At 53.7% G+C, this 267,140-nt stretch overlaps 1 protein-coding gene across 12 annotated transcripts; it reads left to right on the top strand.

Annotated features, from left to right (window-relative positions):
- Positions 1 to 95,416: 95,416 nt before the first annotated feature.
- Positions 95,417 to 266,134, top strand: DAB2IP (DAB2 interacting protein). Of its 12 annotated transcripts, XM_061199982.1 has the most exons (17): positions 139,169 to 139,376; positions 162,145 to 162,248; positions 182,440 to 182,597; positions 237,883 to 238,036; positions 239,733 to 239,831; positions 240,721 to 241,275; positions 244,365 to 244,509; positions 244,599 to 244,743; positions 247,440 to 247,676; positions 249,145 to 249,346; positions 251,253 to 251,431; positions 253,482 to 254,370; positions 255,006 to 255,158; positions 257,346 to 257,542; positions 262,235 to 262,322; positions 263,166 to 263,236; positions 264,324 to 266,134. In XM_061199982.1, exons 1-17 carry the CDS (start codon positions 139,256 to 139,258, stop codon positions 264,331 to 264,333), a joined length of 3,507 nt encoding a protein of 1,168 aa, XP_061055965.1. In that variant the 5' UTR covers positions 139,169 to 139,255; the 3' UTR covers positions 264,334 to 266,134. The 12 variants fall into 12 exon arrangements, with proteins under 12 accessions (XP_061055962.1, XP_061055967.1, XP_061055965.1 ...); XM_061199979.1 differs by lacking the exon at positions 139,169 to 139,376 and adding an exon at positions 95,417 to 95,553 and having other exon boundaries at positions 263,166 to 266,134; XM_061199984.1 differs by lacking the exon at positions 139,169 to 139,376 and adding an exon at positions 96,633 to 96,832 and having other exon boundaries at positions 263,166 to 266,134.
- Positions 266,135 to 267,140: the final 1,006 nt, after the last annotated feature.

Here is a 267,140-nt window from a genome sequence, read left to right as displayed (position 1 = left end):
GAAATAAAGAAAAAAAAAAAAATCTATTTCAGAGTTTGTGCTTCCGTGGCCAGTATGACAACGATTCACTTTGGTGAGTTGATGCAGGTACATCCGGCTCACTTAGCCCTACACTGGTAACCATGACCGTCACCTCACTTCTTGGGCTCCCAGACCATCTATTTTGCAGGTGCAAAACTCAAAATTTTCTTTTACCAGGGTCATTTGCCATTGAACTTCAATTTCAGAGACTAAGAAATTAGCTTCTCAAGTATTTTAATGCATTGGGACTATAATTTGACACCATGAAAATGGCACAGAGCCTGGGTGTGATGTATAATTTTAATTGTTTTGTGCTAATGAGAAAAGAACAGAGGCCTGATTGAATACTTGAAGGATACACAGAGGCTGCAGGGGGCCAGGTGAGGTCTTGGAGCTTGGGAGAACAAAGTTTCCTGATGGGCTCAGTGGAGTAAACAGTGGGAGAATTGAATCTTCAACCCCATACAGTGGCTCAGGAAGGAGGAGTTCCACGGCAATCAGTACAATAAATACTTTGCAAAAGCATAAAATGCTCCATTATTGTCTTTGGAGAAGTCACTTGTAATAGTTCATTAGTGGTGAGTATCACAGTAAATATACAATGAGTGATGTTATACCAAGTGCATTATTTCCCAATTTTCATTATTGCATTTGAGGATGCATTGTCTAAATCGCTCAGCCCATCAAACTGGATAATAAATGAGTTTTTGTGTTTTTTTTTAAAGAAAACTATGACAGTAATTCTAATCCTAAAGATGCTACCAGAAAACTACTAGGGCTAATCAATGAATTTGGTAAAGTAGCAGGATACAAAATTAATGCACAGAAATCTCTTGCATTCCTATACACTAATGATGAAAAATCTGAAAGAGAAATTAAGGAAACACTCCCATTTACCATTGCAACAAAAATAATGAAATACCTAGGAATGAACCTACCGAAGGACACAAAAGACCTGTATGCAGAAAACTATAAGACACTGATGAAAGAAATTAAAGATGATACAAACAGATGGAGAGATATACCATGTTCTTGGATCGGAAGAATCAACATTGTGAAAATGACTATACTACCCAAAGCAATCTACAGATTCAATGTAATCCCTATCAAACTACCAATGGCATTTTTCACAGAACTAGAGCAAAAAATTTCACAATTTGTATGGAAACACAAAAGACCCTGAATAGCCAAAGCAATCTTGAAAAAGAAAAACAGAGCTGGAGGAATCAGGCTTCCTGACTTCAGACTATACTACAAGGCTACAGTAATCAAGAGAGTACGGTACTGGCACAAAAACAGAAATATATATCAATGGAACAGGATAGAAAGCCCAGAGATAAAACTACGCACATATGGTCAACTTATCTTTGATAAAGGAGGCAAGAATATACAATGGAGAAAAGACAGCCTCTTCAATAAGTGGTGCTGGGAAAACTGGACAGCTTCATGTAAAAGAATGAAGTTAGAGCACTCCCTAACATCATGCACAAAAATAAACTCAAAGTGGATTAAAGACCTAAATGTAAGGCCAGACACTATAAGACTCTTAGAGGAAAACTTAGGCAGAACACTCTATGACGTAAATCACAGCACAATCCTTTTTGACCCACCTCCTAGAGAAATGGAAATAAAAACAAAAATAAACAAATGGGACCTAATGAAACTTAAAATCTTTTGCACAGCAGAGGAAACCATAAACAAGACAAAAAGACAACTCTCAGAATGGGAGAAAATATTTGCCAACGAAGCAACTGACGAAGGTTTAATCTCCAAAATTTACAAGCAGCTCATGCAGCTCAATATCAAAAAAACAAACAACCCAATCCAAAAATGGGCAGAAGACCTAAATAGACATTTCTCCGAAGAAGATATACAGATTGCCAACAAACACATGAAAGGATGCTCAACATCACTGATCATTAGAGAAATGCAAATCAAAACTACAATGAGGTATCACCTCACACTGGTCTGAATGGCCATCATCAAAATATCTGCAAACAATAAATGCTGGAGAGGGTGTGGAGAAAAGGGAACCCTCTTGCACTGTTGGTGGGAATGTAAATTGATACAGCCACTATGGAGAACAGTATGGAGGTTCCTTAAAAAACTAAAAATAAAACTACCATACGACCCAGCAATCCCACTACTGGGCATATACCCTGAGAAAACCATAATTCAACAAGAGTCATGTACCACAATGTTCATTGGAGCTCTATTTACAATAGCCAGGACATGGAAGCAACCTAAGTGTCCATCGACAGATGAATGGATAAAGAAGATGTGGCACATATATACAATGGAACATTACTCAGCCATAAAAAGAAATGAAATTGAGTTATTTGTAGTGATGTGGATGGACCTAGAGACTGTCATACAGAGTGAAGACTGTCATACAGAGTGAAGTAAGTCAGAAAGAGAAAAACAAATATCATATACTAACACATATATATGGAATCTAAAAAAAAACAAAAAAGGTTCTGAAGAACCTAGGACAGGAATAAAGACGCAGATGTAGAGAATGGCTTTGAGGACATGGTGAGGGAGAAGGGTAAGCTGGGACGAAGTGAGAGAGTGGCATGGACATGTATACACTGCCAAATGTAAAATAGATAGCTAGTGGGAAGCAGCTGCATGGCACAGGGAGATCAGCTCGGTGCTTTGTGACCACCTAGAGGGGTGGGATAGGGAGGGTGGGAGGGAGATGCAAGAGGGCGGGGATATGGGGATATATGTATACGTATAGCTGATTCACTTTGTTATACAACAGCAACTAACACAACAATGTAAAGCAATTATACTCCAATAAAGATGTTAAAAAAAAAAGATGATGACACAGGAGATGAAACATGTAAAAACATCACTCTGCTACCATTAAACTCGATGCAAGAGATTTGATTCAGTAACACATCATCAGTCACATTAATTTAATTGCTGTTAGTTTGGATTTTATTGGTTTTGAGGTTGTGTTTGTATCTACTAAGAAATTTTGTTTTGGTTTTATGGTTTGTTTATAGAGCTCTGAGCATGAGGACTTCCTGCTTAATTTTAGGTTTATACCTATTTCAGTAACAATAAAATAAAAATAGTTTAAGTCAATACTATGGATCTGGAAGGGTTTTTTGTTGTTGCTGTTGTTGTTGTTTGGTCTTGTTTTATTTTGGGAGGAGCTATACATAGTTCTCAAAATCTAACTGGCAATTCCACTGACTGGATCGCTGAGCTGGAAAACACCTTCAAGATTACATACGTTAGCTTTGGGATCAGGACTTCTAGGTTTAAGGCCTTAGATGAGTCATTCTTCCCGTCTGAGACTCCTTTGCATCATATACTGAACGGGAATAAGATGACTAGTTCATGGGAGGGGCAAAATCAAAACGGGATAACTGTTGGAGAAAAGGCTTTAGAGCCTACAGGATCATCACAGGAGTTCGAGGAGTTCACGGAGGGGAATGGCGGGGCAGGTAATGGCGGGACAGGTAGCTCTGATCACTTGCTAGGCTTTGCTCCAAGCGCCTCGAACACACCTGAGCTCACTTCATCCTCTGCACACCCTAATCACATCCCCATTTTCCAGGGAAGAAAGCCGAGGCACAGGCAAGTTAAGTAATTTTGTTCAACCTTCTCTCTAGGTATGACCAAAGTGCTCTGGGGCCAGAAGACCTTTCTCCCTTACCTCCTTCATTCTTTTAACAAATACTTATTGGGACCCTACTATCTGTTCAGCCCCTGTTCTTCAAGCTGAGGACACCCAGGCAAACAAGCGAGACAGCATTATAGCCCTGGAGGAGTCTGCAGCCCAGACATTAAACCAAGACCCACCCAACCAATGATTTCAGGACCATTGTGATCAGGGCTCTGAGGGATAAATACAGGGTGCAGAGGACCCTGAGACCAGGAGAAGGAGGAGTTCACTAGGTGAAGACTTGGGGGAGAGTGACCCAAGCAGAGCCATGTGCAAAAGTCTTTAGGTGGGAGGAAAAAGAGCCATGAGTATGCGCTGGAAAGCTTCAGCATCACAAAGATAAGCCATTCTCCGAAAATCAACCTATACACTCAAAACAAATACCAACAGGGTTTTTGTGGAACTTGACGAGGAGCAGCTCTTAAAATCTGAATGGAAGAGCAAAGGGCCAAGTGTAACCAAGACAGTCTTGACAATGCAGGGAGGGGAGAGAAGGGCTCTTGCTTGACCAGATACCAAGACGTACCATGAAACTCTAACAGTATAGGGTTGGTGCCAGGATGGATTATTGGACCAAGGGAACAGCATAAGGAGCACAGAAAGAGACCCACACACATGTGGAAACTCAGTGTCGACCAGAAGTGGGACTGCAGATCAGCAGGGGAAGAACAGACTTCAGAAAGTGTTGCTGGACCCAAAAGAATTGGAAACAGGTGTGCAAACAAAAATTTGTACCGGAATGTTCATAGCATCGCTATTTACAGTAGCAGAAAAGTGGAAACAACCCAAGTGTCCTTCAAGCAATGACTGGATAAATAAAACGTGGTACATCCATGCAATGGAATATTATTCGGCATAAAAAGGAATGAAATACTGATTCACACTACCACATGGATGAACCTTGAAAACATTACGCTAAGTCAAAGAAGCCAGACACAAAAGGCCATATATTGTATGACACAGTTTATAGGAAATATCCAAAAGAGGCAAATTCACAGAGACAGAAAGCAAATAAGTGGTTGCCGGGAGCTGGGGAGGGAGAGTGGGAGTGACTGTTGAATGGGTACTGGTTTCCTCCTGGACTCTGGAACTAGATAGTAGTGAAGGTGGCGAATTCAACATGGTGAATGTATTAAATGCCACTGACCTGAGCACGTAAACATGGCTTACCCATTTTAAATGTGAATTTTATGTTATATAAATTTTATCACAATTTTAAAAAGTGTTTCTGAGCAACTGGCTATCCATACAAAAAGTAAAATAAAATCAGATTCCTAACACACACACACACACACGCCACCTAACAGATGGGTAACTGATCTAAAAGAAAAGAGAAACTTTAAAACTTTTAGAGGAAAGTATCATTATTACCTCAGATAGGTAAGAGTTTATTTAAACACACACACACACACACACACACACACACACACAGTGTGCTGACCTTAAAGAATAATATGGATACATGACTACATTAAAATACAAAACATACAGGAAAGATACCACAATGAATTAATGGGCAAACCAGAGACTGGGAGAAGATGTTTGCAACATAGAAAACAAAAAAGCATTGGTATCCAGAGTCTACAAGGAACCCCTGCAAATAAACAGGAAAAGACACATCTTCTTCTTCAATTTTTACACCTGGTTAAGGTCCTGAGTGAAATGTCACTGGGTCAGGGTTCCCAGGTGTCCCCTTCGTGGCACTTATCATCACTGGATGGACAGAACTTTCCATTTGGCTGCATGCCCCAGCCGTCCCTGGCCACATCTATCCTGTGACATCGTACCCCCAGCACATACCTGGCACACAAGACACGTGTGATGGGCATGTACTGACTGAGTGGAGAGACAGGTGCCCAGCTGGATGAGGAACACTTAACTAGAGTCTTCATACGCTGCCTCAGCCACACGGTCAGGTCAGCAAGCCACCCTGCTGTCACCCTGGCCTCCCCTCTTACCAAGGTCCCTTTCTTCCTCAGATTCTCCGTGTCAGAAACACTGAGGTGAGGTGACCTCTGGCAGGCAGGGTTTGGAATGTGAATCCAGAAGGTTCTCGGTGGAAGGAAAATTGCCTCCTTGAGGGGTTTGTGGGGACGAGCCTATCAGTGAGGGTGGTCTGGTGGGGAGGACCAGGGTCCGCAGAGTTTGGTGAGCCCTTCCCACGGGAATCCCGGCTCAAGGAAATGTGAAGCTTCCTCAGAACCAGAGACACCCAGGGCCCTGGCGCCCCAGGAGATGGCCAGTCACACCCCTCAATTTACAGATGAGGAAATGAGATGCAGATGGGGGAGCGACTTCCTCAAAATCACTAAGTAGAACTTTTCAGAGCTGGGTTTCATTCCTAATTTTCTCACATGCTCCTCAGCCCGACAGGAGGGGACACTCCCAGGGCCAGAGGGGGAAAATGTTTTAAAGCAGCTTCCAGAAGTGGTTGAGCTGGTCAGGAGAAGTAGGTGACTCTGAGCACGGAGGAAGCGGGGAGGCGGGACGGCAGCTGGGAGGAGAGTGGCTCGTGCAAAGGTCAGAGGGCGGGACAGGCAAGGTCTTCCCTGGGGGCCACGGGGCCACCAGCCTGGGGCTGAGGAACCGAAGCAGAGGAGCTTGGAAGGGGAAGACCAGGGATTCGCCTTTTATCCTTTCCTTAGAAGGGAGCCTCTGGAGTGTCCCTGGGAAGGGAGGTGGCATGATGGAGGTTGTCTCTGAAGGGACAGTCCCACCAGTGCTGTCACAGTCACTGAAAAATAAGGTCACAAGGGAAGGAAGGAGAGAGCAGGAGCCAGAAAGGAAGGAGGGAAGGAAGGGAGGAAGGAAGGAAGGAAGGAAGGAAGGAAGGAAGGGGGGAAGGGAGGAAGGGAGGAAGGGAGGAAGGAGGGAAGGAAGGAAGGAAGGAATGAAGGGAGGAAGGGAGGAAGGGAGGGAGGGAAGGAGGAAAAAAGGAAGGAAGGAAGGAAGTTAGTTAAGGTAATCAGAATACGCCACCCTCAAAAATATGCCACTTTGGCATAAAGATTATTTTGAGCTGAAGGCAAGTGAGAAGCAACAGACACACGAAAAACTCTCTGCCACCACCTCCCCCCTTACCTTTCTGCCTAAAAGCAGGGCATAAATTTCCCTTCGTAAAGGTGACATGAATTCTCCTTGTGAGGTACCCCACCTCCCCACCTCCCACTCATACCAGGAGGAGGAGAACAAGCTTTATCAGCAGAGATCAAGGTGAGTCTGCATACAGAAACCTGATTGAAATTACCCTTATCTTCTGTTAGCTTCTCCCGGATATTGGATATTTACCTTCCCACAGTTTACCGCCCGCCCTTAGTAGCCCCAACTCCTTTTCTTTTGTCTAGTCACTTCACCACCATTTATTGCCCTGTGTTAAAATGGTGGATGAGCCCCCCAAGTCTAACCACCTCTTTGGGTTTTCACTTTTTTTCCTGTGAAGCCCCCACACACGTAAAAATATTAGCATCAATGAAGGAACATATGCCTTTTTCTCCTGTTAATCTGTCTTTGTCAGTTTAATTTGCAGGCTGTACTAACAGCTCATAAGAGGGTAAAGGAAAAGTGTTTTCCTCCCCTACTGAGGGAAGGAAGGGGGCGGGGGAGGGAGGAGGGAAGGAGAGAGGGAAGGAAAGAAAGGCTTTCTGACTTGGGACTGGCATCAGATAATTGCTTTCCTTCCAGTTTGACAATAAATAAGATGGGAGGAATTGACAATAAATAAGGTGGGAGGAATTGACAAGCCCAGGAGAGCAGAGGCTGACTTGGCTCCTTACAGGCCCATCAGCTTCTCCATCCTTTATTGATCCAAGGAAATACTATTAAAAATCATCATCTCCAGGAGTGGAAATATCCTTTTTCCTTCGTTTTGTACTTGGAAGTCATTTGTCTTCTAATGATATTAAATTCCACCTCTGGCATTTACATACATCTAATTTCAAAAGGCAGAAACAGGGAGAAAGCCAAATATTTTAAGGCTCTTGGGTTCATTTTGGAAAACTGTTAGTGCTTCCAGGGCCAAAGAATTCTACCAGTTGAAATAAAATTTTACCTTTGCAACCAAAACTTATAAAGCTACATTCCACCAGTGTTAAAAGTGTGTTCCTCTCAACCTTCGAAAAAGATCAAAGAAATAATCCACTTGAGCGAAGGGCTGGGGGTGGGAGGACACTTTTACTGTAAACCCTTTTATACTTCTGGATTGTTATTCCCTGAGAATGTCTTATCTATTTTTTTATTTTTTATTTTTTTAATAGTTTATTTTATTAAGAAAAAAATTTTTTAAATTTTTTTGGCACATCATGGCATGCAAGATCTTAGTTCCCCAACCAAAGATAGAACCCGTGCCCCCTGCAGTGGGAGCACAGATTCCTAATCTCTGGACTACCAGGGAATTCTCCTCTATTTTTAAAAATTAAGCACATAAATGAAATAAAAACACAACTTAAAGAAGCTAATGTCCTGGGTCTTCTCAAGGGTTTGAGTGTTATCCTCTGGGCATTAGAAATAAAATTTGTAGGGACTTCCCTGGTGGTCCAGTGGCTAAGACTCCGTGCTCCCAATGCAGGGGGCCTGGGTTCGATCCCTGGTCAGGGAACTAGATCCCGCATGCTGCAACTAAGACCCAGAGCAGCCAAAATAAATTTAAAAATAAATTAAAAAATAAAAAATAAAATTTGTAATAGAACAAGCCTGGGATCAGCTCAGGTTCAAGCTTTGTTCCTGCAATTCCACAAGCCAGGTGACCTTGAGGGGAAAAAAAAAATCACTTAAACTTCCTGAGCCTCAGTTATCTTATCTATAAAATGGGGATAATTATCTCTACCTCCCAGGGGTATGTTAAGATAAAAAATGAGATAAAGTGTGTTCTTGCAAAAGAGGTTCGAAATATAATAAGGCACCAAAGAAATGTGAGCTCCTATCTTCAATTATATAAAGTTTTTCTTTGAATTCTTGGATCACTAAACCCAGTGGGAATGAGGTCCCCCCACCCCCCGGTCATGCTATTCCCTCTGCACCTTGTTAACCCCTCCTCACCCTGTAGATCTCAGCTCGGGCACAACCTGGCTGCCTGGTCCCTCACCTCCCACCACTCTTCTTGGGCCCCCTAGGCTCCAGCCACACTCTCTCCTCTGTGCTGTCCCTCAAACAGGTCAAGTACAATCCAAACCTGGGCCTTTGCACTTGCTGTTCCCTCTGCCTGGGATGCTCCCCCCACCCACAGTCGCTTCACTACTTATTGTAAGCATGTACTTCTTAGATTTTATTAAAAACCAAACACAAACCCTTCTTTAGCTTAAAAAGTTGCTTAAAATCTGTCTCCATTGGTCCTGGCTTTTGATCTATGGCTGTCAAAGAAAGACGCACTGGGAACCTGGTTTGTTTTTCTGATTTGCAACCCTGTCAGGAGGTCCCTACCCTGAGGCTCTGTGCCTGGTTCTGTATGTCCCCATTAGGCAGCTTCCTAGTTCCTCCCGTGCTTCACCTTCTATCTTACCATTCTTCATGCCCCCAGACTCACACGCACCTGGAGGCATCCCACATGAATGTTGCATGCCACCCTACTTCTAGAGGCAGAAGTCATACCCAGGAGGACCCCAAGTTACCAGTGGCTGCCCCACTAAAGAGAGAAACTCCTGAATTCTAACAAACCTGGGCCCCCATCTTGGCTTGACCATTACTAGCTGGGGTCTTTGGTCAAGATGCAGCCCTTTTCAGGGCCTCAGTCTCTGTATTTGTGTAATGAGGAATCCTCCCTCCCAGGATCCAATGAGATGAGGTATGTGAGGCACCTGGCAGTGTATGATGGCTGTGATGGTTATCAGGACACAGAGGAATGAACCTTAAATGGTGGAATGTCAGGAATTAGAAGGGGCGATTGGGAAGATACAGGGGTGGATGGGCATTCTTGGGTCATCTCAAATCATAACTGTAGGCAAAACCAGGGTACCCAAGAATCCAGTCCTGTGTCTCTTTTTGCACAGAAGGTGGGGGGATGACCTCCATTTTTTTTCTGGCCGAGCTTTGCAGCACATGGGATCCTACCGGCGCCCCCTGCAGTGAAGCGTGGAGTCTTAACCCCTGGACCGCCAGGGAAGTCCCTCATTTTGAATGCTTACTATGGCAACTGGTCTCTCCCCATGCTGTACACTGCACTTGTTGGGGTCCTGGACAAAACTGAACGGCTGCCTTGACCATGGATCATTTCTAGAGGATGTCAATGCTTTCGTCCAGCCTGGAGTTGACTATAACTATGGCTTTCTTCTTTCTGTAAAGTGGGACTCTCCATCTTGGAGAGTCCTGGCTTTGTTGAGTGTCAGCACTGGAACTCTCCCTGAAAGAGACTCTGCTGCTGTCTTACTGTGTGACCTGAGGAAGTCCCTTCCCCTGGACTCCAGATGCCCCATCTGTACAGTGACCCCATGGAGTGGGACAGTCTCCCCAGGCCCTCTCTGCTCTAGCGTCCTGCCTATGGAGCATTTATGAACCAAGGCAATGCCTTCTCTGAATTTGCCAGCCATTATTACTAGTTATGTGATCTTGAGCAAGTGATGTCACCTTTATGCCTTAGCTGCCTCATCTGCAAAATGTGAGTAATAATTTACTAAAGAGTGTAGAACAGAGCCCGGCATGAAGTAGATACTATATGTGAGTTGATACCCTCATCACCACCACTAATACCATCATCATCATTATCACCAGCATCACTGCCATCACCATTATCAACATCACCAACATCATTATCACCATCATCACCATCACCATTATCAACATCACCAACATCATTATCACCATCATCACCATCACCATTATCAACATCACCAACATCATTATCACCATCATCACCATCACCATTATCAACATCACTAGCATCAACATCACCATCACCGTTATCAACATCACCACCGTCATCCTCATCATCCAGCCTCATTAGACTGTTGGTTGGTATGCCTGGTGTGAGGAAAATTGCTCAGAACAGGATACAGAGACACCTGGGTACAAGCCCTTGCTTAAGCAAAGTTTCGGCATCTTCCACAGCCTCAATCCTTTCTTCCTAAGGTGAGGGGATTGGGTCTGATATTTGGGGCAAAGGGTGTACCCTGTGGTCAAAGATTAGATCCTTTTCTCATCCTTCTAGCTTTTCAACCAAATTCTTCAAACTTTGGGTTCCAGGACAGATTTTACTTTTTTTTTTTTTTTTTTCTGGGATGTCATCAGCATCTGGCCCTACCCTCAGCTAAAAGCAGTCAGGTTGATCTGAACAAAAAAAAGGTTTGGCGAAGTGTCTACCAATAGACTAATGGATAAAGAAGATGTAGTGTGTGTGTGTGTGTGTGTGTGTGTGTGTGTGTGTGTGTGATGGAATATTACTCAGCCATAAAAAAGAATGAAATATTGCTATTTGTAGCAGCATGGATGGACCTAGAGATTGTCATTGTGAAGACTGTCTAGATTGTGAAGTGGGTCAGACAGAGAAAGACAAATATATGGTATCACTTGTACGTGGGCTCTAAAAAATGATACAAATGAATTTATCTACAGAACAGAAACAGACTCACAGACATAGAAAACAAACTTACAGTTACCAAAGGGGAGAGGGAGGGGGAGAGATAGATCAGGAGTTTAGGATTAACATATAAACATTACTATATACAAAATAGATAATCAACTAGGACCTACTGTATAGCACAGGGAACTATAGTCAATATCTTGTAATAACCTAAAATGCAAAAGAATCTGAAAAAATGTATGTATAACTGAATCACTTTGCTGTACACCTGAAACTAACACAGTATTGTAAATCAACTATACTTCAGTAAAAAAAAGAAAGAAAAAGTATTGGAGCAATGCAAGGGAAGAAAGAAATCCAAGCCCACAGATTTTCAGGTTGAATTTCTTATAACTGTAACAGGGTTGTAGCCACCCATCTCTTGACTAACATAGGAGACAGACTTTGGGAGAAGAAGGAAGGAGAGGAGGCATGAAAGGGGGAGGGAGAGCAGGAAAGGGAGAAAGGATGAGGGAGGGGGCAGCAGGAAGAGGCCACCAAGGCAAGACATCTCAAGAAACAACACCCCTTGTTATTTTCACTCACTGAGAAATCAAACTGTGTGTGGCCAATTATATCTCAATAAAGCAGGGGAAAAAAAAAAACCTGGCTGTGTGCCTGGAGAGCAGTTGTGTGTATTTGTTGTCTACGTGTGTGTGAGTGTGCATATATGTGTCTGTCTTTGAGACTGTGTGTATGCTTGAGTATGCATGTGTATGTGCACGGATACGTTTGCATGTGTGTCTGTGAGTCCACGTCTCCGCATGCCTAGACAGTGCCAGGCACACGTTAACTGCTCTCTGGTTCTGATCATTGAACAAATATGCACGAGAATACATGTGTGACTCCTTGAGTGACTCTGATAGTCAGGCGCGTGTGGCTGCATGTGCATTCCTGTATGTCCTTCTGAACGTGCCTGTTCGTGCCTGTGATGGAGGTGAGGCAGGGATGCATATTGGTGTCTGGATGTGTGTTGTAACCGTGTGTCTGCATGCATAATTGTGTGGGTGCCTCTGAAGGGTGAGTGTGTGTTTCAGTGTGTGTGGCTGCAGGGCTGAGTGTCAGGGAGTGTGTGCTTGTGTGCAGTCGTGAGCTTGCCTGCAAGGGTGGTGCCTGAGCAAGCATCTTGGTGTATGGCTGTGCGTGCATGTGCATGGCGTGTGTGCTGTGAGGGGGTGTGCACCTAGGCACCCACATGTACAGGGAGCCTGGTAGCCCTGGGCTTGATTTCCCTCCCCCCAGTCAGGAAACGCCTGTGGTTTGTACCATCAGTTGGTTCCCTTTTCATTTCAGTGGGAGCTCAGGGTAGCCTCTTAGCAGCTCTCACTCACCTGCCTGTTTGGACTTCCTTTGTGGGAACCAGAAGGGGTGAGCTTGCAAGAGCTCCACTGAGGCTGGTTGACACCCTGATGCTGAGGGTCTGGAGGAAACACCATGGCTCTTGCCCCAAGGAGGGAGCCCCTGTTCTGCCCCATCCCGTGGCACTCCCAGATCCCCCTGCTGACCAGTCCCTCCCCCCGCCAGGGGAGCCTCAGCATCCGGAGCAGGATTGAACAGGGCAAGAGATTTGGAGGCAGACAACTTGGGTTCAAGTTCAGCTTCCACCCTTGGCTGAACTGGGAGGCTTTGGACAAGTCGCTGAAAGTCTCCAAGCTTCCACTTCCTTGATGGCACAATGGGACACCTGACATCAAGGTTGACCCCTTCTGGTCCCAGTGACCATGAATATGTAGAGTGGAGGCTTCCGGAGCCCACCCAGATCTCCTTCCGCTGGTGCACCTGTCCCCAGCCTCTGTGAGTACTGGCTTCTATAGTCTCAGCTGCCCTCTTCTTGTCCTCGGCCGAATGCAAGCTGCTTGCCTGGGAGGTCACATGCCCCTCAGAGCACCCAGCACCCAATGACTCCTGACTCCTATGAGCTACAGAAAGTTAGTCCTCTTGTCTCAAGATGCAACCAGCTCCACGATACAATTCACTCTCTAGAGGTCCCCAAAGGGAACAGGTTAAGATAATCACCAGTCAAGACCATACTCTTCCATCACTTTCTTTCTCTGCCCCACCTGTGTCCTTCAACCCCCTTTTCCTGAGAACATGCCCCTAATAAATCACTTTCACAAGAAGCCCTTCCCAGGCTCTGCTTCTAGGAAACCTAGCTGAGGACAGTATGAAAGCATTTTTACACACAATCACCCCAATGTTTGGGGCATGCTTAGTATCATCCTATTTTTAAGATGAGAAGATGAAAGTTGATGGAGGAAAAAATGAAATAATGGAGGGGAAAAGTGCTTAGAGTGACATCCACAAATGTCTCTTGAGCCAGTTGTCAACGCGGGCCTCTCAGACAACAGCCAGCGCGCCGCTCCATCGCAGGTTCCCCAGCCCTCAAGCTTCTTGGGATCAAAGGGGACCTGAAAGCTCATCTGGGACATGCATCTCATGCTTGACTCCTCTCTACACAAATGTTCTCTCCAGGCAAACGTCCAGTTGTATTTGAATGCTCCTGATGTTGGAGAGCTCACTCCCTCCAAAGAAGCATCTTCTGCTTTTAGAGGGTGCAACTATTCATCTCCTTTCCTTCATTCAGCAAACATTCTTTAAAAAAAAAAAAAAAATTTATTTGGTTGCCCCGGGTCTTAGTTGCAGCAGGCTAGTTGTGGCACATGGGCTTCTTATTTGTGGCAGGCAGGCTCCTTAGTTGCAGCTCACTGGCTCCTTAGTTGTGGCATGCGAACTCTTAGTTGTGGCATGCATGTGGGATCTAGTTCCCTGACCAGGGATCAAACCCGGGCCCCCTGCATTGGGAGCACGGAGTCTTAACCACTGCGCCACCAGGGAAGTACCTCAGCAAATATTCTTTAAGCACCTACTGTGTGCCAGGCACTATGCAAAGCACTGAGGATGCAGTGATGAGCTAAAGCCAGCTCCGTTCCTGTCCTCAAGGAGCTTATGGACCGGCGGGAGAGAAAACCAAGGAGAAACAACTGCAGGGATAAACACTGCAACCCTACAAGGTGTGGGAACAGAGGTACAGGGTGTGAGAGAGGGTCCGGGGTACCCTTGAGGGCTTCACAGTGGGGAAATCCAGATGTGCGTCGGGAGGACAGGGAATGCTTTCCTGAGGATGTGATGACCCAGCTGGTTTCTGAAGGATGAGTAGAAAGTAACAAGGGGATGAGAGAGGGAAAAGTGTTAAAGAAGGAGGGAGCAGCATAGGCAAAGGCCAGTGGTGGGCAGGAAAGAAGAATGGCACACAAGTGGCCTGAAAGGGAGACAATGTGATGGGTGGGAAGATGGGGGTGGGGTGTGGCCCTGAGAGCAGAGGAGGCCTGAGGGTTTTAGGCAGGGCCCTCCTCATTCAGATCATCAGTCTCGTCCTCCAGTTCTTCTCATGACAAAAGGACTCCTTTCCACCTGGTTGCGACATCCCCTCTACCACCAGGATTCCTCCACCTGCTGCGGCAGGCCCCTTGCAGGCTCTCCTCACACCCCTGCGTGACTCAGAGCACAGGCATTTCGAGATCCCAAAGAGACACACCTAGAAATGACTGTTGCCACCATAAGCTGCATCGAAGGCCAGGGTCTCTTCAACAGCCTGAAGGAGACCAGGGTGATGCAGGGCCTGGGAACACAAAAGCAAGTTTCTGGAAGTCAGAGGAGCCCACCTGAGAAGCCTGGGGTTCTCCTCTTGGGCGCCCTGTCTGTCTCTCCATGACCCACCTCCCATGTGAAAACACAGACACACAGAAGGCCTGGGCTTTAATTGACCCACCACGTGGCCTGCCCTGGCCCGTCTCTGGGGGAAGGAGGACACGGCTGCTGAGGCCACGGGGGAAGGAGGCCCACTGGACGCGAATGGAACCAGGAAGCCCCGCACATCAGCTCCACCTTCTCTGCTTTCTCCCACTCCCCACCTCCTGCCTTCCCACTGCCTGCGTGTAAAACACAGACTCCTGAGCCTGTGATTCCACCTGTGTCTGCAGCGGGGCCCGGGAGTCTGCAACGCAACAAGGTGTGGAAGCAGAATCCCGGCCCCTGACGACATCCGCGTCCTAAGCCCCGAAGCTGTGAGTGTGTTACATCACATGGCAAAGGAATGGAGGTTGTAAAAATAAATATGACTTGGCAAAAATAATTTGAAAATCATAAACTCACTATAAAATGAAAACAGACCCCCCCCGAATGCATGCAACATATCTGACAAAGAAAGAAAGAAACAAACAAAAACTCTAAGAGTAAAGGTAAAGGAAAGCCAATCTGCATGGGTTTATCATTTAAGATCTTTTTCAACCTAGTTTTAGATTTATAGAAAATTTTCATTTATTTTTACAGTCTCATTTTCAACTTTCACAGCAAATTCTCAACTCACTTCTTGTGGCTTAACAACTTTTTTCCTTCTGATTTCTGGGAAATGTCACATAAGGGTTTATGTAAAGATTATATTTTCTTAGTAAGACAATGTAATAATTTTATTTGGGGAGACGGGCATCTTTTAAAGTATAAATCTATCTATAATCTTTGACTCTCTCGAAGTTTATTTCTAATTAGGTTCCTAGCAGAGTAATTCCATTTGTCTCAAGCAAAATTTCAATAAAATTCTATCATACCAAAATAAAAAAGAAAAGAAAAAGGGGAACGGAAGTAGTGAATGGAATTAGAGTTGCTAATCAGCTGATCTTAAAAATAAAATCTAAAAATTCTGGACTATCTGGGTGAACCCAAGACAAGAATATTTAAAAGTGGAAGACAGAGGCAGAAGAGGAGTCTGAGGAGGAAGCAGAGGTTGGGGTGATGAGATGCAAGGATTCAAACCCTCATCTCTGATCTGAGGGTGGAAAGAGGCCACAAGCCAAGGGATGACAGCAGCCTCTGGAACTGGAAAAGGCAAGGAAACAGATTGTCCCCTAGAGCTTCTGGAAAGCAACACAGTCTTGCCGATGCCTTGATCTTAACCCAGTGAGACCTGCATCAGATATTGGACATCAGGACCATGGGATAATAGATGTGTGTGTTTTAAGCCAGTAAGTGTTTGGTAATTGTTTCAGCAGCAGTAGAAAACAAACCCACAAGAGCCCTGATAATGCTGGTGCAGTGCCCAGCCCAGCTTGGCTGTAAGAATACACCTCTCCAGCCCAGGCAGGGGAAGGATTGGTGAAAGAGGCCTCTGGTTTTGAAGAGGCACTGCTCTAGGGGCCCCGAATGGACATAGGCCCGTCCCAGGAGTACTTGCATCCTATAAGGGCAATGTCCACACCGGTTAATGCTGGTAGGTACTGATCATGGCATTGCCCTGAAGATTTCAGAGACACGGTGGTGAAGAAGCGAGGGCCCCAGCTTTTGAAGAGCTTCTAGGCAGGAGGAGAAACAGATGTGAACAAGCTGGGAATCAAACCCCATTAAGACCCAGAACAATGAAGTCCTAATGGCAGAATATCAGGCAGTGGAGCCGAATGCATGAGAGACCTCCCTGGTTTCGTCATCAACCACATGGCCTCCTTGGGACAGGACCATCCCTGGGCAGCTGGGCTTCCCTTCCCGGGACTTGGATTCCCCACATGTAGGGTGGGCTCCTCCCTCTTCCAGTCCTCTTCCTTCTGCCTGGAGACACAGGAGACAGATGTGACAGTCCCAACAGTTATTCATCCACAAATGTCTCTAAGCACTTATAATGTGCTGACCCCCAGTCGGAGTTGTCACATACACGTTTTCTTTTTTTTTCTTTTTTCTTTTAAAGCTAATTAGCCAGTTTTATTCTTTTTTTTCCCCCTAAATATTTATTTATTTATTTATTTATTTATCTGGTTGTGCTGGGTCTTAGTTGTGGCATGCAATCTCTTAGTTGCGGCATGAAACCTCTTAGTTGCGGCATGCATGTGGGATCTAGTTCCCTGACCAAGGATCGAACCCAGGCCCCCTGCGTTGGGAGCGTGGAGTCTTAACCACTGTGCCACCGGCGAAGTCCCACACACATAGTTTTCAATGATCTCTCAAAACACCCTAAAGGAGTTAAGTGAAATAAGCTAGATGCAGAGGACAAATATTGTATGATTCTACTTATATAAAATACCCAGAGGAGTCAAATTCACAGAGGGAGAAAGTAGAATGGTGGTTACCAGGGGGTGACAGGAAGGGGGAATGAGAATTATTATTTAATGGGTACAGAGTTTGGGATGATGAAAAAGTTCCAGAGATAGAGGATAGAGATGGTTGTACAACAGTGTGAATGTACTAATGTCAATGAATTGTACACTTAAAAATGGCTAAAATGGTAAATTTGTGTTACATATATTTTACCACAATACAAAAATTTAAATACCCTAAAACAGAGATGATTCACCCCATTTTACAGATGAGGAAGCTGAGGCTCAAAGAGATTGATTGACTTGCCCAGTATCACACAGCTAGAGAATAGCAGAGTTGGGATTTGAACCCAGGTCTGACTCTAAATCCAGGGTCCTTTTCTCCTAATATCTTCCATCCTTTCTTTCCAAAGGTCCTTCTACTCTGAGGTAGGCCCTGCACTAGGAACAGTGAAGAGGGTGGTAGAGAAATGAGGCGGAGGTGGTCTCAGAGGAGCATTTCTGAGGAAATGAGGAACAGGCACTTAGCTTTGCAGGTAAAAAGAGGAGGCTGGCCTCTGGCCATATCATCCCCACGCCCCACGACTTGGCTACTTCCCTGAGCTTCCCTTGATAATCCTTGCTTTCCGTGGCAACAGTGGAAGCAGGTGGCCCGGGAGACCAGTGAACCAGGGAGAAGCTGTGGACACTCATGTGCTCTCTGTTGCAACGGTAACGAGAGAGCGGTCAGGCAATCCTGCCACCCAGAGGGAGGGAGCTGGATGGAGGGCACCCAGCATTACACAGCAAACCTGCAGAGGTTTTCAGAATTAGCACCCTCCCACCACCCAACTCTGGGCTGGGCTGTCACCCTCCATCAAAGTAGGATGCCCCAGAGTCAGAGGCTGGCAGAGGCAGACCATGTTGGATAGACAGGTTCTGACCCTGCCCCAGAGGAGCCCAGAAAATAGAGGGACAGATGGCTGGAGAACTGCTCTGATGACGGCAAGCAAAGTAGAAGACCAGGGGCCATCGGTGTTGGAAAGGGATGGAAAAAGCCATTGGATTGGTTATCTATTGTTGCTTAAAAATTATCCCAACATTTAGTGGCTTAAAATGACAAACATTAATTATCTCACAGTTTCTAGACTCAGAAAGCCAGGAGCAGCTTAACTGGTGCCTCTGGCTCAGATCTCTCTGGAGGCTGGAATCGAGGTGTTGGCTGGGGCTGCCGTCCCTACTGGGAGAGCGATGGAAGCCACAGGTGTTTTGAAATCTAATCTCAGATGAACATCCATCACTTTTTCCATATTCTGGTCGCTAGAAGCGAGTTCCTAGGTGCAGCTCGCACTCAGAGGGAGGATTACATGAGGAAATGGATACTAGAGGTGGGAATTCTTGGGGGTCATCTTAGAGGCTGTCTGCTACAGCCATCTAATCGTTGCTGCTGAAATATTTCTTCGGGATGGAGCTGAGACGGGGTGTAAAGAGGGCAATGGGCTCAGCTCGCTGGGGGCAGCCATCTTGGAAGGGGACAGGGCAGACCCGAGCGAGAGAGGGGTGGCTGCGGAGGGGTGACGCTTGGGTGGACAGCAGTTCCTCCACTGAAACGCTTCCCTGACACCCGCCGAGGCTCCTGCCATCTTACACCTTCATTGTATAGAGAAGGCAACTGACTTGTCCAAGCTTGGTGGTGGCAGAGTCAGGGAGAACCCAGAGCTCAGGGCCCTTGACCCACGTCTGGCTGGGACCTACAGAGCATCTCACACCTAAGTTGTCCTGTGCTGTGGACAGGAGATAACACAGGCACGTGGAACATCCCAATCTCTGCCCCCTGATGCTTCTGACATGGGCATGTTGGCCTGAGCGATCTCTCAATCCAACCTCCTGCCTTCAGTTTTTGGGACTGGCTCCCAGACATGGGGACAATATTAGAAGTTGAGACAGTTTTGGACAAGCCCACTCCTAAGAGTTGTGGAGCTGGGCCAGGAATACCAATGAAGGTCCCCAGCCTTCGCCCCTCCTCCTCTCCCTACCTATGGCTCCATCCCTACCACGACAGGGGCCTTGCCTACCTGCACGTGCGTCCTCAGTTGGTCTCAGCCATGTCCGCACCTGCTCCCTGCACAGCCACCGCGGGCCTAGGCCTGTGCACGCTGGCACATGGGCTAGTGTGTTCTGCCCTTAGGGGGACCACTGGGCAGAGAATTCCAGGGTTCCAGGTACCCAGGATATGTTTCCAAGAAGAGGACGATGCAAGCTCTGAGAAGGTGTGTCCCCTTGGCCTCAGGGACTCCTCACCCCACAGAGAGGGCACAGCTGGAGGAGAGCCAGCACACAATATGGAATCTGCCCCGGGTCTAAGAGCACCTCCCTGAAAGTCATTTAGCAATCCCCTCCCCTTGCCCCTTCCTCACCGCTCTCTTCCTTTCCACCACCATGGTTTCCAAATTTCAAATTGGGTTCACATTTTCGCCTTGCACAGCGTCCCCAGCCAGCCCTGTGGCCCCCTTCCTGCCAGCTCTGCCAGCCAGAGCTATGGTTCCTCAATTTCCTGCATTTGCACAAGTGAGCAAAAGGGCATCTGCATACCCACGCGACACTGAATTGATGAAAAGGACTGACAAAAGTAGAAGTTCTAGAACAAGTTGGACATTCAACCTTTGTTTCTGTGTCACTGTCAATGTCAATGCCCAAGTGGAAAGAATTCTGTGTCTAAAACAATTCTTTAAAATCGTTACTACCAAAAAAACTACCAAACATGAAAGTACCAAAAAAAAGTTTAAAAATACATATACTCATTTTTGTGTAATTCTGCATATATCCTTTGTTTTTGTTTTTTTTCTAATTTGCATTGCACATGTTACACAGACGAAAACATAGGTCACATTATGAAGTCATGAAGCATTGCAACGAAGCAAATGTCTGTCCTTCAACCACGTGCATTAGACCCTAGAAGTTGCTGATACTGTCAGTGCCATCTGTGTGCTCCCCCATCCCAGCCCCCGGCTTCCTCCCCACCCCCCTGTAACCACTACCTAAAGTTGTGTTTCTGATACCTTTGCTTTTCAAAAATAGCTTTCCCACAGATGTGTCCATCCCTAAACAATATATTCTTTGGTTTTGCTTCATGTTGAAACTTTTATACACATGGTATCACGTTGTATGTCTTCTGTGATTCTTCTTTCCCCTTTGATATTATGTTTCTAAGGCTCATCCATGCTGCTGTTTCCAGTTGTAATTTCTTCATATTCACTGCTTTATGATAGTCCATTGTGGGAACAGAAACTGGATACATAAGTTATGTTTTCTTCCGTTTTGTTTTTTTCCCTCCTTGGTATATGATTGATAAATCTTCTCTTGGGAAAACCTATGTATATGTTCTTCCTCCCTTGTTTGGTGTTAAACTTATGTTGATACCAAGAATAATGTTTTAAATTTTATGAGACCCGGAGCTTGGGTCTGCGGGTCCTCAGCATCCTCATCATTCAGTCGTCCCACCTCTGCTAGAATCCTGTGGGGCCAGGTACCCACTATAACCTGAAGGCATCTAGGCTCTCGAAAGTTCTTCCTTGAGTTGAAGGAGAATCTGCCTCCCCATGGCTTTCTCCCATTGGTTCCAACTCCTCCCCACCCCCTGTGTGCTGTAGAATGTCTGCACCTTCTATACCGAGAGAGTCATGGTTCTCCCCCACCCCTACCCCAACCTGTGTATCTGCTTCCCCTCCCCAGGGGCCACCAAATCCTACCTCCTCCTCCCGCACCCAAGACGTGAGTTCCAGTTCTCTCCCCATCTGATTGCTATCCTTTCACCACCTCCGTCCTTATTTTAGTGTAACCCAATGTTCCCAGATCTTGCCAACTCTGGGTATGAGCAATGTCCCACTAACAGTTAACCTTCAGTTCTGCAAGTTGGAAACCTTCTACCTGCTCACACAGGAACTCCAGTCCCAAGGAGTGTGATACAGTCACCTAAGAGTTAGTCCTGGCTAACTCTTGTCACTGCCATGGCCAAGGCTCTCGGAGGTAGAAAGTCACTAATGCCAATGGTGACACTGCCACTAGCTGAGCGGAAGGCATCATCTGACACAGCCACCCCTATCCTCTCCAGGGCTCCGCCACCACGAGTCAGCCTGTAGCACTGCCGCCCACACTCACAGACCTCACAGTGCCACCACAGCTGGTCACGTGGCTGTAACAGAGAAGGCTCTTTCCTCTCTGGGCTGCACACTGTCTCAGAGACCCACAGCAGGGCTGCTTGGGCCCTCACGTGTTACAGAGTTTAGAGAGTCAGCTCCTACATTCCCACCAGGACCACTAGGATGAGGGCAGTTTCCAACAGCAGCCACTAAATCCCCTGTGTCCCCCTCCCTGGCCTTGGGGCTGAGTCGGCTACAGCACACCAGATCCCTTGCCCTTGAGGGCCCTGCTAGCCGGTCCCTCCCTCCTCCACCCCGTTCTGCCACACATACCCGTACACGTCTGAACCCTGATTGTGAACACAGATATCCCTCCCAGGTTACTCCTCAACCCTGTGTAAATCAGTGGGTACAATAGCATGAGGCTGGATGGAGGGTGTTGCCTAAGTGGGCACACGTACTAAGGTGTCTGAATCCCAGCTCTGATCAGTCAAGACCCCCAGGACACAGGGCTGATGGTCTCCCTGTCCCATCCCCTGTTAATAACCAGATTCACCCACCCTTTTAGGTAAATGAAGACAAGGAAAGAAAAGACAATTTTTGAAACCTCTGTTTGTTAAGTATAAACCCCTAAGATTTTTTTTTTTTTTTTTTGTCTCCTTCTGATAAAGAGAGAACCAGCTGTTTTCAAGTCAATCCAAGAAGCAGCTGCTATTTAGTCAACCCTGGAAGGGGAAGTACAGCAGAAATGCGGTCTAAGAAAGTCATATTCTAGCTGAGGAAATGCACTATCTTGCCAGCTCTCCTCCTGTTGTTCTGACCACTCTTTGCCTTGAAGTCCTTCTTCAAGTGAGAGAAATAACTCTTATGTACCTATGAGCCCCTGGGGGTCAAGACCCATGTCTGACCCTCTCTGTTTCTCTCCCAGGACCCAGCCTGGGGCTTGGGTCATAATAAACATATAATCACAGGAATCAAGAACGTTAGGGAGGGGAAGAACATCTGGAAACTGGCCACGTCACTTCCCTGCTCAAAAAACCCCCATGGCTCCTCATTAATGGCAGGAAAAATTGCAAGCCCCTTGCCCAGACATTCATGCCTTTCAGCTCCCGGGGCTCCAGCCCGCCTCTCTATCCTCATTTCCCATCACTCCCTCTGCCCCCATGTTGCCGGTTCTCCAGCCCCCAGTCACACAGGACTCAGTGAATCAGTCTGGGTCCATTGGGAGAAGAACCACTAGGCGTGGGAGAGAATTAGGATATCTTACAGGGAGCTGACTTGATGCGATTATGGGAGTGTAACAGCACATAAATTGTTTATGCATAGCCGTGGTCACTGCATCTAGTGCTGCATCAGAGGCCAGCAGGGCAGGCAATAGAGAGGGAAAATGGTCAGGAGCTGGGGAGAGCAAGGGCAAGCTGGTGCTTACGGGAATGAACTGGAGCCCACGCTGTCTCTCCTTGTGTCCGAACCTGTAGCTTCCATCAAGGGGTTGACCGGCAGAAGTGGAGCCTTCATTGAAGAAATTGACCCAAGAGATGAAGAAGAAATGGAAGGAAAACAACAAGGTCTTACTGTATAGCACAGAGAACTATATCCAATATCCTATGATAAACCATAATGGAAAAGAATATATTAAAAAAGGATGTATATATATGTGTATAACTGAATCACTTTGCTGTATAGCAGTAATTAACACAACATTGTAAATCAACTATACTTCAATTTTTAAAAAAAAAGAAGAAAATTTTCACTCTATGTCCTGGTAGTAGTTTCTTAGCTAAATCACAAAAGTGACTCTGAGATAACCTGCTTTCAATTACCTCCTAAGAAAATAAATAAGAACCCCCAAAAAACCAAACCAAAAAACAAAAACAAAAACAAAAAACAAGAAGAAGAAGAAACTGAAGGAGAAAATCCAATGGGAGCTGAAGCAGGTGCGGGTCTGGCTGCTACATCACACCAAAAAAAAAAAAAAAGAGAGAATGAGACCCTGTAGAGGTATGCCAGCATGCACGAGCTGCAACAGCGTCTGTCTTCATCATCTGACCATAAACACCACGGCCACTTCCAACATTCACTTCCACTTTCCAAGCCTCATGCGGATTTTTCTTATGGCCAACCCCAACCCAGAGGTAATTCCAGAAACGTAGTTCCAGCTCAGCTGAATTTGACCAGACACACACTTCCCCAGCCTGTTTCCTCTGCTGAGAATGTTCTTCTCCATTCTCCTGCTGAGTAACTCCTACTTATCTATCAAGGCCCCACCCAAATGGCTCTCCATCCCTCAAGTGTCTCCTCTCACCCATGGGTCGACTTCATCAACCCCTCCGCGTGCCCCAGGGACACTGAGTACCAGCCTCCATCAGCCACCTCACATCTATTCGATGCTCACGTGTGAGGCTGGATCTGTATCATCTCTGTGACCCGAGGGACTAGACGCTACTAAACGTCATCTCGGTCAATCTTCACACCAACCCTTTGAAGCAAAATGCTTTTATTGTCTCTATTTTACAATAATGGAGAAAACTAAGACTCCAGGAAGAGCGGTCTCTTGCCCAGTGATGCACAGCTCATAAGGGGCAGAGGCAGGACTCAATCCTCGTCCATCTGACTCCAGAGACTGAAGTCTTAATCGTTAAGCAATTCTTTTTTCTTTTTTTTTTTCCATTTGCGAAATAGCAGTATTCTAACTTTAATAACTATAAGTACCAGGTACAGCTGAATGAATGAATGAAAAAATGAATGAATGAGCAAATTCTACATTATCATACTTTCTACTAGTCTTTTTTTTTTCTTCAAGAAAGCAGTCGGGCTTTATTTTAAAAAATCTTCCAAAATTATTCTGAATTTATTATAATTCACCTCAATTTTTTTTTTTTAAAACCATGCTGCACCATTTACTGTACACCATTCCTATTTCAGAGAATTTAAAATGTGGAAAAACGTGCATGTTAGAATTCATAAAATATGGTAAGTTAAATAATTTGGAAAAACTCCACAACAAACTGACAATCATGACCAAATATACAGATGACTATTCACAAACACTGTGACCTAGCAAAACCTATAGGCAGAGATCCAAGAGAAATTCACGCATACAAGAATACTTATTACAGAAATTGGAACCAACATAATGCTCATGAGTAGGAAAGAGGATGAACAAAATTTGGAATATTCACATAATGGAATATTACATAGCAGTCAAAATTGATAAACAACAGTGTAAACAAAAGTTTGGATGAAGTAAAGAATATAATATTAAATGATAAAAATGCTCCAAAATTACTTACAGCATGATATTCTTCTTATAAAGTTATAGGTAATTAAAACAACACTATACATTCATTGTTTGGAATAGATAATGATGTAACAAAACTAAATAAACAGGAATAAATTAGGCAAGAAGGACATGATATTCAGGATGGTGGTTAGCTTGGGTTGGAAGAAGCAGGGAGTTGGGGAAAGGGAAGAAAATATGGCTAGCTGTAGGTTAAATTCAAAGTTTTTGTTCTTTTTAAAGGGTGGTTAGTTCATGGGTGTATTGCATTACAACATAATTAAAGAATTAACTGAATAAAGGAAAGTCATGAATTAATCAACGATAATACGTTAGGAACCAGGGATTATCCATTTCTGTGCAGCTGAGGTCCAAGTAAAAGAATCAATATGTGAGCCAAGTGGATTTCTAAGTGCCAGCATTTGATCATTATAATAAAAATGTATGTTGCTTGTTATTAATTTATAGGATTTTTTAAAAATTCAAACAGAAAGTCACAAAAATTATAATCATCCTCATCAGTTCACTCAGTCCCATGTAATTTTTTTTTTTTTCATCTTGATCTTTTGTTAGCACTTTTATGAGTTCATCAGTATTTCATTGGAGTTCTGAAAATGCTTATTCATTCAGTTCAGCAGTACAGTCAGTTACCAGAAACCTGTACTTGTCAGAGTCTTTTCCATGAATTCCTTGAAGATGAAACCCTTTTATAGGAACATATTTGCAAAAACATCAGAGTACACCCAGAACTGTCTGTAAATGACAAAAGACTTAAAAATGACCATGGTTAAAGATTTGATGAAAGTTCATAATAATGCAATTGAGAAGGAAATTTAGTTATTTCTGAGATATACATTTTAAAGTAATAACTAGACTTATGACTTATAACATTATACCAGAACATATAAGATTTTTAGAAATTTCATGTAATGTCTGAAACATTTATATTAACATATTTCCATACAAATAACCCAATGAAAGTTTAGTATTAGTTGTTTTGTTTGTTTTTTTTTTATACTGCAGGTTCTTATTAGTCATCAATTTTATACACATCAGTGTATACATGTCAATCCCAATTGCCCAATTCAGCACACCACCATCCCCACCCCACCGCAGTTTTCCCCTCTTGGTGACCATATGTCTGTTCTCTACATCTGTGTCTCAACTTCTGCCCTGCAAACCGGCTCATCTGTACCATTTTTCTAGGTTCCACATACATGCGTTAATATACGATATTTGTTTTTCTCTTTCTGACTTACTTCACTCTGTATGACAGTCTCTAGATCCATCCACATCTCAACAAATGACTCAATTTCGTTCCTTTTTATGGCTGAGTAATATTCCATTGTAAATATGTACCACATCTTCTTTATCCATTCGTCTGTCGATGGGCATTTAGGTTGCTTCCATGACCTGGCTATTGTAAATAGTGCTGCAATGAACATTGGGGTGCATGTGTCTTTTTGAATTATCGTTTTCTCTGGGTATACGCCCAGTAGTGGGATTGCTGGATCATATGGTAAATCTATTTTTAGTTTTTTAAGGAACCTCCATACTGTTCTCCATAGTGGCTGTATCAATTTACATTCCCACCAACAGTGCAAGAGGGTTCCCTTTCCTCCACACCCTCTCCAGCATTTGTTGTTTGTAGATTTTCTGATGATGCCCATTCTAACTGGTGTGAGGTGATACCTCATTGTAGTTTTGATTTGCATTTCTCTAATCATTAATGATGTTGAGCATCTTTTCATGTGCCATCTGTATGTCTTCTTTGGAGAAATGTCTATTTAGATCTTCTGCCCATTTTTGGATTGGGTTGTTTGTTTCCTTAATATTGAGCTGCATGAGCTGTTTATATATTTTGGAGATTAATCCTTTGTCTGTTGATTCGTTTGCAAATATTTTCTCCCATTCTGAGGGTTGTCTTTTCGTCTTGCTTATGGTTTCCTTTGCTGTGCAAAAGCTTTTAAGTTTCATTAGGTCCCATTTGTTTATTTTTGTTTTTATTTCCATTTCTCTAGGAGGTGGGTCAAAAAGGATCTTGCTGTGATTTATGTCATAGAGTGTTCTGCCTATGTTTTCCTCTAAGAGTTTTATAGTGTCCGGTCTTACATTTAGGTCTCTAATCCATTTTGAGTTTATTTTTGTGTATGGTGTTAGGGAGTGTTCTAATTTCATTCTTTTACATATAGCTGTCCAGTTTTCCCAGCACCACTTATTGAAGAGACTGTCTTTTCTCCATTGTATATCTTTGCCTCCTTTGTCATAGATTAGTTGACCATAGGTCCGTGGGTTTATCTCTGGGCTTTCTATCTTGTTCCATTGATCTATGTTTCTGTTTTTGTGCCAGTACCATATTGTCTTGATTACTGTAGCTTTGTAGTATAGTCTGAAGTCAGGGAGTCTGATTCCTCCAGCTCCGTTTTTTTCCCTCAAGACTGCTTTGGCATCACTAACTAAGCAATTCTTAAGGTAGAAAATATTAAAGGTGACCGTGGGGTGACCGACCTCCCGGTTTGCCTAGGACTGAGCGGCGGTTCTTGGAATGCTAGCTTTTCAGTTTGAAAACCGGGGTAAGTCCCAGGCAAACTGAGACGCACTGGTTACCTTTGGCAAAGTGCTCTGGCTGTTTAAAGGTGGGAGAGGCACTGGGAAGCCAGGGAGGGGACATCCTGAAGCACTGAACTTATGCTACTCCCCAAGACCAGAATAAGAAGAAAGTTATTGGATTGGCTTTATTTGTCTAATTTCTTCCTTCCTCAGGAACTCAGCCCTCTGGGTTATTTGGAAAGCAATTTGGGGCCAGCAGAGCTCGGGGGTTGCTGGCTGCACATAGAACGGTGGTAGGAGGAAGTGTGAGGTCAGGAGTGGCAGGGAATACCGTTTCCTTTCCTACAAAGTCCATCACAAGCCTGCAACCTGGGGTCGAAACTGGGAGCCACAGAGCCTGCAAAAGGCAGGGGAGTCTCTGGGCTAAAGAAGCATCAGCAGAGTCGATAGAGGTAGAATCCTGGCCTCCTAAACATCAGTGCTGGGAGGAACTGCTCAGTCCAGACCGACTGGTTCAACTCTGGAAAGGGATGCAGCCAAGGTCACAGAGCAAACAGAAGAGCTGGAGCTGAGACCCAGGTTTCTAGGCTTCTGCCCCCAGGTGGGGACCTGGGCAGGAGAGAGCGGCCCAGCCCACCGCTGACTTCAGGCAAGTGGCTTCTCTGTGTCTGATGCTCACTTTCTTTATCTGTGAAATGGGGAGAACTTGCAGGTCAAATAAGAAACGTCAAGCCCTAGGACTGTGCAGAGCACCTAAGAAATGTCAGGGCCCTTCTTTAGCCACACATAGCCCACAGCCTGCAGTCCTAGAGTCAAGTCTATTGGCCAAGTGGGGAGTCTATTACTTATCAGCTCTTTAATTAAGCAAGTTCTTTCCTTCTCTTGGTGTCAGAAGTCAAGTTCATGAGGGGTTACTGGAAATGTGAACAAAGCTCTTATCTTAAGAGCTGGGAACTGTCTTTGGGGAAAATACCTTGATTAACTTCTTGGAGAGACTCATGAGGCTGGGTGTGATAAGACACAAGGGAAGGCTTTGTTTGGGGTGGGAGTTCCTGAAAGGGAGAATAAGAGATGGGGTGGGGGAAGGGAGAGGAAGGGGCAGGCAGAAGACCCAGCAAGATGGAGAAAGCCAGCACCAAGGAGGGGGGACCAGCCAGACTTCCAGGCAAGCAGGAGTGGCCGAAGGAGAGTTTTAGAATGATGATGCTTCTCCAATCTTCCCCAGAAGTTGTTTGTAACACCGTCCCCTCTCTACCTACAAATCACCAGTAACATCTGCCAGTCCCACGTGTGCTTGATACAAAGAGTGTGTGTGTGTGTGTAACTCAGAGAGAGCTAAGTTTCCTGTTTGAGGCAAGGCAGTACAAAACAGAGATCATATGCAAGGAAGAAAAAGCTAAGGATCTGAGAAAGCTTGGTTTGGCAGAGACCACTGGGTCCATGGACATCCACTCTCTCCTTTCCTGAGCTCACAGCTCGCTACATTCCCCAGCCTCCTCGAGGTTAGGTTTGGCCAAATGATGGTGTTGGAGCCGGTAGGATGTGACGAGTGCCACTTCCAGGCCTGGCCCCGAAAACCTCCCATCCCAGGCCCTCCCTGCTCATCCCCTTCCTGTGTGTGGGATGACCTTGGGGGCCCTGTGCTGACAATGGCAGATCCATCATCAGCCTGGGCCCCCTGTCCATCCCACCAACCTGGAACAAACCTCCTAGATCTTATCATGAGAGAAAAATAAACTTCCATTGTGTTATGTCACTACATTCTGGGTCTAATGGCTAAAGAAGTTTAGCCTACTCAAAACAGTAAGCTTGCAGGAGGTTTAGACCTCCAGGCACTACGAAATCGGGTTGGAGAGTTGGGGTAGAGGGCGCTGGACACATTTTCACAGATCTCCAGGATGGGCAGTGCCATCTGAGATGTGGGTCACACACGTGAGGTGTTTCTTGGGCACTTGGCAAGTGACAGCCTTTCTAATTATGATGAAGTCCATTATGGAAAAGCTGGTCTCTCTCTGAAGTGGATTCATAAACCCCACCTCTCAGGGTGGGTGTGGGGACCGGCCACGGGCTGTGGATGCCATCATTGGCATGAAGACCATAGGGAGACCTTAACTTGAGCTTTGTTTTCGCCAGGCTGGGGAGAGAAGTCTCCTTCGCAGAGCTGAGATGAGCTGCTGTGTGTGATAGGAGGAGAGATTATTTGGCTCAGGAAGGAGTGAGAGGAGGCCACACCCTCAGCAAGGCCTGAACACCTTCCCTTGTAGGGAGAGTACATAAGTTCGGTGCATTTCTAAGTCCCTGGCCCTACTGATAAGTCTCCTGAAGCCCTGTAACGGAGAAAGGGACAGAACATGCCCTTAATCTTTCTAGAGGGTGAGAAGGAAGGTACCCTCCCTCCGGGTGGGCTCCTGGGGCTGGGGAGGAGGATGGGGGGCAGGGCACCAAGAGGTGCAGAAGCTTGGGCCCCCCTCTGGCTGCCCAGAGGCCTTTGGGCCAGTGGCTGAGCTCACCACAGTAGGGGTGAAGTTGCCGGCTCAGCACTCCAACTTTGGGAGGGTCACGGTGGCCTGAACCAGAAATCCGGGGAACATGGGGCAGCCTGAGTGGACAGACATGAGACCAGCACCCTAGCAGCACCACGCAGCAGTGCGTTGGCAGCAGTGACAAGCCATCCACAGCATCCCCAAACTTCCCCAGCAATTCCAGAGTGTGATACAGGACTTCCTGTCAATGGAGGGTAAGAGGGGGTGCAGCTGGGTTTCACTAAATTTGAAGAAGGGAGATGGGATAGGATTTGCTTCCAGGGAGAGTGGAAGAGTCCATATTTGTCGCCAGAACTTAGAAGGAGAGAGGGTACTGGTCCCTGGGGATGCCTGGGGGGATCGGGGCGGGTTGTATCCACCGGCCCAAGCCAAGCACTTTCCTTTGCCCACTTCTGCTCCAAGTGTGGCTCTCAGCATCCAGGGGCATCAGGAAACTCAGAGCTCTGACTCTCCAGTGAGCAAACCAGCTCCAGGCAAGCAGGAGGCCTTGGAGCAGGGCTCAGCTCGACACCAGTGTCCTGGGGCTCCGGAGCAAGGACACAGAGCGGGCGGGATGGTGAGGCAAAGCAAGAGTGGAAGGAAATGAGCTGCCTGCATTCTGTGAAGGCTCAAAGTGACTTATTATGGGAAGATCTTGGCGGAGGTGGAGGGGGGAGGTTGGGAACAGCATCGCCAAGACAACCAGAGGTTCAACTGTCTACAAAGTCTATTCATCTTGCAGATGGCCCATTTCTCCCACGTTGGAGATTCAGAACCGCAAGAAAAGATATTAGAGGAGACAAACAGAGTTCTGTACGGAGAAGCTTAGAATGGAAAATCGTCATCTTTTGGGTGCATAGTTCCTTGCCTTCCAGAGACCACAGCCAGTATTCTCTGTGCCCTTCGCTCCCAGGCCCCATAGGTTTTCTGTCGCTGGAAGAACACAGATGCTGGAGTCAGGCCAGCCAGGGTTTGAGTCCCAGCTCCAGCACTTGCTAGCACTGCTTGAGCAAATCACTTCACGTCTCTGAGCCTCAGTTTCCCCATCTGTGAAATGGGGATTATAAAACTTCCCAGCTAGGGCTGTGGTGAGGAATAAGCAGACATAGAATGTAAAGCAATTTGTCACAATCATCCTCACTGTGACTTAATGAATTAGCATTTGCTCGATGCTGGGTCCTTTTCCTGACTTTTCGCATTCAGTCCTCACTATGACCCCTCTCGACAGATGAGACAGGCAGAGCCCAGAGAGGCAGAGTGATTTTCTCAGGGTTGCTCAGCTTTAAGATGGCTGAGCCTGGTCTGGAACCCAGGTGGTCTGACCTCAGAGTCCAGGCTCTGGGCCCCTCCCTGTACTTGTGATTCAGAGCAGGCTATGTATCAACGGTGCTCAAAGGGAGGCTGAAGCATAAGTGGGAGCGTGAAGCAAGGAAGCATCATTCTGAGGAAGGTTCTTGGAGGCGGAAGGATTTGAGGGGAAATTTTCCGAAAAAAAGCAGGATATCAGCAGGAGGGAAGGGGTGAAGGGGAGGCATTGCCAGGCAGCGGCTGCAGTGGAAGCAAAGTCGGGGAAGTGGAGACACACGAGGTGGGTCGGAGAACAAACCCATGTGGCTGCAGCTGAGGCCCCCAGGCAGAGAACTGAGCAGGGGCTTCACCAGTGGAGCTGTTTCCTTACAGAAAGGAGCAGTCATTTTTTCTCTCGGTCCCCTTCACAAACACATCAGACTGTGAGCTCCGTGAGGGCAAAGACCAGGTGAGTCTCCTGCCCTACTGCAGCCCCAGTGCCCAGCCTGGCACCTGAACCATGCACCGTAGGCACTGGACAAACAGTTGCTGGATGAACGGAAAGGGGGAGGGTGTGTATTCTCATCCCTCTCTCTCTCTCTTTTTTTTTTTTTTTCCCCAGCAGCGCCATGCGGCTTGCGGGGATCTTAGTTCCCTGACCAGGGATTGAACCCGGGCCACGGCAGTGAAAGTGCTGAGTCCTAACCACTGGACCGCCAGGGAATTCCTGCATCCATCTCTTACTTTGTTAGGACGGCACCTGAATTATTATATAACCCCCTTTCCTCCTGCAAAGGAGGCATACTGTAACAGGGAGTGGGGGAGGGAGGTTAGGGTGAGAAATGGGTGGAACCAAGCCCCCCTGACAAGCATTTATCTCAGGATACTGACTCCAGGGAACAGAAACCACAGCCGTCCCCTCTTCCCCACACCTGTTCACCCGGGATATTTTAGGAGATGAATCTCCATGGGTTTCTCAAACCTTGCAAGCAGAGACACTGACAACTGTTTGTTCTAGACTATCTTTTTTTTTTTTTTTTTTTTTTTAAATTTTTGGCTGTGTTGGGTCTTTGTTGCTGGGCACGGGCTTTCTCTAGTTGCGGTGAGCAGGGGCTACTCTTCATTGCGGTGCGCGGGCTTACCGCAGAGGCTTCTCTTGTTGCAGAGCACGGGCTCTAGGCGCACGGGCTTCAGTAGTTGTGACACATGGGCTCCAGTAGTTGTGGCTCGCGGGCTCTAGAGCACAGGCTCAGTAGTTGTGGCGCTCGGGCTTAGTCGCTCCGCAGCATGTGGGATCTTCCCGGACCAGGGTTCGAACCCATGTCCCCTGCATTGGCAGGCAGATTCTTAACCACTGCACCACCAGGGAAGCCCTAGACTATCTTTTCAAGAATGTTTGTATAGCGAACAGCCTTGGAAGATGGAGAGAGTCTTTCTCTCTGAATCGAAGGGCAGGCATGCTTACTGCCCACTGTAAAAGCTTGGTGTTCATCTCTTGTATTGCAACCCACTGCATGTGAGGCATCCAGCTGGACCCATCTATGTCATCCTTGTGTAGACTTGCCTATTAAAATATAGGACACCCTTGTAAGTTTGAGTTTCAAATAAACAATGACTACTTTTTTTTTTAATTAAAAAAAAATTTCTTTTTCTTGGCCATGCGGTGAGGCTTGTGGGATTTTAGTTCCCTGACCAGGGATCAAACTCAGGCCCTCGGCAGTAAAAGCATGTAGTCCTAACCACTGGACCACCAGGGAATTCCCAATGACTACGTTTTTAGTATAGGTATGTCCCGTGCAATATTTGAGACATACTAAAGAAAGGTATTTATCATTTATCTAAAATTCAAATTTAACCAGGTGCCCTCTGTTTATTTTTTAAAGCAGGCAGCCTTTCTGCCGTGGGACTCGGGGGCCAGAGGAACTGGAGCAAATATGCTGATGTTTATGCCATTTGCCATGCCGTGAGTAATAAAGTTCTTTGTCTCTGACCCAAGGCTCTTGTGTTTTCTGCGGGCACCCAAGTTAGCTCACAAGTAGGGCAAAATCTCATACTTTTCCCAGTTCTTGATAGGTATCCCCAGCCTAAGCTTGAAATCTGGCCTAGAGTTGGCAGCTCACAGCATCTGTGGGATGAGTGGTTGTCAATCCATAGGAATTACTGCCAAGCACACAGAATTCCTCAGGGATTTAGAATGGGTTCCTGGTGGTGTAGCAACTTTACATTTCACTAATGCATTGTTGTTACCATGGTTACTATAACTATACAGGACTGCATAGCTTCCAAAGAGCATTTGCACGCATTATCTTGTTCAACTTCCCAATGACTTGCTGAAATATGCATGATCATTCTTACCTTAGGAATTAGAAAACTGAAGTTCAGGGTCAAGAAGTCCATTGCACTGGCTCGCTGCCTGTTGTACAGTGGCGATAATGTTTCCCAAAGATGTCAATGCTGCCATTACCACCATCAAGACCAAGCATACCATCCAGTTTGTGGACTGGTGCCCCACTGGCTTCAAAGTTGGCGTTAATTACTAGCCTCCCACTGTGGTACCTGGTGGAGACTTGGCCAAAGTACAGCGAGCTGTGTGCGTGCTGAGCAACACCGCAGCCATCGCTGAGGCCTGGGCTCGCCTGGACCACAAGCTTGACCTGATGTATGCCAAGCGTGCCTTTGTTCACTGGTACGTGGGTAAGGGCATGGAGGAAGGAGAGTTTTCTGAGGCCCGTGAGGGTATGGCTGCCCTTGAGAAGGATTATGAGGAGGTTGGAGCCGACAGCGCTGAGGGAGAAGATGAGGGTGAAGAATATTAACCTGTCTGCTGCAATTTTACACGCTTGTCTTGGGACTGTCTTATTTGTGTTCTGTGGAGCTGCCCATTATGGCCCTATCTTGTCAATAAAAGTGATATTTCTATTTTCAATGTCAAAAAAAAAAAAAAGTCCATTGCACAAGGACACACAGCCAGTCAGTAGCGTAGCTGGGATCACTCAACCAAAGAGGACTTATGAGACCTACTGTGTGCCTAGCACTGGCCTAAGCTCATCACATACTTTATCTAGTACTAGTCTGATAATGTGGGCATAATTAAGACCCCAAAAGGGGTCTTATAACACCCGAGTTCGCATGGCTGGGCAGTGGCAGAGTCAAAATGAGAACCCATTTCTGTTTAATGCCAAAGCTTGAGCAAAAAGGTACGGTAGATCATAGGGGATAGGGTGGGGGGAGGGGGGACGGGCAGAGCCCAGCTTAGAACAGAAGTCTATGGAGTCATACCCTTTATAGCAGTTTCCTGATAGTCCCATTCAGGCTGGGAGCTACAGCACTAAGTAGGGAACTGAGACATCTCGGCCACACAGACTGGACCAGCTGAGCAGCCACTCATACTAGAATTCAACAAATCCTACAGTTTATTCCAGGACCCGTGGTCTGGTGGGCTGGGCTGTCTGAGGGATGGAACAGTGCTTCAAGCTGAGAGGGACGCGACGGGGACAAGGATGGTTTCTACACATTCTTGAGGAAAGTTGACTTTTTGGGGCAAAACACATTCTTACGCCAGAGTTTCCCAATGTGTTTCCTGAAACGTTAGTTTCAAAAAAGAGGGAAGAGGAAATTCTATAGTGAAACAAGTTTGAGAAATGCCATAGCCCCTCTCTTCCTCTTGGATTTAGAGTCTTCAGTACAAAAAAGGTTCTGATAAGTCCTGTAGCAGAGGACTCTGCTCCATTTTATTTAACCTGGAATTTCCTGAAAAGACCTGATCAGGGCATTTCTCTCGTTTTTTTTCCAAATAATTTTTTCGGTACTGATTTTCATTAAGACCTTTTGAAAACTGCAGGAATTGCAAGAATTTGGAGGCCACAGCGTTTCTTAAAATTCTCCCTTTTCCTCATTTTCAGCAGAACTAAGCCTTCATTTTTGGCTCAGGAAATGGAAGCAGGGCTTCCGGGGACTCTACCAGCATGGAGGCCAGTGGAGCAGCATTCTTAGTATTTCATGTACAATCTTTTTTTTTTTTTAACAGATCTTTATTGGAGTCTAATTGCTTCTTTCTACATGAACAGAGCCTCAGGAGTTATGTGAGGCAGCGGCCCTGGGCAGCATTTATCATCAAAAAGAGGTGTCCTGAGAGAGCCCCCTTAGCTCTGGGACCTTTGTGCATTTCCTGTACTGCCTTGCCAGGGGACATTTTCTAATAGTAGGTACAAGTGAAACCACATTTACCACTTGTCTCTTGAGCCAAAGGAAATGCAGCTGAGACCAAGCTCCCTCACCCCGTGTAGAAAAGGGATCGTCTGCTTCTCGAACCAGCCACAGAAGCAACATTGACTGAGTGTGGCACACAGGGGGCCAGGCAGGTCCTGCTGCCCTGACCTACTCTCCTGACAGCTCTTCCAGGGCCGGAAGTCTTCACTGTCAGAGTCACCCTTTTGGTCCATGGATGGTTTCCAGGCTGCGAGCCTCTTTGATCCTAAGAAGAAAGACCCTCTTGGGGCACATTGCCTCTGAAAACCCAAGGGTGACGCTACTTAAGGTGTGGCCCAAAGAATTAATACATGGGATGTGAAGGATGTTGCAAGAACAAAACCAGTTGCGTGCTAACATAAGTTCAGGCAAGTCGACATCCTCTGTGGAAAATCACAGAGCCCAGTACAGACCTGAGTAGCCATGACGGAGAAAGGCTTTGACTGGCCTGCGAGTAGAACAGCTATTTATATTCACCAGGAATGGGAAATGCCCGGCATGGGAGATTTGGTCAACGATCTGTTAAGAACCAGGCTTACAGGAATGCACCACGGGGACTGGGAGAAAGGTTTGCCAAGTGCATGACCACGTGCACCCAGACGTCAGATAGCTAAGAGTTCAAGTCTCGCTCCCCAATTTAGAACGATGCAGCCTTAGGCAAGTTACTGAAACCTCCCTGGCTTCAGATTCCTCGCCCCTAAAATAGGAATCATAACAGTTCCTCTCACAGGTGGTTTTTGTGAGGATTGAAGGAGATTAGTGCACAAGGCAAGTGCTCAGTGAAGAGTTGTAGCCATTGTTACTGTGGTTGTTATTGTTTTTTTTGTTATTGTTTATGGAGATGGAACGGAGGGGTAGCAAGAAGTGGGGGGAGTCATGAAAGGCGGGGAGGGAAAAGGCCAAACACACAGGCGGACCTCGGAGATATTTCGGGTTGGGTTCCAGATCATTGGAGCAAAGCCTGTATCGCGAAACAAAGCCAACGTCGCAATAAAGCGAGTCACACACATTTTTTGGTTTGCCAGCGCATATAAAAGTTATGTTTACACTATACCATAGTCTATTATGTGTGCAATAGCATTATGTCTTTAAAAATGTGTACCTTAGTTAAAAAATACCTTATTGATTAAAAATGCTAACCATCATCTGAGCCTTCAGTGAGTCATGGTAGTAACATCAGAGATCACTGATCACAGGTCACCATAACAAATATAAAAATCATGAAAAAGTTTGAAACTTTGGGAGAATCACCAAAATGTGACACAAAGACACGAAATGAGCAAGTGCTGTTTAAAAAATGGCACCGATAGACACACTTGATGCGGGGTTGCCACAAACCTTCAATTTGTAAAAAAAAAAAAAAATGCAAAATCTGCTAAGCGCAATAAAACGAGGTGTGCTTGTACATTTTGCTGCCTTCATCACAGTGTGCTGTAACATCAGAGCTGGAAGAGGCTTCCCTTGCCTACAAAGTTGGAATAACTGAAGTCCAGAAGCACGAAGAGACTTTCCCCAAATCATACAGTGTGTTAGTGTCAAGCCAAGAAATCATTCATTCCCCAAATATTCACTGAGCACCTACTCCACTATGCGGAGGCAACACACACCAGAAATCTCAGGCTTGGAATTTACCTTATAGAAACATTTGCAAAATGTTTTCAAGATAAATATTTTTTTTTCTTTTTTTAACATCTTTATTGGAGTATAATTGCTTTACAATGGTGTGTTAGTTGCTGATGTATAACAAAGTGAATCAGCTATACATATACATATATCCCCATATCCCCTCCCTCTTGCGTCTCCCTCCCACCCTCCCTATCCCACCCCTCTAGGTGGTCACAAAGCACCGAGCTGATCTCCCTGTACCATGTGGCTGCTTCCCACTAGGTATCTATTTTACATTTGGTAGTGTATATATGTCCATGCCACTCTCTCACTTCATCCCAGCTTACCCGTCCCCCTCCCCATGTCCTCAAGTCCATTCTCTACGTCTGTGTCTTTATTCCTGTCGTGCCCCTAGGTTCTTCAGGACCTTTTTTTTTTTTTTGATTCCATATATATGTGTTAGCATATGGTATTTGTTTTTATCTTTCTGACTTACTTCAATCTGTATGACAGTCTCTAGGTCCATCCATCTCACTACAAATAACTCAGTTTCGTTCCTTTTTATGGCTGAGTAATATTCCATTGTATATATGTGCCACATCTTCTTTATCCATTCATCTGTCGATGGACACTTAGGTTGCTTCCATGTCCTGGCTATTGTAAATAGAGCTGCAATGAACATTGTGGTACATGACTCTTTTTGAATTATGGTTTTCTCAGGGTATATGCCCAGTAGTGGGATTGCTGGGTCGTATGGTACTTCTATTTCTAGTTTTTTAAGGAACCTCCATACTGTTCTCCATAGTGGCTGTATCAATTTACATTCCCGCCAACAGTGCAGGAGGGTTCCCTTTTCTCTACACCCTCTCCGGCATTTATTGTTTGTAGATTTTTGGATGATGACCATTCTGACTGGTGTAAGGGGACACCTCATTGTAGTTTTGATTTGCATTTCTCTAACGATTAGTGATGCTGAGCATTCTTTCATGTGTTTGTGGGCAATCTGTGTATCTTCTTGGGAGAAATGTCTATCAAGATAAATATGTTTTTCAACGGGACATAATAAAATACGCGCGTATCTACACATTTGAGCAGAAGGAATGCAGCAAGAATAAACCAGAAGCCAATGGGATTGGTTATCTACAGGGGTAGGTGTGAACAAGGCAAACCAGAAGCCAATGGGATTGGTTATCTACAGGGGTAGGTGTGAACAAGGCAGAAAGAAAGGGAAACGAAGACAGGGTCGAGAAGAGAAAGACCATTGGAATTTCTCTGCCTTTTTGTGTAGCTCTGACTCATAGAGCTATGACAATATTTCACATTCCCCAAAGCTGACTAAATAAATAGATGCAACCAGGATGCAGGGGGAACACCCAAAGTTATTCAAACGGTAACAGATGGACCCAACAGTATGACAAATGAATAACATCACCACACTGAAGGCAATAGGGAAGAAAAAAACTAACTGAAGCAACTTTAGGAAACGATTATTTTGACTGGCTCTAGACATTTACATTCCCACCAACAGTGCACAAGGGTTCCCTTTTCTCTACACCCTCACCAATACTTCTATTTTGTTGTTTTTTTGCTAATAGCCATTCTGACAGATGTGAGGTGACATCTCATTGTGGTTTTGATTTTCATTTCCCTGATGATTAGTGATCTTGAGCATCTTCTCATGTGCCTGTTGCTATCTGTACGTCTTTTTTGGAAAAATGTCTTTTCAGATCCTCTACCCATTTTTTTTTTTTTTTTTAGTATTTATTTATTTGGCTGCGTTGGGTCTTAGTTGCAGCACATGGGATCTTTCATTGCTATGCGCGGGCGTCTCTCTAATTGCGGCACGTGGGCTCCAGTGGCTCTGTAGGTTGTGGTACAGGGCTCTAGTTGAAGTGCGTGAGCTCAGTAGTTGTGGCGCACAGGCTTAGTTGCCCCGTGGCATGTGGGATCTTAGTTCCCCGACCAGGGATTGAACCCACATCCCCTGCATTGGAATGTAGATTCTTAACCACTGGACCACCAGGGAAGTCCCTCCCGGGCTGTTTGTTTTTTTTGATGTTGAGTTGTATGAGTTCTTTGTATATTTTAGATATTAAACCCTTATAAGATATATCATTTGCAAATATCTTCTCCCATTCAGTAGGCTGTGTTTTTGTTTTGTTGATAGTTTCCTTCAATGTACAAAAGCTTTTTAGTTTGATGTAGTATTTGTTCTTGTTCTGTGAAAAATGCCTTTGGTATTTTGATAGGGATTGCATTGAATCTGTAGATTGCCTTCGGTAGTTTGGTCATTTAAACAATATTTATTCTTTCAATCCATGAGCACAATCTATCTTTCCATCTACTGTATTTGTGTCATCTTATAGTTTTCCAAGTACAAGTCTTTTGTCTCCTTAGTTAGATTTATTCCTAGGTATTTTACTCTTTCTGATGCAATTATAAACGGGATTGTGTTCTTAACTTCTCTTTCTGATAGTTTGTTATTAGTATATAGAAATGTAACAGATTTCTGTACATTAATTTTGTATCCTGCAACTTCATTGAATTCATTGATGAGTTCCAGTGGTCTTTTGGTGGCACCTTTAGGATTTTCTTTGTATAGTATCATGTCATCTGCAAATAGTGACAGTTTTATTTCTTTCTTTCCAATTTGAATTCCTTCTATTTCTCTTTCTTGTCTGATTGTGGTGGCTAGGACTTCCAACACTACGCTGAATAAAAGTGGCAAAGAGTTTTTTCTCTTTGCATTTCAATTTGGGATGTTTCTATTGACATTTTCAAGCTCACTGATTCTTTCTTTGGCTACGTCTAGTCTACTAATGAGCCTATCAAAGACATTCTTCATTTTTGTTACAGTGTTTTTGATTTCTAGCATTTCCTTGTGATTCTTAGAGTTTCTACCTCTGCTTACATTATCTGTCTGTTCTTGCATGTTGTCTACTTTTTCCATTAGTCCCCTTAACATATTAATCATAGTTGTTTTAAATTCTTTATCTGACAATTCCAAACTCTGTATCATATCTGAGTCTTATTCTGATGCTTGCTTTGTCTCTTCGCACTATGTTTTTTCTTGTCTTTTAGCAGGGCTTGTACTTTTTTGTTGAAAGCTGGCCATGAGGTGTCTGGTACTAGGAACTGAGATAATCAGGCTTAGTGTGAGGTTTTATATTAACCTGGCTAAGAACTGGGCTGTTAATGTTTGCTACAGCTATAGGGGCCACAGGTTTCAGTTTCTTCTAGTTCCTGGCTGTTTTTTCTCCTATTGTCTTTGGGTTTCCCTAAGAATTCTTTCTTAAATAAAGTCTTTGTCTTGCAGCTCTATAAACTCTAGTTACTATAACTGTTGACGTGTGTGATGGAGTTGGGGAGGGGAAGCATTCCATAGTCTTAAGATTAAATCCCAATTGTTTCCTTTTTGTAGTGGTTCTGAGTGCCTGGGCTGTGACCTTCTTAGCTTGCCCACCCCCATGTGATACAGAAATCTGCCCTTTACCCAGGTCAGATAAGACTATGATAAAGCAGTTTTCCTTGGGGGCAGACCTTTGTTACAAAGATCTGGGTGTGTTTGAAAATGGTTACTCTTCCTCTGCCCCCTCCGGAAGCAAGAGGAGATTTCTGTCCTGTCTTCATGGTGAGAACCCGGTAGGCTCCTGGAGATAAAACCCACACACATTTTATCTCGGAGTTTTTAACTCCTAGATAACCTAGTCCATACTGAGCCTCCAGCAATCCATCAATTACTGTCAGAAGAGTTTCTGCCCATTATGGCTCCAGAGGCTCCCCCAGGAGGCTAATCATGTGGTGATTCCGTGTTTTCTCCTTTTTCTCCAATTTTTGGGGGTGGGGTTTGCCCTGTGAACTCAATTCTCTGATGGATCTAAGATTTGCAGTTTCTCCAGCTTGGTCTTCCTGTAAGGACGGAAATGATGCCTCCTAAGGTCTTTTTTCTTTTCTTTTCTTTTCTTTTTAAAAATATTTATTTATTTGGCTGCGCTAGTCTTCGTTGCAGCATGCGGTCTTCTTTTTTTTTTAATTAATTAATTAATTCTGTTTATTTTTGGCTGCGTTGGGTCTTCGTTGCTGCGCGCGGGCTTTCTCTAGTTGCAGTGATGCGATTGTAGTGGTGCGCAGGTCTCTCATTGCGATGGCCTCTCCTGCTGCAGAGCACGGTTTCTAGGGCGCGCGGGCTTCGGCAGTTGTGGCACACAGGCCCAGTAGCTGTGGCTCGCGGGCTCCAGAGCGCAGGCTCAGTAGTTGTGGCACACGGGCTTAGTTGCTCTGCTGCATGTGGGATCTTCCCGGGCCAGGGCTTGAACCCGTGTCCCCTGCATTGGCAGGCGGATTCCCAACCACTGCGCCACCAGGGAAGCCCCATGCTGTCTTCTTAGTTGCGGCATGCAGACTCTTAGTTGTGGCACGCGGGATCTAGTTCCCTGACCACAGGGATTGAACCTGGGCCCCCTGCATTGGGAGCGCGGAGTCTTAGCCGCACTGGACCACCAGGGAAGTCCTCTCCTGAGGGCTCCACACGTTGGAGTTGGAATTGAACGGCTGTGTGTATATATGTAATTTTTACAAAACACTGCGTAAATGTCATCCTAAACATTTTTGGTTATTGTTATTTGCAAACTGACAGACTCCTGCCCTTGAGGCACTCACAGTTTGGAAGGGGGTGGCAGAGAGAGTCTGTCATTAATTTTGGAAAATTCTCAGCCATTCTTACTTCCAAAATCTCTTCTCCTCCTTCAGGGATTTCCATTACACATGTGTTACACCTTTTGTAATTGTCCCACAGTTTTTGGATATTCTGTTCCCTTCTTTTTCCCATTCTTTTTTCTCTTTGCATGTTCAGTTTGGGACATAAATAATGACATCAGTAAGTAAATGATATAAATAGTGAGGAGCGCTGAGAAGTGCCCCAACAATGTTTACAGGGGAACCTGCCCCATCGAGGTGGAGGCTGGGTCAGCATAGCCTGCACTGCAGCAGTGACAGTTCAGCTGGGGTCTGAAGCATGCTCGGGCAGAGAGGAGGGACAAAGAGGAGGGACAGAGGGGGACAAACTTGGGGACAAACTTGAGGAGGGAGGAGGCCCCGGCTTTTCCAGCTCTCCCTACCCAATGCTTTGTCCTCTGTCCTTTACTACCTCCTTATTATTATTTTTTTTATAAATTTATTTATTTATTTTTGGCTGCACTGGGTCTTTGTTGCTGCGTGTGGGCTTTCTCTAGTTGCAGCGAGCTGGGGTTACTCTTGGTTGCGGTGCGCGAGCTTCTCATTGCGGTATCTTCTCTTGTTGTGGAGCACAGGCTCTAGGCACACGGGCTTCAGTAGTTGCAGCACGCAGGCTCAGTAGTTGTGGCACACGGGCTTAGTTGCTCCGCGGCATGTGGGATCTTCCCGGACCAGGGCTCGAACCCGTGTCCCCTGCATTGGCAGACGGATTCTTAACTGTGCCACCAGGGAAGCCCTACTACCTCCTTATTTAGTCATCCTCACCTTCAGCTTGCTTTCTCAGCTCTCCTGCGCTCACCTGGGCTGTTGATTCACAGTGGAGATGCTGTCTCCACCGTGCGGAGCCAGTGCGGGGGTGGAGAGTGGGGTCTGACTACCCTCTTCCTCTCTTCTCTGAATAAAGCCTCTAGAGACCAATTAGTGATGCCCAGTCAGTGATGCTGGGAGTAGAAAGCTGCCAGGAGAGCTCTGGTCCCGGGGTTCTGCTACCACCAGCCTTGAGCAAAGCAAATGAAGGTCAGAGCAGCATCCTGTTTGCTGCTGTGTGTTCTTGTGTTTGTTAAGCACTCTTCTTTGATAGCATATCCTGTGAGATAAACATTTTTATCCCCACTTTACGGACAAGAAAATGAGGTGCAAGGAGGGTGTGTGTGTGTGTGTGCTCATCTGGCCCATCTCCAGGCAGCTAGAAAGATACAGGGCTGGGATTCAAACCCACTGTCCTAACTTTAAGTCTGAGCTCCCTCCCCTTTACCCCCATCAGGGCTGGGCATGCCCAGTGTGAGAGGAGCCATGCTCTCTGTGGCCTCAGCTGCCAGCATCTGCCCCCAGATGCACAGGCAGATGCTGTGGGGATATCATGGCAGGCTTGTTGGAAACTTGGCTTGGAGCCTCCATTGTCTCAGCAGCTTGTAATCTGGCCCTGGGCAGGGGGCTACGGGTGGAGGCCACTTTTCATGGGAACTCAAGCAAGGAGGGAGTGTGAACCCATCAGACTGGGACCCAGGCCAAGAGACCAAAAAGAAAGCTGGGGTCTTGGCCAACACTCCAGGCCCACGGGAGCCTCCAGCTGGGTGGAGCCATGCGGGCTGGGCCAGATGTGGGCGGGGAAATTCGCAGAGTTGCTGGCGGCTCTTTGTCTGCAGGGGAGAGAGAAAAAGAGCAAACTGATGGGACAAACCAGCTGACAAAGTGCTGCCATCCAGGGAAACAGGGGCCTCTGGTCACCCAGGGAAGGAGCCCAATCCATTAGGAGGGAGCAGAGAGGCTTCTTGGGGGAGGGGACCCCAGTGATGAGCAGAGGTTGGTCAGGACAAGAAGGGAACATGGCCTTTCTGGTTGGGGGAGCAGCAGGTAAGAAGAGCCTCTTGATGAGGCAATGTCTGACCCAGCTGGGCAGTTCAAGTTCAAACAGTTCAGTCTGTCCTGAATGTCAGATGTGAAATGCAGCGTAGAAAGAAATGAGGTTGGGGTGTGGAAAGGGTCCAGATGCCAGATATTACATGGGACATATGTACACTTGAAAAAGAAAAAAAAAAAAGATTGTTTATCTGAAATGCAAATTTAACTGGACATCCTGTATTTTTATTTGCTGAATCTGGCAACTCCAGCCTTGGGGGCTATTTGGACTTAATACCTAAGTCGTGGGGAGCCATTAGAGACTTTTCAGAAGGGGGATGATGTGGTGAAGTTTGCATTTTAACAGGAGATGGTGGAATGCAGGGGGCAGGGAGATCAGTTAAGAGAAGCTTTAGGGATGAAGAGTGGGTGGGCAGAGAGGGATTTATTAAAGAGGTAAAGTCAGTGGGCCTTGGTGAGCAATTGAGTGTGCAAATTGAGAAAACAGGAGAGTCAAGGACGACACCTTTAGTTCTGGGCAACTAAACAGATGATGGTGGCCTTTCCTAGGAAGTGAAGCACGTTTGGGAGGAGGGAGAAGCCAAGGCCAGCTTTCAACATGAGGACATCCAAGAAGAAAGGTCCAGGAGACGGCTGGTGATGGAGTCCAGGTGAGAGGCCAGGGCTGGAAGTCAGCATTTGCAAGAGATCGGCTTTTGGAGCAAAACCACTGGAACGATGGGAATGGAAGAGGCGCTCAGGGAAACCCTATGGGGTGAGAAGGAAAGGAGGCTGAGAAGGGAACCCTGAGAAATAATAATTGTTTAGAGGAAGCAGAAGGAAGAGAAGCCAGCAAACTAGATCCAGAGGCTGCACAGAGGTTTGGAGAAACACAGGAAGGGTCTTCGTGACACCATGTCCCCCCCCTGGAAGCTAAGGCAGGACAGAGACGAAAGAGAACAAGTCTGAAAGTACCAAACATTACCAAGACATCAAGTCATGTGAGAACAGAAAGTGGCCCTATGGGGGCTTCCCTGGTGGCACAGTGGTTGAGAATCCGCCTGCCAATGCAGGGGACACGGGTTCGAGCCCTGGTCTGGGAAGATCCCACATGCCGCGGAGCTACTGGGCCCGTGAGACACAACTACTGAGCCTGCGCGTCTGGAGCCTGTGCTCCGCAACAAGAGAGGCCGCGATAGTGAGAGGCCCGCGCACCGCGATGAAGAGTGGCCCCCACTTGCCACAGCTAGAGAAAGCCCTCGCACAGAAGCGAAGACCCAACACAGCCAAAAATAAATTAATTAATTAATTAATTTAAAAAATATGTAAATTAATTAATTTAAATTTAATTTAATTTAAAAAAAAAAGAAAGTGGTCCTATGGATCTGGTCCTAGAGACCTGATGAGGGGTGTTTCAGGGGAGGGTTGGGGGCAGAAGCCAGGTGGGAAGGGATGAGGAGAGAGTGGGAGGTAGGGCTTTGACTGAGAGCCACTTGGACATGGTATTGACCCAAGCATCTGTCCCCTGTCCCTCCTCAGACCCCACCAAACTGACAGTGAAGGGGAAAAGCAGGTATATACCAGCCCATGATGACAAAGAAGCTGGGAGAGGAGGCATGAGCAGAAAAGAAGATTTCAACAAACCTTTGGAAGATGGGATGCTAACAGAGAAGTAGCATGTAAATTCGTGTCTACAACCTGAAGTGTCCGCAGAGGAGAGGAGGAGGAGCCAACCAGTTGGTCCTGAACGTCCCGGAGCCCCGGGTCATGGAGGGAACAGGTCTGGTGGGAAGCTTGGACACAGGACAGGTGTTCCTCAGGTCTTATAGGTATAGATGACTTCACCCACAGGCATAAGAATATTAGTTTCTTCGTGGAGGAATTGAACTGCAAAGGCTGGCAAATATCAGGCGCAGCAGAGAATAAGACTGAAACAGGGATTAAGGGATATGCATCCTGAGTGATGGGACTTCTAGCCCTCTTTCCCTGTCCTGCTCCCAGAATGCCAACAGCCGGAAGTATTCCTTCATGCCCTACCCCCAAGCAAGCAACTGAAGGAATTTTCTCTGGAGCTACGAAGTCCCAAATGATGGACCTCCACTGATGATGATGACTTGGAGGCCAGGACACCAGTAGGAGAAGGTTGATGCAAGAGTCCAGGTAACAAGGGATGGGACCTGGGCCAGGGTATCCTCAGCGAGAAGGGGCGGGATGGATTCTGGAGGTATTTAGGAGGCAAACTTTGGGAGGGGAGGAGGTGGTGGGCTGACTTCTAGTGAGAGGGACTTGTGGGAATGGAGGGGCCATTTCCCAACACAGGAAGCATCTTCAGCAAGCAGGATCCTCAGGGGACAGCCCAAGGAAGGGAACTTCCGTGCCAGTGGGCGTGTTGCAAGTTCTGGGGCAGAGAGGAGAACAGAGGATGAAGCTAAGCTGCCATGAACTGAACTTGGTTGAGAAGCCTGACTCCCTGAGGCTGGCTGAGAGAGGCATCCTTCATCTTGGAGAGTGGGGAGTCAGAGTCAGCACTGTGGGTGTGGCAGTGGGCAGGAGAAACCAAAGACTCTGATGCCCGCCCAGGGTCAGCTGGGAGGAAGGGGACTGTGCTGGAATCAGGTGGCCTCTTCTGTTGAAAATGACACAAAACCCAGACTACCTTAAACAAAAAAAATGGCTTACATCATGGATAGATCTGGCTTCAGGCATAAATGGATTCAGGACTCAAACAATGTCGCTGGCCCCTGCCTGCCTCACCTGGGTTGGCTCCGTTCTCCAGCTCCCTGGGCGTGACCCCCAGCAGCTCCCATCACCTCAACACCAAGTCCAATGGAAGGCACGGTGCTCTTCCTCTGTGTCTCAAATCAAAGTCCTGGGATTGAGATCTGTTGGTCCCGATGAGCTTGACATAGGGTCAATCCCTGAACTGATCGACATGGCGGGAATCATGGAAAGCACTATTGGGCTTAGACTAGGTGATGGGTTTCACCCCCAAGATGGGAGATGGAGTTTGCTACTGTGAAACACGTGGGTAGGGGCACAAGGTCCCCCAAAGCCAAATCAGGATACTATTGCCCCAAGAAAAGAGAGGATGCTGCACAGCAAAAGTAACTGTTGTCTAGATCTGTCACTGGGTCCTGATGCTGGGCACCTCTGGATTCTGGTGACCCCTGATTTTAGACCCTCAATACATGTTTGTGGGCTGGCTGGCTGGCTGGCTGGCTGGCTGGCTGGAGAGATGGATGGATGAACAAGCCATCCTTCCAGCTTGCTGGGAGAATAAATTATTTCCTCCTCTGTGTCTCCCTCTTTATTTACCTTTACCACTAGCCTCGCGCAAAATCCTATCTTTGTTTCGTTCATTGCAGTATCCCTAGCACCCAGCACAGGCCCTGGTACCGAGTAAGGGCTCAAAGAATATTTGAATGAATGAATGAATGAACTCATCTACAGGCAGAGCTCCCCATTTGGCCACTTATCCTCTGAGCCTCAGTGTCCCCATCTGCGGCCAGTGGGTGCTGCTCTGACCATGACAGAGTAACCAGGCAGCCACATCATGTACAGTGGCTCGATGAACAGAACACCGAATGTGGACATCACCCATCCCAGCAGAAGCAGCCTCTCAGGCTGATCACCAGCTTTGCATGACAATCCTAGCCCTGGCATGGAAGCAGTTAACTGCCCTCCTAAAAGGCAGGAAAACGTCAACGGCACCCCTCCCCCTCCCCTGCATTCCTGCCCTCCCCTGCTGGCCAGATGCAGAATCTAATTTTGCAGAGGCCAGAGGACTAATCCATTTAGCAGAAGTCATGGGGAAGGGAAGTGAGGAGTTAGTGACTGCCCCCAGGGTTAGTGATGGGAAATTAAGGTTTGGAATACGTTCAACTCTCGGCTGGAAAACTACTGGGAGATGAATCTTAGCCCTACATAAAGAAGGGTGTTGTCGTAGCCAGAGCTGAACAGAGCAAGAAGGGGCAGGCTCCTCAGAGGTGATGAGTCCCCCATCACTGGAAGCATTCAAGCAGACATAAGGCACCTAGGTAGAGGGGATGTTGTAAAGGGATTAAATGAGTGCTCCTTCCAGCCCCAGAGTCTTAGAATTCCAATTCAGCACACAACGAGAGGGCATCATCTGGCCGCTGGTCACTGTCTAAGGGACTATACACTTGCTGACTCCCTTAATCCTCCCAACAACCCAGGGAGGAGGTTATCCATAGCCCTATTTTGTGAATAAGGAAACCAAGGCTCGGTGGGACCAAGTTGCTTGCCCCAGGTGACTTCACAAAAGGTAGTGATAGTGATGGGCAGCATTGGCTGGAACCAGATGCCAGGCTGAGCACCTTACATGCATTAATTCATTGCATTCTCGTAACTATTCTATGAGGTAGGTATTACCCTGCCCATTTTACAGATGAGGAAACTGAGGCTTGGAGAGGGTAGGTGATTTGCTCAAGGTTAGAAAGTCTGTAAGCAGCAGTGTTTAGATGCCAGGTCTGAGGTCTGCCTGACATCAAAGTCCAGGCTCTTAACCAGAGCAGCAGCTGCCAACACAGATTTTCAGGTTCTGTCTGTTGTTCTTTCCACTGAGGATCGCTGCTGGGGTGGCGCAGGCTCCTGACAAAGTGCCCTTCCCACTGGCTTCCTCTACTGGGAGAAGAAGAGCCAGAGGACAAGGGGAAGTGGGACAAGCTGCATCTATTCCTACCATCTCTTTCCACCCCTGGAATCTCATCACGGAAACAGCAGCTACAACAGAAGCATCGGCCCTGTCCAACAGAGGTCTGTCCTGCAGAGAGAGGGGCTCATGACATGGCGGGAGAAATGTAGTGGTGAGAGCATAGTCCTAGGTTGGGCCCCAGACCCTGGTCTGTGAAGGAGCAAAGCCACCCACTCCTCTAGGACAATAGGGGGAAGGAAGGTCCCAACATTTCCTGAGCACCTACTACGTACCAAGCGCTGAGCACATTCGATCTAGTCTCTCCCTTACTCCTGACATTGACCTAGAATACTGACCTGACATTAATTAGCCCAGGAGGCCTGAGGATCATCCCAGCCTGGAGCTAATTAATGCATTAGATGTGGAAATTCCCTGGTGGTCCAGTGGTTAGGATGCCATGCTTCCACTGCAGGGGGCACGGGTTCGATCCCTGCTTGGGGAACTAAGATCCTGAAAGTCGTGCTGCACAGACAAACAAACAAAAAAGAGATAATGCAGTAGATGTTGATGTTTCTCAGCTGCCTTCTGCCCCAGCGCCTTCTCTCTACAGTCCCCAAGGTCTCCATCTGCGGCCACTGTCCGCTTAATACCTGAGGATGCCCCTCCCCAGCCCTGGTATGACATTTGGGAGCACCTTAGTGCCACCTGCTGGCTGATGCTGGAAGAACAAAGGGACAGGTTCAGGAGTCCAGCGGTCTGGTTGTAGGTGGGCTGGCTGGTTGATTTGCTCCCTGCCTTGCTGCAGAAAGGATTTCGGGGAGCTTCCAAGGGTGCATAATATACAACCAGAGCAGAAAATAAGAGTGTGGAAAAAGAAGAAAGAAACACAAGGATGGGAACACAAAGGAGGCAGAAATGAAGCTAAAATACTGACCATAAGGATTCACTGTTGCGGAATAAGACCAGAGACTCAGGAAATTTTGTAGATGGCTTTTATCATCTACTCAAGGCACAAAGAAATGAGGGGAGCATCTTCTAGCCACGGCTGAGTGATCAATCATCTTAGTTCTCACCCCATCAGCTTTACAGGTTCTTTATACATGGGTACAGTCCACGATTTCATGCACGGAACACACACACACACACTCGTTGCATCTTTCCAGAAATCATGTTGGAATGCACAGGGGAGGGAGACCCTTATAAGGTGGATTTGAGAATTAATTCAAGGTATATATTTTGAAAACAAGGAGAGTCACTGCAAACAAAGTAATTTATTCACATGAAAAAAGATTCAGATATACATTTTGAAAAGACAGTATTCTTTCAAAAAAAACAAAGGGAGTATAATTGAGAAGGTGTATACATTAAGGATATTTCTGTTAGGTGAGTCTTAACTTTTGGGATCTGAGGCACGGAGTCCTTTTGATGCGAGGGCTGGGTTCCCTCATCACTATAGTCTTGCTATGGAGGTCACGCCTTGGCTTTATGCTTCCTACCACGTGGCACAAAAAGGGAACTGTAGCCACTTGCACAATCCCCAGTCTGGGAATGAAGACAAAGCAATCTCTCAGGAGGAGCATGACTTTGGTACTACGATAGGGATAAGTTGCTCTCAGGCTGGGTGAGGGGTACCACGGGAAGAAGACAGAGTGAAGATGAGTGATGTCCTTGGTGATGGCTTTCCCCATGAGCCACTTCATGGGGCATCACGCCTGATCTGAAGACAGGACAGCTCTTCTGATGGCGCCAAGAACACACGGACCTGCTCTGGCCCCTGGAGAGGTTTCGACTGTCAGGCAAGTTAGTTCCCCTCAGTAGGGTTTGATTACAGGCAGGCTGTGAGTACTTTGAGCTTGGGCTGCCTGTGGAAGCCTTGTTCCTGGTCTCTCCTCCAGGGGATTAAATCTCCCTCCTAAGCCCTTGAGCTTGTGAGAAAAGCCGAGTCCCGCTCACCTGCCTTTCAGCATCCCTGGCTCCAGGGCTCCTCCCTGGAGTGGATGCCTCTGGGACCCTGCCTAGGTAGCCTTGCCCTCTGGATGCTGGGCCAGGCTCCACCGAGGGTCCCAGCCCTATAACCACTGAGCCAGGTTCTTGGGTCCCGGGTCCCTTCCAGGCTGTGCGGAGGCCCCCTCTGTTTCCCTCTGGCTGAATTGGTTGAAACAAACAGATATCTCCTCAGACCAGCTCACAGAAAGGGAGGTTTATGACACAAACACTGGTGGTGTGGCCAGGGAGCTGAGAATCTCTTGACACCCCAGGATCAACCAAATCAGGGCTCTTTGAGATGCAAATGACAAAAACCCCAAGTCAACCTTAAGCAAAAAAAAAAAAAAAAGGAAGAGGAGGAGATAATTGGTTCAGAACTGACATCAGGTATATCTGGATCCAGAGACTCAAACACTGGCACTAAAACTCAGTCTTGTACCCCCATCTGCTTCCCTCCCGGCTGGCTCCGGTCTCAGGAAGGCGTCCCCTGAGGGAATAAGGTGGTTGCAGCATGCCTGGCTCAAAGCCACCCTCTGCCATCCCAGGGAACAGAAAGTTTCTCTCTTCCCATCAGCTCTAACCATAGTTCTGAACAGCTTCAAGTCTTACTGGGCCAGTGTAAGTCACATGACCATCTCTGAACCAATCACCATGGCCAGGAGGAAAGAATTATACTGATTGGCTAGGTCTGGGTCTCCTGCCTACTTCTAATCAATCCAATCACTTCGACTGAAATTTTAGGAGTTCCTTAAGGAAAATGGGGGGGCTGGGTTGTCTAATGGCCAAAAAAAGAGAATGCTGGGTGAAGACAGATATGTTCCATCCAGGAAGCCCAATATCAGTGGCCTTCCAGGAGCTAGAGCCAGGGAGCTGGTGAGGGCTGAGGCAGGCCCTGCAGAGCTGTGGGCATCTTCCCTCCCCTTTCTGTGGCAACCCCTCCGTTCATGATCTGGAGACCCAGGCCAACCCAGAGCTGGGCCACATGGGCTCAGGGAATCATTCAGGGTGGGTTTGAATCCTGGCTCTCTGCTTATTAGCTGAGGGGCATGGGACGCTTTACTTCATCTGTCTGAATCTCAATGTCCTGCCCTAGGAACATGGGCCAATTGCAGGACCAGCCTCTTGGGTGGCGCTGCCAGAGCTTCCTGAGCTAAGACACTAAGAATACTTAGCACAAGCTGCTGTGGAAAACCGGCTGGCGGCCCCTTAAAAAGGCAAATATAGAATCACCATATGACCCAGCAATTACAGTCCTAGGGATATACCCCCAAACAACTGAAATCAGGGAGAGATATTTGTACACCAACGTTCATAGCAGCAGCGTTCACAGTAATCAAAAGGCAAAAACAACCCAAGTCCACCAAAAAATGGATGGACAAAACGTGGTATATCCATACAATGGAATATTATTCAGCCTCAATTAAAAAGGGATGGAATTCTGACATATGACAACATAGATGAACCTTGGAAAAACTATGCTAAGTGAAATAGGCCAGACACAAAAGGACAAATATTGTATGATGCCACTTAAGTGAGGTACCTAGAATAGGCAATAGAGACAGAAAGTAGAATAGAGGTCATCAGGGGTCGGGGGGCGGGAGAAATGAGGAGTTACTGTTGAATGGGAGTAGAGTTTCTGCTTGGAATGATGAAAAAATTCTGGAAGTGGTTAGTGGTTATAGTTGCACAATCCTGTGAATGTACTTAATGGCCCTAAATTTACACTTAAAAATGGTTAAAATGGCAAATTAAAAATAAAATTTTAAAAAAAGTTTTTAAAAAATCTTAAAAAGAAAAAATTCTTAGCACAGAACCTGGTACACAGCAGACACTCAAGAAGCAGTAGCTATGATCAATATTCATAGCATCGCTCACATTTCTTTAGCATTTGCTCCCACTGCAGTGTCTGTTTCCTGGGATGCAGAACTTTCGGTGCCAAAATCAGGAAAGTTCTTGGCAAGCCAGAAGGGTTGGTCACCTTACCTGCTAATTCCCTCTTCCCTTTGTTTGCCAGTTCCAGAACTCAGAGGGACAGTCGGTTTGGTCCAGCTCATCTTTTCAAGCCAGGTCACTAACAAACCTGCAGAGGATTTCCTTGGAGCCGGGGCTCACCCTTGATCACATGGGGGGACCTCCCTTTGACGGGACCGTAGGTGAGGCAGACGTCAGAATGGTTCCCAGTTAAGACCCACCTGGGGAGGTTGACAGCCCCTGACCTGTGCCAACCTGACCATCAGACAACCAGCCTTGGAAGCTGGCACTGTTGAAAGGAGACCCCAGCCCAGGGCACCCTTTCTTAACCCAAGACCATGTTTCAACCTGGTTACTGGTCTTTGCCCCCCCCCACTCCCTCATCCTGATGCCACAGCCTTGCCCAGGAAGGACCCAGAGACCCTACCACCGTGTGCTCAGGGTGGCAGCTGCTGTGGTGTGACTGGGTTCCTTCCCTTGGCCTCCCAGCTGCTCCACGGCAGTTTCAACAGCGACCCTGGGGCCCTCTGGGTGTTGAGTGCTTAACACCATCTCCTGTAAGCCTCACAGCAGTCCTGGAAGGATGTTCCCAGGTGAGGAAACTGAAGCCCAGAGCTGCAAAGTCACTTGCTCAGGTTCATCCAGCTGCTCTGTGGCTGAGCCAGATTTGAACCTGATCTGTCTGACTCCAGAGCATGAGTTTTTCCTGGCTTCCTGTCCCCCCAAAGTCACTCCCCCTCCAGAATTCAACCTTTCAGATTCCAGGCATCAGGGACAGGGCCTGGACCACCTCTCCACCACACCCCCTGCCCCGACCAGAGGGAATGGATATTTCTTTTTTGTTTGTTTGTTTTAATTTTACTTTAAAAAAAATTATTTTATATTGGAGTATAGTTGATTAACAGTGTTGTGTTAGTTTCAGGTATACAGCAATGTGATTCAGTTATACATGTCCATGTATCTATTCTTTTTCAAATTCTTTTCCCATTTATGTTCTTATACAATATTGAGCAGAGTTCCCTGTGCTATACAGTAGGTCCTTGTTGGTTATCTATTTTAAATATAGTATGTATATGTCAATCCCAAACTCCCAATTTATCCCTTCCCCCTCCCTTTCCCCTTTGGTAACCATAAGTTTGTTTTCCAAGTCTGTGAGTCTGTTTCTGTTTTGTAAATAAGTTCATTTGTATCATTTTTTAAAGATTCCGCTTATAAGTGAAATCATATGTTATTGTCTTTCTCTGTCTGACTTACTTCACTTAGTATGATAATCTCCAGGTCCATCCGGGAGCGGATATTTCTATAGCCTCCTTTTACTGGGCCTCCATCTCCCCCTGGGAAGGGAGGGGTGGCCTGGGTGGTCTCTAAGAGCCTCCTTGCAGGGGTGGGAGGGTGAGAGGGGCGAGGTGCAGGACTTAGCTGGGTCCTCGGCAGGGAGCAAGGGAGGGGCTCACAAGAGTTCTACATCAGGCAGGCTCTCCTGCCACATTGGTCCCCTAACTCTGTTCTAAGAGCTTTCCCAACATCATCCCTTGGAATCCTCACAACGGCCCATGAGGTAGGCACCATTATTTACTCTCCCCATTTTGCAGATGAGAAAACGGAGGCTCAGAGAAGATGATCAGATGGCCCCAGACTGCACACCTAGGATGTGCCAAAGCCACCTGAACTCAGCCTTCTCCAAAGCAAGTGTCTTAGCCCAGCCCTGCCCTCACACTCTTAGCCTCTGCCTCACGCCGCCCCCTCTCTGTGTGCCCCTCCCTCCAACCCCCCAACTCTAATCCTTAATGTTAAACCCAGAGACTAGTGTCCAGGCCACTCAGGCCAGCCCATCCCTTTCTCCTTCCACCAGGGGGAGTATGAGCTCCTTGCAAAGACCTCGAGGCAAAAAAGGAAGGGTCTAGCATCTGAGGCCGAGTCAACCAGAAAGGTGGTGCATGCCAGGAGGGGTGGGATGAAGGTGGGGCGGGGGGTAGGAGCATGGCACTTGGGAGGAGGTCACCTGGCTTGAAGTCCCAACCCTGCCACTGCCTTGCAAGGCCCTCCCCTCTGCCAGCTGTTTCCCTGTCTGTAAAATGGGAGGTGGAGTCCACAGAGCATGCTTCTCACCCTGTAATGTGCATGTGAATCACCTGGGCATCTTTTTTATATATATATAAATTTATTTATTTATTTTTGGCTGCGTTGGGTCTTTGTTGCTGTGCACAGGCTTTCTCTAGTTGTGGCGAGCGGGGGCTACTCTTCCGTTGCGGTACGCGGGCTTCTCATTGCAGTGGCTTCTCTTGTTGTGGAGCATGGGCTCTAGGCGCCCAGGCTTCGGTAGTTGTGGCTCGCGGGCTCTAGAGCTCAGGCTCAGTAGTTGTGGCGCACGGGCTCAGTTGCTCTGTGGCATGTGGGATATTCCCGGGCCAGGGCTTGAACCCGTGTCTCTTGCATTGGCAGGCAGATTCTTAACCACTGCGCCATGAGGGAAGCCCATGCGCATCTTTTTAAAAGGCAGATTCTGACTCAGTGGGTCTGGCGTGGGGCCTGGGAAGCTGCATTTCTAACAAACTCCCCCAGTCGGTGGTGCCCATGCTGCCGGTTCTTGGATGTACCACTGAGAGACCTGCCAGCTCTGACAGCAGTTTGGTTTTGCAAGATGAGCAAGGAAGACTTGGCAGGGTTCCAAACCCTTCCGCAGAAGTGGCTGTTCTGTCCCTCATTCTTTTCATTCAACAAGCATTTTCTGGGCCTCTCTGTGTGCCAGGTCCCTGCCTGTGCTGGGGATGCGGAGATGGACAAGACCCAGTCCTGCACTTGAGGAACTCATGGACGCAAGACCCAGAGATTACAGCCCAGCAGGACCCGTGCAGGGGGAGAGGGAAGCCAGGGTGGGGCATTGTGGGACCAGAGGGGTCCCTGAGCAGACATGGGGGGGTGTTCAGGGAAGGCTTCCCAGGGGAGAAGACTCCTTTACCTACTCTTAATGAATGAGCAAGAGAGCGCCAGGCAAAGGTGAAGGCGGGGAAGGGAAAGGGTGTTCAGGCAGAGGAACCGGCATGTGCGAAGGTCTGGAGGAGAGAGAGGCAGGCTTACTGAGGGGAACTGGTTGTGCAGTGAGAGGGGCCACACACATATGCACAGAGCAAACACATCAACGCGCACACACACACACACACACACACACACACACACACACCCTTTGGAGGTGTAGATGTGGCTAAGAAACAGCGTTCTAAAGAGATGAGAATCCTTGTTCAGGAACCTCCATGAGCTCTAACTGGAGTGGGTTGTTGTGAGATGGTTCCCATGGTAACTCTTTTCTTTCATCCCCCAAAGACACAGCAAGGATTGCTTCCAAGTCTCCTTCACATCCATGACCAAGGCTCCCCCAGCTGCCAATCTCCAGTGTCCACTCCCCGTCCCTTCCCCCACTCCTGGCTCTGAGCCCCCAGGTCTGGGAGAACGCAACCCCAGGGAGTGTCCTGTCACACACAGGGCCCCCACCTACCCCCACCCTTGTCCGCTCCAGTGCCTGCCTGCTCTTCCCCACCCTTGGCCCAATGCTGCCCCAGCAACTTTGGGAGGCAGTTCTGGTTGCCTTCTTTGGAGGTGACTGAAGCTCAGAGAGAAGCAGCCTTTTACCAGGTTTGAATCTTTCCACCCGGGGCAGGGATGGGGAGGGAGGTACTGTCTACAAAAGGTCCAGGTGCTCAGCTCCAGGTTGTGTACGTTGAGTACCTTTGCCTGGCCTCCGCCCCGAGGCCGAAGCATCCGTTCATCACTTCTGTGATGTTCCCGTAGATATTTGAAGTTTTAACTAATTTTTTATCTGCTGGTACCATCAATTACTGAAAGAGGGATTGTGAATTTGTTTCTCCTTTTAGTTCTTTCGGGTTTTGCTTTATACCTTTTGAGGTGACATGCAAATTTAGAATCGTTGTATCTGCCTGCTATATTGAACATTTTTTTTCTGCTGTGAATAACTCTCTTTATCTTTAGCATTTTTTCCCCCTTGAACTCTACTTTTGCTGATATTAATGTAGCTACACAGGTTTACTTATGGTTACTATTTGCATGGCATAACTTTCCATCCTTTTACTCTCCTCGTTTCTGTATCTTTATATTGGACATCTTTCTCTTGTAAGCAGCATATGACTGGGTTGTTTTTTCTTTTTTTATCCAATGTGTTAATGTTTGACTTTTAATGGGAGTATTTAATCTGCTTACATTTAATATAATTGCTGATCTATTCAGCTGTAGGTCTTCCATCTTACTCTTTGTTTTCTATTTGTCCCACTTTTTCTGTTACTTTTCTCTCCTTTCTTGCCCTCTCTTGCCAAGCTGAAGTTACATACACGGGGAAAAATACCCTTTAAAAATGAAGGTGAAACAGAGATATTTGGGGCAAATAAAAACTGTAATAATTCATCATTAGATCACCTCATCGAAAGAATTAGTAAAGGATAGTTTTCAGGCAGGAGAAAAATGGATCCCAGATGGAAACTTGAAAATGCAAGAAGAAATGAAGGAAAATGGAGAGAGAAAATATGTGGTTAATCTCAACTACTATTGCCTGTATAAAACAATAACAATATCCTCTTGTGGAGTTTGAAATATATAAAGAATTAAAATACCAGATGGTACTAGATGACAATAGCATATAAGTCAGGAGGGGGTAAATGGAATTTTTAGTGGTCTGAGGTTCCTGCATTTTTCTGCAAGTGGTAAGAGTACTAATTTATATTAGACTTTACTAAGTCAAGGATATGTGTTGTAATCTCTATAGTAAGCACTAAAAGAATGGAAAATTAACAAGCTAATGAAGAAACGAGATTGGTTAATAAAAAATACCAAATCAATCCAGAGTAAGGTGAGAAAGGAGAGAAAAATAAAGGTAATAAAAATATTCTTAAATTGAGTGGTGGGCACTCAGGGTTCATTTCAACCTGATTCACATACTGTACGTATATTAGATAAACATTCCTTTGTCTCTTCTCTATAGTTAACAAAAACAAATTTAAAAAACAAAGCAAGTGGCAAAACATTAGGCACATATAATATGATCTCATTTGCATATATGTATATGTATATTAAAAATAAAGAAAAAGGGACTTCCCTGGTGGTGCAGTGGTTAAGAATCCGTCTGCCAATGTAGGGGACGTGGGTTCGAGCCTTGGTCCGGGAAGATCCCACATGCCGTGGGGCAACTAAGCCCGCATGCCATAACTACTGAAGCCCGCGCCTACAGCAACAAAGAGTAGCCCCTGCTCGCCACAACTAGAGAAAGCCCAAGTGCAACAATGAAGACCCAACGCAGCCAAAAATAAATTAATTAATTAAATAAAATGAAAAAGAAACAGAAAATAGGTGAGACAAACAGAAATATATACATATATTTTTTCTGTAGGAAAAAAATCTAGAAGCTTATTTGCCAAAATGCAATCAGTGGGTGTCTGCAAGCAAGGGGGGGCATGAGTGCTGGGTGGAACTGTCAATTTCTGCCTTGTATGCAGTCTATGGAGTTGGCACATTTTTTTTCAGTAAGCATGTATTACTCAAATAATTACAGTCACAAACAGGTCGCAAATATATTTCCATTCTGAAGAAATAAATTTTTTAAACGTAGTGAGTATGGGACCTGGTATGCCTTACAGCCTGGAAAGGCCGTTTAGGATGAGGGTTCCTTTCCTCTGCCCAGCGCTCAGCACCTGGAGCTGAGTGACCGACCTCCTGATGTCCTGACCCGCGTCGCCCACACGGTGGCGCTGCGGGGCAGGTTCAGCTGCACCCGGAAGGGGCGTGAGTAATGGTGGGAGGGAGTGGGCTGCAGCCGCGGTGGGGAGGGAGCGGCACATCTTCGTGAACAGATTTATTTCTTCAGCATCCTGAGACAGGCTCACCAGCTGGCGTCGGGAGCGCTCGCACGCCACCAACCAATCGCCCCGTAGGTGGCTCTGGAGTCTCTCAGCGCCAGCCGCCGGGCCATTATCCAAGCCGTGGTGCCGCCCAACCAACCTCGCCGCGCTGAGTTCAATGCCCTCGGGTATCCCAGTGACCAGACCGGATTCCCAGGACCTGTGGAGCTCTCAAGGGGCTCGGTAAATCATCGTTGGGACTTGTCTCCAGAGGTAGTGAGTTCTAGGTCCATGGAGGGTTGCAAGCCACGTTAACCCACCTCACCTGTCAAGGGAGCTGCAAGAGGGTGGAGGGTCTTGCCTTAGACCATTGATCCTGGGTCTGTCTGGGCTGAGATTGGGTGTTTCTGGTCTCTGTCCCCAAATTCTCCCACATGTAAATCTGAGCAAGTCACCACCTGCTTAAGACACGCCATGGCTCCCCGTTGCCCTCAGGAGGAGGTCCACGCTCCTGAGCCTGCCTCCTGAGGTTCCTCACCACCACCACTACATCCCCAACCCATAGCCACCTCCTGCACCCCGTGCTCCATGACACTGAATCCTTTCTTTCTCTCCCACCCGTCATGCACTCTCTCACCTCTGAGCCTTCTGCATGCTGTTCCCATTTGCTCAAACACTTTTCCACCCCCTTTTTTCTTGGCTAACTCTGTCACATCCTTCACACCTATAGTTTAAATGTTGCCTCCTCCTAGAAGACCCTCTGACCCCTATGGGCCGCCAGGCCACCCTCTCCTAATACCACACTTGACTCTAATTACATATTGATTGCTTGCCTCTCCCGCTGGATGGTGGGTCCCTTGTGGCCTGTCTGCCTGGGTCATCGTTGCTTTCCCAGGGCCAGGATGGCACCTGCTCCATAAATTATGGTTTCATGAAACAGTGTGAGCGTGCATCAAATGATGGGGGCCCCTTCTTTTTGAGGTCCCAAGGGGGCGTGGCAAAGGTGCTTTGTGGGCTGTGGATGGGATGGAGGTGGGAGGGACAAGGCAGTTACAACAGCCCATCCAGAGGAACCACTGGGCTCCCCTTGGACTCCTGCTGCCTGGGGAAATAAGCCGCGATGGCTGGAGGCTGCCGGGGCCCCTCCACAGCACACAGAGGGCGCCTGGACACACGCTGACCGCAAGCCGTACCAGGAAAGAGGTGGGTGTGTGGCTCAGCTCCACCCAGCTCTGCCCAGCATCCTTCCTCCACATGCGGTCACCTCCCAGACCCCAATGTCCAGCCCACATGCCCCGCTGATGTTGGACATCTCCGCTGAACGTCCTCAGCACCCTCAACTTATCTGAATTCATCATCCTTCCCCAAATTGCTTCTCTTCCTGTTTCCCCATTCCCCAGGCTACCACCCCCCTTCCTCCCTCTCCCACCCACTCTCTAATCACCAAAGCCTGGTCTCTAATCAAGACCCCACCATCTGCCTTGTTGACCTCCCTAGGGTCCTGTGAGGATAATACCCCCTCGCCATCTGCCCCTCACCCCTCCCGCACCCCATATTACAGCCAGACTTATTTTCAGTTCCCCAAACAAGCTGTGACTATTCTCTCCTCCTGGCCTTGCTACCTGATGAACGAGTCATGTGTCCCTCAGGCTCCCGCTTATACACTCCTTCCTCCAGGAAGCCCTTCCTGGTCCAGTGCCCTTCCTTGGGGCTCCCACGGTCACCTGGGCTTCCCCCATTTCTGCCCAGGTCGCACCGTGTTGCCAAACCCGGTAGTCAGTGCTGTGTCCCCGGCTCACTCGGCTGCGTAGCATCACCTCAGGCCCTCCTCGCCGAAAGCCCTCCTCCCCTGGGCTCCCGGGTCCCGCCCTCCTCCTCCTCCCCCACCTGCTCGCTGGCTGCTCCTTCTCAGTTCTCTTGACAGGTTCCTCCTCATCCCCCTGCCCTCTAATGTTGGGAGTGGCCCCCAGACCTCTTGTCTACTCCATCTCCTCTCTCCCTTGGGGCTGGCATCAGGCTTTCAATCCCATCTGCACGCTGACAGCCCCGTGTTTGTGTCTCCAGCCTGGACCTGTCCCCCGACTCCGGGCTCCGCCCCATAAGCTGCTGCTCGCCTGTCCACTGACGGCTAAGGCACACCTCCAGCTTACCTCGTTCAGATCAAGTTCTTGCTTCAAACTCCTTCCTCCACCTGCGCCTCTTCCGTCGTCCCCATTCTTCTGGTTCATGAGGCCAAAAATCTCGGTGTCGTCCTTCATTCCTTTTTATCACCCCACATCCCATCCATGGGCAAGCCCGCGGCTACCTTAAAGTACACCCCTCCCCAGCCCTGCCACCCCCTCCACCGAACCGCCTTGTCCAAGACCTCTTGTGGGGTCAAGTTCGGTGGCCTCCTGACCCTTGTCCGTGCTTTAGCCCTGGGCCTTTTCAGTCTATTCCCAACCCAGCAGCCAGCCCCGCTGCCCCAGACCTTCCACAGGCCCCTCCTCACTCAGAGTAACAGCCACGCCTTTCCCTGCCTGCAAGACCTCCCAGAGCTGACCTGCTCTCCCACGACCACAGTGCTGGCCTCTCTGGCTATTCCCACCTCGGAGCCTTTGCACTGGCTGTTCCCTCTGCCTTTGACACTCCTACCCCCCATATCTGCACAGCTCCCTCCCTCATTGCTCTAGAGCTCTGCTCTAGGCAGCTCTCCCCTCAACTGTTTCCACACAACCTGACTCCCAGGACTTCCGAGCCCCTCACTCTGCCCTATCTTCCTCAGTAGCCCTTATCATCACCCACCTATCATGTCTGCTTCTGTGTTTATCATCTGTCTCCTCCACTAGAACGTAAATCCTGGAAAGCAGGGATTTTTTTCCTCTTGTGTTCCCTGCTGTATTCTCAGTATCTGGCATGTGTAGACCCTCTTTCACCAGACAGTGAAGACTAAGAAGGCAGGAATATGATTGTATTCACCACCAATGCCAGAGTACTCAAGCCATCATCAGTGTTCAACAAATACTGAAAGCATGGATGGATGGGTGGGTGGATGGGTAGGTGGGTGGGTGGGTGGATGGATGGAGGATGGATAGGTGGGTGGATGGATGGGTGAATGATGGATGGATGGATGGGTGGCTGGATGGGTGAGTGATGGATGGATGGATGGATGGATGGGTGATTAAGGGATGGATGGATGGATGGATGGGTAGGTGGATGGATGGGTGATTAAGGGATGAATGGATGGATGGATGGATGGATGGATGGGTGGATGGATAGGTGGGTGGGTGGGTGGATGGATGGAGGATGGATAGGTGGGTGGATGGATGGGTGAATGATGGATGGATGGATGGGTGGCTGGATGGGTGAGTGATGGATGGATGGATGGATGGATGGGTGATTAAGGGATGGATGGATGGATGGATGGGTAGGTGGATGGATGGGTGATTAAGGGATGAATGGATGGATGGATGGATGGATGGATGGGTGGATGGATGCATGAATGGGTAGATGGCTATGTGGATAGGTGGGTAGAGGGATGGACCAAGATGTTGATGTAGTATTGTCCTGGGTCTGACTCTACAGGAAAAGGCAGGTCTGTCCACCTGGAGACATCTGAGCTCTAGACTCATTCTGGAGCACCTGAGATGCTGAGGTCTCAGATCTTGACAGGCGCCTGTAGGACTCCCCCAAGCCCCAGAGAATGTGCAATGCTTACTACCAGCAGTGAGGAGAAACTGCTCCAGTATGCCACACTAATCCAAATTTTAAGTTCTCATGCCTTTTAAAATTTTATTTTATTTTTTTATTGAAGTATAGTTGATTTACCACGTTATGTTAGTTTCAGGTGTATGGCAAAGTGATTCAGTTATACATATATATATGTATATATATTTTTTCTTTTTCAGATTCTTTTCCGTTATAGGTTATTAAAAAATATTGAGTGTAGTTCCATGTGCTATACAGTAGGTCCTTGTTGTTTATCTATTTTATATATAGTAGTGTGTATATGTTAATCCAAAACTCCTAATTTATCCCCCCTCCCTTCCCCCTTTGGTAACCATAAATTTGTTTTCTATGCCTGTGGGTCCATTTTGTATATAAGTTCATTTGTATCATTTTGTTTAGATTCCACATATAAGCGATATCATATGATATTTGTCTTTCTCTGTCTGTTCTCATGCCTTTTGACACAGCAATTCTGCTTCTGAAAATGTCTCCAACAAAAATACTAGCATTGGTGCACAGAAATAGATGTGTGTGCTTGTAATCATGTAAAACAGGGGCCAGCCTGGATCTCCCTCAGTAGAGGCCCGCTGGGTGATGGTAGCACAGCACACCACACAGGACTTGGTGGCCAATACAAAAATCAAAGAGGATGGATCCATGTGATGAGATGGGAAGATTCAGGCTTGAATTGCTAAGTGACAAGAGCACGTCACAGAACAATCATAGGATGAGCCATGTGTGGTGTGAATAAGCACATACTCTGTGTGTGTGTGTGTGTGTGTGTCCGTGTGTCCATGTGCATAGGAAGGGGATTGGATTCACACTCACCCACCTCCTCACCACGGTCATCCGTGGGGTACAGTGTGGGATTGGAGGGGAAATTTCCTTATTAGTCTATATACTTCTTTATCGACTTTTAACAATAAGTTTGTATTCCTATGTAACTGGACAGTTGACCCTATGAATGTTTTAGCACTTGATCTAAACACACGTTTTTCTAGCTTCTCGATGGCAGGTGATGGTTTGATGGCAATTGGGTTGGGTGGAGGGGGTGTTGACGGGTTAGTGGTGAGTTCATCAGCCAGGGTGGTGGGCGTGGGATCTGTAATCAGGCTCTAATAAAAAAAAAAAAAAGAGCCTCACCCTGGCATTCAAGGCCCTCTACCCAACTTTCAAGCCCAATCTCCCAGCTTTCCCAAACCCATACAGCAGGGGTTGGCACACTACAGCCTGCGGGCCAAATCCAGCCCATCATCTGTTTTTGAACAGCCTGCGGGCTAAGAATGCTTTTTACATTTTTAAATGGCTGGGAAATAATCAAAAGCAGGGTACTATTTCATGACACAAGAAAATCATATGAAATTCAAATTTCAGGGTCAACAAATAAAGTTGTGGTTGGAACATGGCCGCGCTCGTTCATTGATGTATTGTCCAGGGCTGCTTCGGAGCTGCAACGGCAGGGCTGAGTAGTTACAACAGAGGCTATGTGGCCGGCAAAGCCAAAAATATTGACCATCTGGTCCTTCACAGAAAAAGTTTGCTAACTCCTGATACATAGTACCTTCTATCCCAAGCAAATCAGTCAGCCATGTGGTCCCACTACTTGGCCTTTGCTTTCTCAGGTCCCTCTACCCTACATGCTCTCTCTCTGTCCCTCCTCTGGTCTACCTGCTGGAAAACTAGCCATCCTAAAAGATGGTTTCCAACCCCCCATGTGACCAGTGGGGCTGATCCATCCCCTCCTGGCTGGTGCCTTGGGCGTCCCTCCCTGCCCTCCCTCCCCCCATCCTAGTGGACCCTCCCGGGCAGGGACTCTGATTCATTTCTGTGTCTCCAGCGTTTGGCACAGTCTCTGGCTAAAGTTTGCTGACTTGCATGACTACCATCATGCCGTGTCGGTAAAACACTTCCAGGCTTCTTGGGTTTTTTCCTGACTCACCACAAAAGCTGAAAACTAACCAGGAAGCATGAGGAGGGGTGCAGATCAGGTGTAGTGCAGAGGGCTGAGCTCATGTGAGGGGTGCTGATGGTCCCAGGGGCTTCCCCCAAGGCAGAGTCACTCTGTGGCCACAGAGCAAAAAGCCAGGACCAGTGTGGAGCGGCACCAGGAGGACACAGCCTGACTCCACTGAGGAAGGACCTTACTTGGAATCAGAGGCAACTGACTTCCTGGGGGGGCAGGGAGTTCCCCATCCTGAGAGGTAAGCAAGCAGAGTTTGGAGCAAGGATGTCATGGAGAAGATTCCTGCCCTGTTTTTGTGGGTGGGGGGGGGGCAATGAGCTGGATGAGCCTCCAACTTGGGGCTCTGGGAAGCCTGGGATTCTCTTGGGGCGATGACCAGGCACTTGGGCACCACCAAGGCCAAGTTCTGGGGGCTAGGGGAGGAGGCGGATGGAGAGCATTATCCCTGCCAGCTGCTGAAGACCCTCCTCACATCATGCCAGCCTGCCTCATCCCTGCTGCCGGAAGGCAGGGCGTGCCCGTGTCTCCAGGGTTTCCCAGAACCCAAGGCAGGGCCCTGGGACCCAGCAGCCAGGATGTCCCACGTGGAGCCCCATAGCTCATCACAAAATCGATGATGTCAGGAACTTTGAGGACCCCAGGCCACCATCCCTGCCATCCCCTTGGCCCTGGAAACCCCCTAACTGCCGGCATTTATTTAGAGCTTGCTTCTCTTCCTGGAAAGGTCTGAGGTTCTTTAATGATAATTCGGCTTCACATTTGCAGGATGAGAAGCCTACAGCGCATTGTGGTTGAGAGTCTGGGCCTTGGAATCCACTGTGTGACCACTGGGGGCAAGTGACTTAACCTTCCCAGCAGCGCCACGAAGGACTCAAATTTCGAATCCGGCCCAGCAGTGCGGTGTGAGGGCCGCACAGTCTAGGCCTTGCTCCTGCCGCTTCCGGGCTGGGAGGTTATGAGCGTTTGCTTTCTCTGAGTCCTTGTTTCCCCAGGACGATGCAGTTAGGATCCCGTGGGAGGGAGGGCATGGGAACGCACGTGGAGGTGGGGCGTGGGGAGGGGTCTGCTGTCATCAGAAGGAGACCCTCCTTGCCCCCTTGGAGCCAGTGACAGGGCCGGCCTGTAATGTGCCCTTGCCCCCTGCCGGCTGGCTTGGAACTTATTAAAAGGTATCAGCCCTCAGTTTCATGGCCTTTGAGCCAAAAAAGCCAAGCGACCCTCTCCTTAAACATAGGAGATGGCTAAGGACAGATGCTTGGAAGGGCCCAGGATGTAAGGTGGGACCACCGGGGAGCAGACCCAAGGCTGGTCTGTCAGTTCTCTCCAACACTGTCCCACCTCCCAGCCTCCCTGTCACCTCTACCCAGACACGCTCCTTTCCTCTTTGGCTGGGAGGCCCTGCTGGGTGCTACGGTGGCACCAGTAGGGCCTTCCCATCAGGCAGACAAGGTCTCAAACCCCAGCTCTGCCACTTCTCACGGACTCAGTGTAGCCTCTCAGTTTTCCCATCTGTGAAATGGACTCAGAAAACTTTTTGGGAAAGTTGGTGCGAGAAGCAGAGAGGGTACCAGGCTCACAGTACAGCCCAACCCCACTCCCAAGTTGAAGACCCTCTGGTTTCCCTCCTGCCAGCTGGCCCTGGGGGTCCAGCCCTTAATGAGAAGGGAGGACCCAGTCCAAGCAGATAAGCATGAAGATGCAGGACTGTCTGGACGTGAGAGGCCCTGGAATTCAGTGAGAGCTCCTGGATGCTGTGCCAATGTATCAAGGCAGAGGCAGTAGGGGAAATAACAACTACGGCTAACACTTAGTCCTTCCACAAATATTTCATTCCACATGCATTTATTGGGGGTCCACTTCAGTTGGACCAGTTGGGGACCGTTCTGATGAGTGCTGGGGGTATAGCACGGAGCTTGCATGAAAGCAGGGGCTGGCAGATGATAGGCAAATAAATATATAATATAATGTCAGGTGATAGCTATCCAAAGGGCCAGGAAGAAAACTAAAGCCAGGGGTGGGGTGAGGGGAACGGCAGGGGGCATGATATCTCAGAGAGGTGGTCGTACACCTGGACACAGAGGTGGGTAAAGATCTGGGGGACTCTCACTCCAAGCAGAGGAAATGGCCAGGCCCTGGGGTAGGAGTGTGAGGGGCAGTTCAAAGAAAAGGCCAATAGGTCTGGGGTGGGGGGCTTGGGAGGGGAGAGGGAGGGAGATGAGATGAGGGGGGCCAGACTATGCAGGAGGGCCTTGAAGGCTGTGCTGAGGGCTGAGGGCTCTCGATTTTAGCTTTACGGAGCGCTTCCTCTGGCCCTGTTCTAAGTTCCACCCATATTACCTCACTAATTCTCCCACCAGCCTTCCAGGGACTCTCCTTACCTTCTGATTACAGATGAGGAAACTGAGGCACTGAGAAGTAAAGTCACTTGCCGAGGGTCACCCAGCTGGTAAATGGGGAGCTGGGATTTGGACCCAGGCAGGCTTATCTGTCCTCATCTGAGAAAGCAGCCAGGATACTCCAAAGTGGACTCAAGCCCACGTTGGTCTGTGTTCTGGAGAGGAGCCATGTGGGGTTGGGAGAGGGTCCGAGCCTGGGGTCAGGTTCCACCCCGGTTCAGAGCCCCAAGAGAAAAAGACACCGTGGGCCCCCCATGGGCTCCATCTGGCCATGGACAGCAGGGTTTAACTAGAAAATCAGAACCTGGAGAAGAGAATTGGAAAGCTCACACCACTGGGGATGCTGGATGTCTCTGAGCCTTGGTAAATGCAGTAGTGTTGCCTGCCCTTCCTCCTAGTGTCTGCCAGGCGAACTCCTCTTCATCCTTCCCGGGCCAGCTCAGTTGGGCCCTCCTCTGCAAAGGCTTTTCTGATTCTGCTGAACAGATGGCTCCCTCCTCCAGCCCCACTTTACCCGCTTGTAGCTTTTAGACCTTTGAGTTTTGAATCTTCCTTTATGTGTCTGGCTCCCAGGCTTGGCCCAGCCCTGGGCGTGGCAGGGGCAGAAAGAGTGAGTGGGGAGGATGCAGCATCATCTCTATGCTAGCCTGCTGGCCTTGTCCTCCCAGAAGGAAACAAGCTGACCACCGGGTGCCCACTGTCTCTCTCCTGTGCCCACGGCCATGCTCCCTTCCCCCGCTCCCTCCGGCTGACTGTCCTCCCCACAGGCCGACTTGGGGCCAGGTGCCATCAGTGACTACCTAGCCCCTTTTTTACATGGAGCGATGGGTCACCTCTGGAACCAGGGGATTCCTGCCGCTGCTGGAACAGGGCAGTGCAGGGGACTTGTGCTCTGGGCTGTGTCAGGAGCTTCTCCACTGACCTCTGACCCTGCAACCAGGAGGGCCTCCTCCACACCTCCACATGTCTGTCTAAAATTCCCACAACAGACTCGAAATCACTGTCCCCAAACCCTCCCAGGTCTCCCCCAGCTCTGTAGGCCAACCCAGCCACTCAGGCCAAAAGTCTGAGCCATCCTGGATGTCTCTTTTCCCTTCCTCCACATCTGATGGTTCTGCCTGACCCAAGGGCCCCACTCGTATCCTGAAATCCATCTGCTTTTCTCCATCCTTGCCCCCAGCACCCTAGTGGAGTCCCAGTGTCTCTGGCCTCAAAGATGGCAACCAGGTCTTCTCTGGCCTCCTCATGTCTACTCTGCCCCTCTTCGGGCCATTCTGCACACAGCAGCTGGGGAACCTTTCATGTCACCACCCTGCTTCGACCTGCAGTGGCTCCCACACTCTCCTGGCCCATGGGGCCCCTATGAAGTGGCCACTGTGACCTTTTGCTCTTCTCTTGGACCATTCTCCCGCCTGTCCATCCAGCCCCAGCCATGCTGACCATCCTTCTGACCCTCCCGCTCTCCAAGCTCACTCCCACCTCAGGACCTTTTCCGTAGCTCCTCCCGTTCTCCGAAACTGCCGGTCAGGTCATTGCTCAGATGTCACCTCCTCCGAGGGGCGTTCCCTGACCACCTGACTACAAGCGGCATCCTGTCACGCTGTCATGCGGCCCTGCTTTAATCCTCCATCTGACGGTGTGTGTGCCCCCCATGCCCCACCCCAGCCCCACGAGAGCGGCGACACGGCCATCCCAGCCCCTAGCACAGGGCTGGGTACAAAGTCAGTGCTCCATACTGTTGGCAGAACAAGTCAAAGAGCCAGATGGGGCTCGAATGCGCTTTGCTGCCATGCCAGGAATGTGCAAAGGCTGGCACTCTTTGACCCAGAAATCTCACATCTAGGGTTTTACCCTAGGGAGGGCATGAGACAGATGTGCACAGAGTATGTTCCAGATGTTCACTGCAGTGTTGTCTGTCATCGTGAAGAACTGGCAACAACCTAGGTGTCCATCAGTAGGGGAATGGCTCAAATCAGGTACAGCACAGCCAAAGGGGGGATGGTTGTGCAGCCACTAAACGGGAGATAGGTCTGTTTGCATTCTGTCACCAAGGGAAGGAAGCAGAGCCCAGTGCTGGAGACACATTTATTGTAAAGGAATCCCCGCAGGGTTGGAGCTCACAAGCCTTATTGTAAAGGAATCCCCGCAGGGTTGGAGCTCTGGTTGCACTTAAACATCTGTCCTGACATTCTCCCAGTCCCTTGTCACTCCCCATTGCATGCTACCTTCTTGCCTCCATGCCTTTGCTTGTTTAATTCACAAAATGAGGGAAATGGATTGGGAAGGTGGGAGCTGCCAGGCGAATCCTACTCTGACCTTGACCTGTGAGAAAGCGAGGTCCAGGGAGGGAAGCACCTGGCCCAGGCTCACACCACCTGGGGGCACAGCCAGAACAGGGCCCAGGTCCCCGTCCCACCAAGCCCCACCTCCTGCTCTCAGCTGGTTCTGGGGGCACAGCCTGGTGCATCCTGAGCTTCACTGTGAGGCCCTTAAGGTAAGTCCCTTCTTTCAGAACCTCAGTTTCCTCATCTGTAAAATGGGCCTATATTCCCCCCACCTCCCTTATAAACTGTGGAGATGATAAAAGTTTGGATAAGGATGAGCATTACCCTTTATTGAGCACTTAAGACTCACCCATCTGGTCCTGCCCTAAGGCCCTGATGCACCTTATCACATCTAATCCACATGACCACCCTATGAGGAAGGGCCAGGAGTAGCCCCATTCTGCCAACGAGACTCCCAGGGGTGTAGTAACTAGCTCAGTGTCACCCTTCTACTAAGCAGCAGAGTCTGGAAACCTAGGTGGTCAATTTCAGCCCCATCACACTATAACTAGAAAAGGACCACAGTGCCTATGTGCAAATGGGCCCCCATAGCTCCTGGAATCCTGGAACTCCCAGAACCCCTGGGGTCCCAGAGAGCTGGGGAAGTGGTGGTGGTGTAACTGGACCTGAACTCACCTGTTGACTTGTGGTCCAGGGGCCCGATCCACCACTCCTAGATGCCCCCCGCCCCACTGCAGCCTGCCCTCCACACCCACTGAGTCAGAGATCCAGGGAGCCTGGTGACTGCAGCTGCCTGGGTAGGGCCTGACCTCCCTGTAATTAAGGCAGTGGGAGGCTGGGAGCTGGGATCTGTCATCCAAGGAAGGGTGGTGAAGGGTGACAGAGAAGGGCCAACTCTGTCAGGCTGGGCCAACCACGTCAGCAGCCACTGGCTGCTCTGGGAGCAGCTGGCAGCAGTGGGTCGCTGGGAGGGGCCCAGGTGGGTATTTCCTTCCCTGCCACCCCTGGCTGGGTCCTCCTGCCAGCCTCCTGGCTTATCTCTCTGTCTCCCATCTCCCTCCTCATTTTTAAAAAAATTTTTTATTGACAGATACTCGGTTTTTTTTTTTTTTTGGCTGCACCCCATGGTATGCAGCATCTTAGTTTCCCCAACTGGGTATCAAACCTGTGCCCCTTACAGTGGAGCTGCGGAATCCTAACCACTGGACCACCAGGGAATTCCCCCATCTCTGTCCCCTTGATGTCCCCTCTGCCTCAGCCCCAGATCCATGTCTCCAAAAATCTGGTCACCAAGGCTCAGCTTCTAATGTTCCAGTGATTTTGTGGGGAACAGAAAGTTTTCTCCTGCTGTAAATGCAGAGAGTTAAGGAGCATCCTGGGAAGGGGTCTTTGCAGGGATACCCAGGCATCCATTGGAATGCAGGCCATTCTCTGGAATAGAGGGCTTCTGAGGCTGCTTGGAGCTCCCTGGACAAAACCCACACTCCCAGGCCTTCATTCCAGGGGCTCTTGCTCCAGCCCCAACTGGCTCATCTGCCCTGACATCCTCCTAGCTGTTTGTCATTCCCATTGCGTGCTGCCTTCCTGCCTCCGTGCCTTTGCCTGTGCCATTCCCTCTGCCTGGGATGCCCGCACCTACCCCTGCTCATCCATCCAAATCCTGCTCTTCTCTCTCAGTTCAGTTGCCTCCTCACCCAGGCAGCCTCCTCTGATTGGGCCCAAAAGACACACTCCCTCTCCTGCAAGCCCGGGGCCCTGTTCTGTATTCTGGGTCTGATGTGGATTGAATTACTGCATCTTTGTCCTCCCCCAGCACCGCCACCACCCCCCCCCCCGCCCCCAGCACCAAGGGTGTGACCTCTCTGGGGTCCAGGCCTGGTCTGGAGGCCACTCACAAGCCTCGAACAAGCCACTTCCCCTCTCTAAGCAGCCTTGCCCTCATCTGCAAAACAGGACAGGCAGGGTTTCTGCCAGAGGGGTCACTGAGGAGTGACTGAGACCATGTGGGAAATGCTCGGAATGGTGCCCGGCTTTGGTGACCGCTTAGTGAGCGGTACCCGGCGTTATCATAGCTGTTCCTGCAGAGGCCACGTGTCCCTTTCCCCTGGGGACCTGACAGCCTCCCCAGTCCAGTCCTGCCCGAGCGTCCGCCCTCTTACACAGTAGCCAGAGAGGCCTTTCTAAAGAACAACCAGGAATGTGTCACTCCCGTGGGTCATCCCCTGGGTCAAACCTGAGAACCATACCCCCGTGAGACCCTGCCCGACCCGCCGCTGCTTCTCTCCACGGTTCCGTCTCTCTGCACCACCTGTGCCGTGACCGCAGCTCCAACCACCCGGAACTTATTTGGGGGTCACTGAACACCCCAAGTACCCTCTCAATTCGAAGCTTCTGCACAGGCCACTCCCTCCACCTGGCACACTCCCTCCTTTGTCACCTGGCTAGCTCCTACTCATCATAAGGCCCCAGCTTAGGGGCCCATTCCTCCAGGAAGCCTTCACTGACCACCTCCCCCATCCAGGTGAGCCAGCCCTTCTTTATGCTCCCACAGCACTTACCACACACACTGTGCTGCACTCACCTGTTTACCTGTGAGCTCCAAGAGACCAGACACTGCCACTTGCTCCCCACTGCAAACCCAGCACCTGGCACAGTGTCTGGCGCCGAGTAGATGTTCCAGAAAAATTTTTAGTGTCTGACTGAATGGATGGATGAGTCAATTTCTGCATCCCCCACACCGCAGGAAATGTCTGTAGAACAGATTTGAGTGGGAGGTTCCAGCAAAGCCTGGGAGAAGCCCCTGGGGTTTGGGCGCTGGGCAGTGAACAGAGCGGACCCCGCATGCCCTCCCACGGGTGGGTCAGCCTCCCCCTTTCCCACAGATGCCTGGGCCCCAGAGCCAGCTTCCAGATGCTCAGCCCAGGCTCAGCCTTACCTCTTAGCTTTTCCGTCTGCACAGCGGGGCCAGATCCCCACAGCCAGCATCGCAGGCAGCCAGGCCAATCGTCCCTGGCGTCTTCCTATTTTAGACATCTCGCTGCCTCTGTCCCTTCTAATGTTTCCAGCCAGGCTGCGGGGGGAGGAAAAAGAGGTTACTGCTACTTTAAATGTACTGTATGAAGGCGAGGGCTGGAAAGGGGCCTGCTTGCAGGAATACCCAGTCATCTAGTTGGAAAAGCCGCCAGATGGAATACAAAAGGAGAAACCCAGACGCTCATGGAGACAGCCTCGGTTCATAAATCAGGCGGGGCCAGGGGCTGGGGGCGCACACGCCATGGAGCCCGACTCCCTCCTGGACCAAGACGACTCCTTCGGTAAGACAAGCGCCGGCAAAGTGGCAGAGTTGGGGATTCAGCCGCTGCTCAGGCAGACTTTTCTCTGTTGGCTGCAGGAATCCGAGTTAAAGTGGGGAGGAAGATGGGCACTGCCTGGTCTTGGGACCTGGGGGTCATGGGTGCCGGGAATTTTGGCACAGAGTTGAAGGGTTCCAGGAGCGGGGCCTGGGGCAGCCCCTTGGACTGGGCATTGGCAGGGTTGGGGGAGGGAGAGGGAGTTTCGGCGGCTTCTGTTTTGCTCCTGGACGGAAGAAGGAAAGGAAGGAAGTTTGCAGCCCCCCTGCCTGTCTGCCTCACTCGCTGTCCCCAGGCCTGCCGGGTGCGGTGCTGCGGGGAGTTTAATTAGTGAGATCCTGCAGATAAATATAGATGGACCAGGCAACAGGAACGCAGTCTGTAATTAAAGCCCGGCTGTAAGCACTCCCCGCTTTGCAGGGCCCCAGGGGCTGCCACCGGGGAGCTGCCCCTGACGCAGGCTCCCTGCAAACCCCGGGCAGATTGTTAGGGAAAAGTTGCCTGGGACAGAGCAACTTGTCTGGAGCCCACGGCAGGGACTTGTAAGGCTCGGAATGGCTCGGCCAGGGCAGTTTCTGCAGGCTTGGGGCTCCAGGGGTGCAGGGAACTAAGACCCCATTGCTCAGCCCGGCCAGGCTGTGCACCATTGGCTAGGATGCCTGGGGCGCTCTGGCCCTCTCTGTGTTGTGCAAAGGAGAGAGGCAGGAGGGCAGGAGGGACTGAGTGGGGGGGGGGCCCTGGGGGGCCAGCAGGTTTTAGGGCTCAGTAGGGAGAGGGCCCTTTTGGCCTCAGAGAGGAGCGCTAGTCAAGGGAGGCCTCACCCCAGCTTGGATCCGCCTTTTGGGGGCCCAGACCCTCCTGGGACCATGGTCCCTGCTAAGAAAACTGTTTTCTTCTCCCTCTGGACCCCCAAGCCCCACTGCAGCCAGGCCTGGCCGCTGGGCACAGATTCAAGGCCAAATTACCTCCCTCCTGCCAGCTTCAGCTCTTTCCAGGGAGAGGGGCCCTTTGCCACGTTTGGAGCTGCACCGCTCGGGGGAGCTTGGCAGCCCGCTGGCCTGGCGTCTTTGGGCGGTCGGGTGGCCAGTGGACGCACGCCGAGTGACCCCCACGTGCCAGGCTCTGTGTCAGGGTCAGGGATGCTGGAATAAAGAACTCAAGCCTAAAAAACAGTTTGTGTTTAGTGAATGTTGGGAGGAAAGAGAGAGAGGGAGAGGAGAAAAGGGAGACGGAGGCCCTGGCCCTGGAAGAGCTCCCAGCCTCCAATGGGAGACAGACAAATGATACTGGGTTCAGAGTGATGAGTTCCTCGGGGGGAGGTGGGGGCAGACCGTCTGGGGTGTGCGACAGGCCCACTGGTCTCCAGAGATGTTCACCTGAAGCTTGGCACGGGGATGCTACCCCATGGAGGGCACAGACCCTTGTCTGGGGGACCAACCCAGAGCCAAGCAAGGCTCCAAATCCCTTGGGGCTCCATCTCCCCACCTGGAACCCAGTGGTCTCTCGGGAACCCACAATCCCAACCTGCTGTCCCCTGGGTTTGCTAGTGGCAGCCTTGGGGCAGGGTGAGCCCAGGGGCCCTGGAAACGGAGGCTGCTTGCACCCTAACTGAAGGGCCCATGCACCATCAGATCCTTGTCTTCCCCTGTAGCTGGCCTTCTGGAAGCTGGTCAGGCAGTGAGGAGCCTGGAAACTGAGAGGAAGAGGACAAGGGACAGGAGAGGGTTCCTTAGGAAAGGGGCAGGCAGGAATGGAGGGGAGCCCAGGAAGTCCTTGGGAATGTCCCCACGCTGAAGGGGCCATCCTGGCCAGGGAAGCAAGGGACATCTGTGGCCTCAGAGTCACTTCCTCTCTAAGCCCAGGTCCTGCATTTATTCATCTAACAACTACTACTTTCAGGTCCTGGACTAAGTTTTGGGGTTGGAGAGGTAAGTCAAACCTTGTCTCTGCCTTTGTGACACTCCCAGGCTAGTCTGGGAGAGAGAGGTAAGTGCTCTCTGATGGGGAAGGCCAGGGTTCCCTGGAACCCCTAACCCCACACGTGGAGTCCAGGAAGGCTTCCCGGTGGAGGTGACTCCTCCACCGAAGAAGAGGATGACTCTCTCTTTTCTGAAACAATTTCTTCAGCTGGCTTCTGGGCTAGGCCACCCTCCTGATTTTCTCCCATCTATTCTCAGTCTCTTTTTCTGGTTCCTTCTCTTGGACCCCTCCCACTACCTGTTACCCACATGGTCCTATCACCAAGGTCAGCATCTTCTGCCTCCCTCCGTGATCTGACTGTTCTGTCCTCACCCCCTCACTCTGTAGGCTCCAGCCATAGTGATCTGACCTTCCTCACACTCAGCAAGCTAGTTATCAGCCCAGGGCCTTCACACACGTGGTTTCCTTGCCTCTTCCTCTCAGTCTTCACTGAGCTAATTCCTCCTCCTCCTCCCAGTCTCCACTGAAAGTCACTTCCTCAGAGAAGCTTTCCCTAGATCATGTTCCCCCGATCCATCAAATTAGATCCCACTCTTCTGCTCTCTCTTTTCCTTTATAGGACCTGTTCCTAGTTGCACTACACATTATGGTATGTGTATGTGTTTAACCTCTGTATCCCCCACTAATCTCTAAGCTCCCTGACAGCCGTTATCCCCAGAGCATAGCTCTCTGCCTGGCCTGTAGTAAGCATCCAACAAATACTTGTGAATGAGTGAGTGGACGATTCGGTTGGCCTAGCCAAAGAGGTGAGGAAAGGCATTCCAGGCAGAGAGAACAGCAGGTGCAAAGGCACGGAGGCTGGAGAAACTTCCAATGAGGGTGATGCTTCTGGTCAGGGGTTGGCAAGCTGAGCTCCTTAGGGGGCCCAGGAGCCTCTATGGGGACAGGGTTGGGAGAGGCACAGCTGGGGTTGGGGCTCTGGGCCCCCCTTCCCTGCTTCAAGCAGGGCAAGACTCTCTTCCGTCGGGTGGATATCCTGAGCTCTAATTCCATTCTTCAGGTGCTCAGGGGCTGCAAGGAGTTTGGCTACGTCCCCAGCCACTGACACTGATGTTCTGGAGGCCTCCGGCACATTCAGGGCATCTCAGCAGACAGGGCTGAGTAGAGCCCCATAGGGGGTCCTGAGATGAGGGACCCTTAGAGCGAGGCCAGCGAGGGCTCAGACCACAGCTGGGGGGAGTGGCAAACACAGGAGCAGGGGTTTCTTTTACACAACATTCACAGGCAAGAAGGCAAGGAGGAGGGAGCTTGGAGACTGTGCACTAACCCTAGCAGAGCCCTTCGTGGAGGGGCTTCAGTTTCCCCACGTGTAAGTAAATTGGGGCGAGGGCCAGACAAGATATGACTGACCCCCTCTGGCATGGGTCCTTCAGAGCTGCATGGAAAGGCCAGCCCAGAGAATCACTTCCTTCCTCTGTGCCTGTGATTGCTGAGGGAGGGGGCAAGATGATCAACTGCTCGCTGACCTGACTCCCACTCGAGACCCTGAGATCCTTGCGAGTAGGGGCTGTGTCTTGTTTGCTGCAGTATCTCTAGGGTCCTGCACGGTGCCTGGCCCTGAGGAGATGCTCAATACACACTCACTGGATGAATGAATGAATGAGTGAATGGTGAATGGTACCAGCTGGATCCCGCCCTTAACTTACTCGTGCCCTCAGGCATCCTCCTCCTCTCCGGACTTCTGTTTCCTGAGCTGTGCGATGAGGGTACTGCACTCCACACCCCTGAATGCTCCAGCTCTGACCATCTAAGATTCTAAATCCGACTCAGCACTTGGCACCGTCTTCCCTCCCTGCGGCCTGAGCCTCAGCCCGGCTGCCTCAGCCATCGGGTGGCCTGGACCAAGTCCCTGATCCTTGTTCAGACTCAGCTTCTTTGTCTGACAAATGGGCAGACTCAGTCCTGCCCTGCCTGCTTCCCGGGTTGGCTGGGGTCTCCAGAGGAGTGATGAGATACAACTATGGGAGGCTGGACACCTGTTGGAGGGAGTTCATGATTCTTGGGTGAGGGAGTTGGGCTCAGACAGAGGACTAGGATAAAAGCTCCAGAAGGGGCTGGTTGCTTTGGAAACCCTGGGGGCGGAACGGGCAGCTCAGAACCTTCAGTTTCTTCCCGATGATACCAGCACAGGACATCAGCTCCAGCTGGGGGCCCTGTAGGGAGGCAGATGAGGTGATTTTGTAAACTTCCAGGTGCTGCACGTAAAAGAACCAGTACTATTTACTGAGCACCTACTCCAGGCCAGGCCCCACACTCTGCCTACTTGAATCCTCAACAAACCTGGTAGGCTGCTGTTATAGCTCCATTTTCCAGATGAGGAAACAGGCTCAGGGAAAGTAAGTGACACCACGACCTTACAGAGAAGTCAGTGATTTAACCCAGGTTGCGACAGAGCCCGGGGGCTTCATTTTGCTGCACTTTCCGAGAGCTGTCCCTGCGCCAAAGCTACCGCCTAAAATCCTGTCTCTCCAGGAGTGTTTGTTGGAGCAGTTCAGGAGACGAGCACGACAGGGCAGGAGCCATGACGGTGATGTCATGTCAGCTGGGGACAGTGAGTGCAGAAGCCGCTGTAACGGGAGAGGGTCAGTCTAAAGAGAGGGCTATTTTGGGCTGGAAGCTGTCAGGGGGCCTGATGTCACCACTCCCTGGCCCTTCCCCCGTGAGAGGGGGAAGCTGAAGATGTCATAAGCGGCTTGCCTCAGCTGGTAACAAATAGAAAATAACCATAAAACAGCAGCTATTTGGCCGGCCACGTGCCTCACATTCAACATCTCGCTTCCCCTTTCCCCCACCCTGTGAGGCTGGTGTTGTCATTCTCATGTTCAAGATGAGGAAACAAGTTCAGAGAGGCTGGGTGACTCACCCAAAGTCACACAGTGAAAGAATGGCAGAGCTGAGAGTCATGTTGGTTTGTCCCACCTGGAGCCCGAGCTCTGAACCAGTGCCCACTAGGCCCTTCTCTGAGGCTGTGCTGTGTGGATGGATCAGGCCTCCTCTGCCTCCTCAGGGCCAAGAGCCTGGGGCCTCCTCTTCGCTCTACTGCTGAGCTAACTCAACAGTAAAACTCAGTTTCCCCATCTGTGAAATTGAGGTAATGATGGCCGCCCGGCCTACCTGGGGTGGGGAAGGGATGCCAAATCCAGATTCATTCCATCTTGCTCTAGGACTTTGCTGTGGACCAGCTGGCTGGGCCTCTGGGGACGGAAGGAACAGGAAAGGCCACAGCCCCACCTTAGGTCCGTTCACAGGTGAAGGAATCAGGCCAGAGAGGCAGAGCAGGGACCCCACTTACTGAGCTCTTACTACGTGCCCAGCTGTGTGCTAAGTGTTCCACGTGGAGTTGTGGGCTCCTCACAGAGGAAGGAATGGCCCCATTGCTCAGATGAGACAGTTGAGGCTTAGAAGGGCCCAAGACCACAAGCTAGTGGGGCTGCCCATGATTCAAACCCAGGACTCTCAGATGCCTGTGCTTCTGCCCACCCTGGGCTGCCCCTTGGGTATCCTGACCCCCAGCCTTTCCCTGTGCCCAGGAGAGCCTCAGTCCTGCTGGCCGGCCTTGCCTGGGCCTCTGAACTCCCCCAGCTGGGCAGGTGGACGAGGGGTGGAGACCCCACTTCTTGCCCCATGGGACTCTGGGATGAGGCGAAATCAGGAAGAAGAGTCAATAAAGAACAATGAGGCTGGACGGGGAGGGGCTTAAATCATGGATGTTCCCAAGCCAGAGCAGCTGGCTGCACAAGAAGGCCAGGGAGTGAGGCCTGGGGAAGATGGGAGGGTGGCCCCTGTGCCTGCAGCGCCCCCAGCAGAGCAGGAGGAAGCTCAAGGAGAGGGGCTCCTGGTGGGAGAAGGAGGGAACAGCTAACCCAGGAAAAGACATTTCACCCTTGTCCTCCTGCACGGGCCTGGGCTTCCATCCTGCTGCACCTCCCCGGCGTCTGGGCCACATGGCTCTCTGCGCCTCTCAACAGAGGATTGGGGACAGCAGTAGCCACCTCCCAGATCATTCCTTCTTGTATTGTCCTGGACGCTGGCTGCCTGGAGCCAGCCCCTCCCTCGAGGTTACCTTGTGGTACCTAGTTGCGATCTTTGTTGAATCACTCAGCAGCAGGGACCGGTTCCCCTAAGCGTTCCTGCCACCTGATGTATTTCCTGGCATGTGTTAATCCCCATTTTATAGATGAAGAAACTGAGGCACAAGGAGGTGAGGTCACTAACCCAAATCTCAGTCCTGTGAGTGATGGGGCCTAACTCACACCCAGGCTCCTGGACCACTGCTCTTGTCCCCCTTATGCCAAGAAGGCTGGTGGGCCTTTTCCATGAGGCCCAGTGTGTCTCAGCACCTTCTCACTGGCTGGCCTCCCTGGGCCAACCATTGGGCGCTCCAAGTCCAGCCCTTTGTTCCCACTGCCCAGCTTGTTCCTTCTACTGGGTGGATGTGCCCTGGGCTGCTGACTACACCCCAGGCCTTCGGAAGCTAGAGCTATGCCCCTCCCAGTGGGGGTTCCTCCCAAGAGGTCACCTCAGAAGCCTGGGAAGACGGGAGCAAACAGAAAATGGTCCCAAGTGTGAGGAGATCCAAGGGAGAGGGTCTTTGGGGGTCCTCCTGTCCATCCCCCATTACATGATGAGAAGATGGGGACCTGAGAGAGGAGGAACCAGAACCACTCAAGGGCCATTCTGCTTCCTAACTGGTCCTGAGCTCTGCCCTGACTCTCCATCTCCCAGCCCCCACCTCAGGCCACGCCCCACAGTGGACTGCTAGACAGCTACCTCGCCCCCTCTTGGGGATCCCTGTCTCCGCCCATCCCCCAAACTCATCCTCTGTGTGCAGCAAAAGGTGCCACTCTCAGGCATCTTAAAGTCCCACAGGGCACCCCAATGCAGCAGGAGAGAGTCTAAACTCATTACCACGGTGTCAAGGCAGCCCACCATCTGACTCCTGGATGACACCTCTGCCCTTGTCTCCAGCACACCCCTTCTTTCTCTCTATTCCATCATGACCAATTAATCTCTGTCTTGAATGTGCCATCCTCAACTCTGCACTTGCTAATCCCCCCTGCCTGGAATACTCTCCCATCTCAGCTCTCCCCACTACTCCTCCCCCAAACCTGGCCACTCCTGCTCAGCCTGCAGTCTCAGCTTGGGCGTCACCTCCTCCAGGAAGCCTTCCCTGACAACCTTTTTTGAGCTCCCAGGCACCCTGGGTTTCCTGCTAGCCTGCCACATGCCAATGAGTACAGTGCATTTGCTTCCCTGCCTGTCTTCACCTCTGGACCGTGAGCTGCTCCACGTGCCAGATTGAAAAGTTGGAGGCTGAGGGGGTGGGCTGAGGAAAGAGGTCAGTGTGACCTGGTCTCTGGCCTGTGTGGCAGGACTGTTGGTGTCCACACTGAGAGGGGGACATGGGTGGAAGGGCATATTCTGGGTGGGAGGCGGAGTGATGTTCTGGGCTTGCTGTGTCTGAAAGGCCTGCAGGGTCATCGAGTGGTTTTCGGTAGAAGAGTCTGTGATGGTCATTCCAGATGACCTCCAGAGAGGCCCCAATTCCAGGGTGGAGGATGGCAGCATCTTAGACCTTCCCAGCTGCATCAGTACCATTCCCCTTCCTAGGCTTTTTGAAACCTTTACTCACCTCCCCAGCCAAGGTCCTGCCACCTCCCCCAGGAAGCCAGCCCTGACCACTGGCTGAGGCTGCTCTATTCTCTCCTTGACTGTGCCTTCTTGGTCATTACTACCTCTAGTCCTAGGACGTCTCACGGGCTATGCCTGCGAAGCCTTCAAGTTGGGGCCACACCCCTGTGTCTTCTGTAGACTCCACGCAGCCCCGCACAAGGATCCACACGCTGAGAAGATGCCCCCTCCCCGGATGAAGTCGGGTTCCGCAGTCTCAGCCAGGGGATTCTGGGAAAACCAAACAGAAGCCTAGAGAGGCTTCGGGTCAGATTGACACAGGCGAGCAGGGGGGGACGCAGACGAAGGGAGGGGTGCATTTCTGTCCAATCCGGAAGTTTCCGCCCAGATGGCTCGGTCCTCACAACCCCAGGCCTGAGGCACTCCAGCCGGTGACCTACATCGCGGCACGCCTCTGTGCGCGTGCGTGTGTGTGTACATGCACACGAACTTGTGCTGCGGGCACGAGCGCCTCGCCAGTGGGATGGAGCGCTAGCAGGTGGGTCTCCGTCTCGGCTGTGAGCGAGCGTGTGAGGGTGAGGGGGCCCCACACTCCCCCGCCCGGGGTACCACAGACTCGGCACCAGAATGAGGGAGGCTGTGCTCCGGAAAAGCCAGCTCAGGGGACCACAGGTCCTGAAATGGCTGGGGTGCCTGTCCCCTAGCCGCCAGCCCACCTCTGCCCAGGACTCTCTCTCCCTTGACCCAAATTTCAGATAAATGGCCTCCCCCCGCCTTTACTAATGGTGGAATGTTCGGCATGGAGAACGAGGGCAGCGGAGGGAGGGGACCTGGAACACAGTGTGAGGTTGAACCAGGAGGTGGCCAGACGAGTCTGGAGGGAGGGTGGGCTCTGGCCTCCCGAAGCCCAGGCTGCCAAGTTCAGGGTCTGACTCGGGAGCCTCCTGGGGCTGTCCCAGGTCTGTCCCTGGTTTCCCTCCTGGTAGCTGGTCTCCGCACCCCTCCCCCACCTGCCTGCGAGGGACAGTAGAGACCCTTCTCTCCTGGTGAGACTGTCCTTGACCAAGCGTCTGTGCCAACTTCATGGCCTGGAAGCCAGGGCGCCTAGGAGGGTTCCGGCTCTGAGACCCTTCAGTCTTTCCTTTGGCCAGCTCTGTGGTGGGCCCAGTCGGGATGTCTGTGCCCCATCTTCTGGGGCTCCTCTCCCAGACTGGGCCTCCGACAGCTTCGGGGGGATGGACGGTGCCTGCTCAAGTATTGCTGAATCTCTGTCTCTCTCTGTCTCTGTCTCTCTGCCTCCCTCCCGCTGGGCCTGCAGGCTCCAGCCCTGCCTCCTCCCCTCCCGCAGAGCTCCTCCCACCCCATTCAGCTGCACAGACTTGGGGGCAGCGAGAGGCGTGAGGTTCCCGCGCCCGAAGGCTCTCCAGGCCCCTCCAGGTCCACTGGTGTTGGTGCTTCAGCTCTGCCTCCTTCCCTCAGCTCCCCGCTGAGGCCAGATGGCTCTGGGGTCTGCACCCCCCGCCCTCCGCCTGCCTGGGGACCCCCCGCTCAGCCCCTCCACAGGCCGCTTCTCCCCCTTCAACGAGCCTGCCATTCCATCCCTTCTTCCACATCTCAACCCCTCAGTGCACCCAGCCTCCCTGCTCCTTCACAGCCGAGCTCCATCAGGGCCGCCCGGGTCCCTCACCACCCACGTGCTCCTCAGCACCACCCCCTGCCCCAGACTGCTCTGGCCAAGGCCACCAGAGGAGCCCTAACTGCTGAATGCGGGATGTCAGGCGCAGGCTCCCTGCTCCTCCGGGCTGAGAGGCCCTGGCGGGGTGGGCTGGGAGTGGGTGGCTCAGGCCAGGGTCCCTGGACGGGCAGCCCACCTGCATCAGATCCCTGCCACTTACCAGGGAGTATGTGGCTCTGGAAAAATTATGTAACTTCCCCCAGACTCAGTTTTCCTGTCTGTGAGATGGGATGATGACGCTAGCCCTTGTCTCACAAGTTACTAGGAGGAGTAAACAGTTAATGCTTAAAAAACAGTCCTGAGACCCTTTCAGGCAGAGTTAACTCTCAGTTGACATTGGTGGTTATTACTGTGATTATTATTATTGCATTTGTCATTGTTGGAATCTCTCACTACCGGCAAGCATGTGACCCTCACGCCCCTCCCCCCCATCCTTGTCCCTTCTCACTCTTCCAGGAAGGCTCCTTTTCCTCCTCCTTTAGCCAAGCCACCCAGATGCCCAAGCACGACTCCCTCTCCTTCCACAACCCCCGCCCCTTCCTCACATCTGCGGTCTCCATCTCACCCCTGCCCACACGCGGCCTAGTTCACACCCCACACCCCGGCCCGGTTGCCAGCCCCACCCTGGGCCTCCTGCCTCACCCTCTGCCTCCAGTCCCCACCCCAGACCAGGGAACTCTCTAACAAGTGCTCCCAGCACCCCTCATCCTCCTCTGCTCCCCTGTCACACCCAGGTGTCCGCCTGTCTCGGTGCCTCAGCACTTTTTGCAGATGTTTGTGGAATGAATGACCCGATGCAAGCGGTAAAGAGCTTCTCTGATCAATGCAACACACAGTGGGTATTAAAGAGCATTGGAAGCCTCCCCCAAGAGTCAGCTCACTTGCCAGGGGTGTTCACTGCCCCCAGAAAGGGGGAGAGGACATGGTCTGATCTCAGTCGTCCAGAGAGTTCTAACCCTCACCCCAGCCTCAGCCCTAGAGATTTGGATTCAATTAGTCCAGAGGGGGATTGGGCATTGGAATATTAAATTCGTCCCCTCCCTTCCCCCCACCCCACCTCCACCAGGTGATTCTAAGGGACAGCCACTGGAATTGGGGGAGGAGGGTACTGGGGGGGTGGATGGGGGGGCCGGGGTGTCTTTTTTCCCTGCCCACGTTCACTTCTTTTAATTCATGTTGAGCACTTCCTCCAGGCTAGCTGCCTGCCAGGCACTGGAGGCCCAGGGAAGGACAAGGCTGGGTCCCTGTCCTCAGGGAAAAGCTCAGGACAGGGGCCCAAAGCTACAATGACAGCCCAGGGCAGGGAGGCCTGGGGGGTGGTGTGCAGGGGAGGTGCTGAGCTTAAAGGTAACCAGGGCTTGGCCTGCAGAAGGAGGTAGTGAGCAGGCTGGGGATGGGTCTAGTGGAAACTCTGAGTGATTCAGTGAGGCTGGACCCCAAAATCCGGATGGGAGGAGGTAGGGGAGGAACCTGGAGAGGTTAGGGGTTCCAGGCTCAGGGGCTTGGGTTTCATCCTGCATCCAGGGGGCCATGAATAGGTCCAAGCAGGGGAGGGATGCAGCTGTGCTGCCTCGTCTGAATTCCTAAGACCCCAAACCACACCTCTACCCAACACAGTACCCCTCCCCTGAGCCAGCTCAGCTAAGTCTGGGTGGCTGTCTACCTGGGGAGGTCACAGCCCCAGTAGGGGAAGCCTACAGGAGGGGGCTGGGAAGCTGGGAAGAGGGCATAGAGGCAGAGAGGCCAAGAAGGCCGGGAACCCAGAGGCAGCAGCATTTCTGCGCCACTGTTCACCTGGGGCTGCCCAGCCTCTGGATTTTTGAACCTCCAGTTTCAGAGGTCTCCCTTCCCCAAGGTCCTCAGCAGCCCAAGCAGTGCAAGCTCAGCTTCTAGGGAGAAGTATGAGGGACACTCTAATCCTCTTCCTCTTGGCCCCAATAGTAGATGGTTCTGAATCTGAGATTGGCCAGAGATGGGGGGCACCTTAATGAGGTAAACCAGCCCGGACAGGGAACAAGGGGAGGGAAGGGAAAGTGCACAGCTCATAGAGTTTTCACTCATCTTATAGAGGGGGAAACTGAGGCAGAGCGACGTTTGGCAATTTGCCCCTGGTCACACTGCAAGGACATGGTAGAGCAGGATTTGAACCCTGGTCTTGCTGGCTCCAAAGCCGGCGTGCATCCCACTCTGTGCCACTGCGAGTCTGCACTGAGCATCCCAAGTTGCCTAGTCCTGTGCCAGGAAGAGGCAGGAAGGGCCTGGGTTCTCTATTCACCTGGCCAGTTCATTGCATAGATGTGCAAACTGAGGGCCAAAGCTGGCAGTGGCTGAACAGGGAAGGGAGGAATTGGTATCAGGGAGTCAGAGACGGCTTCTGGGAGGGGGCAGAGGGGGCTGGTGCAGGCAGCAGGGGAGGGTCCCAACAGGTAGGAGGGGGTGGAGAGAAATGAGACTGAGATAAGTGGAGGGCAGCAGGGAGGGTGCCCCAGCAAGGGGTGAGCTTGCACCTGAGCAAGGGTGCAGAGGTGGGAATGAGTCCCAAGTCTCCCAGCCTGAAGCTTGGGGGTGACCGGCCTGAAGGAAGGCTGAGTCACGGCTGAGGACACAGAGCGAGGGGCTGTTCCCTCAGGCGGGGTTTCTCAACCTTGGCACTACTGACATGTGGGGTGGATAACTCTTTGTCGTGGGGACCGACCGACCTGCGCGTCAGAGGATGTTTAGCAGTATCCCTGCCTCTACCCACCAGATGCCAGTACCATATCCGCCCCCAACCCCCAGCCCAAGTCGTGACAACCAAAAATGTCTCCAGACATTGCAAAATGTTCCCTGCGGGATAAAATTGCCCCCGATTAAGAACCACTGTCCCAGAGTAAGCAGGAGCTGAGGAACGGGAGGGACAGGGCCCAGAGCTGCAGTCAGAAATCGCCTGTCCTCCAGCCCCGGTTCCCAGCCTCTCACTGACCACTCCAAGCCTCATCCTTCAGCTGACCTGGGGCTCCCTGAGTGCCAGGAAAACCTCCACCAACTCGTTGCAGGGCTGAGAGCCGAGCTGAGTGGTGGAACAAAAGAGCTTGTGTTTCGGGATGAAACCTCCCCCTCCCCGCCTTGGTGTGGAGGAGGGGCAGTGATCCGGGCCCAGTGGGGCTGCTGGGCCGGGGCAGGGGCTTGTCAGAGCCAGGATCTGGATAGAAGGTGCTGGGCGGGGAGGGGGTGGGGAAGCTACCCTGCTTTAGCTGCTATTCACAAACAGGCGCTTTTCAGAGCCCCGCCCCCAAATCAAAGCCTCCCAGCCGGTGGGGATGGAGCTCTGAACTCATCCTGACCCTTGGTCCTGGGGGTGAAGGGGTCAAGGGCTGCCCTCCTGGCTGGGGCCCAGGCCAGGGTCGGGACAGGCCAATGCCTCAGTTCCCTGCTGTCCACAGGCTGTGTCTCCGGGGGGAGCCCGGCTGCGTGTTGAGGGAGGACAGGGGTGGGGAGGCGACAAGGGAAAGGAGAGGAAGCCCCATTTCACCGTCTCCTCACCCCCAACTGTGTGCAGCCAGACGAGCTTCTAAAATGCATGTCCAGCCTCCCCATCTGGCCTGCTTAAACCCGCCACTGACTCCCCGTGACCCTCAGGATCAAGTCCACAGCCCTTGGACAGCGCTTCAAGGATACTTATCTCACCCCACCTTCCACGGCTCCCAACTCCACCTCTCTTCTGAGCCTGGAATGTCCATCTCCTCCCCATTGGCAATGGCCCCCAAACTGGGCTAGCTCCTATTCGTGCATTAGTGCCCCTTTGGTCACCACGGCCTCCAGGAAGCCTTCCCAGCTCCAGTGAGTGAGTGAGTGCCTGGGGCATTGGTGGCACCAATCACTCCAGGATGCAGCTGTCTCTCTGTGTGTGAAGTTGGCCCATTTCCCCTGAAGCATCAGGCCTAGAACAGAAAGCTGGTGACTAGTGAGCATTTGTTGAAAGAAGGAGGGAGTGGGGGAGGGATTAAAAAACAAACAAACAAAAAAACTATGTTTTTAGAAAAGGGAGAGGATGAGAGAGAAAACAAATGGGCAGAGCCTGGGTGAGAGGAGTAGCCTGTCCTCTGGCTGATGTACCAGGACAGACTGACTCCACAGGCCTGTGGGGAGAAGCAGGGAACATTTCTCTGCATTGAGACTCCTGGAAAACTTCCCCCAGGGCCAGGGGTTTGGACACAGCCTGGACTTGCTGACAGGTCCCTTTCAGATTTGTCCCCTGATGCCACCAACAAGGCAGGACAGGTGTTCAGGGGGTGGGTGGGGGCTGTCAGGAGGGCATTTTGCTGCCCACCCAGCATTTTGGGTATCACCTGCCATCAGGGGATCCCAGATTCCTTGGTTCTAAGAACCCCAAGAGCCAAGACACTCTGTCCAGGCCAGTGGTTTTCCAATTGAGTCAGAGGAGATGCCCAGAGGTTGACATATAGGAGAGACCCCCACGTCCCCTAACACAGCTCGGCCCAGAGCAGCTTGCTTTCACCTGATGTAAACTCTGGGTTTGCCTGAACTTTTTCATTTGAAATGACAGCTCTGTGGCTCAATCAGTTTACAAAGAACACACCTCCTTCTTGAACAGATAAGAGCAGGGCTTAGAGAGGAACGGGGCGGCAGAGCCATGTTGACCTCCTGGCCCTACGCGCTGAACCACAGGGCCCTCTGCAGAAAGCATAAACACATGAGTGAAAGAGTAGGAATCTGGAAGTAGGCTTTGGTAACATGGGGTGACAGCAAAGGACACTTGATTTCTGGGGCGAAGGGTGGGGGATGGGGAAGAGGAACTGCCCCAAAGTGGGAAGGAAAGAGCAGAGCTGGGTGGCTGGTCACTGTGCCAGTAATTACTTACTGTAATTACATTATACCCAGCCTGCTTCTGGAGCTGTTCAAAGACACCGTGACGTCCTGGCTTTAGCCAGAGTAGCACCAGGTATAGAATCAGAATCTCAGGTTCAAGCCCCAGCTCTTGCACTTACTGTGTTGACCTTGGCCAAATCAACCCCCTCTTGAGACTCAGTTTCTTCCTCAACAAAATGGGACTCACAACACCAGAGTTGTTGTGAGGGGTAAAAATGAGAGCACAGAGCAGGGGTTGAACAATTCCTGGCAGGCTCAGATTCTTCCTTGTATGTGAACTTGAGGAAGTTCAAGGTCTAAGGTTCAAATCCCAGTCACGTCCCTTACTAGCGGGGTGACTTGAGGCAAGTTTTGTAACCTCTCTGCCTCAGCTTCCCCATCCATAGAATGGGAATAATAGTAGCAGCCATCTGCCTCACGGGATGTAATGAGTTAATACGTGTAAAGCACCTAGAACAGGGCTGCCTAAGGGTTTGTTATCAATATTTGTACTCAAATAACAGCATAGGTCTTGCAGAGAGGTCCCAGAAATGGAATAAAAGAATGAATGAGATAATGAATGCAAGGAAAATTCGGGTTCTCCCAGGGAATGCCTGTGGTCCTAATTCAGACCTGTCCTCACCCATCAGTGATGTCTTCCAGTGGTTCCTCTTGGCTGGGAGCCATCCCCTCTCCCCGGCTCCCTATCTCTGGACCTCTCCCCGCATTTTTCTGCAAGCACGCAGAGGTAGGATTCCATTTCACCCCTAGATGACTTTGGGTGATAGAGAAGTAACTTCACCCTCCTTGAATTGAATCTTCTCTCCAGAACGTAACAAACCTGGAAATTGGAATTGCCCTGGAGCTGATTATTCTGGGAGGGTACCTCCTGGCATTAAAACTAAATTAGATCAAGGTACCTCTGTTATTAGCAAAATAATTCCCTGCTATTACAGAATGCAGCCATGAATCCTGATGGCAGATGACCTTCAGGTGACTTACTTGAGACAAATAACTGTGCAAAAATCACAGGCTCATCTAATCACATCTCTATAGCGTCACAGTCAGCTAATTATGTTAATGGCTATAGGAAATCACCTTTTGTGGTCTGGGATTGGGAGGGCTTGAGACAGAAACATGTGTGGCGAATATTACCCGTTCTGAGCTGGAGAGGCTGGGCGCCATGCTTGGTTCCAAAACGGGTCCTTTACTTGGGGAGCTGGTTTGGTTCCTTGTCGACTGGGAGGGAAATCCATTATACAATCAGAATTGCAGTGGCTTCATTATTTATCTCTTTTCAGATCATCTTCATATAAGAAATTGACTTTGTCTAAGTTCCACTGGTGGGCATGATAATTCCAAGTTAAACAATGAAAGCTCAGGACCTTTGCGTCAATTCAATTCAGCAAATGTGCCTCTATGCCCACTGGGTGCCTGGCACTGATCTAGACATGGGCAACATTCAAGAGTGTGTCTGGTGTCTTCTGAACATGGTCTCTTGTCCCGTCAGACACCTAAGAGAGGCAGTATTGTCCCCATTTTAGAGACAAGGAAACGGAAGCTCAGAGATGAGCAATGACTCACCCAAGGTGCTACTGCTACTGATCAGAGGAGATGACCATTTCTCTTCACCCAGAGGGATCTGGGGGGCTTCCTGGAAGCATGGACATGGGGGAGGGAATTATAGACAGAGGAAACAGCTGAGCAAAAATCCCAGAGGTGGGAGATTAAAGGGCTGGGGGTGTTCAAGGATGGGAGATGAGGTCGGGAGAGTGGCTCAAGATCAGACAATAGAGGGCTTCAAATGACCAATTGAGGGTTTGGACAATGGGGAGCCACTGCAGGTGTTTGAGCAAGGGAGGGATAAGATGGAATCTGAGCAGTACCTGGGCCACAGTATGGGGGACCACTTAGTGGGCTGCTAGCAGGGAGGGGGTCAGAAGGGGATGAGGTAAATAATGTACAATTTTTTAGTATAAGTATGTCCCCAATATAGCATAGGACACAGACTAAAAAATTATTCATTGTTTCTTTGAAAGTCACATTTAATTGGCTATCTTGTATTTCATCTGGCAATCCCACCCCAGCCTCCCAGAGCATCCCCAGCTGGGTTCTGGGCACCAGCTGTTTCCTCTTCCTGGTATGACTTACCCCACTGGGCATGCAGCCTGGCGAACTCCTATCCACCCTTTGAGGCCCTGCACTCCTGACTACTGCTGTGGCAACATTTATCTCGAACTACTGTCGTTACTTTGTCAGGTAATTGTTCTACTATGTAGCTTTCCTCTCAGCAGCCAACCTTACTTCTGGCTGCATAAGTTAAGGCCAGGACTCTTTCTAGATCCTGACATTCTCCCCACCCCAAATTGCCTCCAATTTCTGCTTCCGTCTCAGGAGGAGCCAGCCTCTTCGCTGCTCCTAAGACCTTGCCTGCTCCCTAGAGTATGGCTTACCTCTCTCACTGACCGCTTCAAGGTCACACTCTCTCCTGGGTCATTCCCACCAGGCACACCCAGCAAGTTCTCCCAGGCACAGGGTGGGGTCTCCAGGCAGCAGGAGAACGTATGGGGGTGCTCTGAGATGTATTGGGGTGCAAGAGGTCCACCAGGGCCTGCTGGACGGCTCGGCACCTATGGAAGGGCAGGGCAGGGCAGGGAGCAGGAGAAGTTGAGCTGCCACGCAGTCTAAGTGCAGGTCTCAGCCCCCCTGTGTAGGGCCTGGGAAGGCGCTAGAGCAGGGATGGCCCTCTAGAGCTGTCCTGAGTAGTGTCAAGGGGCTGGGACTTTATGTCCCTGGGCTGACCGCCCACTAGACAGGAGGGAAGGACACCCGGGAAGGGGGTGTCACCTCCAGTGTGGTGGCTTACTTCCGCAGAGCACACCCCCAAAGAGGGCTGACAGCTGGGGGCCATCTTGCAGCAGCCTTCCCACATCTGGGGAGTGAGTCCTCTATTCTGGAAGCGGGGATGTGGGTTGCAAATCACAGCGTCCAACCCCACCCCAACCCAAAGCATTCCCCTCAGGCGACCACCCAATCTCTCGTCTTCCTTCCAGCCAGGTCCCTCTGAAGAGCTGTCTGTCCCCGCTTCCTCACTCCCAGTCACCCCCCTCCTCTGACTGTGCGCTTCACAGCCTCCAGTCTGTGGCCTTTAAACCCACCTTCAAAGAAAAAAAAAAAAAAAAAGCATTTCCCCGGTGGTCCAGTGGTTAAGACTCCGAGCTTCCAATGTAGAGGGCACGGGTTTGATCCCCGGTCGGGGAACCAAGATCCCACATGGCACGCAGTGCGGCAAAAAGAAAAATAAACAAACAAACCCACCTTCTTCCTCCAGATAAGGGGATTTTTGTAAAACTCAAGCATTGGCTGTCCCTCCCTTACTTAAGACCTCCCAGGAGCTTGCCTGAAGTCCCCGCTCCTGGGCATGGCATTCGGGGCTCCTCCTGGCCCAGCTCCCTTTTCCTCCTGCCCCCTGTCTCCCAGCTGCTTGATCGGAATCCCTGAGCACGCTGGGCTGGGCTGTCTCACCCTGTCACGCTTTGGAAGGGGCTGTTTGCTCTCCGCCTGGCTAACTTCTCTCTGCTCCTTCAAGACACACTCAGAAATCATCTCCTCGGATGACTTTCCTGGAGGATCCCCTCTGGCCCACAAGGCTGGCATCAGGGACCCCAAAGCCACCCACCAGCCTCCGTCAGGGGCGCACGGGGTTGGCGCCCAGGGGTGCTCCACGGGCCCCGGGCAGTGTTGTTGCTTATCTCTTCCTCTGCACACGTGAGCAGCCCACTGTTCTGTTTACCTGTGTCCCCAGCACCAAGCCCAGAGCCTGGCACAGAGGGAGTCCCAGTGACGTGGACTCTGGCACTCAGGGAAGCCGTGGACAGCTGGCGGGGGGTAGGGGTGGTGGTAGTGTGAGAGAAACTATAAAGGCAGAATCGAAGCATCGGGGACTGATTAAACTCAGGCAGGGCTGTGGCCCCTCAAAGAGGCCTGTCCTGGGAACCAGAGCATCGTGCTGTTCAGTGTAATTCACAGTGTCTGACTGCAGCTGCATTCTCTCTGCGTATTTGATTCTCAAACACCTCTGAGCTGGAAGGGAGGTTTACACGTTTTACTGTTTATCCTCCGTGACCCTCAGGGCGCTGCACACACTGGATCGGAGCTTCACTCGGCTCCCTTCCCTCCCCCTCCTTTCATGTCACCCCTGCCAGGGGGTGCCTGTGGGCCTGGGTGTTCATTCTATGATACCTCAGTCGCGGTGGTTTTGAATCTCACTTCCATCATCGGGTGAGGGCCCACCGCCCGAAGAAGCGATTAAGTCATTGATTGGTTTGTACGACTATAAAATGGTGGTGTGGCATTATAGGCTATAGAGCCCAGGATTTGCAGCCAAACAGACATGGGTTTGAGGACAGGCTGTGTATTCCCATGCCATGTGATGTTCTGCCAGTTGCTTAAACTCTCTGAGCATCCTCAGAGGTGGCTGTGAGTATTAAGCGAGAGAACACACGAAGCACCTGGCAAAGCACTCCACACTTGTATACATATCAATGTGCAGAGATGTAGAAATTTCTGGCAACGGACAGTGTCCAACCATGATAAACAGAGCCCAGCACTGGAGGTGTGCAAGCAGACTCGGATTCACTCATTCATTCAACAAACATCCATGGAGCGCCTACTATGGGCTGAGGCCTTTGCTGGGGGTGGGGAGAGATACAACAATGAATGAAACCGGCCATGATCCCTGTGCCCAGGGACGTCCAGCCCTGGGAGGGCAACACATGCATCTGATGGTCACACAGCAAAGGTACAGTCACCAACTTCAATAAACACCCTGGATGTGTAGTGTGCAAAACCCGAAAAAGCTTCCCTAAGGATGTGGCATTGAAGCTGCCAGGGGAAGAAGTAACTGAGGCAAGGATGGGAGGGGACAGAGGAAAGTGGTCCAGAGAGGGGAGTCTCGTGTGTAAAGGCTGTGTAATGGGAAGGAGCATCGCATATTTGGGGACCTGGAAGCTGGCTGGGGGGCTGAAGGCAGAGATGGGAGAGGGGAGATAGCAAGGAAGGAGGCTGGAGGGGTGGGCAGGGGTCAGACCACCCAGGGTCTGGTAGGCCACACGAAGGTAACAAGAAACCACTGAAAGCTTTCAAGTAAGGGTAGAGGGAATAGGATTGGATCTGAGCTTTGAAAACCTCACAAGGAGGACCCGTAGACAGGGGGCAACAGGGAGAGGGCCCAGGTGGATGCAGAGAGCCAGCTCAGTTCTTATTGAAGTTCAGGCAAAAGATGACAGCCAGTGCCTGGACTAGCCTGGAAATAACCATTTGGGAATCACCAGCACAAGGACAGCAGTTGAAGCCATGGGTCTGGATGCAGTTGAAGTTGCCCGCAGAGAGAGTCTGGATCAATAAAAGGGATGCAGACAATCTCAAACTCCAGCTTTTGTAGCCCAATAGAGTAAAATGAGGTAGCCAAGGAGAGGACAACGTGACCAAAGAACTAGGAGAAAAACTGGGAGAAGATGGTGAGATAGAAAGCACCAGAGATTTTCCAGGGGTGAAGTATGGCCAAGAGGTCAGGTGAGATCCAGATGGACGGGTGTCCTTTGGTGTTACCACCAAGGAGGTCATCAGTGACCTTCCTGAGAAGCACTGAGATGGCAGACCTTAAGCTGGATGGGATTCCTGCCTTGCATGCCCATTTTCATGGGACAAAGCGCCAACAGTGGCTAACGTCCATGTCACCGGGATAACATTACATTGTCCGGTGCGATCTGCATCAAAGAGGATTGGCTCATTAGTTCAGAAAATCTCATCCGAACCCATGAAGCGCACAGTATTGTTCTTTTCCGGTGACCACATAGCCCTGCCGACTTCATATATCTGTTTGCTTGTACAACGTGTAACACCGGCCAACTCATCTTGCAGAGTCTAGACTATAAGCAATTTGCCAGCCTGTACTTTGCCTTGATGGAAGCTCCCGACAAGTGGACATATGTGAGCTTTGCATACAGAGCGCAGACGCATTTGGTAAATCGCCTCGGACGCGTCCCTGGGGATGGTGCCGCAGGCTCTGTCGCCCCTACAGATGGAAGTTGGCAAGGAAAAGACGGGTCCAGATTGGGATCCCTGGGCTACGTGTGAAAACAGATTGGGGGGGGCCAGAGTGGATGTGGGGGGACAGGGAGGAGGGTCTGTGGCTCTGAAGTGCTGTGCAGCCCCATACCCAGAGGTAGGACAAAGGACAGGAGGAAGGACCACGAGAAGCACCGACCCGAAGCACACTTCTGACTGTTCCAGAAGAGTCTGGGCCAGACTCCAGGTGCATGCTTTTGTTCAGAACTGGACAACACCCCACCCTGGCATTTCTTTCACCAGCCGCGCAACTTTCATAGTAACCCACTTGGGTTCCTTCCACCCTCCCCTGAAAACATCTTCCTCTTGGTCAATATTCACATAATTGCTACCTGTTCCAAAAATGGGGCGGTGCATTTTGCCTCTGTTATCTCACCGAATCCTTGCAAGAACCCCTTGCAATCAGCCCTAGTCACATCCTGGTTGTGCAGACACAGAAACTGAGCTCAGAGGGATGTAATAGTGTGCCCTAGGTCACACAGCTGGCAAGTGGCTCAGCCTAGATGTGAACCCAGGTCCCTCTGACCCAAAGGTCACATTACCTTCCAAGAACACTCAATGAAGACCAAGCAGTCAATCCATATAACGGGACTGCTTTCCTTTTGAGAGTTTGGCATGACCTCTTTTGTTTCTGAGTATTTGGATCCACTTACCCCTTTTATTCATTCAACAAACCTTCCTGAGGCTGGGTGGTGGGGCTGCAGTGGTAGCTCAGACAAGGTTAGTGACCTGGAGGAGTTCGCAGTCAGCTCGGGGAGGAGACGGATCCATACCCAGGTGCAACAATCCGCAATGTGATAAACAAGGATAGTGCGGTGGGCGGGTGCCGTGGGAACCCACTGCCTGGGAGAGTTGATGAAGACCTCACAGGGCCTTCCTGTGGGCTGCAATGCCAGAGCTGGATCGTAATAGGAGAAACAGATCTTGGCCCAGCAGAGCGGGGGAGGACTGGGCATTCCAGGAAGAGTGAACCGTTTATGAAGGCATGTCAGAGGTTGGGGGTTTGGGAGACCTGGTTGCATGCTCTAGTGGGGGACTCTCAGCTGGCTGGGACTAGGGTATGAAGGGCCCCAGTGGAGACTGGGGAGCGGGCTATTCGTGTTCTTAAGATTTACTGAGCACCTCACCATGAGTCAGGCTTTGTGTTGAGCACTTCACAGGTATGATGACTGCATCATTCAAATAAGGACACTGAAGTTCAGAGCAGGAGTGGATTTTATGTGGACTTTATATTTTATACCATCATGCTTGCTCTGTACCCTTAAAAATGTTCTGAAAAAAGTCAAACGCTTATGTACCTCCCACTCAGGTCAAGAAATAAAACCTTACCAATCTAAGGGAAGCCCTTTCCCATCATCCTTCACATCTCCCTCTCCCCCCAGAAGTAAACAATTCCTGAATGGTGTATTTATTTATCACTCCTCTAAGTTTCCTTATACTTTTACCACATATGTGCTTTCCTAGCAATATAGGGTATCATTTTGTTTTGCATGTTTTAGAAATCTACATGAATGATATCATGCAATTTGATCTTCTGCAACTTGCTCCCCATCCCCCCACTAATGATTCATAAGGAATCTCTAGTCATTTTCACCGCAGTATAGATTTTCACTGCCCTATCCACAATTTGTTTATGCATTTCATCCACTGACAAACATTGAGGCTGTTTTAGATTCTTTACTAGGATAACGAGGTTGCAAAGAGCAAGAAGTTCTCTAGATTCATCCCAGAAGCCAAGTCTCTGGGTCACAAGGGTGTGTGCGTCATTTCTAGATGCTGTCAAATTGTCCTCCAGAGTGGCGGTACCATTTCCCCTCCACCAGCAGCGTATGAGAGCTCTCTGTGCTCTACATCTTCATCAACACTTTCTGCTGTCCTCCCCTTTGCTTTTTGCCAATCTCACAGGTGTGAAATGGCACTTTCCTCTGGTTTTATTTTGCATTTCCCTGATTAAGGGTGAGGCTGAATCTCTTTTGATATGTTTATTGGACATTCATGTTTCCCCTTCTTGGAATTGCCTGTTCATATTTTTGATCCAGTTTTCTCTCGTTTCTTTTAAAAAATGGTTTGTAGATCTTTGTATGTTTGGGATATCATGTTCCAAATGTCTTCTTTTGATAAACGGGAGTTATGTTCTTTAATTAAATGTATCAATCTTTTTCTTGATAGTTTGAGCCTTTAAGCTCAAAAGCCTTTTGTATCTTTAAGAAACCTTTCCCTATTAAAAAGTTTTGCATTTAAGTTTCTTTAATCCACCTGGAATTGATTTTGTTTTATGCATGGTGTGAGGTAGAGATTCCATCTCATTTTTTTCCAACATGGACATCCAATTGTTCCATAAAAGAACATTTATAGAAAAGTCCACCCTTTCCCCAGTGGCCTGCAGCACCACCTCTGCCGCATATGAAGATTCCATATATGTGTGGGTCTGTTTTTGCAGCCTGTTCTAGCCCATTGGCCTATTTATCTATTCTTGGGCTAATATCATACGGTCAACTTGTACCTTTTTAGGCTCTTAGCACCTCCTTGAATTAGAAGAGCTAGTGGCTTCTTGAGAGCAGATCCATGTCTTATTCATCCTTGTGTCCCTCTCATCACTCATTACATGAACATCCATGTCATGCTTTTGTTTGCAAAGACTTTCCCACACTCAGTCTCTTGGGCTCCTGAGACTCCCTTATGCAGAAGAGGAAACTGAGGCCCAGAGGTGAGGTGATTTGCCAAGGTCACACAGACAGAAGGTGTTCTTGTAGGATTTCGAAGCCACCTTTCCGTCCATCCCATTTTGCCTAGGCTCTGAAGACCTCTACTTGATTCTCCAGCTCATCTGGTGCAGAATTTTCACTTTTCCTTCCTTCTTTCAGCAAGTAGATCCTGAGTGAAGTGTGTGTGCCAGATCCCATTTCTGGGGGGCTCTTCCCGGTACTGGAGACCAGTAGGGAGAGTGGGACCTCGGGTGGGCATTTTATGGGAAGTCTGAGGCCTGGGGTCAGCAGGAGGAAGACCCGCGGCTTTCAGAGTCGATCTAGAGAGCCCTATCCTGGGCGTGCCCTTGGAACCCAGGAGCTGCCTTGAGAGAGGATGCCGGCTTCCCTCAGGAATTAGAGGCTTCCTCCCGCCCTCCCGCCTCCCGAGGCAGGAATGCGAAGGATCAGCTTTCAGCAGAGCTGCGGCTGCCGTTCCGGGGAGCTCCCAGTGCAGGCCTTTCCTGAGCTGTCGAATTAACTGGTTCTGTCTGTCCAACTGGGAGAGCAGCTCTTGCTAAAAATAGCGCCCTGCCCAGCACGACCTACGCTCGCCGGGAGCCGGCAGCGACAGTCCCACCCCACCGGGAGTCCCCACCCCGGGCCTGGCCCACGTCCCACCCCCGAAGCCGAGGTCGGGGCCGCGGGCACAGCGTTGTCCCCACAGGTGCCGCGGAGGGTGGGAGGCCCGCGGGCCGAGGAGCGGCCGAGGCCGTCCGGGATGGGAGCCCGCAGCGCGGCCTCCCGCGCGCTCGCTTGGGCCTCCCTGCCGCTGCTGGGGCTTCCCGCCGGCGCGCTCTGCGAGGACACGCTTTGCTGCCGAGGTAAGGCCGGGCCGCAGCCGGCGCGCCCCTCGCTTTTCCCAGGCACTTGCTGGCGCCTCTTTCTCCTTCCCCACCCCGGGTCCGTGGCGGGGGGGCCGAAGGAAGGTGAACGCAGGCATCGGAACCCAAGCAGGGCTTGGGGAGAAGAGTCAGGCGCTCTCTGCAAGCTCATCTTTGGTTCGAAAAAAGTCTTAGTCTCGCCACCTCGTTTGAGAAGCCTTTGCATCCCCTTGGCCTCAGTCTTCCTATCTGGATTATGGGACAGTAAAATCGTCCAGCTTTAATTTTGACTGTGACCCCAAGAGAAATAGGGGAACCTGCTGAAACGGATCGCAAGCATTCTGGAGATGTTTGCCCGAACCCAGATGGGGTGGAGAATTTGTTGATGGGAGGGCTGGAGGTGCCCTCCCTGTGACCCCCACCCTAGACCCCCCCCCCCGCCGTCCTCTCCCGGAGCTCTGGACCTAGCATCAGCCCACGGCCCCCGCGGGTGGAGATCAAGGCGAGACGCACAGCAAAGTTTAAGAGGTCAACGGACGCGCGAAGATCCTTGCGGGAGAGGAGAGTGTGGAGTGGAAGAGGGGTGAGCAAGGCAGAGTCGCAGCCCACTCCTCAGTCTGGTATCTGCATAGTCCCTGGGCTAAAGCTGGGATTTTACCTTTGAAATCCCGGGAAAAGAGCGCAGTCCGGCCACACAGAGGGGCTCAGCAAGCTAGCTGAGCCGGGGAAGGGGAGTGGGTGTGTGGCCCGGCCCAGATCTGGGGTGCGTGCTGGTGTGGGATGGGAGGGGGCGTGTGGCCCGGCCTAGATCCGGGGCAAAAGTGGGGACCGGGAGCCTGTGCCGCGAGCCGAGGGGATCAGCGCTGCCCAGTCCGTCCGGGGCGGGTGGTAGCAGCGGGGTCGACTGGCCAAACAGGTGCGCTCTCTCCCCTCCCCTCCCCGCCTCCTCTCAGTCCGGGCCCAGCGGGCGGAGCTGCGGGTGCCGGGGCCTGCGATTGGCGGGGTTGGGCTGGCAGAGTGGCCGGGGGAGCCCTGGAGCCCAAGCACCGCGGCGCAGGCGGAGGCGCGGAGCCGGCCAGAGCGCGCTACTGCGGGGTCCGCCGCCTGCCTGGCGGGGTCCGCCGCCTGCCTGGCCGGCTCCGCTCCGTTGCGCCTGGCTGGCGCTACTGAAACTTTCCTGCGCCCCGCGACCTCGCCACCTCGTGACTCTGGCCCTGTGCTGCTCGGGCTCCGGTGCCTTTGGGATGGCAGAGCCCAGCGGCCAGGCTGGCGAGTAGAGGTAAGAGCTAGGCCCCCCCGAGTCGGTATGAGGGGGCCCCGGGGGCTTGCGGGGGTCCTAGAGGGATCCGGGGTTCGAGGGGATCTGGGGACCCTGATGGGTGGTATAGTGGTGCCTGACTGAGGAGTGGGCTGCGACTTTGCTTTACCTACCCGTCTTCTACCCTACAGCCCCCTATGCCGCGAGGATCTTTGCGTGGTGTGTTGACCCTTTAAACTTTCCTGGGCGCCTCTCTAGACAGCTGGGTCCTTGGGAGAGAACCGCGCGGTGTTACAAGGGGTGTTACAAGGAAGGCAGCCGCAGCTGGGGCTCGCAGCCGGCAGGGGTTGGCTGGGGGCTTTCTGCAGCCTCCCAACCCTAACAATTCCAAGTTGTCTCCCAAAACCTCGGACCTTCCTCATCTACTCCTGGGGGTTGATGTTTGGGCAGCCACTCCTCTCTGCCCGGAGCCAGGCACCCCGGGGCACCCAAGTTTTGGGTGTTGTTTTGTTCAACCAGTAGCCACTCCTCAATTTTCAGGGGGGCGGGGTTATTGAAGTGAGATCTCTTTTCTGTTTCCTGGGCTGCCTGGAACCCTACCCTCCAGAAAACATCTTGAGCAAGCAGAGTGGGAACAGGGACCAAAGCCATCTAGGTTCCAATCCCCAGCCTGGTAGGAACACCGTGGGCTTTTCTTGTTTCTGAACGGTCTATTCTTTTGAGCTGTCTGGCTTGAGTCATATGGAAACTGCGCCTCTCCTCTCCTGCCCTCTTTTGCTACTTAGGGGGGAAATTAATTTTGATTGAGGGTGGATAGGCAGGTAGCTTGTCACCTATGAGGATCATCCTTTTTAATGATCATCTTTATTTCCCCTCAATGTCAAAGCCAAATGCCTTTCTGTTTTCTTGACCTAAGACGGTACACCTGAGAGTTAAAAACATACCAAACACAGGCTTTGGAGCCTGGAAAACCCCAGCCCTGCTGTTCATTAGCTGTGTGTCCTTGGGCAGGTTTCCTAACCTCTCTGAGCTCAAAGTTCCCACCCCAGGGGGATGTGGTGAGGCTTTTGTGAGGTTAGGCATGGAAGGCATCTGGCTCATAGGACAACAGCCTTGGACTGCCAGTCTGCATCCTGGAGCTTGGGCCTTCTTGCTGCCTGAGGGACCCAGACCCTTTGTGACTCAGTTTCCTCTCCTCTCAAAAGTTGGTGTGCACCAGCCCCTCTTAACCAGCCCTTTTGAGAAAAGTAGACAGATGCATATACTCTCCAAGGCATATGATTTCACTGGGTTTGTAAGCCTCAGATTTAAGACAACCCCATCCATCCCCCTCCTTGTCATGAATTATTCGGAAGATATAAGGCCTTCTGTCTACCACTGATCTCTTCCCATCCCATTTGAATGCCTGGAGGTTACAGTTGTAAATATCAGGGAAGTGCAAGTGCACTAATTAACCAGCATGATAGGGAGAGGGGCTGACCTGTAGAACCTGGGCAGAGTCACCTTCAAGATCATCTAGCCACCCCATCCCTATTCTTCCTTCCCCGAAGCTGCATCTCCACCTGGAGAGCATCTAATCTTTTTTGCTGGGATCCTTGAGTGGCAGCCCACTAGGCAGCTGGTTTCATGATTGGGCAACTCCAGTCTGTTAAAAAATTCTTCCTGTTTGGAGTAGAAATCTGTGTCCCTGTTACTTCTACCCACTGGTTCTAGTACAACCCTTCAGGCATCTCTTATTGGCTCAATTATTCACTGTGGTCCCCTGATGCCTGGCATTCTGTTCCTTCCCTGAGGCGTTCAACACACTGAACTGAGTCTGGCAATGATCACAGCACCATTTATTGAGTGTTTATTATATGCCAGGTCGTGTACTGAGAGCTTTTACACATACTATTTCTGTGCAGCCTTAAGACAGCCCCATGAGGTGGAATCTTTTCTTATTCTCATTTTACATATGAAGAAACAGGTTTAGAGAGGTTAAGAGACCTACCCAAGGTCATACAACACATAAGGAGCTAGGCTGCATCCCAAAGCTAGCATCTGCCTTTATCGTTACTTCCGTCCTGTGCTGGCATGCGTGTCCACTGTGCCCACACACTCTGTGTGTGTGTGTGTGTTTGTGTGTGTGTGTGTGTATGTCTCAGTCTGTGGTGTTTCCTGGCAGTGCTTTTCTCACAGTCACCTGGGGCCCCTATTAAAATGCAGATCTTTCACCTCTACTCCAGACTTAGGAATCTGCACTTTTTAAAACTCCCCAGACCATTCTCATGCACACCACAGTTTGAGAACCACAGCCCCAAGGTATGCTTAGGGAAAGAATGTGGCATGTGGGTTCCAGGAGATCTGAATTCAAGTCTTGGCTTCACTCCTTTTTTTTTTACTTATTTGTTTGTTTATTTATTTGTTTATTTATTGGCTGCTTTGGGTCTTTGTTGCTGCGCGCGGACCTTCTCTAGTTGCAGCGAGCGGGAGCTACACTTCGTTGCGGTGCGTGGGCTTCTCATTGCGGTGGCTTCTCTTGTTGCAGAGCACGGGCCCTAGAGCGTGCGGGCTTCAGTAGTTGTAGCACACGGGCTCAGTAGTTGTGGCTCGCGGGCTCTAGAGCACAGGCTCAGTAGTTGTGGCACACAGGCTTAGTTGCTTCGCGGCATGTGCGATCTTCCCGGACCAGGACTCGAACCCGTGTCCCTTGCATTGGCAGGCGGATTCTTAACCACTGCGCCACCAGGGAAGCCCTTGGCTTCACTCTTTTGAACTGGTTACTTTCCCTTCCTGGGACAAGATGTTATACCCCCAGTATACGGGGTGACTGCTGTCTGTGATGGGCTGTGGAAGTCTCCTGGGTGGATGTCACACATTATGGGGCAGGCCCTAGGAGGACAGAGTGCCCTGGTGAGGCCTCTCCTGCCACAGTGGATGTGCATGGCCACAAACCCGTGGCTCCTAGGAGGCCCTACTCGTCACCCCTCCCCCCATCTCTCCAGACATCTGGCCTCTGCTTTCTAGAAGGACTGGTGCACCTTGGATGAAGCTCTGGTGCTCAGATTTCTTAGCATGGGTGGTGGGGACCCCGGACAGGTGGGCAGGACTCCCCTCCACACACACCTCTTCCTCCTCCACGGCCCGTGATGGCCTCTGATCTCCCAGACAGGAAGTGCTGTGCTCCAGCTTCTGGGGGAGGGGAGCGGGGTAGGTCTGCCGTGTGTGCATTGGTGTTTTAAATCCAGTAGAATTGCATCCTTTCCCCGGAGGGCTGCTCTGCTGGTCCGTGGGCAGCTCTAGAGAAACAGCTGACCTGCGGCTGGCTGGGTAGGGCTGGTGCCGGGAGGGGTGTGGGGTAAAGGAATCGCCTGCACGGGCCTCGGCTGGGTCCCAGTCCCGACCTCCTAGCCCTGCTGTACACAGAGCACTTGTTTCACCTTTATCCTGTTTGATCTCCTGAAAGCACCGAATTAGTAAACACCCATTCTATGGAAGAGGTCATTGGAGTCCAGGAAGCTGCAGTGACACGTCCAAAGCTCTACCGTCTGGGTGCATGGGGGAGATGGTAAAGTCGGAACTTGAACCCAGGCCCCTTGGCAAAAAGCACAGGTCTTTTTCGCGCTGCCTCCCACACCTCATTGTTTTCTGCCCCACCTGGTCGTGGCTTTGGTACCAGAGTCCTCGCCCGGATGCTGGAAGACCTGGGTTCTGACTGGGCCACCACTGGGCTGTGTGATCCTGGGCAGGGCTGGTCATCCCTTAAAACTTTAGTTTCCTTGTCTATAAAGGGTGGGGGGTATTTGGTTAGATCTCTGAGATTCCTTCCAACCTTGACATACACAGGTTACCTTTTTTGTTTTTTTGCATTTCTGGAGGCAGGGCGTGGGGTTCCATGATGGGCTCGGGGCATGGGTGAGTTGTTGGGTGGGGTTGGAAGGCAGAGTGCTGCACTGGGGCTGGTTATGAAACCAGTCGGAAGGGCTTCTGTGGGCTCAGTGTCCAGGGCACTTGGGGAGCTGGGGTGCAGGGGGGCAGCAGGAGGGTGCCCGGGGCAGGGTGAGGTGGCTTACTCTGAACACTGCAGGGGGGTGATGGTGGGAATGACTGGGGATGTGGATGGGAGCTGAGGGTGAGCTGGGGCCCCCGTAGAGCCCCTCTGTCAGCCCAGGACAACCCTGGCCGAGAGACCAAGAGAATGTCGTAGTCTCTAATCTACCTCCTGAGCCACTGCATGTCTCTCCATGGGGCGTCCCCAGCCTTCCTTGAGTCCAGCCCCTCCCAACTGGAGTCTGTGTCAGGACTGAGGGGCTTCCAGTGGCCTGTTCTCCATGCCCAGGGCGGGTTCCCAGCAGCCTGGCTTCCTAAAGCAGGCCCTTGTCAACCGCAGCCTCTGCCAGCCACCTGCCCTCAGCTCCCCTTCCATCATGCCTCTTTTTCCCTCCCTGGGGGTGGCTCCCTGTCACCCTCCCACGGGATCAAACCCATGCTCTCTGACCTGGCCATCAGGGCCCCATGCCTTCTCCCACTTCCCTCCCTGCCTCTTCTCTCTCTGTTCTTCAAGCTCCACCTGTGACTCCTGTATGCTCTTCTCTCTCAACCACTGCTTCACTGCCCAAATTCTAACTGCCCCTCCGGGACTGGCACAAATGTCACTTCTGCTCGGTCTCATCACTAAGGGGGAGACATCCCCCTGTGCGGTTCTGGTTTGTAGCTCTTATCAACTCCCTTGCTTCACCCTTTGTCATCAGCTTGTCCGTTTCCCGAGATGGGTTCTGAACTTCTTGAGGGCCAGGCCTGGCTTTAATTCTCATCTCGGTGCCCACGGAGTGGGTGGGGCCTGGCGAGGGCCTTCCTTGGTCTAGTAAATGCTCATAAAGCCTTGTAGAGTTGGACTGGCTTGTAATCGGGCTTGGTTTTTATGCTCCTGGCTCAGAGCTTTTTGCCTGCACCCCGCTTCCCCACGCAAACAGGTGGGGGTCCTGTCTGTCTGGGCTCTGGGTTAAGCTAGCTCCAGCCAAGGGATGCACAGAGGGATGCCTTTGGTTTTTGGAAAGACTTTCTGCCTCCTTTGGCTCGTTCTTGCTATCTAAGAAAGTCTATTCTGGCTATGTGGCATCAAAGACAGAGAGGCCTGGAACCAGGTCTGAAAAGGGTACCTTGTCAGCTCCCCTGCCTGCAGGCTGAACTTCAGGTCTCAAAGGAGCATAGCCAAGATTCATCTGATTCTCTAGAATTCAGAAGAAAGTTTGTAAAGTATTTACAAAGGGTCTGCAAGGTTATGCGGATTGTGTTGGGGGCCCAGAGACATGGCCCCAGAGGCACCCAGGGATTCCCTTGACTTTTCTAGGGATGCACAGTTCTTTGCAGTCAGAATCTCCAGGGAAACTGTCTGTCCCTGCGTTCAGTGAGGGTTGTTGAACTAGGAGGAGGCTCTCCATCATGACGGCTCCCCATTCAGAATGAGGCTCTTGTGTTGGGGTCATTTTCCCTGCTCGTATCATTTGCTGAGAGTGAACTTAGGCAGTGGCAGGTGGGCGAGGTGGGACCAAGGAGAACAGGCTTTAGTCAACACCCACACAGCGGGGCCAGGTGACCAGGGAGGAGCTCTCTGTCCCCAAGGAGGGAGCTCCCATCTCCTTGTAGGTCACGGTGGCTATTAAAGACCCATCTTGGAACAAGGTTCAAGGGATGCTGAGGGTGCTGGAGGGAGAGAAGTGAGATTGATGATAGTCTGGCTTTAGGTTCAGATGCTGCCCAAGTCCCTTGCCCGATTAGAGGCTGGCGGGGGCCCTTGAAGTCCTGTCGCCTCCCATGATGCCCTTGTTACTGAATGTCCTGCTCACTTTTGTTTTCTCTGTTTACCTGTCTCCACCCTCTGCCCCTGGACTGAGCATTTTGGCACAGGTGCCTCAGGGTTGACTCCTCTGGGCCACCCTAGGTCGCACCTCCTCAGAGGGGGAGGGGAGGGAGCATGGGGGTAAATGAATAAGTAAATGAGTGAATGGTCCTTCTCAGCATCTTTGGTGACCCTGTCTGACTGTCACCGGCTGGAGAATATGTGACAACTGAGTCCACCAGGAAATGGCCATCTGACGGGAGCAGTGAGGACCCAGCCAGACATAATGGAAGCTGGCTCTGGATGGAGCCGGGATCTCGGAACCTTTCCCATCCATCAAAGCTGGCGCTGCTTCCACGAGGACAGAATTCCCAAAAGGCTCCGCTGGCCCCCTGATAGGGATCTGCAGGGTGTGTGAGGGATTTGCTTTTCGGCCAGGATGTAGGGAGTTAAAAATAGGTATCCTAATCCCTCAGGTCCGTGTCAGACTTGAGGCTGCTCAGGGCCCTTCGGCTCCATTATCTCACTCGAGTGGCTTGGCAGCCGCTGACGTGGGTAGAGGTCGGGCTGCCCACTTTATAAAGGAGCATGGGGGGGGCGTGCGCCCAATTTCTGCTTGAGGCTGTACCCAGTATTTGGTGGCAGAACCTCGGTCTGTTCCCTGGCCCCCATGCGAGGAGCCCAATTAAAGTCTGAAGTCCACAGGCTACAGGAGGGAAGGGGGTTGGTTGAAACAATAGGGGTAGATTACTAAGCAAAGCAGCAAGGAAGACTCAGGCTGGATCAAGGCCCCAGGGGTTGGGGAACAGTGGGAGGCCGTAAGTGCTGGAGCAGGGGTGTGTGGGGAGGTGGGGGTAGTGATGAGAGTGAAGCAGAAAAGTACCATCGAGACCCCAAGTCGGACCCCTTGAATGTCATAATAAGGCGCGTGAACATGATACTGTAGGCAAAGGGGAGCCATTGAGGATTCCAGAGCACAGCAGTTACTGCTTTATCAGAAGTGCAGTGTGGTGGTGTGCTCCCCCGGCTTTGCTATGGGTGTCTTTTTATGGTGTTTGGTAGAGCAGATTTTTTGTGCGGGGGGCGGGGGGGATTTTTAATTTTTTTTTGGCTGTGCCACGCAGCATCTGGGATCTTAGTTCCCCAGACCAGGGATGAAATCCGTACCCCCTGCAGTGGAAACACAGAGTCTTAACCACTGGACCGCCAAGGAAGTCCCGGTAGAGCAGATTTTTATTTAAATCCTCGGAAGACACCCTGTCCCTCCCCACATCTCCTTCTGGAACCTGGTACTGTAGAGGAGGGAGAGTCTCATTTTCTGCTGCCTCTGGGTTCTGGAGCAAAGTCTATATCTGGGTTTCTCTGCTTCTTCCTGTTTCTAATCTAGGTTCTCCTGGTTGTCTGTCTATCTGTCCTTGCCGTGGTTGGAGGAATTAAAGGAGAGGGAGGAGGCGGTGGCTGAGGTTGAGGGAAGGCTCTTCTCTCCTGGCCTGATTCATTGAAACTTTTACAGGCTGCGCTAGTGCCTCCTTGCCCCTGGCAAGCTCCCACACCACCAGGCTCTCCTTACACACATTTTAGTGCCCTTTGTTCTCTAACCCATACCTTTATTAGCTCTTTGCTCTTTCCCCAGATAGGGGGAGACCCTGGTGGGCAGAATGGGAGGTAACCAGATCTCTCAGACCATTGAAAATCTGTCGTCCGCCCATTTTAGAGTTGGGCAGACAGAGGCCTGGGTTTGCTGGGACTCAAACCCGATCTCCAGCCCCGTCCTGGTCTTTGGCTGCAACACTATTGTGCTTTTCAGAGTCACTCTGCTTCTGAGCTCCAAGCGCAGGGATTCCCAGCTCTGTGTAAACCCTGGTTCTACAGCCTCGGCTCCTCCTGGGGCTGGGAGCCAGCAGCGCCAAGCCTGCGGGTTCCCGGCGAGGGCTCTTGGCGTTGGCTTAGTCACAGGGATGAGATCACTACTCACCTCGGGATGGGGGAGGATGCCAAGGTTTGGGAACTTGCACTCTGAGCCACTTGTCGATTTTGTGTGTGTGTGTGTGTGTGTGTAAGAAAAACAAACCTGTGGGTTGGGACTTTGTACTTGGCCTGTGAACTGCGGACCTGGAAGCTGCTGGGCCATGACAAGCTCCTGGACTGTGCCATCTCACAGATTCCAGGAGAGTGGCTCTGTGTCGAGAGAGCTTGAACCTGGTGTTAGTGTTTGTTCTGTCTCATCCTGGCTCTGTGCAAGGGGCAGGACCTCCCTGGGCTGTAAAAATCATTCCTGGCAGCTCACACTTTCTGAGTACTTCCCATGAGCCAGGATCTGGGCTCAAGACTTTCCAAGGATCAGCCCCTTTGATTCTCACAACAGAGCCGTGAGGTCCTGTTATCGTCTCCATTTTGCAGATGAGGAAGCTGAGGCCCAGAGAGGAGGTCACCCAGCTTCAGGTCACCCAGCTTGGACAGGGCAGAGGTAGAGTTCGAATGAAAATCTTCCCCACTCCACAGCTCGAGGTGTCAGTCACTGTGCTTCTCTGCCCTCCAGCTGCTGGGCTAATTCCTGTGGGATTGTGAAAGCATAAATACCAAGAAATTAGGTGTGATTAAGCAGGTAAGGAGCAGGAAAGGGGTGAATGAGGAATCCTAGATTGACATCATCCCCCATATGCCCCGTCCAGCACTGGCCACGAGCAGTCAGAGATGGAGAACAGAGGAGAGCAGGTACGGCTGTATCCAAGCTCCAGGAGGAAAGGTCACATTAAGCCATTCCTGGGCCTGTCTCTTTCCATCCCCTGTAACTGTTGGCTTTTTTGATGTTAATTCCTTTCCTATCCTCCCCCAGCAGGTGCCTTTAAGGCGGGATGGTTGCTGGGGTCATTTCCCTTTGAGCGGAGTGACCAATACTGTGTTGATTCAGATTTGGAACAGGGGTCTGTTGTTGGCTGCTGAATCCTGGGCTTGGGATGGGAGGTGGGGAAAGAGCCAAGCAGCTTGTTCCCACCCCAGAGGGGCTTGGTATTTTGGAGAGGCTAAGGGTAGGGGCTAGTCTGGGGTCCATTAAACAGACCTGGACTGGAGTCCTGGCTGCTCCGCCTACCAGCTGTGTGACCTTGGACAAAGTTACCTCACTTCTCTGATCCCCAGTATTCTCATCTGTAAATTGGGAATAATAATAATCCTTATCTCCTAGGGTTGTTGTTAGGCTAAAACTAGACATGGAGCTAGAGAACACAGTACAATGTCTGTGCCTTGTAAACACTTAACAAATGCTAGTGATTTTGTTCTTACTTATCACTATTTCCATTATTATTACTGAGGGCCTTCTCAGTCAACTTTACATTGGTCTTGGGATACTCTGGCCAATGCCCTTTCCAGAACTTACTGCCTCTGGGAAGGCAGTTTTGGGTATGGAAAAGTCTGATATAAAGAGACTATATGAATTACTTATTTATTTTTTCTTGTAAAGATACAGGGTGACTCAAATCCACCAAACAAAAAGGTTTTTGAATGTGGGTTTTTCAGTGAGCTACAGGGATGAATAGAGAAAGGGTATGATAGAGGAAGAGATTTCTTTAAGATGCTGGAAGTTTATCTCTTGCACAGCGTTCACATTACACTAGAGCTTGTTTTTGCCTGTTAAGTTGCTGAGGTGAGTGTATGTTGAAGCAGCCCTGCTGGGTGAAGGGGGTGGGTGGAGAGATTCAAACCAATGTGAGGTTTGGCTCCCCCCTCCCTCCTGAGAACCTCCGGGGTCCACTCCTAGGGAGAAAGCATGCCCAGTCTTGGAGAGGCCACAGGTTGGTGTGGGGAGGGTGACATATCACGGGGGGCTTCCTGGAGGAAGTGGCGCTGGAGGCGGCTGCCCTGGTTTCTGCAAACAGGATTGCAAAATCACTTCTCCCAAGCTTGCCTGGGTCTCTGTGGCAGCCCTGCAGCCCGGTCAGCTGGGAGGCCCCAGGCCTGGCAGTCAGGACACTTGGGGAGGGGGGGCGATGTCCAATCCTGCCTCAGTTTCCCCCTTTAGACCTGTACATCCCTAGAGCCCCTTTATCTTGGGCATGCCTTTAAAAAGGGAGAGGAAAGGTATGGATGAAGATTTGGGTTTGAAATCAGAGCTCAGTTTGTCACTTCCATTGTGTGCCCTCAGGCAAGTCATTTCACTGCCCGTGCCTCAGTTTTCCCATGTGTCATACGAGGATAATAGTGACCCTCACGTCACCGAGTTGTTTTGAGGCGTCGGTGAGGTAATGCAGGTAAAGTGCTTATCACAGAGCTGGCTCAGGGTAAGTGCCTGTCATTAAAAACTGCTGCCTGCCTGCTGTTGTTTTTAGCTTGGGACACACCTCTTCACCCTCGCCTCCCCTCCACCGAGTTCCTGTTGTTGACATCCTCCTCACCAACTAGCGCAGGGATTTTAAGTATTTATATCCTTGCTGGAATTTCTTTTTGCATTGTCTAATTACCTAATTGAATGAAGGCAAACAATTTCACTTCCTTTCCTTTGCAAGCGCAGGAAACCGCTGGTGCCTTCTTTTCTGTGATTGAGATGATTATTGAAATATTTGATGATGACGATGACAACGCCTTCCCGCCTTGAGAGGCCTGCTCCCTCTTAGAATAGCTTAATGGGCCCCATAAATCAAGCTGTAGCCACGTGCTTGGGAAACATACATCTTGTTGAGGATGTTGATGGTTTGGCTGCTGTTTCTTTGGGTGCCAGCATGCTGTTTTGGCACCTTCTTGCCCGTTCCTGGAAGGATGGTTGATAAGACATCTTTTTAAATATTCAGAACTAACGACCTGTGTACGTATTTGGGGAGGACTGGCCGATGGAGTATAAATCAAAACCAAGGCATAGGGAGAAGGTGTCACATGGCAAGGAATCACTGACTCTTCACACCTTGCTGGTGTTGGTGGCGTTGGGTTCTGCCCTGCCCCTCGTGGCTCTGGGGCGGAGAAGTGCAGTGGTTAAGGGCATGGGTTCTTTTTCTACTTTTGGCCGCACCTCGTGGCTTGCAGGATCTTAGTTCCCTCACCAGGGATTGAACCTGGGCCCCAGCAGGGAAAGCGCCGAGTCTTAACTACTGGACTGCCAGGGAATTCCCAAGGGCATGGGTTCTGAACTTGATGTCCTGGGGGCTTCCAGTCCTTGCCCTGTAACTGTATAAATTGTATAACTCAGTAACTGCATAAATTGACATAGTCATTTAACTTGTCCTTGGCTCTGAAGTGAGGGGTATAATAGATCCTGCTTCATAGGAATTGTAAGAATTGTTCTACACATAATGCTAGCACATGGTAAGTACTCATACAAGTAAGCCATTGTTTTTATTTAAGGATCTTAAAAAAATCCTTACTGTGTTCTTTACTCCAAGACCCTCCCCATTTGTTTTACCTCATTCTGTCCAGATAACAACCAGAACAGCATGCCCAGGCTTCTCCCACCTCTGGGCTCCTGCTGGCCAGTCCCCTCTATTTGGAATGTCCCTGTCTTTGCCCTTCCTTGTTCCTTCAGAACTTATCTCAAGCACTGTGCCCTCCGTGAAATGTTCCTAGAGCACCCCCGCCCCAGCCAGTCCCCCTTAAATGCCTTATTACATCCTTGTTATGCCTTTTGTCTGCAACTATTGTTGGCCCAGGTATGTTCCATGGAATGGCAGTCTGGAAGATACTTTGTAAAAAAGGAGTTTTGGAAAAGGCTGCATACTTGATGCCTGTTTGTACTGTACCAGCCCACAGTGGCAATTTTAAAGGCTCTGAGAAGTTCTGCAATACAGAAATCTGTCGAACTTTGTTTGCCCCAGAACTCTCCAAACCTCTGACCTTTGGACACTTTCTTCCTGGAATAACTATTGACAAAGCTTTGTGACCTTCTTGGGGGATGTGGTGTTGTAGACATCTATATAGTAGTTTGATGGTATCTCCCCATTTGACAGTCAAGGAAACCAAGTAACTGGCCCCAGGTAAACCTGTGTGCGTCTCCATCACCTCCTGGATCAAGTGCAGGTCCTTTATGTGGGTGTTCAGGGCCAGGTGGCAAGGAAGGGCTGGCTGTGACCTGCTCTCAAAGAGCATTTGGCCTTGTTGAGAGAATGAGATGGACACATGAAACAGAGAGAGGTTAACTGCCAAATCATGCATCCCTGAGCCTGCGTGTAACAGGAGCCCTGGCAGAGTCCGCATCCCTGCCCAAGGAAGGACACGAGAGTCAAATGTCCTCTGGGAACCCAGCACTGTCCCCAGCGCCTGGGACCCCGGAACTCGGCCCCACCTGCCTCCCCCAGCGATCCCCGTGGATTCCGTGACTCCACTGTGCTCTGGTCCCGCGGGGGCACAGCGGAGGGAGGGGAGAAGAGGCAGCAGAGAAGAGAAGAGCCTTCTGTTTATCAATGCACAGTCTCCCCTTCCTTTCTGGGGAAAAAATGCTCTCTTTCTGATTCCTCTTTTATTATGGGAAATTCTCAGGGGAGCAGTTACCTGACAGTGGGAATTATCTGCTGTCTTTATTCTAGTGCCTGTCTGCCTAAATTCCTTCTTGGAGTAATTGATTTTGGTGATTCAGAGCTGCTGAATATTGTTTTAGGAGAGGGTGCCGGTGCGGAGGCAGGGGGATGCCCACAAAGGCGTTTTCAAGGGTGTGTGGGCGGCCAGCGGCGCTGCTGGTGGTGGTGAGGGTGGTATGGTAGATGATACGGTTCTTGCCTTTGAATTGGTCCCCTCTCATACTGAAAGTGCATGGGTTGCACGGGAGCTCACTTGACTGTGGAACTGGGGCAGGTTTACTGTAGGAAAAAGAAGAGCTGAAAGGTAAGTGTCAGGTCTGATGGGTTCGGTCACCCCTCACCTTGGACGTTTAGTCCTGGCCATTGGCCCCAGCCTGACCCTGACCCTGGCTGTTGTCATCTGGCCTCCCGGAGGGCCAGGGAGACAGTGGCGACTCCTAGGAGAGCCTTGAAGGAGAGCAGCTGCTGTGAATCGGCCTGCCCTTTCCTCTGGGCAGCCTGAGGTGCTGGCTCTCGACCCTGCTGCCCGGGGCACTGCTGTCCCCTGGGAGGGGAGGGCAGGTCAGGGTGCCTGCTTAGTGGGGATGCTGAGAAGGGCATGAAGGGAGGATCTCAGCGTGGGACTGGGAGGTTTATTTGCTCAGTGGATAAAAAGGCAAGTGTGGGCATTTCCTCCCAGAAATGGCCCCCAGCAAATGCCCAGAAAAGGCCCAATTTCAAATGAGTGAGTGCTCTAGACGTGGAAGGGAAAGCCTGGACCACAAGGTTCCTCAGGTTTCTCACCTGGAGCTTATATGGAGGGGGCAGCATGGTACAGGGGCTTCAGTGGAATCTCTCCACTCCCCCACCCCTCCCTCACCCAGGGAGAAGGAGGGTCCAGCCCCAGAGGTGGCCTGTCCTTTGTCATAACCACTACCCTCCCCCCCTCCCTCCGTGAGGCCTGGACACTGCAGCTCCCTGCCTGGGGGTCACATGGCATTTTCCTCCCCATTTTACAGATGAGGAAGTCGAGGCCCAGGGTGATCTGTCCAAGTTCCCACCGCACTCCCAGTCTCCTGACGCCAGGTCCGGGACCCCTAGGGGCTGTAGTGGGGGGGTTGCGAGGCTCAGCATCAGCCCAGCGCAGGAGGGGATGAGCCCTTTGAGGGGAGAGTGGTTTCTCTTGTTCCATCACCATCTTAGTTGGAGTTGGTTCTGTGACTGGTTCCTTGAGTCTATGTAACCATCCGTTAGACTGGGAAACTCCTGAAGGACAGGGACCCTTTGTCACCCTGGGATCACCCCTCAGTGCCCAGCTCGGTGGGGGCGGGGGTGGTCAGCCAGGGCTCTTTCAGGCATAAGAGGCAAGGATCCCATCAAACTGGCCAAATTTAGAGGGATGTTATGGGCTCACATATCTACAGAACCCAAGGGAGCGCAATGGACCGTACTGAATGAGTTAGGGTGTGATATCTGCTTCTCTCCTCTCACTCCACCCAGTTCTAAGCTCTGTTTCTCCACTGCAGTGGGAGTGGAGGAAGGGGGTCCCCAGGGAAAATTGGGGCACTGGCCCCAGAAGAAGAGGGAGCAAGCACAGGCAAAAACCACAGAAAGCCCAGAAACACGATGCACATGTCATGAATGGCTGGTAAATTCAATGGATTTTTGTAGACACTTTTTTTTTTCCTCCAAAGAAGGAATTTACATTGGAGGCACATCATATCCTAGAACAAAACCAAGCAGACCCTGGGCCCTGAGAAGGATCTGAAGCCACAGCTTGGCTCAGCAGGAAAGAGCGGCATAGTTGATTAGTGAAAGGGGTCTGCGCCTTGCTGGGAGAGGCAGGGTCTGCGTGTGCTCTGAGGGCCTGGGTGCCATCCCTCGTTGGGTCTGGGTTTTGGTGTTATAGGTGCTTTTAAGGTTTGAAAACAATTGGGTTGAAACTAAATAATGTCGAAAGACTCCTCCAAACTTTAAAAGACCAAATACGTGTGCTTGGAAGCCCTTTCTGGCCATACATAATACTATCCTACGGAACCGACAGATAAATTATAATGAGATAGGACATGATGAGGGGTGATTGTTGGAGGCTGTGGTTCCTGGCACTCTGAGGCTCCAGGAAGGCCTTCTTGTCCTTTGACTATGACATCAGTGAGCTGCACAGCTCCTGCCTGCAGGGGCACATATTTATTGAGTGCCTACCATCTGCCAGGCACTGTTTTAGTTTGAGTGCCTAGTGTTTATCACTGTTTACCAGATTGAGAACTGGTATGATTTTAGGAGCTCCTGTAAACCACCTCTGGTGCCTGAAATTCCACCATTAGTGGTTGATTTCTTTGGGTTAAACATTGCCCTTACTAGCTTAGGTTCTAGGTACTAATGGGATACTGAATGTGGATCTCATTGATCTCTAAGCCCTATTTGGGTTGCAAGTTATTATTTGGAAGTGTGGAGATAGAGGAGTTAAACAGGGGACCCGGATATGACATTGGGCTGGTGGTGGAAGTCAAGATTTGCACGTTGTACGTCACTGTGCCTACCCCACCCTGGGCGCTAAACTTAGCAACAGTCAAAAATTTTAGTCATCAAATCGTTTTTAGCGGTCATTGTTTTCCAAGTTTGGATCCTAAAGGCAGAACAAGAAGTAAAGGTCCTTCCCGCCTCTGGCCCCCCGCTGCAGCCTTCCAGGTCCTTCCGCTCAGATGGGCGGCTCCTACTGTGGCCGCCAGGGCCAGCTGCTAGAGGAAGTTGCTGGAGCCACCCTCCCACTCTTCCCAGCTGGAAGAACAGTTGGCTGCCCCTACCTGGTCACCTTCTGGCCCCTAGGAACCCCTTCCCCAATGACAGTATCCGCCACTGACCAGTCAGCAAATGCTGACCCTCCCCCCCACCCCATGCAGTGGTTAAAAGTATGTGTGGGATCTGGAGTCCGACTGGGTTCAAGACCAGCTGGGTGACCATACCACTCTTTGCTGACTTTCCCGTCTGTAAAATGGGATAACAGTACCAACCCCCCCCAAAGGATTTATGCAGGTGTCATTGAGATAGATGATCACGTCCCTAGTTCAAGACCTGGCACGTGAAGGAAACTCTACATGGGATCTTTTTTTTTTTTTTTTCTCTTTGCCGCGCCATATGGCATGTGGGGGTCTTAGTTCCCCGACCAGGGATCGAACCCGTCTTAACCACTGGACTGCCGGGGAAGTCCCGATACATGGGATCTTTGGTGATTATAATATCATTACTGTTCGGGGCCTCAGCCAGCCTTCCCACGGTGGGTACCAGCCTCCAGCTGCCCAACTCTTGCCTTCCCAGACACTGCACCTCCTGGCCCTTTGCATGTAGATGCCTTCTGACCCTCGGAGGGTCCTACCCTGGGTACCCTCCTCGCACCTGGGAACCCCAATCACGCTCAGGGTGTCAACTACCCCCGAACCTGGACTACTTCCAATCCCGACGTCAAGTCTCTCACTCTAATCCTCCCTCCAGAGTTCCAGATGGAGAAGTGATTTTTACCAGATGCTCTGAAGGCACATCAGCTGGTCCAACATGGAAGTCCTGTTCCTTCCACTAAAACCACCTCTAACCACCCCTTCCTCCCACCCCTAACCACCCCTCCCCCAGCCCCGACTTCCTGCTTTCAGGTGAAGGCTGCGCTGGCCAGGCCCCCCGGGCCGGGGAAGCCCTGCCTGGTGCCTCCCCTCCTTTCCCTCCTTCCTCCTTCGTGAAAGACCAGTAGTTCCCTTGCCCACTGGTTCCTACCTCCATCGCTGCCCCCACTGTCCACTAGGCGATGCCCCAGCCACCGCCTCCTGCTTCCCCCTGCACCCCACCTCCAGGGGACCTTTCTAAACCCAGGTCTGATGGAGTCACTCCCTCCCCAGAGTGCGAGGGGGCTCTGCTCCCCCATCTCTCTGTTGGGAGGTAATATTTCCACTTCTCAGGGTCGGGGCTGCCGGTGGATTGAGCAGTGGTGTGGGTGAAAGCAAAACAGAGGTGGACAAACTAATAATTAACAGATGTCAATTGTTAATAGCTTAAAAGTACCACCAGGCCCCAGCCCCACCCCCAGGCGGGAGGAAAGCTCACAGTCACTTGGCCCCTTGGACGAGATTGATTCCCAGCCAGCTTGGGACAGGGTTGACTGAGAAAGTGACAGGTACCGTGGGGTGTGTGTGGGGAAGGGGGGCGGGGTAAGTCCCATTGCCAAGGCCCCTGGGCTTTGACTGACTTTGATTCCCAGGGGTCTTCTTGGGACGAAGACAGTGGCCGCTGAACTAAAGAGGAAGATCAGATGGGTAATGGGGAAGAACCATGAATCTGTCCATAGTCCCGGTTCCCCAGTTTCATCCAGATCCAGGCTGCCGTCCTCTCTTCTGGGTGACTGCAGGATGCTTCTAACCGGACTCACTCCTTTGTTTGCTCTCCCACAGTCTGTTCTTTACTTAGTCACCAGAGTGCGTGTGGTTTTTTTAAATTTAAGGTAGATTGGTTCAAGTTGCTCTTACCTCCCACTGCCCTGGGAGCCACATGTAACCTGCCCTTGGCCCTGAGGTCTGGCTGGCCTGTCCCGGCTCACCTCCCCTTCCCCGTCCTCACCACTCTTCAGCCTCGCTGATCTTTCCTTCGGTTTTGTCCACCTCTGGTCCCCTCTCCTCCTTGGAATGTCCCACTTCAGCTCTCACCTGAAATGACCTTCCTCCAGGACCACGTGTCTCATCGAGGGTGACCCTTCCCGTGATCTGTTAGTCTCTGCCTCAATACTTGTTTTTTCCTCTCTAGCACGCATCACAGTCTTAACTTACATGTGTGCATACATGTGCGTGTGTGTGTGTGTATTTATAGTTTTTTTAATGCTTGTTTTTGTTTGTTTCACAGGACAGAAAGCCCAGGAGGACAGGCTCTCTGTCTGGCTTTTCACCATTAGCATTTGGCGGTTTCTGGTACATAGTAGGTCCTCAGTAAATATTTGTCAGATGAACGTATGAATGGGTAAATGGAGGCCTCAAGAGAGGCAGACCCTTGGCTAGGGTGACCAGCCGTCTCGATATGCCCAGGACTGGCCGCGGGGGAGGGATTTCCCTGGGACTTTCAGTTTTAAAACCACTATAGTTGCAGGGAAGCCAGGATGAACTGACACCCTGCCCCTGCCCAAGTGTCCATTCCTGGAGGACTGATTTTCGAGGTCCAGATGCTTTTTAATGTTCACAGTCTTTAGAAGGAGTCCAGGGCAGATGCATTCCTAAGGACAATGTGTGGATGCCCGGGGGTGGGCACTGGGGCTGCTGGGCAGGTGGGCTGCCCCTCCCCACCCGGCTGCTATCGGCCCCACCTGAGCTTCACGCCATCCCTGTTAAGCTTGTGGCCAGCTCCTCTCGTCCCGTCTTTGCAGAGGAGATTGAATTGACATGCCCAAGGTCAGCTCCAGATGGCCAGGCCAGGGGCCTTGTTCCAACAGCATGGCTGGACCCCACTAGGGCTGCCATAAAAAATACCACAGACGGGGTGGCTTAAACAATAGAAATTTATTTGCTCATGGTTCTGGAGGCTAGAAGTCCAAGATTAAGGTGTTGGCAGGGATAGTTTCCTTTGAGGCCTGTTCTCCTTGGCTTGCAGGTCGCTACCCTCTTCCTGCCTCTTCACCTGGTTGTCCTCTGTACACGTGGGCCCCTGGTGTCCTTTTGCGTGTCCAATTTCTTCTTATAAGGACACCAGTCAGATTGGACTATAGGCCCCACCTCGATGGCCTCGTTTTAACTTAATCACCTCTTTAAAGACTTTATTTCCAAACACAGTTACATTCTGAGGTACTGGGGGTCGGGGCTTCAACATGTGAATTTTAGGGGAACACATGTTGGCCCATAAGTCACGCTAGGCCTGAGTGACCACCTCGAGGGTGGTGGTGTCAGGCCAGTGGAGCTTCACCCAGGGCAAGAGGCCTCCTCTTCTTGGGGGCTGGAGGACCCCAAGGGTAGGTTTTCAGCCTTAAGGCTCGGAGTTTCCTTCACCTCTACACTGTTCGGCTCTTTCTATTCCTTCCACATTTGCAAATTCTCTCAAGAGAGAAACCGTTGGCCGTTCTCTCACCTGCCTGGGGCCAAGCCAGGTTGGCTGGTTTTGTCTGGACTGTAGGCCCAGCCTCCAGCCTCGAAGCTTGGGGGTTCCCTCCTGGTGCAGCCAGCCCCCTGCTTACCTCAGAGCCCCATCCTCCCTGAAGCAGCTCTTCCAAGCCGAGTGCATGGCTCCCTGCCCCTGTGCCCCGGCCCTAGCCAGGCTGCCTGGAGCAGGAGTCCTGTTCCTGGCGGCCCCAGGACTCGTCAGCACCTGGCACACTGTAGGATTCACGGGGTTTGAGGAAAAGAGAAGGAAGGCACCTTAGGAGCGGGCTGGGGTGGCTGCTGAGAGCGCTGGAATAGACTGTCTACAGACGAGTCCAAGCTGTACCGCTTACTAGGTGACCTTGGACAAGTCAGGTCACTTGTCTGAGCCCTGGTTTACTCATCTGTAAAATGGGGAAGTGATAATAACTACCTTCCGGGATTGCTGAGAAAGTGAAATGATAGGAACTCACTTGAAGGATTTCACATGGTGCCAGCCATGTACTAAGTGCTCCATGAATGTTAATTTCTGTTATTTGGGGACCTAGTGGGTTTGGAGAAGAGCATGCCTCTGTAACGGGCCTTCCTGGGCAGCTCTGAGGCTTATCATTTCCTGCCCCATCAAGGGCATGGTTGGGGGCCGAGGGAGAGGGGGCCCTGGCTTTGCCACCCAGCCCCTCTGTGATGTGGCTGTGTCCCTCACCTCCTCTAGGCTTAACTGTCCCTGCTGGTGACGATAAAGATGAACCCTTACAGGCTATGGCCCTTTCCCAGGTCCCTGGACAGCTCAGTAGCCATACAACACCCTGGGAGACAGGTACTGTTATATTTTCCCCCTTGTTTTGCAGAGGAGGAAGCAGACGCTCAGAGAGGTGAAGTCATTTGCTCCGGGCCACACAGCTGGTGGCTACAGAGCCAACTGGGCTGCCTCCAGAATGGCTGGTCTCTGAGCCCCCTTGGTGCTGAGGTTTGGGTGTGGGCTCTGGGGCTGTTTGGGCTGACAGGATGACAGGATCAAGGAGGGTTTTTTTTTTTTTGCTTTTTTTCCTTCTTTTTTCATTGCGGCTGCTCTGAATTCTGAGCTGTTGCTCCCTGAGGCCACTGGAGACAGGCAGACTGGCCCGAATCTGGCATATGCAGCCCTATTTGATATGACCTGTATGGTGTTTGTTTTAAAATGTGCACGAGTTGCTTACATATAATAGTCAGGAGGTTTTCAAAAATTAAAATCTGGTAGCTACTCTTGAATCAGATCATCTGGCCATTGTGGACCTGCTTTCCAGTAGCCTCGCTGTGGGCTGGGGCGTGAGTACTCCTTTTTTAAAAATAATTAATTAATTAATTAATTTTTGGCTGTGTTGGGTCTTTGTTGCTGTGTGCGGGCTTTCTCTAGTTGTGGCGAGTGGGGGCTACTCATTGCGATGCGCGGGCTTCTCATTGCGGTGGCTTCTCTTGTTGTGGAGCATGGGCTCTAGGCACGCGGGCTCAGTAGTTACAGCACATGGGCTCAGTAGTCGTGGCTTGCGGGCTCTAGAGCGCAGGCTCAGTAGCTGTGGCGCACGGGCTTAGTTGCTCCGCGGCATGTGGGATCTTTCAGGACCAGGGCTCGACCCCGTGTCCCCTGCACTGGCAGGCGGATTATTAACCACTGTGCCACCAGGGAAGTCCCGTGAGTACTCCTTTGAGTCTGGCTGGCCTGCTTCCCTCATTCTCTTCCCTTCCTGGCTCCCACTGGCATTAGCCCTTGAGATGCCTGAGCTGGATGAGCTACAGGGCTGGGCAGGTATTGCGAGTGTGGGCCTGGGAACCCCTTTGGGGAGCTCCCTGCTGCTAAGGGAAGGCAGAGTCATAATTCAAGGCAAAATGAGTGGTCCCGGAGAGATGTCCAGACAGTGGTTGGGGCTTTTAGAAATGTGTCCAGTGGGGCATGTGCTTAATGAGCTCCGTGCCAGGCACTGGCCAGCCCTGGAGGCTGCAAGGAGATATTGGGGACACAGACTATCCTCAGAAAGTCTGCATCTCAGGGGGGGAAGGTGCCTGGAATGGGCTTTCAAGGAGGATGTTATTTGAACCTGCACAGTGAAAGCACAGAGGCGTTCTAGGCAGAGGGAGTAGTGTGAGCCGAAGTTCAGAGGTGGGACCTCAACAGGCCTCCCCAGTTTGAGCTTTAATTGGGCGGGTCCACCTTCCAGCCCCTCCCCACGTGGGAGCCAGGCTGGAGCTTAGGACTTGCCGGAGAGTGATGAAGGCACAGGGAGATTCAACTTGGAGCAGCCCTGACTTGGGAGGACAAAGTTCTGTGTGTTTTCAAATGTCTAAAGGCTTTTAATCTCTAATTCTCCTTTTAAAATTGACTTTATTTTTTAGAGCAGTTTGAGGTTCACAGCAAAATTGAGCAGGAAGTAGAAAGAGTTCCGTATTCTCTGCTCCCCCCACACACACCCTCCTCCACTATCAACATCCCGCACCAGGATCTGTTTTTTAATATATAAGAACGGCCTATTCCATGATTTAAAATAAAGTCATTCCAGAAGGGAATAAAGTGAAAACTAAACCTCTCCCCTTGCTTGCCCCCCACTCAACACACACACACGCACACACACACACACACAAAGCACGCTCCCCAGTGTAACCACTGTTTATTTTTGGAAGACTATGCAGGAACCTGTTTCCGTGCCTCCGTGGATGTGTGCATCCAGGGGGTTGTCCCACGTATCCTGCACCTTCACCCTGCAATGCCCCATGTCCGCACATGCATCTCTGCTTCCCGCTGCAGGAGGGCGGCACAGAATTCCATCTTCCGGAGGGGACCGTAATTGATTCAGCCAGGCCCCCCAACGATGGACATGGATGTGGTTTTCAGGGATTTTTTTTTCCTGCTGCAAACAGGGGTACGGAAACATCCTTGTACATCTGTTCTTGTGAGAGTTTATCTGAGGGATAGGATGGAGAAAGATTATATGAATTTAAAATGGACATTTTATGGATTTTAATTTTTTTTAATTTATTAATTAATTTATTTTTGGCTGTGTTGGGTCTTTGTTTCTGGGCTTTCTCTAGTTGCGGCAAGTGGGGGCCACTCTTCATCGTGGTGCGCGGGCCTCTCACTATTGCGGTCTCTCTTGTTGTGGAGCACAGGCTCCAGACGCGCAGGCTCAGTAGTTGTGGCTCACGGGCCTAGTTGCTCCACGGCATGTGGGATCTTCCCAAACCAGGGTTCGAACCCGTGTCCCCTGCATTGGCAGGCAGATTCTCAACCACTGCGCCACCAGGGAAGCCCCATGGATTTTAATTTTTGATACACTTTGCCAAGGTGCCCTCCACAAAGGTTGGGGTCATTTATACTCCTGCCTATCATGGGTGAGAAGTGATGTGGTCACGAGCTTCTCCTGCATGAGGAGTGGGGCTGGGCTAGGGCTCCGGTAGAGTTTGGGTGGGCTTTGTGGGGCAGGACCCAGCCGGAAGTGGGGGCCTTTGGAGTGCGTTTTTCTCAGTGCTCTTTTGAGCTCTCATTTATACATATGTATCCATGGAAGAAATCTATGATTCTGTTCAACAATTTTAAAAAAATCATCTATCATTCTGCAAATTGCTTTTTTCACTAAGATATTTTGGAAAGGTTTTCCTAGTAAGGACATGGACCTCTACCTCACTATTTCTATGTGCTGCATAGAACATTCTGCAGTCCAGGGTGAGATGGTTGATTTAGGCCCCCTCTGCAGGTGTCTGAGGCCCCCTGGGGTGTTTCAGGGAGCATCCTTTGTGGACTACATCAGGCTCAGGTGCCAGTGTCACTTCTGTCTAGAGAAAGTGGTTGTTGCTGGGAATGGCACTGCGGTTTTTCCCGCCGTGAGCTCAGAGCAGAAGTCATGGTTCTTCCTTGGCCTTGAACTTGGGTCTGGCCCTTCTCTGGGTTCTTCTTGAACAATGTGCGGGTCCAGGGCATCTGCTGACTTTGTTCCTTTGGCCCAGGGCTCCCCTCTGCTCAGGGAGTTGCTGCGATGCCAATTCCTACTCCCCTTAGCCATCCTGGTTGACTGGTCAGGTGGGCCCCCATTCCGGTGATCCTGGGGCAGCCACCCCCTGCCTGCGGATGAACAGACCTGCCTCTGGTGGGAGGTTGGCAGGAGCGTCGAGCCAGGAGCTCACTCATTCATCTGCCAGCATGACTTTCCTCATCTTTCCTCTTGGAAGAGCCCCTGTGGTGTGTCTGGGTCTGGCTGAGAGTATGGTGGTGGAAGTGATGAGGGAAAAGACTCATTTAGCCCCTACCCACAGGTGATACTAGTGGTAATTTCTGGTGGCTTCTGCTAAGGGCTGGGAGGACTGAAAGACTTCTGACTCTGCAATCAGGGGAGGCTTCCTGGAGGAGGTGGTATGGGGCCAGCAGGGCAGGGAGACGAGCGTCTGATCTCTGAGGGAGCCCCTGGGCAGAGGCAGGAAAGGGAGGGAAGGGTGTGTGGAGGGGCCTGGCAAACCTCCTTAAGAGAGACTCTTTAGAGAGAATGGGGGGACCACTTGGAGGCTGGAGAGCTGATAAAGGGGTATTTGGAGCCAGACAGACTAGAGCTCAAACTCTGGCTCTGTCAGTTTCCAGCTGTGACTCCTGTGCCATCACTTAACCTCTCTGAGCCTTAGTTACCTTGCCTGTAAAACGGGATAATAGTGCCTCACTCACAGGGCTGGCAGTAGGGTCGTCTGGGCTCTTGCCTGGACAGCGGTTGGCACAGACCTGCACAGGGTAACTGGTATGGGGTAGCATGCAGGTGAATCAATCACCTGGGCGTGGGATGATGACTAGAGCTGGCAGCGAGGTCTGGGTGAGGCCGGAGACTTCCCGAGTGGAGTCCCTAGGACTCGGTGATGGACTCGTGCTGGTGAAGGCGACAGAGGTGACAGAGTTGACCCCCTTGCCTTCTCGGGTCCCACACCACCTTGGGGAGCACTGTTTGGGGGCCCTGTCTGCAAAAAGCAATCCATTCATGAGTCTTTGGTGGGTAGGTCAGGAGTCTTTGAGGACAGGACCCAGGCTGAAAGATGGCCCTGGGGGATCCCAGGAGGAGAGGAGGTGACAGAGGGAGGGGAGGATTGACAGCAGCCCCCAGGCTTGGCGCTACACTCAGAAAATGTGGCCAGAGATGATCTCCAAGCAGCCATTGGGTGCGTTGTCATGGTGCCCTTTCTTCCCGGGTAATTAATGGTGCTTTCATCCTTACGGAGGTTGGTGGTGGGTACAGCAGTGTGGCTGGGCGGGCGCCAGGCAGACAGTCTGAGCCTACTCCAGCCTTCCTTGGCGATTTATTGCCTGTCAGCCCTGCTCTTTGGGGACATAAAACAAGTTCCCTGGGAGGCGGCCAGGGGCCCTGAGGCCCTGGGCTAGGCTGTCTGGGGCACAGTGGCTCCAAGAGATCATTCTCCAGGAGCTCTGCCAAGCCTACCCCACTGAGGGGCTTCAGGATAAGCCAGAACAGGCAGACTGTGAGCACAGGGCTTGGTTCCTCCGTGATCTGACCGTGCAGGTGGGTGGAGACGGAGCTCTGAAAAGGTCAGGGACTCTCAGGACAGTGCACAGCCAGAATCTGGACTCCAGGACAAACCTTGCTCTTTTCCCTTCAGCCCCTGCCTCTAAGCCATGGGTTCTTAACCAGGGACCCCAGGAGTCTCAGGGTGGAATCTGGAGTGTCCATGAACTTGGACAGGAAAAATAAAATCCCACCTTTTTTGCTAACCTCTAATTACAATTCCAAATTGTAATTCTTTCATTACAAATGTAGGTGATAAACCACAGTGGCATTAACTGTTCTGTGATTTTGTAGAAATCATAGAAATCACAGAAACTATCATGTCATAGTATAGTTTTGTGGGTATCTTGAAATAATGCTTTTGTTCCTCCTACTTCAAAATTATAGTAGCTCTTAGAACGGTATCTTGTTATTTAAGGCATTAATTAATTATTTAAGGCATTAATATTAAGGCATTAAAGAAGCACACATACTGCTATAATTTTTAATAGTATTTTGATAATCCTATTTCCATGTAATTGGTTTCCTTTGTAATCCTTGGTATTTTATTTTATGCATTTAAAAACGTTTTTCTGAGAAGGTGGTCTTAGGCATTACTAGAGGCCATAGGAGTCCACGGCACCAAAAAAAGGTGAAGGACTCACAGGCTGGGTACCCAGGCTGCTCTGGCCTCCCCCCCACTCACTGGTCAAGGTGTCCTGTTGCCAAGGGGACTAGTCTGCACTGAACCAGCCTGCAACGTGTACCCAGCTGTGTGCTGGGCCTTGCATGGGGCTGGGGTGGGGAAAGAGCCCCTAGTGAGGGAAGACCTTGCCCTCCAGGAGCTCCTGGGCTCCTTGGGGTAGGGGGGCGGGGAGCAAGACCTGCACCTAAACTGGCTGTACCAGGGGCCCAGGAGACCCTGTGCTGTCGGGGTTCAGAGGAGGGAGAAGTCACTTCTGCTGTAGGGCCTGATCCCGGGGTGGCTTTGTGGAGAAGGTGGTACTGGACTTGAGCCTTGAGAATTTTGAAGTAAGAGACATGGGGAAAAGCACATCAGCCAGAGGGACCAGCAGGAGGCAAGGCATGGAGACCGGAAACCTGGGTACACGTGGTGAATGTGGAGGAGGGAGATGGTGGGAGAGAGAGCAGAGGGGTGGTTTGGGGGCCCTGAATGCAAGGCAAGGAAGCTCGTGCCCATGCTGTCGGCCCAGGGAGCCTCGGTGAAGTTTTCAGTGGAGAGACGTGGTCAGGTGTGCAGTCCAGGACAGTCCCTCTGGCTGCTGGTGGAGGGACGATGGGAGGGGATGGGGCTGGGGCCTGGGTGGCCAGTGAGGAGACTGGGCGGTCTTCTGATGGGGGATGTGGAGACCTGAACGGAGCCCAAACTGAGGGTCCTCATGGGGACAGAGCAGGGAGTCGTCCCCGCTGTGGGATGAGGTGGGTGGAAGGTCCCTGAGACCTCAGGCGCTGGAGTCTGAAGTCTAGAATCCTGGTTCTGTCGGTTATTAGCTGCGTGGCCTCGGCCACGTTGATTACACCCTCTAAGGTTCATTTCCTCATCTGAGACTTGCAGTGATAATGGCACTGGCCTGCAGGGTTGTTCTGAGCGTGAAATGAGCGGAAATGTGTTTAAAACTCAGCACAGTGCCAGGCACAGAGGAAGTGGTGGGCACGTCGTCGCTATGACTGTTTTTATCATCCTCTTGGGGACCCGCTGGATGGGAGGGGCTGCAGGGAGAAGAGAGGCGAAGTCTGAGGTTTCAGATCCTCACGGAGGCTGGGCCGGTGTGCCGGCATCTGAGACCAGGTCCATCCCCCAGCCTGGGCCTGGTGCCATCTTCCCTGTTGTTCCAAAGAGCTGGGGCAGCTGCCCCTTCTCCTGTCTTCACCTCCTCTGTCCAGCTGTCCCTCAGCAAGGCCTGCTCTGGCACCTCAAGTGTAGGCTTTCAGGAAGGATCAAGCACAAGTTTCGTATATTTCTGACACCTCTGGTGGTATCTGACCGAGTTCCTTCCGTCTGGGAGGTCCCAGTGTCGGGAAGATGTGGCAAAAGAGAGGGGTGCTCAGAGAGTGACATTAGGAGCCCCTCTTTGTTTCCAAGTCCCAGAGCAGGAAGTGTCTAGACCAGCATTCAGCTGGGAGCCCAGGGCCCCGCCCTCGCCCCCGCCTCCCCCCAGGCAGGGATGCCCTGGGTAAGGTTGGCGAGGGAGGAAGGCGCGGTCTTGGAACACGGACCCTGCTCACTCTGGGCTGAGCCTTGGGGTCCTGGCATTCCATTCGCACCTTCCCACGCTCACCCTGGACCCTCACGGGGTCTCCCACGACCCACATGGCTTCCCTCCCTCCCGGGTTGAGGGGTTCTAGCTTTCACCCCTCTGAGTGCTTGCGCTGCTCTGGGCAGTGGGAGCCTGCCGACGCCGGAGAATAAATTTGCCCTGTTTTGTAGAGCATGTTTATATTTGGGGGGGAGGGGTTAATCTTCTTAATGAATCGTTCTCAGATTGTACACTATTAAACCCCCGGAAAATTCATGAGCACGCTGGGAACAGAGACTTCATTGGGAAGGTTTGACATGAACAACACAATAAACGCGGCTTCTAAATTGGGTCAGGGAAGCTTCCGAGGCCCAGGGAGAGGACATTCCCACTCGCTTCGCCCTCCTCAGGCCTGTAGATTAATTATGCACACAAACAGGGCCCTGTCCTCTCTTGTCAGAGCTGGGGGTGAGGGTGGGGCTGTGTCTGTGCCCACTGACCCACCCCCACTCCCACCTTGGCTGCAGACAGAGTGCCTGGTGAGGCATTTCAGCCTCTGTGCTTTGTTAATCCTGTGTCTCCACAGCAAGGTGGGTGTACATTTCAGCAAGAGAGATGTAGGTTAGATAGGGGAAGAACTTCCTGGCTGACCGTGGGGTGGTGTGAAATCCCGGAATGGGCTGCTCAGGGAACTCGAGGAGACTCTTTTCTTTAGGGCTTTTAAGAGCCGGCAGGTTCTACGTCCCCACCCCCTTCTGCACTCTTGGGCCATTGCCCCATGACACCAGTGACCAGAACAGACATTGCTCTAGGCTCTGGTCTCAGGAACCAGCCTGGAAAGTGCCTCTTTCTGGGCCATCTTGGGAGACTTACCGCCTGCCTGGCCTAAGAGGCCCAGTTAATTCCACACAGGGCCAGCATCCTCTTAGCCCGAGCCCTCACCATGGTCAAGCCACGTGGCATTTGGAAAAGGGAGGCCAAGTTAAGTCTCTCTGAGGTTCCCAGGCTGCCGCTAAACCTCAGTGGGTTCCCTCCCTTCCCCAACACCATCTACCTGTTGGAATCCTTCTCAAAGGCCTGGCCCAGATGCTACCTCCTCTGTGAAGCCTTCCTTGATTTCTCCCTGCCCTGTCAGTCAGAATTAGTTACTCCCTTCCTCATGCTTCCTCTGCCTTGGTTCCTTGTCGGTGGGTCCCTGTGGGAGGTCACGTGTCCCACCAGACTGTCAGCTCCCTGAGGACAGGGACTGTGTCGGAGCCCCCTTGGGCCCACACAGTGTCCCTCCCAGGACCGTGCCAGTACTTGCATGGGTTTTCAAATGCCAGCTCCTGGGATGTGTCCCCCATGCACCCCAGTGTGGGAGCTGAATGGCCTGGTTTCCCAATGTCAGTTGTGGGAATCCTGGACTCTTGAACTGGGAGCAGATCGGGGACAGAAGGGGAGGCAGAAGAGAGTCCCTGGCTGGCCACAGCTGGCCCTGTCTTTACCCGCTTGGTTCCGACATTTCACATTCTTTATTCCTTTTCCTCTGATTCTGCAGGTCTCTGGAGGGAGGAGAAATGGCCCTCAAGTGTACACATGAGCCCCTCCCAGAGCCACCGTGGCCCCAGGCGTCCCCTTGCGCACGGAAACCAGCCCCATCCTAGCACAAGCCTGGGCAGGTGCAGCCTCTGTGAGCAGATTGTGAGGGGTGACGTGTAGGTCTGAGGCTGGGCGGGCAGTGGGGGTGAAGTTCACTGTCAGCACCAGAGAAAGGAGGGGGGCCCCGGGGGAAGGGGAGAAGGAGACCTTTCTCTGGGGAGAGCGCTTCTGGCAGGTATTACGGGGGACCCTCCCAGACCATGAGGGAAGGGGGTGGGTCCTGGTGGCCCAGCCTCAGGGGCGGGCCTGGAAAGGAAGCAGGTAGTGGAACAGGGGAAGGCAGTGGACAGCCCGCCTGGTCGGCTGGGGAGCCCCTTCTGGTGTTGCCTCCTGCCCCAGCCCTGCCCCCAGCACGTGGGCTCCCTGCTGACTTGGGCCTCAGAGGCCCCCTCAGCCAACCTGCTGCCGCTCTGTGTGTGTGTGTGTGTGTGTGTGTGTCAGGGAAGCTGCTGGCCGTTGCCTGTGGTGTGGAACACTGGCTAGAGAGACAGGGCCTCGGGGTGGAGCTGGCCAGACACGGGCAGTACCTGCCTCGGGAGGTGGGCAGGTGGAGAGGGAGAGCCGCGAGAGCCGCGAGGTCAAGGAGGCCTCTGGGCTATTCATTGGACGGCACTCATTCAGTGTCTAAAAATAATCCTGGACTTGGTACAACTCTTCAGAATTTTCCAAGCTCTTTCAGACTCACAAAACTCATTTCGGCCTCCAGCGGCCTGGGAGGAAGTGAATTCCATCCATGTTTGACCACAGGGAACATCAAGTTCTAGAGCAAACTTGTGAAGGGCCCGTAGCTAGCAGGGGGTAGACCCCAGCCTGAAGCCCTGGTGTCTCTGGCTGTAGGTTCAGCGTGGCCTCCTGTGGACCGACTTGGAGATGGAGCCAGGGAGACACTGGCTTTGCTGTCCAGACGCCCTGCCTGCAGGGCAGAAGGCTGCCCGGGAGAAGGGTTAGGACGGACACAGCGGAGGAGAGAAGCTCTGATGGGTTGGGGGTGCTGGGAGGGCGGGGCCTTGCTGGGGTGGGGTACTTTGGAGCCGGGCCCCGCGAAAGGAAGGGCGCGCCGAAGCAGAGAGATTGGGGCCTGGGCGTGGAGGCCGTCCAAACGCGGGGCATCTGTGAGTGAAGACAAGACAGTGGGAAGCAGACTGAGGCCCAGCCAGCTTGCAAAGCCTCGACTGTGCACCCTCAACCTCCCTTGCAGAGCCAGGCTCGCCCTCTGAGCAGGAGAGTCACCTTTAAAGAAGCCCACCAAGGAGGACCCTGTGGGCAGTCTCAGACCCCGAGGTCATGTGAGGGCAAACCGTGGCTGCACCAGCCCCCTGGCTGCACCCCAGGGGTCACCTCTCCCCTCCCAGCCCTGTCCCTCTCTGCCCTCTTTCTCCTGGCCAGACCTCCTGCCCCAACCCACTGTGATTCTCCCTTTAGCAGAAAGAAGAGAGAAACTTGCTTGTTAAGAGGGTAAAGTGACTGAGGAGAGGAAAACAATCAAAGGAAGAGAGGTGGTTGCCACAGAAACTCTAAAGTGGAAGCAGAAACTTTCAGGAGCAGGAGGGAGGAGGAAAGCAGACCTAGTAGCTGAGGGCCGGGGAAGGGGATGGCGGGGGCAGGCCTGGCCCAGGCTAGCCTGGAACGCCCCTCTGCCCAACACCCCCCAGCCAGCCGGGCAGTGCCGGGCTTGTGCGCCCGGGAGCAGGAGGGCCGCCCAGTTTCTCCCAAGTCTGCATGGGAGGTGCCTGGTACCAGAGTGAGGTAAGCATCTTGTGGCCTGAGAAGGAGCCTGTGTTGTGTGGCCACATCCCTGCATGGTTCAGAGCTGCCGGTTACACTTTGCCTGGAGGAGCCCAAGGGTTTTCTGCAGGTCTTTGCATGATGTCTCTTGCCACTGTCCTAACATGCAAAAGTGACGCTGCCCAGGACCGGACAGTTTACAAGGCACCTTCCCACGTGTTGCCTCATGCAAGTCCCGTGACAGTCCTGGGAGGATGGTATTCATATCCTACAGATGGGGGAGATGAGGCCCAGAGAGGTTAAGGGACTTCGCCCCAGTCACACAGCTGAGGACGCCCAGGGGTGGAATCACAACCCCTGAGCTGTTGAACCTTACAGCCCTGAGCTCTCCCTGCCTCTCTGCCGCTTTGTGTTTTTGGTGGGTAGCTCTGGCTGGAGCTGTGTGCTCCCTGGAGCCTCTAGACCCTTCTCATCCCTCACTGCAGGAGCAATTCCTCCGGGGCACTGCCATTTTCTTCCCGAATAATCCCAGGGAAGTTGCTTCTTTCTGAGGCTTGCTTTCCCCATCCATAAAATAGGCATAATAGTACCTTCTGCTTCTAAAGTTTGTTGTGGGTGAGACAGTTCAAGTCAAGCACTGGGTACAGCGCCAGCACAGAGGGTACCCTCAGAAATCTCCACTGGCCGCATCTGAACCTAGCAAGCACCCAGTGGGGTAGGCAAGGCTGGGCTGCAGTCTCCCTGTGTTTCAGAGAAGTTTCTTCATGTGTGAAGCGGGTCTCACGGGTTCCTGTCTTGCCTGGGGAGTCGGAGAGGGAGATTAAGATCATGGCTGTGGAGCCTCTAGAAACCACTGAGGCTGGTTGGGGGAAGCACCAGAGTCTCCTGCCCAGCCCTAAAACTGGCCACTAGGGTCCCAGTGGGCACCGGACATCTGAGCCTTCATTTTCGCTGCCGAGCTTCCCTGCCACAGGGAAGGAGGGAGGGGGGAGGAGTTGGGCCCCTGCCCAGTTAGCCCTGAGTGTGAGGCTCAGACCTGCTCAAGGTTTGGGTCTGAAAAGGAGCCCTCGGAATCCCTGGCGGCCTTGTGGGCCTGCTCCCGCATCGGAGCCAAGCCTTAGATTTCTCCAGGGAGAGGCCTGGCGAGCCAAATGCATTATTAAATGGCAGAAAGGCAGCACGCTGCACGTGAAAGATAATGGGGGAAATTTATTGAACGGGCTATAAATCACAGAATGAAAACACAAAACCTATGGGGAGGAGAATTAAGTCCTGAGCTGTGGCTTGTTTGGGGCGGGGCCGGAGGCCATGTGGCCCCATTTTGCTGTGAGCTCTGGAGCGTCATGGTACACTGAGGCCCAGAGGTCTGGGGGCTCCCACGACGATGACGCCCTCACCCTCCCCTTGATTGACAGTGACCGTGTGTCAGAGCCGGCCGGGGCACTGGGGTTATGATGGTGAGCCAGGCAGACGGGACCTGACCCTCGGGGCAGCAGTGTGCCAGGAGAGACAGATGTGAGATGAATCATCAAAAAATAGATGTCATGGCACAATGCGACGGGCTCCCTGGAGGAAAGGTGCAGGGGCCTGGAGAAAATGACTCAGGAAGCAGTGCGTTTGGAGCGGGAAGGGAGATGCGTTCTCTGGAGAGGAAGAGTGAGTCCCCACTCTGAGTAGACCAGGTGGCTCAGGACAGCCCGGATGGGGGCAGGGGGGAAGGGGGAGCCGTGGGAGAGGTGAATGAGCCAGAAAGAGTGTCCAAAGGCCAGGAAGGCCAAGGTGGCTGGGAGAGAGGGCAGTTTTGAAAATGCTCACTCGGGCTGCTTTGTGGAAAATAGACTCAGGAGGGCCAGAGAGGATTTGGGGGGACCAGTTAGGGGCTGTGAGAGTCCCCAAAGCTAGAGGTGGCAGTGACCTGGATGCAGGTAGTGACGGTGAAGAGGAGAGAGGTGGACAGAGTCAAGCTAGAATTTGGAGCTAGCAATAACCCACTTCACAGGGGGGCTGGGAGCCTGGGAAGCCTGCCCCATGTCCTGTGTCCTAGGAGTGGGAAGTGGTGGGAGGCCGGGACCAGTGCGGCTGAGGAGGGGTAGGTGTAGGGAGTGCTGAGAGGTGAGGTCGGGGAGGGGCCTGGGGCAGCACCCACTGACCATCTACCCCCGGCCCCGCCCCGCCCTCTGGGACTGGAAGCCAAGGCCCTGGCCTTACTGCTGCAGGTCACCTTTTTTTTCTTTTTAATTTTACACTTTATTTATTTATTTATTTTTGGCTGTGTTGGGTCTTCGTTTCTGTGCGTGGGCTTTCTCTAGTTGCGGCGAGTGGGGGCCACTCTTCATCGCGGTGCGCGGGCCTCTCATTATCGCGGCCTCTCTTGTTGCGGAGCACAGGCTCCAGACGCGCAGGCTCAGTAGTTGTGGCTCACGGGCCTAGTTGCTCCGCGGCATGTGGGATCCTCCCAGACCAGGGCTCGAACCCATGTCCCCTGCATTGGCAGGCGGATTCTCAACCACTGCGCCACCAGGGAAGCCCAGGTCACCTTTTTTACAAATGGCTCTGTCTTCTTGGTGTCTGAAAAGGGGCTGGCAGGTGAATTACCTGAGGACAGGTAAGGGGAGACCATTTGTGGCAGCACAGGGTCATCATCAGGGCCCAAGCTGCATGAGATCGAGTCCTGGCAGTTTTCTATGCCTGTAAAATGGGAGAGTAACAATGTCCACCTCTTAGGATTGGGATAAGGACTTGCTGAATTAATATGGCCCGGCAGAGAGTAAGTGACTATAATGGGGTTAATAACTGTGTCCTGTGTGACCTTAGGCAAGGCTCTCCCCTCTCTGGGCCTCGGTTTCTCCAGGCTGGTCTTTGCAAACACTTTGGGCGAAGGCTCTCTGATCTCATTATGCCGGCAGTATCCAGCTCCTGAGGACGGCCAAGCTGGCAGTGATGCCTCCGATAGGACTGCGTCCCTTCCAGCCTGTAAGAAGACACCAAGCCTATCGGGGCTGTAAGGGGATATTTAAATCAGCCCAGGACCCAGTGAGGTCAGAGGGCACAGAGACCAGGACAAAGGGGGCCAGTCAGGGCTGCTGCCTGGCCTGAACTGACCTTCTGGGCCCCAGAATCTAGGCCGCATTTGGGGGGCCCAGAGAGGGAGGTGGGAGCGGGGAGTTTCATCATGGGACAGGGCCAAACTAGCCTCTTTTCTGAGCCTCAGTTTGCCCGTCTGTACTGTGAGACTGGGAACCCCTGCCTGCTTGCCACACACAGGTGCTGAGAAAGGCAAGAGGCTGCAGTTTGTAAAAGGCTGGTAACCCTGCCAGGGGCTAGACTCCCAGAAGCCTCCATATAGAGCCGGGGGCCCTGAGAGAGAGCAGTAGGTAGGCCAGTGTGGGCAGTGTGGGCCCAACCCCTGCTAGTTAAAATGCAGATTCCTGGGTTCTTCCCAGGCTAGCTAAACTAGACTCTCCCTGGTGGGCCTGGGCATCTGCATTTTAACATGCTCCCCAGGGGACTGAAGTGCCTTGAAGTCTGAGAACTGAGGTTCTGCTCCACCTGCTTTGCACCGCTGGGAATGGGGCAGAGAGGGGGTGGGCAAGACTTGTCTAAGTCACTCAGCAGACTGGGACCCTGTGCCAGGCCACTCTGGGGTCCTCGGGGGGGCACATCCCCGGAACCCTGGGAGTCCTAGTCTGGGCCTCCCCATGGTCGGTCCTGCCAGGGCCAAGAAGGCTTTTTCCCAGGGCTCTGCAGCCCGGCAGGGGGCAGCACCGGCCAGCATCTCCCGAGGGCTCCAGGCTGCTCTGTGGGCCTGGCCCGGTAGGGCCTGGAAGGAGCCCACCATAGGGCTTGAGTGGGAAGGCAGGTCTGTACATGCACAGGAGGCCGTGTAAGGGGGTGGGTACGAGAGAGGGGGCACCAGGAGGACACAAGAAACATGAAGTCAGAGAGAGCAGGCCCAGAAAATTCTGAAGCTGCCTTGCAATTTCCTGGGGCAGAGGCTACAGGGCAAGAGAAGGCCGAGGTGTCAGAGGGGCTGTGTTAAGGACTCTGTAACCCAGGCTGCTTCCCTAGGGCTCTCAATGGGACCAGGATCAACTCAGGGCTCCTTCCCATGTCCTCTGGGCTTTCTAATAAAGGCCAGCCAGAGGTCAACCCCCCCACCCCCAAACCCTGGTATTTTAGCCAGCAGGGATGTGGGGTGGGGCTGAAGCCCAGACTCTGGCGCCAACTCTCCTGCTGGCTCCTCCTTACTTGTGCCTGGAACAGCTTCATTTTCTGCTGGAAACTGAGGGAGTAGCTGGGGGTGTCTGGGTTACCCTGGGCAGGTCACAAGCCCTCTGAGCCGTGAGTAGACAGTAGGATGACCACTAGATCCCTAAAGGTCTCCTGCAAATCCTAGTTGTGGGAAGGCATCTTCACTTTCAGACTTTCTGAGGACAGGGGGCCAGTTCAGTAGTGAGCTCCCTGTCATCCAGGGTATGCCAGATGAGGCTGGATGAATTTTGCCTCCTCTTAGGCCTTTGCCTGTGGTCCTGGACCGTCCCCGCCCCACACTGTGCTAATCATTAATTACAAGGAGAGCCCCACCTGGGGAAAGGGGCAAGTCCCTAACCATAGGGGGAACAGGGGCTGATTTCCAGGATGACCCTGAACTTGTTTTCCTTGGCCCCAAACTTTCAGCTACTTCCTGTTTGAGCAGGCACAAAAATTCTAGGGCCCCAGCCCTTCCTCCTCCCCTGTGGTGGAATTTCCAGACAAAATGGTGTTCCTAGGGTGGGGGCAGGGCTGGCATTGTTCTCACTCTCAAGGGGTGTTGAGGGGTGACAGTTGCAGAAGCTACATTTAATTCTCACCTACACAGCCTCAGGATGCCAGCTATGGGCTGGGTGGGATCTCCAGGAAAAGCCAGTAAGAGCGAGAACCATGGCACTGGCATAGCCTGCCCCTCCTCTAACACCTGCTGTGGCTCCCGTGTGTGTTCCGGACTGGGCACAGAAGCTCTGAGTGTCAGTGCCCAAGGGTCCTGAAAGACCACCCAGGCAACTCCATTTTCTAGGAGGGGAAGTGGGGCCTATGAACAGGAGGGGACTTGCTCAAAGGCACACAGCAAAGCAAAGGCATTTATTCATCCATTCATTTCTTCTGTGCCAGCTCTTGCATAGAGTCAGGACTTACATCCTGACCTCCCGACCAGCCCCTGCTGGTCCAGCCCAGGCTGCTGCTTGAAAGTAAACTCTGTAGCTCGTTGTCCACATGTCACATGGAGGAAACCCAGGCCCAGAGAGGTGAAGTCCCTTGCCCCTGGTTCCCTTCTTTAAAAAAAGAAGGGGGGCTTTGAGCCCAGCTCCCTTCATTCACCTCATTCATCAAATGTTTATTGAGCGCTGCTGTGCACACTAGGGATATGCCTGGGACAGGACTAACAAGGCCCCTGCCCTCATTAAAGTTTGGGGGAAGACAATTAGTGAACATCCAAATGCACAGATAAGATAGTTTCAGGAAGCAATAAGTAGAAAAAATAAAACAAGGCAGTGGGATAGGGTGTGGGGATTGGGGCAGAGGTATGTGAGATAAGGTGGCCAGGGAGGCCTCTGAGGATGTGATATCTGAGCTGAGGCCTGAATGGCAGGAAGGAGCTGACATCTGAAGGTCTGGGGTAAGTGTGTGAGGTAGAAGAACAGAATATGCAAAGGCCCTGAGGTGGGGCCATGTGTGTCACCTTCAAAGATTAGAAGGGTATCCAGTCTCATCTAGAACCATCTTAGCCAGTGGTTCCTCAAGAAACCTGCTAGGAAACTCTGAATGCTCTCATTGTAGTTCATGGGCATCTAGCCTAGCCCCACCCCTGCAGGCCTGCCTCATGGAGCCAGCCTCTCCTTTCAGTTGCAGAGTGAGGATCAGAGAGGGCTGTGACTTATTCAAAGTCACGCAGCCACACAGCAGCAGAGCTAGGCCTGGAGCCCTGATCCTCTGCCTCCTTGGCCAGGGTTCCCTCCTTACCACTTTACTTCTCCCCTTTGGAGGGGCTGTCTGGGCCTCACGCCTACTTGGATCTATCTCCCCATCTCTTCTCCCTGATCCCACCCTTACATACCCCATATAGCCTGCTCCCCAGTCCCCCTCCTCATCCTCTGTTCCAGCCTCACAGTTCTATATGCTGCCCCCAGTATATGCCTTGCTGGTTTCCATCTTTGGGTCTTTGCTCATGCTGCCTGCTCCTCCTCTGCTCTCTACTCAGTCAGCTCCTACTTAGCCTTCTAGCGCAGTAACAATGACTCTTCCTCCAGGCAGTCCTCCAGGATTTTTCCCTCTTCCAAATTCCCTCAGTGCTGCCTCCAGATCAGATGGACTCAGCCACTTTTCCGAAACACTGCCACTATCTCTCCCAGTCAGTCTTACTGAGAGCCTGCTCTGAGCCAGTAACTGTGCTGACCAGCTCTGGCTGTTCTGCTCAAGGAGCCCACAGATTGGTGAGAAAATAAATAGCCTGGAGGGGCAGATGTGAGCCAGTTTGTCCACAGGGCTTTGATTCACTATGCTATTTGACCTTCCACAACCTCACAAAGTTTAAGTATCATCATGCCCACTCCATAGTTGAGGAAGCAGAGGCATAGAGAGGTAAAGGTACTAATCTGAGGTCACGCAGCCAAGAAGTGCTGATTCCTCACTCCAAATCCCATACTCTTTCAGCTCCCTTCCAAGATGGAAGCTTCCTAGGAGCTGGCTACTGGGCTGGTTCATCTGTCCTCTTCAGTGGGATCTGCAGGGGTGGAGCAAGACCCCTCCCCCCAGAACCCAGGCCAGTGCCAGCCACGAAGTGGTTCACAGATGACCAGGCAGGTCTGCCTGGGAAGGGAGGGGGCTCTCTGACCTCACACTGGGACCATATGCCACCCCCTCCTGTCGCCCAGTGGGTATGGAGCTGTCTGGCCCCATCAGCTGGAAGGGGAGGAAGGAGGCTGGAGACCTGGAGCCTCAGCCCCAGGCTGGGCTGGGAGAAAGAGGAGCTGTGGGCCCACCTGGAGCTTGGCAGCATTTCTGGGTCAGGGCAGGAGAGGAAGTACGCAGAGAGAGTCGCTCCAGGCCAGGCCATCTGGGCTGAAACGCCGGCTGCTAGGGTGGGGGTAAGAAGGGGGGTCTGGGGCTCAGCCTGGAGAGTGGATCCCTGCCTCTCCCAGCCACAGGATTGGAGCCCCGAGCTTTGGAGCAGTGGAAGTGGAAGGCTGGGCACCTGTGGCCAGAACGCATCAGGCATCTGGGAGGGGTGGTCCAGGTAATTGAGAGGGAAAGGGGGTCTTGGCAGCTCTGTTTAAGTCCCGAGGTGGACTGACCCCCAACTCTCATGCGTGACCTCGGGGGGAGTCCCTCCCTCCCATGGCCTCACTGCCCCATCGGCGGGGAGTGACCGTGCTCCACCCTGACTGCTGGGGTGGGAGGGGCAATCAGAACCTCCATGTTTGGAGAATTGATGCCAGATTCCGGCTTGCGATGAATTAGGCAGGCTCCTCTGGCCAAGTGGCTGTCCTATAGGGCCCCAGCTTCCCTGGTTCCATCACCTGCTCTGAAGTTTCCTTCTAAACCTGACCTTCCGGGATTTTAATGACAGGCTGTTGTCATGTATGAGGGAGATATATCCTCTTCTCTGGGCTTCTGGAGGGCAGGAGGTGGTGGTTTGGGACTGGAGGAAGTTTCTAGATCCTGATGGGATCCATGGAGGTGAGTTGGGCAGAGATAACTCGTCTTTATTTAACATGCGAAACCTCAGGCCCAGAGATGTCAAGGGCTTTCTTTGAGTTACACAGTGCCCAAAGAAACAATGACCCCACCCACTGGCCTTCCACCCTATTAGAGCCCTGCCTCTCCCAAGGGTTCACCCTCAGCCCAGTTTTGGGTGACTTGATTTCAAAAAAACACTCACATTCCCCGAGGCTCTGTCTGTGTGTGTTCCAATGTCCACGCTTGATTGCTTCCTTCGTTCTGCCTGTGTTAAGAGAGGCAGGGCCATCTAAGCCCGGGATCATCGCGGCCCTGAGTGGGCCATTTTCTGTGAAGGATGTCATTAAATTTGTTGATGGCTTTAGGAAGTCCAGGGGCTGGTGGAGGTGGTGGACACCTGGCTGGGCCTCGAGCACTCGAGCTTGACCTCTCGGGCTTGTCTCCACCTTCCGCCGTGTCGGAGATCCCCCGCTCCAGCCTGCCCCATCTGAATGAAGGTCCTATACGTGGTCCAGCCTCATTCCCGGATGAACAGTGGACACAGGAAGCCGTCATTGCCTGCCAGACAGGCCACCTCCCATGGCAGAGGCCCATGACCTTAACCGTGAATGTCCCCCGCAGCACTCCCACCCACACCCTGCCCAGGGCTCCAGTGACTCAAAGCTTGAGACCAGCCTGGGAGGCGGATGTGTGCAGGGCTGCCTAGCTGGGGACTTCCCCTGGTCGCCACTGCCCAGCGTCGTCCCGACAGGAAACCTGACAGGTCTGAGCCCTCCAGACACCCATTGTGTGGAGCCTGGTGGGCTCCAGTGTTTCCCCTCTCAGGACTCCATCCCTTCTCGCCTCCTCCTGTTCCTAGTCAAAGCGGCTTCTAAGGAAAGTTCCAGGCTGTTGCCCCTCCTCCATCTCTGCATTAAGTCCTGCTCAGTCTCAAGACCTTTGCTCTTTCCATCCTGCCTGAGTTCAAATCCTGACTCCTAGTGCAAGCGGTATGACCTTAGGGAAATTACTCGCCCTCCCTGTGCCCCCAATATTTTCTGTAAAATGAAGGTGGTGACCATCTGCCTCATAAGTTAAATGAGATAATGTGCATAGATAATGCAGACAGTAAATGCTGAATACAGTTTATTGCTATTAAATCCAAACTTCACCCTCTGACAGCCTTTTCGAGGCCAAACTTGTAACCTTCCTATGTTAGAGGTCTTGGACTCTGTGGTCCCCTCCAGGCGTGAGCATCTCTCCTCCCTGAGTGGAGTCTTGTGTTAGATAATGTTCATTATTGCTGTTGCTGTTGTTTTCCTCCTGCACAAAAATGGCCCTTCTGGAAAGGTCAGGCCCTTCTGCTTTGCGCAAAGCTGAAGAAATGGGTGATCTGACTTTACACTGGAGGAAACACTGTCCTGGATGGGCAATTGAAGGCTTTTCAAGGGTAATTCTGACTATATGCTTTTTTTGCTCCTTCCTCACTGACTGTAAACCTAACAGATGTGAGACTGCACTGGGCTGGTCCCCTCCCTGCATCTGACCCCTCCTGACCCAGCCCTGGCCTGGCCTCTGGTTTACCTGGACTTCCAGCCCAACAGGGTGTAATTCTCCTCCAGACCTCTGGATGCCAATGGTCCTCTGCCTGCAGGGAAATTCTTTGGGTCCATCCCTCTCTGGTCTTCTCCTGTGTCCTCATTGTTCAAACCTAACTGGTGGGGTGTGGCAGGGATGGGGGGTGTCTCTGTTGGGGGCTTAGGCTTCTTTAAAGAGGTGATGTTTGAACTGGGTCCTGAGGGATAAGGAGGAGTTCACCAGGTGGGTGCAGAAGGAAGAGCTTCATGGCAGCCATCTGGCCATCAGGGCAGAGGCTGGAGCCTTAGGGGGCTGAGAGCAGATAGATCAGGGTGCATGGAGTGGGTAGGGGTGCAGAGGGGCTGGCTGCTTGTGACAGAGTTTGGTCCTTTTCGGTACTCTGGGAGTTCACCTTTGGGGGCTTTTGAGGGACACTGAAGGTGGTGGTGGGGTCAGGTGGGATCTGATTTAGCTAGTCCCCAGCCCCCTGCCTGGTACTTGCTAAACAGGCATATTTCCAGGCCCCATCCAGACCCACTGAATCAAGAGTCTTGGAGGAACCCCAGAAATACGCATGTTTAATGAGCTGGGGCCATTTGGAGGCTGAGGGGCATGGAGACTACAGCCTTGATCCTCACACAAAGCATCGTGTAGGGGAGGTAGGAGCTGGGCCTATTCAGGAGACCCTCTGGAGGCAAAACTGAGGTGGGAGAACAAGGCCACTGATGGGACTACCCTCCCTGCAGGGCCCGGGGCTCACAGGTCGGCAGGGCCTGGCCCTTGAAGGGGTCTGTTGCAGGAAGTGGTTGGGGTGGGGTGGGGGACATTTTCAGGTGCCCCTCCTCCAGCCTGGGCAGTCTCCGGAAGGGGGGCTGCTTCTGTTTGAAGGGAGGAGGCCACGGGGCAGCGGGAGGAGGTGGGTGGCTTGCTCCACAGCGGGACTGATTCCAGATGCTCTGCTGGGTGTGCAGGGAGCAGGCTTCGTCTGCCTGCCCATCCCAGGGGTCCTGGACCTCCTCTCCTACCTCCCACCCTGTCCCTTTCCTACTCAGTCCTCCAGCTGGTACCGTGGAGATGTTCAGCTTGGGTGGTTGGCAATGCCCACCCCATCCGAAGGCCAGAAATGCAAAAGTTTCTTCCTCTTCATTAGCTGACCCTCCCTCCACAGGGCAGATAGGTTAGGAGTCTGTAACTTCTCCTTGTAGGCAGGGAAACTGAGGCACAGAGAACGACTTGAGAAGCCCAAGCATAAACAGAGTCTATGCCAGACCTCTGGAACCCAACTGTGTTTACAGATGAGATGCTGAGGTCCTGGCTGCTTTCCCTTCCCTCTACACACACTCACCTAAATCTGCTAGTTGGGGGCCTCAGGCTAAGACCACTTGTCCCAGCCTTAATCAGCTTGATCACTTGATCAGTGTCTCGTCTCCTTCATGGAAGGCTAGGACCTGGCCAATCAGGGAGTTCCTGCTTTGGGGAGGAAACTGGGCCAGGTGAAGTCCAGGCCCTGGGAACAGGATTCTTGTCCCCACCCTGAGCTGGACTTCCTGGGAGTCCTCCTGCCCCCAAAACTGGTGGGCCTGGCCTCGGAGGTTATTCTTTCTGGAAGTGCCAAGGTGTGGGTAGGTGGCTGCGGGAGCCCCAGCTGAATGGGGAGGCTCTGCTCTGCACTGGGTTCCTGTGTCGTGGAGGAGGCTCGCTAAGAGGGCCCACAGCTTGCCTCTGGATGGAGGAATTGGGTACTACTTTTCCCAGGGGCCTTTGCACTTGTAAAAGAGGCTCCTGGTAATGTCTGCTACTGAAAATGAGCTAGAGCAATGCTTAACCCAAAGGAGGCTAATGGGGTCCTTGCAGGCCCTGTGGTTTTCCATCTTCCCCAGGGACTGGCCAGAGCTCTGGGGAGAGGGGCCAGGGGAGTTGATAGCTTCTGACAACCCAGACTGGGTTTGGAGGAGCAATACCCCTCCTGCCCCTCCCCCCTAGTCCTGGGAAGGCGCCTGGCTTCCAGCTGTGATCCAGGCTTCTGACCTGGGGGCCCTCCCCTCTGGCTGAGAGAGCAAGGGAGGGGGTCCCCTTTGTGAGGTGCAAAACCTGGTCTGGAATCTTGCCGACTGCCCCGCCCCCTCCAGGGCCGCACCTTTTCAGCTGTGCTGGAGGAGGACATGCAGACTCCCTCAGGACCCACACGTGACTCTCCCACCAACACATCCTTAAGACTACTTGTCAGAGCCCTGGCTAAGACCCTTTGCCTCTGCCGCTGAGGCAAGTCAGACCTCCTGTCAGGGCCTCAGTTTCCCCTTCTGTACTTGAAGGGATGGAACTGAGGCAGGTGGTTGTCAGAATAATTTAAAAAATAAATGCTGCTGCAGAGGCTGGGTGGTAGAGAGAGATACCGCAGCCAATGGCCAGGGTGGTCAGGGAAGGCTGGAGGAGGTGGGCTCTAGAACAACAGACTTTGGCCAGGCAGAGAAAAGTCAGTAGGAGGCCAGTCCCTGCTGGGAGTAGAGAAAAGAGGAGTGAGAAGTAGGTGGGGGGGGGAGTGGAGGTGAGGCCGGGAGGTAGTTTGATTGAGGATACATCGCTGGAGTCTCAAATACCAAAGAAGATTCTCTGGACTTGTGGCTTTTGGACTCTGGGAGCCATGGATGGTTGTTGAGCTGGGGGAGTGCGTGACTCGGAGAAAGCTTTCAGCAGGATGCAATAGAGGGAGCTGGCACCCTCCCTTCTGTAGCCTCGGTTTCCTCTCCCTACAGTGGGGTAGGGATAGTTCTGCCCTGCCCGCAGTCCTGCTAGAACTGCTGTAAATGCCCAGTGGGAGGGAGACCTCACAGCACCTGAGGTGTTTCATTTGGAGGAGGGTTTAGATCAAAGAGGCAAAAAGTTCTGATTTGGCGAAGACCCGAGGGATACATAGGTGTTCATTATGTTCTCTCTACTTTTTCTGTGCTGGACATATACACCCTAGTTGTAAATATATAAAAGTAATACGCGTATCAAACGGGACGATTTTTTAAAGAACAGGCGAGTATCCTGCGTGAAAAAGAAGTCTTTCTACCTGCCGGGGCGGGGGGCATGCTGGACGGTGTGTTTGCGGATCGACACTCAGCCCAGTGAGCTTGGGGCGGAAACCGGCCCTGCGGCACCGGCCTCATTCGGACCCTAATCGAGGGTTCCCGGTTCGGAAGCACGGTGCCCTCCTGGTCGCCTTGCCTGCGCCCTGCCCAGTGCCAGGGAGCGCCCACACGCGGGTGTGCACTGTCTATACCCGCCGGCGGGCTGGGACGCCGCGTGCGCCCAGAGGTCGGGCTCTCAGGCGCGGGGGGAGGGCGGTGACCGTCCTGGGGACCTGCCTGGGGTCCCGGGCACTCCGGCCCGCCTGGCCTCGCCGACTCCAGGCCGGGATTTCTCCCGCACTGACTTTCCGGGCCCGTGCCAGTCCGGCCTCCCGGTCCCCGGCCCCCGCGGCGGGGCCGGCTGCTCCGGGGAGGGCGGGAGCAGGAGGAGGAGTTTGCGCGACTTCGTGGGGCAGCCTTGGCCTCGGCGGCGGCCGCAGCGGCACGCGGGAGAACGCGAGGACGCCCGCCGGGCCGGCCGGAGCGGGCGATGGGGCCCGTGTGAGCGCGCCCAGGCCCGGCCCGGTGCCCGGCGGGCGGCAGCATGTCCGCGGGCGGCGCCAGGAAGAGCACCGGGAGGCCCTCCTACTACTACCGGCTGCTGAGGCGGCCCCGGCTGCAGCGACAGAGGAGCCGCTCCCGCAGCCGGACCCGGCCCGCCAGGGGTAGGCGCCACCCCGACCCCTGACCCCAGGCCCTCCCTAGCGCCGGATCACCGCCTGATGCCCTGGGATGCCCGGGACCCTGGGTCCTCCTGCTGTCTGTTTACCCCGGACCCTCTCAGCCGCCCCTTCTGGTTGCCCGGAACTGTGTCTGCTTGTTTCCCACTCCCCCAGCTTCTCCTCATCCTCCACCCTGGTGGGGAAACTGAGGCTCCGGTGTCTCCTCTTGCCAAGGGCAGGCAAAGGGGAGATCGCAGTTCAGCTTCTTTCTTCCACCTCTCAGTTTTGACCACCGTGCCTCAGTTTACTCAGCAGCGGGGGGATCATCATCCTGAGCGATCTGGCTTTCCTCCCCTTGCCTGCACTGCCCTGGCCTCTCAGCTTACCTCCCCCCAACTCCCTCTTCGCTCCTCTGGGACTTAAGTGGACTCCCCCGCCTCTTGGGTGGAGGGACACGTGGGTGGACCTCAGAGGGTCCTATCCCAGGGATCCTTGGCTCCACAGGAGTGGTGGCGGGTAACATCTGTCCAGGACGTCTCTGAGTGGGTGGGCGCCACCTCCTTTGAAATGAGTTTCTCTCTTTTCAAGGCCAGGAGGCAGGACCCGGAGGGGGAGGTGCAAGCAGCATTTTCTTTTTCCAGTAACACGATCCTCAGCTGGAAAGGCGTGTGATCCAGGGGGCTGGGTGGGGGCCGGGACTTCCTTCCATTTCTGGGTAGGAGGTGGGGGGAGGCCCCCTGGAAGGAGGAGGGCTTCGAAGGGGCCCTGGGGAGGCTGGAGTCCTTGGCAAAGGCTCAGGCCCACTGAGGTGCCCGTGGATGGGAGGGAGGAGGGGGCTTGGGAGCACCTAGTGGGCACCTGGGCTGAGTTTACACCATCAGGTTATCCTGGGAATCTGGAAGGCTGGCCCGGTGCCCAGCCTGACCCAGAGGGGTTTGAGCAAATCTGTGCTTGGAATCTGGTCAAATACCCACCCCTCCGGGCACTGGTTGTGTGGCCTGGGCCCTGTAGTTGCCCCTGAACCTCAGTTTTCTCGTCAGTATGAGGATAAGTGAGGCAGGCAGGCAGTATACGTTCATTTGCTTCCCCCAGAATGGGGAAGACTTTTCCCACAGTCAGGGCTGAACAACAATGTACAGGGCTTCCTCAGGAAGTGGTGAGTTCCTGAAGTAGTGAGTTCCCTGTGCGTGGGAGGGTTCAAGCTGAGGTTGGGAATGCACACATGTGTGTGCTGGGAGTTCAGTCTTTAAGGGTCTCCCAAGGCCTATGATCTCCTCCCCCTTGCCTTCCTTGAAAAGGCCTCTGGCTACTCCCTCCCTCCAGGCTTGGCCTGGGTGATCAGAGATCTGGGCTCAAGCACTGTGACTTTGGGCAAGTCTTTTCCCTTTTCTGAGTCTCAGTTTCTTGAGCTGTAAAAGGGGGCTAGTAGTATTGATACATGGAAGATTCCGTGAGGAAATGGGTTCAGGTTGTGAGAAATGGGAGCTGTACAGATGGCCAGTTAAGCTCAGGTCACCATGAGTCCTCCTGTACCCACCCCACCACTGCTCGATGCCCCGTGTGACCTTTCCTTCACTCTTCACCTCAGCCCAGCTCCATCCCTGCGGGCACAGAGAGGACCAGAAGTCCCCCTCCTGCTCAGCTGACTGGGCCAGAGACAATCAATACATGTCTGGCCATCGCCTGAGCCCCAGCTCCCAGGCTCGCCTGTGCAGGAGTCACTGCTTTGTGTCCCAGCCTCGAAGGAGCACCCAGCCTGCAGGGAGTGGGGAGGAGACTGTCCCTGAACAGAAGTTACATCTGGGGAAATCAGGGAGAGCTTCACAGAGTAGGTGACATTTGGACTGGGTCTCACCAGATGGGTAGAGTTTCCTTTGGCAGAGGGAGTGGTTGAATCAAATCAGAGTTCAAGCCCCCGCTCTGCACAAAGCCATCCTTTGGCCAGTTACCTCTCCAAGCCTCAGTGGCCTTGTCTGGTAAATGGGGGTGGTGATGGCAGGGTTGTTTAAAGACCGAGAGCAAAGGCATGGAAAGCTGCAAGCCTGCGCTGCCTGGGACTCGGGCCACAGTTGAGTGTGAGCTATGGATGTCCTTACTCTGGACAGAGCAGCAGCTGTGCAAAGACAGGGAGTTGGAAAACCTCTTGGGTGTGTGGGCAGAGTTCATCCCGGGATGGCGGAGGGCCTGGGTTGGTGGAGGGGAATAGCGGGAAGCAGTAGTTTGGGCCTGATAAAGGCCCGTGAGTGATGGGGAGTCATGGGTGGGGGCTGGGAGCTGCCTGGCAGGGTGAGAGGTGGAGGTACCCGGGTTGGGGGCAGCTAGAGCATCACTGACCTCCCTCCACTAAACTCCCAGATCCGTGACTCTGCCTCCACACTGCCCCTCCTCCTGAGGGCAGCACACCCCCGCCCCCAGGTGGTAACTCATGCTGGGGGAGCCACCCTGAGGCCTTGAGCTCGTCCTTTCTGACCTCATGCCTCAGTCTCCCCATCTGCAGCGGGGCTTGGTCCCATGAGGGTGACATCATCAGATCCCCAAGGAGGCGGTGGTACCCAGCATCCCAGCCCTGATTCGGCCCTTGCTCCACACCCATTCTGGCCTCTGCCACGAGCAAGGAAGGACAATGACCGAGAACGCAGGCGTGTGTTTGTTCAGAAACAGGAAAGTGCAGGGAAGAGTTGGCTGGTGGTGGGGACGTGCAGCTGGCCCAGCCAGGGAAAGGGTTGTGACCAGACTGCCACCTCTGAGGAAGCTCCCTGCCCACCGCCCCTACTGTCCCTCTGGAGTGGTGGGAGGGGGCTCGCTGCAGACTCAAGACTAAGACTGTCCCTGATGGGGCCGCCAGTGGGGGACAGTGTCTGCAGTCCCCCAGGTGTGACCAAAGCAGGGCAGTAAGCAAGCCTCTTCCCTCCTCTGCGCCCTGAGTTCTCCATCTGAAGAATGGGCAGAGTGAATCTGTTGTTGGTAGAGGGGGGCACGAAGTTTGATGATGGCCAGAGGCAGGGTGGAAACAATGACTTTTGTATGGCAAGGGTCATCTGGCCGTTTTGCGTTGTGCCTTGTGACCCTGAGTCCGCTTGAAGGCTGGGCGTGGCCCATGAATTTGAGAGGGTCCTGCCCCCCAAAAGTGTGTCACCAGCCAGGGTACCTTCCCCACTCGCCCCCACCAAGGTCAAGAAAAGCTTTGTCTGTCTGTGACCTACCTGTACCCCCAGGGCTGCTGGGGAAATACAAGTTTTCTTCTTGCCCTGGATAAAGTCCACCCATTCTAGATAAAGACTAGCAAACACGTCTTGAGCACCTACTATGTGCTGGGCATGGGGGCACATGGGGATGAATTGCATAGGCTGCCAGCTCTTGACAAGCGCCCAGTTGGTTGGGGAGGCTGGCTTGTTGAGCTGCCCTGGGGCACAGAGCCCTTTTGGGGATACAGGGCAGTGGTTAGTGGGAAACGGACTCTAGTCCCAGCTCGATCATGAGCTGGTTATGTGATTCTGGCACACCCCAGGGCCTCAGTTTCCCCATCTGTCAATTGGGGCTAATCCTGTCCTGCTGCCTCACATGTTGGGAGACCTCTTGGAATGCCCATCCCTGTACTCAGGGGAGGTTTTGATTCTTTTCTTCGTGTCTTCACCTGAGTTTTTCCTGGGGTCCAGGCACATGCCAGGCCCTGCCTGGGTGCTGCAGACTTGGCCTATGTTTTCTCCTTAGAGGGTCAGTTCCTTCTCCATGCCTACACATACCCCATTGCATGGCCCTGTGTCATGGCTGCTGTGTGGTCCCACTCCCCTCCACCTGGGTGTCTTTCCTTCCGAGGTATGCTGGAGTCTGTGTGAGGGGCCTCAGGAGGGGGCTCCCAGGAGCGTTCCAGCATCCCCTGAGGAATCTCCCGGGCAGGAGGTGCCCAGGAGGACTAGGGCTGACCTCCTGAGGTGGGGGTCACCTCCCAGGACTTCGAAGTTGGCAGCTGAGTGATCCAACCCCTGACGTCCGGGGGGGGGACACTGAGGCACAGAGAGGCCACCTTCACAGAGCGGGGTATGGAACCCAGGGCTCTGGCCCCCAGGAAGATGGCAACATGGTTGGGGAGGGTGCTGGTTTGCCACGGCTGCTTCCTAACTGGGAGCGATGGCTAGGGAGGGGCCTGGGTTGCCACCATAGGGAAGGGCGGGCGCTGGGACCTCTCCATGGGGACCCTGGCTTTAGGGAGACCTGCTGAGAGGCCCCTGGGCAGCAGCTTGGGCCCCAGGGGCTGGACAAGCCTGAGAACAGCCCTGAGGGTGGGGGCTGGTTGTACCTTGTGGTCCCCCTGGTCTTTAAACGTCCTTCCAAGGGCCCAAGGCTGAGACCTCTGAAGTTGTACGTATACTTTTTTCTGCCTTGTTTCCGCCTTTGTTCCTACTGAGACACCATCCCTCCTTTGGGGATTGGCTCCAGCTTCTCCAGCCCTTTACATAACTCAGGTAGTGGGAGCTTCACTCCTTCTCACGACGTGTAATAAAGTTCAAATGACTTCCGTTTGCCGAATGCCTGCTCAGTGTTGGCAGTGAGCTTAACTCTGTATTTGCCTTATTTAATGCTCTGTATTTGCCTTATTTAATGCTCTGTATTTGCCTTATTTAATGCTCTGTATTTGCCTTATTTAATGCTCTGTATTTGCCTTATTTAATGCTCACAACAACGCTGGAGATGGATACTGGCATTATTCTCATTTTAGAGGTGAGGAAACTGTGTCCCAGAGAGTGGGAGCCTTGTCCAACGTCACGCAGCTCAGAAACGGTGGAGCCCAGCTCTGCCCCACTCCACATCTTGGGCTTGTGAACGCACCACCTCGCTATCCCGGGGGCAGGCGGATCCTTCTGAGGTTAGGCCTTGCCTTTGATAAGGCCACCTTCTCCTTCTATCTGATTTGCACAGTCAGCAACTCTACTGAGTGTTCACAGCCATCCGCTTCCACAATCCTGACCATAATTCAGGAGGGAGGCAGGGGAATGACCCCACTGGCATCTGAGGTGGGGAGGGTCCATCCTCCTCGTTGGGCCCTCTGTCTGCCTGGGATGACTCAGACCATCGCTCAGGCCCAGGCTCTCCCCCGGCCCCCACCCTTGTATCCTGCTCCCATTCATGCCTACCAACCATGTCCTTTCCCTGGGCAGGTCACAGGTCTTACAGACTCAGCCCTGTTTTTCCACCAAGTTCCTTTGTGCTGAGGGTTCAGCATCCTGTGTTGTGAGGTCCCTGGAGACGAGCAGACAGCTTGAGGCCCACTTCCCGGAGCTGTGTAGGTCCTTGAGGGAGGCCAGAGGCCCAAGTTCATCTGCTGGAATGTCAGCTTCTTGGTCTTTGTGTTTCTGGCGCGTCCTCATCACCTTTAATAACAAGGAAGGTAATCGCTTCCTTTTACCCAGCTGACCGTGTGCCAGGCCCTGTGTCAAGAGCTTCACCTGACTATCTCGTATCTCCTTTTACCTTTCCAACCCTCCTAGGAGGTAGGGGTCATTACCATCGCTTCCCTTTGCCAGGTGAGGAAACTGAGCTCAGGGTGTGGAGGAAGAGGCAAGGTTCGACCCGAGGCCACCGGACTCCCAAGCTCACGCTTAGAAGCACGCTTCAAAGGGTCAGGTCTGGAGCTCTGATTCCTGGGCGCTCTTTCTCTGCCCCATTGCGTTCTGTACTTCCTGAAACCTGGTGGCACAAGGACAGGCCCGGAGCCTGCTTTGCTCAGCTGCTGATGGGGGAGGTTGGAGGGATTGACCTGTGTGGCCCTGGGAGCTAAGTGTTCCCCTTGACAATTGGAGAAACTGAAGCCCAGAGAGCCAAGGCCACTTTCCCGAGGTATGTAAAGACGTTAAGGAGAGATCCGGGTCTGGAATCCACAGCCCTTTGCATCCTATTTTGGTGTTGATTTTGTTTGTTGCTTTTCCTAATGTTAGCCCAGATCGGGACACTGAGGCAGCTGGGCTCCTTGCTGGGTCTTCCTGGCGGGAGGGAATAAGGGTTGAATTCCTGTGTAACTTGATACAAATGTGCTCACATCCCCGACCGCATACGTGTTTTGCTTCGAAATGACACGCAGCCTCTTGACTATTTTTAAAAGAAAAGCAATGGCTGTGATATTTCCCCTGCACCTTCCTCTTGAGGCCACTTGGTTAAATGTCAGGAAAGGGAGAGTATTTCCTGGTCAGGAACATTAGGAGCTTGCTGGGAGCTGAAGTTTTGTTTTCTGTTAAGTAGGTGTTTGGGGAATCGGTTCCCAGCCCTCCCCCGCCCCCCACCCGCCGTTCCCTGGGAAGGTTGTGTTTGACAGTTGCTGGGAGGAGGGATTTGAGAGGGAACAGCCGAGATGCCCACGCGTGGAGTGGCAGGGTGGTTATTTTTAGCCATCCCGATCCAGTAGAGACATTTCAGCGTTTGTTCAATATTTAATTATCCATCTGAAATTGGCCCACGTGGCCTTGAGTTTGGAAGTGGCTGTCTGTGCTGTGATTTCCTCTGATTGCATAAATAAGGAAGTGAGGGGAAGCGCTATAGCCCTCCAAATAATACTAATACAAAAATAAAAAGAGTAGACTCGGTACTCAGAAAAGACAGGCTTGGTTTCACAGTCTAGGCAGACCGCCTGTACGTTAGCAGGAAAGATGAGGCCGTGAAGGTGCCTAGCACGCCCTTGGAAATGCAGCCCCTTGGAAATGCAGCCGTGCTTGGTCTGTGAATCCCAGACTCCACAGCTGCCTGGGTTTTATTTGGGATGGGTTTCCCCCCCTCCACCAGGTTCCTGTGTTGACTTTGACAGCTGCCAGGTACCCGAGAGGAGGTTTGGGGATTTTGCTTTTGGAAGTCTTGTTAGCTTTTATTTCCCTCCTCTCTTCTCCCTGACAGACAGGAGAGCACTGTCGGCATCTGGGCTGTGTTATTTCTTTTTTCTTGGTCCTTTAGGGGTGATATGTTGACACGGCTGTGAAATGGAAAAGGCAGAGCACAGGGAGGAAGAGGTGGCTGCTGTGAGGCTCTGCCCGCTCCCCTAAAGCCTCTGGTGGATGAGGGAGCAGAGGGGAGGGGAAGAGAGTGGGGCCAGAGGGAGCCAGGCAGCCAGGGATGGGGCTCCTTTTGGTGTCCTGCTTGGCTTGGGGGACTGTAGAACTTGGGTTTAAAGGTTGGAAACCAGTAAATTGGCAATCTGGGATAGTCTTCGGGAAAAGCGGTTTTCTATCCATTTATCCCTCTATCCTGGGGACTGAGTTTGGGTCAGGTGTGTGGCCAGGGTGGGAGTCCTTCTGACTGCACCATAAATGCTGGTGACCTCAGGCAAGTCACTAAACATCTCTGGGCTCAGAAGCACTTTGAACAAGTAGATGTGAAACAACATAGGGTATCATTATAGGCGGGGTGAGTTGTCATTATCTGTTCATCCAAAGCCTGAGGGGTTAATTGCAGCTCTATTAGGGCTGATCTAGAAATAAAATGTGATGCTTGTGGGGATCGGAGCCTTCCAGATGGCTCCTTGGCATTCCCTTCCCCCAGAGGCTGCTACAAGTGTCACTTGTACTTGTTCAGAGCAGCAGAGCTTTAGCGAGCCACCTACTGTTTGCAAGCCTTGTGCGGGGGGCTGCCGTGGAGGATGCAGTCAGCCCCCACCCCCGGGGAGCCGGGCTTATGGGGAAGGTAGTCCTGTAAGCGGGTTGGCAGATGGTGTGACTGGAAGGGTAGGCAGGGCCTTGGATGGTGAGCCATGAGGTTGGAACTCCCCCTGGCAGGCTACACGGAATCAAAGGGAGAATTTCGAAAATAACAGTCATTATAATAGCACCGACTTCCATTTTTTGAGCACTTAACACAGTGTAGTCGCCCTTCTAAGTTCTTTACTTGCATCATTTCATTAAGTCCTCATTCTCACAGATAATCGTATCAGCTCCATTTTGCAGATGAGAAAACTGAGGCTCAGACTGGTTAATCGACCTCCTCAGCGTCACCCAGCTACTGAGTGGCAGAGTTCAGGATGTTTCACTCTCACTGTACTTACCAGAACTGCAATTTAGGAAAATGATTTTAAGCAACCAGCAAGCTAGACTGATGTGGTCCGGGGAGCAGGGAGAGTGGGTATCAGTGATCACAGGTTACGATGTTGGCCGTCCTGGTGCAAGAGGCAATGGGTTTGAGCTGGGAGAGAGAGAGGTCAGGGGAGGTCCTCACAGTGAGAGGGGTGGGAGCTGGTGGTGGGATAGGCCCAGGCAAGTGGGGAGGGTTTGGGGTGAGGGGGCAGCAGAGCTGTGGGCATGGCTGACAGGCCTGCTCTGACTCTTGATGCTGCAGGGGCGGGAGGGGGGCACCAGACTGGGCAGGGGGTGCCTTTGGGGAGTAGCTTCAGGAAAGTGGTGGAAAGGTACTAGAGGCTGCAGAGGTCAAATGGTTGAGGGGTGAGGGTGGCGGGCAGAACTGGACATTGCTGGAGAAGCTGGGTGGTTATGGAGGTCTGAGGGAAGCCTGGGTTTCCCATTAACTGTCTGTGTGGTCACTGTTCCCCCTGGTGTCTAGGAAGCTGTTCAAAACGGCATGTTAGCAGCAAGCAGGTTGGGGCCCTGAGGGCCCTTCCCCAGCAGCAGCGGCAGCCTCTGAGCCCTCCTGGGACAGGACCTTGGGCTTCAGAAAACCAGGGATGCAGCCCTCCGGTCCCACCCCCAGAGGGAGAGCCATCTGCAGAGGGAGGGGCCAGTTTAAGGAGTGGGGAGCCCGGGGGCTGGGAGCTGGGGCGGCCCTTCATGGGGATGTTATGGAAGAGGCTCCTGGGTCACTGATGGTCCCCAGGGGAGACCACCAGCTATGGGCCAAATCACTCCATCTCCTCTTTTTTTTAAAGAATATAATGTTTATGTTAGTGTTTTTCCCCGTCTCCCCCAACCCCTAGGATTACAAAAGTAATAAAGTAATAAATATCCATTATGCAGGAGAAGAAAATTAAAAAATCACCTTTAATTCTAGCACCCAGTGATAAGCTCTGGGAGCATGTGGAAGGTGATTTCCAGGCTTTTTCCCTTCTTGAATTTTTTGAAAATTCTAAAATATTTGAAAGTATAAAAAGTGTAGAAAATAACATTGCAGACACCCAGGTACTCACCTCTCAGATTTAGCAAGTGTTAACATTGCCATGATTGATTCTCTTTTCTTCTTTTTTTCTTTTTCTTTTTCTTAGAAATAAAACGATTCAGGTACAGCAGGGGGTTGGCAAAGTACAGCTCACAGGCCAAATCCCACCTGTTTTCATATAGCCCACCGCCTGTTTTTGTATGACCTGCGAGCTAAGAATAGCATTTACATTTTTCAAGGGTTGAAACAAAAATCAAAAGAGGAATAATGTTTTATAACATGAAAATGATCGGAAATTCAAATTTTCCGTGTCCATAAGTAAAGTTTATTGGAACACAGCCCCACTTATTCATATTGTCTGTGGCTGTTTACATGTTACCTTGACAGGGTTAAGTAGTTGAGACAAACCTAGAATATTTGCTCTCTGGCCCTTTATGAAAAAAATGTGCTGACCCCTGAGATACAGCTAAAGCCTCCTACGCTCTCCCCAGGGATAACCAGCCTCCTGCAGGCGGTGCATGTCCTGCCCACGTGTGCTTTTACGCTTTTACTACATTTGCAAATGCTTCAAAATGTGTAGTATTGCATTGTGGGTTTCAAAAATGGGTACAGAGAAATTGCACACGGTGGAGAAGAGCAAACGCATGTCTCCACGCTGGGACCTCCTTATATCCTGAATTCCAGCAGTACAGATAAATGCCAGCTCTCTGCCGGGCCTGGAATAGACCCTGGGGCTACAGAGTCACAGGAGAAAACTCAGGAGTAAAAATGGAGAAGGTGACACTTCAGGCTAAATTTCCTAGAAATCCTCAGAAAGCAAAGGAGCAAGAAGAGACTCAGGGAAGAGAGAACCCTTCAGGCCAGGTAATTAATCCTTGGAGTGACCGGGAAACCCAGAGTTTTTGGAAGGCTGGGGATTCTTTGAAAGTGAGGTGTATGTCAGGATGAGGAATAGGAAGTATGGATGGTCAAAGGCAATTGTTTGTTTTTTAAAGATTAAAAAAAAAATTTTGGCTGCGTTGGGTCTTCGTTGCGTCTTCGTTGCTGCGCGCGGGCTTTCTCTAGTTGCGGCGAGCGGGGGCTACTCTTTGTTGCGGTGCGCAGGCTTCGCATTGCGGTCGCTTCTCTTTGCTGCGGAGCACGGGCTCTAGGCGTGCGGGCTCAGTAGTTGTGGCTCGCGGGGTCTAGAGCGCAGGCTCAGTAGTTGTGGCACACGGGCTTAGTTGCTCTGCGGCATGTGGGATCTTCCCAGACCAGGGCTCGAACCCGTGTCCCCTGCATTGGCAGGCGGATTCTAAACCACTGAGCCACCAGGAAAGTTCCAAAGGCAATTGTTAAGGGACTCAAGTAGAGGGGCTTAGAGAAGAGCTGGTGACAGTGTCTATAGATGCTGAAAGTTTGCAACGCTTACACTGGACTGTTATTCATGAGGCCAGCCGGGGACTAAGGGGTGAACACTTGTGCTGTCCTTTGGGGAGGCCCTACCCAGAATCCTGAGACATGGCTGGGAGGCACATCTTCTCAGCGCTTCCCTCCCACCTTCTGAGCCTGACCCCTCCACGTCCCCTCTGAGGAGCTCTTGTGCTCCTACCAAATGCTCTACGTTGAGGATTCCCAGGGTGGGGTGGTGCCCTGGACCCCAGCCCTCCACAGTCATTTCCATGCCTCTCTCCCAGCAGACCCCACCCCCCAAAACAATGGGCAACCTCCATTGACTCTGAACCACGTCCTGAACTTAAAGACAACTTGAACTCTGATCCTGATTCCTTTTGAGAGGTAGCAGGTTATCGCAGTTCCATAGGTTCAAGACTTCTTCCCTTCCCCACACCCAACATCAGGGGACCAAAACTTGCAGTCGAATGAGGCATCCCTTATCTCTTTCTGCCATGTAGCGGGGCTGGGATGGTGCCTGGAGATGTAGAGAGAGGCCAAGGGCAGGGAGGACACTCAGCCTTCCGGGGGACTTGGGACCTGTTATCCTCTCACTTGTCTCTCCATGGAGGCGCTTTCCCATCCTGGGGCAGCCCTTCCATTCAGAGCTCGCCAGGCTCCAATCCTGCCTTCTGCATTTCTTAGCCGTGTGGTCATGGTCCTTTCAGTTGATGTTTCTGAACTTCAGTTTCTTCCTGTTAAAGTTGGAGCTGATGTTTCCTACTTTAGGAGTCAGCTTGAGGATAAATATACACATACGGTGTAGTCCCTGTCTCTCTTAGATCTGTTTCTCCACATTTCCTGGTGGTCCATTTTTATTACATACAAATATCCAGTTGCTCTGCTGCTAAATTTGTTGAAAAACTATCTTTTCCACCACCAATTTATCTTTGTACTTTTTTCGAAAAATCGATTGACCACATATATGTGGGACTATTTCTGGACTCTTTATTCTGTTCCATTGATCTATATGTCTATCCTTTTGCTAATATCACACTATCTTGATTACTTTAGTTACATTTCAAGACTATAAAGTCTGTCTTGAAACCAAGTAATATAAGTCCCCCAACCTGTTTCTGCTTTCTCCAGATTGGTTGGCTCTTTTAGGTCCTTTGCTTTGCCATCTAAATGTAAAATTGAGCCTGTCAGTGTCTTTAAAATGCCTGTAGGATTTTGACTAGAATTGCATTGAATCTATAGATCAGTTTGGGGAGAAATGCCATCTTAACAAGACTGAGTCTTCCCAATCCTTCAAAGTGTTGTATCTTTCTATTTATTTAGATTTTCTTTAATGTCTCTCAGCAATATTTTTAAAGTTATTAGCCTTGTACTTGTTTTGTTAAGTTTATTCCTAAGTATTTTTGATACTCTTTGTTAATAACTATGAAGGGTGGAGATTTTACCCTACTTGCTGACTAGCAACCTAGCCTGGTAGAGTTTCCCAGGTGCCGGCAGAAGACACGAGACTCGTGGGTCAGAGACAAAGGACTCTATGACTCATGGCCGGTAGCATGAACTTCATGTTTGCATCAATTTTCTTTCCCTCCAAGTTCCTAGGGCAGTCACAGGTGTTTTTGTAGAACGTAAAACAATCTGCTCTTTTGTTTTGTCAAATTATATCTTCATGTTCCTTATAGGACCTAATGTACAATCTATGCGTCAACTGTTCCTCAAGCTAAAAGTTACCCAAAGAGCTGAAATTCAGTTTGCTTTAGTATTAAATCATTAAATTAGAAACTTGGAGATTATTTATTTATTTATTGAAGGATAGTTGATTTACAATGTTCTGTTAGTTTCTGCTGTACAGCAAAGTGATTCAGTTATACATATATATTTATTCTTTTTCATATTCTTTTCCATTATGGTTTATTGCAGGATATTGAACTTAGTTCCCTGTGCTATACAGTAGGACCTTGTTATTTAGAGATAATTTAAAATTTGAATTCCAAGCTGTCAAATACAGAAAGGTAAAGAGAGTTTTAAAGTTATATATAAAAAATCAGTATGTACACACTTAAAACTTTATGCCTATTTTAATTTGTTGGAAAACTATAAGACTATTGTATAGCCACGTTGTTCTAATTTAGTAGTACCCTTGTTTCTAAGGAAAACAGAGCAACTTCTACACAGTCTATTATGCTTTTATAAACTGTTTAAAGGTACTTTTCTCTTGTCATTTTTAAAAATAAAGTGCTAATTCCAGCTCTCACACCGAAAAAAAAAAATAATATAGTTTTTGAACAAACACTAAGTCCTGAGGTGGAATTTTGGGGTAAAAAAAAATCATTTATATTTTCTGAATGAAATGAAAAATAGAGTGAATTTAATTCTATACCTGAATATTTAGGGTTTGATAATCATGATTCTCTCTGGAGTGCTGTTGTTGGAGCTTATATACCCTAAAGAAGTTTTAGGAATGTATTTAGTATCTATACTAAGGATAAATACACAGTGTGTGGAGTGACTATCAAAAGATAAATATTCTCTATGTACAGATTTGAAAACATCTCTAAACTACATTATAAAATAACCGAGAAAGGTACCATATACTTTCGTGGTTTTCAAACCCTTTTACATATGTTGATTGATAACAAGTGCATTGTGGAGAAGGAAGGAAGTTTACATTATATAGGGTCATGAATATTATGTTTCCAAAAGGAAGCTTTTCTCCTTTTAAGGCAGCCATCGATTTGGAAAAGGGACCTTGAGAGTCCACAGTCCTGGATCAGCCAATGGTGTGATGTCACTACCCCTCCATTTTTACTAGAATAAGTTGAACCTTGATCAGTGGGTGTATTGGCTTCCTATTGCTACTGGAACAAACTACTGAAAATTTAGTGTCTTAGAACACACAGACTTCTTATCTTACAGTTCTCAGGGTCAGAAGTCTGAAATCAGTTTCTCTGGGTTACAACCAAGGTGTCGGCAGGACTGCATTCTCCCTGGGGGCTCTAGGGGAGAGTCAGTTTCCTTGCCTCTTGCAGCTTCTAGAAGCTGCCTTGACCCATGGCCCCACCTCACTCCCACCTCTGCTTCCATCACCACATCGCCTTCCCTGTCTTCTCTGATGCTCCTGTCTCTCTCTTATAAGGACTCTTGTGATTACATTGGGCCCTCCCAGGTCATCTAAAATAATCTCCCCATCTCGAGATCCTTAATCACGTCTTTGAAGTCCCTTTTGACATTGAAGGTAACATATTCATGGGTTCTAGGATCAGGATGGGCTCTTTGGGGGCCATTATTCTGCCTACCACAGGCAGGTAAGGTTTAATAACCTCCAAGAACCACGTCTCCTCCTTCTTCCAAAGATGGATGGGGGACTTCCCTGGTGGCGCACTGGTAAAGAATCCGCCTGCCGACGCAGGGGACACGGGTTCGAGCCCTGGTTCGAGAAGATCCCACATGCTGCGGAGCAACTAAGCCCGTGCTCCACAACTACTGAGCCTGCACGCCACAACTACTGAGCCCGCGTGCCACAACTACTGAAGCCCACCCGACTAGAGCCTGTGCTCTGCAACAAGAGAAGCCACCGCAATGAGAGGCCCACGTACTGCAACGAAGAGTAGCCCCCACCCGCCGCAACTAGAGAAAGCCCACGTGCAGCAACGAAGACCCAACACAGCCAAAAATAAATAAATAAAATAAAAAACAAAGATGGATGGCCAAAGTCTGAACTGGAAAAAGTGTGTGTAGGAGACCTACCAACATATCAGTGCACTATTTTGGCAAACTCACTCTTCATTTGGCTAACTGTTAAGAGCAGATAAGAACAGTACAGGTGTGCTGCACACACACACACACACACGCACACAGATACACAGTGGCATCAGCTGGACTGTCGTGTCTGAAAAGTTCTAACACTCTGAAGGTTCCTTGACCTGGTGCCATGGTGATCTTACCTTTGGCTCCTCCTGCAGTTCATCTGGCCACTCCTGCAGTTGCGGGGAGGGGAAGTTGGGACACCAGTTCATTGGCAGCTTTACGCTTGGGGAACTTCATTCCCTCACCCACGAATTTGTTTCTAAATCTAATTTTTTTACTTTTCTGATACACTTTCTCTAACTGGTCATTTGGGCTGCTGTTGATTTCAATGTCATTTGTTTTGTTTTCTGATTTTGTTTTTTCTCTTGCTTCTTTTCCTTTTTCCTGTTCAGATGTATTCAGAGGGTACAATTTGTACTGAATCATCATACCACCTATTTCTATTTTAATTTTACTGTTAGTTTTTGGAAGGCTGAATTATTCTTCATTCAGCAAGTGGTACGGTTCCCACCTGTAGCCCATCCCATTCTCCAAAGAGTATCTCTGATACCGAGTTTTTGAGTACTGTTTATGATATTTTTCTATGTAAGTGCACACACATACAAACAGAAAGTAAAGCATCATATTAGTTTAATCATGTAGACAGCAAATGTATTTCAGTCTAAAGAGCCCATGGTAAGCCTTTACAGTGGTGTTTATATTTCTGTGCCTCTTGCCTCTAGATTGCTGGCCATTCTCTCTACTCAGGGAACACTGGATATGAATACATTTCTGCAGTGAGTTTCTCGGGATGGAAAAATCTCAATTGTTTACACACAGATATGATTCCATGTATTTCAAATAGGCTATTTGTTAACTTTTCATTCCGAAAGTTTTACAGATATGTAGGCAGTTGCAAAACCAGTACAGAGAGGCTTCTGTGCATCCTTCACCCAGTTTCCCCTGATAGTTACATCTCATGTAACCAGTACAATGCCCTCCAGCCAAAGACCCACCAGGAACACACCTCCAGCTGAACAAGTTGGGTTTATTATTTATTGCAGTGATGGAGAACACACACTGTGGGGAACCACGGGACATCTCCGAGTGTGGTAGAGAGAACCTACTCTAGGATTTGGGCTTTGGTTGGGTGATTTGGGGGACGTCTAAGGAAGTGGGGTTCACTCTTGATTTGCTGCTCTCAGAAAGCGGGGGCAATTCTGTGATGGGGTGTCTCAAATCTTATCTCCAGGGAGAAGAGGCAGCACAGGGATAAAGCTGTCATCAGTAAAGAAGCAGCAGACACTCATTTTCACCAAGGTGGGGAGATTTTTGGTATTTTGTGGGTGGCGCGATGACCTGGCTTTTGTCAGTGGCTTAGACAAAATGATAAAGTGGACTTGTTTTGCCTCATTTTATCATGGTAGCCTTGTCTGAGGTTGGTATCCTGTGAGGTTGTTTATGTCCAAAAGGAGAATAACATGGCAGAGCTGTGAATGCCAGGTCAGCTTCTGGATGTCAGTGTCTGCTTTCCTCCTTCCTTTCTCATCTTTTGTGCACATCAGTACGATGCATGTGTATAACTCTGTGCCATTTCAGCACATGTGTAAATTCGTGTAACCACCACTGCAATCAAGACACAAGACTATCACCATAAAGATCTCCCTCTTGTGCTGCCCTTTTATGGTTACACCCACCTACCTGCCCCCCACCATCCCTAACTCCTGGCAACCACCAGTTGGTTTTGCATCTCTATGACTTTACCGCTTTGAGAATGCCGTATAAATGGGATCATGCACCATGTGACCTTTTGACATTGGCTTTTTGCACCAAGCATGTTGCCCTGGAGATCTATCCAAGCGGTTGTGTATTTCAATCATGCATTCCTTTTTCTTTGCAGAGTAGTATTCCATGGCATGTGTATTAGTTTCCTATTGCTGCCATAGCAAGTTAAAACTTAGCAGCTTCAAACTTCCCTGGTGGCGCAGCGGTTAAAAATTCGCCTGCCAAGGCAGGGGACATGGGTTCGATCCCTGGACCGGGAAGATCCCACACGCCACGGAGCAACTAAGCCCGTGCACCACAACTACTGAGCCTGCATGCCACAATTACTGAAGCCCGCGTGCCTAGATCCCATGCTCTGCAACAAGAGAAGCCACCGCAGTGAGAAGCCAGTGCAGCGCAACAAAGAGTAGACCCCGCTCGCCACAACTAGAGAAAGCCCGCACGCAGCAACAAAGACCCAATGCAGCCAAAAATAAATAAATTAAAACAAAAACAAAACAAAAAAACTTAGCTTCAACAACACAGATTTGTCATCTTACAGTTCTGTAGGTCAGAAGTCTGGTGTGGGTCTTGAGGGACTAAGATCAAGGTATTAGTAGGCTGCATTGCTTTTTGAAGGCTCTAGGGAAAACTCCATTTCATTGCCCATTCCTTGTTGGCAGAATTCAGTTCCCTGTGGTTGTAGGACTGAGGTTCCTATTTTCTTGCTGGCTGTCAGCTGAGGGATGTTCTCAGTTTCTAAATAGAGGTCACCCACGTTTCTTGGCTCGTGACCCCATTCTTCCATCATTCCTCTCATGCTTAGAATCTCTCTTGTCTCTTCTTGCATCATTGAATCCCTCAGAGCCATCCTTTTGCTTTCCTCTTGCACATTTAAGATTATCCCCAACTGGAAATCCAGGATACACTCTCATCTCAAAGTCCTTAACCTTAATCACATTTGCAGAGTTCCTTTTACCATATAAAATATCTTCACAGGTTCTGGGAGTTAGGGTAGACTTCTTTGGAGGGAACATTATTCTGCCTCACACACTGTGGATGTACCATGGTTTAACCATTCACCTACTGAAGGACGTTTTGGTTATTTCCAGTTTTTGGCTATTACAAATAAAGCTGTTGTGAACATTCTTGTTAAAAAAAGTGTAAGTGGATTGCACTCTGTTTCCTTTTGCAACATACTTTTTTCACTCAACCTCTTATTTCTGAGTTTGATTCATGCTGATCTTATAGAACTGGGTCCTTTGTAGGGGTCCGTGGACATTGCCCCCTGGAGTCCTACCCTATTCCACCGAATGACTGCCCCAAGGAGTCATCCACTGGGGCATCCATTCCCCTGTTGGTGGACATTTAGGTTGCTTCCCACATTCTGCTACTACAAACAGTGCTGCAGTAGACATCTCTGTGCAGATCTCCATGTGCAAGTCTGAAGCATTTTTCTAGACTGGACATGTAGGAGGGGAATTTCTTGTCTTAAGAGTATATGTGTGTGTGTGTGTGTGTGTGTGTGTCAGTTTCAACTAGCTCTTTTCTAATTGTTCTCAAATTCTTTTCTTTCCACCAGCAGTGAAGAAAGACTTCCCCACATCCCTGTCAACATTTGGGGTCATTGTTCTTTTTCATTTTTGCCTCCCTGAAAGGTGTGAAATGACATCTGGTAGTTTTAATTTGCATCTTCCTGATCACTGTTGAGGTCCAGCACACACATACACCCCTGCCTTGCACCTCCTCTTTCTATACTACTGACTTCTTTTCTCCTGCTGCCGGTATTAGAGGTTGCTGCCTCGACCTGTTTTTAAGCAGTAAGATCTGGGTGGTGCAACCCGACAACTGAAATTTGGTGTCTTGTCTGAAATTACAGGATGTTCCTCAGGCCTCCGTGTTTCCATGGGAACAAGTAACAGTCATTCTTCATGATTAGGAGGTATCCATGGCAACCAAGCCAGCAGCATTTGAATGAAACCAATTTTATTTATTTTTTTTGCAAACACATGAAGGTTAAAATGCGTTTCTCCGACTATGGCTTCCAAGAATAGGAAGGCAGCCTGGTCTGCCTGGTGAAACAGAGACTCTTGACCTCCTACTGGAAAGGGGATGCAGGATCAGCTGGTCCTGTGACCTAATTTTGTAGACTGGAAGCCCGAGAGGTCATGTGGAGGTCACACAGTGAGTCTGAGCCGAGGGAAGATGCCTGAACCAGTGCTCCGAGGTCTGGAGGAGACTCGGAGGTCGGCCGGTTCGCCCTTCCTGGGGTCTGTCCCTGGGGATGCCACCTTCATCCTGCAAGATGTTAGCAAACTCACTCAACTTCTCTGGGGTCCTGCTAGTACCAGTTGTGTTGCTTAGAGCTTGGTGCGGGGCGTGAGCCCAAGCATCCCAGTGTCTGCTTCCTCAAATTAGAAAAGACTGGCTACTAAGTCAAAGGGCAAAGGCAGCTGTGTTTTTAGAGGCAGAGATAGAACTCAGGGGGTCAGCTTTCCGCCTTCTTTGCCTTTGTAAAATAAAGAGGGGTTTTTTTTTTCCATTTCTTTTTTTTTAGGTGGTGGGGAATAGAGACAGTCACTGCTCCTACTCCCTGACTCACTGGATTGATGATAAGTCATGAGCCCGGGGATGGAAAGGGGCTGGCCTGGAGTCACACAGCAGAGTCAAGGTTAAGTCGAGTCTCCTGGTCCCAGCCTGGTGCTCCTCCCCCTACCCCATGCTCCAGGCATCCTCGGCCTTCTCTGAGCCCCTCTAAGTGTGGGTTTGGGGGGGAACAGTTTCAGCATATACTCTTGCTTCTTAACCTGGGGGAACTTTAGAGGAAGTCACTTTTCCCTCTTAGAACCTCAATTTACTCATCTGGAAAATGGAGCTCCCCATAGCTGTCTAAGTTGTGAGGTGGGGATGATATTTGAATGTGTCTCAATGGGGGCAGTATTGCCCCTAAGTGGACAAAAAAATTGATTCTAGGAAGGGGAGGTGAAAAAGTCTCACTCTCTTTCTGTATAAAGCCTAATATACGTATAGGACAAAAAGATACTTACTGTATATCTATGGTTTTAGAATTTTGTTGAGGGGAAACTAGGAAATGAAAAAGACTCCTTAGGGGGAATGAATAAAAGGTAGGGAAACACTGGTCCATACCCCAGCGATCCATGTGGTTATTATTAGTAACTTTGTGTTTGGAGCTTGTGTTGGCTGCTGGCTTCTGGGGGGGAGCTGTTTGGGGTGTAGGGTCAGAAGAGAGCCTGACCTGGCCCAGACTCTGCCCCTGTGGTTCAGCGTGATCCCCAGGCATGTCACAGCTTCCCATCCGTATGTAAAGGGGGTCCCGCCAGCTCCGTGAGTGGGGCCTGTTTCTCAGGCAGCCAAGATCCCGCCTGGTGGATCCATGGGGGTCCAGCAGGAAGCAGATGGCACTTACACGAGGATGAATTGAGGTGTGGGCGGGTGTGGGGAACCGTGAAGAGGAGTGCAGGACCCCAGAGCTACTGGCAGCTGGGGCTGGTCCACTGAGGCTGGCAGGAGGGGAGGGGAGCGTGGATGCTGGGAGACGAGAGCCCAGGAGACCTGATGGTAGTCGGGAGCTTCGGTGGAGAGAGGCAGCTGACTCAGGCGACTCTCCTCCCTCCCCTGATCTCCTGCCAGGGCTCCCCATTGGCCAAACCCCATGGAGGGCCGGAGGGCCCAGAAGCTGGGTTGGTGGCCTACACAGGTCGGCTCCCTGGAGCAGGAGGGAGAATGGAACTGGGGCTAAGCGGAAGCTGTCCGGAAAGGTGCCTAGATTCCTCTTCCTCTGGCGTGCAGGAGGAAGAGTGGACTCCTACCCCATCCTGCCCTGCAGCCCCCTTGCTGGGTTTCTACCTTCTGATGCAGATTGGGTGTAGCCTGGGCTTTGTTTTTTTTTTTTTTAATTTTGAGTTTATTTGAGCAAAAATCAATTTGAATTGTGCAGTGCCAAACTGGAAGTGGTTAGAGATACTCCCCAGGGCGTCTGAATTGAAGTTTACGGCTACTTTGGGAGCACCCATGAGGGTCTTTGCTATCTATCTACTGGGTTAGGAGCTAGTAGATAAGTTCCTTTCCTCGTCTCAGCGTCCTCAACTATAAAATGGTGGTTGGACCACGCAACCCCTGAGCGCCTCCTGCTCAGACCCAGCAGGCAATGGCCGTGATCTGTACAGGCTGTGGGAACGTCAGTCTTGATCTTAGAGAAGAAGCAGCCTCGCTGGGCTCCTTGTGTCCTGCCAGGTGCCTCTGTGTGTCTCTTGCCTAGAGATGTGAGGGCACACCTGCCCGGGAAGGGGCAGTGAAGCTGTGGCCAGGTGTGTGTGTGTGTCAGGGAGGGAGGGTAGTTCCTGAGAGGCTACTGGAGGCTGAGGGCAGTGCTGCACACATGGGTGGGACACAGTGGTTAGTTATGGAGGACCCCCAGGTGGAGGTGACAGGGGGTACTGGGGGTGGGGGGGAGATGAAGGCAGACTGGGGGGCGCAGGAAGAGATTTCCTGGGGAAATCTCCAAAAAGAGTGGGTCTCCCCTAGTGTGTGACTAGCAGACACCGTAGAGGGGGAGCGGAGTGAGGAAGGTTCTAAGTAGGAAGCACCACGAGGGAAGCAGAGAGGCCCTAAGACATGGCAGTCACTGGGCTGAAGAGGAAGCTTTTCTAGAAGAGGTGGCCCCAGGGCTGCCTGGTGGGCAGCTGGGCCTGAACCCATCCCCGCGGGTGGCCCACTTCCTCTAGTCCCAAAGTGGCTTTGCCTGCTTGCCCACCGGCCAGGGCTCAGCACTGGCCTGCCCTAGTGGGATGAGGGGCTCAGCTCTGTCCTTCCACACTTCTGAGGACCCCTGTGCAAGCCGGCTGCACGGAGAGAATGGACCGGAAAGTGTAGCACGGCCCCCCGATAGCCCGATCTGCCTTCTGGGAAAGCCTGCTCCTCGTTGTCTGTCCTGTGTGTGCGCACATGTCCACACATCCACTCGTGCACGTGTATCTGGGGATGGATCCGAGTTGGTACGCATTGGAGTGTCTACATGGATGCGAACACGTGTGTGTGTTTTCTGGGCGTGCGCCTCTGACTCTGCACCCCGGTGTGTTCGCGGGTACCAGGGAAATCTCCGCCCCGTCCTTTTTCCTGTCCTTTTTCTTCCTTCTGAGTCAACAGGTCTTTCCCAAGCACCCCCCCACACACCAGCCTCCGTGCAGGGCGCTGGGGATGTGGAGATGCAGCCGGCTTAGGCGTGGGCATTAGGAGTTCCACCGTCAAGCAGAGGACACACACACACACACACACACACACACACACACACTGTGCAAAGTGAGAGCATAGATAGGCTACTCCACCGTCAAGCAGAGGACACACACACACGCGCACACACACCGTGCATGCAAAATGAGAGCGTAGGTAGGCTACCCTGGCCTGGCTCTTGCTACAGGAGCCATAAGGGGGCTGAGAGCCGGGGGCGGAGGAGGTTACCAAGGGTTTCCTCCAGGGCCTGCTGGATGGGTCAGGCTGGGAGGAGCAGGAAAGGGGGCTTCTGTGGGGGCCACAGCCCAAGTACTAGAAAAGAGGCAGCCAGTGCCAAGCCTGGTGTCGGGGAACCAGGGGGGAAAGCGGCCAGGTGGACTGACCTGGCTGTCTAAATGGGCATGCTCAGGCCGTGGCTAAGAGTTTTGAATGAGCTGTCGCCATTTAAAAATCAGAAAATTTCATATTAACAGCCCCCCCCCCCAGATTTCCAGGTCCTCCTGAACCGTGGGAAGCTTTGGCTACACTGAGCCCCCCATTGCGATGCTGAAATAATCAGCTGGAGCTGAGCAGCTGGCTGCTGCTACCCTTTACTCCTTTACCTGCCCGGCCCTGCACTGTTCTCAAGTTTAAAGCCTCAGGAAGAGACAGTTCCAACTGGAAGCTAGAGATCATAGAGTCTCGTGTTTGAAGGGACTGCTTGTATACCCCCAGTAACAGGGAGCTCATTATCACACATCACAAGATGTGCGCCTTGAAGTGCGGGTTTTAGGAGACCTTTTTTTAAAAAAAGTTGTGGTAAATATATATGAAATATATACATGAAGTTTACCATTTTAATCATTTTTACGTGTACAACTCAGTGGTATTATGTACATTTACAAAGTTGTGTAACTATCACCACTGTCCATTTCTAAATCTTTCCCATCACTCCAAATAGAAACCCTGTACAATTAAGCAATAACTCCCCAAGCCCCCCTGTCCCCAGCCCCTGGTAACCTTTCTGTCTCTATGAATTTGCCTATTCTGGGTATTTTGTACAAGTGGAATTATACAATATTTGTCCTTTTGTGTCTGGCTTATGTCACTCAGCATGTTTTCAAGGTTCATCCAGATTGCAGCATGTATCAGAACTTTCATTCTTTTAATGATGGAATTACCTTCCATTGTATGGAGCTACCACACTGTGTTTATCCATTCATCTGTTGATGGACACTTGGGTTGCTTCTACCTTTTTGGCTATTTTGAATAATGTTGACATTTGCATACAAGTATTTCTCTGTGTCCCTGTTTTCAGTTCTTTGGGGTATAGGAGTGGAATTGCTGGGTCATGTGGCCATTCTGTCTTTAACTTTTTGGGGAACCGCTATCTGTTATCCACAATGGTTGGACCATTTTATGGGGACCAGTTGTGTGTTGTCCTGGCCTGGATGGGAATGACAGGAGGGCCTGACTGGGTGGCCTAGATTGTCCATGCTCACCCTCTCTCTCCCTCTGTTGACAGAGTCGCCCCAAGAAAGGCCGGGCTCCCGGCGCAGCCTGCCGGGCAGCCTCTCAGAGAAGAGCCCCAGCATGGAGCCTTCAGCCGCTACGCCGTTCCGGGTCACGGTAACTATCTCTGCGTCACCATCGCCACCTGGCCTGGGGTGCTGCTCTGTGACCCCGCGGCCCCCCTTCCTGGAGCCTCACGGACCGGGAGAGCATCCAGCCTCCCTTGTTCTAGGTATCCGATCGCTCAGCTGCTCCCCTCTCTGTGGCTCAGCCCCATCCGGGGGGGCCACGTGGGGGCCCCTTCTTGCGAGGGAGGGGCCAGACGGAGGACAGACAGCTCTGCAGGCCATGGGGCCCAGAGCTGAGCTGGCCGGGGAAGAAAGAGGCTAGTGTTAGGTCGGATAAACGCACCCTCATGCGTGCACACACACACCACGCTTCCTTAGAATGCACCATTTTTGTTTCCACATTTTAATATCTCTCATATTACAGCCCGTGGTGTGTCATAATTTAATTGCTGTGTTTTTTCTTTCTTGGTGGCACATAAAATAATGCTGTATCTTACAACTGGTGATGTCTTAGAATCAACAAAGGATAGTATATATATCTTAGCTACTGATTATTAGTAGTCCCACCAGCACACATTCTTTTATTTCAAACCTAAATGACTTAATGGAAACAGAATCCAGTGAACCTTAATATCTGACTCTCCATGTCCCCCTGTGTCCCCACCATCCTTCCACGCACCTGCAGTTTTACGTCCCTTTACTACCCCCATTCACATGTTACCATGTGCCCCTCTGTCCATGCTCTGCCAGCTGCTGGAGAAGTGGACATGTTCTGTTCCCCTGGGAGCTCACAGTCTGTAGGGGAGGTGGCTATTTGATAATTTGTTCATCCATTCATTCATTCAACCATTTTTTATGGCGTGCCTGCTGTGTGCCAGGTACCATTCTTTGCACTGGGGCTGAGTGGGAGGAGCTGGCCAAGCGAGTACCAGGTGGATAAAGCCCTTGACCTTATGGGCTGACATTCTTGTGTTGGAGCTATGTGCTGTGAAGGAGAAAAGTAGACTGATAGGGAAAACCAGGAGAGCTTCCTTGAGGTGGTGTGGTTGGGAAGTGATAGTTGAGCTGAAGTCCAAGGGATGAGGAGCTAGCCCTCTGGGGATCAGGGGAAAGAAGGTTTTGATGGAGGGAACAGAGAGGGCACAGGCCTGGCTGTTGCTATATAGTGTGCTATGGGGGTTCTAGGTGAGGTGAGAGTGGGCTGGGAAAGGTGTTCCCTGGGAACACCTTTGAGCTGGGTCTTGAAGGGTTCCTTAGCAATTGGGCAGGCAGTGACAGTGAGAGAGGGAGTTCCAGGTACGGGGAACAGCAGTTGCAAAAACATGGAGGCAGGCATGGAAGCACACTAGAAATTGATGTGTTTGTGGAATGGTGAAATGCTTGGTGGGACTGGAGATGAGGGGTCTGGAGGTCAGGGTAGGAGGTGAGGCTGGGAAGATGGGCCAGGTCCGGGTCAGGTGGCGCCTCTGATAGTTGCACAACTTTGTAAATGTACATAATACCACTGAGTTGTACACTTAAAAATGATTAAAATGGTAAGTCCTCAGCTAAGGGGATGGGGCTTTCCCCAGGGCCACTGATTCTCCTGCTTTCTGTGTGTCATAAAAATGCTCTCAAAATAGATCCTTGGGCCCCCTCAAGATTTCAGTGCAGTGGGCCAGGGGCAGAGCCTGGATATCTGCATTTTTAACAAGCTCATAAAAGAGGTAGTTCTGAGCCCTAGGCTCTGGATCAGATCAGCCTCCAGGCAGTGAGGAGGAGAAGGACACCTGTGCTGAGGAAGGATTCCTGGTCACCTCCCTGGGTGAGACCAGGGCCCTTGGGAGATGGTCTCCAGCTGTGGGGAGGATCAGGAGGCTGGCACCTGAGAGACCCTGATCGAATCAGCTGGCGCAGAGGCCAAGTCCTGCCCTTCCTGGACCCCCACGGCCACAGGCACCAGGGCTGAGCCTTCAGGATGCCTTAGGGAACGCTGACTAATCATAACGTAGCCCCCTGTACTATGTTCACGGTCTTACCTATTCGATCTCTTTTAAACCTTGAGACAACCCTGAAGCTGATACTTTTATCACCCCATTTTACAGATGAGAAAACTGAGGCCCAGAGAGGTGAAGTCCCTCACCCGAGCTCCAAGTGCTCATAATGGTGGAGCCAAGATTTGGACTCAGGTCTCCCTGACCCTAGCGCAGGAGCGTGCTGCACCCCTCTGGCTCGACTGGAACCAGAGGAGGGGGACCCTTCCCCCATTCCCTCCCAGAACCCCCTCAGCATCACTTTTTACCCGCTTCCCTTTCTTTTGCTGCTCTAATAGGTGTATCATCACACCTCGAGGTTGCTATAATTTGCAGTTCTTTAATTGCCAGCTAGGCTTGGCTTTTTTTCTGTAGTGTCGTCTTCACTATGTTTCCTGGTATTGAAACCACCTGTGGCTCAGAGCCAGCGCCAGAGCCAGCCTTCTGAGCCACAGTCCCGTGAGATTAGGGTCTGCAGGATGGAAAGTGTGTTCAGCCGTCAGTTTACCCACTTCTCACAGCAACCCCGAGGGAGGTACCATTAGTGTCTACCAGTCACAGATGAGGGAACTGAGGCTCAGAGAGGTGAAGTTGTTTGCCTGGTGTCACACAGCTCTTGAGTGACAGAGCCTGGCATGGATACTACGATGGCCGGACATTTATTTTTTGTGTCCTTTTGCTCGGCACCTTGTACTTTTCTGTGTGCAGCAGTTAAGGAAAGGGGCGTGAGTCGAGTTTCTATCCTGGGCTGGCGCTCAGAGTTGGGGGGGGACTAGGGAGCTCAGAGGTGGGGAATCTGGGTTCAAATGCGGGCTCTTGCATGACCTGTGTGACCTCGTTAGTCACTCAACCTGTCTGAGCCATGTGTGCTCATCAGTAAAGGGCAGGGAATGACTGACCTTCCTTGAAGGACTTGGTGGACCTTTGTGTGTGCGCACCAGCCCAGGTCTGACCCATGGTAGATGCTTACCCCATGAAATCCACCATTATCATCCGAATTGCATTTCCTCTTTTGGCTCCAGGACAGTAAAGATCTGGGGAGGGTTGGGGTGGAGGGCAGAGGACCGGGTGCTTGGGGGAAGGTCAGAGGTGCGCCTGACCTGGGCCTTAGGGACAGGCTTGACACGGACCCTGTGCAGGACCAGAAGCACACCCTCTCCCCTGCAGCCTGAACTTGCACTTGCTCCCGTGTGCTCCCACAAGCCAGATCCTCTTGCGCTCGCTGACTGCTGCTCTGTGTAGCCCCCTGAAGGAACCCAGGGAACATGGTTTTGCTTGGAGGAGGCAGGGGAGATGTCACAGGATGTACTTGAATAACTGTCGTCTTTGCCGCCATTTCAAACCAGGGTGACGAGATGTCACCGCCTCTCACAGCGGTGCCGCTTGGCAATGATGTAGTTTAATGGAGAATCCACGTCGGGGTCTGTAGGACTCACTCTATCCACCTCCTTCACGCAGACTGAGGCCCAGGAGGGGCCAGACTTGACCAGGTCACCACTCAGCTGGGAGGGCTTCTGAGTCTGGGCTGTTTGCACCCTCACATGCGGCCCTTACCCCTTTTGTGAGTCAGCCTGGGACCGCAGTCATCCCACAGGGCATCGGGCTCAGTGCTGCTCCCACCTCTGCCTCTTGGAGACCATGGGACCCTGGGAGAGCCTCAGTTTACCCTTCTGTAAAAGGGGGGGAGTGACTTCGAGTTTTGAGCATACAGTAGGCGCTTAAACACTTTGATGTGGTATCTAAGGGAATGAGCCATAAAGTCCACAGACCTGGGGCTGAGCCTCATGGCAGCTTTGTGACCCGGGCAAGATATGGAACCTTTTGCCTACCTGGCACAACTTCCGTCTACCTACAGGTGGAGTTGGGGGGTGAGGGAGTGGTTCCCCGGGGCCACTGGGTGCTAGCAGGCCTAGTGGGTGCACCCTGAGAGCTGTGGGGGCCCCTGGATGAGGGCAGGATGGGGAAGGAGCTGGGAGCAGGCGACCAAAGGGACCTCCTGCCCATCTCCGGCCTTCAGCTTTTGGGCTCCAAAGAGATGGCGAGGCTGAGATTCGAACCCATGTCTGTCTTCTCTGCAGCCAGCAGGGAATCCTGGAAGCGAGAGAGGGTCAGAGGTAGGGGAGGCAGGCAGGCAGCAAGCTGGGGGCCTGGACCTGCACAGACTGTCAGGCTGGGTCCAGGGGCTCTGCATGGACCCATCCCTCTTCTTGAAGCCCAGGGACCCTTAGCAGCAGCAGGCTGCCCCCTCTCACCTGCCACCCCATGTTTGAGGAATTCAGTCTGATTTGGGAGTTAAGGAGATGGTGACTGTTACCGGTCCCCTCAGCCCGCCGCCCTCCCCAGACCCAACCTCCCCTGGTGTGGGCTTCCTCCCTCCTTCCTCCCTCCTTCCTCTGCCCCGGCCCCTCCCATCGACCTTGAGGAGAGCTGTCAGGGCCTGGGTGTGGGAGGTGGCAGAGGCTCTGGGAAACTTGACAGCCAATTGATTCTTCCTCGGGAAGTTGAAAGTGAAGAGTTGTGTTTGAAGGTTTAGCTGAAATTAGGTCTCAGGGCTATTTTTTGCGAGTTGGAGAAGGAGAAGTGTCAGGGAGGGGAAGGCCCAGGGAGCTGGCGGAAGCTGCAGATAAACTCCGTACCAGTTGATTGCAGATGCTTCTAGAAGCGGGTCTCAGTTCCTTTCAATCACCCACTTTTACTGGATGCTCAATTGTGTGCACCCTAGGTGGTCCTGAAGCTGTGACGGAGGTGTGCCTGGGGTGCTGTGAGAACCCAGAACAAGAGACAGTTACCTCTCACTGGCGAGGGTAGGGAAAAATTCCTAAAGGAGGATCTTTGGGGCTGGGCTTTGAGGGATGTGTAGGAGTTTGTCAGGAACAAAGGGAGAAGAGTATTCCAGTTAGAGTGGGATCTAACAAAATAGGAACAAGCCAGCGGCCCTGTGTGATTAGATATGATGTTGAACGAGTTGAAGACATGACGGAGAGGAGCCTAGACAGAAAAGTGAGTGGGTGAGGCCTTTGGACTTTCCCCTACGGGACACAGGAGTCAGGGGATGATGAGTGAGAGTGGAGTGGGCAGGAGATCTCTGGGATGTGGACCTTAGGTTTCCCCAGCTGCTCGCCCCTCTTCCTGCCCCTGTGGCTTCCCCAAAACCTCCCCACATTTCAGCTGTCTTTCTTTCTCTCTCACATACACATAAACAGGTACATGACCACAAACATGCAGGACTGTGGGTGACCGCCTCAACACCACGGTGGAAAGGCTGTTGGAAATTAACTGGTCCAAACCTTCCTTCTCCAGAGGAGGGACTGAGGCTCAGAGAGGGCAGGATCCTTTCCCAAGGTCACACAGCATGTCTGGAGCAGGGCCTGGAATTGAGCCCAGGTCTCTCCATTGCTGTCCTGTGCTCCTTATGCCTTGCTCCCTCCTGCCTCATTTCCCTGCAGCTGAGTCCTTCTCCCCACCCCCATCATGCTTCCTGGGAGGAGGGGGCTGAAGGGAATGGACATGTGTGGGTCCAACTACCCATAGAGGCCCCTGATGTCTCATCAGCACACTGCCACCTCCTGGTCTGCCTCTCTGCCCCCATTAGTAGCCCTTGTTGGCTAAGGTGACTCCTGTTGGGCATGGGGATGGTGGACAGAAAAGCTGGTCAGGCTTCCAGATCACATGAGCCTGCTCTGTCACTGCACAGATGGGGAAACTGAGGCCCAGAGAAGGTAGGTTTGCCTGGAATACCTGCTGGGCCTCCCTCTACCACTCCAGGCTTCTACTGCCCATCCCAAATGCACATTTACATGGGACACATCTATGTCTGTGGCCCACAGACTGGTGGAGAGATGTCAACCACGCAGTGTGGCAGACTGGCAGGCAGGAGTGCTGGACCCCAGATTGGGTGCCCTGCTGGACCCCAGATTGGATGCCCCAGTTTCCTCTTCGTAGTACCAGGAATTTGCCTGTGAGGCCGATGTCCCTTGCTCTGTTGAGCCTCCTGAGCTGGAGTCTCCCAACCCAGTGTCTGGCCATTGTTCTGCAGATGAGAGGGTTGGTGGGGAGAGCAGGCCCCGTACCCTCAGCCCTCCTCCTCCTCCCCTGCCTTTCATGGAGCCTAATTGTTATTAAACTGTTTAAACCCAAAAGGCAAATTACTATCATTTTGGTCTGTGTCCATTTGGTCTGTGTCTGCCTTCTGTGGGGAGAGGCCCGCTTTCCCGCAGCAGGAAAGTAGGAGATGGGAACATTGTCACAGACAGCCCAGGGTGGCCAGGGCTGGCCAGAATGGTCTGCAGGGCGGGAGCATGGGGCCAGGGGCTATTTGGCGCCTCCTGAATTGAGGCCAGGCCAGCATGCGAGGTCTGGGACTGAGGGCAGGCTGTGGTATTTGGTAGGGTTGGGGGGCTGCCTGCGCCATTAATAAACATGAAGGTGGTTTCATCAGCTTAGTTTTACAGATTAGGAGAGCAAGGCTCAGGGAGAAGGAACTGGCCCGGGGTCCCCCAGCCGGTGAGCGGCAGAGATGGAAGTCAAGCTCTGGTCTACGAGTCGTATTGTGGGTGTGAACTAACTTACTTTCCTCCCTTGCTTCTCTGCCTTCCTTTTTTCTTTCTTTTAGTACATTTTTAATCAGCACCAGCTGTGTTTCAGGGCCTGTGTGGGGCACTGACACAAATAGGATTAAAACGTAGGTTCTACCTGCAAAAATACGGCGGGTTTATCTGGGGCTTGACAAAGTCATTTCCAGGCAGGTAAGGGGAAAGGACAGGCAGCCAGGACAGCCCCTGCGAAGGCCAGGAGATGGGAAACAGCATGAGGGACAGGAGACCCATGGCAGCATATAGAGCAAATGGGATCGGAGGCTGAATTAACAGGAGTGTGGAGTCCCCGGAGAGGGAGGCGAGGGTGGGCCGGAGCTGGCCGGCGCAGGCCTGGAGTGCAGTGTGTCCTTCAGAGCAGCATACCTGACCGGGCTGGGAGAGTCGGGAGCCCCTTAAGTGGGCAGAGACCAGGACCAGGGTGGGGGATGAGGGATGGGGAGCAAGCAAACTGCTTTTCTCAAGCAGGTTGTCGGGACCCCGTCCCCGCCCTCAACGTCTGAGCTTAGAATGTCCTTGTAGGTGTCCGTGAGGGCAAGGGTGGAGGGAGGAACCAATTCAAGGAGCCCTGGAATCTCCTGCCTCATTTCGGGAGGTGCCAGCTTGGCTCGAGCAGCTTGGGTGGGAGGATGGAGGGGGTAGCAAGAACAGCCTCTGCACCCTCAACCACCCGTTTCTGCCCCCAGTGTCCTCCGGAGGTACCTCTAGGACACCCCTGTAAGGCCCTGCACTCGAGCCTGTTGGGCGGCAAGGAGTTGGATAAACTAGTCCCCACTAAGGTGTCAGTGGCTGACTCCCCGGTCCCTGTGTTATAGCTTCCTTGCACGAAAGGAACCTTATCAGTTGGAAGTCTGAGTCACAGTGGAATGTCAGGCTCTGTGACTGGCAGGTGGGATACGGTTTGGGGGTCTTTCTCCCTCTCTTCACACCTCCCTGGGTCCTGGGGATACAGTACTGGCTCTTCTCATAGGTCTGCCTGGGATGGGGCAGCATTTGTATCTTAGCCCCATGGCTCCCCTCTGTGGGATCCCTCAGGCAAGGTCCCCGACTCTGAGCCTCTCTTTTTCCCATCTGTAAATGGGCCCAGGAGTCCCTCGCTCACAGGGCGGCTGTGAGGGCTCAGTGCCTGGCATTCAGCCAGTGCTCATGCCCTGCCCCTCTTTCTGGTGGGCGGAGCTCACCCTACCCCACCCTTTCCCCAGAGCCTCGGGTCCTCCCTACCGCACCCCTCCTCCTGCTGCCCCAAACGACATTGCCCCTGACAGAGCTTCTAGGGCTTGGCTCTGACACCAGGCTCTGATACCAGAAGGTCTAGAGGGGGTGAAGGGGTCCCTAAGAGACCAGAGACCAAGTTCCCAGGTGGTGAGTACAGATGGAGGTTGGAGGTGTCCGTGCAGGGTGGTTTCTGCCCAGTTGGGGGCAGCAGAGGGCAGCAAGTGACTGCCTGGGCGGCAGCTCCCAGAGGAGAGTGGAAATCCCGGGGGTTTGTGTGCCCCCCACCCCGACCCTGGGGCCACGGTGGTCCAGCTAAACAGGCTGCAGAGCCCACTGCCGGGTAGAGGGAACAGCTCAAATCAGGAGCGCCTGTAGGCAGCTGGGCCTGGCACTGTTGGCTGAGCTGCCTGGGCTGGGTTGACCAGGGAGCTGGGGGACCTCTGAAAGGGGGCCCTCATCAGGGACATGGAGGGGGGCAAGACCTGGAGCCTAGGCAGCCTTCCAGCAGGAGGAAGGGGGTTGAGGGGGCCAGTGTGCAGGCTGGCACTGTCTCTGCACCATGGTTGCCAGGCTGGACCAATAGACCCTCCATCACGGTTGTCCTCTGACGAAGTCCGGCTGACCTGGGTTCGAATCCAGGCTCTGCCAGCTCCTTGCTGTCTGCATGAGGGCACAAGGAGGCAGGGGTGGGGCAGTCATAAAACCTGTTTTACACAGTCCGCTGGGTCAGGCCCTCTCCTGAGCCCTCACTGGGTATCATCTCATGATACCATGAGGCAGATAACACAAATCCCACTTTGTTTAAATTGACAAAACCAAGGCAGACGGAGAGTGAAGAACTTGCTGAAGCTCACTCAGCTCGAGAGCCTAGATAGTGAAGGTCTCACAGAGCCTGGCCCACAACAGGCAGCTCAGTCTCTGCCGGCCAGTGTTGTTATTCTTTCCATTTTATAGATGAGAACACTGAGGCCCTGAGAGGGGAGGTGCGTTGTTCCAGGCCACACAGCCAATTGGGGACAGAGCTGGCACTCAGCCTCATCTTGTTCTGACCCTGCCTTCAGCTGGCCTGGCCCTCACAGGTCAGAAGCTGCCTGTGCAGGGCAGACACCCTGGGTGGGAGGGAACTGCTCCCCTCTTCCCACCCTACCCTGTGTGGCCCCTGTAGGCCTTCCCCTCTCCTAGGGGACCCAGGAAACTGGGTGTGGGGGCCAGGGCTCAGATGCCTTTGCTCCCACCCCACCCCCATATGAAAATGCAGTGATTGCCTCTATCACATCCAGTGGCATTTGGGTTGGATCTCAGACATAATTATATCTGAATCTTTGGGTGGGAATTGTTTCCAAAGCCAGGAGGCCCTCTTTGGAGGCGGCAGCAATGGCATCTGTTTCCGACACAAGGCCCTGCATGGGGATGAGTAACTTTTCCCAGGGAATTGCTTAAAGAACATCTAAAATGAGCCATGATTGTTACTGCCCCGCTCCAGTGCCTTCAATGGCTGCCAGGGAGTAGAATCCAGCTCCCCAGCTGGCATCGAGGCCCCCAGGCCTGTCCCAGCATCCGTATAGGCTGGTGCTTCTGCCCACACTTTTCCCCATTTCCGTTCCTCGAGAGCGCCTTCCCTCCCCTGTGCTCCGCCACAGACTCCTGCAGACTTCCCCTCCCCAGGCTCCAGAACATAGACGCTGTGACTTAACCGTCCACCGGACGTGGTGACTTTCTCAAGGGCAGTGACTGTTTCTGATTTCTCTGAGCCCCAGGCATTGGGGCAGGGCCTCACCTGTCGCAGGCACCCGAGGGGTTTGTAGGGTGAGGTATGTGAGGGGTTTGTAGGGTGAGGTATGTGAGAGACGCAGGGAGTGAATACATCCAGTGAGTGAGGGCGGGGTGAGGAAAGGGGCGTGAGTTTCCACCTCCTTGCTCCTGAGAGCCCACTGCATCTCTGAGGCGGAGTGGCCACCCGCGTGGGAGGAGGTCAGCACAAGTCACCCAGACCACCGCTGTCTTGCCTTGAAATTGACCTTGCCTCCACCCCATGATCCCTCAGGGGCAGGACGCCCAGGTGAGCCTGGCCTGCAGACGGTAAATCAACCCAGGAGGAGAAATAGCCTATAAAATCCTCTCCCCAAACGGTGCGTTTTGTATCCTGCAGTGAAAAGGGCTTTTAAAAGCACTGCTCACTCAGGTGGATTTATGGGGCTGCCGCCCACCTCTCCCCTCTCCCTCCCGCTAGTGTTCACTGGTCTCTGGGGCTGGAGCACCCTGGGGTCCTGGTGTTCCCTGGTGCCTCCTGGTCCAGGGAGAAATGGGATAGCTCCTCTTCCCTGCCTTGATGCTCTGGGGCTATCCCCGGCCAGCTAAGTGCCTGGGACGGCAGGGTGGCGCAGTCTGACCCAGAAGAAGCTCCCTGTGGCCCAGCACAGGACCTGAAGTCCCACCATTAGCACCCTTCCTTCAGGCAAGCTGTTGTCTCCAGAAGGTCCCCTTGTTGTCACCGGCAAATGGGTCACCAGGGAGGGGAAGGATGGCATGCCCAAGCTGGAAAGGGAGTTAGAGATCATCTAGACCAATCCTCTCATTGTACGGATGGGGAAACTGAGTCACAGAGAGGCTAAGGTGCTTGCTCACAGCCTCATAGTGCAGTAATGGAATTATGGAAGGTCTTGGGCTCTGGTGCAGACCACCTGGATTGAACCCAGCTCTGCCACTTCCTGGCTGTGTGGCCTTGTGCAAGTAGCTTAATGTCTCTGAACCTCCATTTTCTCATCTGCACATTGGGTTCTGAGAATTAAACAAGGTAAGTCATGTAAAGCTCTAATACAGTGCCTGAAGCTTAGACGGAGCTTAATAAATACATCTGGCTTGCTCTTATTAACGCATTGGAATAGTTCTTATTATGGTTAACAGCAGAGCTAGGTTTTGAACCCAGATTTCTTGAGTCTACGCATGGTTTTCTTGCCACTTCTGCCGGGCAGCCTCTGTTGAGAGCGTTTATTCACGCAGAGTGCACAGAGCACAGGACAGGGTTGTTCTGATGGGGGCTAAGCAGTGAGTCACCCTGGGAAGACTGGCCTCGTGCCGGGGCCTCAGTGAGAGGGCCTGGAGGGAGGCAGAAGGAGACAGTAGAGAGCCTGCTGCAGGGGTGTGGCTCCCTGATGGAGTTGGTTTTCTCCCAGCCATGTGGCCCTCGTGCTGGACTCCCTGCCCCGAGGTCAGGACTGGCTGAGGGCTTAAAGAGCTGATAAAGTGTGCGTGCCCATCCTGACCTCTGGGGTGGGCTTACGAGGCTAAGGCAAGCGTTGGCCAGCCAGAGGATTTATGGGAGTGAGTCACTCCCTGGCTGCTCTGGGTTATCACATCCCTGCTCGAGACCTTAGGAATGAGTGTCTGATTTCTGTTAACTGATGCCACTCAGTCCTGGGCACTGGCAGGTACCAGGAGGGTCTCTCTGTTGTCCTCATTTCCCCCTCCCACCTTCACGCCCCCACCTGCTTCCCAACTGCGTGCCCCCACCTCCTCCCTCCTCTAGACTCTCAGGGTTTCTAATGGGCCCCCTTGACCTGGGTGTCCTCTGCTTTGGGGAGGGGGTTGTATGTCCCATGTCATGAGCCTGGGCTCGGGTGTGTAACTTGGAGGTTGGAGGGACCTGTGATCACTCCGGGGCCCTCCTGGTCAGCCAGACCCGCTACTGTCCTACCTCTACAATCTTCGCCTGTGCTGTGATTCTGCCTGGAATATACCTATACGGCTGCCCTGCCCCACATGATCTCAGCAAGCCCACCTGCTGCCTCACCTTCAGTGTTTCTATTATGCCTTCAAAAGCTGCCTCCTCCAGCAAGTCCACCCAGATTGACCCCAAGTGGAATCCCTTAAAAGGCCTCCCAGAGCACATTCTTTGCTTTTCTCCTTTTTCTTTTTTATTTGTTTATTCATTTAGGAAGTATTTACGGAATGCCTGCCAGGTGTCCAGCACTGGGGACCCAGGCCGCAATGGCCCCCACAGTCCTGTAGGGGAGGAAGGCATGAAACAAATGCATGTACAACTACAACTGTGATAGGTCTGCAGGGAGATATGGCCCAATCCGAGGGCATCTGGGAGGCCCCTGAGGAGAAGACTGAAGAGAGACTGAAGGGTGTGCAGGGCCTGCCAGGCAAAGGGGGACTCTGTTCTAGGCAGTGGCAATAGCCTGGGCCAAGGCCCTGTGGCGGGAGGAGCTGGCAGTTCCAAAAGTGCCGCTGAAGCCCCTGGGGCTGGAGCCCAGGAGGGAGATCATGAGGGGCCTTAGGCCTCACCAAGGAGCTAGGCCTTCATCCCAGGAGCCCAGGGGTGGAGCTGGTCCATGGCAGGGTCTCATCTGTTTTTCCAAGGGTCCCTCTGGATGCTCTCGGAGAATGAACAGGGTGACAGGGTTGGGGACAGCCAAAGCAGCGAGGAGGCTCCCACAGGTGCCTCGGAACAGCCTGGGCCGCCTCTCCAGCTGGACCATGGGACCCCTGAAGGCAGAGAGCTAACGCTTCTTGGGGCTCAGCGCATGGCGAGGCTCAGGAAACATGCCCTGAGTGAGCCATTGACCAGCCCCCTTCTCCATCACAGGAGCTTTGGGTCCTAGAAGTTGCTTCTGTAAGCTGCTGCCTTCTGTTTCCTTCTGGCTAATTGCTGGGCTGTCCCCTGGTGACCGAGCAAAGTCTGAGCAATAAAAACAATGACAATGACGGTGATGATGATAGTAGCTAATATTTTTACTGTGTGCCGGGAAATGGGCTAAGTTCTTTCCATGCATGATCTCACTGACTCGTTACAACAGTCTGTGAGGTAGCTACTATAGTCCCCATTCTATAGAAGAGGAAACAGGCTCGGGACAGTTAGGGCACTGGCCTAAGGCCCACAGTCATTAAGTGGTGGAACCCTCTACTACCTTGCCTCTTGGGGGAGGGGGAGGAAAGGTATTTGCATTTTACCCAGGGATTCCTAGATGTCAAGGTAATCCTAGGACCTAAAGAGGTGTGTCAAATGGTGGTGTTTCAGGTGTGGTGATGGGCAGAAGGAGAGATGTTTGGGGCAGGGGTCTCCAGCTCTGGGTAGGGGTGAGGCCCTGCAGAGCAACCTGCCAGGCCTCAAGGCACCCAGAAACCACACATTTAGGGAGCTGTGAAGACAGTTTTCAGGGTGTGAGAGAAGCAAGTAGGTCGTCCTCAGAGATTGGCACAAAGTGAGGCCCTGCCTGCAGAGCAGGCGAAATTGGGGCGGCAGCAACATGGAGCCGTTTTCTCCCCTCCGGCCCAAGATGTGGGCTTGTGGCTCTTTGAGCTTACCCGGCCACTCTCCCTTCCTGCCATGGCTGTGAACGTGAGCGCGTGTGGGCCGGTGTGTTTGGCCTGGGTGTCAGCGTAACTCTGTGAGTACCTGATGATAGTTGAATATATGTGTAAATTTGTGAGCCTGTCTCAGTATATTTGTATGTTTATCTGTGCGTTTCATGGCTGTGTATGTGTGTATTTGTGTGTGCGCTGGTCAGTGTGCATCTGTGTGTTTAGGTGTGTGTATCTGGTGGTGCTAGGGAGACCTGTTATGTTTATACATGCATTTCTTTGTGGCCATGTCCCTCCCCCACATGTGCACCATCCATGTCCTTGAACCTGGGTGTGCTCCTCTCCCTGGGTACTTCTCCATGTGAACATGTTTGGGTGTAGCTATCTGGGCAATATTTTAATGCAAGAGTGATCCTTGAGTGTCAGGTTCCAGCCCCTTCCCGGTCCTCATAGCCAGTGAATTGGTTCTCTTTGTGTGATCTGAATAGTCTGGCTACCTTCTCTGGGTAAGGTGGAGTGTGGAGGTCTTATGTTCAAAGGAGCGCCGGCATGGGCTTAGTGAGGGTTCTGTGGGCTTAGGGTGGCCTGTCAGTAGGTGGCCACTGGGAAGGCACCAACTTGATCCTGGCTTAAAATTCCTCCCACCTTTCCCCTGTCACAGTGTCTGACATTCCACTGTTACTGAGTTATTCCCCAACTGGGACCCTCTTTGGTGGTGCATAGCTCCCAGGGGAGGAGGCCAGGGAGGCCTGCAGCTTGCTGAGGGTAGAGCCCCAGGAAAGGGGAAGAGGGCAGGAGGAATTGTGCATCTGAAGGATTCAAGCAAAGCCACAGAAATTGCTGGTACTGTTAGTGCCAAACGTGGGAGAGCCCAGCTGTGAAAGGCAGCTGCTCTAGCTTTAGAGAATCATCAAATATCAGCACTGGAAAGGAGCTTGGTGATCACCCAACCCAGGCCCTCGGAGTACAGATGGGAAGACTGAGGCCTGGAAAGAGGAAACATGGGGAGCCTGGGAGGTTCTGGAAGCATTCTGGCATTGCAAAGAGCACTGGGCAAGGAGAAAGGGGACCTAGGTTCTGCCATGGGTCTGCCACTGCCCTGCTCAGTGACTCTGGGAAAGTCCCCCTGCCCTCTGGGCCTCGGGTGCCTTATCTGTATCACGTGGGCATTGGCCTGGCTGCTGGCTCTGGGCACTCCCAGCTCTCACGCTGCTATCTTAGAATAACATAGGACTCCTCACCACCCCCAGCCCCTTCCTGGAGCCTCTGCCAGGGTAGAGTGAGGTGTCCCTACCAGCCTGCCAAGGTGTCAGGTCTGCCTGCCAGCCTCTGAGCCCGGCAGATCTCCTCTCCTGGGGCTGAGAGAGGTGGTGATATCTGGATGGGATCTTCCCCTCCCTTTCCTGTTTATTTAGGTGTGCTTTTGGCATTTGCACAGAGCCTCAGAAAGAAATTGAGAGACATGCCTGTTACAAGAGCCTCCTTCTTTGAAGGATATCTGTTTGGATGCAGGCCTTAGAAACGGCCACAAAGGAGAAGCTGGTCCGGGGCCGAGGGAGGGCCATGGGGCTCTACCTTCATCCTGAGCACCGTCGCAGGTCAGGCCCACCCACCCGTCTGCAGTGACCCAGAGTCGGTTTGTTAAAAGGGAGAAGGTGATGAAGGCAGAATTGAGGATGCAGGACCAAATAGATGATGGAGTCGGGGGCTGGTAGAGCACCTACTATGTGCCATGCATGGTGCTGAGTGCTTTACACTCAGGTGAGAAGGTGGTCTCACTCAGATGAGACCAGTGGTGACACGTGATTCCCAGGTGCCCAAGTGGTGTTGCTGGAATACAAACCCATGGCCCCCCAAATGCTGCCTCCTGGATGGGGAGTGATGCACATGTGAGGATGGGACTGGGCAAGTCTCCCCTCCCTGAGCCACCAGGTCCTCACCTGTGAGCCCCAGGTGACAGCCCTGCACTCAGGGAGAAGCCCACCTTCCCTTCTTTCTTCTCTCCCCCAGGCCCAGCATGGTACCTGGGGCATGGGGAGGAGGGGCTGAGCAGTCACTTCCGTCCTGGCCTTTGACACGTGTGTGTGTGTGTGTGTGTGTGTGTGTGTGTGTGTACGCGCCCGCACGGCTCTGTGTGTGTGTGTACGCGCGCGCACGGCTCTGTGTGTGTGTGTGTGTACGCGCGCGCACGGCTCTGTGTGTGTGTGGGGGGGGGCACGTGTGCACGTGTAAGAGGACCCCCGCCCCGCCTGCTCAGGGGCTACAACTCTCCTGGTCACAGTCCCAGCTCTACCACCTAACAGCTCCGCCACTCTCAGCAAGTAGCTTAAATTCTCTGAGGCTCTGTTTCCCCACTTGAAAACCCCAAACATCCTTCTGAAGCACATGTCCTCACGAGGATTCCTGATATGAGGCATCGGGTCCTCCTAGGCATCCCCTCTGCTCGGGCTCCGGATGTGTTCCATGAGTGCCCCGGGCAGAGCGACCTGGCAGAGCAGGAGCCCGGAAATTGGTAATTTATCATCATCGTCATCACATGGTATGGATTGAAATGGTGAATGGAGAAATCACGAGTCTGGAATTCTGAAAGGCCTTTGAGAAAGTTTCCCAGCACTTCCTGGAGAAGCAGCACTGTGGCCGGGGTCAGCGTGGGGGCAGAGAATAGGGATGGGGGAGCGGCCGACAACTCGGGTCCTGCAAGCCAGAGACCCCATGGGCCTCTGTCCTCAGCTCGGGACTTTTCTTGCACTTTGGTCATTGACATGGATGGAAGCCCAAGGGGCTTGGACCATTGACGTGGATTAGCTGGGAGGGAGGACATCTGCATGGGCAGAGTGAGCTGTCACCGAGGTGGGCAGAGGCTACAAGGGCTGTCCACACCCTGTCACCAAAGGACTGGGGATGGTGACACCAGGCAGCAGCCTCGTGCAAAAGTCCCTGGGGCCTTAGTTGACCTAAGCACAGTGGCACAGCTGCCTGAGAAGCGCAGGGGAACGGGGCTGTGTTAGCAGAGACACAGCGCGCCATCTGGGGAGGGGGGCAGGCTTGGTCCCCGCGGACTGTGCAGGTGCCTTGCTGAGCTTTAGACATCAGACCCTGCGCCGGTGAATGAAAGCGGAGGCCTCCACCTGTGCGGCTCCACCCGCCCGAGCGCTTTGAACCTCCGGAGTCTCTGTGAGGTTGCTTTAGAAGAGAAGTGCTTGTTTAAATGAGTTCAAAACTACCAAACCGAGTGATTTTCTGTGGCTCCAGGATAATTTTTGCAAGCACATTCATTCATTCACTAGGCATGACACCAGCCCTGTCCCCACTGCCACGTTGCTTTCAAGTTCCTCAGAGAGCCCAGACAGACTGCCACCTGTGGTGGTCACATACCTCCTCGGGGCAAAAATTGGTGGCTGTATCAGAGCCAACCTTGGTAATAATAATAATATAGCTGGCAACTACTGTGTTTAGTTGCTTAGTATTTACTGTTTTACTGGGGATAGCTTACCTCATTTAAATCCTTCCCACAACCCTATAGAGAAGGTATCATCCTTAACCCATTTTACAGATAGGGACACTGAGGCTCAGAGAGGTCCAGTAATTTTCCCACGGCTTATCTGAACTAAGATTTGAACACAAGCAGTGTGAGAGGACTTCAGCTGGCCTGAGGGGTTGATCAGCAGGGCTGGAGTATGTAGTCAGGGCCTCCTGGAGAAGGTGGATAAAGTCAGGCCCTGGGGGTGTGGAAGGGGAGGGGATCCAGGGCTTTGTCTGTCCTACTTAATCCTCACTGCAGCCCCCACCCAGTTCACAGAGAGGCGAGGGACCTTGCCTACCATCTCACCGCCAAGGGTCTATGGAGCTGCATTTGAGCCCCATTTGTTTGCCTCTGGCTCCCAGCTCTCAGCCACTGGGCTGTCAGTGGGGTCCACGGCAGTGAGCATCGAGAACCCTGTTTTACTGAAAGAAGGGACGTGATTTGCCCACTGCCCCTCACTAAAGGTTGACTTGGGTCTAGAACAAGATTTTCTGACTTGAAGGCCAGTCAGTCCCTCTTCCTGAGTTCAGGGCTGCAGCTGCCTCCAGAAATCATGTCCTGGGACCTGCCCATGAAGGGACAGGAGAAAAGGCTCGTCTCCCTTCATCCAGGGCTGGGCGAGGAGCCACCCTTGTCCCTTCACCCCAAGAAGGAGGTCAGTAAGCAAGCTATGAGGCTAAGCAGGGCAGGGAACTGGAGTCCGGGGTCTTTGATTAACCTTGCTGTGTGACCTTGGGAAAGGTCTCTGGGCATTATTCACCCTTGTAATACAGTCTTTTGGATCTGAGTCCCCTTCCAGCTGTGGCTTTCTGGGATAATGAGCATTTGTTAAGCCTGCCATATGTAGAGCCCTGAGCTGGGTCCTCTGGGGGACATAAGGTCCTCCATGGTGGGTATGTGTGGTGAGGTGGGGGACAGGTGAGCTCCCTGTCCTCTTGTTATTCTGTACACTGCTCACCTCATAGTGTTCATGTCAGTCTTGGTCACTATGCCTAGCACATAGTAGGCTCTTGACAAACGGTGAATGAATGAATATTATAGAGAGTTTGAGTCCCCAAGGTCATGGTCAGTTTGGGGAGGTACATTCAGAGTAGGCTTCAAGGATGCTTACAGGTAATGCTTATTGGAGGAGCATTAAGTGTAGCCTTGATGGGTGGGGGTGGGGAAGACAAAGTGATACTGTCCCACTCAACCTCTTAGAAGGAAGAAAATTTTTTTTTTTAAACTCAGGAATAGGATAAAGCCGTCCATATTGCTACATAATGAGCTCCATAAATTGTGAAACATGCTTTGTGGTTCTTTGTACCACAAGAGTGTAAAAAATTGTGAGATTTTAATCAGTGTAGAAAATAAAAACCAATAAAAAGTACAAGCCCATTGGGGGAACTTGCTTGACAACCACACCTGCGAGAGAAGAACCCATCCAAGTTAGCCAGGTGCATCTCCCCTCCCCCCACACCTGCCAAGAGGCCAAGGTTGGGAGAGCCCAGAGCTTATTCAGGGGTGCAGGTCCCTGCCTTCATGCTGTGTCTCCCAAAGAGCCTGCTGTCCCCCTGGCCCACCACCATTTGTGGTCCCTCTGCATTAGGCCTCATCCTGTCTGTGGGTCACCACTCTGGAAGAGGGTCCCTCCTGTAGTCCTTAACCCCTAAGAGATCATTTTTAAACTGCAACTGATTAGAGTACCTTGATGGGTGATACCAAGCTGTAGAAGTGAGAGGCATTTGGACTCCACTGCCTGGGAAGGCCTGAATAAGGTGGCATTTCAGCTGGGCCTTGAAGGATGTGCAGAATTCTGACAGGTGGCCACAGGGATATAAGCCTTCTATGGATGGGAGAGATTGAGGGGGAGGAAAAAGTAGGGGCAGAAAGATGGGAAAAGGGAAAGCTTGAAGAGGGTGGGCAGAAGAGGGGGGTCCTATGGGAAAAGCTCTGACTTTAGGCAGGTCTGAGAGCTGTGTGTCCTTGGGTGAGTCATTTCACCTCTCTGAGCAAGGTTTCTTCATTTGCAGAAAGGGATGTTTCTCTGTCATTTCTGTTTGTGTGGGTGACATGAGATGATGTGTACAACCAACATTTGCTCTCATCAGTCTCGGGTGCTAGGGCCATAGAGATGGACAGATCCAGTAAGGGTGTGGACTACAGCAAATGTCCAACTCTCCCCCCAGAGCAGAGAGGGCCACCAAGCCTACCCTTTATTGTGTGAGGGATGAAATATGGTGTTCAGATCGTGAACAGCATTAACTCTAAAATGAGTTAATATCCCATTCCCTTCTATCCTTATATCACCTGGAATTGAGGCTGGGGTGGGTGAGTCCCCAGAATCCCTCTCAGACAACTCCACCCACAGGGAATCCCTCTTCCTGCAGTTTTCCTCTCCCTCCAACTGCCTGAGGGTACCAAGTCCAGAACACCGAGGCTGTGGCCCCTTGAGCCCCCAAATCTACCCCAGGGTAGACTGGTTCAACCTGCTGTACTGAACTCTGTCTCCTCCCTGTCTCTTCCATTAGACCTGGAGCTCTGGGGCCTGGGCTCAGCTTAGGCTCTGGTCTCAGAGTCCAGTACAGTCTGATAGATGCATGAATGGCCTAATGGGGAGGCCCGGCTGAGGTCTGTCATACTCCTCCCAGGAGTGGACCCCTACCCGCCATGGGTCATGAATGGGCCAGCAGGCAGCAGTCTCTCTAGAGAAGGTCCAGCCTTCCCTCAGACCTGGCTCCAAATCTTGAAGCACGCAGTGGGGGTACTCAGCAAACCCTTCAGCCCCTCGGCCTCTCCTTGAGCTACATACTAGGTCACCCTGTCCCCAAGGTGGTTGCCCCTGCTGGGGTACAACGGTTCCAGGGAAAGGGCTCCACCCCGAGGGCCTGTGACAGTCACCTGCGAAAGGAAAGACGCCCAGGTTAGGGGTCCAGGGGTCCAGGGTACTACCAGGAGCTGCGCTAGCCGGCCGTTCCCCAGAGGACCGGACGCCTGCTCGCAGAGCCTTAGTTTCCTCCATCTGTACCACCCGGGCTGAGAACATCGACCTCGCGGGTGGAGGAAGGCGCTTTGGCAATCCAGGACCGGGAGGGGGGCGTGGACTCCTCCAGGTGGGTGGCGGTGTGTGACCTCGTTACTGTAAGAGGTGAGGAGGCTGCTGCTGCGGAGGCCGCCGCCGCGGAGGCCCCCCCCCGAGGGTCCCCGCCCCTCTTCAGCCCCGCCCCCTCAGCCCCCGGGGGCTCCTCAGCCCCGGGGGGCTCCCCCGCCCCCGCGCCCGGGGGGCTCGGGCGTCCTCGGTCGCGGCCGGCGCGGCTCGGCTCGGCGTCGCCATGGCAACAGCGGCTTAGGGGGCGGGGGCGACGTGGCTGGCTGGCTGGCTGGCTGGCTGGCGGCGCGGGGTGGGCTGGGCCGCGCTGCGCGGGCCGGGCCGTCGGCGCTCGGTCGGCGGGCGGGCGGCGCGGGCCGCGAGGTGCAGGGGCCAGCCCGAGCCCGCGCCCGCCCTCGGCCGCACGGCCGCCCGAGCCAGGGCGCGGGTTCCGCGCGGGTCCCGGGCCCGCCGCCGCCGTGCTAACCCCGCCTCCCTTCCCCCTCTTGTCGCCCCGCGCGCAGGGCTTCCTCAGCCGCCGCCTCAAGGGCTCCATCAAGCGCACCAAGAGCCAGCCCAAGCTGGACCGCAACCACAGCTTCCGCCACATCCTGCCGGGGTTCCGGAGCGCCGCCGCCGCCGCCGCCGCCTCCGCCTCCGCCTCCGCCGCGGACAATGAGAGGTGAGCCCGCCGTCGCCGCCGGCCCGGCCTCCGCGCGCCGCCGCCCCGGGATGCGCCCCGGAGGGCGCGGGGACAAAGCGAGAGCCGGGCTGGGGCGCGCCGAAAGCGCGAGGGCGCCCCACGCCGCCCTCCGGCAACTTGTGGGGCCATCTCGGACGGGGGCGGGGCGCGACGGGAGGACCCTTCTCACTCCCCCAGGGGTGAGGACCGGGTGCCCGAGCCTCGGGGCGAGGCCGGGAGGGAAGTGCCCTCGCCGGGAAGTCCTGCCTCGCCTCGCCGAGGTGGGCATTGTTTCCCGGGCGGTGCAGTGCCCGGAGCTGGGGACAGAAGTGGCGCCTCCACCCCAGGATCCATCCCCTGCCTCTGGAGCCCTTGAGTGTCCGATACAAAAGGCATTTCGGCTGGGTTTTGCGGAGACCCAGCGGTGAGGAAAAGGGTGAACATCTGGAGGGGAGGAGCAGGGGGCTGGGCCGTTTAGGGGGCACATCTGCTGTAAGTAGGGCGCGTGCTCCGCTGGGGGCTGGGGCGAGCAGAGCGGGCAGTGCCGGGGCCCTGAGCTCAGGGGCATTGCCTGAGGCCAAGGAATAAGGGCCTCATCCTTTCCAGCCCCGGGCAGCTGCTTCCCTCCCTCACCTCTCCACTCCCAGGGGTGTCTCCTATTCCCTGTTTCCTTTTCCTAGGCAAGCCAGGAGCAGGTGTGGAAATTCCAAGGGGCAGTGGCTTGTGGGGCAGAGGAGGAGGAGAGGAGGTGGTTCAGCCTGCCAGGAGTCACTGGGAAGGAGCAGGCTTCAGTTCGCAAGGGCAAGCCCTCCAAGTCTGCTTGCGGGGACACCGGGCGGACACAGCCTCTCGGGGCCCAGGTCCCCCCTCCTTGAGCCGTGCCAGCCCCAGCACCTTTCTGCTTGGGCACAGCATGGTGGTGGATTCTGGTGCCAGTTAGAACGTGTTCCTGCTCAGCTAAGTGGAGGTGAAAGAACAGGCGGGCAGCAAGGAGCCTTTTCGGCATTCAGCCCCAGCATCTCAGGCCCCTGGCATCTGCCTTCCTTCATAGGGCTGTGCCCCTGTGTATGATTGGTGAGTTGGCACTCCCTGTAAGGGAGGCACAGGTAGAATGAAAACGTCTCTCCCCCCCCCTTGGTTCCAGCAGGCAGAGGAGTACAAGTTATAGCCCAACTCCTACCCAAGGTTGAGTGACTGTTTAACTGACCCCTAGCATCTTCCCGAAGAGTGCTCTTTCCACTCTCCGGGAGAATTACTAGACCTTTAATTTCCAACAGCCCGGAGCTGCTCTCTCTAATGCATCCTCACCACTGCCTGCAGCTGGTTTCCTGCCCCAGCTGCCAAGCCCAGCCCGAGGCAGGACCCTCAGCCTTTTTCTGATGGCCGTGGTGCCCCAGGGGACCAGGCGTGCCCTGGCAGGAAGATTTAGCCAAGCCAGAGCTCAGCGCTGGGTGCAGCCACTGCGTCTTTGAAAATCTCGGTTCCCATCTTTGTTATTGTCTGGGCGGCAGGCCACCCGGTTTGCTGCCTTCCTCCCTCCGCCCGGCCCCTTCCTCTGGCTTTCTTCCCCAGGAACATGCCCTTCTCTGCGCTTTCCTTGGTGGGGGTCAGGACCCTCTGCACCCGCATGCAGGGCCTCGTGTACGTACCCAGTTTTGTGTGCATGTGTGGGTGTCCGGGGAACAGGAGAGACAGCAGGCGGTCCGGCCTCTGAGTGTGCCTGCCCTCCTGGGAGCAGACAGCGTGCATGCCATGTTTACCTCCCTCCAGCGGGAAGCCTGCACGGAGACGCCGGCGAGCGCTCGGCTGGCAACCCTGGCCGGAGGTCAGGGCCTGGCTGAGATGACCTGGAACAGGTCCTGCCCAGCTTGGCCTCAGGTCAGCTTTGCCACATGCCGGAGGGGCACGGAGGGGGGTGGGTAGGGAGTAAGACTACAAGTCTGTTTCTAGAAACGGTGGTAAATGGTAACGGTTGGAGCAGAATGTCACTGACAGTGGTGTGGAATTGTCTTATTAATTTTCTATAAACAAAATCTGGCTTGGTGGCTTCTCTGGCACAGGAAGGGAGCCCAGACTTCCCACGGACAGGCAGAGAGACTGAGTTTGAAGTCCTGTCCAGCCTTGGAGCGGCAGTGGGCTTTACTCGGACTGGGGTCTCCTGATGTGCTGCTTTGCTTAGAAGTAGATTTATCGGCTGCTGGTGGGATGGCTGGGCAGGTGTTTCTCTGGGGCGGTCCCTGGATTCGCCCTGTTCGGAGTTGAGTGAGTCAAGCCAACTCTGGCGACCCCCCACCCCCACCGCCCAAGCTCACGGTCAACGCTGGGTGAGTGGAGAGGCGCCTCCCTCCGCTCTGCCGTGGGGTGGTGGTGCTGCTGAAGGCTGGGAGGATGGAACGGCTACCTTTGGCTTGGCTCACGGGACCCCACTGGGCTGGCTCAGCAGTGAGGAGGGCGTTGACTCCCGGCTCCGTGGGACCCCACTCGGCTGCCGTGCCTCTCCCTGGGAAGGGGGTAAGTGCAGAGACAGCGGCCTCACTGAGGAGATGGGCACAGGAAGGGGGCTGGGGGCCTCTAGGGTGGCAGATGTGAGCCCCCGTGGCCACCTCATGTGGAGAAGGAGCACAGGGGACTCAGGGGCGGCCACTTGGGTTCTGACTCTGGATGAATCTGTCTGCTTTATGGCTGCTGAAGCGGCTTTGTTGCACGCTCTCTGTGCTGGGGAGGTTATTTTCTTTTTGCGCTGGGATTCTCTCATCTGGGAGCTTTTTTTTTTTTTTTTTTTTTTTGCGCTGGGATTCTCTCCTCTGGCTTCTCTCATCCAGTTGGCTCCGTTCTGGGATCTTTCAGCTCCCTGGGAAAGGAGTCTGCCCCAGGTGTGGAGACGCTGAAGTTGGCTGATGCGGGGAGAGGGCTGAGGCCTGTTTGTGAGGCTGGGGTCAAGCCAGCCAGGGCTTGCGGGGCACAACTGGGCTCTGGGGTCCCCGAGGACCACAGGACAGGTTTGAGCCTTTGTACCTATTTCCCTGAAGACAGCCTGGGGGAGGTTCCCAGCCGGTCTCCAAGATCACTGGACCCCTCGACGCTCATTTCTCCTTTGGAGGTTTTGGAAATAAGCACCAAGGACAGGTAATCATTTCCCGTGGATAACAGAAATGAATGCCGCTCGGAGGCTTTCCAGGTGAAAGGTGTGCTGGCAAAAGCACTTTTGTTTTGCAGGCTGGAAATGTTCCTGCTTCATTTACAAGACTTTTAATGTTGGTAAAAGCGATCTCGGATGTAGTGCTTCTGCCTTCCCAGAAGATAATTTCCAAGTCACTCATTTATTTATTAATGTTGCTGAGTAGCTAGGAGGGTCAGCTGGCAATACTGTGCTCTCCTCATTTTTTTTTTCTCCCTGATACTGTATCTGGGTGACTCTGGCCCTCCACACAGGCGGGCAACCCAGGTGCAGTTACCCAAGGCTGATATGTGTGGAGTGAGAGATTGATTTCCCTTACAGGGAGTATGTGTGTTGCCTGGAGTTCCCACACCTGAAAGTTACTAATGGTAGGATTCCAGGCAGTGTAAGACTAGGGAGGGAGATAATTTGGAAGTGGGGGGAGGGGGATTTCAGGGACCCTCACCCGGCCCTGAGTAGGCAGGAATCAATTCTACCCCTTTGGGTGAGGCATTCCTTGGTGGGAGGAGAGGAAGCTTGATGAGGAACAGGAAAAAATGGAAGACGGAATCTGTTTTCTGTTGACAGTAGGTACAGGAAGGGCTGGGCACCCAGGCCTGGGTTTTCTCCACTCTCTCCCTCCCCTGCTGTAGACAGGGAGAGCCTGGTCCTTCTCTGCCTTCCCTTGGGTGATGTTGAGGTGATTGGGCATCTTAGTCTCTGGGAATAATGGGAAGTATGTGATCTTTGGATTTGAAGCCAGGCATTCCTGGGGCAAGTCACTTAACCTTTCTGAGCCTCAGTTTGCACATTGGCAAAATGGGCCTGATGATAATAATGTCGTTGGAAACGATATTAATATATTCAGCATGTGTTTAATAGAAAATGTCTGTCCTGTTCAGAACTGTTTCCTTAGCAACTCACACTGGGTCTTACACGTTTCTTAAATGTTTCTAAAATTTTATTAAATAAGTTATAATACGCGAGAGCAGTTAGACAAGTGTGTTTTAGGTTTTCAGTAAGCGGTAGTTAATATTGGTGGGGAACAGGCCCTTCATCTTGGTAAGCCCCAGTTTTCTCATCTGCAGTGTGGGAATAATAACATGCAATCGTGCGGTGTTATTTTGAGTTCGAGAGATAATACTCGATGTTGCTATCCCTCATAAGGTGAAAGGGGCTGTACAGAGGATCATTACTACTTTGAACACAAGAAATAGCCAAGTGGAATGACCCTGGTTCTTCTCTACACCTGGGAAAGCAAACCTCTACTATATGTGTTTTAAAAATTGATTTGTAAAGTTCACTGTTCCATCTGATGTTCAGGCCATACTTGTTTTTAGTAATTTAGGCGTTTAGGTTATGTCTAGTTTTTCTTTATTAAAAATGGTGCTGGTATTTAATCCTTGAGTATGCATCATTTATCTGCATCTGTGATTGATTTCATGAGGTAAAGTCTTAGAATTACTAGGTCGAAGAATATGAACAGTTTCAGGTTTTTGATAAAAATGCCTCCCATCGAGAGCCTGTAGTAATTTACACTCCCCCAGTGATTTTTGAGGGTGCTCACCTGTTTCCTTAGACCTTTAAAAACATTGGGTGTCATCATTAACACAATCTTTGTCATTTGTATAGGCAGAAAAATGGCATTTCTTTGTTATTTGCATTTCTTGCTTGTTAGTGATTGAACACTGTTTTCCTGAGTTTAATGGCCAGTAGTGCTGCTGCTTTTGAGTCTTGTCTGTTCATGTCCTTTGCCTTCTGAACGTTCTGACAAGGCCCTTGCAGGAGTCTTAGTTGCCCTGTTTGGCCTTCCTCAGCTCTGAGAGGCCTCATGTAGGTGGATCTTTGTTAAATGGGTCTCTGTCTTCCAAGCGGTATGGCTGGGAATTCATTAATTACCTGCAAGGAATGCTTCCCAGCTCCCCCCTCCCCTGCTCTCCTCTCCATAAGGGAATCAGATTTAATTCTTAATCCGATAATTATCGTAAGGAGGCCTGGCATTTACACAGCACCTTGAAAGGTCTTTCACCATGCAGAATAGGTAGGTGGTGAAGGGACTGTTAGATTCAGGGAGACTGAGGCACAGGGTCAAAGGCGTGGTGGTGGGACCATTACAGAAGCCAGGCCTCATGACCACGTCCCGACCCACCTGCAGCATTGTTCTTGGATCCCCATGGGCACCTTTGGGGCAGGGCTGACTGGAGCCCCACTAACGAGCACATGATTCTGAGCCTCCTCTCCGGAGGGAGGGGAAAGCCACAGAACATGACCCAGACTTGGAGAAGAACCAATTTATTTTTGCTTTCTCATTTTTATCGCCCTCCTTTTAGATCTGCAGCTCCCTCGTGTATCTTCCAGAGATCTGAGCCGGGCAATATTTTTAGGAACGGTGGAAATTAGCTAGTGAGAATGTGATCAGCCCCAGGCTGGGGTTTTAAAAGCTAGAGAAGCCTTTTTTTGTACAAGTGTCTATAGGCATGTGTACATCCATGAGTGCGTGGTTTTGTGTGTCTTACAAGTACGCACCTGCTCTCATGAAGGTGTGTGTGCGTTATATGTAAGTGTCCTTGTACATGTCCGTGCATCTGAGATGAGTAATCGCATGTAAAGCATTTGGAACAGTGCCTGGCACTTCATGTTGGGTTGGACCACATGAAGTGGCTGTTTTTGTAGGTCGAATATGGACATACGGTTCATTCTAAGTGCTCAATGAGTGCTGGCTACCGTTCTTACTGTGCCTGTTTTCTTATGTGTACGTGTCTATCAGCATGTGCGTGTGTGTTTACATACATCCTGTTTCGCCATGTGCGTGGTGTGTTCTGTGTTTGCGCTCTCACATGAGCGCATCTGTGTGCGTGTGTGCAGTTGCTGTCTGGGCGTGTGGCCACCGAGCTGGCCAGTTTTGTGAACAAACTGCCTGCCTTCTTGGGGAGAGCCTCCCAGGGCTTAGCATATCCCCAGGCCGTCAGGACAGCCATCCTCTGAGTCCCCTCATGCCTTTAGGTGCCTGCAGAGCCCAGGCCTGGGTGCCAGGCCTGAGGGGTGCTGTGGGTGAGGCCTTTCGCATTCTCCCAGAGTAACCCTGCTTATTTCCAGGTCCCATGTCTGAGGATATGCAAATTGACTCTTTAATGGAATTCCTTTGCAAAATATTACTTGAACCAGAAAGTTAATTACCAGGCTCTAATTAATGGCTATTTTAGAGGGCCACAGAAGCGAGCTGGAGATCATAGGGAGACCGAAAAGGCAAGAAGGAAAACATCCAGCTCCCACGGCTGGCGTGTGACTCCTTCCCAGGTGGCAGGGCCCACTTAGCTCCTCCCCCACCCGCCCTCCTGGGTGACTTGGTGCGGTGAGTGGAAAAGCGCCCCTTGCTAATGCTGGGTCTCCTGGCCGACAGTCCATCCGCCTGCGAGGAGTGGCTTGGGCCGCATTCCCAGCCTGGGGTGGGGTATGTGAGTGGCCACGGAGAGCAAGCCCGGATTGGCGGATTGACATGAGGCTGTACCACTCCTACCCCCACCCTCTGAGGCCCCAGAGCAGCCAGGCGACATGCCTGAGGCCTGGGCTATGGACGGGACAGTCACCGGCCACTCTACAGTGAAACTAACCCCTTTGCTACTCCTCTAGCGGCCTTTGGGCTGCTGCCTATGGGACCCCTCCTCCCAATTCCAGAGTTTGAGGCAGCTTCTCAAAGGACCAGATCTCCACCAGGGGTGTGCTCCCCCTCAGTGCTCAGTGTAGAGTCACCTGTGATCCTGCCCACCCGCCTCAGAGGACAGGCTGAAAGCCCAGAGGAGATGACTGTGAGGGGAGTGATGCGGAAGGTGCCCCTCCCAGCTGGGGGCACCAGGAAGGGTGGCCTGTGTCACTGTCCCCTCCTGGGACAGAGGGAATCTCCATTCTCTGTGGGCATGTGTGAGCCTGTGGGTGGGCACACAGTATCTCACACATACTGGGGGCACAGCCTGGGCTGCCCCCCAGGTCCTGCCTACAGGCCACACCACATGCCCCCCGGGCGTGCACATGTAAGAACCTTCCTTGGCAACTGGAAGCCAGGTCCCTGTGGAAGCCACCAGTTGTGCACCAGAGGTCCCCTCTGAGCCAGGCGGGTGGTGCGGTGAGGACCCAGGGGAAGGAGAGGGAGACGGAATCCCGCCTGCAGGGTCCCTGGCAGCCTATCTGGGGATACTCTGTGCGTTCCTGGGGAGGGTAAGAAGTGACCCCAAGGTTGGAGGTCAAGCCTGATCCTGGGGGTGTGCCAAGAATAGTGCGTTCCCCAGACACCCCCACTCGCACCCGCTCAGGAAGCCTGCGTGCACCTGACCCCTGGGGTCGTCCCCTCGAAGGCTGCGGCTCATGACGGCCTGGGGCGGGCTGCTGGGAGGCCCGAACACAGCACTTTGTGCTTTGGGGAGGCACTGGGGGTCTGCCTGGTGATTAACTGCCAGGAGGGGAGGGGCCAGAGGGCAGCCTCCAGGACATCTTCGCATTCTCCCAAAGGCAGCTGAGCAGGCCTTTGTCGCCCCACCTCCTGCCACCCCTCCTGCTGCCACTTGTACCTGGACTGCCACAGGCCAGGCTGGAGCGCAGGAACCTGCCTCCTGGGCCTGCTGCACTGCTAACTCGGAAAAGCCACAAGTCTGTCTCCCCGTCTCTCCAGGGGGGCTGGCGGGCCAGGAATTGGCCCAGATAGAAGGTTGGGTTTGCACTTTTCCCCACAGCAGGTGCTCTGAGGGGTGAGTTACTCCTTGTCACAATGATCCCCTGCCTCCCTTTTCTGGTGGGCAGCCCCCATGGGGGAGCTGAGGGGTCCCGGCTGGCTCTGGCCAGGGCCCAGTTAACGCCTGGACCATCGCCTGCCTCGGCTAGCCCTGACCGTTCTCCCAGCCCTTGTTTGCAGGGCCTGGTTGTAAAAGAGCACTTCGGGTAGAAATATAGATGCCACCGTGGTAGCACAGGCTCTAATTTGATGCGACATTGTCCTGGGGAGTTTTTATACTGAGGACAGTGAGTTAGTGCAGCATCTCCCTGTGCCCACTGACTAAGGGGAAGTTAATTTCATGCTGTCTTGTTGACATTCGCAGTGGAAGCTTCCTGTTGCAGCTGCAGACTGTTAGCATGTGAAGGATGTGTGCGCCCAGCAATTACTCTTTCCGGCTGGGGAGGAAATTGATTAATAGATTGTTCACAGCCCCACCCCTCTACTCCTATTACCCTTCTTTTTCCCCTTTCCACCTTCCCCAGATTTCATCAGGAAACTCAGTCCCAGAATTGGCTCTGATAAAACCCCACTCTTGTCTTGGAAGCTGAAGGCCTGGTCCCTGAGCAGGACTGACCAGCCCACCCCAGGCAGGACCCCTGATAAAATGTAGATTCTTGGGCCCCACCCTAGACCTTCAGGATTAGACTCTGGTGGAGCAATCACGTTTCCCCAAAGTGTGAGAACCACTGCCCAAAGTTTGTTCCTTTTGCAGAGGGCAGGACCATGTCCCAGATGTATGCCAGCAGCTTGCCTAGGCACTGCTATGTTCTTATTGATTCCTCATAGTAAGAGGGTTTTTCGTTTCTCATGTCACAGATGTAGAAACTGAAACTCCAAGAGGGGAACATGACTGGCCCAAAGTCACACATTGGGGGACCCCATGCCTAGGCGATCCATTCCCTGGTTGAGGCCTACAACCTTCCTATTAGCATGCCGTGCCCTTTCTTTTTAAAATTTTTTTTTTTTTTTTAATTTTTTATTTATTTATGGCTGTGTTGGGTCTTCGTTTCTGTGCGAGGGCTTTCTCCAGTTGTGGCAAGCGGGGGCCACTCTTCATCGCGGTGCGCGGGCCTCTCACTATCGCGGCCTCTCCTGTTGCGGAGCACAGGCTCCAGACGCGCAGGCTCAGCAATTGTGGCTCACGGGCCCAGGTGCTCTGCGGCATGTGGGATCTTCCCAGACCAGGGCTCGAACCCGTGTCCCCTGCATTGGCAGGCAGATTCTCAACCACTGCGCCACCAGGGAAGCCCCGTGCCCTTTCTTATTAAGGTTGTGATATCTTTTGAACTAACCTTCCGCCTCCTACAGGAGTGCCCGGAGCCCCGCCTGTGCTTACCTGGGGCTCCCCGCTGTAAAAAGCACTTTCACACTGGTGCTCTAGCTCTCCTAAGGGTGCCTGGAGCAATTAGGGCATTTATGACTGTGGTCTGCGTTCTACAGGCAAGATGGAGGCGGCTCAGAGAGGTGAAGGGGCAGAGTTGGAGTTGGGACTTGTCTCCTAGCTCCAGGTCCAGTGCTTGGCCTACCTGAGCCACTGAGGCCCGCTCCTCTTGCCGACTTCCCAGTTACAAGTGGTTCAGAGAGGTGTAGTCACTCCTGTCTGGGGTCACCAGGATCAAGTGAGTGGCAGTAATGTGATTCAAGCCCAGGACCACTGAGTCAAAGCCCATAGGACAGGACTAGCCAATGTTTCAGGCCTGGACCAGGTGCCCTTGGCCCCCACCTGGGAGTGGAGCTCTTTAAGCACAGCCTGGAGAGTCTCGGCTCAGGGGTGAGAGTGGCTGTCTGTGCAGAGGCCCCCGGGAGAGGCCAGGTGGCCTAGGCTGTACCCCCAACTGAGGAGGCCGGATGCCCGCTGAGATTGGGAGAGAAAGATGGGGGAGGGTGGGGCAGGGGCAATCTGGGCCTGTGGGCCATGGAGCTGGAATTTGAACCCATGACTGCCTTCCGGCCCCATCCCCTGCGCTGCCAGCTGCTGGGAGGTCAGCAGGTGTGCTGGAGTCAGCCACCCGGAGCTCAACTGACTGCTTCTCTTTGAGCCTCAGTTTCTCCATCTCAACAAAGCAAAACAAAGACTAATATCTCAGTGCCCAGGACTCTGGGATTCCTGGAGGGGAGGTATCTAGCACAGGGTAGCGTCTTGTCTTTCCCGGCCTTTACTGCAGCGTCCTGTCTTTCCCGGCCTTTACTGCACCTTCAGGTCGTGAAGTCCCTGGAGGTGACGTGGGATGGAGCCATGGTAGCAGGTGGGACAGGATGCCTTTCGTCTCTGCACTCTTCATGGCGAGCTTCTCTGAGTGCTGCGATATCACCACCACCCACCAGCCACTACCCTGCGTGGCCACCTTTGATGGGCCGGGCTCCTTTCCTGCATTTTCGCACGTCATCCTTACACCAGCACTCTGAATGATATTACTGTCCTCATTTTACAGAGAGGAAAATTGAGGCCCAGAGAGACTGAGTCACTTGCCCAAGTCACACGGCTCGTAGGTAGGATCCAAACCCAGGTGGACTGGCTTTATTATCTAAGGCCCTGCCATCAACCACTATTCTCATGGTCTCTGTTTTCCAGATGACCTGCTCAGTCAATAATATCATCACTAACCTACCTGCCATATATGGAGTGTCTGCTGTGTGCCAGGCACTGTGCACTGTCTGTACGTCATCTCTAATCCTCTTGACTACCCTTGTTTTATCCTCCCTCCGTTTTACAGGTGCTGAAACTGGCCTCAGAGGGGTAAAATCACTTATCGGGGATTACCTTTGTGATGGATTGAGAATCTAGGTCTCTTTGGACTCAAAGCCAAGGCCCTCTCCAGTATAATAGTTAACATGATGGACAGATCCTGTGGGCCAGGCCTGCTCTCAGCCCTTCACAGAGAGGAACTCACTCCATCCTCACAACAGCCCACGTGCTACACGCTGTTGTTATCCCTGGTTTTCAACCAGGAAATGTGAATTGTACAGCTGGAATGGCAGAGGTAGGATTTGAACTCAAGGAGCCTGGCTCCCAGGTCTGTGCTGTTAACTACTGCCCAGTGCTGCCCTCTCCCTGCTTTACAGATGAGAAACGGAGGCTCTGACAGGTAAAAGCCGCTCGCCCCTATCAGACAGTAGGTGGGTGGTATAGACGGGATTTGCACCTAGATGTTTCCAGAGTGTTTTACTGTCTCCCACATGAAAGAACATGACAGCCACCAGAGGGGGCTGGGGGAGCGTCCCGGGGCCACCCCGAGCTCTGAAGGAGGCTACTATGGGTGCTAAAGTCCTGAGGGGGCGTGGGGGGGGTGTGTGGCAGTGGAGGCGGGCCTTCCTCCTGGTCTCAGTGGGTGGGGTCCCCAGGCTGTGAGGGTAGGGCCAGCTCGGGGACTGCCCCCGCATTGGCAGTTGCTCAGTGATTACAAGTGTCTTCCTCCTTGGGCCCCTACCTCTCTTTTCCTCCTAGCAGAGCTCATGAGCCATGGCTGCATTTGGATCTGTTGATTTATGATCTTGGGAGAGGTGGGGTGGGTGGCAGAGGTCACGGGTGGGCTCACCAGCCTTCCTCCCCAGGTCAGCACGTCGAGGTCACTTTCATCACTGCCCAGGTGGATGAAGGGAAAGCAGTGATGATGGCGGGCAGGGCCTCCCAGCCCAGCCTTTGTTCCGCACGTGTGGGTAGGCAGGTGAGTCTGGCACCGAGACCTCTGGCTAGGCTGGCTGAGGGGGTTGCTGATTGTGCAGCCAGGCTCCCAGCCGACCCAGCCCCCTGTGGACCTGAGATGGTGCTGGGCACCTGCACAATTGCCAGGCCTCGGGGAGGGGGCAGAGGCAGGGCTGGGTGGTGGCAGGGCCACGGGCGGGCCTTCTGACCACCCTGCCAGCCTGCCTGAGGTGGCCGTGTCTAGCTGCCCTGTGCACGTGAAGTTTACATTTTTGATGATGGCTGTTTATGAGAGTAGTGAAAACCTACACCACGGGATTTCAGAGTCAAGGGATGATGGACCTGGCAGGGGATTTTGTGAGCAGTCTGTCCAGAGTTTATCAAACTCGGTTCCTGGTTACTGGAGGTGAGGCTAGATGTTCTCCTCTGCAGGTGGCATGGGCATCCTCACTCTAGGCCCTGAGAGGTCCTGCAGTAAAGAAACCAGTTTCACCTTGTTTAATGCAGGGTTTCCTGTCCCCCACCCCGAGAGCAGCAGTATTCTGCAGAACATTCTTGGGTAAACACTAATCTGAGTCGTTACCTTTCCTTAGAAACGTACTTTTAAAGAGGGAACTTTGGAAGTATTCCATGCCTTTAGGGCCTACAGGAGCAAGCCTTGAATGATGGCATTGCTGGCCTAGCAGTAGCTTTGGGGGTATTTTCTTTTTTTGGAAAAGGCATCCCCAGGTTTTCAGAATCTTTCCTCAAAGCAGCTCCTAGCTCTTCTGTGTGTGGGATGGGGCCTGGCTCTGGTCAGAGCCCTCTGTGGGCCCAGAACGTGGGGGGTTTCTTCCGCCTTTCACGGGCTGGGTGGCTCCCTTCTTGTATTCAGCCGCTTGGGCTCTGGGCACTCCCTCCCCCCAGACTCCTGCAGAAGACAGCAGTTGGGCAGAGGCTGCCCACTGATTTGCATAATTGTACTGTTCCCTGAATAATTAATAAAGCTCTGTCCTTGCTGGGAGCAAAGTCTGCACCATTATGGATGGGTTTGCCGGAGCTCTTCCAGGGAGCCCATGGTTCCGGGACTCGTCGGCCTTGCCTGGCATGGAGCCCCCCAGAGAGAGGAGAGGCACTGGGGTGGAGGGGGTATGTCCATGCAGCGTCACAGCAGCGCTGTGGGCGGGGCTGGGCATGCCTGCTGCCTTCTTCCAGGATCCACAGATGGGGTCTGGACACACAGGGGATTTGGGATTCTGCAGTCTCCCGCTTTCTGTGGCCCCGCAAACTCTTCCACTCTGAAATATGGTCAACGGTTGTGGAGTCTTAGCCCAGCTTTCAGGTAACCTGGACGAGGCCCTGCTGACCCAGAGAGTAAGGGCAGTCATGGTGAATTTTCAGGCAAGAGCAGGGAAGGAGGAGGCATTTCTGCTTGAGGCCTTTCTTCTTCTTCAATTCCTCCAAGTTTCTTGGCTTGTTAAGGTCAGGGATAGCCTGGGAGTGACTCCTGTTTGAGGTTTCTAAGTCCCTTTTTACGTTGTTTCGTTGAAGTGAATTTTCTGTCTGGACATATGGATTTGTCTCCCTGTCATGCTAGAGAGGGAGGTTGAGGACTGGGTCTGCTCCCGACTTGTAGTTGACATTGGGAAAGGTCCTATAGTCTTTCCAATGAGGGTTGTACTCAAAAGGCCTTGCTTTCTTCCCTGTGTCCCCTGGTCATTGTCCAAAGCGCCCGTAGGAGAATTTCTCGGACAGGGTTCCATGGAACACCACATCCTTGCAGATGTTAATGGGCATTTGTGATGAGGGGATTCCATAGTCCAACAAACAGGTCAGGGAAGCAAAGCAAGTAAATTTCTTCAGTGCTTGACTCCTGGGAGCCTTTACTATGCTAATGTGCATCTGGGTATACAGGAGGTATATAGGATGCTTTGCTTCCCATAATCATGGACTATCCAGGGTCTGCTTGCACGTCGCCAATAATGGGGAGATGCCATCCCATTGCTGGGCAGTGCCAGCTCTTAGAAACCTTCCCTTTTGTTGAGCTTTGCTAGCCAACATTTGTATAGCACTTTATTTATTTTTAAATAAATTTATTTATTTATTTATTTTTGGCTGCGTTGGGTCTTCGTTGCTGTGAACGGGGGCTACTCTTCATTGCAGTGCGCAGGCTTCTCATTGCGGTGGCCTCTCGTTGCGGAGCACGGCCTCTAGGTGCGCGGGCTTCAGTAGTTGCAGCACGCGGGCTCAGTAGTTGTGGCTCACGGGCTCTGGAGCACAGGATCAGTAGTTGTGGTGCACAGGCTTAGTTGCTCTGTGGCATGTGGGATCTTCCCGGACCAGGGATTCAACCTGTTTCCCCTGCATTGGCGGGCCGATTCTTAACCACTGCGCCACCAGGTAAGTCCCTATTAGCACTTTATCATTTACTGCTTGGCCCTCATAACAGCTAAGGAGGTGTCAGAGCAGGCATTATTCCTTTTATAGATAAGGCACCTGAGGCTCAGAGAAGGTCATTATTCCACCCAAAGCCACATAGATGGTGGCAGAGCTGGTATTTAAACCCATGTCTGCTAGCTGGACCTTCAGCTCTTTCCCTTGGCCATCAAGAAGCCATTTGCTCCCTGGGTTAGGCTAGCGTTGGTCCCTAGGACCTTGGGCACCTGTTGCCCCTACAGCCCCCATCCCACTTGCCTCGAGTGAGTTCCTGGGAGCGGGAGGTAGGAGGAAAGCTAAGCTCTTGTTTGATAGGATGCTCTCAGCAGTGGGGTCTGGTTTGGGAGCCATTCGCAGATATCATAGATGCTCAGCTCATCAAACCATTCCTGACTCTCTTTTCTTCTGCCCTCTCTTTTTATAGGCAGGGGATGTTTAAAGTGCCCCACGAGCTGGGCAAGCACTTGCTTGGGCTGGTGGTGGTGGTCAGGGGGTGGAGGAGGAGGAGGGCAGGGGGTCCTGCCATTATGTCTTTCTCCGGGCCTTTCTAAGAGCCGATGGCCAGGGGCAGCCTGGGGTGGACCTGTTTACAGCAGGCAGGCTTGGAGGCTGCGCTGAGGCTGAGGTGTGCAACCTCAGGACCTAGACCAACTGTTTCATGTCTCAGGAGTCTCCTTGGGTCACACCATGGCAGGGACTGCGTTGCCTCCAATGTCACATCCCCCATGTCCCATGGAGAGCAAGCCACACAAGGGCGCCCTGATGAACAGAGTTCTGCCCTACTGACACACAGACCTAGGTCTGGATCCGGCTCCCTAACTTCCTGTGTGATCTAGGACAAGTCACCTAATCTCTGAACCTCTGTCTCGTCATCTTTAAAATGGGTGTGATAATGGTGCCTGCCTCCTAGGGTTCTGAGGTCTCCATGGGGTCATGTATGTCACATGATAATTTCATCATGTCATCTCATGTACACACAGTCTCTCACACACATGCGCACACCGTGCTTTTGAGCTTCTGTTGGAGACCCCAGAATCCTGCCAGCAGATCCAGCTCAGCCCCCCTCAGGTTTACCCCATCATGTAGCAGGAGACAGCCTGAGACAGGCATAGGGAGACATTTGTGCGGACACTTTTCCCACTTAGAAAATCAATATTCTGTGGTCTGCCTAATTGCTCTGTTGCTGCTAAATGAGTCATTATGGAGGGAAAATAGCAAATGCATTGTGAAATTAATGGGAGAAAATAGTGGGCAAATGACTTGGTTTGCTTTTGAAACTCCGAGAAGGCGTTACTACAAGAAATCTGAGAGCCACTCAGGGCCGAGTCCCAGGAAGCAGCTGGTGGTGGTGTGAGGCTCCAGAGGTGCCGGATGGTCTGAGAGGGCCCGTCCAGGGCAGGGCGCTGGTGGGAGTATCGGAGGGGCTGGAAGCGGGGGTTCCTGAGTGGTCAAGGCTGGAGCCAGGGACGGGACAGGGAGCTCTGATGGCCTGGTGCTGGGGAGAGTGGATACCGTTCAGTTAGGGCCCGCCGTGTGCCAGGCTCGGGGGAGGATGCAAAACCAGCCCCGGCCCCTCCCGCCATGAAACTGTCCCACAGGTCAATGTGTGATTGCAGTGGAAGCGTGTGTCCTGAAGGCACCGACGGCCCTGAACTGGAGGGTTTGATCCGTCAGGGTGGTGGGGATGGCATCCCTGAGGAGGAGAGGGGTGGGCTGAGCTTGCAGGGAAGAGCCTTCTGGGCAGACGGAAGAGCTTGTGCAGACCCAGTGGGTCTGGGAGCGAGGGGGGCTAAAAGAGGGCCTCACAGCAGTCCTAGGAAACGGACATTTTCTCATTTGCAAGTGAGGAGTCTGAAGCTGAAGATGGTTAAGAGACCGACACAAGGTCATAGAGCCGTTAAATGGCCAAGTCTGGACTTACACCTGGGCCTGTGTAACTCCCCAGGGTTTTAGGAAGTGGCAGCAGCAGATAGGGAGACACCAAACATGCCTTGTGGGCTCTGGGAAGGGGACTTTGGGAGGCATCAACGGTCACCTCACCTTCCCTTGGTTCCTGGATACAGCTGAGCATCATGGTGCCATGGGAACCAGGCAGAAAGATTCCAGAGCCCTACCTAGGAGAGTCAGATTCACAGATCTAGGACTAGCCCCAGAATCTGTAGTCATGGTGGTGTTTCAGGGTCACCGTGACAGCTCTGACCCTGGGTACCAAGGAGCCTTGACCTGGCTCCTTCTGCTTCACGTCTGCCTGGGCCCAGGTTGGCCTGAGTCTGCCACCGTGGAGGGACAAGGTGATTCTGAGACCCACTCAAGTATTGAGACCTCCAGCTAGCAGCTCTGGATTCTTCCCTCTCTGGAAGGGTCCCACGCCTCGGGGGGATGTTGGTGGCGAGGGTGCTGGGTTGTCACGCTGTAGGATAACCTTGGGGCTGGATGTACCACTGCCTGTTCCAGCTTGGGGAGCTGGTGGGCGGCTGAGACCCAGACGGAACTCAGTGTGGGGTGCGTTCCTACTGCTGTTGGCTGAGAGCCAGTTCAGCCCAAACTCAGCTCGGATCGGCTCTTCCCTGCCCTCTCCAAATTTAAACTGCAGCCCCCCTGGCGAGAGGCTAAGTGTTTATTTGGTCTGGTTGAAGAGCCCCAGCCAGGGCTCTTTGTCCTGCTCAGATCCCACTTCCAAAGGAAGTCTGCTGAGTTCTTCAGCTAAACAGCAGGACATCTACTGTGGGGCTGGCCCTGAAGGTATAGAGGGAATCCAGCAGCCCAGCGTGCTGCCAGGGGGAGACACCAGTGGCTTCCTGGGGTCGGTGCCTCGAGGTCTGCTTTCTCATCTTGCTTCTGCTTCTCAGGGAGCCAGTCCCTCCCTCAGAGAGAAAGCCAGGCAGACCAGACCCACTCCTGGTGGTGTTTCGGGGTCACCGCGATGGCTCTGACCCTGGGTACCAAATCTTGGATCTCCTTGCAGGCAGTCCCTGTCCCTCCATTGTGGCAGATTCAGGCCAACCTAGGCCCAGGCAGATGTGAAGCAGAAGGAGCCAGGTCAAGGCTCGTCCCATCCTTTTCTCCTGCCTGGGCCATGGATGGATTCCAGACCTTAGATCCCTCGATTTCTGCCCCAGCTTGGGCACCATGGGCACCTGTTTGTTTTCACGGTGCTCCATTATTTGCAGGGAGACAGTGGATTGACCTCTATGCTTGCTTCCGTGGCTCCCACCGTGGTCTTTGGCCAATGTGGGGAACCCAGGGGATCCACAGCCAGCCTGGTGTTTCATTACCACACATTTCCGATTGGCCATCCCTGCTGTCTCTCTCTCCTAAGTCCAGGTGGCCGCTTAGCCAGCGGGTTCCTTCGGTAAATCTCTGTAGCCTTTAATGGTTGGCAGTGGGTGGGACTCTGTCTCTTTTGCCCCCAACGACTACCAGGAAGAGAGTTTCAGTGAAGGCGAGTCTCATACTGTGCCCCGCCCTAAGCACACACATTTCAGCCGGCTCTCATCTCAGAAGGACAGCCCCATGGCCTCTCGTGAGCCCCCCACTTTGTCCTTCTGCCCTGGAGAAGCACCTTGCACCTGAGTTTCACTCCCCAGTGATGCCAGGGTTCCCATGGCAGGAAATGCCAACTTTCTCATTGGCCTGGGGGCCAGGGTCTTCCACTGAGTGGTGGGACTCGGGGGCAAACAGGGTTCTGGACCGCAAGAGGCCGCTTGTGAAGGGCCGGTTTGCTGAGCTTGCCTGTATCTCAGAGCAGGTACAGACAGCATGGCCATGCCCTGTGGGCTTCTTATAAGTGGTCACATTTGAAGCCACTCATCATGCTAGTGGAAACACACTTCTAAATGAGAGGAACACTGCATCCATCTGGTGCAGTTGTACAGAAAACCATTTAATGGGCTTGTTGTAGCTCCCCCTGACACCTCGGAGTCCCGATTAGGGGCCCTGCGAGTCTGCCCTTGGGCAGATTCACTGAAGTTTCACTCGTGTGTTTGTCACACATCAGTCATCCACCTGGATGTGCTTCAGCATGGCCGATATCCTGCTTCGCAGCACGCTGGGCACGCAGAACTGACCGGCACCTTGCCTCTCCTACGCGGTCCTCCTCCCCATGCAGAGTTATTCTGATCTTGCCGGTGGCAGCCGTGCTAAATGCTGTCAGGTGGCCTGGTGAGCGGCCAGTCAGGGTCCCGCCTTCCCGTACTGCTCTCCGCTCAGCTCCACCCCCGCCATCACCTTCCCTCTCTACCCTTCCCCTCCAGGCCCGTGGGTCACCTGCTGCTGCAGGGTCCTCAGGGGAGGGGCAGGGACCACTCAGTGGTGAGTGTCCTACAGGATGGGCCTGGGTTGTTGAAACTCCTGGCCCAGAAGCCTCAAGCCCCGGCCCTGGTCCCTGTTTAGGACTGTTGTGACAAAGGGCTTGTCTCCATCACGTGAGGGCGTGCCCATGCTTTCTGTCTTGACGGCTTTCCATGCCGGTGGCCCTCCCGACGGGGCCCCTGACATTTTGTGCTGAGGCTTTGGAAGGGCCAGGCACTGGATGGGGAGCCCCTGGCTGGCCGAGCTGGTGGCCCAGGAGAGAGCAGCTGGTTCTCAATCCCTCTGCCTGGGAAGGCAGACTCTCCGGGCTGCCCTGGCAACAGCTCGGAGCCGGCCTGTCGGGGTGGCCGCTGACAGGCGCGGCTCCTGACTGGCTGCAGCTCCCAGCCCCTCCCCCGCTCCGCAGCGCGCTCACTCATTAGCAGCGGCTCCCTGCATCCTTGAGGCAGATGGTGCAAAGGAAGTGCATGGCTGGGGTCCTCGGACTCTGTGTGGCCTGCGCGCTTCCACGTGTGGGCGGATCACCCTCAAGGGGTTTCACCGACAACCCTGGCCTGGGTTGGGTGCCATTCAGGAGCAGGCTGCAAGGAAAACAGAGCCCGACTTTGAGGTCTTAACAAGCCTCTTGGGAGTCCCCAGACTCTCATCCTCCCTGCATCCCCACTGTCTTGAGCCTCTGTGCCCTGGTCACCCCGGTTTACTCAGACATGGCAGGCGGATGCCTGGGTTCGCATCGCAGCTCCACCACTCCATAGTGCTGTGACTTTGGGGAACTTGCTTAACTCTGTGAAACAGAGATGTTAGCAATTCCTATCTCGAAGGTGGTTGAGAGGAATAAATGAGACTTGTAGCTAAATGCTGAGCCAAGCGCCTTGAGACATGCGTAGTAGCACTGAGATACATTCGCCATCACTGTGTCATGGTTTCCGGCTCATGTTGTTCCCTTGGTCTGGAATCCTCCTCTACCCCCTGCTCTTTCTACTTTGGTTCTGTCTTTCAAGCCTTAGCTCCTTCTGCCTGAAGCCTGCCCTGATCCCCTTCCCCCAATCCCAGGTGGACCTCCCTTTGCTCCGCGTCTTCTGTGCTTCATTATTGGGTCTGCTCCCCCCAGTTGCAAGCGAGGCCTCTTGAGGACGCTGCCTGGGGTCTCTTGAACTGTACTTGTCCTGTCCTCCCGAGGAGAACAAGGCTGAGTCTAGCTCCTTCCCAGCCTTCCACAACCTTGGGGTGAACCTGGAGATGCTCTCGCCACCCCCAAATAGAGCCTGTGAGCGAGCTCATTCTGGGGGCTTAGAATGAGAAGTCTCAGAGATCCCTTCACAGGTAGGGAAGCTGAGGCCAGGAGTGAGGAAGGAGCGCACCCAGGGGCAAGCAAGGAGTTGGAGGCTTCTCTCTGCACTTCTCTGCCAGGGGGTGGACAGGAGTTGGGTCTGTTCTCAAGGAATCAGGGAGGGCTTCACTGAAGTGGCAGGAGCTGAGGCTTGAAAGAGGATGAGTTCATCAGATGTCAAAGAGGGGAGAAGGGCAGTGAGGCAGCCCCTTGAGTGAGCCCAGTGCTCAAGGCCTAGAACCTTCGTGTCCTCTTGGGACCTGAGGCTGCCCTGGGAGGCGGGAAAAGGCTTGGAGCATTAGGGGAGTGGGAAGTAGTTCAGAGGGGCAGAAGCAGCAGGGAAGGAGAGGAGGAGACAGAGAGGTGAGCTGGGTGGGAGCTGGGTCCTGACCGTGCGCGCGTGCGTGCGTGCGTGTGTGTGTGTGTTGGGGGGTGTGGATTAGGCGGAGGATGGGCGTGAGGATGAGCACTCCGTCTGCACCACGTGCTTTGTCTCGTAATGCTCACAGGGACCTGAGAGATGGGGAGACTGTGTGCCGAGAGGTTTGGTGAACTTGACCCAGGTCTCACAGGCTGGTAAGGGGCACAGCCATAATGGGGACCCCAGGCGCTGCGACTTCCCAGGCTCTGATGAGCGCTGCCTTTTGGGGATGGGGCGGCATCACCTCTCTGGGGGTGGGGCCCATGAGTCTGTATTATTTTAACCACTACCCTAGCAGGTGTTGGGGCCACTAAGAGAGCGTACGTAAAAGGCATGGCACGGGGTCTGGCCCACGTAGGTACTGTGTCACCATTAGTTCCCTGGCACATGTGTCCAGGTGCGCACGGCACTGATGTGTGCACGCACACGGGAGAATTGGGTTGCTCACCACACCTGGCAACTCTGTTTAAGCTAGGCTGTTGGGAAATGGGTACAGTGCCAGGCAGCCTACAGGTGGGCAGCCCTCAACTTTGGCCTCTGCTGCCTGGCAGCCAAGAGGTGGGGCTCTTGTAAGACCTGGCTCTCTCACCCCACCTCAAGGAGCCCAGGACCCCGCCCCCGTGGGTCTCACAGCATCCTGATCCTTATTTCCTGGCAGTTTTCATGGTATGACAGTTGTCTGCGGGCCCCATTGAAGGGTAGACCTCCCATGCACAGGCAGGCCTTCATCCTGGGCCCAGGTACCTTGCATGCACCCTGGAACAGTGCAGGGACCCAATAAACGTTTGCACCACGAACGATACATTGAGCACCTCCTGCATGCTGGGTGCTGTGCCGGGCGCTGGAATAATTAACTTTGGCATGGCACCTTATGATTCACAAGCTCCTCTGGGTCCCATTAGGAGGGCAGTTGTTTGGGATCAGGTATTTATTTCCCCGTTTTCCAAAAGAGGAAACCAGAGCTCAGAGAGAGGAAGCAGGTAGCCTGAGGTCATAGCATCAGCCAGCGAAGGGCAGAGCTCGGACGAGCCCGTTCTCCTGGTGGGTGCCCGCTCCCCAGGCTGGGAGCACACTCTGGGGGCCGTCAGCTGTTCCTCTCCCATCAGCCTCTATCGAGCATGGCACTGTGGATCAGAGAGTGTGCTCCCAAGCTGGCAGGGAAGCCAGGCCCACAGAGACGCCGTTTCCCAGGAAGCAGGGCCCCAGGGGGCACGACCAGCGCCTGGCTGGCTCTCACTGCTCCCGCACCCCCTGCCCCCAGCAGGAGCAAGACTGTCCTTTGCCACTGCTGAGGACCTGGCTGTTGGGGGCAGTGACTGTTTGGGGTAAGTCAGAGGCAGGAGAACAAAGAGAACCCTTGCTGCCAATGTGACTCTGACCTTGAAAACCCAGAAAAAGGGAAGAGCTGGCTACCGGCTTCAAAGGGGGGCAGGCCTCCTGCAGGCGGGCATCGAGGAAGCCTGGCTTTGTTAGTTCCTGCTGCCGAATTTCTCCTTTTCAGTTTAATAAAAGTCCTGGGGATCAGTGTCTGTGGGCCAGCTTGGAATCCTGCCACTTTGATTGAAGGCGGGGAGATGCCAGGAGCTCTACTCTTCCTTTGGCTGGGTTCTAGAAGACATGGCTTCTGAAGCAAAGATCAGATATTGATGTGAGGGTCTTGTTGCAGCCCCAGTGTCCCACTGCAGGTGTGCCCAGCTGTGGGAGGGGGACCCAGGACCGAGGAGCATCGTTCTGTCCCAGCTTGGGTCTCGCAGGGAGGCAGACAGCAGTCAGGGGGTCCGGGCAGGGTGAGGCTGAGGCAGCGCATCTCTGTTCATTATTCCACGCACAGTAAGCAAGCCCCTACCGTGCGCCTCCAGGTGCTGGGCATGTCCCTGGGAGATGTGTGGTGGGCCCTGCCCCTGTCCTGCAGGCTGCCGCACAGGAACCCCCGGCTGAGGCAGGTGCAGATGTGGTGGATGCTGGCAGTCTGGAGGGGGTGTGTCCTGCTAAGGAGGCAGCAGGCCCTGTGCCGTGGCACTGGGCCTTTGGACTTATAAGAAAAGCCAGAAATCTAGAGGGTTTTGGGTAACATTTTGAAATTTCACATCTTTAAATGTTGGCAGTTGATTCAAAACTTAAAAATGTCAAACACTGTGTGGGCTAAACAAAACATGAGTGTTGACCAAATATTCTTTAGTTAGAAATCTTTATCCTAAAGGTTGGATAAAATCCAGATGGGCAGCGGGGAGTAGGCATGGCCTCCTTGGTGGGGAGCCACCTGGGCAGAGGTGTGGCTGCAGGACCGTTTTTTAGGACCGCTGGGACTGGAGCAGAGGGGACCGGAGCGGCAGGACGGATGGGGCCACGCGCGGTTGTGGAAGCCCGGCATGCCTGGCCGAGGGCTGCCCTGGGCGAGCGGATACACGGCAGGCCTGACCCAGGCTCCCGTGAGCCTGCTCAGCTGTGTCGCCTGCCTCTGGCCTGGTGCTTCTGCCCGGCACTGTCACAGTGAACGAGAGGCTTTGGTCGGGGAAGAGCTCAGGGAAGAAAGGTCACAAGTATTTTAGAGACAGCCCTGGGACACAGGGTATCCTGACCTTTAGCAAAGGTGTAACTACACAGCTTTTGGGGGGCTGCCCATCTGCCTGTGTGTCCATGAGGCTGTGACCTCCCCCAGTCCTTTGCATTTGTTCTCCTACTGGCTCTGCAGCTCCTTCGGGCACAGGAAGGTCTACAGGAAGGTCTAAACGTCCCGAAGGGGGCTCACCTCCCCTCCCCCTGCAGGGGTCCTGCATTCTTCTGAGAGTTTGAACTGCTCTGGCCAAAGCCTGTCTGGGTATCTTCCTGTTCAGGCGTAACTTTTCTGTTTCTCCCCCCTGTCGGCCACTCCCGCCATATCCATTTTTGAGTTTCTTTCCAACTGCTCACCAGCGATTCGTCCAGCAAGCTCTCATCGAGCACCTGCTGTGTGCAGGGCCAGAGACACACGCATGATGGAAGCCCAGCATGGCCGGGGGCTGAGGGAGTAGCCGGACGTGGAGAGTGGTGGGGTCCACCCCCGGGGCCTGTGCTAAGGCGAGCAAGGCAGCAGAGGGGGTGGGGTGGTCAGGGACGAGGGGCGGTGACCCTGCGATCCCCACACGCGTGTGTCTGAAGGTGGGGGGGGGTTGGTGGCCGGTTTCCAGCCCTCCCTCCTCCCACCCTGGCTCTGTCCTCTCTGGGCGTGCAGGGCGGCTGGCGGCAGCTGGCTTGGGCGAGGCCCGCGCAGAAGAAAAGAAATGTGAGGCAGGCACTTGCCTTCCGGAGGAACAGGTGCCAGCGCGTGCCAGATTCCTCACCAAATGTCTTCTCGTTCACTTCACTTTACTTTAAAGTCTTCTTTTTAACATAAAGGTGGTTAAAAACACAAGCGCAGAGTACCAAATTCCAGCCATCATGGAGGAGTGTAAAGCAAAAGTGCCCTCTCTCCTTCCACACCACTGCCACCCCAGACGCCTCACCCCAAACCACTGCTGACCGTGGCTCGCGGGGCTTTTCCTGTGGCTTATAAAACGGTATCGATGTCTCTGTGCTTGAGAGCGTGCTGTCGAGCATGCTTATTAGTCGTATTAGTCTTACCTCCTTGGCCGGGAGAGACGGGCGCGGAGGAAGGCTGGCTGCTCCCCGGGTTCCCGCAGACCCCCTCCCTCCCAGCTCACGCCCTTCGTCCCATCCCTGTCCCCACAGCTCTGGGGACAGCGTGGTTCTCCTGGTGGCTCCAGGGGGGGCAGGGGAGAGGGATGGTCGTTTCCTAGCAGCTTCGCCCAAACTCAGAGATGGTGGGTGAGAGGGAAGGAGGCCTGCTGGCTGGCTGACTCCAGGCTTCTCTTGCAGACAGGACTCCCCAGGGGACTTTCGGGATTGAGTTTTCTGTCTTTGCTCACCTGTGCCCGGCCCTGGGGACGGGGACAGGAGTCAGCTGTGGTGCCAGCCTGGGGTGGAGAGGTGCGTGCACGTCTCTTCCTGGGGCTCTCTTGGGCTGGGCAGGCCGCCGTGCAGAGGCCCTGGAGCCCGGCCCTCAGGGAGTGTTTGCCTGGGCTCAGAAAGCTCCTCAACCAAGATTCCAGGGTGCTTTTTCAGCCCTAGTCCCTCACGTGGAGGGGCCTGAAGTGCCTCCCTCTCAGCAAGTGAGAACGTAGACAGGAAAGAACTCGGAAGCCTGTGACATGCGAACATGGGCGCTGTTGTTTGGAGTCTAGTGTTTTCCCCAGGGGAGGCCTGTGTGGATTGGGACGCAGCCTGTGAGGACGGGCCCTGGGTGGGGCGGGGGAGGGCAAGAGTGCTGGCCCCGCCTGTCACTGCTCTGGAGACCTCAAGCAAGGAGCTTGGTCACCTGTAAAACGGGGTGAGGAGCCCTGCCCGCCCCACAGGGCTCTGCCGGGGTCTGCCTGACAGCCCTTCAGCTTTGGGACCAGCGGAGCCCTGGCCAGTATTAGGGGTGACGAGGATGTTGATGGTGATGACGACAGGGACAAGAGGAACGAATACTGAGGAGTCACTTTGTGACAGGCACGTGCTGAGCGCCTCACGTACCGCCACCACTGCCGCCAAGTCCAGGCCTCTGTCACCTCCCACCTGGGCCTGAGGCCGACCCCTAGGCTGGTCTCCACCTCCGACCTCGCTCCCCTTCAGTCTGCCCTCCGCCAGCGCAGTCTTTAAACAGTACACCACCCGGGCGCCGCGCCCTTCCCTGGCCCCTGCGTGGGCAGCTCCTGCCTGCCTTGCTGATTTTACTTTCCCCCTCATCCCCGCCCTGCACCCCTGCAGTGCCCCAGCCCCGGATCTTTGCTCTTGTTCCCTCTCCCTGGGTCACTTTTTGCCCAGATGTCTGTGACCTGCCCCCACTTCATCCAGCCATGCTGTCAAACCCAGCCTCCTTCTCCCCTCTAGCCTGGACCGTCCTCTCCTGTGAGTTCCCTCTTAGTACTTGAGTTCCCCTGATACGATCATACACGTTTGTGTACTTCTCCCACGCTAGGCTGTAGGCCCCAGGGGATCAGGGCATTGGTGTCTTGTTCCCTAATGTGTCTCCAGCCCTTAGAATAGGGCCTGACACAAGGTTGGTGAATGAACAAATCAACACGTTTCACTTAATCTTACTCCATGACGTAGGTGCTTTGCTATTTGCCTTTTATAGATGAGGAAGATAAGCTCAGAGAGGTGGACTGACTAGCTCATGGTCACACAGCTGCAGCAAGAGAGTTGGGCTTGTTGAAACTTCTGGCCCGGAAGCCTCAAGCCCCCAGCGCTGGTTCCTGTTTGGGACTGTTGCCCAGTGTCTGTAGCCCAGAGCCCTGTCTTAGCCAGTAGAAGCTCCCACCTCCTCAGAATCTAGTCAGGCGTGCCCGCAGGAGAGGACAGAATTGTGAGGGGGCCAAAAAGGGGGCGTATGGGAAGACCCCGGGAAGAGATGAGGGGTAGAGCCAAGGAGGGAGTGAGAAAAGGAACTGGAGGGGTCTGAGAGGGCCCAGGGGCGGGTTGGGGACTTCAGTGCAGGTCAGGACAGGGCGCCCCAGCCAGGGAGTCCCTGAGGAGAGCGCCCTGGGGTACCACAGCTCCCAAGACTACTGTGTGGCCCAAGTCCAGGCTCCCTGCGCTGGCTCTGTTTCCTGGCATGATCTCTGCTTCCCAGAGGAGCTCAGGCCTGGCCCGGCTTCCCAGGGCAGAGAAGCACACGGTGAGACAGAGGGAGAGTGTGTGTGTGTGTGTGTGTGTGTGTGTGTGTGTGTGTGTGTGTGTCTCCAGCCTTGCTGTCTGCGTTGTCGTCACGTCTTCTTAATCAGCCTGTTTCTGGGAGCAATGACTTCATCTCCTGTGATTCTCAGCACAGCCATTGTGCAGCGTCTGTGGAAAGATTGGGCTTGGCACCGTGCATATTCCCCTAATGAATGGGGTTGGGAGAGCTGGCAGGCGGGCCCTGGCCTGACCTGATCGGGGGCTTGTGGTCAGGTCTGCCTCCAAGAGACTCCCCTTCCAGTGGTCACCCTTAGATCTGGGCTCACGGACCCTGGCCCGCCCCTTGCAGCAAATTCAAGGAGCCAGGGCACACACTGCGCTGTGGGCAGGGCGGTCACACCCAGTCTCTGCCCTCAGGGACGCCTGCTGGAGGAGGAGGTGAACAGACCCTACGTCAGAGGGGCTGTGGGTGGACAGGGAAGGGAGTGAGAGCCCCCCTGGGGCTCAGGGACGCTCCTCAGAGTTGGTGGTTGGGCCACAGGGCGGAAGTGAAGGCTGGTGGCAGGCTTCCTTGGGGAGAGGAGGGAAGGGCTTGCTGGCGGGCCTGGTGGCGTGTGTCGCTGGCCACGTGTGGTGTGCGTCGGCCTGGGGGGTGGCAGGGGATAGAGTGGAAGATGGCAGGAAGGCAGGACTCGATCTTGGAGGTGACTGGGAGCAGGAAGGATTTGAAGAGGAGCTGGGGCCTGATTTCGAGGCAGCTCCCTGCCTGTGGGAGGGGGCCTGGAAGGAGGAGGAACAAGCTGGCAATTGAGGGCCTGGCCCCCTTTTGCCTTTCTTCTCAAGGGGGAGGGTCTCCTCGCCCCCTCCGCCATACTGCCAGGAGCCCCAGCCCCTACCCCGCAAGGAGGCAGTGAGCGCGGGGCCTTAGGGTGGTCTCTGAAGAATGTTGTCTGGGCTTGGGCAGCTGAGCCTCAGTCCCCGAAGCCCATCCCCACTGCAGGCTCATTTACAACCTTGTCTGGAGGCAGGGGGAGGGGTTGAATGACCCCTGGCAGGATGTAGTGCTTTGAGTGGGAAAACACTGTGTCACACTCCTGGCCAGGACATGGAGGTGGGGGGGACCCCCGCCAGCTTCCCATCTGGGGGTTCCCCGGGCCCCACCATATGGAACAGGCCCCACCATATGGAACAGGCCCCTGAGTGAGACTGCCTGCCTGAATCCAGCTCCAGAGCCTTGAGCACGTTACCTAACCTGTCTGAACTTCACTCTCCATCTCTGTTAATGGCACACTCGTTGTACCTGCTTCCCAGGGTATGTGTGAGGGTTATTGGTTTTTAAGGGGAAGGGCTTAGCAGAGTGTCCACACGTAGGAGGTGCCCGGTCTGCTTAGCTGTGGCAGAGGCGGCCGTGGGGTAGGGGCCGGGGGAGGGCGATTATGTTCACCGTCATTATCAAGGCTCCCTTAGGTTTCCAAGAGCCACAGGTGGGGAGTTGGGAGGGGTGATGGGAGAGCCAGCAGGTGGAGGTGGGGAGAGCCTGGTTGAAGGAGCAGAGAAGTGTGGGTCTTAGTCTTCACCGCTCCCAGACCTCAGGCAAGTCACTCATCTCTCCCAGCCTCAATTTCAGGGGCCAAGGAAGGAAGGAGTGAGAAAAGGCATGATGGTGGCCTGAGCCGGCAGGGGCAGGCGAGAGACTAATACATCTGTTAAGACTTCTATTTTCATTTCTTTCAATATTGAGGGTCAAGTAACTGCCTGCCTCTTGAGCGGACATCCAGCAGGGAAATGCTTTGAAAGGGGCCCTTCCCAAGCTGAGGATGGCCACGTTCTTCCACAGAGGATGGTCCGCTCTCTTCCTTGCCCTGAGCACCACCCATCTTCCTTCATACGCCTTCACTGTCCCAGCTGTTCGGCATTGTCTTTTGTGGTAAGAAAACAGTTCAGCTTAGCAAACATTTCCTGAGCATCTTTTGTCTTCTTGGGTCTGTGTTGGACCCAGGGGATACAGGCATGGTTAAGATACTGACGCAACTATTAAGAGGGAGGACGATTGTTGAATTGTCTTGTGTGTAAAGATCTAAATGTAAAAGCAGCCTTCCTGGGGCCAGAGGCTCTGGGTTCTAGGCTCTTCTCCTTTCTGCCTGTGGGACTGTGGGCAAATTATAGTAAGTCCCCTACATACGAAAGAGTTCCGTTCCGAGAGCATGTTCGCAAGTCCAATTTTGTTCGTAAGTCCAACAAAGTTAGCCTAGGTACTCAACTAACACAATCGGCTATATAGTACTGTACTGTAATAGGTTTATAATACTTTTCACACAAATAATACATAAAAAACAAACACAAAAAATTAAAACATTTTTAGTCTTAACAGTACAGTAGCTTGAGAAGTACAGTAGTACCAGCTACATCACTGCTGCTTTTACGCTTGCTTCCGGACATCATGGGCTTGAAATAAAGATACTGTAGTACTGTACTCTATACAGTACTGTACAGTAAAGTACACAAAAGCACAACCACTTGTAGAGGATGCACGCATGTGACAGTGTACGCCAGACACATGCACTAACTTATGTGATTGGACATGCAAATGCATGTTCGAATCTTTGAAAGTTTGCACCTCAAAGGTTCGTATGTAGGGGACTTACATACAGGACCTCTGAGCCTCAGTTTTTTCAGTTCAGAACCTGGGTCAGTCTCTGGTGGTCCCTCTCAGTAAGAAGGCTCTGCAATCACTTTTGGATTATTCACTTACTGTGTCCTCTCCAGGGAGATTCGAAGTACAGTTTCAGGGCAGAGCCAGAAGAACAGACTCCAGAGGTGGTATACTGGCCTGACCGAAGTTTGAATCCAGTTCTGCACTTAATATTTATGTAACATTGGGCAAATTACATCCTAAATCTCTTTGGGACTGGGTTTTCTCAGATGTAAAATGGGTATGATGATATGCCTGATATGCTATGTCCCGGCTCTTAGGGAACTCAGCAGTCATATTAAAGCTGCTATGAATCTCTTCTCCCCAAATACAGTGTCTGCTCCATGCCTAACACACCCCCAAGCCCCCTCTCCCCAGCTCCGCATATCGGAGGGGAGCCAGTTAGTGGAGGTCTTCAGCCTGCCCTAATGGGAAAAGAGGATGGGGAGACAGTAACTGTAGCCCCAGACCTGCAGCTGACCGAGGAGCCTGAGGATGGGCCCCCAGAAACAATTCCAGGTGGGGCGCGGGCCTCCACAGAGAGCACCCCCCCCCCGACTCCCGCAGTGGGCAGCAGGCGTCAAATGGTTTTAAACCTCCTTGATTTGCATATATACTAGTTTGGCATTCTGTCTTGCTTTATTAAAAAAATGTTTGCTAATGAAATTAATAGTGTAAACAAGATTTGGGGAGGGCAGGCAGCCAGGGGAGGGGGTTATTTAGCACACTTCAAAGGACACCCTGCTCCAGCATCTCAGCCACGCCATTTGCATACGTAATGATCGTGCTAATTATAGGTGGCCTCATCTGTTAACAACAAGTTTGCCAGGCTGTGCTACATTATTGTAATCACCCAGTCAGAATTCTCTGGCATGCTTTTCACTAAAGATAACAAGAACGATAATAATAGTGCCTATCATTTTTTGCCCCCTTGCTACGTGCCAGGCATCCTACCAGGCACTTGACAGTCATCATCTCATTTAATCTTCACAACAGCTCTGTGTCCCAGAGATTCTTATCTCCTGTGTATAGAGGATGAAACTGAGGTACAGAGAGGTTAGGTAACTTCCCTGGGCGCACACAGCCAAGAGCTGGCAGTTGGGGAAAAGACCCGAGGTCTCACTAACTCTCGTGCTTCTTCCACTCTGTGGCACTTCTTCTCTGGGGAGACTTGACACACAGGCTCACTCTATCTCTTCTCATTTGGTCCTCTCAGAAACCCCCCCGTTTCTGCTGAAGGGGAAGTTGAGACCCTAACAGGTTATTGAGGGCTGTGCAGGAGGCGAGCCCAGGATCTCTTACCTTCTAGGGTAAAGCCAGCCCCGCCTCCCCACCTACCTGCCTGCAGTGTGTGTGTGTGTGTGTGTGCGTGTGTGTGTGTGTGTGTGCGGCAGGGGGGGCAGGGAAGCGGCCCCTTAGCCTCCCCTGAGGTCTTGAGGAGAGGACGGTGTCCCTTGCCTCTCCCACTCAAGCAGGGCTGGGCTTGGCCTCACTGCCAAAGAAAATTATGAGACAGTAAACAGATGGGAGGACACCAGCATGTCCTAACTGGCTTTACACGTGTTGTCACTAAGTCAGAGGTTGCACACGGGTGGCTCGTGGCCATGTGTAGCCCACAGGCAGGTTTCATTTGGTCTGGGAGGGTGAAAGGTGTTTTTTGGTGTTTTTTAAAAAAATCCGTTCCCCATATTTAAGCACTCCCAAAACATTCACATTCAACATTCACTACAAAAATCTGGATTTCTGGCTTTTCTTGAACAAACAGATGTGGCAGCATTGGGACTGTATTCCTGCAGGGCAGAGAACCAGCCTCTGCAGTTCATCTCAGACTCCTTTTACTCCCCAGAAGGCCTTCGAGTTTGCTTAGCCTGCACTAGCTCTTCTCAGTGATCCTGGGAGGGGTGTATGGGGGGGTAGGGTTCCCATTCTAGAGATGACGAGCCTGGGATCCGAGTGGGCCACTCCACAAGGCTGTTGTCAGCTAGGCCTTAAACCTCCATCCTCACCGTCCACCTTGTGTGGTTTTCACTCCACCTCGCTGCCTCCCAGCCATGTCCAACTCCACTGTCCGCCAAGGCAAGAAGGAAACCTTTCACAGGCCTAATGACTCAAAAATAACCAACCGTGAGCCCAGGAAAGTGTTCCTGTCTCCCCTTCTCCTTTTCCACCCTCCCCGAGACCAGAGGGGACATGGGAAGCCTATTCATTTAAACTCAATTATTTTCTCGAAGACAGAACGGAACTGAATTGGGTCAACGGCTATATTTGCTGTGCTCAGCTCTTTCCCCTGCAACAACGGCACCCACTGGCTGTGTTGCTGGGCTCCGTGCCACCAGGCTCACCAGTTAGAACTCCGTGTCGGTGGCCGTTCCTTGGAAAACTTGACTCTGAAGGAGGGGAGCCCCCTCTGCTCGTTCACCCAACAGGCTGCAGGATCGGGGTCTGGAATCACATGGCTGCCACCTTCCAAACCTAGGCTGCCCAACTGCAGTCTGCAGTGGAGGCGATTCTGACAGTGGAGTGCCTTACAGATGAGCAAACAGACACCCAGAGAAATTAAGTGCTTGCTGGAAAGGCAGGCCTTGAGCCAGACACGACAGGGACCTTACTAGCCGTGTTGCTCGGAGCAGAGTACTTGACTGCTCTGCACTTCTGTCTCCCCGTCTTGTAAATGAGGCAAAGAACTTGACACACCTCCTGGGGCCAGGCAGTCACGATGTAAACGTGACACAGTGTGCCAGGCGCCTGCTCCCAGTTAACTCGTCTGTCCACACTCCTTCCCTTGCACGGTGTGCCAGGCACAGAGCTTGGTGGGGGTCCCAGATCTCAGGAGGAGGCTCTACTGGGATGCCCTCCTCTCTGTGAAGCCTTTCCCAATTCCTTACCCCCAAACCGGAACTGTTCCTGCCATCATTATAGGTCCTCTGTTGGGCCAGGCCCTGCTCTGGATACTTTCGCAGCTTCCTCGGGGCCCACGGCCTGTTAAGTGTGTTTTTGTTTGGCGCTAATGGCTGTACGCACCCCTCCCCCACTGGACTGCCAACTTCTTGAGGGCAGAGACCGCGTGTCTTGTTGACCTGCCTGTGTCCTGGATCACTCCCTGTCTAGATGTGTGGCCTTGGACTGGATGTTTAACCTGGTGGGCCTGTTTTCCCATCTGTAAAATGGGAATAGTGATGCCTCCTTCCGACGCACGTCACGGAGCGGAGGCCAGTAGTGTCAGACACGGCAGTGCTGCAACAGATTCTCAGAAAACATGTGGAGAAAATCAAATCAGACGCTTGCGCTCCACTCCCTAGAAGCAGGGAACCTCTAAGAGCGGGGCTCTGGGGGATCGTGGGAGGGGTTGTAAGCGCCGCCTTGTTGCAGAATTGCTGTCTGCTTACATGGAGAAGAGCGGACAGGGCGGTGGCCTGTGGGCCTCGCCTCACTTCCTCCATCTTCTCTGCTGCTCCGGCCTCATGGTTATTCCAGTTCCCAGTGGTGGAGCTGGATGGGTTAGGAACCCCAGGTCCGAGTGCCTGGCATTGTACCTCCCCTTTTGGCAGCGTTAGAACCTGGAGGTGGAGCAGGGCCTCCCCCCTGCATCCCCATCGCCGGTTTCAGGGGTTGGGGCAGGGTTAAGGGGACGGTTCAGGGAGGTTTGAATTCCCTGACCTTTCAGAGTTGTGATGTTAGGGGGCGTGTGTGACCTTGGCCTGGTGGAGACCTGGTGGGGTGGTGGCTGCGGCGACAGGGCTTGGGGCCTTGGCAGTAGGTGACCCAGCCAGAGACACAGAAGCCGGGCTCTGGTGGGAGCTCAGTGAGTAGCACTGGAGTCCCTGGGGAGGGGCTTAGGGATCATCTAAGTCTTGATCACAAACTGACCCAGCGTCCTGTGCAGCCAGGGCAGCAGTCACAGGCTCCTGAACTGGAACCGTCCCCTCCCCTCGCCCCTTGTTAGCGCTCAGGTCCTGGAACACCACGCGGGTTGTTGCCCAGGACTTGGCACCTTGACAACCAAGAAAGAGAAGTGCTGACCACGTCTCATTGCCTGTTGAGTAAATTTACTCTGTGTTTTTCCCAGGAGGCGTCACATGGGTAGGAATTTACTCCCCCTAAATGCTTTGATGGAAACATTACGGTTTTTCAGTGAACGTGTGTCAACGTCGCTGTAGGGGGAAAGGTTCCAGGATTCTCTGCCAGCTGAAGTCATTACCACAAGACAGTGGTTGGGGGCCTGGCAGATGGGGTAGATGCAGCCAGGCTGGTGGGGGGAGGCAGCCAGAGGGCCGGAGCCTGGCCGGCCTATCGGGAGGGAGGACGGGGTCTGAGCAGGTGGAGAGGGGGAGGGAGTTGGGAGGCTGCAGGCTGACAATATACATTAACACCCTCCCAACCCGCCCCCCACCCATGGCACAAAACAAAGGGAGTGGGGAACTTGAGGGGTGGGGACGGAGAACAGAGGCTCTGGAATGGTGAGCACTGACAGCTCAGGCCAGGAAGACAGGCTGCGGCCAGATTGTGGAGGGGCCTGGAATTGCAGCTCCTACCAGTAACTAGCTGTGTGACCTTGAGCAACTTTTCCAACCTCTCTGTGCTTCAGCTTCATTTTAGTAAAATATCCCTGTGGATACCCACAGCTTATGGCTCTTTGGAAGATTAAGAAGCTAATGTATGTAAAATACCTAGCACTGGGCCTGGCACATAGCTGGTGCCAGAACACATTTGTTGCTTGTTGGTGATGATAAAACCACACAAGCATAGATGTGTTCACATAAATTAACAGCTGGGGCACATTGAAACTGCTACCCAGAGTTGGCCCTCAGTCTAATACCAAGTTTGTTTCTCAGCTTCAGCTGAGTACAGCAGTGGTCTCTTCAGAAGCCGTTGTCCATGAACAGCCAGGGCCTGGGGCTGACTGTCCTCTGCGGGGCATCCCTCTTCGGTCTTGTGCCTGCTTCTGGCCTGCAGACTCACCTGGATGGAGGCAGTGGGTTACAGCAGCGCCCTCCTCTGGCTGAGGCAGTTCTGGGCAGGCCGCAAAGGGCCTCCGTCCTCTACACAGCCTCTGGAAAGGAGAGTGCTGTGGTCACAAGAAAGGTCCTCCCTCCCAGGATGTATCTCTCTCCCCAAGGGGATATACAAGCATTGCCTGGAAGTGCTCCTTGACAGTCTTGGGGCTGGCTCCCTTGTACCCCAGGAAATGGGAAGCTCCTTGAGGAAGGTAGGTTCCAGGGTCTCCCACAGGGCCTGGCCCAGTTGGTGAGACACCTTCAGATCTGAAAGGTCATGAGACATCTGGGCTCTGAGCTTTTGGGAGAAGAGGTCCATCACACATTTATTGAGTCCTAGGACTTGAAGAACCAGAGATGAATAGACCCCAAGGAGGGCCTGACAGGACAGGCAGCAGGACCCAGGAGAAAGGGAGGAGGACTGGGAATTCAGGAAGGGAGGGAGAGATCACATACCTCCTGGGCCTGGGGACACTGGGAAAAGGCTTCCCTGAGGTGGGGCAGTTAAGCTGGGCCTTGAAAGGTGAATGAGAATTGGAGATTGGGGCAGGAGGGGAGATGAGTGGGAGCAGAGGCGTAGCCATGAGAGAGGGCAGGGATGCATGGGGAAGAGCAGAAGAGGAGGGCCTGTGGCTGGTGGGGGTGTGTGTGAAGGTGAGGAGTGTGCAGTGGGTGGTGGGGCCTAATGATTCGGGAGTCCTGGTCACTGGGGGCACTGGAACCAGGAGTCACGGGGTCAGTTTCTGAAATTCCAAGGACTCTCGCTGTGTTCTCACTCCCTTTCACATATTATTCAAGATGGCTCTGAAAGCAGCTTGCGAGAGGTTATGCAGTCCCCTGAGCTGAGGCTAGAAGGGTAAGGAGGAAGCACCTTATTCAAGGTCAAATAGCTGGTTAGTACATCTTCTGAACCCCAGATACAGGCTCGTTTCTTTTTAGCTTGTGACCCCCCTCCTGTGACAGCTGTCATGCAGAGGGAGAGGTCCTGTCACAGGGGCCTATTTTGTTATAAAAAGGCATTAGAACTGTGTGGATCAACCAGTGGGGGTGGCTTCCTGCCTGGGGGAAATCCGGGAAGGCTCCCAGGAGGAGGGAGTATTAGAATTAGAGAGGGAGATAAGAGGGGACCAGTAAATAGGTACAAATGGCTGTCTGGGGCGAGGCACATCTATTGTACTTTCAGATGTGGCTGGGCCAACTTGTGCAAGTGATTGAGCTTCTCTAGACTTGATTTCTTCATTTGTAAAGTGGTTACGGTATCTGCCTTACCTCTTTATTGCTATTATTGAGTTCAAGTGGGAGGCCTGCTTGGGGCCTGCGCCGTGGAGGAGTGCTCGGAGATGGGCTCTGTCCCCTCCATCTCTGGTGCCTTGGATGCTCTGGGAGCCAAAGGGGCTGCTTCTGCCCTAGGGCCTCCCTTGGTGACTACAGCCTCACCTCTCCCCGGTTTTGAAATTTTATTAAGACATTGGATAGACCCAGATGAAGCTGCGAGGGGAAACCTCACCTCAGAAGGAAGGGAACCACCACCATAAGTGCACCTCTGGCTAAGAGTTCTCTGGGCTTTGGGGGTGTGAGCAGATGCAGATGGGGGGGCGGGTTTTGTTGGATTACCTGTGGTCAGGATCACCTGTGCTCAGAACAGAGCTGAGCCCAAGCAAGGACACAGCAGGGGACGGAGTGAGTTACTTCCCAGGTTGGGGGCTGCTGTGGGGTTACAGTCAGACCTCTTCACCAGCGCTGCAGATGCCCCAGCCAGAGTGCTGCCTACCTGCACACAGTAGGTGCCTGACAGTCTGGCACTTAATAGGAGCTCAGTTGTTGCTGAGGGTCTGGATGAGGCTGAAATTACCATGGGCTGAACTGGGGCTTGTGAGCCTCTGGTGTAGAGGCTATGGAGTAGGCAGGACCCCAGGCAGGGGCGCTATTCTCCCACCGGCCTGTTTATCCATATTTACATGGAGGGATTGGATTCCATAATCCCGTTGCACCAGAAAGTTATGCAGCAGCCACTCTACTTTGATTAGCCCCTCCAGATGGTGGCTGTTAAGGGAGGTGTGTGATTCCCTGTGTGTGGTAGAGGCTCAATACTTGGAAAACATTGCTGTGGCTTTTCAAGCAGGATGGCAAAGCGGGTAACCCCAGGCGAAAATGTCAGGTTGGCTAGGTGTGCCTTTCCCAGAGGGATTTTCAGTTCAGTAAGGGCCCTGTCAGGGTGACCCAAGGATGAACCCCCCCAGGCCAGCGGGTGGGGCAGCATTTGGGCTTCTGGGTCTGACTGCCCCTGTCGTCCTGTAGCATTCACAAACCTGCGCAGCTCATCCCCTTGTCTCTTCCCTCTGGCACTTAACCCTCCCCCTCTGTCCTGCTGGCTCAGACCCGGATACAGGAGAGCAACCGCCCTGGGAGGGAGCTTGAACCCAGTTCTTCCCAAAAGGTCTAGCTCCAACGAGTCGGTGCAGGGAGTCGGGAACCCCGTTTGACTGGGTGACCGTAGTAGGCAAATCCCCGGCTTTGTCTGCACCTCCGTTTCTGTTCGCATTTTTTAAATGTCCGAATGGAAGTGCGGGAGAGGGAGGGTACTGGCCCTCGGGGGGGTGGGGGCCTCGGGACTGCTGCTCTCAGCCCGACGAACTCCGGCGGGGCCTCCGCGGGCAGTGGGGGGGTGGGCCGGGCCTCGTCCCCGCCCGCGTCCGGAGCACAGCGGCGGGTTGGGGCGGAAAGTGGTTGCAGCTGGGGGCAGCTGGCCGCGGAATGTCCCCTGCCGCCGGGCGTGGGAAGGCAGGGCCAGCGGCTCGGGGGGGCGGGCTGGGGGCGGGGCTTCGGGGGGCGGAGCCGGCCGCTTCCGGCCTGGAGCGCGAGGGGCGTGGCGCCGCGGGGTCGGAGCCTGGAACGCTCCAGGAGCTGGATGCGGGGGAGGTGGTTTTGGCGCGTCCCCGAGTCTTTCGGTCACCCCAGCTCCCACTTAGCTTTGGCCGGCCTGTCTCAGGCCAACCAGAAGGACACTAGTATTCGATCAGGACATCTGTTAATGCCTACTTTGTGCCAGGCACTGGCCCGAGGTGTGCCGGGCCTACCAGGTGAACAGGCCCCGACGTTCTCCAGGTGGGAGGAGGAGGGGGCCCAAGCTTGTTTCAGATCAGTACCATGAGGAAAGTGAAGCTGAGTGATAACTTGGGGTGGGGGTGGAAGTTGCTCCTTTGGTTAGAACCACCTCTACTAGGACACGCGCGACAATTGATCTGAGAGCAGAATGAGGAGAAACCAGCCTGGCCTAGAGCCTGGGCCAAGCAGAGGGAACGGCAAGTGCAAAGGCCCGGAGGCGGGACTCGGGCGGGGTATGACCCTGGGCGGAGTCAGCGCTTTGGGGAGGAGCCTGAGACTCCTCTGCGAGCCTTGTTGCAGCCTCCCGGACCGGGAGCTCGGTTCCAGGGCCCGCACCCCGCCCAGGTGCCTTTGGAGGGCGACCTGCTCGTGGCTGAAAGTGCGTCTTTCTAGACTTCTTGGACCTGGAGTTTGTGCCATGTGGTTACCTGTATGGAAGACTGTAATTTTCCACTTGTTCCGTGGAGGACCTGGAAACCTCTAGACGTTGTCACCGGTGTGTTTTTTTAAGTCGTTTCTGAAATTTCAACTTGGAAGACAGAGTCAGCACGTGCTTTGCGGGAAGGGGAAACCTGCCTGGTCACAGCTCTTAGATGCTGGCCTGGACTGAGCGGTCCTCTGATCTGGCCGGGAGAGGCACCTGGGTGCCCGCCATCCTCAGGAATGGGCCTGTGTGGCCTCGGACTCCTCGGTGATAACCTCGGCAAGATCCTGGGCCGGGCCGGAGGAGCTGCTCTGTGGAGACCCGGCCGTCCTCGAAAGCCAGATCTGGCTCCCAGGCCCCTGGTGCCCAGACCAGGGTCAGCCCAGAGGTCTATCCCTTCGCCAAGGTCTGTGGGTGGCTCTGCCTGGGGAAGGGGGTGCAGGAAACTTCCTGCCCTGGGGGTGGGCACCTCGATGGCTGTGGGTGGAGGCTGGAGGGTGTGGAGCTGTTTCTCCAAGGGGGCCCAGCCCTGGGAGCCCACCCACTCTCCGGCCAGGGCCTTGTTGATGCCCCACAGCCCCTCCCGAGCAGCCTGGTTTTCACGCTGGCCTCGGGGGAAGAATGGGAGACCTCCACCAGCTTGGAAGGAAGGGGGAAGGTGGGGGCTGGGTTGCTTGACTGGCTCCTCCCTCTTGGGAACCAGGCCCAGTCCTCCTGGGAGCTTCAAGTCTTCGGGATCCGGGTGGAGAAGCCCACTGAGCGGAGGACCAAGGAGGTGGAAGCAGGCAGGCAAAACTGGGGGGAAGGAGATCTAGGCCCAGGGAGCTGGTGGGGTTGGCAAGGTGGGCTGTGAGGAGGGGGCTTTGACCCCAAGCTGAGGAGCCAGTGAGGGCCCTCAGGCTACTGTCCGCTTAGCCTGGGCCTCCCAGCGCAGGTGAGGAGCAGGGTGAAGCCGCGGGGGCTCCTAGCCACTGCCTCTTGGAGACAGATTTAATAATCCTAGGCTGTCTCTCTGATGGTTAGTATTGCAGGAGGGAAGCTTTAATCCCAAAACTTTTATTGATCCAGACACTAATAAAAAGTAAAGGGTTTTGTGGAGCATGGTTTTTTGGAGCAAGGTTTTTTCCTTGTTTTCTACTCGAGCAAAGAACATCAGAGCCCTAAAACGCAAATTTGTTTTCCTGCCTCTCCATAGGTTTGGGGAGCGGGGTGGGGCTTGGCCGTGTTCAGATTTCACCTCTCTAGGAGCTCTCCCTGACCGCGCACGCCTGCAGTCATGCCTCTTCTCCACGGTTAACCAGCTGCCCCTGTGCATCTAGTCTGTCCCCTAGGAGGGTTGGGGTGTCACAGAAGCCTTCCTGCTCACCTGCGACCCCGGCGTAGTGACAGGCATCTGCCTTAAGGCAGCGAAGGCGTGGCTCTTGACTTCTTGTGTCTTTCTGGGTTTGGTTCTCTTGCTGTCCTGTTCTTTGTTTCTTTGTTTTTGCATATTTATTTCATAAATACTTACTGAGTTCTTGCCAGACCCTCCCTTAGGATGCGGAAAGACAACAGAGCTTCCCTTCTGGCAGGAGAGACAGGCAATCATAAGTGAGTGGAGAAACAAATCAGTAATTCCAGATTGGGTGATAATCAGTCAGGATTTTTGTCTGCTTTGTTCAGCACCTGGATTCCCAGTGCCTAAAATAGTGTCTGGCTCACTGTTTGCACTTAATAAATATTTGCTGGCTGAACGAACAAGATGATGTGAAGGAAACAGCCAAGTGTTTCCGTGGGGAGTAATGGGGGCGGGGCAGGACCTGTTGTAGCCGGGGCGGTCCGGGGGAGGACTGAGTTCCACCGGCCTCCTGAAGCCAGCCTTTACGAGAAGAGGGTGGAACTAGAGCTCCTGCCTGAGGGAGCAGCGAGTGCAAAGTCCCCGAGGGCGGGAAAGCAGTGGCTTCCAGTTGGGGGATGGGGATTGCCAGATGAGGTCAGAGGGTAGGCCGGTCACTCTCGCGGACTTCTTTCCCTGGGGAGGAGTTCGGATTTATTCAAATTGCTGTAGGGAGTCACTGGAGAGTTTTTAGCCCCAGAGTTAAATAATCTGATTTGCCTTTCTAAAGAGTCCCTCTGACTCCTGGGTGGGGAGGCGGGGTAGGGCCGGTGAAGAGGCGTGGACAGGTGTGAGAGATTTTAGAGGCGGTAGCGGTAGGATTTGCTGATGGATTGGGTTCTGGAGGCCAGGAAAGGGAGGGTGGCTGGCTTCTGAGACTCCTGGCTTAAGCTGCTGAGACAAAGCTCCACTTTGGACATTTCAGATTTGAGGTTCTGTGAGGTGTCAGCATTTAGATATGTGAGTCTGGAGGACAGAGGTGGGGAGGACTGGGATAGAAACTTTGGAGTCTTGAGCCCTGGAGGTGTTTAAAGCTGAGGCGTGGATGCGATCACCAAAGGAGAGTGTTTTACTGAAGGAGAGTGCAGCCACGTCAGAGCCTGAGAAACTCCAGCACCTGGCGGAAAGGTGGTGCGGTCCTGGGAAAGCAGGGCAGTGGCCTGGGAGGGAGGGGAGGCACCTCAGAGGGGGTGGTGGCCTGGGTTTCAGGGAGGGAGCTCGCTGTCCTGTTGAGTACGGAGAAGACAGGAACTGTGGTTGGCTTTGGTCACACGAAGGCCTGTGGGGACCTTTGGGAGAAGCACTGGGGTCAGGCCAGGTGTGTTGAGTAGAAAGGAAGTGAGTAGAAGAGGAGGCAGCAGGGCCTGAGAAGCGCAGGGCGAGCGGCCTGTCCGGGAAGCCAAGGAGGGTCAGGTGAGGGCTCACAGGTCCCGGGTCCTGGTCTCCGTGTACCAGCCGTGGGCCCCCACCTTGGGCCTGCATCAGGAGCCTCTGAGTGGAATCCCTAGAGATCCGGACTGGCGAGGGCTGGATCGGGCCCCCCCTCAGTGGTCTTCAATAGCTCTCTGAGCTCTGTCTCCCTCTCTCCTTGGAGGGCTTGCTAACCACCCTGTAGTGGCTCGCTCTCCGCTCTTGCAGTCACCCAGCCCTGTCCTCCCCCCTCCCTGCCCCATCTCTCTGAGTCCGGGGCGCCTAAGGAAGAGCACTGTGGACCTGGCTTTCCTCAGAGGGCCCTTCCGCCCTTCCCAGAGCTGAGAGCTGGACTTGGTTTGCACTGGTGGCTTTGCTCTGGAAGGTTCCTTGGTGTGTTTGGCATCTGGAGAAGTCTGAGGTCTATTTCAGAATATTTGGGTGGCTGGGACCTTGACCTCCCGCAGTGCTTGGCTGTGTGGCAGGGTCGGGGTGTGGGTTAGAATGTGTTTGGCTTACTGGGGAGACAGTGCAGGGTTGGGGACAGCCTAAGATCTAATGCTCCTGTTGAATGAATGACATCCAGATATTTGAGTCTTTGGGTTCCCAAGTTGTTTTGTTAAATGCTTTCTCTGCATCTGGTTAACCAGTGTTTTTACACCTGTTATCTTCCGAGGATAGTGTATTTCCTCATTTTGTACCTGAAGAAACTGAGGTTCAGGAAAGTGAAAGAACTTGCCCCAAGTCCCACAGTTGCTAAGTAACACAACTAGAATTGCCACTCAGCCCTGCAGACCTCCCAATCACGCCACTCCTTACTGACTGATTAACCCTATGGATGAGAAGGTGATGGTGGGTGTAAGGGGTCTGGTCCCCCACTGCCCCTCAGGAATAGTGGCCATATGCTCTGCTGGGGCTGCAAGGCATGCCTCCTGCCTCCTAGCCCCTGTTTTCTCTGGTGCTCCTCTCTCCCCCTCTCCCCTTTCCCCCCTCCCCGAGCACACACACCAGTTGCTTTAGGCTCCAGGAAGATAGAAAGAGGCAGACCTTGAACTTGATCAAGTTTTGGGGGCTCTTGGGGCCCAGGGAGCCCACAGCTTCTGGGAGGCTGTTTATGCTGCAGGTGTGGCGTGGCTTGCAGGGCTGCTAAACTTCACAATGGAAAGCCAGCTCAGCTGCAGCAAGTCCCCTGGGAGACACCTGAGGAGGCGAGGGCCTGCCCCTCACTAGGGAGTGGGGAGACTGAGGTCCAGAGATGCCTGGGTGCGGCTGGGTTCTACCTGGAGAGGTGATGCCTTATGCTGCCTCCTGACAGGCCATGTGGCTTTGCGCCCTTGCACCCTCTCCCTACCCAGCAGACCCCAGTTAGCCTGGGGGGTGGGGTGGGCCAGAGGCAGGCTGTTTTTACGTTGCAAAGAATTCAGGCTACAGCCCAGCCTTTCTCAGCCTTTATGGCCTTATGACCTGGATACTTCTGGAGGAGGGTGGGCATCTGGGACATGCTGGAGGGTGGTCTTGCCTGGTAGTCACTGAGGGTCCCAGGTGGACCCCCTCTTTACAGAAATAAACTGCGGCCCAGAGAAAGATGTGACTTTCCCAGGGTCACTACCCAGGAAGCTAGTTTCCCACTTTGTGTCTCCCAGCATATCCTGGGGCAGCGTCCTTCAACCTAGCTAAACCTGCCGGTCTTTATTAAGTGCTCACTGGAAGCCAGGCTTTGTTCTATAACTCACTGACTTCTCACAGCAAGCCCGTGAGGCTGAGTACTATTATTATTGCAGAGGGCAAAACAGTCCCGGAGAGGTGACATGACTTGTCCAAGAACAAAAGGTTGCAAGTGGCACAGTCCAGATTTGAACAGTCTGGCTTCAGAGCTCATGTTCTTAACCACCAGGCTATACGGCTTCAGACTTACTTGACTGCCAGGCTCCATAGAAACGTACTGAGGGTGGTAAATCCTTGAATGACCTGGCCCCTGCAGAGTTAGGTCTGAGGACTCCGCCTGGCCTTGGCCTTTCTGATAGGATGGCTGTACAGCACCTATGGGCTGCCCAACCACTCCTGGTGCCCGGAAATGACCCATCTTTCTTGGAGGACGGAGAGGACAGGAAGCCTTTCTTGGAGGGCTTGCTAGACCAGGTACTGAGGCCCAGGCAGTCACGTCTCTCTTTTCCTCTCCCCTGCCCACCCTTGGAGCCTAGGGGCCCCAGGAGAGCCCCCATCCCTGCAGCCCCGCCTCTTCCCTTCCTTTGGACCTTGGTCTGCTTGCCTGAACCCTGAGGTTGGAAGGACGGCTCCCTTACCTACCCCCTCTGACTGTAGAGCCTGTTTGGGAAGGGACGAGGGCCTGGCTGTCGGTTGCCCCACCCCTGCAGGGGCTGCGGACCCCCTCTTTTCTCCTCCCTCTCCTTGCCTTTCCTGTGCCTCATGATTTCCAATCTTCTCATCTGTGAGAACGGGGAAAGAATAGAACCGACCTCACAGGGTTTTGAGGCCTAGACTGAAAGCCCAGTGTTTGGGCACCTGCGACAAATGATTCCTCATCCTCGCCTGCTTGTTTGAAGGAAAGATGCTAGTCGATATGGAACAGGAGGGGCCTCTGGAGGGAGCAGGTGGGAGAAGAATCCTGGCTTTGGCTGACCTCACTGGGCTGGGCCCTGGCTGGGCCGCTCTGTGCCATCCTGGGCGAGTCGGGAGCCTCTGCCCGCCACGGCTGCCTCCTCCGTAAGATGGGCCCAGCTGCTGCCTGTCTTGTGGCGTGGTTGTGAGGAGTAACGAGACGCTGCTGTGAAGTGCTGAGTGCTGTGCTGGCCTGCTGTGAGTGCTTAAAAACTCTGCCCTTCCCACTCTTCTTCTTGAGATGTAGCCTCCTTGTTTTGGGGTTGGGGGGGTTCTGCAGATGAAATTTGGATTTTTACTCTTGTGCATTTTGTCTAAAATCTTCCCAAGGCCTCTAATCTCATCATGACTTTTGAGGGATTTTGGGGTTTTTGCTGTCTTGTTTCCTGTACAGAAAAAGGGAGGTGTGCCTTTAAGTCCCCAGCAACCCAAGTGGGACACTGGCCCTTTAAAAGCACATTACGCAGAGTTGGAACTTAGCCTTTGTTTGACTAGCCACGATCAGTCCCAGCGGACAGGGCTGGAATGGTATGTCTAGGACCAGAGCAGGGCTGGACTGGCTGGGCCCGGTGGGGGACAGCAGGCAGCGGGGTGGCTGGCCTGGCCCCTCGGTTTCCCGGGCCTGGAGAGCCTGGTGGCCGCGCTGAGGGATGGTGAGTGACCTGATGGCCTGAGTGGAGGTTGGGGTGAGGGAGGCCAGGAAAGAAAGCAGGAGGGAGGCTGCCAGTCTTGGCCCCTGACCAGCCTCCTGGGCCCAGGGAGAACTGAGGCGGGTGGGAGCGGCCGGTCAGAGAGGATGCCTGGTTTCGGGAAGGACTCAGGCATTCCCCAGCGACGGTGCCTCTGCCCCTCTGTGGACGTCCACCACCGGCCCAGAATGTGGAAGCAATTAGGACAGCCCGACCAAAAGCGAGAAACCGAGGAGTGGTGTTGCTGTTTTTAGTGTTGAAAAGAGAGGAAACCCAGTGTCAGTGGCTCCTTTCCGCGAGCAGGCCTGGTGGTCTCTGTGGCTGCACCGAGAACCGGGAAATGAGGAGCTTGGCCTTTGGTCCGAGTCGACGAGCCCGGGCTGCCCTGGGTGGGGCTGCGCTGGGGTTTGGGGGCCGTGTCATCCCTGCCCCAGCCCTGGGCCCCAGCTGGACTCTTCTGTTTCCCTCCTTCTCCCTGCCTCTGTCTGTTCCCTGATCCGTTGGCCTGCAGGCCGGTGGTGTGTCTGAGCCTGGGGTATGTTTTGCTCCAGCTTAAATGTTTGAAACAGTTGTCCGGAGCCAGGCCCCTGTGACACGGCAGCCTCTACTGGGGAAGTACCCCGTCATGAGGGAGGTCGGGGGTTTGGCTGGTCACACTCTGTCCTGTGGAGGGGTTGTGAGGAGCAAATGAGCCGCTGCTGTGAAGTGCCAGCCCTGCACCTGGCTTCTTACAAGTCTCCGTGTCCCTTCGTCCTGCCCACGTTCACTGCCACTGCTGGGGTGCTGCCGGTGGATCAGACTCCTACCAGCTAGGTGTCCTTCTCACCATTTTCCAGACAGGTGACACGGGGGGTGACAAAGGCAGGGCTCAGTGGAGTTCTGGTGACCCACGATTTTTCTAAGTTACTTGAAAGTTGGTGCATTTAATCACACAATTTCTGTAGGTTTGGTGAAAGCCTGAGGCGTTGACAGGCAGTGAAAAGAGTTTGGAGTTGGAGCCCAGATGCCAGGCCTCCAGCCCTGCCCCGGTGCCTGTGAACTGTGACCTGTGACCTTGGGCAAGCTGCTGGACCTCCCTCCCTGAGCCTCCACTTCCGCAGGGGTGGAGTGCTTAGGGGAAACCCTGGAGGGACGTGTCGGTTCTGCTGGGGCGGGCGGGCGGGCGGCACGGAGGGGGTGGTCTTTGAGCTGGGCATTGATGGATAAGGCGCACTTGCTGCTGGGCGCGTTCTGAGTGTACCTGCGCAGCCCAGTGTGGCTGGGTTGGGACGCACCTTGGAGGCTGTATTTAAGGCATTGCTGGTTGGAATCCTGTGGGGCAGTGGCAAATGACAGGCAGGGCTAGCTTATCCTAGAGTCAGCGGGGGAGGGGATGGGGGGGTGGGGAAAGAGGGTGGGCTCTTGGAGTCGGGCACACTCTCTGGCCTTGGGAAGCCCCTCACGGCTTCAGAGCATGTTTCCTTAACTGTAGTTGGGCGGCTGGGCCATGTGAGCAATGGAGTCCGCTAAACGCGGAGCCAGGGCCTGCTGGTGCACTTGCCAGCTGTGTGGGCTGTCGTGGTGAGGCGGGAGCTGGAGAGCCACAGATGGCTTAGATGCACGGTCACTAGGAGCAGGAAGAACTCGGCAGCCACGCCCTGCTTTTGACATGAGTTTTTGTCTCTGCTGGTGGCCTGGGAGCCTGTGGCTTATTGGCAGCCCCCCGCTCCTGCTTTTTTGCTGCTATTGAGCACTCCTGGCTGTCTCCTGTGAGTTTCAGTCTGGGAAGCGGAGCTCTGATGCCCTGCTGGGACATCCTCCCAAAGCCTGGTGTCCCAAGGCCCCCAGGCTTAGCGCCGGCATGCTGGAGACACTCAGTAACTATATACTGGCGCGCTGGATTAGCTCAAACCAGGCGGGGGGGGGGGGGTGTTCGCATATCAGACCTCCATCAGGCTCTGGGAGGAGGGCAGTGCAGCCCACTTGTCAGGTGAGAAAACTGAGGTGCAGGAGAGGCCAACCCGAGGTCTGTGCTCCCTTGGCCCATGCCCCTTCCCCTTCGTGTCTTTGCCTCGTCTCCCTGAGGCCACAGAGCCCCCCTGTCCTAAGTGGTGGCAGGACAGGAGATGGGCATTGCTGCTAGAACCTAGGGTGCCCGTCTCTCCTTAAATGGGGACTTGGAGGCGCCTACTTAAAGGAGAAGTGCTGCAAGGTGGGAAGGGGCAGAATGCCCGGGGTAAGGCAGGGCTCCCTGCGTGTCAGGTTACACCTGTAGCACCAAAGGTGATGTCCTCCCCATTTTACAGATAAGGAAACTGAGACATGCAGGTTATTTAATTTGACCAAAGTCACAGAACTTTATGTGTGTTTGGTTTTTTTTTATAAGTAACTTTTTAAAATTTTTTATTTATTTATTTATTTATTTATTTATTTATTTATGGCTGTGTTGGGTCTTCGTTTCTGTGCGAGGGCTTTCTCTAGTTGTGGCAAGCGGGGGCCACTCTTCATCGCGGTGCGCGGGCCTCTCACTATCGCGGCCTCTTGTTGCAGAGCACAGGCTCCAGACGCGCAGGCTCAGTAATTGTGGCTCACGGGCCCAGCTGCTCCACGGCATGTGGGATCTTCCCAGACCAGGGCTCAAACCCGTGTTCCCTGCACTGGCAGGCAGATTCTCAACCACCGCGCCACCAGGGAAGCCCTGTGTGTTTGTTTTTAAGGAAGGAGGCCTCACCACATTACACCAGTCATCAACCAGCATGGTGCCAGGGGCTGGGGCTTTGTTGACGCGTGGCTGGTCCTTGGCTGAGGTAGGAAGCTTAATGCCCAGGGATGGGGGAAGGACAGTCCCCAGATCACCTTGTCACCCTAACATGAACGACTTGCATAGCACCGGAAGGCCACCTGGCACGGCACCTGCTTCTGAGGTGGAGGGGTAAGAGGGGAGAAGATGACATTCTTTGGAGGGGTCTGCTGAGCCTAGGAGGGCTTCCTGGAGGTGGAGAGCTGGGAGGAATTAGATAAGCTAGAGGGAAGTTGCTTCCTTGGGGAATGGAAGCCTTGGTTTTCAGTTCGTTCTTTTTCATTTCATCATCCTTCCCCACTTGGGTCATGGGTCCCCAGGGCCTGAGGCAGCTGTTGATATTTATGGTCCTGGGTGGGGGTGGGGGAACGAGTCAGAAACTAGTCCCACACTTGGCGGTGTGATCTGTGGGACCAAGGGGACGCACGGGCCGTGTTCACGCACGTGAGAAGGAAACCGGCACAGACTGAGCTCGCAGGGAAGGGACAGCACGGCCGGGGCCTTGACCGTTCTCCAGAGTCTTCCTAGTGGAGGAGCTGAGGGCCGGGCCGTGGGCCGGATGGGGCTGCTGCTGTGCTCCTGCCTGGGGGTGCTTTACTTGGAGCTGAGGGGACCTTAGGGTTTGGGGTGTCATTCTCCTTAATCTTCCTGAGCGGCCGGGCTGGGCTCGGCGGTTTCTCCTGGGGACCAGGAAGGGACGGAGAGCTGTCCCCACTCAGCAGCAGCAGGAGCACTTGGCCCTCAACTCACTTTCGATTTGCCCAAATCTCATCCTATTCAATGAATGTTCCTCAGATTCTCTTCTTTTAAAATTCAGGGCACTTCGCTGTTCTGTTGAGGTTTATGAATGTTTAAAAACTGCTTTGTGGTCCCCAAAGTAATTTGACAATTCTGACAGCTATTGATTAAAAACCCGAAATTATTCAGGCTGCAGGATAACTTGGGGGAATAGATGGAAAGTTTTTTGTTTCTTCTCTCTGTGTGCCCCTTGCCCTCCCCTCTCCCCGCAAAAAAGACACAGGGATGTGGGGAGGTAAATGTGTTCCTGAATGTTCTTTGAAAACTCCATTAGGCTGCAGAATTATACTGGGAAGGGTGGGTTGGGGGATGGTCAGGATGCTGCGGGGCACCTCTCCAGCTCAGGGGCCAGGAGCAGCATCCCTCATGTCCCTGGCCTCTCCCCAAGTCAGCAACAGGCAGCAAGGAGGTTTCGCTGACGGGATTCCAGGTGGTTGGGAGGAGGAATAGTAGTGGTTAGTATGTGGTCCCTTATGTTAATGGGGAGTTGACATGTTGGGGGTTTGGTCACAGTCTCTGAAGTAGCTCAGCAGGTGAGAAAGCAGCAGCTGCCACAGGGTCGATCGTTCAGCATATACGGGCCACCCCTGGAGCCAGGCCTCGGGCTGCGCTGTAGCCGTGGCACGTGAGGAGCCAACCTATCCTCCTGTCTTGCTTGCCGGCGTGTGGACTCTCCTTTTCCAACTCAGCCCTGCGGCGTCGGGAAGGCACAGGCTCCCAGGGATAGGGTGAGGCAGGAGACCGGGCACCTCCCAGCCCAGGGCTCAGCATGAGTATGCGGGTGGGGTCACACTGGTACTAGTGACTGCTGGGATCTGCCCCTTTGCCTTGGACTGAGAGAGCCCTGGGCCGAGAGAGACCAGGCCTCTAGGCCCTGTCATCCCAGGAAGCCTTCCCAGGCAGGGCGGCCAACCTCCCTGCCTTTTAAGGACAGGCTCTGTCTCCCCAGGGTCCTGGGGGCCACCAGGCAGCCGCATTCTTTTCCCCTCCCCTGGGACCCCAGCGGGGCCAGGAGTGAGCGCTGGCCTCAGCAGCCGGTTCCCAGGCCAGCAGGGCAAGGCTGGGCCTGGGGAAGAGATGGCTCTGCTGGATGTTCTGGGTGTGTGTGTGGGGGGGTGGGGGGTGGGGTTCTGCCTTGTTTGTGTCATGCTGCTTGATTCTCAGGAGGTCAGCGCCCTCCCCCTGACTGTGCCCCGGGACCCGGCTTCTTCTACTGTGGGCACAGCTCCCTGGACCTGCCTGGCTGTGACAGGTGGAAACATGGTTGGCATGTTCTGACCTGACTCGAGTCCACGGGTTCTGCCAGCCCTCAAGTGGGCACCTCCTCTGTGGAGACCAACCTTGTCCAGGATTTCTGCCCCGTCCAGGCCTGGTTGTGGCCGTAGGCAGTGGCGTGAGACCACATAGGCGTGCAGGTGAGAGGCCAGGTCTCGGGGTCACAGGCCGAAGGGCTAAAGTGGCCCCTCAGCAGGGTCTCCTGCCCACCCACAGACACCCTCTTTCTCCCTTTCACTTCAAGAAATTAGGGGCTTTTATTGCGTCTTTGTTTTGGGGGGGGTTTTTTGGAGGCATCCCAGAGCATTTGGCTAGATGTAGTTTGTTTGCAGATGGGGGAAACTGAGGCCTGGAGAAAGTAAGAGATTTGAGTGGTTAGGGGAAAGGAACAGAGAATGGCCTGCAAAATCTCCCTGTCTCATTACCCCAAACATCAGGAGTGTCATCTCCCCTAGAAACGTCAGCCTTGATACCGGCGTGTAATCCTTAATCGGCCTTGTTCACAGCTGTGCCCGCGCTCCTACAGGGGTGTCTGGCATGAGGCAGTGACTAGAGCAGACAAAAGAGGACGGGGACCTGCATGAGTGACTGGTGTGGTCGCTGGCGTTGACCCCTGCTCCCCCGAGCACCTCCTTGCCTTGTCTCAGTTGACGCTCACAGCAGCCCTGGGAGGAAGGCATGTCAGTTCTCCCCGCTTAGAGATGGGGAAACTGAGTCCTGGAGAGTGGCACGAGTTAAAAGTACTCGTGGTTGTGTGTTTTATAGGGAATGGAGACTAGATTTGCTCCTACAGCCGGGCACCCTTGGCGCTAGGGCCTGCTGCCCTCCTGCCCGTTCCCAGCGACAGGTGTGTGGGCTGCGTGTTTATCCCTGGGGCTTACTCCGCTGCCTGCCTGTTATGCCAGCAGCCCCCAAGCAGCGCGGGTAACGCCTCCTCGACATATCTAAAAGAGGGCTCCCAGCTCCTGTTCGCATGCCTCCAGAGACAGAGTGCCCGCTCCTCTAAAACCAAACCAGGCTGGCCCATTTGGGGACAGTGTGACTGAGCTGGAATTGACCTCTCCTGGTCCCAGCCCCGCCCTCTGGGGGCAGGCATGGCAGCTCCCTCTGCCCCTTGAGGTTTGGAAGGAGATTCTGAGCCTCTTACTTTCCAGGCTATCCAATCCCACTCTCAACTCACCCCACCCGTAGCTGGGGACATCCTCCCCGTGTCATATAGGGCTTTTTAATTATCACAAGTTTTATTTTCAGGTCTCCTCCCTCCTTGAAATAATAGGGAATTTGCTAAACTTCTGTGTCTCTAACCTTTTAAGAGAAAAAAGGACGGAGTTGAAAAACAGCTCGTGGGTTGGCTGGAAGGCTATCAGATAAAGCTGTGGCCCAGGAGCCAGGACAATGTCCCCTTGTTCCTGCTCCCCGCCCTCACAGTGGGCTGCTGTTGGTGCCCGGCTAGATCTCCAGCAGCGGCTCCGCCCGTGCCTGTGGCATGCCCACATTTCCCGGGCTCCTGGGCCCTGGGCACGGCTGCCCGACCCCAGCCAGCCCCGCGGCTCTTCCACCCGACCTGGAGTGAGCGGGTCACGGCAAGCAGGTCAGCTGGCTGTGGCCCTGCGTGGCCGCCTGTGGGGAGATGGGAAGGCGAGGCTGGGGCGGACAGCGCTAGGCTTGGAGTCTGCTGAATGGGGCTCCAGCCCCCCTTTGGCCACTCGCTGCCTGTGCGATCTTGGGCACGACACCTGGCCTTTCTGAGGTGCGGTACCTCAGTCCTGATGGGTTCTCATGAGAACTGGGTAAGGAGGCAGGTGGGAAAGTGGTGTGGAGCGGGGCTCAGCCACCCGGCCCGGGTGTGAGCGCTTGTCTGTCTGGAGAGACCAGGGACAGTGTGATGGTGGCTGCATTCGGACTGGGCTTTGAACGCTGAGAAAAAATGGCTGTTGTCGGGCAGAGAGTGGAGGGAAGGGTGGGACGGGTTCAGGAAACAGCCTGGGCAGAGGTCCCCCCAGAGGGAGGGCGTTCCTGCTGGCCTGGGACCCGCTGGCGAGGAGAGTCTAGGTCATTTGCCAGGGTGTGGTGTGGCAGGGGTAAAGTTTCGGGGAGGGCTCAACCCCAGGGTGAAGCACTGTGACTTGATTCTCTGTAGGCTGTGAGGGGAGCGCCGAGGGCAGGAGTGACACCATGTTGGGCAGAGGGGCCCATCCGGTGGGAGGGCACTGCCCCCCTCCTCCACTGCCCCCCAGGCCCTGACCAAGACCTCTCAGAGGCAGAGGAGGTCAGGGCAGGCCTCCCTCCCCTGTGGCCTTGGCTCTCCTGTCTGCGACCTGAGAATCGTGGCACCACCCCCCTCCCAGGAAGTGTGAGGATTCCATGGCATGGAGGACGCAGGTAAAGGCCTCCTGAACAGCTGGTCCAGGTCAGGAAGGGGGGACTGCAGGGGACACGGGGCCTCTAGTGACTGGGGGGCTGTTGAAGGTCTAGAGCGTCAGCTGGGTCTGGGACGGTCTCGGGAGGATGCGGCTATGGTGGAGGGTGCGGCTATGGTGGAGGGTGCAGCCACAGAGGGTTGGATGAGCCCCTGACCTTGGGAGAGATGGAGGGGGCGCCCCATACCTGAACACATCAAGAGCAGGGGTGTTTCTTGGAGATTCTGGGCAGGCACCAGGGTGCTGCTCTTGGGAACTGGCCGTGAGCAGGCGGCTGCCCCGAAGACCGGCGCTTGGGTCATTCTGTGCCTTCTCCCACTAACAGCGTCTGAGGGCTCAGGGAGGATTGTCCTCATCCCAGCTGACCTCCTCCCCCTCCCCCAGGCTTAGCTGACCTCAGCTCCTGCGGTGTTGGGGCTTTGATCCAGGAACTCTGGGGCTCTGAATCTTAGTGTTGATCCAGACCCAGCCCTCCCCACGAGGAGCCCCCTCCCTGGTAAGGAGACAGCTCTGTGACAGGCCTTCCCAGCACAGCCTAATGAACATTAGGGTTTGAGGTCGCTCTCTGCCCTGGGAGTCTGGGAAGGCTTCCTGGAAGAAGAGGCTCTGATGCTGGGTATTGAAGGTTGGATAGGACAAGGGGATTTCTAGGCGGAGGGGACTGCATGTGCCTGGAGGCCTGCCTGAGGGAATCGTGACCCCTGGGGAAGAGGAGCCCAGGGTGAGGTGGAACAGGCAGATGCACCCTGGCCAGCAGGGCTGCAACTGAGCCCATGTGGTCTTGATGGGAAACCCCCTCTTCACGACTCCAGCGCCTGGGGGAATGCCTCTCCCTGCAGACCCTCTCTCCAGCACTTCAGTGTGTGCGTGTTACCATTTATTTCCATTTGAGACAGTCCTTCTTTCTCTTTCAGATAAGGAAAGGGCCCCTGGGGGGGGGTTGGGGCGCGAACAGGGGTGACCTCAGGAGGAAGCTGAGACCCCGGGCAGGTCACCTTCCTTCTCTGAAGCAGGCCTCGCCGGGGTCCGGTGGGCATCCTCCTCTCAGCCTTGTGAGGATTCAGCCAAGTGCTGTGTGTGCTGTTTCCCGTGAGCACAGCCCAGGGCGAGCCTGGCCCAGGTAAGGAGGGCCAGGCGCGTGGAGCCCACAGCACTGCCGTGAGACCTGGTTCTGTGGCCTCTCTGACCCAATGTGGTGTCCCTGGCAGGGCTGTTGTGAGGAGTAGCTCAGACCTGGGCTGTGGGGATAACCTGCACGAGCAGAGGCCCCCTGCGACGGATTTTGTCTTCCTTGGTGCCATCTCATCAAGGACTGAGGCTCTGGTCCCCAGGTACCACAGGAGGTCCCTGGGGGATGCCGTCACAGACTGAGCTGAGCACTGGGGGAGGCCACACAGTGGGTGTGTTGGGCCAGCTTCTCTCTCACCCCAGCCTTGGGGCAGAAGAGGCCCTGCATACGATGGTGTCAGACCACAGACCTCCACACCACAGAGGGCAGCCATGGGCGGGGCTCCCAGACCAACCTGTGTCCTCCTTCCAGCAGGGGGCCTCGGGCAGATGCAGGGACTGCTGCTCCCTGAGCCCATCTTACCTTTCTGTGAAATGGGTAGATGAGTGTTCCTGGCAGAGTTGTGTGCAGTTGAAAGTGACCAGCTGGGTGCCCTGGCCAAGTGGAGGTGGGCGCCCACCAAGCTTCCTGGGTAGGGACACCGTGTCCGCTCGCTCCCTCTTGGAGCATGGTCCCTCCCGGGATGGGCTTCTGGCCCAGCCTGGGAAGGCAGGAGCTGGAGGTGAGAAAGGAAGTGCCCAACAATGCTGGCTGGAGCAGAGGCGGGCCGGGTCGAGGCCTGCTGTGGGTGATTGATGGGGCAGGAGTCCCTGCGGTGGAGTTTTAGGGGGTGCTGTGCTGTGGGCCTGGGACAGGGCTGTCTGGCTTCCTGGAAGAGGTGGATCTTAGGCTGTGAGGTGGGCCTGCTGGGTCCAGTGACCACGTGCCCATTTTCCCTCCCTGAGCCCCAGTCATCTTATCAGTCACTGCCACAGGAGCACTCCCCTCTGCCAGGAGGTCCCACCCTGCAGGGTCACTGCAGACCAGCTCCCCTCTGGGCCCAGAGCTGCATGTCGGCCTGATGAATAGGTGCCCCTTTCTCTCCCCCAGGAGCCTTGTGGGGAGCTGGGGGGCAGGTGGACTCCAGGCTGAGCGAGAAGGATATGTGTCTGCATGTGAGTCAGAGAGCACAGGCCCACTGGCCCTGCCCCATCATAGGGCAGTGGTCAGAGCCTGGCCCTCAACTCCTCTCCCAGAAGCACCTGGGAGATCTAGGAGTAGCCACTGGGCCTCCCTGGACACCCCCCCACCCCCCGCAGTGAGCTTGGGCTGCAAGGGTGGGTGCGGCCCCTGCTTCAGGTCCTCCCACTTAGAGAATCCCTGGGGAGGTGGGGAGGGTCGGGGCTGCCCAGCTGCAGCCAGAATCCCTTAGCCATGAGCTTCCCATAGTCCTCCATTCTGTCAGGAGCCTTCCCAGTGAGGCCTGGGCCAGTTGGGGCATGCTTGTGGGGCAGGCTGGTGGGGAAGGAAGAGGAGGGTTTTGCAGCCACAGGTTCCAGGGTCTGGCTGCTTTGGGGTCTGGCCTGGGCCTGCTGGGCTCCTGGGCTGTAGAACGAAGGCCCCCTTGGGTCTCCCTGGGCAGGCCCAGTCTGCTGAATGTGCCTCTCTTTCCTCTCCCCAGCGGGCTCGTTCGGGTGCCCCAGGCAGGAGGCGGTGCCCCAGCCTACCAGCTCCTCCCTATGTATAACACTTCCAGGGTGCCCGCTCCACCCGCCCCAGCTCCCAGCATCTTACCTGGCAGGGCTTTCCGGGCTGGGCCAGAAAGCAGCCTGATCTTGATCGGTGGGCTGGGTTTTCAGCCCTGGACAGCGGGCCTGGGGGCTCTGGGTCTCAGCCCTTCTGAGGTGGGTGATTTCCCCGGCAACTGAGGCAGGGCGTCCCTTGCACTGAGGTATGGAGGGAGGCCCAGGGTGGAATCTCAACAGAGTGGATGGCAGACGCAGCCACCACATTGGTCAGTGCCGTGATGGGAAGGAGGCTGGGCCGTTCGAGCAGGACCTGGAGGGTTTGCCACGGGGAGAAGCCTGTCAGCACCTGACGTGGCAGCAGCAGTGCGTGTGTGCAGTGGGGTCTCCCAGAGAGGGTTCTGGAGGAGCAGAGGCGCCACAGCTGTGCATGCCAGTGGCCTTGGGCCTCGAGTGCGTCCTGGGGAGGTTTGGCTGGGTTCTAACCTGACTTTAGCCTGCCTCACAGCTTCCCTCTGGTCCACTCCCCTGGGAGCTTTCAGGAGTCCTGCCTGAGGGCATTGACTCGGCTCCAGGGATCTGAGCCCTGCTCTGCGCCAGCTTCATGCTGGGCATGGGGGAGCAGCTGGGGGAGCCCGACTGGGTCTCTTGGGTTGGGCTGTGAGGTTCCCAGGAGCTGGGGTTCCAGCCCTGACTCCCATGCAGTGCCTAGCACAGGACAGCGTGTCAGGGAGGGCTGTTGCCATGGAAAAGTATAGAGGCTAGAGAGTGGCCTCTGTCAGCCTGTGAAGCCCTCTGGGCAGGGTCTGTTCGGCTCATCTCTGGATTTCTGAGTTCACACATGGTGGACCTCAGGCCCTCTTACCGCAGGCGGTTATGGAAATGGGTTACGGGGTGTATGTGCCCTACAGGGAGGTCTGTGGTGGTCCTGCCAGGCCTCACTGACCTGAGAGAGGGTCTTTGGCGAGACAGGGAGAGATGATGGCCTGAGCCTTGGACCCGGAGGCCAGGAGCTGAAAGGCAGAGGGTGTTGGGGGAAGGAGGTCTGGGTGAGCTAAGGCCAGGGTTTGGACTGTGGACATGAGTAGGGGCGAGGCCTGCCCAGCCTCCATCCCGGGGTGGTCTTTGCAGGCCTGGCTGGTCCTCTGGCTTTTCCTGTGCCCCGGCTGTGGGAGGGGGCCCCAGTGGGGCACTGCTGTGTCCTGTTGACTCTGGAAAGGGACGTTTGCCTTTCTGAGGTGGACTCCACCAAGCACCGGAGCAGATGCCGTCTAAGGCGCTTTCCACGTGACGTGCCGAGGAAACTGAGGCTCAGAGAGGGGAAGTGACTTGTCTAGGGCCACATAGTAGGTGAGCAGTGGGCCCAGGTCCAAGGCCAGGTCTGTCAGAGCCAGTCCTGGTCCAGGCTCCATTTGGGCATCAGGTGGAGTGAACTACCTGTGTTCTTTGTGCCTGTGCTGGACCCGCTGACCCTGGCCTGACCCCCGAACCCCAGCCTGTGGACCCTGTCTGAGTCTCAGCTCTCGGGCACCGTGCAGAGATGGCTGCATCCCTTCTGTTTTGAGCCTCACGGCCCTCGTCTGTAAGAAAGGAGCAGCAGAGTTCCCGTGGCGCTCCTGCCTCGCCTGGGGCCGGTGGGCGGAGTGGGATGGTGTATGAGAAAGGAAGGGTTCTGTCGGCAGTGATGTCCTGGACAAATGTTGGAACAGGGCGACTGCTTCTGTCTTGGATGGGGACTGGAGCAGAGGGGAGGGGATGGGATGGGGAAGGCACCAGACCCCCAGAAGGCTGCCTGGGTCGGGTCCGCTCTTCGCTGTGGGTCTCGGGCTGCTGAGGAGCCAGGTCCGGCCCTACCCTGCGCCCAGTGCTGACTTTCAACTCCTGAGTGGTGGCCTCATCCTTACCTCCCCCCCCCGCCCCCCCCCCCCGCTTACTTAGGGGCTGAGCCCCTTACCCAGAGTCCTGCCTTGGGGCAAAGGGACTGGCAGGTCTCTGTGACTCCAGCACCACGATGTCCCCTCCCCCCAACTCTGCCTTACGACAGAAAGGACTGTGGGAGTTGAGGGGAGTGATTGCCTCCAACTGGGGTGTTTTGGGCAGGCTTCCTGGAGGAGAAGGGAAGGGAGGGGACAGCGCAGGCCTGCCCTGACGCACCCTGCCACCCTCCCCCCAGGTCCCATCTGATGCCGAGGCTGAAGGAGTCTCGCTCGCACGAGTCCCTGCTCAGCCCCAGCAGCGCGGTGGAGGCGCTGGACCTCAGCATGGAGGAGGAGGTGGTCATCAAGCCGGTGCACAGCAGCATCCTGGGCCAGGACTACTGCTTCGAGGTGGGTCCTGCTGCAGGGGCGGGGCGGGTACCGGTGTTCTCTTCCTGCGAGGCCAGGTCTCCTCCAGACGCCCTCCTGGAGTGCTCCGTGGCCTCCGCAGGGGCCAGGCTCTTTGGGACAGCGGCCAGAATCTGTCATAGCTTTTGCCTCCTAAGAGACCAAGTGGAGCTGGGAGATGGGGGCTTCATTCCTGCTCTGTGGCCTCCTTGGAGACGGACCAGCACTGTCCCCCATGCTGGGAAGTGCAAGAGGTCCAAGTGGGTGGAAGGGAGAGGGCGTATGTGGAATGGCTCAAGCCCCAGAGCCGGTCTCGAGGCCTGCTCACCCCTCCTGCAAAACCACTCCAGTGCATTGTAGGGCAGTGGGGAGTGTCCCCTTTTCTGGCCCTGTCCCTGCCTCTGCGTGATGAAAGCCAGAATCTTTCCTGCCCCGGCGTTCTGTGACCCAAGGTTTGAGAGCAGAGGGTCAGCCACCCGACCTGGCAGGGCTGTTACTGGGGATCACCTGTCCAGTGCTTCCCTGTAGATGGGGAATCTGAGACCCAGAGAGGGCAAGATGATGTCAAAGGTCACCCTACAAGCCTGAGGCCAAGCCAGGACCAGGGTAACTAATGTCGCAGGTGTGCAGGTGTTGCTGGGAGTTCCTAATTGCTTCTCTAATTATTCATGTTCTCTTCCCACCTCTATTTCTGGGAAGCTTCCCACCCCCAACAGTCTTGCATAATTAGGAGAGCTTTCTGATAGAGGCATGACCCTGGGACTAATAGGGCAACCTCCCGGCACCCCAGCTCCAGGGGAAGAGTGGAGTGGTGCCTGGCATCTGCCCTAGCCCTGTGCCCACTGGGTGGCATTTCTGGTTCGGGACTCCTGGCCCAGCTGGGCTCCTTCTGGCCTCCGACTTCTCTGCCTGGGGCGGGCTGAAGTTGGTGCCCGCCCACTCGTCCACAGCAGGCGGTGCTGTGGCTTCTGCAGGTTCCCCCGGTAGAGACCTCGGCATGGTGCAGGGGACAGCGGGAACAGGGTAGGAACAGCTTGGGCTGGGCTTCCTTGCCTGGAGGAGACCAGAAGATGAGCAAGTCAGACAGGGAGGGTAGGGTAAGGGTTCCAGGCAGGACCCCAGGGCCCAGCACACGCAGACAGCCCAGTTCTCAGTTCTCTAGTCTGGCCCCAAATAGGTTAGCCTTCTGTGACCGCCATTGCTGTCACTGTCACTTGGCAAGAGAAGCATCATCAGCAGGTGTCAGCTGAGGACCAAGGTGACCCTCGTGCCAACCCGTGGTTGTCTCCTAGGTGCCTGTGGCTCCACCGATAGAGGGAGACTCGGGTGAAGCCTTGCCCTTTGACTCGTGTGGGGGTCCGTGCCTTCTGCCTCCCACCATCTCCAGGAGAACGAGGTTGGACTCAGAAAGATGCTTTTCTATGGTCAGAGGGCACTGAGGCAGGGGTGAGGAGCCAGGACCAGGCACCAGCTGGCACGGGGCTGGGCCACCCTCCTGTCAGTGTCTTGCTCTGGGACCACAGGTCTCGGTGCACCACCCGCAAGTGTGAAATATGGGGGTCGTTGTTCTGCCTCCTGCCTGAGGCTAGGGTGCGGTCAGACCTGGCAGCTGAAACCCCCCCAAGTCCTGGAGGTCCTCCATCACGCCGTCTTGCTGCCTTCCCCTCCCCTGTGACGCTGTCCTGCCCGTCCCCCACAGGTGACGACGTCGTCGGGAAGCAAGTGCTTCTCCTGCCGGTCAGCGGCCGAGAGGGATAAGTGGATGGAGAACCTGCGGCGAGCGGTGCATCCCAACAAGGTGGGCCTGTGTCCCCTGTCCCCAGAGCATGGGGGGTGGGGGCTAGACTCAGAGCAGAGCACAGACGCCGACGTGAGGGAGCAGACGGAGGGGTCTCTGGTGTGGCCTGGGCTTGCGGGGCGCAGGCAGCCTGCGTGCAGGCAGGGCCCGAGCGGGCTGCAGTGCTGGGCTCTGAAAGAGGCTGACTCGTGCTGGGGACCTCAGCCTTCGAGGCTGCACACTGAAGAGGCTGGGCCAGAGAACTGAGCATTGGGGTTTTGGGTGCTGCTGTCCATCTGCCTGGAACTCTTGTCCCTCTCCCCGCTGGCCGAATCCTGCTCATCCCTTCGCGTCCAGCTTAGCTTTCTCTTCCCTCCTCCAGGCGAGCGCCGCCGGCCCAGGCTGGTGCCCTCCTGTGTTTCTACTGCCCCCAGGCTTCTCCCAGCAGGTTCCTGGGACCCCGACTGTAATCACTTGTTTCTGTGTCTGCCTCCCTGGCCAGCTTGGCCTGGGCTGAGTCCTGGTCGCCATGACATTACTAAGGAAGGGCCTTAGTGATGGTCTTACCTCTAAGTGACTTTGCAGACCAGCAAACTACAGAGGAGCCAATAAACGGCTGCCGTGTGCCAGGCATTGTGCTAGCCTCTTACTTGCTGTGTAGTTGGTTTTAATTCCCAAGGGAATAAAAAAAGGGAGTTGAGGTTTAGATGGTCACTTGCCCACGGTCAGTGAGCTAGGGCGAGGCAGAGCAGAGATCCAGCCCCATAGCCCCACAGCCGTCAGACTCCAGAGCTGTCCCTCGCCCAGGGCCCAGTCCCTCCCGGTTCCAAGAGCTCTTCCCCGCTACGGGCTGGGCGATGGGCAGGCGGCTGGGCCCCCAGTCACCGCGGCCCCCCGTGCGTGTGTGCAGGATAACAGCCGGCGCGTGGAGCACATCCTGAAGCTGTGGGTGATTGAGGCCAAGGACCTGCCAGCCAAGAAGAAGTACCTGTGCGAGCTGTGCCTGGACGACGTGCTGTACGCACGCACCACGGGCAAGCTCAAGACTGACAACGTCTTTTGGGGCGAGCACTTCGAGTTCCACAACCTGCCGCCCCTGCGCACCGTCACCGTCCACCTGTACCGCGAGACAGACAAGAAGAAGAAGAAGGAGCGCAACAGCTACCTGGGCCTGGTGAGCCTGCCCGCCGCCTCCGTGGCCGGGCGGCAGTTCGTGGAGAAGTGGTACCCGGTGGTGACGCCCAACCCCAAGAGCGGCAAGGGCCCCGGGCCCATGATCCGCATCAAGGCGCGCTACCAGACCATCACCATCCTGCCCATGGAGATGTACAAGGAGTTTGCCGAGCACATCACCAACCACTACCTGGGGCTCTGCGCCGCCCTCGAGCCCATCCTCAGCGCCAAGACCAAGGAGGAGATGGCATCGGCCCTGGTGCACATCCTGCAGAGCACGGGCAAGGTGAAGGTAGGTGTGTGGGCCTCAGGCGGGACCCCGCCTCATGTGGCCCCGTGGGAGGCTGGGTGACATGTGCTGGATTACTTCCCGGTCCCCATGTCCACGTCATGGATTTCAGCTCTGGTGGAGGCACTGGTCACAGCCAGGTGAGCTCCCTAAACCCAAGAGCTGCATCGTGGAGGGTGGGGACTTCGTGCTTCTCCGCCGTGGTTGGAGCTGATCACAGAGGCGGGTATGGAGCCCGTGGACCGGAGCACACCTTGCAGTGAGGAAATGGGTTTAGGGACTTCCCCCACTGCCCCAGAGGGCCGGCCCCTCCCTGAGGCTTGAGGCGAGCAGGCCACGAGGCCCACCTCTGCCGGCACATGGGTCCCAGCGACCCAGACACACACGTCCAGTGAGGTGTTGAGTTTGGGACACATCCCAACAGGTGACCGCCAGGGTGCAGGCCGCTGTCCGAGCCCCAGACTCCCCCCTCACTCTCAATTCACACACATGGGACACACAGTCACTATTGCAGCCGTCTGTTTGACGGGCAGCCCGCCACGGCTACAGCCGTCCCCAGCTCCAGAGTCCCCAGGAACAGAGCTCGTCTAAAGCCCTCCAGCAGGCCCTACTTCAGGGCTGGAGGGGCCCCGTTCTCCTCGCCGCCTTTCACCTGCCTCTCCCTGCCAGGCCACACCTCAGCCCCACCCACCTGGCTTTGGAGACAGGTAGGCTCCTCCTGGAAGGCTCCACATGCCTACCTGCCCATCGCAGTGGAGTGTGGTTCTGTGGGCCTCGAGGGCACACCTCCCCCTCTCCACCCTGCCCCGTCCCTTGGGTGCAGTGGAGAAGGGCTGGACGTGGGGTCCATCCACACTGCAGAGGCCTTGCGTGCTGGCCCCGGGAGCTGGGCCTCTGCCCTCTGGACGTGGTGTGGTTTGCGGCCTGTGGTGGGGGTGAGGGACTGCCCTAGTCAAGGTCCTGAGCCCTCAGCCTGGGCTCGGGGAAGACACGGGCGGCGCCGGGCCTCAGGTCCACAGGCAGAGCCCAGGGCACGTGCTCCATCGGGGCCCTTATCCTCTGTCTGTTCCCGGAAGGCCCTGGCCTCCTTCCGGCCCTTCAGAGCCCCTGCCTGTTGGGCTCATGGTGTGGGACCAACGCAGGATCAGGGAGGGGCGCTTTCCCGGCATGGGCCCCGTGGGGGCCGGCACTCGGTTCCTCCGCCTTGTTGGACCACCTCCTTCCCCTGCCCCCAGCCTCCGACCTGCCTGGGCAAGGCTGCATGTGGGACCGTCTTTTAATTTCTTGGTTAGCAGTGGGAAGGGGGCTAGAAACTAAGTGAATGGAAGCCCTGCCTCCAGAGGGAGATCCAGGGAGGCAGCAGGGGCTGGAGCAGCGTTCTCTCTGCCTCTGTGTCTGTTCTTTCAGTAAGTGGTCCCCGAGGGCTGGGCTGGCCTGGGAGTCTGACTCCGATCTGAAGGGACCTTTGCTTTCAGACTCACAGCTGAGACAGGAGAATCAGGGTGCTCATTGTGGAAGGAGGTGGAAACCAGGGCTCCAGCCCCCCAGTGGACCCTTAGGTGGGGAGAGCAGTAGGTGGAAGGATAGGAAGTAACTCGGGCTGCTGGGGTGACGTTCGTCTGAACTCTGACCACTTGGGAACTGATGGGTGCGATGCCTCTCCAGAGCACGTGACAAGGGCCCTGCAGTCCCGGGGGAGGGCTGTGTGAGGGGGCATCTGGCACGTCCTGCTCCCTGCCGTCCTCCTCTCCCCTCAGTGCAAGGGGAAGGAACAGGGCCTGGAAACAAGAGACTCGGGCCAGATGTGGCCCAGGTAGCTGTGTGGCCTTGGACAGGTCACTTTCCTGTTCTGTGCCTCTTCCCCCTTGTTGGGTCCTGGATCTAAGGAAAGCCCCTCCTCTTCCCCGCCTGGGCCTCGCACTTGCCTCAGGAGTTCAGGAAGCCCTGTGGACATGAGCAGAGCAGCACACGCAGTACTTAGCTCTGCTGTCGTGTGTTCAGAGAGGGGGCCCTAGAGGTCACCTGTGGTCAGGAAGGGGTCCTCAGGCTGTGTGGTCCCCGGAGAGGCCAACTGCCACTTCCCCCCAGCCCCTCCTGTCTCTCCGTTGGCCAGCCAGCCAGGTCTCCGGGGCCCGGAGTTCAGTTCTGTATTTCAAGGGCCACTTGTGATTTCAGAGGGCCCCAGAGCTGTGCCCATCGGAGTGAGGAATTTCCAGAGCTCCAGAAGCCCTGGCCCACACTGGCCACTGCAGCCTCTGTGCAGGGCGGCCCCTGGCCCGACTGTCACCCTCCTCCGGGTCTCCGACTTCCTGCCTCCTGCCTGTCCTCCCCCCGTCCCCCAAGTCACAAGGCTGGCTGTGGGCGTGAGGAGGCGCAGGCTCCAGGGAGGAGTTTCCACCTGGATGATGCAGCAGGTTCATCGTGCAGCCTCCCTGCAGTCAGGAGGGAAGGCGTGGGCTCAGGCTCCCTCCTGGGGTCTGCCCGTGAAGCTGCGCCTGGGACTGAGAGGCTCGTGGGCCGCCTTCCCGCCCAAGCCAAGGTCGGTGCTCTCCATCTGAGCACTGGCTCACTGCCTTCCAGGGCAGCTGGACTGCCTCTGCCTCTCTCTCATCCTTGCCTGTGAGGCTGCACAGAACGAACCCATGTCTGGTGTGGGAGACCCCATCAGAGTAATGGGTGGACAGTGGCAGCTGCTTGTACGAGGGGGAGAGGGCAGCCCATCTGTCCTCTTCGACACTGATGGCACTGGGAGGGGGAGTTCTGCTCCCGTCACCCCGCCAGACCTGGGCAGGGCTGAGCAGGGATTTGAGTCCCGCGGGTCTGGCTGTGATACGGGGGCCCATGGCTCCATGCAGCATGCTCTTGCATCCCTGATCCGGTACCCAGCTCTGATGTCGCCATGGCTAGACGTCTCCCCTCACCAGGCTGCCCTGCCCTCACTCCCAGGCAGCCCCCACCGGTGGGTACCAGTAGCTTGGCAATGGAGCAGCCTTGAGGAGCAGGGGCTCCTGGCCAGGGAGCAGGTCTGGAACCCTAGGGTCCTACCTGCCAAGTCTGCTCAGGTCCACTCTCCTCTCCACCTGGCTCCACAGGACTTCCTGACAGACCTGATGATGTCGGAGGTGGACCGCTGTGGAGACAACGAGCACCTCATCTTCCGGGAGAACACACTGGCCACCAAGGCCATCGAGGAGTACCTCAAGCTGGTGGGCCAGAAGTACCTGCAGGACGCACTAGGTAGGGGGTGCGGGCCGGCAGGGGGCAGAGGGCAGAGGCGGGGCAGGCTCGCCAGGTCCTCACTGCCTCCTTCTGCCCTCTGGCCGCAGGGGAGTTCATCAAAGCGCTGTATGAGTCGGATGAGAACTGTGAAGTGGACCCGAGCAAGTGCTCGGCCTCTGACCTCCCCGAGCACCAGGGCAACCTCAAGATGTGCTGCGAGCTGGCCTTCTGCAAGATCATCAACTCCTACTGGTCAGTGCTGCCTCCGCGCCCTTCTCGGCCTCAGCTGCCCAGGGCCCCCCACCCCTGCGTCTCCCCTGTCCTTCTGTGTCCTTCTGTGCAGGTGCCTACAGAGTGCTGGGCTTTGTCCCCTCCGGACAGCTCTGTGAGGGGCTCTCCTCCATCATCCCCAACTCACGAACGGGAGAGCTGAGGTTTAATAAGGAGAGGAGAGGGGACAGGCCCACACCTCACACGGCTTCAGAGTGGGGCTCTGGGATTGGAAGCCACCCTCTGCCTGACCCCGCTGAGTCTTGCTGGGCTGCCAGGCCCCGTCCTGGTCCCTTCTGGGCTCTCAGACGTAAGCAGTGTTCCAGAGTACATACGCAGGACGTGGTCTGTGCGGTGGTGAGGACTTGGGCCTGGCAGGCCATCGCACGTGCTTAACAGTGGGCACCAGCTGGTGCTGTTGTAGGTGCCGGGGCTGCCCAGGGAGCCAGACTGACAAGGCCCTGCTCGGGCACCCACCTGGGGTGGGTGGATGGCTTCACCTGGGACTCCTCACCTGTCCGTAGGAGCTGGTGCTCACTTCACAGGCTTGTGATCAGGCCCAGCAGGCGCCTGTGTGGGTGCCTGGATACCGGGCGGGCCTCCTGCTGGGGCGGTAGAGGACAAAGGAGGCGGATTGGGCTTTAACTGGGACAGAGGTGTGCGGGCTCCTGGCAGCCCTGGAAAGGAGCAGAGGTGTGCTGAGCCGGCCGCTCATACAGGACCGCGGTCAGGGCCAGAATCAGTCCCGGGGCCACTGAGGAGTGCTAGCCTAGCCCCAAGGCTAGCGTCCCAGGCACGTATGTCTGGTGGCGGCTGACCTGGTGCCGAGTACAGCCTCGTGACTGTCCAGGGGACCGCGCCGCCAGCCCCGAGCAGTGGGTATATTTTCACACTGGAGGAGCTGCCAAGGTGTCCTCCTCGGTCGCTGCTGCAGCTCAGGGCCTGCATCCCGTCCCCATCCAGGTCGCTCTCCTGACCCCATTCCCACCCCCCACCCCCAGCCATACCTTCCTCCTTTCTTTGATCGTGTTCTTTCCCGGCCTGGCCTGTATCTGGCTCCCCTCCGCAGCCCTCCTTCAGGTCCCCGCATATGGTCGGCTCCCCTCTCCTGGGCACCCTCGCTCACAGCCCCGCTCCCATCCAAGTGCCTAATTGTGCCTGTGTCCAAGTCCGTTTCCTGCACACACCGTGAGCACCCTGGGGGCAGGCAGATTCACCAGCTCGGGCCTGGGCCTACAGGAGGGCCCGGGAATGTTTTGCTGCTCCCAAAGGACAGGCAGAGGCGGGCCTGCTAGGTGAGTGACAGCCTTGGATCGGGGCAGAGGGAATGGCCAGAGCCGATGGGGTGGGTGCCTCCGGCCCAGGTCCCTCTGGCCCAGGGCTACACAGGGTGCTCACCTGGGGCCAACCTGGCCTCTTGGGCTGAGCTGAAAATGAACCCTGGCACCAGGGGAAGAGGGGCAGCCAGAGAGCCTGAGCTCTAGAACACACTTCCCACCCTTGGGCTAGGCTGTGTGTTCACTCTCTGCCCCCCTGTTCCCAGGGCGGACCGGGTGTGGGACACAGGGAAACATATCCATGGACAATGATTTTCTGTTTCCTCTTTCTGGCATTTGTAGAGGCCCAGGGGCACCTCTCAGTTCTGAACAAGACTGTTGATAGATGTTATCACTCAACGCCTGCCCCCTGCCCAGTCCTGTGCCAGGTACTTCAGGGGCCAGGACTAAAGGTCACCTGCCCTCACTTCCTCTCTAGCCATGTCCTTGTTGGTTCAGCCACATGCACTGCCAGAGTCTGCTGGGCTTGTTGGGCAGAAGCTTTTCAAGCTGATCAAAGCCTCTTAAAAGTCTTGGGGGGTCCCAGCATTAAGATGGCTCCGTGAGCTCGGCAGGGCAGGCCTTGTTCTTAGTGGCAGAGTGAGGACACCGAAGCCCAGGGAGGGCCAGGCCCTGGGTCAGAGCACCCCGAGCTAGTGACAGAGCCAGGTGTCCTCCAGCTTCAGGGAGCGCCCATCTTCTAGGGTGAAAAGATAGGAAGGCCACTTAAAGCTTGGCCTGGTGGGGCCTCACTGTGGCAGGGTGGGGACGCCCAGAGGAGATAGCCCCCAGCCGGGTGCCGGGAATGCTGCCTACACTCACTGGGTCCGCCTGGGGAGGCCAGTGCCTCCATTTCCCTCCCCACTGAGAAAGTGGGGAGCTGTGTCCTCACCCTGTGGTTAAGATCCACCCATCTTCCTGATCACCCCGAGCTCTGCTGAAAGCCTCTAATTCTATAACGTTATTTGAGTGAAGGGAGTAAGTCTCAAAAGGCAGGGGTGGGAACCAAGGAGTGGTGGTCTGTTCCTACTGTGTTTTCCTCACTCTCCCCTACACCCTGATGCCTGCCACGTGGGGAGGGGGGTGAAGCCCTCTGGGAGCTGGCCCTCACCGCCGGCTCCCCCGTGCCTGTGTCCCATCCCACTCAGCCCCTCGGGGAGAGATCCACCTGACTGCGGCCTGGGCGTCCCTGCTCCTGTGCCTGCCCTGTGCTCTCCCTGTGCCGGCTCACACAGCCCTCATGGTGGAGCAGGGCTGGAACTCGGTTCCATCGGACCCAGAACCGGGTCCCTGCTCTGCCCCCTCCGGTCCCGGCGCCCTGCCTGATGGCCAGCCCACCCCGCCTCGTGTGTCCCGGCACAGTGTCTTCCCGCGGGAGCTGAAGGAGGTGTTCGCCTCGTGGCGGCAGGAATGCAGCAGCCGTGGCCGGCCGGACATCAGCGAGCGGCTCATCAGCGCCTCCCTGTTCCTGCGCTTCCTCTGCCCGGCCATCATGTCGCCCTCACTCTTCAACCTGCTGCAGGAGTACCCCGATGACCGCACCGCCCGCACGCTCACCCTCATCGCCAAGGTCACCCAGAACCTGGCCAACTTCGCCAAGTGAGTGCCGTGTCCCCCAACGGCAGGGTCCGTGGCGCAGGGTCTGCCCCAGAGCTGGGCCGTGCGACAGGCCGGTCCCTGCCGTCCTCAGTCCTTCCCCTCTCCCTCTCCCCGCACCCCAGCTCCCCTATTGAACGTACATGCCGCTGTGGTATGTTTCCGTAATTTTCAAAGGTGAGAAGACAAGGTATTTTTTCCTTCTGCTTCTTTGAACGTTTTATCATAAGGATTCTCCCATGTACTTACCATTCATACGCTTGGTTTTGAAATGAGTGACTAATATGCCTTTGAGGGACAAGGGCCTGTGTCTCCTGAAGCCGACCCCTGTGGTTGGGCACCCGGCTTGTTTCAGATTGTCCTTATCTAAGGCTGCCAAGGACGTCATTGCTAGTGAAGCACTTCAGTGTTCTCGCTGTACCTTAGAGGGAGTGGGTGGAAACGGAAGGGCTGGGTCATCGAGGCGCTCTTAGGAGGTGTGGATGGAGCCTTCCTCTGGGCCCCGCCCGCCCTCCCGGAGCCAACCCTACAGCAGGGGAGAGAGCGGGTGGACGTGGGCACACGGCCTCGCAGGAGGGCCCTGCGCTTGTTGGGAGAGGAGAGAGGGAGGCTTCCTAGGAGACGTTCTCCCCCAGCTGCGTGTCAGGACGAAGGGCGGCAGGAGCAGAGGGGCAGGCCCGGGAGGGACCAGGCACTGTGCAGTCCCTGAATCATCAAGTGCCAGGCCGGGGGAGGTGGGAGATGAGACCCAAGAGGAAAGCAGGGACTTTTGAAGGCCAGGCAGGGCCTTGGAGCAAGGGAGAGGGTGAGAGTCCTGCAGAGTTCAGGCTGGCAGCAGTGGGGCCGGGGTGGAGGGAGCCGGACTGGCTGGCGAGAGGCTGGGAGGAGAGAAAGTTATGCTTCCGGTAAAGGCAAAGCGGTGGGAGTATTGGGCCCGGGAGGTGGCGATGCCGGAGGCACTGCTGCGAGGTCACGGGGTGATTAGAAGGTAAGGTCAGCAGCCTGGCCGGTGGTGGGGGAGCCGCGGGGGGAGCTGACCACGGCCGGGCTCCTCGCGCAGCTCTCTGCTGGGTGGTGGCGTCTCCCCTTGGGGCAGGGAGCCCCGGAGGAGGGCGCAGGTTCGGGGTGCCGGAGATGACCACAGACCTGGCCAAGCTGAGGACGAAGGGAGGTGCCCATGGTGGAATGTGTCTGAAAGCTCAGCAGAGAGACCTGGCCGGGCACGGATTGAGAGTCGTCTGCGCACCAGGCCATTGCCATTTGGGGGAAAAGAGGAAGGAGATTGTGACCGGCAGTGTGGGGAGTGAGGGTCACGGAACCTTCCAGGTCCTGTGAGAAAAGGCCCAGAAAGGGTCTGTAGCCTTAGCCATGAGGGCCCTGAGCCAGAGCGGATTGGCTGGCTGGGGAGTAAGTGGCGAAGGGGGGCTCCTGGGTGGGGCCCAGGGCACTCACCCCATCTGCTCGGCTCCAGGTTTGGCAGCAAGGAGGAGTACATGTCGTTCATGAACCAGTTCCTGGAGCATGAATGGACCAACATGCAGCGCTTCCTGCTGGAGATCTCCAACCCCGAGACCATCTCCAACACGGCCGGCTTCGAGGGCTACATCGACCTGGGCCGCGAGCTCTCCAGCCTGCACTCGCTGCTCTGGGAGGCCGTCAGCCAGCTGGAGCAGGTGCCTGTGCACCGGGCCGTGATGGGGCGGAGGGCGGGCCGAAGGCCACCAGAGCTGCTTCAGGCTGCTGCAGCTCCCAGAGTAGCCAGGGGCTCAGAGGGTTCGCCTGTGCGGTGCGGATCAGCGGCCCTGCCGGGCACCGGAGCCCGAGGGTCCAGCCCAGGCCCTGTCAGCACGTGCTGGGGATCTCGGGGCCCATTTCCTCGGTGGGGGGGGCGCCACATTCCCGCGGCAGCCCCTGCCCAGGGGAGCCCACTCTGTGTACTGGGGCTTCGGCTGTGCCTCCACACACTTGGCATTGAGTGGATGGAGTCCACTGCTGAGGGTGTGCTCCCTACCTCCGAGAAGTGTGATCAGGTTTAGCTGCTTCTCTGAAAATGTCCTTGCTCTGGGTTTTAAGGCCACCGATATGAAAAAGAAGACTGAAGATGCCACACCTCCACGTGTCAGGCAGGAAGTTGCAAACCTTTCCAGAATTGCCCTTGGCCATCAGTTGAAATGGTTATTCCCTAGACATCTCTGACATTGCTGCAGCCACTGTGGCCTGGGTTCCACTGTCCCCAGCAGCCCCAGCTCGCACAGTGAGCAGGTTCTTGGCAGCAAGGCCTGGGCCTGCCAGGATCCACTTCCAGAACATCTGCTTTCCAGGGCTCTGAGAGACCAACTTACAAAAGTAGCTACTGCTGAACCAGGACTGGAAGGCCTTCCTACTCCTGTCCCGTCCCTAGGGGTGACCGCTCAGGGCGCTCTGGTGTGCAGCCTTCTAGATACATCTGTGCATATGTTAAGTACACACACAGGCAAAGTCCTTTCCCTTTTTGTTAAAGTGAGAACTTTGCGTGCAGTGCCGCATGCGTTTCTCACTCCTCCGTCATGGGCATCTTTTCATGACAGTACGTGCCACACCGCCACTGTGACCTTTCTAATGGCACAGCCTGTCCCGTCATGTGACTGCACCGTTTAGTTTACTGGATGCTCAGATTAGGCCCAGCTTTTCACTACAAACAGATACTGTTGCAGTCATTTCTGCTCCTTTATGTCCATTGCCCTTTGGCTCCGAGAGACCCAGGAGGGAGAAATGGAAATGAGGGCCAAGGCCCTCTCTCCCTCCACTGCTGCCAACACCATTCAGTCTACGGCCACCACTTACTGAGCGCCTGTGCCTTGCCCCCGTCTTCCATGTCCGCGCAACCAGGCGGGAGCTACAGAAGTTGCAGCAGGATTTAAAGTCGAGCTGTTTGCTGCTCACGTCTCTTCTCTGTTGACTACACGAGTTTTCACACTTTCTTTTTGCACAAAGCCCTAGATGGAAGCTGGGGCATAAGCCAGGGGAAGGCAGAGTCCCGTATCCCCAGCCCAGAACCCTTAACACCGTCGGTCTAAACCAGGATAGCGAGGTTTAGCCAGCCCAGGCGCCACTCTCTGCCTGACAGACGTGTGGTGGTGCCTGCTTGGTGCCTGGGCCATTGCCCCTGGGGCTCAGGTGTCCGGAGTGGGTCAGGCCCCAGCCCACCCTGTGGAGTAGATGACGTGGGAGGGAGCCATCCCCGAAGCCTCTCAGATGGGGAGGTATAGGTGGGGAAGGTCCGGGATTCCGTGTGGCCTGTCCTCTCTATGGGGGAACCGAGGTAGGACAGACTGGGGTGAAAGGCTTGGACTAGGTTAGCGTTTCTCCCTGTGGGTCTCGCACCCTGTCCCAGAAATATGTGGGGAGCTGGTAAAAACGTCATTTGCGATTTCTGGGCTCCCTCCCCGCTCCCAGACCTGCCGGATCTGACCTGCACGGGAGGGCGGGCCTGCATTTCTGACTGGCTCCTTAGAGGTTTTGAACACAGTGGCTACAGCGCACTTGGCCTCCACAGGCGGCCCCAGTGGGTCACACCTGCCTCTTGCTGTGTCTTTGCAGAGCATCGTATCCAAACTGGGGCCCCTGCCTCGAATCCTGAGGGACGTGCACACAGCACTGAGTGCCCCAGGCAGTGGGCAGCTGGCAGGGACCAACGACTTGGCCTCTACGCCCGGCTCTGGCAGCAGCAGCATCTCAGCGGGGCTACAGAAGATGGTGATCGAGAACGACGTCTCCGGGTAAGAGCTGCCAGGCATGCTGGGTGTTGCGGGGTGCCTGTTCAGACAAGGCACAGCCACCTGCAGTCTCATTTGGGGTGGAAGATACCTACACTGGTGTTTATAAAACAAGCTGAATGAGACTCAGTGTGTTTTTCAGGCCCTAAGTAGTGAAGTTCTATTTGGGAAAAATCAGGAAAGGCTTCTTGGAGGAGGTAGTGCTATAGTTTGGAAAAGTAATACCTCCATTGGTGGACAAGGCATTCTAGGCAGAGGGAGTAGCACAGACAAAGGCCTGGAGAAAGACAGCCCATCTTTTGTTGAAGAACAATTACTGGTCCCAAACACTTCCACATTACTGGGTTGTATGTGTTTCCTGGTATTTCCTGGACCTGAATCAGAATCTCCAGAAGTGACGCTCCAGGGTGTGTGTTTTCAGGAGGAGCTCAGGTGACTCTGTAAGGCTTAGAGACTGGGAGCCTGGGAAACTAGAGAGATGCTGAGGCCCAGCTCTTGCTCTGAGCCCCCAGCCCTGGGACGAGTGCCCAGTAAATAAAACACAGTGGAGGGGGAGGCAGAGTGTTCTCTGAGTGATGACATCAAAATGAGGGCCTTGGCATTTACAGTGAGCTCTTTATGCCGCATTTGTACACTTCCCTCTATCAGAGCCGTCTTGGACCAGCTAGTGAGGATGAGGCTGGAACAGCAGAGTTGGGAGCTCTCTGGTCCTGAAGTGGTGGCAGCAGCAGGCTTTTAGCAGGCGAGGGCGTTGAGATCAATGGCCTGGGGATGTGGTGCGAGGGACTGGAGGCCCAGGGGGAGGCCGGAGGTGCAGAGACCTTGATGCCCCTTCTCAGGTCCCTCTAAGTCTTGAGGGGCCGTTCATACAATCTTCCGAGTGAGGCAAAGCAGAGATTCAGGTGGGGAACACACCTTAGCCGAGAGGTGGCTCGAGAGGTGTCCGGACACGTGGGTTCTCAGGAGACCTGACCTGGGCGTGTGGAAGGACGGCCCAGGCCCATGGCTGGTCTGGGTTTCTCCCGGCTCTGCCTGCTGCCCTCGTCCACTTCTTCTCGGCCCACAAGTGCTGTGGCCCAGAGTGGCCGCTGCCTGCCCTGCCTAAGTCCCATCACCTGGGACTTGGCACTTCCTCACCATCCCAGGCTAAGCCAACTCCTTTCTAAGCCCATGTTGAGCCCCCAAGTTCTTGCTGCCTCTAGCCCACTCAGAGCCCTGTTCACCCCCCGCATTCTTCCCTCCAAAGCCCACCTGGCTTTGTGCCTCCTTCCAAGGAGTTGGCTTCCAGGAAGGGGCCAGGGAGAGTCTGGGAGTCCGAGATGGGGGTGAGGGTATGGCCTGCCACTGCAGGTGCAGGCCCTCCCCGCCTGAGTCACGCCTGGAGGAGCCTCCTCTGATTCCTTGTTTCTGCCGGAAGCACCAGCCCCCGCCTGCCAGTCAGACCGGGGTGGCAGCAGGAGGCTGCAGGTGGAGGCTTCTCTCAGCACAGGCCCCCACCTAGTTATCAGTGTGACTAGGAACAAGAGGGAAGAGGCAGAAGGAGCCCCCGTGGCTTTGAAGCCCTAGTTCTCGGTGCAGGACCCTCGGATAGCAGAGAGCCACTGCGTCTTGGGTTTGGATTTAGTCAGGGGGATTTTCCAGAACACTTCAGGCCCCAGAACCTACTGTCCCAAGATGCAGCTGAGCAGGGAAAGGGCCTGCCAGGCAGCCTGGCCTGACACTGGGAGCGCAGGTCCCTAGTGCAGAGGTTCCGTGCAGGAGCAGCCGTCAGCCCCTCGCCCTCGTGGTGGCTTCTGCCAGGGTCAGCTGCCCGGGCTGTGGTTTGGTTTTGCAGCTGGGCCACTGGGCCCCGGGACTCTCCCACTCTCGCTGCCCCCGCACCTCCTCCCCTCCCCTGCCTTCCCTCTTCTCCCCACCCCCCTTCCCCCCACCCTGGCTCAGGCCGCCGGGCGGGCGGCAGGTTGGCAGGGGCTCTCGGTTGGGACCCGCCTTGGCCGCATTCACAGTTCTTCTCTTCCCCCTTCTTTCCCTGTGTGTGCTTGTCTCCCTGCAGTCTGATAGATTTCACCCGGTTACCGTCTCCAACCCCCGAAAACAAGGACTTGTTTTTTGTCACAAGGTCCTCCGGGGTCCAGCCCTCACCTGCCCGCAGCTCGAGTTACTCGGAAGCCAACGAGCCTGATCTTCAGATGGCCAACGGCGGCAAGAGCCTGTCCATGGTGGACCTCCAGGACACCCGTGCGCTGGACGGGGAGGCGAGCTCCCCGGCGGGCCCCGACGCCCTCGCCGTCGACGGGCAGGTGCCTTCAACTCAGCTGGTGGCCGGGTGGCCAGCCCGGGTGGCCCCAGTGAGCCTGGCAGGGCTGGCCACGGTGCGGCGGGCAGGCCAGACGCCGACCACAGCGGGCACCTCGGAGGGCGCGCCAGGCCGGCCCCAGCTGTTGGCGCCGCTCTCCTTCCAGAACCCTGTGTACCAGATGGCGGCCGGCCTGCCGCTGTCCCCCCGTGGCCTTGGCGACTCGGGCTCTGAGGGCCACAGCTCCTTGAGCTCCCACAGCAACAGCGAGGAGCTGGCGGCTGCCGCCAAGCTGGGAAGTTTCAGCAGCACCGCCGAGGAGCTGGGGCGGCGCCCCGGGGAGCTGGCACGGCGTCAGGTGTCGCTGACTGAGAAGGGCGGGCAGCCCCCGGGGCCGCGGCAGAACAGCGCCGGCCCCCAGCGGAGGATCGACCAGCCGCCGCCCCCGCCCCCGCCGCCCCCTCCCGCGCCCCGCGGCCGGACACCACCCACCCTGCTGAGCACCCTGCAGTACCCGCGGCCCTCGAGCGGGACCCTGGCGTCGGCCTCGCCCGACTGGGCTGGCCCCGGAGCCCGGCTGCGGCAACAGTCCTCCTCCTCCAAGGGCGACAGCCCCGAGCTGAAGCCTCGCGCGGTGCACAAGCAGGTCAGTGCTGCCGGGCTCCGGCGCCGGGGGGCGGCCTGACCCCGTGTTGTACTGCTCCTCCTGGTCGTGTCATCGCCACCTGCACCCCGCTGCCATCCCATGCTGAACGATGCCCCGCTCGGCCCCATCCCACTAGCCTGCCCCCCACCCCCCGGCCCCACTGGCCGCTGCCTGCGTCCTGTGAACCAGGGACACTGCGGCCCGGGGGTCCCTCTGCCAGTTCCCTCAGAGACAGCTGGGGTCAAGGAGAAAGAGGGAGGGGTCCGTCCATCTCCAGTTCCAAGCCTGTTAAAGCCCGACCCAGGGTAGGAGTTGACGTGGCCCCCAGGCCCCCTCCTGCTCTGACCTGGCCTCCAGGGCTGTACACGCAGTAGGGTAACAGATGTACTGTGGGCCGGACACTGACCTGCCGGGCCAGGTCCACTCGCTCTCACTTGGGCGGCAGAGAGCCACGCTCAGGAGGCCACCTGGGCTCTTGACTCTGCTTCAGGCTACCTAGAGTTGCCTGGGCCGGGGGCTGCATCAGACGTGCCCAGTCAGCTAAAGATTCCCTCTGAGCCCCTTGTCCCTGGGGCTCACCCAAGGCCATGCCCCACCCCCTCCCTCCAGCCCCTCACAGCTGTGTTTCATCGCAGGGCCCTTCACCCGTGAGCCCCAATGCCCTGGACCGCACGGCCGCCTGGCTCTTGACCATGAACGCGCAGTTGTTAGAAGACGAGGGCCTGGGCCCAGACCCCCCCCACAGGGATAGGCTAAGGAGTAAGGAGGAGCTCAGCCAAGCAGAAAAGGTAAAGCTGGACCCTGGCAGTTCGGGGCAGGGCGGGCTGCCTCCCCGAGGTGGCTGGCAGAATTCTCTCCTCTCGAGCCCTGAATTCACGGCACTGCTTGTTCCCGCACATGGCCAGTCCCCTCTCAACCCCTGGTCCCACGTGAGGACAGCAGCCAGTGGAATTTGGAGGATTTAGCTTAAACCTGAGGTTTCCTACATGGGCTGCATGTGAGACCCACCCAGGAATTGTATTGAATCTAGACCCCAGGAGGCACCTTCCCTAAGTGACTGGGCAGCCGAGCTTCTGAGCATCTGGAACTTGAGGAGAATCCAGGACCTGGGGGCCAGGGGTGCCAAAGAGGTGCATGGAGACCCTTGGGGGGAGCCTCACGCATGAAGAGGCAGAGGCACGGGTCCTGGAGACAGCAGGGAGAGGCACCCCGGCCAGGCCCCTCCACTCTGGGATTGTGCCTGCCCGCGGCCTGGCTTTCTCCCAGTCCCCGTCTCCACCAGTGTCTGGGAGAGAGAGCCAGGGAGGGGTGATGTCAGATTGCTACCGAGATGTTTTCTTCTTTCCAGGGGAAAAAATATTGGTCCTAAAACATCCAAATCCCACCCCCAACATACGTCTAGTATTTGGGTGAGCAGTGGGGTGCTTCAGTTCTCCAAAATTCTTATAGTTATTGTGGCAGCTGCCCTGGATTCATGGCTGATTCTCATCTCCTCCTGGAGGCCAAAGCCCAGGTTGACACAGGACCAGTGCAAGGCCCCCCAGAACAGCAGCCACTTCCCCCACTCACCGTGGGTGCCCTCGCCCCTCTTGGCCCCAGGAAAGCCCGTAGCAGCCTCTCGGGCGAGGGCACGGAGGGCAGGGTGTCCGCTCTCCCTCCCGCTGGCCTGGGGTCAGGTCCACGTCCATGCTGCATTCCGCCACCTCCACCATCCCCTTGGTCCACTGCATCCACCTGCTTTCACCATTATTACGTGAACGGGACCAGGGGACATGGGGCACAGTGCTCCAAGAGCCAGAGTTTGGCTGGGGAGCAAGGAGAGCCAGCTTCACCCCAGGCTCCTTGCGTGAGTCTGGGGCCAGGCTCTGCGCTTTTCTGAGACTACCTTCCCATCGGTGAATTACAAGGAGTGCCTGAACGATTTCAAGGGTCAGGCTGCAGCTGGAGTGTTCTCTTTCCTCGTACCTTGGCCCAGTGAGCTGCTGTTTCTCTCTTTCTTTGCCATTAACCCTCGCAGGCAAATCCTGGAGTTCCCTCGAGCTCCTTGGATACCTGGTCCTGCCTCTGTCAGGGAGGACCCTCCCGACCCCGCTCTGACCAGCCGTGCAGAAGACCTGGGATGGGGCTGTTTCTCCCGGAGCTGGGCTCTCCTCTGGGGCCAGCTTTGCTTCAGGAGTTAGATTTGCTGCCTCCTGGCCTTTGGGCAGTCCTTTGCTGAGTGAATTGGCTCCTGATGCCCGAGACTCGAGGAGAGGCCCTTCCTGCCTTCCCCATTCCCTGTATTCTCGCAGCACCCAGCACCCAACCTCTCCGGCCCCTTGATTCGGGTGTTGACCCTGCCTCGCTCTCTGTTCAGCTCGCACAGCCTCCCAGCTCACTGCTTCTCTTGCCGCTTTACACATCCCTCCTCCTCCCTAAAGGCCGAGAGTGCTGGGCTGAGTCAGATCCAGAAAGCCCTAGACCACTTTGCCTTTAATCTCTTCCCCCGACTTCCTATGCGACTTGCCACGGCTTCAGGGTCAAATCGAGGCTGGGAGGCTAGGATCTCACCCCATCAGTCAGTCACTGTACTCCCCATGTGATTGGGTCATTTGCCTTCTGGGCCTCAGTTTCCCCTCCTGTAGAGCCCCCATCTCTCAGAGCGCTGTCATCTCCTTAATGTACCCAAGAGGTTTATAACTTTTGTTTATTATGCAAAGCTCAAGACCCTTACTTCTGAGATCTGGTTTGAGTCTTCATCTGCCTCCTAGCTGTAGGTTGGGCTGGCGGGTGGGAGAGCCCCAGATGGGGGCCAGGCATTGGGTCTCACTGGCCACCTCTCCCTGGGCGTCTCCCCGCTGTGGGAAGAGGACTGAGATGGTGATGGGCCCTGAGGCGTTCCGAGCGGGCTGCCTCCCATCCTGTGCCCCTGCCCGGGCTCATGAGGCTGTGCTCTCTGTCCTGGGTGCTGTGCCCGTGGCACGCTGCCCTCCTAGCAGGACCTGGCGGTGCTGCAGGACAAGTTGCGAATCTCCACCAAGAAGCTGGAGGAGTACGAGACCCTGTTCAAGTGCCAGGAGGAGACAACCCAGAAGCTGGTGCTGGAGTATCAGGCGCGGCTGGAGGAGGGCGAGGAGCGGCTGCGACGGCAGCAGGAGGACAAGGACATCCAGATGAAGGGCATCATCAGCAGGTGAGGGCGGCCGGCCCAGTTCTGGCCCCACGCGCACAGAGGAGCGGACCCGTCCACTGCCCTCCAGGAGGCCCCGGATCCTAGGGCGGGGCTGCTCAGCCGCAGGATGAGCCGAGTGTGGAGGGAGAAGAGTGTCCGCGGCGGTGGGGACAGTGTGGCACAGGCCTGGAGGCGGGAGGTAGCCCGGAGTGTGGGGGGCCCACACGGTGCAGTGTGTGTTGATGGTGGAATGTGAGGTTGGCCGAGGCAGCCGCACGGGGCCTGGGCTCCCTGTAGGGAGTCATGTTTTCTTGGTGCGCGCTCACAGGGGAGTTTGGAAGCTGGATGCAGGCGCCAGGAAAGACAATGAGGACCCAATCCGGGGCAGGAAAAGAAATGAATGTCAGTTACATGCAGTGGGTGAGGGTGGGAGGTGGGAGGGAAGAAGTAGCCAGAATGACCCCTGGATTTTTACCAAGAGCATCCAGGTGTGTCATGGTGCCAATTACTGAGATGGTGACCTTTGGAAGAAGAGCAGTTGGGATGGGGAGGGAGAGAGATGATGCCAGTTTTGGATATGTTGAGTTTTAAGGTGCCTGTGGGTTATGCAGGAAGACTTCCAGGTGGACCATTGACTTTAATGCTGACTCTCTTCCTTATTGGTGGCTTATCTTTATTTCTGTGTTGATTCCCTTCTCTCTTCCACTCTGCCCACGGATAAAGTGGATACACCCTCCTGCATGTCTGCAAGCAGGGAATATAGTCAAGGTGTAGCATTCAGACCAGCCCACAGGGTCCCAATCATGGAGTTTACTTCCTTATGACAGTAATACTAAGTGCAAGAGGAGACAGTGTGGACTTACAGCTTGTTTGTTCACATGGTACAAGAGCCTGTCATCAGGATAGATTCAGCAGGTGTGCAGTAGCCAGGATGTTCCCCCACCTGGCCTCATGCTTTGTCCACTGTAAAGATCCTTCCTTAATTCCTCCTATTCAGACCACCTGTTTCTCTGCTTCTAATTATTGCTTGCTTGATTTACTTGTGGGTTTCTTCTTTACAAAATGGTTAGCATGAGCAGAGGGCCTATAACTAGGGTGACTAGAAACCCACTGTTGACTGAACTTCCAGCTCTGCTCTTGGCTCACCTCATGTGTGTGGTTCCAAGAAAGGAAACACTTTTCATTTAACCACCTTCTCATCTTTTCTATTCTCTGAGAGGTGCGTGCTCTCCTGAATTCAGTAACACATTTATTTCTACCAGCCAAGCCTGGTATTTCCTCCCTACTGTACACGTCAATTAAGTCAATTTGGTTGATAGTGTTGTTCAAGTCTTCTATATCCTTACTGGTTTTTCTCTGTACTTGTTTTCTATCAATTATTGAGAAAAGGATAATGAAGTTTCTAATCATAATTATGGATTTGTCTGTTTCTCCTTTCATTTCTATTGGTTTTTACTTTATGTTCAGTGAAACTCTATTCTTAGACACGTACACATTTAGGCTAATTATGTACTGTTGATGAACTGATCTCTTTATCATTATAAAATCACCTTTATCCCTTGTAATATTCCTTGCTCTGAAATCTACTTTGTTTGATATTAGGACAGCTGCCCTAACTTTCTTTTGATTGGTATTAGCCTGGTATATCCTTTTTCATCCTATTTATACTTTTAACCCAATTATGTCCCTCATTATAAAGTGAGTTTCTGTTACAGACACCTTATTGTTCTTGCTTTTTATCTAATCCGACAGTTTTCTGCCTTTTAATTGGAATGTTTAGACTATTTACATTTAATGTAATTGTCAATATAATTACATTTAAACTTATTTTCTTGCTACTTGTTTTCTATTTGTACCATCTGTTTTGTTCCTTTTCCTGCCCTCTTTTAGATTGAGTATTTTTTATGATTCCACTTTATCTCCTTTATTGGCATATTAGCTGTATCTTGTTGTCACTTTAGGGCAGGGGTTAGAAACTTTCTGTAAAGGGGCAGATAATAAATGTTTAGACTTTGCAGGCCATATGGTGTCTATCGCAACTATGTAACTTTGCTGTTTTAGCAGAAGCATGTGCATGGTGTGGCTCTTTACCAAAACTAGCAGTGGACCCAAATTTTCCCTTACCCAGGCTATAATAATAGGGACTCTGATAGTATCTTTTTCTTCTGGCTGATTTACAGTTTTTTTTCTTAATCATCGATTGCCAGCAATTTAATTATGAAGTGCCTTGACATGTTTTCTTCATGGGTTTGTTGAGCTCTTGGATCTGTGGGTGTGGAGTTCTGCCTCCTTAGTCTGTTTTCTGGGACTTTAATTGCATATACCTTAGGCTGCTTTATGTTGTCCCACATCTTACTGATGCTTTGTTGTTTTCCTTTTTTCATCTTTTTTCTGTGTTTTATTTTAGATTGTTGCAGTGTCTTCAAGTTCACTAATCGTTTCTTCTTAAGCGTCTAATCTGCTGTTAATCCTATCCAGTATTTTTTCATTTCAGGTGTCGTATTTTTGCCTGTAAGTTTTCAGTTTTGTTTAAATCCCATCCATTTCTTTTCTCATCATGCTCATGCGTTCCTCTGTTTTCCTGAACATGTAGAATATATTTATAACAGTTGTATTAATGTCCTTGTCTACTAATTCTATCATCTGACATTTTCTGAGTCTGTTTTTATTGCTTTTCTTCCTGGTCATGTGTTGGTTATGTTTTCCTACTTCTCTGCGTGCTTGGTGATTTTGGGTTGGATGCCAGACATTGTGATTTTTACGTAGCTGTTGGATGTGTTGTGTTCCTTTCAATATTTGGGGGCTTTGTTCTGGGACACAGTGACATTAGAAGAATCAGTTTGATTCTTTTGAGGCTCACTTTTAAGCTTCGTTGGGGTGGGTCCTGGACAGTCTTTAGCCTAGGCCTAATCTGGCTTCACTGTTGAGGACTTGCCTTCTGGGGATTCTACTTGATGCCTCCTGTGTTAGTATGCTTTTCCACACTGCCGAGAAGGATCATAAACTATTCTTGGGGTGGTTTTGTGTACTCCTTTCCAATGGCTCTTGCCCCAGCCTGGCTGTTTTCTCACAAGCATGCAGACCAGTCCTCAGCCAAAGCCCCAAGGGGACCCCTCAGGAGATAGGTAGAGTCCTCTCTGCATTTTCTCCTCTCTGGTACTGCCCCCCAAAAGCTTTGCTCCCCCACCCTTCCATCCTCCCAGGGTCTCCTTGACTCCATGTGGTCACTTCCCTCCTTTGCTTGCCGGGACACTGCCAGCAGTGGGTGGGGCTCGCTTCGTGTGTTCCCTTCTCTTAGGGGGTCACCGTACTGTACTGCACTGCCTGCTTTTCAGTGTCGGGAAACCTTTTTTTCGTATATTTTGTCCAGTTTTCTAGTTTGTTTTTTTCTTATGGCAGGAGGTTAAATCCAGTGCCTGTTTGTTATTCCACCATAGCTGGGAGCGGAAGTCTCTCCCCCACCCTCCTTCCTCCATTCCTCCCACTCCCCCTTCTTACAGGCTTTGCTCAGTGACGTACCTTCCTATGACAAGGAACCCCCTCTCGGCATGATCCCACACCCCTTCCTCCTCAACCCCCGATCCCATTGGCTTTTCACAACAGCCCTCTGTGGTACCTGCCCCAGCACCGTTGACCTCCCGGTGCATCTACTGTGAAATGGACTAAGTGCTCGCCTGGGGGTTAGATGCTCTGCTGCTCTGGAGAAGTTGTGCGGGTAGAGACAGAAATAAAGCAGTAGGTGAACTCCTCTGAGAAGAGTGTAGAGCAAGAAGAATGGCTGGCTGAGGCAGAGCCCTGCGGAGCCCTGACAGCCTGGGGCAGACAGGACAAGGCATCTGCAGAGCAGTGGCCTGGGAGCTAGGATGCAAACCCAGAGAGTATGGGTTCTGAAAGCTGAAGGAAGAGAGTAGGAAGATGGGTGTGATCAACAGTGACTGACAGGTACGTGAGAGACAAGCGGGATGAGACCTGAAAGGGTCTCAGGGAAGGAGCAGCTGGCGACAGGCCCCCGCCGGCCCTAGTTCTGAGCTTCTGTGGATCGTGTTCCTCGCGTCTTCCCTGCTCATTACCCGGGCGGCAGACCTTGCTTGTCCTTCAGCTGTCCAGCTCAGTGTGTCCACCCCCACCCCCAGGACAGCCAGCCACTTCCTGTTCTCTGTCCCCATGGCCCCCAAGCTGCCCATTGCAGAGCGTAGTTACCTTCTCCCTGCCTGTGTCCCTACTGCCTTGTGACTTCATCTTGCCACCTCGAGTGCCCGGCACAGCCTCAGTGAATACAGGGTGGGTGGAGAAAGCTCTAGAGCCTTGCAGGGCCTTTGTTTCCCACTCAAACCACAGGTCTTATGATGTTACACCACCTGCCTGGCTCTGGGGTGTGGTGAGGATCGCTAACACCCACTCCCACCCCACCCCTGTGGCTCCTGGAAGAACATCAGGAAAGGGGCAGCCCCAGGGACTTCTGGGGATTTGGGAACAATCTGGGGCGGGTGACGCGTAAGGAAGGAGCAGGCTCAGCCTATGTCAGTTGTTGGGGGCCAGCTGGAGGGCCTCTGTCCCAGGCAAGTGTGGGAGGTGAGTCTATGGCCCAATCAGGGGCTCCCCTAGTATGCCCCCTCTGTGCAGGTGTGATGGTTTGTTCCCACCAGGCCCCACACTCACCTCCTCACTTGCACCCTCAAATGCCAGCCTGACTGTCCTTGTCTCTGGTAACAGGTTGATGTCAGTGGAGGAGGAGCTGAAGAAGGACCACGCGGAGATGCAAGCAGCTGTAGACTCCAAACAGAAGATCATTGATGCCCAGGTGTGGGACTCTGGCCTTTTGGTCAGCCACAGGTGTTAAAGGACCTGGGATAAGGAGGGGGTGACTTTGGTTTCTTCACATCCTCAGTCATACCCCACTGCAGAAGCTAAGGAGGATAGGAGATCAGGATCTCTGCTCCAAGAAGTCAGACCTGAGGGTCTCGGTGGACCACAAGCTCACTAGGACAGGCTATGAAAAGGGCGGGGCAACTCCTCCCCTGCAGGGGCAGCTTGGTGGGTGTTGCCTTTCACCAGGGGTTCTGACCGAAGAGTGGAAACTATTGGGAAGGGAATGGGAAAGGCTGGGGGTGACAGCAGGCTGGGGAGAGAGGGAGCAAGGGAGCTCTTGTTCAGAGCTGTGGCTTCCCAACTGCATTGAGAGGGGAGACAGTTTAGAGACTGGCCTCCAATCTCCTTCACCCAGGTCTGCGCCCTTTTCCTCTCCAGGCCCAGGCCTTGCTCAGTCTGGAAACCCCACAGGCTGACTGGTAGCTGTGACCTGTGTGTTGTCCACACCAGTGCACACACATGAACAGGCTGGTGCCTGACACTCTGGGGCTGCTCCCTTTGGGTGAGAAGCAGGTGATGAGGTAGAGACATGACGAAGGCAGGTGCAAGGAGGTCTTGGTCCATGATGGCGAGGCCGCCTCCTCCCCAGCAGGACCACTGCCGCCTCGGTGCCTTTCCCATCCTTCACACGTGGTATCCTCCAGGCCCCCTGCCTTCCCCCTCCCAGCGCTTCTTGTAGGCGGACACAGCTCCAGGGAGCTCCCTTTCCGGCACGGACCCCCTTTGGCCCAGGAGGCCATTCCGCGACCCCAGCTGATGCCCCCTTTGCCCACAGGAGAAGCGCATCGCCTCACTGGATGCTGCCAACGCCCGCCTCATGAGCGCCCTGACACAGCTGAAAGAGAGGTACAGCATGCAAGCCCGTAACGGCATCTCCCCCACCAACCCCACCAAATTGCAGATTACTGAGAACGGCGAGTTCAGAAACAGCAGCAGTTGTTAACCTGCCCGAGGAGGGAGGACCATGGTGGCCCAGGGCAGGGTCTCGGCCTGGGGAGGAGCGGCCCCAGCGCAGGGGCAAGAGGCCGAGGCTCGGCTCCTCCCTCCAGCCGCGGTCCCGGAGGCGGCCGCAGAGGGAGCCGCGAGAGACTGACGCAGCGTGCCGGGGCACAGCGGCCCGCTCCCCGAGAAGCGCGTTCGGTGCAGGCCAGAGAGACTGCAGGCGGGGGAGCAGGCACAGGGGGCTGCGCAATGTTTCTGTCGGGTGTTGAATTGGGTGTGCGTCACCTTTCCTCCTTGACCTGGCTGAGTGCATGTACCCCCGACCCCTCCCCAGGGAGGGAGCTGCCCGGAGAGCTGGAGGGTCAGAGAGCCAGGGGCCTACTCGTGGCTTCCCCTCCCCGGGACTGCCAGGCAGCCAGGCCCTGCCCTGTGGGACCTGCCCCTCAGTTCCAGGAGCCGACAGGGCGGTCAGCAGGCAGGGAGGAGTGGGTGGGGAGGACGGAGCTGCCGGAGCGCCGGGTCCCCCGCCTACCTCCACCCTGAGCACCTGCCCCTGCATGCGCGGGGACCCTTCCCGGCTGTGAGGAACCAAGGAGTCACCCACCCCCACACCTGTCCCCAGACCCTCCGCCTTCCCGCTCCCGCCCTCCCTCCTTCCCTCCCTAACTTGTTCTGTCAGGTAGACCCAGCGAGGATCACAGCTCTCTTCTGGGCCCTTGCGCCCGTGGGAAGATCCAGGACCTCCCTCACTTGCCACGTGGGCCCAGGCTGATGCTCTGGGGCTCCCCGAAGACAAAGACCTGGGCAGAGCTGGCCCAGGCGGCACTGTGGTGCCTGCCCCTCTCCCGGAGCTAGTGTACCCGGGCACGGTGGCCCTGCAGGTGCTCCCCCTGAGAGACAGGCTGAGCTTTCCTGACGGATGGTTAAAAAAAAGTCTAGTGCCCGCAGGCCCTGAGAAGGTGGATAACTGTGATTTTTTTTCCTTTCACAGTATGCATTAGAAACAAAAGCCCGCTTGCTCGCTTGCTGGAACACAGGGGCCTTTTAAATTGAGCGTGCGCACTGCATGGGAAATAGCGGCCCTGGAGGATGTTAGACTTGCTCCCTCTCCAAGACAGCAGCAGCCTGCACCCGCCCCGTGTGTGCGGCCGGCCTCTGCCTCACCCCTCCCGGGCCCAGCCGAGGACCCAGGCGCTGCAGACAGGGAGGTGCTCACCCGCGGCTGGGGCCGGTTTCCCTCAGCTCTAGGCTGTTCTGTAGCTTATCGGCCCTCCCCGCGCCCCCTGCGGGACATAGGTGGGCAGGAGCGTGGGTCTCTCTCGTCCCTCCCTGTTCCCACCCCTGGCCCTGGGGAATCTCAGGCAGGAGCTGGGGCCTTCACCCCGCAGCCAGGAGCCGCCCCGTCTGCCTCAGCCGTGGGAAGCTGGGGAGACCCCTTCCTGCCGCTGGGGCTGGAGACGCTCCACCAGGGCCCAGGTTGCCCCAGAGCCCCCCCAGGAAGGGGAGCGCAGCGGGGGGCTCGGACCACACTGCACCCCGTCCTGGGGTGAAACTAGTTCAGTTAGCCCAGAGACCCGCTTGTGGGGAGAGGGCAGGACCCCCAAGGGTCACAGACCTCAGGAAGGCAGGCCGTGGGGGCGGAGGCCTTGCCCCACTCCTCTGGCCACACAGGCAGGGCCTGGCCCCGGTGACATCCTCCTCTGGTTCCCTCTCGCACCCCCTCCCCCGCCGATGCCTCGTTGAGCGACCTCGGACTGAGCGCCTCTTAGCAATACGGGGTGGTGGGGGGGTTCCCAGGGCCTGGACAGCCGGGCTCAGGAGGCCAGCAGTGGCCGGTGCTGGCGGCCCTTGGCCTGGGTTGGGAGCTGTCAGGCCGAGAGCCTTATTTACTTAGTGCAAAAACTGTAAAAGTGTACAGACTCTTCCCAGATTTTTATCTGAATTGCAAGTCTGACGATTTTTGTAAATGTTCTTGGTGTTTGACTGTAATGTAACTATTTCACCTAATGGTTGTACATAGTCCTTTAGTCCTGGTGCTGCCGAGGGCTGCCCGGGACCGCTGCTCTCCGACGGTTTTTATTTTATTTTTAATCTAGAGAACAGTGCTGGGCAGGAGGCAGAGGTTGGGGATTTGGGTGATGGGGTTTTTCCCTGCTCGTGGCATTTTATTTGTCGGCTGTGCAGCGTGCTCTCTGGGTGGTGGGGACGTGCAACCTGCCTGGGTCACACAACCCGCGTCCCTGAGAGAGGAGGCGGGAAGGCAGTCCCTGCTCGGGGAGACCCAGGCCCAGCCCTGCTGGAGAAGGCTCTCCCCTCCCCTCTCCTGCCAACACAGGGAGGCCTGACATTTTGCTTAACTTTTATGTTTAGGGTGAAGGAAACTGCCAAACTTCCTATAAGTGAAGACTCTTTCCGACCACCCAGAAGGGGGGTGGGGAACCAGGGCCAGAGCTCCAGGCACCCTCCCCCACCCTGCAGAGCATCTGCCCCGGGGTACACCTCTCCACCTCCCGCCCCGGCCGTCTGCGGAAGGCAGACCATCCAGGGAAACGGCCCCTCTTTTCTACACACTCCCCCAAGCCGCCCCCAGTCCCCATTCCACCTCCCTGCCCCCCCTTTTGTAAGTATGTGAAAAGGAAAAAATGCAAATGTTGGAGTCTTGGCTGGAGCACCTCCCTCCAGCTGTGACTCTAACTATGTAATAATGTACAGAGAAAGTTGTTGGTGTTCTAAGACTGTGTGGCTGTGCAATTTATGTACATTTGCAATTAGAAATATTAAAGATTTATTTAGCTATTTTAAGCCTGACTCGCCTCTCCATTCAGCTGTGTCTCAGGAGCTTTTCCAGGGGTGACTCTTGCATCGTGGCCTGATACTGTTCTTTACCATCACTCGGTTCACCCTGGTGGCAGTTGTGGTCAGGGGAGACCCCGCGTGATCTGGGATTGCGCTGTCCTCTTCTGGGCTGGGGTCTCTCCCTCCCCCCTCGCTCTGACAAGCGTGGACTTTCTAGGCTCCCAGAGCTTGGCCCCTGCATTTCCCTACAGCAGACACCAGCTCCTGCCAGATTCTGCTTCCCCAGCCCCTGAAATCCTACTCCAGGAGGGAAGGAGGTGGTCCAGGGCCACCAGCAGATCATGGCTGAGCTAGACTTAAACCCAAGCCCCTGATACCTGAGAAGCCCCAACACATGGCCCAGACCCACCTGCAAGGCTGAACCCAGGGCCTTTGTTGGGAACAAGCAAGCGCCTGAGCCCCTTCAGTTGCACCCTGCACAGGGGACAGGTGAGCACTGCAGGAAAAAAAAAAAAACACCCCCATTTCAGACTGTGCCCTTGTGGGTTCCCATCTCCCCTCTCAGCAAGGCCTCCCTGCCCTATTCTCCACCGTACCTCTTCTCGGATCTCCCAGCCAGATGCTCTCCCTGCTCCGAGAGCCAGCCTCCTAGCCCACTGGGGGAAGACGGTGGCAGTGACCCTCTGACCCCACCCTGGCTCACCGCCAGCCAGGCACCCCAGCTCTCACCTTGCTTCCTTCCCCAAAGCAGCCACAGGAGAGGAGGGGACCCCCATTCCTTCCCGAGGCAGCCCCTGGCCGCCCCTTGCTTTCATCACTCCTAACTCTCCGGCCCCTCCCACTCCTTCTCACAGCATTTAAAACACCAGGTCTCCACCTGCTCTTCACCTGCTCCAGGCTGGGTTTTCTTCCCTTCAGACAACCTTTCTTAAAGTGTACTTAACTGCCTGCAGGGACTTGCCATCTCCGCCTCTGGCCTCCCGCCCTTTCCCCAGCCCTCTGTAGCCTGGCT

Source organism: Eubalaena glacialis, chromosome 9, assembly GCF_028564815.1.
Source record: "Eubalaena glacialis isolate mEubGla1 chromosome 9, mEubGla1.1.hap2.+ XY, whole genome shotgun sequence".
Lineage (NCBI taxonomy): Eukaryota > Metazoa > Chordata > Mammalia > Artiodactyla > Balaenidae > Eubalaena > Eubalaena glacialis.
This window is presented reverse-complemented; position numbering and strand designations above follow the sequence as displayed.

Coding starts and splice junctions, on each gene's coding strand:
- DAB2IP (XM_061199977.1), top strand. CDS start 139,256: ATGTCCGCGGGCGGCGCCAGGAAGAGCACCGGGAGGCCCTCCTACTAC. Junction 247,677..249,144: donor AACCTGGCCAACTTCGCCAA/GTGAGTGCCGTG, acceptor GCTCGGCTCCAG/GTTTGGCAGCAAGGAGGAGT. Junction 254,371..255,005: donor CTCGCGCGGTGCACAAGCAG/GTCAGTGCTGCC, acceptor GTTTCATCGCAG/GGCCCTTCACCCGTGAGCCC.